This window comes from Dreissena polymorpha, chromosome 5 (genome assembly GCF_020536995.1).
Source record: "Dreissena polymorpha isolate Duluth1 chromosome 5, UMN_Dpol_1.0, whole genome shotgun sequence".
In the NCBI taxonomy this organism is placed as follows: domain Eukaryota; kingdom Metazoa; phylum Mollusca; class Bivalvia; order Myida; family Dreissenidae; genus Dreissena; species Dreissena polymorpha.
Genome location: NC_068359.1, coordinates 107,698,174 through 107,981,081, shown reverse-complemented (window position 1 = coordinate 107,981,081; position 282,908 = coordinate 107,698,174). Strand labels below are relative to the sequence as shown.

Genomic DNA, 282,908 nt, shown 5'->3' with positions numbered 1-282,908 from the left:
ATGGCACAATGTCTAGTCGTCTAGGGCGGCATTAGCCTACAATTTTAATAGCACCAGAATCTCGCATGATGTTTATGCTTACAGAAGTTTGCTATACAATACTCCGTATAATAAAAGTATAAACAGATACAGGTAAACATTGGAACTAAGCAATAAAATTAAAGTAAAATTTTGCAATCAATTACGTTCGTTTGTTAATCACCACTGTTCCATTAACACGCTTAGCAGGTCTTAAGTGGTGTACCCAAGACTGATGGTTCGGCCTGTAGTATTGGCCACTGACCAACTTTAATCCGAGATAAGAGGGAAATGGCCGCATACATTATTTGATTGACAAAAACACATGCAAGTGTATATGTGGTCGATTTTCGAGCAGTTGCCATGAACTGCTGGAGATGATTTTACGTGATGAATACCACATGACCTGACACGTATTAAATTAGGCACCCATCATCAACGTATTCTAATTATATATGTTATACACATACACAATCAACGTTTCTACATTACTCAAATATACAATTAATATCACTTACTAAATCCATCACATGTACATGAACCTATTCTGCATCGAGAACAGTCGTTTGTTGCAGAGAAAAAACACATAACCATCATGTTAGTCTATGTCCGCCCACATTATGTGTTGTTAATAGTATACGCTCTTTATCAATTATAACCACTATAAGTACTTGTCATTGTGACTTAAGGTGCGCAAGCTATTTGGGACGCCTAAACTGCCTTTTGTTGAAAGTTTGGTTAGTTGGCATTTAGTTGTGCAAGTTGGCATTATCTTAGTTTAAGTTAACATTATGTTGGGTTAAGTTAATATTATATTGGGTTAAATTGGCATTATGTTTAGTTAAGGTAACAGTATGTTTGGTAAAGTTGATATGTTGGGTTAAGTTGATATTATGTTAGGTTAAGTTTATATTATGTTGGGTCTAGTTTGCTGTACGTTCGGTTTAGTTGACATTTTGTTTAGTCCAGTATGTATTCTGTTTAGATAAGTTTTTTTTTATTTTAAGTCAAGTTAGCATTGCGTCATGTCATATTGGTATATTGCTTAGTTAATTTAACATAACGTTGGATCGAGATATCATTATCTTCAGTGACTAGAACACCAAATTGAGTAAAATTGGTTCAATGTTGAGTACAGTTGACATATGATTGAGTCTATCGTCACAAGTTAAAGTCTACATGACATAAGTTTAATTAACTTAGCGTTTTATTCGGTCAAGAAGCAAGTTTTTTGAGTCAAGATACGATAGACAACAAAAATGCTTCATAATCGCTAAAACCGAATATAACAAACAATTAAATATAATGCGAATGATCTGTTTCGTAGCCTCGTTCATGCTTCTATAGCGGGGATTTCTGGGAAACGTTCTTTTGTTCTCAACAGATAGCGGCGGTCTTTTGTATTTACGGGTGCTAACAAAGCAATAGTAGAAAGTTAAGCTTGTTTATATTCACAGTTCTCAATTTATAAAACGTTGGACATGAGTTAACCAATTACTACAGGTATGCTATAGACAACCTCAGAAATGGTGTATAATTTCTAAAACCGAAAGCGACTAAATATAACAAGAAATATCTTTTTAAAATGTAGTCGGCGTAAACGCTGACTTTGGAATTAAGTTGGCAATTTACTTTTCTAAATAAATAAATAAAATGAAAACCAAAGTTTAACTATTGTGGGTTTTTTCACTTATAAGTTGCATATTCACCGCATAAAATGTGTGTTGTCAGTATCAAACCACACATTAATGTAAGAAGATAAAAATATACTACGGAAGTGCACATCATATGTGTCTTCACATGCCTTATTATGAGTATATTTTTTCACTATCGAAATATATCGTACGTTAATGTTTGATTTAAACGCAGTTTTCTTTCGACACATTTAAATCACACTTTCATAGCCGCGTCATGCGAAAATGGGTCGTATGAGTTCTTAAACTCAACATGTGTATTTGCGCAGGCTGGTCAGAGGCTATGCTGTTCGCTATAAAATCACTCAATATGTTATGGTTTCATTATGTATCTCCTGACAAGACTGAGAGATGAGCAGGCTGAGTGGGCTATATATATATATGATAGGCGCATATGGAAAAAGACCCACTTTCGCATGACGAGGGTCATTAAAAATCTCATTGCGAATTGTAAATGGCACATTTTAGCACAATGCTTTTCGATACAAAATTGAATTCAAAATAGCGAACTTGTAAATAAGGGCAGCCTATCCAGGCGTTCAGGAACGATTTCTAGACGCGATTTGTAATAGCTATACTGCTACAACGTTTTACAATGGACAATTTGAAAGAATTATACTGCTACATCGTTTTACAATGGACGATTTGTTAGAGCTATACTGCTACAACGTTTTACAATGGACAATTTGAAAGAATTACACTGCTACATCGTTTTACAATGGACGATTTGTAAGAGCTATACTGCTACATCGTTTTACAATGGACGATTTGTAATAGCTATACTGCTACAACGTTTTACAATGGACAATTTGAAAGAATTACACTGCTACATCGTTTTACAATGGACGATTTGTTAGAGCTATACTGCTACAACGTTTTACAATAGGCGATTTGAAAGAGCTATACTGCTACAACGTTTTACAATGGACGATTGTTAAGAGCTATACTGCTACAATGTTTTACAATTAACGATTTATAAGACTCAAACTGCAACGTTTAACACTGGACGATTTGAAAGCCTTGTACCGCTGCAACGTTTTACAATCAACGATTTGTAAGCCTTATATCACTACAATCTTTTACAATAGACGATTGGTACAAAAACTTAAACAGCTGCAACGTTTTACAATGGACGATTTGTAAGACTAATACTGATAAAACGTTTTACAATGGACCATTTGTAAGACTCATACTGATACAACGTTTAACAATGGACGATTTGTAAGACTAATACTGATACAACGTTTTACAATGGACGATTTGTAAGACTAATACTGATACAACGTTTTGCAATGGACGATTTGTAAAACTTATACTGATACAGCGTTTTACAATGGACGATTTGTAAGACTTATATTGATACAACGTTTTACAATGGACGATTTGTGAGACTAATACTAATACAACGTTTTACAATGGACGATTTTTAACACTAATACTGATTGTTTTACAATGGACGATTTGTAAGACTAATACTGATACAACGTTTTACAATGGACGATTTGTAAGACTAATACTGATACAACGTTTTACAATGGATAATTTGTAAGACTAATACTGATACAACGTTTTACAATGGACGATTTGTGAGACTAATACTGATACAACGTTTTACAATGGACGATTTGTAACACTTATACTGATTGTTTTACAATGGACGATTTGTAAGACTAATACTGATACAACGTTTTACAATGGACGATTTGTAAGACTAATACTGATACAACGTTTTACAATGGACGATTTGTAAGACTAATACTGATACAACGTTTTACAATGGATAATTTGTAAGACTAATACTGATACAACGTTTTACAATGGACGATTTGTGAGACTAATACTGATACAACGTTTTACAATGGACGATTTGTAACACTAATACTGATTGTTTTACAATGGACGATTTGTAAGACAAATACTGATACAACGTTTTACAATGGACGATTAGTAAGACTAATACTAATACAACGTTTTACAATGGACGATTTGTAAGACTAATACTGATACAACGTTTTACAATGGACGATTTGTAAGACTAATACTGATACAACGTTTTACAATGGATAATTTGTAAGACTAATACTGATACAACGTTTTACAATGGACGATTTGTAAGACTAATACTAATACAACGTTTTACAATGTTCGTATTGTATGACCATTACTGCTGCTAAAACGAGTTGTTTGACGTATACTGCTACTACGTTCTATAATGAATAATATGTTTGTCATATTCTGGTACATTTTTTACAATGGGCAAATTGTATGAATCTTATTGCTACAGGGTATGACATTTTTCAATATTAACAATGATTATGCTACATTACGTTTGTTTTCGTCGTTATTTAAGACCTTAACTACTGTAAGCATTTTTAGTACACGAAACTTGAATTCTATTTTATTAAGAGCACTGGCATTTGACCAATATACAAGATACAAACTACAATATCAGTTATACTTTGTTGATTTCATTAATTTATTTACAATAAGCCACCATAATTTAGAAATTGTGCGCATAATTTCATATAAATAAAAGAAAAAGTCACATGATTAAGTATTTACAGGAAACCACGATTACCATTTAAAATTATTCAAATGAAATGGAAAAAATATCTTACTTAACAATATTGTAATTATTAAAAAGATAAGTGTATACATGTACATTTACTTTGAATTATGTTCATTGCACAGTCATAATCGAAATACCAAGCTACAAATATTAACACTGGTAGGCGTGTTTTATTAACCCATGTATGCATAGCGTCTAGAAAAAAGGCATTGGAAAACAGCGTAGACCCAGATGCGACGCCGCATGAATACGTATAATTACAACCAAAACGACGGAAATAACCTGTAATGTAAACATTATAAAGGCCGCAACGGACTTCTATGCTGGCGTATGAATACAGTTTTAGTTTCGATTGGAATTTTTGTCGAACGGCATGTCGTTGAACTTGCAGTCAAACTTTGACGTCACTTGGCGGATGACGAATGGAAAACAACATGAATATGGTTTGCACAAAACATTGATGTCCTTGGGCAGCGGGTTTATGAAAACGTAGTACGGCCATGAATATTTACGTTAACATTTGGCAAGTTACATTAAAACAAACCGTGCATTGTGCGTATCGTTTTCAGACTAAAATAAACACGCGAATAGAAAAAACACGTAGTTTGTTATTACGGCAAGGATTTGATATTTTACTTGAACCAATGAAATCTTTGCGCGGAGATTGCTAGTGGTATTCTGATTGGTCTAGCCCCGCACGGAGATTGCTAGTGGTATTCTGATTGGTCTAGCCCAGTTAGAGGGGTTACTTTCGTTTTGAAAGGAAGAGGACGGTTTAAAAACATCTCGGCAGCTGATTCGAATGATTCTTCCCCGGTAAAGTCTTCTTTCTCGAACGTATACCGCTGTAGAAGATTGGCGAATACCAAAAACTGCACGTAGTTCATTTCTTTCTGGGCAATGCACATCCTAGGGCCTAAAAAACAAAGAAAAAAACTGGGAAAACAAATAGAAACGCGTTTGGAAAACAAACAAAGCACTGCAACGTTTTCTTAAATTAACCCATTTATGCCTAGCGTCTAGAAAAAAGGTCTTGGCAAACAGCGTAGGCCCAGATGAGACGCCGCATGATGCGGCGTCTCATCAGGGTCTGCGCTGTTTTCTTAAAGGAATTCTGTAAGAAATATTCTAAATATAGAAATAAAATTACTAGACATCCATAATTTTGAAAATAAATTGATCCAATTCAGAAGGATGGGAGAGTCCACTAGGCATAAATGGGTTATGAGAAGAAAACTGTTGTACAAGTTCACATAATACAGTTGATAAGCTTGGACTCCTCTAAAGCTTGAAACTTGAAACTTTATTCGTGAATATTGTAGAATACTATCATCATGGATAAATAAGTTTACGTACTTGGTAAAACAAATAGATATAATATGCTATTAAAATACTGTTACGTTTCATTGAATTCTTGAAACGAACAAACACTAATAGAATATATGTTACAACTCAAACTTGAAAATTATGCTTCCTATAACTGATGTTACGAGCATTAGTTCAATCAAGGAGTATTGATATATATTTGCAAACACGGGCAAAATACTTATTTGTGTATATTTAGTTGTGAATAATTATTTGAAAATTGTATAGGTTTTCATTATGAGACCTTTTGTTTTTGAGTGATATTGCTTGTTGATTGTTTGTTTATCGTTCAAGGAATCAAATTAAATATAATTTGTGTGAGGCATTTTATTATGATTTTGTATTCGGCATTTTCTAATTCAGTTGATAAATAATCGGAAAAATTTCGTACGAAATATCAGCGCGGAGTTTAATAATAAAGTAATATACGCTGAGCACCGAAGTTTCAACACGATTGGATTTTCAACTTTTTCAACGTGGCAGCCTATTATGTTATTACTCATTTTTTCCTGGCGTTGATACGTTATTTAGAGTTAAAAAAACAACAACAAACAAACATAAACGTACCGAGTCCAAAAGGATTGTAAGCTGGGTTGAGTTTTAATTTGCCGTCACTTAGATGCCTGTTGGGGTTGAACACCGTGGGTTCGGCCCAGTATTTCGAGTCCATGTGAGCAGAGTGCATATAACATCTTATAGCACAGTTCTTAGGGATGGTGTATCCCAAAAGACTAGTCTCTTGCTGGTTTTCTATTGCGAAGATGCCCACAACTGCAATTAATATACAACATGTACATATAGTATAAGCAGCGTCCAGAAAAAAAAATATGTTCACTCATTGGGATGCATGACCATTTTTCAATTACAAAACAACGTTATAAAATAAAAATAAACGACACGCTATCTAACACTACTGATTAGCATTCAAAGGACCTGTTATAGGGACCGACGAAAAAAAAGGAAAGTTCTAAAAACCGTATTTTTTATACAATTTTTAGTTTATATTTATTCAAATATCACGACTGGTATATAACATTGCCTGCACAAGTTGTTAACTTTTCATGTTTTCAGTATATTCGGTAAAAAAAATTTTGCTGGGTATGTGTACCAGGTAACTACCAGTTAACTATAAATAACGCAAGTAGATTGATCATCATCGTCATGTGGTAAACCCAGGAATGCAAATTGTGCATGCGTAGTAAATTGTATATATTTTATATATAAAATGATCAATCTACTTGCGTTATTTTAGTGTGTATATCGTTACGTTATGTAGATTAAAAAGATTGGCAAGAATTAAACACAATTGTTGAAAGCTCATCTGATGTTAATGACCTTGTGTCTGAATTCACCAAACACATTACAGAAATTGTTCAGAAGCATGCACCTCTGAAAGAAAGAACCATTCTATGTAGACCAAGTGTATCGTGGTATTCTGGGTATCTTAAACAGCTGAAGCAGTATAAACGATCAATAGAAAAAAATCTTTATGCGTAAACAATCTGATCTGTCTAGAAAAGTCTACAAAGGTGTGGCAAACATTTATAGTGCGGAACTTTCCAAAGTCAAGGATGAATACTACAAAGACAAAATTGTGGACGCAGAAGGGAATACAAGGAATTTATACGCAAAACCATAAGATTGACTGGGTAGATCAAAGGAAAACCCACTCCCATTACATACAAGTGCAGTATCCTTGGCTAATGACTTCATGCGATACTTTTCAGATTATCAAAATAAGCAATGAACTTGACAATTTGCCAATTGAAACAACATAAAACAGTAATTTGTTCTGCTCAAGTCAACCTCTGATCAGAAATCCACTTACTGTTTTTAAACCACTCTCCCAAAGAGATATTCTTCCACTTGTAAATGCATCCAAACCTTCAACATGTGAACTTGATGCAATCCCAACTGTGAGACTAAAAGAACATCTTTCAGAATTGACACCTATATTGACAAAAAAAGTAAATAGATCGTTGCTATCTGGTGTATTCCCTGACACATGGAAAAGCGCTATGATTAAAACCATTGTTGAAGTCTCCCTTTTGAATTACCGAAATATCGTCCGGTTTCAAATTTGACATTTCTTTCAAAAATTCTAGAAAAAAAGCTGCATTAAACCGAATTCATGATCATATTGAGGCTAAGAGTCTCCTTCCACCTAACCAAAGTGCCTATAAAATTCATCACGGAGTCAAAACGGCAATGCTAAGAATGTATAATGACCTAGAAAATATTGATGAAGGTAAACCTTCATCGTGGTCATGCTTGACTTGAGTGTAGCGTTTGACACCATTAATATCCCAATACTTATTCGTAGTCTTAAAGACGAGTTTGGTATTCATGGCATTCCCTTAAAATGGATAAACTCCTATCTCATCAACAGAACAATTAAAGTATTAGTCGAACAGTCAACATCTGAACTAAGCAATTACTTTTCGGTGTTCCTCAGGGTTCTTGTTCCGGGCCAGTTATATTTACTTTGTATATATCGGCTCTTAACAGAGTGGTTCGAAAATACCCGGCTGATCTTTATGGATATGCGGATGACCATAAGCTAACATTCAAAATTAAAACAGGTAATTTCGAAAATGAGTCGACTGTTTTTCAGCAGCTTAATAGTTGCCTGGACGACGTAATTAAGTGGATGTCAAGCTTCAAACTAAAAATGAATCAATCAAAAACTGAAATTATTGTATATGGAACCAGGCAACAGTTGCCGAAATTGAGTACTTCAAGCGTGATTGTCGGTTTTTGCGAAGTGAAATTTGTAAACCATGTAAGAGATCTTTTTGTTATCATGACCAACACACTCAACTTTGGCAAACACATCCAGACGAAGTGTCAGATCGCACATGCATAGCTACGAAATATCAAAGCTATACGAAAACATCTTACAAAAGAGCCTACGGTATCATTAGCACATGGATTAGTTCATTCGCATATTAACTTTTGCAATGGTTTTTTACGGAAGTTCCCGCTTACCAAATCAAGAAGCTACAGCGAGTTCAAAATCATGCCGCAAGAGTAGTCTTGAACGATTCTTGTGAAGAACCTATCACTGATATCCTAAACAAGTTACACTGGCTCTCAGTAGAGGCCAGGGTGATGTTTAAAGTTTTAATTGTAGTATTTCGGGTAATCAATGGTACAGCTCCAGTTTACATAAGATAATTGTTTGTACCTGCTTGAGGACAATACAAATTAAGGTCACACAATGACACAAAATTCTACATCCCTAGACGACGAACAAAACTAGCTGACAGATCTCTTGCCGTCGTCGGTCCGAAATTGTGGAACAATTTACCTGAGTATCTTAAGTCTTGTCAACCTGATGCCAAATTTAGATCAAGGCTGAAAACACATCTCTTTGGACAATTTTACAAAAAATGAGTGTACTTGTAGGATTAGTATGAAGTTTGCATTTTTACTTACTAAAATAGTAATTGTTTGTTGATTGTTTTCACGTTCTTGAACATAAATGTATATTGTTAACAAGTTGTGTATGTATATGTTGTAAATATTTTTCCGCTATATAAATGCTATGTATTTGTATTTTTAAAAATGTTACCTATTTTCGCGATGTACTTTTGATTTCACATCGCGAAATTTTATTACCGAATATACTGAAAATATGAACTTTTTTCAAGTGATGTAATATACCAGTCGTGATATTTTAATCAATATAAATTTATAATTGTAAAAAAACACACGCTTTTTTAGAACTTTTTTTTTTCGTCAATCTGGTTGACGGTCCCTTTAAGTATGTGCAAAATGACAATTCATTTTCATTGGATTAAAATCGAATAGATACATTATTTTCAGAGAAGCAAAGTTACACTCACTATTTAGTAAATAAAGAATAGTTTCGTAAATGTATCAATTTAAATCGACAACATTCTAACGCGTTGTTTGTAACGCTGTTCATGGACTTAATGTAAAATACGTTTATTAATTACATAGCGTTTAACCCATTTATGCCTAGCGGACTCTCCCATCCTTCTAAATTGGATCAATTTATTTCCAAAATGAGGGATGTCTAGTATATTTATTTCTATTTTTAGAATATTTCTTTCAGAAATTCCTTAAGGCAAACAGCGCAGACCCTGATATCTCATCATGCGGCGTCTCATCTGGGTCTACGCTGTTTTCCAAGGCCTTTTTTTCTATACGCTAGGCATAAATGGGTTAAAATTCGCTGTCAAAGTATCGAAGCCTATATTGGCTTATTGTAAGGGAGTTAAATTTTGCTACATAAGTATGCCGAGATTGTATTTCTTTATATAATAGCATGCATTCATATACATAAATAATAGCTGAATGAATTACATTATCTGAACAAAATGTTAAAAAATCGCATTGAGCATTTTAATACAAACGGTTTTTATTTGCTTAAGAATTTTTATGTATGTTAAACTCACCCTCCGAATTCATCCGAGATACTTCCATCGAAAAAGCTTCTAAATATAGCATCGCTGCCCTGTCCGACCATTTTACTGGATTATTTCCACAAACCTTGAACAAAAGACAAGCAATGTCCGTGTATCATATAGAAATTAGCGAGTCTAATAAAACCGCCGCCAATGTGTTAGTCTTTTTCAGCAGATAATATTCTTAAGATATTCGTTGGAAGCCCACACAGTCTAATCAGGACGACACTTTCCGCTTAGACTTGATTTTCGAAAAGAAGAGACTTCAATTAAATTAAAATTCAATTAAAGCGGAAAGCGTCGTCCCGCACTACGTAGGTTAATTTGGGACGACACGAGTGTGAAACTTGAATATATACATTTATATGAACGGATGTTTCCTATATTAAATTAAAGGAGAAAATACCGCCATATACTAGAACAATAAGAACTTAAGAGTATTTAAAACGCGATGAATTATCTCCATAAACATGCATTTGTAATTCTATAAATAATATTTACTACATGTCGTGCGGTCGGTAATGGAATGACAACTAGAAAAGACAATTAGACCTTTGTTTGTTTTCAATTTAGTCACATAGAACCTTAATTGTTTAAATGTTGTTTATACAATCAGGATTTTAGGATATACGTTGAATATCTTATTTAGATTTTTTCTGATTTATTTTACATTGTTTACTCTAAGCCATGTATACACATTTTAATAATGCAGAACAAATTAAGGGGATTGCATAAACTACGGAAAAGATACAATTTCACTTGACATTTTATAAAAATAATCCCTTTCAAACTAAATAGAGAATTTGAAAATGGCTTTTGCGGCAGCATAAAACCAGAACAGCATGTGAGTACATCGCAGTCTGTTCAGGTTGTATGCTGTTTGCTGCTCATCGGTATCTTTGGGTTAGAAATGAAGCCTAAAACTTGAATCTATAAAAAGGTATTTACAGCAATTTAAATAAAGGGACAACTCGTGGTTACACATTAAAATCCAGAGGGCGACAATGCGATAGTGCGATAGTACGATGGCGACAATGCGATAGTACGATGGCGACAATGCGATAGTACGATGGCGACAATACGACTACACTGACGCCATCGTATTGTCGCACTATCGTCATCGTATTATCGAATTGTCGCCATCGTACTATCGCACTGTCGCCTTCGTATTGTCGCACTGTCGCCATCGTACTATCGCATTGTCGCCATCGTACTATCGCATTGTCGTCATCGTACTATCGCGTTTTCGCATTGTCGCCATCGTACTATCGCATTGTCGCCATCGTACTATCGCGTTGTCGCCATCGTACTATCGCATTGTCGCAATCGTACTATCGCATTGTCGCTCTCTGGATTTTAATGTGTAACCACGATGGCCCTAACGGCATTCCGTAGACAAAACACGTGTCAAAATGTGTATCTTAATGTCAATAGGATATAAAACGTATAGCATTCACAAAACCCACCTGATAAACAATGTCGCGGCATTTCTTCTGTATATCAGGGTACTCCTGCAGGTACCAGATGCACTTCACAAGTTTGGCATAGGTAAAATTCGTCCCAGCCCTTAGCGAAGAACTCAGAAATGCGTGCATGGTTTCTTCTACAAAAAATGTTATGTGAACACAAGTGTATATTAGCCGCGTTCTGGGAAAACTATGCTTAATGCAAGTGCGTAAAGAGTTTGGGCTAATCTGGGACGAAGCTTTACGCACATGCATGAGGACGAGTTATCACAAATTTATTAATTTACTGGGGGCTTATTTATTCAGTCGGGGAACACTTTTACCCGTTTGCATACGTTTAGTTACAAAACGTTTAAGGATTAAAACTGGCATCACTTTATAAGATGAATACTACTTGATGAGAGTTCTTAAATTACAGAATTTGAGTTTATAGAGTTATTATTATTATATTTTATTGATAATGTAATTTTGATTAAATGTTTTATTGAACGTATATAATTTTATAGATTAAAATTTATACATATTTATTTAAGATTTATTTGCCTGTTGATCTTTGACATCAAAGCTTAATATCGACCTTAACTGTTATAGTCTGGTTCTTGCAATTTCAGAATGGTTCCATGCATAGGGAAAATATAACGCTATTTAAAAAACGTGTTGTAGCTACGGAATCCGGATAGTGCCATCTATAATCTCGCCCTTCTTTCATCAAAGGCGACACTAGACACACGAAGCGATACACGATTTTTCGCGCGACAGTTGCGTCGACGCACGATATTTTTCGCGGCATTCGCGGCGACGTACAAATATCGTGCGTCGCCGCAACTGTCGCGAAAAATATCGTGCTTCGCCGCGACTGTCGAGAAAAATATCGTGTATCGCCTCGCGTGTCTAGTGTCGCCTTTGATAAAAGAAAGGCGAGATTATAGATGGCACTATCCAGATTCCGTATGTAACTCAATGCGAATTTAAACTCAAAATCTGATATTGACGATAGTCGAGTGGTTATAAGTTTAAATTATTTGATTGCACATGGAAAGTTTTCCACGCCACAGTTTGTTGATATGACCATACCTGCGTGTGATCCAAGTGTGTCGTCTCCAACTGCTCTCAGGTAAAGATCTAGGCGAGTCTCGACGGCCTGTGTTCGAGAATAGTTTGACGCTCCGGTTTTTATGTGTTTGTCGATATAGTCCCTTAGAGATAACACCTGTTTGTGATGAAGTTGTTGTTTTCGTTCAAACTCATCAAAACCCTTCAATAGTAAAGACATTAGGACATAAGACCCTAAATCGCTCAACTGTGTGATTGGGCGTTGTCATTTTCGAACTATTATATTCAAAATTTTCTTATGATCACTTTTATAGTATGTGTAATTTGAAGTTCACCCTAGCTAGATTCAGCCAGCGTCACGCATCAATGATAAATCAATACATAAAAAAAACATTTTATATCAAAACCTGCAAAATAACAATTTAAAATGAACGTAATACGAAATTGAAGATTATGTGAAAATAATAAAGTGATCCTGAGCATATTTTCAGTAGTGTACAGTCGATGTGAAAGACCTCATTCTGATGTCACAAGCCAAATATCAAAGCGGTTTGCTTTGTGCTTTCAGAGATGTTATTTGTAGGCCAGCGTTATATCAGTCAATATAAAAATTTCGCCCACACCACCAAACATTACTAATTTTAATCCATAAGACACGACTCGAACCTATATAAGAACCCCTTTACATTCCAAAATACCATCTCTTTGATTTTCTGTTTCTGTGAAATATTTTACAGTAAAAAACCTTAATAACACACGTGACTCGGTTTTGACCACAGGCTCATAATTTGAACAATATTTTTAGAGAACAACTGTTTGATGGTGCACAAAAAGTATTCAAGCTCTGAATATTGCGTGTTCAGAGTTGATTTTAAAGTTATTTATAATGTCAATCTATATTAACTATGTGCGACTACAGGGGCATGATTGGAAAAACAAACAGCACAGGATAATTACCTGATGTTACCTGCTAAATGTCAAAGCTATGTGGTTTCATAATTTGTTAATTATGTAAGTCAATATGAATCGTGTTCTGAGAAAACGGGACATAACGCAAGTGCGTAAAGTGTCGCCCCAAATTAGCCTGTGCAGTCCGCACAGGCTAATCAGGGACGAGACTTTCCGCTTTTATGACATTTTTCGTTTAAAGGAAGTCTCTTCTTAGCAAAAATCCAATTTAAGCGGAAAGTGTCGTCCCTGATTAGCCTGTGCGAACTGCACAGGCTAATCTGGGACGCCACTTTACGCACATGCATTATGCGGCTTTATGCTCAGTTTTCTCAGAACGCGACACATATGAATTAAGTTACGCCTGGGGCGTGGCGAGGCTGGATCCCAGGGGCAAAATTTTAACAAACTTAATAGAAGATTTCCATACGATATTACACGCTTAATATTAAACCTATGACCATTTCGGTTTCAGTGTAGAAGAGTGTTGAAGCTAAAAAAAGAACAATTAAGTTTTAGCCAAGCTGACCTAAAATGCAACATACTGATACGATTTGAACAATTGGAAAGAGGGTCAACCAGTGATCATTCATGCGAAGGGTCTGATCAGCGAATTTGGAGAAGACGTCATTTGAAGGAAAAGTTTACGCACGACAAAAGGCTATCAAAAAAGCTCACCAAGTGGATATAAACATCAATTAAATATAACAGCATTGATAAAAAGACAACAAACATCAAAATAATCGAGTTATGAAAGAGATCGCATATTCTACGGCTTTCCCATAAATGCGCGGATTTCTATTTGCGAACGAGTTGCTTTTTCCAAGTAAGTTAATTAATACTATTTTGGGACACATTTAAAATCAATTGTAAAATCGTTATTTCCAAAATAATGCTGTACTATAATTCCAGTTTTTCATTAAAAATGTGTCACTTCTCGTTTTAGGGAAGACTAATTGTTAACAATTGAATGTGTTGGGATAATAATTCACCAAGAGTATTACATGTTTGTCCAGCAATTTCCAAATCCAGTCTGGATATAATCTACAAGGCGCTGATCCAGAACTTGTCCCATACAAGACGTCAATGAATACTTCGAGGTCCTCATCTGAACCTTCAAATCTGTTAACAACAGTATGGACGGCATGCGACAAATAAAATCGTTAACATATTATATGCAAAAACAAGGCATGCACAGTGCGCGAACAATAATATAATCTCTTTTAAACATAAAAAAACATGAAATTATTGGATTCGATCGTTTGAATTTTGAACAATACATTAAAATATGCAAATAACATACCTAATGCAATACGCCCGACTGCTCGAGAATTGACGCGCATTAATCAATCAATTTTTTTGGCCAGCATAGTTAAGAAGTAATTCCAGGAATAAGTATTTTTGAATACTACATGTCCAATTATATTCCCGTTGCCATGCAACATCAGTGTAATTCTATTCTGTTTATAAACCTACCAATTAACCTACTCACCCTTTTCCTTGGTTAATTCGTTCACAATCACTTAGTGTCCATTTGAGTCGCGTTCTGAGAAAACTGGGCATAATGCATGTGCCTAAAGTGTCGTCCCAGATTAACTTGTGCAGTCCGCACAGGCTAATCAGGGACGACACTTTCCGCTTTTATGACATTGTTCGTTTACATGAAGTCTCTTCTTAGCAAAAATCCAATTTAGGCGAAAAGTGTCGTCCCTGATTAGCGTGTGCGGACTGCATATGCATTGAACCGCCTTTTCACAGAGCAAGACCCATATGTATTTACTATTGTATTATTCTTACTCGGTGAATACATATGCAATAGATCATACCTTTTTCCAAAAGCAAAAACATGGTTGATATTGAATAAAATCTTCCTTAGTGTAAAATTAAAATCCTGTTGTTCGGCACTAGTTTTTTTCTGATACTCGAAAGCATTGTCCAATTCCAACAGGATTTGTTTCTCGATTTGATCCATGCTTGTAATAAACATCGATCGCCCATTCTTCTGTACATATTTTCGCATACACTCCCAGTCGCTACCGTTCATAAATGCTGCAAGGAATTTAGACGTATGTTAAGTTAATTCTTATGAATGCGTTCATGTAGCTTACTGCGTTAAGTTAGGTTATCATTTCTGAATGCTTTCATGTAGCTTAAAGGGGCCTTTTCACAGATTTTGGCATATTTTGAAGTTTGTCATTAAATGCTTTATATCATTAATGTAAACATTGGATCTTAAAAGCTCCAGTAAAAAATCAAGAAAAAAATTCAAAAAAAAAGGGAAAAAAAGTAGCCCGCGGCAGGGCTCGAACCAGTGACCCCGGGGTCCTGGAGTAAGTCTGAAGTAAAAACGCATTAGCCCTCTTGGCTATTCCGCCGAGTATACACAGTTTAAGTATTTTATACCTTATATAAGCAATCTTCGTAGTTTCGTAAATTTAAACGACAACAACAGTACTCTCCAAATTATTCAATCGTTTCGCGTTGCAACGCTTTATAATTTTTTTGGTTTTCAAATCGTCAAAAGATACATATAATGGCTATATTGGACTTTGGTAAATGTTCAGAATACTGTTTCCTCACAAATATAATATCTAAAACGAAAATTTGCGAATCTGAAACAACTTTTTTCAATTTTCTCAATTTACCAAACGTGAAAAGATCCCTTTAATGCTTAACGTTTAGTTTACACTTATGGATGCATTCATGTAACTTAATGCTTAACGTTTAGTTTACACTTATGGATGCATTCATGTAACTTAATGCGTTAAGTTTAGTTTACACTTCTGACTTATTTCATGTCTAGCTTAATACGTTCATGAAGTTTTGAGGGAAATACCAGTAATTTAAAACTGGTATTTTACCTGACTATATGCGTTTATTTCATGTGCATTTGTGAAACATTTTGAACTGCGCGCCCGATTAGGAGGGAATGTCTTTGAACGGTTGGCCTCAAGCCAAGGGTAATCAGTTCAAAAGACATCCCCCTATCTCGGGGCCACAGTTTAGACTGTTCCACAAATGTCAATGGCATCAAATCAATTTATAATTAATGTCATGACCCTATTATCCTCTCTACTTTCTACAGTTTTACCAGTTTTAAATGTGAACAAATAGTAATAAGACTTAACATGAAAAGCGCTACTAATGAAAATATTAATTTCTCTAACACTTGACTTATAAACAATAATCAACTTAAAACGTCAAATACCCCAGAGGAAACGAGTGATGGACGTTGTACTGAGCTGGGGGTCTCAATATGGAGACGTTATATATATGACGGTTGGAAAATCGGGATTCTATATATATAATTTGACCTTAAATAAAAAGGATATTTGATGGATTAAGTTGATTATTGTTTATAAGTCACGTGTCATAGAAAATATTCATCATTGTTCATTAGAATGACAGCAACATGTAGTGAAGTATAACAGAAACTATGATTTCATTATCAATAATATGCGATTTCAAAAACCATTAACCGTTTAATGACGAGTCATCTAAAATATTTATTTTTTTAAATAGTCATACATATAGCTTGCAGATCAACCAGATATGAACACATATAAAATATAAACATCTTAAGATGTTCAAATCGCTTTCTCAAATGTATTTTCTAAATAATAACCTGCTTGTGTGGTGAACACGAATGTGGTGTTCTTTTCGATAAAGGGTTGATTATGGCCCAGTTAACAATGCAAACACGTGGCTATGTTGCCGAGAAACAATTAAAAACGATTTCCATTTACACCTTACAACAGAATTGCAAAAAAACATTGTTGGATTGTTTAACCCACGTATGCCTAGCGTCTAGAAAAAAAGGCCTTGGCAAACAGCGTAGACCCAGATGAGACGCCGCATGATGCGGCGTCTCATCAGGGTCTGCGCTGTTTGCTTAAAGTAATTTCTGTAAGAAATATTCTAAATATAGAAATATGTATACTAGAAATCCCTAATTTAGAAATAAATTGATCCGATGTTCTAGGATGGGAGAGTCCACTAGGCATAAATGTTCTTTGTATAAATACAATGGCGCTCAAGAATCTCATAGTATTTACCAATTCTCCTGTCGTTGCCTGGGAGCATCCATGTGGCCCGGTTACAAGAAATTTCCGGACGATTCATAAGAACCTCCTTAATAGCGTCGTATCCAAGGACGTACACGTATCTCGCTATTCCATCCGTCATATATATAACGTCTCCATATCGAGACCTCAAGTCCAGTACAACGTCCAGAACTCGTTTCTTCTCGGATTTGAGACGGTTATAAAAGAGAAGATTACCAATAAAAGGCAATCGTTGTGGGCCTGGTGGTAGGCCAGCTGGCTTGCGGAAGAAGGCATACCATGTGCCTGTAATAACAAAAGTCGTTATTATTATAATGATTTCAGTAGTTGAGAACATAAACGATAGATGCCACATTTTCACGTTTCATCCACAGCTAGTTGTGATGCAAATTGATAAAGAATTGATAAATTTATATATCTTAAATGTAAAGACAGTTGATAAGTTCAACATCGGAAGTGTTCATAAAATCATAGACATGTAGGGACGGTTATAAGGAAGTACATTTTGTCGAATTTGACGTCTCGAATTCACGATCGTTCATATAAATGACGACTGATGCCATTCACCCAGAGGGTGTATATCGAGAGCGAACGACTGTACCATTGCCCTTCAGCCAATCTGACAAGGCGCGATATACAGTCAGTTACATGTCAAGCTGAATTTCGTTAACAATACTCCACCGCTGACAATATGTTCGCACTTAACCATTTAATACAGTGCATAAATAATTGACGCAAAGGATTGTTTTGTTCTTTTACCGTTTAAAAAGAAGCCTTTGATATGCTTTGTAGGCAAGGGAAAAGCTTATTTACATCAATCTAAACATTTAATGCCAGAAAAGTATTCATATTTTTTAATGACAAATCTTGTGTATGAAATAACTCTAAACATTTCAATTTTGAGCTCGGAGAAAACCCGAGGTATTGTCATAGCCAGCTCGTCGTGTCGCCCGCCGTCCCCGTCGTTAAACCTTGACATTTTGCTCTAAAATCAAAGTGCTTCCACTTACAACTTTGAAACTTCATATGTAGATGCACCTTGATGCGTTCTACACGCCACACCCATTTTTGGGTCACTAGGTCAAAGGTCAAGATCACTGTGGCCTCTAAAGAAATAATCACTAAACTATGCATAATGCATGTGCATAAAGTGCCGTCCCAGATTAGCCTGTGCAGTCCGCACAGGCTAATCAGGGACGACACTTTCCGCTTTTATGACATTTTTCGTTTAAAAGAAGTCTCTTTTTAGCAAAAATCCAATTTTGGCGCAAAGTATCGTCCCTGATTAGTCTGTGCGGACTGCACAGGCTAATGTGGGACGACACTTTACGCACAAGCATTATGCCCAGTTTTCTGAGAACAAGGCTCATATGCTTACTTTTACGCGTTCCTAATTTTTCGGCGTAGCTGTTTAACGTCACTTTAGACCTTAGATGACCTTCATTTATGATAGGTCCGAAATAAATAAACCCGAATTGTGCATTGGCTAATAATACAAAATATGTAAATTACATGTAAATTACAATAAATTAAAAACTGTCATAATACAAAACATCCTCTAAACATTACATAGAAACGTTTCTCCTTAGTTTACGAAGCAGTATAGCATTAATCACATGTCTCTACAATTAAAAGAATCTATTGTTTACATGTCGTAGCGGCCACACTAACACTACAAAAACAAGCTAGAATGCACTTTACCGGTACGCAGTTGTTTACCACTATCGACAAAGCGGGGGTTTGGGGGCGGTAGTCCGCGATACTAAGGAAATATATAGGTGTTGGAAATATATTGTCTTTGATTTATTATTATCCATATTTGCGTTTATTAATGTAAATATGTTTTTATTTGTACTTTGTTTTGTTTATTTTTTATGTAAAGTTCTGTTTTTCTTCAAAAAATTCATATCACTATGATGCTTGCAATATTGAGTCTTTTATGTTTACATTCTACAATACTTATAAACAATAAAACATACAATTTCACCTCTTCTTGTTCTTCATTTTTATTTGTTAATACATTAAAATATATTATCTTATTATCACTCACTACCTTCATTAAAATACATGGTCGCTTCATTCCATCTCCTTTCACTGGTCGCAAACATTACAACATCAACGCTGTATATCTTTTTAAAGATATTTCTTGTTTGGACTGATGACAACTGCACCGCTATGTTCTTGGCGCTTACTGCAACGTCGTGTTCTCGAACTTTACTTTCATTTTCACGACTTGTGTATACAATTCCGATTTGTCCTTGGCGTTAACGTCTCATATGTACATATATCATCACATAAGCACCGTTGTGGGAAAACTGGGCTTAATGCATGTGCGTAAAGTGTCGTCCTAAATTGTCATGTGCAGTTCGCACAGGCTAATCAAGAACGACACATCCCGCTTTTATGCTTTTTATCTCGTCGAGAAAGTCTCAACGTAACGAAAATCCAGTCAAGGTGAAATGCCGTACCAGATTAGCCTGTGCGTACTGCACAGGCTAATCTAAGACGACACTTTACGCACATGCATTAAACCCCATTTTTCCAGAGCGAGAATCATATTATTATATATTTATAGAAAACAACACGTGCATCAGTCACAAGGAGTTGGCCGCCTTCATCGACGCGAGAAGCACTGCGACAACGTTCGCCCAAGGGACGCTGCAGGAAACCAACGTCTCAATGCGCTGGGACTTCTCCGGATCGTTCTCCTTCGTCGTGACCGTAGCAACCACCATAGGTAATTAAAATACGAACCGCGCTCTGGGAAAACGGTGATTAATGCATACATGTGCGTTAAGTGTCGTCCAAGATTAGCAGATTGTTCTGTCCAAACAAGCTGATCAGGTACGATACTTTCTGCTTTAATGGATTTTTTCCTTTAAATCATGTCTTTACTAACCGAAAGTCGAGTTGAGGCAGAAAGTGTTGTCCAAGATTAGCCTGTGTGGACTGCGCAGGCTAATCTGGAACGACACGTTACCTACGTGTATGAAGCCCAGATTTCCCAGGTCGAATCTCATTTACTTATTCCGAATTGCAATAGAATTTAAAAAAAAAAACTACACTAACCTGGGGGCTGAAACAAAACTGGCCCTTTCGAAATCACGTGCATCGTTTTTATTGATATTAAACAACGATTGATGCATGCAATTCTCAGAAGAAGCAGAGATTGTAAATAGAACTATTATCAGAAGTATTACGAATTGCGTTAAACTTTGCAAAAAAAATGAAGCAAAAGGTTCACACAACTAGAACATATTAAATTGCACCAATACTATTTTCTTTGAAATAATAACAGTTATTGTGGTGTGTTATCTTTAAAGGGCCAGCGTTGGTACAATCGGGTTTTCCATAGTCAGTCATTCTGAGATACGTATATTAACACCGATCGCTTCGCACTGATATTCTAACTACAAAATTATTAAAACTCTTTATATTTTGTGTTTGTGTTGTCTTTTGTCAGGTTACGGAAACCTGGCCCCACATACGGGTATCGGCAAGGTGGTGGTTATAGCCTACGCACTCATCGGGATTCCCCTGACGTTCTTGATGTTCAAGGTATAACTTTTGTCAACTAAAACAAGTCTTCACCCATTTATGCCTAGCGTCTAAAAAAGCCTTGGCAAACAGCGTAGACGTCTCATCAGGGTCTGCGCTTAAATGATTGCTTCTAATCATAAACAAAAGTCGTTGTGTCTACCAGTTAAAAACATTTGATACACCGTTACGTACGAATATTTCAGATTTTTGATTTAATATTATTAATCATTTTCATACAGAAGTTTGCATTGTTACTTTTTGCTTTTATCATAACTTTACACACTTTTTATGCTCCCTGTAGGGTGGCATATAGCAGTTGAACTGTACGTCAGTGTGTCAGTATGTCAGTCAGTCTGTCCGTCCGTCCAAAAATAACTTTAACATTGGCCATAACTTTTTCACTATTGAAGATAGCAACTTGATATTTGGCATGCATGTGTATCTCATTGAGCTGCAATTTTGAGTGGTGAAAGGTCAATTTATGGCGTCTGTCCGTCCGAAAACTTTAACATTGGTCATAACTTTTTCAATATTGAAGATAGCAACTTGATATCTTGATATGCATGTGTATCTCATGGGGCTGAACATTTTGAGTGGTAAAAGGTGAAGGTCAAGGTCATCCTTCAAGGTAAAATGTCAAATATATGGCGTCTGTCCGTCCGAAAACTTTAACTTGTTCAATATTGAAGATAGCAACTTGATATTTGGCATGCATGTGTATCTCATGAAGCTGCACATTTTGAGTGGTGGAAGTTCAAGTTCAAGGTTATCCTTCAAGGTTAAAGGTAAAAAAATATAAAAAAAATCAAAGCGGCGTTCTCATGAAGCTGCACATTTTGAGTGGTGGATGTTCAAGGTCAAGGTCATCCTTCAATTTCAAGGTCATCCTTCAAGGTCAAAGGTAAAAAAATTAATGACTTCAAAGCAGCGTTCTAATGAAGCTGCACATTTTGAGTGGAGGAAGTTCAATGTCAATGTCATCCTTCAAGGTCAAGGTCACCCTTCAAGGTCAAAGGTCAAAAAAATATTCAAAGCGGCGTTATCATGAAGCTGCACATTTTGAGTGGTCGAAGTTCAAGGTCAAGGTCATCCTTCAAGGTCAAGGTCTTCCTTCAAGGTCAAAGGTAAAAAAAATCCAAAGCGGCGTTGTCATAAAGCTGCACATTTTGAGTGGTATAAGTTCAAGGTCAAGGTCATCATTCAAGGTCCAAGGTCAAAACAAAAAAAAATCAAAGAGGCGCAATAAGGGTCATAGTGTTTCTGACGAACACATCTCTTGTTTACAATATAATAGATCTTATTAGTTACATTCACGATGTGAAGAAAACAATTGGCATACTTAACATTACGTATTACCTGATGCTCATATTAAAAAAAGGATTTATTTGCAATATTTGTGTTTTTTTATTATCAATTTTAATTGACGATTGATTATTGAAAAAAGGTATTGTCAAGAGTGTTGCAGTCTGGTTTAGAAGACGAATTTCGCGGGAAATATAACATCAGGACGTCAAAAAACTGTGAAAATTAGCAATATAATTTCGTTGCTATTTTTTCTGTTTGAAACAGTAAATTAACGTTTTCAAATCACTTATTTTTCCCCAAATATCACAGAAAAGCATTCAATAACGGATCTAAATGTACATACATGTCTCGCTATTTAGTGAAAGTGTTGCTATACTATTTGATAAGCCTGTTAAGTCTGAAAAGGCTAATACAGGACGGCACTTTACGCCTTTACTGGATTTTCGGTAAGAAGAGACTTCATTTAAACGAAAAATTCCATAAAAGCGGAAAGTGTCGTCACATATTAGCCTGTGCAAACTTAATTTAGCCCAGTTTTCTCAGAACGTGGGTCTTGAAAGGTTCTGTCAATATTACAGGTATTGGCGGTCGTCTCACACAGCTTTCCCACCGGGTCAACAAACTGAAGTTATGCTCCAAGAAGCCTGCCCTCAACAAGTATCTCAACATGGTGCTTATCATTGTGATAGGTATTGTATACAGATTACATTCTATTAAAAAGCAATGCACCGCCAAATGTGGAACGACACTCAACGCACATGCATTAAGCCTAGTTTTTCCAGAACTAGGCTCATATTAATAAGATATGGGCCGTGCTCGGTGAAAAGAGGATTTAATGCATGTGCGTCAAGTGTCATCCCAGATTAGCCTGTGCAGTCCGCACATGCTAATCTGGGACGATACGTTCCGCTTTTATGATATTTTATGTTTAAAGAAAGTCTCTTCTTAGCAAAAATCTAGTTGAGGCGGAAAGTGTCGTCCCTTATTAGCCTGTGCGGACTACACAGGCTTATCTGGGACCACACTTTACGCAAATTCATTTAACCCCTTTTTCACAGAGCACGGCTCATATGTACAACCAATATCTCACCATAGTGTTTCCCATGGTGATAAGTAATTCACATTGGTACGTAATCTTTGTACACTATTATTGATAGGCGTATTTATGTACAGCAAATAAGGTTACTATAATATGATATGAAGTTCATAAAATATACCATCATGATAGACTAAAAAATAGTATAGCTTAATTTGCATAGAATATGTGTATGGACACTCTTAGGTTCTAAAAAGGACCAGTACTTTGTGTGCTACAACATACACTGACAAACTTTAATGAGTTTAAAACGAACCCTGAAACTCAAACCCACTAGTCAACCAACAAAATATTTAATATTAAACGATATGAACATAACTGTTTATTAAGGAATACCGTTAGGGCCATCATGGTTACACATTTAAAATCGCCATCGTACTATCGCATTGTCGCCATAGTATAGTCGCACTGTCGTCATCGTAAAGTCGCATTGTCGCCATCGTGCTATCGCACTGTCGTTATCGTATTATCGCATTGTCGCCATCGTACTATCGTACTGTCGCCATCGTATTGTCGCACTGTCGTTATCACACTGTCGAATTGTCGTCATCGTACTATCGCGATGTTGCCATCGTATTGTCGCACTGTCGTCATCGTATTGTAGCATTGCCGCCATCGTATTATCGCGTTCTCGCATTCTCGCCCTCTGGATTTTAATGTGTTGAAACGATGGCACTAACGGTATTTCGTAGTTTATCTGTGCAATACAGTATATACTATATAGCCTTGTTATCTTAAATCCGCGAACTAAAAGAAAGCATTAGTAATAAAGTATTACACAATTCGCCAGTTTCTGACTGAAGCTCCAGGTGTCGCTTCTGTTCATCGTGCCCACCATCCTGTTAATGAACGTGGTGGGCTGATCCTTAATTGCTCTGGGAAAACGGGGTTTGACGCATGTGCATAACGAACGATACTTTCTGTCTAAACTGGATTATCGCTTACAAAGAAACTCACTAAAGACGATAATACCATTAAAGCTGAAAGTGTCGTCCCTGATTAGACGGCACAGACTAATCTGGGACCACACTTTACGCGCAAACATGAAGCCCCTTTTCACAAGACGACGCTACATATGTGTGGTTCTGATTGCAGGCGCATCGCTGCTGTTCATCATTCCTACCATCCTGTTCATGAAAGTCGAAGGGTGGGATCTGATGGACGCGATCTACTACTGCTTCGTCACCCTCTCCACCATTGGCTTCGGGGACTTCATTCCAGGTCAGTTGGGATAATTGGCCATTGTTGGCTCTAGTACTATTTAAAATTACTAAATACTACTTAAAAGTACCCCGGGTAAACTAAAGTATACAATAATGAAAAATATACTAATGAGTAAACCGGATTATGGCATGGATGCCTTTAAGCGTATTTTCCGTATCCAGGGTACTTTGAAGTACACTTAAGAGTACCCGTGGTACTTTTAAGTAGTACGTGAGCCGACAAAGACCAATTGAGCGTCAATTGGTTACCTGGGGTCCGTATTTGCAAAGATCCGAATGGTCAACCTAACGGAATTCCATAAATTCATCAAATTAAGTACATCTTCTGTCTGTGCGTGTTTTGAATTAAACAAACATTTCGAGTTGGATACCTTGTAATATATATATATATTTGATAGTGATTTTTTTTCAGAAAAGTAGACTTTGCGTTATAATATGATTATTTATCATTAAAAATGATGTTTTCACTTACTTATATCATAGCCACTTGCTAACCACCTGTGATTTAAATTGGTAATGTTTTGACAATATACTAGCGAGACTTAGCTTCCTGTAGTTATCGGTATCATTTACAGTTGTCTCATAGAATCGACTCTTCTGATTGGTTGCTGAGTGTTGTTACTTTGCGCATGTGCTTGATCTTAAAAAAGTAACTAAATGGAAATACGAAACTCTTGCTCATGTTGTTCTTAAAATAGTTTTACATTTTATTCAAAAATAGGTTGCATATAAAACATTTAATAAAGCTACTATTAATCCTTAAACAAACTAACAAAAATAATCATAGCATCACCCTGGAAATCATTAAAATGATTATAACCATTAAATACATTACAACGTCAAAAAAAAGTAACTTTCCAGCACTTCTTGAAGGTTTTTCGTGAAAGGCACGATACTATGAGGAGGACCGATACTATGAAAGGAGATATGCATCTGCATCTGATTTACGTAAATCTTGTTCAGCGTCTTATACACGTTACTCGTTTCAGCGTTGTCCGAAAATCGATTCTCGAGGCGCGCGGACGCCCTGACGGTGTACCGGATAGTGACGTACGTCTGGATCCTGTTCGGCCTCGGCTCATCATCAGCTACATATCCAATATCCTCGTGCGCAAGGCCGAGAAGGTGGAGCAAATGAGTCGGAAAAAAATCGAGGTACGCACCGTACATCTGGATATATCGAGATTTATTCTGAAAAAAAATCGGATTAATGCATTTGCGTAAAGTGTAATCACAGTTTAGCCTGTGCAGTCCGCACAGTCTACTCAGTGCCGACACTTTCCGCCCAGACAGGATTTTTGTGTAGAAAAGACTTCTTTAAAATGAAAAACTCCCTAAAAGCGGAAACTGTCGACCCCGATTTGCCTGTATAGGGCAGCACATGGGGGAAGACACTTCGCGCATATGCACCATGCTCAGTTTTACCAGAATGCGGCTACAACTCTTGCACACCTGTTAAATTGAACAGATCCCTGTAGTGGTCAATGGAAACAGTCGTGATTATTGCACGTGACTTTAGTTATAAATATTGTCACAGAATTCAACGTTAACATCTTCGACCATGTTCCGTCTGTTTTGACTGCAACGCCCAAAGTTAAAATAATGAATACATATTTATTTTGTCATCGATCCCCGTACAGAAGTACATGAAGCACAGGACAACTCTGTTCAGGGATCTGGCGTCCGTTTGTCTAATGTATTTTGAATGGTTAAATCGCTGGATTGCATTTCGTTTTACGTATGCTACAAGAATTTTACATTGAAAAGTCGAAATCTCGATGCTTTTGAAGTTTTTCTGGATAGAAGAAGTATGAACGTTTCTCGAGAAGGTATCGAACTCCTCGCTATTAATCGAATTATATTGTGTATCTAACTAAGACCTTCTAGGTTGTTCATTTGTAAGTAAGACGTCCTAACTGTAATGCAGAAGTAAACCGAATGTTGAAATGTAGTTGACTGAGAGAAACATAGGAACCAGGTTAGCGTCACGTTGAGAGGAGCCCGGCTGCAATCAACGTCACAAGACAATTCATATCCAAACTTTTAACCCATTTATGCCTAGCGTCTAGAAAAAAAGCATAGGCAAATAGCGTAGACCCAGATGAGACGCCGCATGATGCGGCGTCTCATCAGGGTCTGCGCTGTTTGCTTGAAGGAATTTTTGTAAGATATATTCTAAATATAGAAATAAATATACTAGACATCCCTAATTTTGGAAATAAATTGATCCAATTTAGAAGGATGGGAGAGTCCACTTTGTATAAATGGGTTAATGCTCAAATTGTCTTACTAAGTTGTGCCAAAATCGTCAATCAGAAAATAAATGGCGTGGTTAATCATGGAGTGTCGTGTCGTGTCGTGATAAATAGTCATCAGTCGCTCTATAAACGCGGCATAAGAAAATGAGAAGTATACTGACAAAAATCGTGAAATCGTCAACTGTTGATTTAAATTTCTTGAGCTGGACGTTATATATTTAGTGTGACATTTACATCGACACTGTTTTTGTCACCTACTGGTTTCACCGGAGGAGACTTATGGTTTTCGCTCTGTGAGTCTGTCTGTCATTGAGTCTGTCACACTTTTCTGGATCCTGCGATAACTTTTACAGTTCTTAATATTTTTGTCATGAAACTTAAAACATAGATAGATGGCAATATGGACATTATGTACGCCATTTTATTTTGTTCCTAAGTCAAAAATTCTGGTTGCTATGGCAACAAATAGACTAGAAATACTGCTGAAATTGGTGGTTTCTGGATCCTGCGATAACTTTTAAAGTTCTTAATATGTTTTCGTGAAACTTGAAACATGGATAGATAGCAATATGGACATTGTGCGCGTCATTTTAGTTTATTCTTACGTCAAAAATTCTAGTTGCTATGGCAACAAATAAAAAAAATTCTGACAATGGTTGAGCCGGTAGTGGACATGTGCTTGGGAATAGTCTTGTTAATGCAGTTTTTCTTGCTAAAACCTATGGCGACAATACGACTAACAAATGTTCAAACGTCGTATGTCGTAAATATTCGTTTGTTGTGTTGCTAATTCTTGCGTTTAGTGTGTCGCGTTTAGTTTCGTGTGGCTGTCTACGGCGACATTCAATGTGGCTCGAACCAGATTCCGTAGATCAGTGATCTTGCTTGCCTTGTGATATTTCCATGTCACGCAAAACACAGTCTTTCTTAACTTTCAGACTGAAATCAAGCAACTTCAAAAAGAACTATCGAAGACTAAATCCAACATATATTCCATCGCTTCCAACGTGGCAGAAACAGTGAATACGGGATTAGATGGAGTACGGAACCTTTCATATCGCGATCTCGCCAATCTGTCAAGGTCGAATAAACAAATGGACAGCAGAGTTTCCATGCAAACGGCGGGTGATTCAACGCATGTGCATGCCAGTGATATTGATATAGTTACCGTAATAACGCTCACGGTTCGAGAGTTACCAATGAGACCCCGCAGTGCAGACGATAGTCTATTCCGGAAGTCACGACCGAGTTGTAAACCAGATCCGGTGCAGCTTGTCTCTTATAGAAGAAAGAGTTTATCATCTTGACGAGTATTTATCATTAATGCGATAATTGAGCAATACAAGAAGCTACACATATATGAGTCGCGCTCTGAGAAAACTAGGCATAATGCATGTGCGTAAAGTGTCGTCTCAGATTAGCTTGTGCAGTCCGCACAGGCTAATCAGGGACGACACTTTCCGCATTTATGGTATTTTTAGTTTCAAGGAAGTCCCTCCTTACCGAAATCAAGTTTAGGCGGAAAGTGTCGTCCCTGATAAGCCTATGCGGACTTCACAGGCTAATCAGGGACGACACTGTACGCACATGCATTATGCCCCGTTTTATCAGAACAAGACACATATCATCATAGTGTTTTGCAATATGGACGTGTTTTAAAATGTATAAAATATATTAGAGTATGACTTATATGGTGCAACTTATTTTTATGTTTGATATCACGTACTAGTAATCAGTGAGTGTATTCAAATGCACGTCACAATAGGAAGAGCTCGTGTCCCAAACTGTCACTCATTATTTGATAATGATAGAAATGGACTTACTGCACTCAAACGACTACTTTGCATTTAACGTTCAAAGACAGTGACTCCAGTTGTGTGGGATTTGTGAGTTAGTTGACAGTGACTCTAGTTGTGTGGGTTTTGTGAGTTAGTTGCGTGCGTATGTGTCTTGTCTATTACAATTGTTTTGTGCCTCGTTGTTTGGCTATTGCATTCTTTCCATAAGCAAAGGGCCGAATAATAAGGTTTTTCTCCCTCTGATGCAGCTGATGGTTTACTTAGAGTATATTTAATACTCCAATAATATTACATGTACTTAAATACTTAAGTCGTTTGAGGTAAAATGTTGAGATACATGACTTAAATAATCCACTCACATGACTAAATACTCCACTCACATGCCTTAAATACTCCAAACACATGACTTAAATACTCCACTCACATCACTTAAATACTCCACTCACATGACTTAATTATTCAACTCACATGACTTAATTACTCCACTCACATGACTTAAATACTCCACTTACATGACTTATATACTCCGAGGACACTCACATGACTTAAATACTCCACTCACATGACTTAAATTCTTCACTCACATGACTTAAATACCCCAAACACATGACTTAAATACTCCACTCACATGACTTAAATACCCCAAACACATGACTTAAATAGTCCACTTAGAGGACTTAAATACTCCACTCACATGACTTAAATACTCCACTCTCATGACTTAAATACGCCACTCACATGACTTAAATACTCCACTCACATAACTTAAATACTCCTCTCACATGACTTGAATACTCCACTTACATGACTTAAATACTCCTCTCACATGACTTAAATACTTCACTTACATGACTAAAATACTCCACTCACATGACTTAAATACTCCAGTCACATGACTTAAATACTCCACTCACATTACTTAAATACTCCACTTACATGACTTAAATAATCCAATCACATGACTTAAGTACTCCACCCACATGACTTAAATACTCCACTCACATGACTTAAATACTCCACTCACATGACTTAAATACTCCACTCACATGACTTAAATACTCCACTTACATGACTTAAATAATCCGATCACATGACTTAAGTACTCCACCCACATGACTTAAATACTCCACTCACATGACTTAAATACTCCACTCACATGACTTAAATACTCCACTCACATGACTTAAATACTCCACCCACATGACTTTAATACTCCACTCACATGACTTAAATACTCCACTCACATGACTCAAATACTTCAAACAAATGACCACTTTGCATTGTTAACCTAATGCTTCGTTTGTAATTACGGAATCCGGTATTTTGCATGTCCCCCAGTCTATATTGGGGGACATATTGTTTTTGCCGTGTCTTTTGGTGTGTTGGTTTGTTTGCGTCAAACTTTAACATTGGCAATAACTTTTGCAATATTGAAGAAAGCAACTTGATAGTTGCCATGCATGTGTATCTCATGGAGCTGCACATTTTGAGATTTGAAAGTTCAAGGTCCTCCTTCAAGGGCAAATGTCAAATATATGGGAGGGGGACATAATGTTTCACAAACACATCTTGTTTTAAATAAACTTAACATTCTTTTTGTGTTTAAATATATTTTATTCACACAAAAATATAATGGTATACGTAAAACATGTATACTAAATAAATAAGGACCTGCAAATATTATTTACAAGATATTGGCCGAATATAACACTTTGCTTTGAAGGCTCATATTCAGTTTTGTGTAATGTTGTAATATTCAATAGTTTTAAGTTTGACTTTTAACCCACATAAAAACCTTTGTCGAATTTGGACTTTACCTATGTCCGTTTTTATACAATTTACAGTGATTAAATCCATGAAGTATATTTTCTTTGTTTCTGGATATATTAGCCTTAAAAGGTGTTACAATAACTTACGAGATGGTTATATACACATAGATGTATATACGGACGTATTATGTTACCTGTAGAATTACATTAAGTAAATCGGTCCATGATATATCCAATATCGTTTTTCCATCGTTCGTGAAGGCAGATACTCGGTCGCAGTATCCCCGGACCTATCATGAAGGCAGATACTCGGTCGCAGTATCCCCGTACCTATGGAAACGAGATTCTTGTGTTTTAATTCTAGTTTTGTCCACAAATGCAAGGCAATGTTGCTCCTTGTAGTTAAACTCTCAAGGTACTTCAGTAGAGTGTTCGACGGCCTCGGAGACTGGAAATGCAGTGACGTAACTGGTCAGTCGGCGTTAATGTTGGAAGGGGGTTCCTCTTCAGTACATGAACTCACCAGAGAGCTATGTCTAGGGCTAGCTGCGTATACTCTTAGCAAATCGGGCAACGTCCCAATAGTGGAACCCGCTCTGAAGGGACCGGAGAATCGCCGGTCGAGGGAGTATTCTACTCTTGTTCGACCAACTTCCCGCCACAGCGTTCGGAGCATGTTACTCGCGGCTACCCGGCTGGTAACGCGGTTCAGACGCATGCGCGAAATCGTTGCTGCAGGTCCGCTTACTGAGGATACACTGCTTGAAGCCCGCTCGTCTGGAATCGCGGGTTGCCTACAAAGGAGTCGGAAATGTTATTGTACGCTGAGCGGAAGTCCACAGATTTATACGCGTAAACCCACGGATTGACCCCGCTGTTGAAAAATGCAAGCAACATGAGGTAATTATGTTACCATCTGTGGGAGGACACTTGGTGCGTGATGTCCACAACGATACAGATCTGAAACCGCAACCAGCAACACAGAAATACTCCTATCAAAACGCCGATTGTTTTCGCATATTTCGTATCTTTGCGCACGAAGCGTGCCTCTAGGCTTCGTCTCACTGTTTGCTCTACGGCGGCGAATGCGTGCGCATGATGGCGGGCAATCAGGAACATCCGCCAGTAGAAGAACACTATTAGAATGCACGAGGGCACAAATATCGCACCCGTGAATAAAATTCTAGCGTTCTTGTGCAGTTGATTATAGTTATGTTCTTTTTCGCCTGGTACGCTTGTGTACCAACCGATCACAAACGGGGCCCAACATATAAAGCTGCTGAAGATCCAACATATGAGCACGAGCACGGCAATCCGCCGCGGCTTCATGATCAAAATGTACTCTAGCGGATTCATGATGGCCGTGTAGCGGTCACAAGCGTTCACCGCAAGGGTCATGACCGAAACACCACCGGCGGTCATTAAAACGCGGTTTACGACAATACACAAAGAACTGTCGCCCATGTCCAAATGATGTAATTCCGCAAGCGCATAGAACGGCAACGCTGCCGCCACCAAAACGTCGGCAACCGCCAGTGATGTCAGAAAGTAGTTCGTGGGAATGTGAAGACGCTTGAACTTAGCGACCGAGATGATAACCATGAGGTTGCCCAGGAGGATGAAGGGGACGAACATTGCAACTATGGTCACGCAGACGTAACCATGTGTGTCCCATTGTGACGACTTTGTCAGGGCCGAGGAGTTATCGACGCTGCTCGCATTTTGTGTGATGGTCATTCCCACTGCAAAGAAAATGAGCCTCAATATGAGAAAAAAGAGGCTTAATGCATGTTCGTAAAGTGTCGTTCAAGATTAGCCTGTGCGAACTGCACAGGAACAACAATTTTCTTTTTGTTGTATTTATCGGTTTAAGGAAGACTTTTTAACGAAAATCCAACTTATGCGGAAAGCGTCGTCCCTGATAAGCCTCTGCGAAGTGCACAGGCTAATATGGAACGAAACTTGCGCACATGCATTTAACCTCGTTTTCTGAGACCGAAACATAAATGTATCAGGTGAATATATATTTCTAACAGTACATGAAAACAAGTAAAGATCTGTTAAGTTTACGTCTATTTTAGTCAAGGCGATAATTCGTAGTATTGTGTGCCGATAAACAAAATTCAGTGCACACTTCAGATAGTTTTGTTAGTCAAGGCCTAACATTAAGCCGACCTAATGGCAATTAGACGGACTTATGGTTTTAAAAACATATTTGTTTTACCTTTACATTTTAAATGATATCATATCACAGAAACATCTTATTTATAGAGACACATGCATAATTAGAAACAATAAAATAGTTGATCAAAACGTAAGAAAGATTATTCGTAAGGCAAAGAATGTCTGAAAATTAAATTCGCAAACAGGTATCAAACTCACGCCTTAAGTAGTCATTTTGTTATTTTTACATCAAAATGTTGGCGCTCTATTTACATTATTCATGTACTGTTCTAACAGTTATGTTGTATATTTTATTAAAGTGACGCAAAGTACATAAATAATCATTGGTATTTACAGGAATAATACGATCAATATTATAATAAGCAAAAATATTTACAAAAACATTGTACTACCCAGTCATATAAATGGCTTACGAGTCACTGAGTTGACATGTTATCGGTATAGTCATAAAATAACATCAAAATAGTGCAAAATAGTGTAAAGATCACAAAAATAAAAAGAGTCAAATTGTTTAAAGTATAAACATGGATAGTATAGGTGAATAACTTCATGTAGAAATAACTAATATTATTTACATTGGTAATATACTTTACATATTGATTTGTTTTAATTTAAGTCGGACACATATGATGTTTCCGATCGTTTCATATAGCAATCTTGGATGAACAATGCAGATTTATAAATAAGTCTCTTATCAGTCAGCATACATGTTAGCCTCTCGCTATACGGGATGTTAGTTATGTTTGGTTTTATATTTGATACACAGTTATAATAGGATAATCTTAAACAAAGGTAAAATGGACATTCAAATAAGAAGTGGTATTCTGTTTCGACCTGATTGAGTTTTTTACACACAAGGCACGGTCTTTCTTCGAGTTTTAGGTTCCTAAACCGTCCGGTTTCGATCCGCAGCGGCAAGGTACATGTTCTTATTTGAGCAATGTTAGATCTCAGGTGCTTTGGTAGTCGTATAGACACATCATTTTCACATCCAAGTTCGTGTTTAATTTGGCGGTAAGTTCTGAGCTTGGGTTGGGATAGGAGATATTGTTGCCATTGGTCAGCATGTTATTTGATTTCAGTGTTAATGTCTCAGTTTCCACGACATTGCTCTTTTGAGGCCTTCCCTTAAGGTATTGTCAAATGAATCGGTTATACTATACATTTTTATCTTGCACATTTATTATTATGGATTGTAAAACATTAACTTTCTTTCCCAATTTAGAAATAATTTGAGATAAAGATTATAGCACTTTTTAGTGAATGGTTATATTATGTATAATGTATTGATACAAAATACTGTATTCCTAATTTACAAAATTAATATTGAGAATGATCACAATGGCTTTATGTTAGGACAAAAATAATGAATTAAGACAGGCGTACAATAAATGTTCTAAAATGCATAACATGACAAAAGTTACTTTCTTTGTTAGGCCTTTTTTGTTACAATTTGAAATGAATATTATATTTAACAATAGTTTATATTTCAAAATTTCATAAACGTTTTGAATGATTTCTTATCGATCAAAAAGTATGTTTGCTTTATTAATTTTAATAAAAATACCATACCTTATTATTTGTATTTATACCGTTTAATTAACTCACATGTCATTATATATACACTATTTGCATTATCTTTTCTCCTTCACAGACATTTTATTTGCCATCGAAAATTGCTTCAAAAGGTGTAATAATGTCATATCAACCTAAAACAAATCAACACAATGCCACATACTATTTTCATGTTGTACAAACTCTTACAATATACTTACATATCAGTCCATTATTTTATCTAGAGTTCTTTGCGGAAAGCGTCGACCATCGCCTTATCTTCGTCTAGTTGGTAGACATCAGGAGGATCCTTACAAAAGTATCACATTCCGTCACTGTCACTTATTGTTCCACCGACATCCCTGCTGGCATGCCTACATCGTTGTGCCAAATATACTAAACCATCTGTTTTGTATTACTGTTCGTCCTAGTATCAACGTTTTAACGATATCCCATATATTTTGCATTTCCATGTCAACAGAAAGTCAGATACTGATGATTTCGTGTTTCCTCCCGATTTAACGAATATAGGAAACCCGTTATGAAGAAGTGTTTATAGGACGAAGGTGCGTTTATGGCGTCTTCGATAGGGAAAATATTCCCCCTACAAAAGGTAAATACTGTATTGGTATCGGGAGTGTCATAGGCGATAAAGACTAAAAAAAATCCTATACCTGGTCAACGGAACACAAAATTGCAGAAAACGTGTTTTGTCTTTGTTACGAGCTACATCATCACTCGAATGAGACGAAATTAACCCATTTATGCCTAGTGGACTCTCCCATCCTTCTAAATTGGATCCACTTATTTCCAAAATTAGGGATGTCTAGTATATTTATTTTTATATTTAGAATATTTCTTACACAAATTCCTTTAAGCAAACAGCGCAGACCCTGATGAGACGCCGCTTCATGCGGCGTCTCATCTGGTTCTACGCTATTTGCCAAGGCCTTTTTTCTAGACGCTAGGCATAAATGGGTTAACATTCTCAATGGAACTTGCTTATTTCGTGCAATCGAGTTTCGTTTTTACACAAAAATGCTCGTTTTTTGTCAGACAATATATTCCATATGAATTTCCCGGGACAATATCCGAACATCTACAAGCGTACGCGAGATTGACTTCTGGCAGCTCATGAGAACAACGTCATGCCTTCGACGCTGCCCGATGCCAGTCTCGCGTTTGCTCGTAAATGGTCGGATATCGTAGCGGGAAATTCGCATGGAATATATTGTGGCACAACAAATAAAAACGAACATTTTGTATCTCGTCAAATCTATGTTACCATACCACGTCTAGCGTTGAATTTTCGGTTATTGCTCTAAAGAACACTGACGTTTTATGGGTTAACTTTATGTTACGAAATCTTTGACAGAATATTCGTTGATTTTGATTATTATGTGGCTTTAAGTATTTGACATGAAATATGTTTCAATTAACTCGGAACGGTCATACCCACTTAATCTAATGTATATCCTTGGTAGATGAATATATGTAACGGGCGAATGGTTCAATATATCTTATCTGTGCGATTTTTAGATTTTCTATTAAAATAGAATCAGATTCAACAAAACAAACAATTTTATGCCAAGATATAATACATTTTAGAAAAAAGCAATAATAAAAGATTAAAAAAAATATTTTTTTACAAGTATTATTCGTACTTGTCGCGATTGACAACTCAAACGTTATTCATTATATTACTTCACGCTACAAATCAAGCGTCGAAGCGATTATTTTGTATTATTTCTTTCAAAATGGGGACCTAGAAATTGATAAAGAGAAAAACAGGATACTGTCCTATCGTTTTGTAATATATCAAGTTCGGCACGAGCAAAACAAATATATTTTCTAAGCCTCACCTGATATATTACACAACGGTAGGACAGTAGCCTGTTATTCTGTACTTGTATCAGTCTCGTATTGGTATACTCGTGAGCTGTTTGTCCACAACTTGTTTGACATTTCCTGTTTCTATAAAAAGGAGCTAAAATAGCTTTGTCAGAGGAAGGCTGTTACAGGAACTTACCTTTATTTAACAAAGTAAAGCAAATGAAGCTTGTGCGAAATTCAAAAATAAATAAATACCAACATAATGCAAAGGTGAACGAGTTGAAAAAAAAGTAGATCATAGGCATAATCGGCAGTCGTTGAAAAATATCATAAAACTGCCACTTTTGCTACTGTATAATATACATAACTACGAATACTGAAAACAACAAAACACAGGAGAAACACATGGGATACGATTCACTGGTCAATAGTTTTTCTTTTGCAGTTGTTGATTTTTTACTGAACATCAAAATCTAAATTTCTCAAAATACAGGAATTTCAGAGTATCATGTCAGAATACGTCGAAGAAAAGGCTTTATTATAGCACTTTATATTATATTTTATTGTAGGGACATGTATGGTTAAAAACGTGTACAGCATAAAATGCATGTTCAATCACAATGAACTAGGAAACATCCTGCTATAATATAAAACTAGCAGCTTGTTTCAAACGCCTTACTTTGAACTCGAAAGCACTGGAAGACATGACAAATAGCCGTACCTCATTAACAGCGTATACATATCGATCTACTTGTGAAATAAACACTTGTAAATCAACTTGTAAGCAAGAAAAACGGACAAATGACAATTCCATTGATAAGTGTAGTTCAAATTGTACAGACAATCAGTTTCCTATTATTATGCATAAATCGTTTTTGGCTTTTTTAATGACTTAACAAATGTTGTTGTATTTTAAATGAAGATGCGAATGAATTTTTCAATAAATAAGCCTTTTGTACGGTCCCAGTCATAAACATTATTACACATAACAGTAACAGCCCCTATTTAAAAGTTCAGTGTTCTTCCGTCTATAATCTATTCCTGTTTCTAAACGGCGATGACTTTCTATTTGCAGCACAAACAAAACAAAAGCGACTCCTTATCGGACCGTACGAATGCAGTCAAATACGTAGAGAAAGCTTATAAAAATCATATAAGTAATTTGTCACAGCCAACGACTGTACTCGAACAATCGCGTTTTAATGCACGTAGTAAATATTTCCGAATCGTTTGGGGAAAATCAGCGAGTGAAAACACTTCTCTTACTCTATCTAGAAATGTTCTATATGATTTGTATCGACTAATGCGTAGTCTGAAATGAACTTATATAGATTTGCACAACGTCGAAATAATCATAAAACATGTATATGTACGAAATATATAATGGTCTATGTCCAAATCACTTGATGAACTTTACGAATCTATCACAAGATATTGTTTTCAACAATATATTCTACTTGAAATTGTAAAACATTCAAACGATGATGTTTTATATCAAGATCGACCTATTCGAAATCTTTCATACAATGGTCTGCCGACATCTGAAACAATTCTAATGAAACAATGCATTTAGCAATTAAACCCCGCTTAAAAAAATATTGAAACAAAAGGCGAAACTCCAGCATGTTAGTTTGTTTGAGACAGAAAACATACGTTTTATACGCAAGACTAAGAGATTGTTGTTGAAAATTAAAACAACATTTATAAAACAAAAAATGGGCGTTCGCCTTTATATATTTGCGGAGAAGTTAAATCTGTTCGACACTTTTTACACGGTCACTATTTACTTTACAACGTATAACTCTTTTCGATGCTGCATCCAATCAAAACATGATTATGATACTATTATTTTTTCTTTTAGAAATTTTGATCACGATACAAACTTAAGAAATGACCAACAATTTACCAAGACTTCGAATGTCTTTTCATAAAATTTCGCTAGTTAAAAACTTGAAATTGGTTTTGATCTGAACAGCACTCATTTGAGCTTTGTTGTGGGAAAACAGGGCTTAATGCATCTTCGTCAAGTGTTTTTTCCAGATTAGCCTGTGTCATCTACAATCACCGTTTTGTGATTCTTTTCCTTTAAAAAAAGCATCTTCTTGGCGTCCATAAATTTTAGACGAGAGGTGTCGTCCCTGCTAAGCATGTGCGGACTGTGATTTCACCGAATATATATTTCATGTTATTCTTAAATGCTTTAATTGTGTGTGTGCGTGGGGGGGGGGGGGGGGTCCGCACAGAATATTTGAAACGAAACTAACAATATTTACTTAAAAAATAAACTAAAAGCGTTTAGTGATGGTGTTGAAAATCATTAACAAGAGGGTACCTTTGCAGATTTGTTTATGATACGTTAAATTGAACTGGCGAAAATAATAAGCTAGAGGGTAGTTTTGCTACTTCCTTTTGTGTAACAGCGTTTTGCAAGTTTTCAAACTTTATTCATACACTTATAATATAAGTACACTCAATGTTTCTGATTGTAATGTCACATGATATGAACAATGAAATATCTCTGAATGTTAATATAAAGCATGTATGAGTATAATACTGACCGAAATGGATGAAATGAAAATAATATGTAATTGCAAAATCAGAATTTTGAACTTACAAGTTCAATGCAAAAGCGGTTGGCCATCAGGCGGACCCCATCACAGGTTGTTTACCCGGACCGCAGGAATCAACCGATGTCATCTGCTAACAAGCCATTTTAACCCATTTATGCCTAGTGGACTCTCCAATCCTTCTAAATGAGATCAATTTATTTCCGAAATTAGGGATGTCTAGTATGTTTATTTCTATATTTAGAATATTTATTACAGAAATTCCTTTAAGCAAACAGCGCAGACCCTGATGAGACGCCGCATCATTAAACGAGTCCGCTGCAAAACGCTAGAACATCAAATTAGCCCTATCAAAGGTTCAATTTAAACCACAATTGTTATCCGCCAGCAAGCCTCTAACTCAACACGAGCAGCGCATGTGCAGTCCACACAGGCTAATCAGGGACGACACTCTCCGCAAAAACTTTTCGTTTAGAAAAGTATTCCTTTAGACGGAGAAATTTATACAATCCGAAAAATTTCGTGCCTGACTAGCCTGTGCGTTCTTCACAGGCTAATCTGTGATGACACTTTACGCACATGCAGTTTTCACAGAACGCGGCACCCGACACCACAACAATGTTGAAACACATGATATAGTCAAACTGCTACATTCAATGGAAAAGACACACATTTTTATTAAAATTCTGCTGGACAATGACTCTTAAATATTTTCAAATTGAGAAGCGATTGCATAAGCCGGTAAAAAAAAAAGTTGTTCAATTCTACTCACACGGACGATCTCAATTTTGGTGCCGACACTAGATTTTAAGATGTATTCATGTATTTCTATGAATAACTATGTAATGGAAATAATGCGCTGTTAAAATACAATTCGTCAGAACGTATACCATAGTTTGATACACAATAAGAAGTTTTGTAACATTAAATTATTAAATTAGATTGAAAAAGGACAACCCCAATCAATGGTTGAACTCACCGTGGGTCATACGAATAAATGCACGCCTTAGCATAGGCTTATATCCTAGCATTTTGTGACGTCCATTGCATGCAATGACTACGAGCTTTTATCGACTATATAAATATTTGGTTGCAAGAAATTCGGCTGGTTGCTTAGAAATACTATTTGGGCAAAGCCTACGTGATTGGTTATTAACAAGTTTGTATTTGCTAGAATATCTCTGCACGTTAATGTGTCATGGATTCTTTGTTTCAACAGTTTTGTCGCAAATTAATAAACATCAATATATATAATATAACACTTCAATGCAATGTATTAGTAAAGAAGATGTTAATCAAGATGAAAGCTTCAAGCTTATTAAGTCTCACTTCTGTTTGGTTTAGAATTCATGAAAACTTGTCTTTGCAAAGGCGATACTAAGCGTTAAAAGAAGTGATATAAACCAAGGTGGAAAATAAATAGTAACTTTAGGTATTTATTAAAGAAAATTATTTAAAAAACTCATAATACATATTTTCATACCTTCAAAAAATACTAAACAGCAACATTTTTCATAAATACTCAATCCGCACGCTCACTATGAAGGAACTGTATTCTTAACAAATTCTTAACAAAAGTATCGTGTGAATACATAGACTTCTATTATTACAATTGTAGTCTTAAACTCACACCAGTCATACATTTTAATACATACAGCACGAAGAAAAATGTCAAAACCTTTTACTGATAAAAAATACAATATTATTAAAGTTTGTTACATTGGTCCATATAAATGAGCTTAGTGAACTCAAACGAATTTTATTTAAAAATTGCTTTCTTCTCGGGTTTGAAAATTGTTGGACTTTTGAATATAAAAAGTTTCAGCCAAGACAAATGGAACAATAATTTAGCTGTTATTTAGCTGTTTGATAACTGTTTGACAAGCAGCTCCATGAGCATTCAAACCAAGTAAAGGCACTACATGCCCCTCGTAGTCCCCATCATATGGCTCCAATACCTGGATGCTATTCGCGGACACATAACGCAAGACACAGGCGTTAGATCTCAAGTATATCTGACGACTGCTCCGCATCTCCACATGAAGCACAAGTCAAACAAGTACGTCCGACGTAGGTAGGCAGCAGTTCTTGTCCCACAAGAATCCCTCCTGGCGACCGTCAAACGACGAAAGCTGGCTTAATTTGCACACGTTACCAGGCAAGTTTCTCTGTACATGAACGTTTTCCAGGGTACCCCAACGTGAGGTCGCCGGTGAGACTGTCGGAAGATAAGCGGGATGTACGATGTGAAATATTGGGTGAACAGCCCCATTAACGAGCTTTTCCCAGCAGCCATAATAGATCTGACTGGCGGAATATCTCTGTATCGTCGTCCCTCATTTCTCCCCCCCCCCCCCCCCAACAACGGCCATACCTGATTAGGGAATGATGATGCATAAACATTGTGTGTTCCTAAGTTGTATTGAATGGTATCGGAAAGATGACAACCGGTCCCTAATTTCAAAGGTCAACCACGCTTAAAAGTCTTAGTTTAAATGTGACCATATAGAGCTTTCCGGACTTAAATTTAATAAGTTATGATGGAATTTGTAAATAATTACCAGACATGTTCACCATTTGAATTCTGTATAACATGCGTTACACCCGTCTCCGCACATCAAAGGAAAAAGTCAAACTTTATATTCAAAGTTTATATTGACTTCATTGAAAATTGGATCTGATGTAAAAATGCTATACAAATATACACTATGTGTGTATTTTAAATAAAAACAACCAACAACCATCCGTATAAGTCAAAGTGTGTATTAAACTCAATACCAATTGTGGTTCCAATATAGATGTAATCAAAGGATACTTGGACCAGTCTTTTGAATAAAATGTAGATTACTGATGATCCATTTTGTTTGTGCTGCGAAGAAAGTAAGGAAAATTTAGAGCAATGATTCTGGGAACGTCATACATCTAAAGCAATTACTGATAAGATGACACCCTGACAATCTTTTCCTTTCATGAAGACAATTTTTCTACTTGGATATTCAACCAAGTCTGCTAGAGCCATGCCTAATGTTATTCTGTTTATTAAGCGATACTGTTATAAGTGTAAAATGAATAAGTGCACTCCAAACATAACGGAACCAATAAATACGTTAAGATGAATATGAGAACTTAAAAAACTATCAATTTCAAAATTTAATTGAAAGTCGATGGTCGTGAATTGTTAAATGCTATTATTGTCTCAAACACTCAGTTTATCAATTTGATGATTGTATTATTTTTTACAAATGTGTACAAAATCTAATGATAAAGTATTGTCAGTCATAACAGTTGATTGTAATTACATATTATTGTTTTTCTATGCCTTCATTCGTCCCTTAGTACAATTTATGCATTATTTGGTTGTGTAGACATACTGGAAAAGACATTTATTTTTAGTTCTTTAAAGTTGTTTGAACACAATATTACATAAAACTTTGTTTTACTTGGTATAATTTACTTAAAGTAACACTTTCCTGGAATGTAATACAAAACGCATTTTTCACTAAGCATGTCAATATTAATGATCTTTTTCCAAGAATAATATTATCTTAATTTTAATCTTAATTTTATTTGTATTGTTATGTAATGTAATCTCAAACTTGGATATAATATTGGTTGTAAATTTATTATATCAACAAACTCAATATGTTCACCCTTAAGAGTATACTGGAAACTTTTCAGTGATTTTGTTAAATTGTTCAATTAAGAATACAATCTATTAGCTTCACAATCTGTATAGACTGGTAAAGCTTTCTGAAATGTGAATAGTAAAAGCAGAAACATTTGTTACATTACTAACCAAGATCCTTTATATATTATCGACTTCTTTTTAGGGATAAATTTATTTTTATTGCACATGCATTATTTTTATCTCTGACATTATGGTGTTACTTTTCATATTTATTTTAATTCAGTCTTAAAATAAAATGTGTTAGAAGTAAAATACTCAACGTTTATATGTTGTGGCATTACGCAGCTTTTTCAGACTGTAACTGCGTTATCATTTTTTATTAAATTCATTTTTCACACATGTTCACCATGCTGGGAAGGTGTGCCATATCTAAGGTCATGAGAAAGGTCATGCAAATCGCAAAATGTCAAACATATACATTGTGCACATTGTTAAATACTTACCAGCACTATGGCCAGTTGGGCTTACTTAGGTACGGTGAAGCAATATTACAAATTGGCTAGACATAATGCTGACAAGCATCTTGTTCAGCGCCTAGTTAAGTGAATTATGGCCATTTGATTAATAATATGACATTTTGAAAAGACATTTTCGTGTCTGCGTCAGATCTGAGGAAATAATGATCAGAATTCAATAAACGCAATTTGCGGTTAATTTATAGCTAGAAAATATGTATATCGTCTTGTCTTTCTGCTCAAAATCACTTTTCAGGGAGTTTAAAACGTTTAAACATAGTATTCATGTACGAGTTCTCTGAAACGTATGAGCCATTTTGAATTAAACGTGACTTTCCTGACAAAGGGTCATGCGCCTATTGTTTGGTTGGTCTGGTCCATTTATCTGCAAAAGAGTTATCGGCTACATTTATTGTTCACTACCTTTCAATGAAACCATGTATTGACAGAGCGCATCATCAATATCCGGAATAATGACACTGACCTGCATTTTGACCGGATTTATGTGACAATATGTGCATGTCCAGTTACATTTTGACCGAACCCTGGGGATAACAATAGTCTATTAAATCCCCCATGCAGAGTATCCCAATCAAAACAGCAATCTCAAGATGGAAGAAGCCCGCCTTTTGCTTTAACCGTGTTAAAATGTTGACCAATCCGCGAGATATCAACAGTCAATAGTATTTTCCGTTTACCATAAATTTTCTATTAACAATAATTAAAAATACTACATGGTTTTATTCTCGCAATTTGTAGTTAATTATTTTCAACTTTTGTTGGATTATAAACCGAAATACTTGCTTTTATAGTCTATTGATTTAGAATCAATGTCAGGATATGACCATAGTCTTCTATCGTACATTAAAAAGATACAAGTGATTAACTAGTATTTATTTACAAAAAGACGACCTTATACAATTTATTTGAATATATATCAACTCAAGTATAATAAAAACTATAACATAAGTATTCAAAATAGAGTATTCTGCAACTAATTATAGCTTAGGACCAATTATCACACTTGTCGACAGAGAATATAAATTATATGCTCTAACTAAGAAAATGACGTAAGATTCATGGCAAAATGAGAGGCGTAGGCATTTTCCTAACAATATCCTTGGTGGCAGTAAAGAACATATGTAGTAAACGTAGTTTCTGCACAAAAGACCACTTTGCATGACCAAATTAAATCCAAAAAAGCTTTAAAAATACAATAACATATTTAAACTGTAATTTGTAAATAACAATGTTCAATGAATGAATGTTTTGTGTTTTTTCTGTCAGATTGGGAATGGGAACAAAAGTAACCAAATTAAGTAAAAAGAGAAAAAATATTGAATTGCGAGCAGATTGAAAGGAATTACTGTTCACAAGCCCAACTGACGGTTGTAAGGACCAATGTTGAAGACAGACACAATGATGTTTTAAAGTCAATGCATTTATAAAGATTACATATTAAAAATTACATGAATGAGGTAATTTTTATGTGTTGTAAGCTCAAATACAATGATTAAATATTTGTGAGGCATTCATGATATATGGACTGAAATCAATATATTAATATTAAATATCCATTCCTATGATTGAAAAAACAATCTGCTCTATACCTGATTATAAACGAACAAAAGAAAGCATATGGACTACTGAAAATGATCTACAAATAAAAATACCAAACACAGCCAGATTTGCTTTGGTCGGATATCTCAATATCCTTCAACATGATTTCACATTTCAAAGACTTCAGCTTCTCTTTCTGAGACAACAACAAGTTCATAACTCATGTTCTGAGATGACGTGCGCTCGCGCTCAAGTTCTGACAATGTGCCTTCCTTGCACCGTGCCATCTTAAGAAGAGTTGTAATGCCAGAACGGAAGCTCCGAATCATCACACAGTACACCCAGAAATTCAGATGAAAGCTTAGCACCAATGCCAGCTCATAGGTGGCGTGGATTATCCTGTTGGTCCTAAGAGGTAGTATTTTCTGCACGCTCAGTTTCAGTATCATCGTCAACAAGTAGAAGAGACCGTAAGGCAGTTCCGGTATAAGAAATATGACGACTATCAGTAGAATAGCGATGGTCATGTTTCTGTTTTGCTCTCTTCGTCGCCTAACGTTGTTGTCAACACTTATGCTACCAGGTTCCTGGCTCACTGATCGCAACATCAGTGTCGAGAACGCCACCAATGCCACGCAGGGAATAGCGTGACCCAGGATAAACGAGGCCCAGATATAAGCACAGCCCCATCCGCATGGTTCTTTGAGTTCCCAGTGGCAAAACCCATCACTAGTCTTAATGTCAAAAGCATGGTACATGTGCAATAGAAAAGACAGGACGTACATTACAGCAACAATGCCGATCGTTTTCTTTATCGTGCACCAACGGTTAGCAACAGCAGGGTGTCGTACATGTAAGAACCGTTGAAACCCAAGAAGAACGGTAATCCAGACGGAAATGGTGTGAAATGCACGTGCAATGTACAACCTGGTTATCATGGTAGCATTGCACCAGTCTTTAGAAAGTAACATCTGTTCACGTGAGTACACATAGAACGTCGCTGGGAGGGTCACCAGTCCGGTAAGGGAGTCGGATATTGCGATGAAAACCAAAATTATATTAGCAGAAGTTCGCATATGCTTTCGTAAGAATCCAACGATCACAAGACAATTGCATAGACACGTAATAATGACCAAGACTGGCCAAATATAACCGTAGATCACAATCTCAAAGTCGAATATGCTGTACACGTGTTCGTGATAGTAGTCGTCGAAGGAGTAGTAATCGTACCCGAATGTGGGATCGGTGTCGCTGTGGTTGATATGTGGTTCCGGGCTGAGTTCATATGTTTGGATGTCCTCCATGGCGCTGCGCTGTCTCTTTAAGCCTGCAAAGAGTGCAAGGTATTTATGAAGGGATTAGACATATTAAATTAGCAATTTCATCAAGTTCTTGAGGCATGGTTTTGTAATTTCATTATCCACTGAAGTTACAAGTAAGAAGGACAATAATGAGCAGCAATTGCATCAAGTTTTGAAGCATTTTATTTTAACTTCCTAATAAAGTTTCAAATATGTACGCTATTAATTTAAATGATTTAGTTGATCAACTGTAATTACAAGTATGGACAGATATTTAAGTCAATTATATAAACAGATATAACTAGGGTAGGTTTAACAAATAAATTAGTTGATGTGAAATTATTAAACCTGAATTGGCGAATATATACAATTAAAGAAAAATAAGAATACATAGAAAAACATACCATATACGAAAAAAAGAAATGATCCAGTTGTAATGAAATGTTAACTTAAATTAAGCTAAATCCACATTATCATCAAAATACACTTTTAAGAACGTATTGAACATAATCATGGCATCATCGTTTCCGAAAACATGTCGTTTACGACATATCCGTTTAAAACCACAAAGCGTTCCAAACAAGCATGGTAATTAATTAATGGTAAATGATTTAGATTGCGTCCGGTCTATTATTCTAAGTGGCCCTTAAGATCAAGCTTATGTGCTTAATTTAGACGAATGCTTGTCAAATAACCCGAACAGAACAAAGTATGTATTACAGGCTCAGCGTTTAACAAATATAGATCAAAAGGTTCAAAACATGAAACTGTATAAAGATTTTAAGAAGTATGCAATACATTGATAAAAGAACGGCATTATCAGACTGAAAGCGTTCATTTTTATAATAAAAAAAACATGCAGTTAATTACAATTTTAAGTAAGATTCATTATCTTCACATAAATGAAAGCACGGTTTGTTTAAGCATAGACAAACTAAGACGGAAATGGTTAAATTAATGATACTATTTTGATGTCATGTTTCAGCAACTAGTATTAGAATATGTTACTAGTTGCTGAAACATGACATATAGTATATTGTATACATATAATGTTAACTACGTGACGATGATGATCAATCTACTTGCGTAGTTTATAGTTAACTGGTACACATACCCAGTAAAATTGTATTACTGAATATATGAAAATATGAAAACTTAACAACTATTTTCAAGTAATGCAATATACCAGTCGTGATATTTTAATCAATATAAACTAATAATTGTAAAATAATACGGTATTTTAGAACTTTTATTTTTTCGTCATTCGTTTTTGACGGTCCCTTTAAAAGAATAAGCAAAAGAGATAGCTTTGTTCTACTGTGTCTCTTAATTGGAAGGCTTTATGACAGTATATTGCAAACTTTTTTATAATTGCTTTAATTGGCCGCCATTACATTTTGATATGAGCACTGCGTCGTTTGCAAACAAAAATTAAAAAAAAAAGCGATTTTAAAATAGAAAGATGAGCAGATCGGAGAAATTATATCATCCTGGAATTATCAACATTTGCTATTGGAAAGATCTTTCATCTCCTAAACGTTTATCTCGAAGTTTAACTTCGCGCTACATAGACAGTCAAGAGGATAGTTATTTTCCGTCAATTCAAAAATGTAATAGCGTGTACCAAAGTCTGTCCATTCAGCAATATATTTTGTCAAAACAATGTATGTGTCTTTGTACCAACGAGTGCAAACTAAACAGTGGTTCTTTTAAAAGTACTATAATTCTTTTAAAATCTAAATTGGGCATCCGTTAAAATTGATGTTTATTCTGCCTATAAAACAAACACCGCGTTCAAAAATGTATACAATTTTGAAAAACAGCTTGTTAGCGAAATCTCCCTATAATTATTGGGGCCGGACTGGTCACGTTTTTTTAAATATTCTAACTGGAAAAAAATGAAAATTATTTCTAGTTTTAAATACTAGTAACATTAAAATGCCCTCCAAATAAGTACCGGTAAATATTATTTATTTCAAGCACGTAATCAAGACATTGGTGTGCACCACAACTCATTACCGTGCAGTAATTACACACTTTTAATCATGTATTTGTTAATTTGTTATATAAGAATCAAAATGTAGTTATGAAACAAACAGTCTTTCTTTTGCTTCATTGGACATGTAGGATAGGTTATTTCATTCTATGTTATACATCTATATGTCCAAGTCTCAAATACCAGTGTAAAAGCCCTTGTTTTGTTATAGCCATTGACATTTATTGTGATATATGTTGTGTTGTAATTCTTTTTTTGAGATTTATATATACCGCCCGATATACTTTTTCAATAAAACTCGATCCTCAAAACTGTATCATTCAATACTCCACCCCCACTGAAGCGTGTAAGTGTTACAAACGGTGTTTTTACTTTATAAAGCTTATAAATTACTGCAGTGTAAGAAACACCATCATGAACAAAAGCAATCACAATAGGGAAAAACATAATTGCGTTAAATAAATTAAATATATGCATTTATTATAAAAGATATTAATGAATGATATGATGTACCGATTAAATGAAAAACAATCGTACCTGGTACGATTGTTTTTCATTTAATCGGTACATCATATCATTCTCTCACCAAGTTCGTACATTCTATTAAACTGTTGTTATTCCAAAATATTTCCTCTTCTGTAAACTGCGTCGCATCTTAATGCAATCAATGCAACACAAGATTGAGGACAACTGTATCAACGTAACATTATTTTCAAATATGTTTGATTGAACATAATTTATTCTTGATACATGTTAAACACTCATAAGCGACCTGTTGAAAACCTGTACAATGTACCTTTAACGTCACTGATGCTACAATAAGGCCACCTAAGATTCTGTGTTCGACGAAACTGTGCATCCGAGCGAAACTAATTCCTCAACCAAACATCACTCATCCTCCTACACATACTTAACAAGCATGCAATTTTATGTTAAACTCGATCATTATATAGACTCATTGGCGACACTGCCCATACGAACGTTGCCTTATTCCACACCGATATTTAATTTTATGACATAGCTATATGGAGTACTCAATAACTAAACGGTTTGGTATAATTCTCATTTAAATAACTTTCAAGTTTTACTCATTAGATATGTAATTAAGTGATAATGCCAACATGTGCAATTGAGTTGATAAAACAGGTTTCCGTAAAGGATTGTGAAACAAACAACTCCAATTTATCTTTGTTACGCGACGGATTATCGGTCAAGCTAAACGCGATCGAGATATAAGTCGATAATTTATCATCTGTAACAAACCTGGTATAGTTAAGAGGTGAATATATACGGAACTTTGCCAACTTTAATCTGAACTCGTTTTATTTCACCACGAACTACGTAAACACCGACATTAATTAACGGAAATTATCTTCTCATGGCTAAAATTGAAATCTAACATCATATATACTGATTGTTTACATAATCACAATATCCCAAAACCTCTTTATACCATGTTCTGACACCGGACAACGTATATGTATGCATACAGATGCCAAGTCCTCCAATTCACGTAGGTAGTATTACATCATCTACCTTGTCAAATGCCAAACGGTATTTGTCAATGCAAGCCATGAACGTGATTTAGTTTACCGGCATTGCATATATATAGGCACTGAAGTTGTTCGCTATTGCATAATCTTAGACGCAACTAAGTATTCAAAATTATGTTATAGCTTTTTATATCGCAAGTTTGAAATGAACACAACCCGTTCAAATGTATAAAGAGTGTGTCTTAAAGCACAGGTCGAGATGTGTATGCACTGTTTATCCTCATTTATGTAATAGTGATAACTTAGACAAAATAACAACATGTCTCTTTTTGTTCGCAATTGGTCGCTGCACTGGCAACTATCTTTAGAATTTTGGTTGCCTTGCTAAAGAATAACAAGCCTAGTATCATGTTCATGCTCATGTTGTGTTATGTGTATCTAAAACTTTATCTATTTTCTTAAAATTATTTAGCAACACGTTTGCCGACATGACAGACTTTTAATGCATCATGTCTTGTTGTGAGCCGGAATTGAATCATTTCCTAGGCCTAATTGATTCACAGTCGCCAATTTGTATTCTATGTTTAATTGGATTGAGTTGTTCAAGCTTTGAAAAAAAGCTAGTTGACCAGCTTTTTAGCCCAACTATAACCAATTTTTGAAATTGAGTTTCCTGGCAAATCTTAAATCTACTGGCCCCAGGCTAACAGGCAACCACTAAACCTGTTATTCATGATGCAAGATCTGCCAGTGTATTGCAATCATTCAATTTGCAAGTCTGGAAACATAAAAGGGACCTTTTCACGTTTTGGTAAGTTGAAAATAAAACGCTTTAATAATTTGGAGATTTCTGTTGTTGTCTTTATATGTTTTCATACTACAATGATTGCTTATACATATTCAGTATAAAATACATCTCTCATTTTATGAGCAAGGATGGCCGAGTGGTCTAACGATAGACTTTTATTCCAGGGGTCAGAGGTTCGAGCCCAGTTGAGGGCAACATTTTTTGTTTCTTTAATTTTATTCTTGTTTTTAATGGAGCTTTTAAGATTCAATTTTAAATTTATCAATGTTAATCATTAATGACAAACTGTGAAAAGGTTCCTTTTAGATGTTTAATAAAAATGCCACAAGGTAAAAATTTAGAACTCATTGGTTGATTATTTGATTTAAAAATGAGTGTGTTTATTTGCTTTGTCAGCGAGGGTACTTTGAAGTTATTATCACTTTTATCTTTTTTTTAAATCATTAATATAAAAAGATAATTTAAGCTTCATTTTGGGAAAACAGGAGTTAATGCATATGCATTAATTGTCATCCCAGTACCAGAGACTCTCGTTAAACGAAAAATACCATAAAATCAGAAAGTGTCGTCCTTGATTAGCGTGTGTGCAGTGTGCACAGGCTAATCTTATTTGACATGCATTAAGCCCCGTTTTTCCTGAAAGCAGCCAATATGTACAGATTTCAATGATAAACTGGCCAATGTCGTCGCACAAGCTGTTAAACACTAGACTGGCCAATGTCATCGCACAAGCTGTTAAACACTATTGATTACATACACACACTCTGCTGTCTGCAGTGTACCAGTGAAGTATAAACAGGCAGATGCGGTGGTTATCATTCCTAGCGTAGTTAACAGCAGACTGACTTGCAAAATTTCATCTACATTAGTTGCCCGCTAGCGCGACCAACTAATTATAGGATTTACATAGACTACTCGTGTATTTATTAAATTTAAATAAATACTTAATAAAATAGTAATCACATCCAAGTCGATATAAATGAAACACATGTGTTCTTTTATCATTAAACGGGTCCTCTTTAAATAATATACTATACACTACTATTCAAGTACTTTATTTTGGGGCTAATGTTGCACATATATGGCATTTATCAGTGGGTTTTCTTTGATATATTTCCATAGAATCCGAGAAAACTAACCACGTTTGTCGCCGGATGGTGAAAAGTGTGCGGCCAGTTCGAGACTCTAACCCGGGACCTCGAATGCGAGTCACAATCAACAGGTGTATAACGGAACCCGACGAACCCACGGTCAGGTCCTATGGAGTACTACAAGCGCCATAGTCCTACGTTGGGTGCCATTTTCGGGGTTTGTGCTCTGCGAGGATTAAATGATCTTATGCAAAATAATTGTTGATATATTTTATTGTAATTAAACCGTTCTTCGATGTTATGGAATGAAATTTCCCAGAAAATATATAACTTCTTCAAAAATAAGAAATTTTTGCAACCAACGGGACGGTGGCGCATGTAGTTCTATGAAATGTAGCTATCCAAAGAACCTGTCTGTTCGTCAGGTTCATTTATACACCTATTCCATGTGACTCGAATTTGACGACGAATTCCAACTTGTCCGGGGAGAATACCACGGTACCAAACTTAAGCGTGAATTTTTGATTAACGTGTTCAAGCGACCCGGTTAGCTCAATCGGAAGAGCACTCGCCTTGATAGCGGGTTCGAGTCCTGGACAGATTTAATTACACGTGACTTAAGTGGACATTGAGTTATCATTCAGGCGATACAATTTACAAAATGGATTAAATTTATTAATGACATGTTTAAAATTTGCAAAGTGCTAGAAAATTAAAAGAACTTAACTGCAAGTGATCGAGGAGTGTGTCACTCATTTACTTATTAACTTATTTAATTAATTGCCTCAAAACTGCACCATTTCCATTTAACCATTAATTGTGTCAACATACCACTCACAATCGCAACGTTTAAATTGTATATGTCATGCTGTTATAGGAATAAAACTGACTTGTATCCTCCTGTTCAAGCAGACTTGGGTATTAAATACCGTGCACGAAGCAATATATACGTTCACACATGCATTAACATATTCTTATTATCATATTAAATTTCCCGTTTTAAGTGCACATTATTACAAACTTACATTCAAATGATGTTAATTATGGTTCTATTGTATCGTATGCCAATATATATCATTACTTAAAAATACAAGTTATAACGTTAATAAAGAAATAAATCACAGATGCAGAAATAAATCATCATACCTCTTGCGTAAATCCACAAATTGTATAACCACGTCTATACAGCGGCGTTAACCCACACGTAGTTGCTGAAACTGTGTTGACTCAAGATTGACTAACATTGCAGGGCGGCGTACAGTTAAAGGGCTTTATTTCAGACGACGTTGTTAACCATAGTAAGCAGCTGTCTTCAAGAGGCAGGAACAAGTAACTTTACAAAGTTCCCCGCTTCTCAAGTTCGCGAAACGCCTGTGTCACAAAAACAAATTAAACAGCATGTTCGTGAAAAACTCCCTTTTGATTTCAGAAGTTGTTGGTTTGTATTGCACAAAGAAGCAAAGTTTGCTACTGAAGCGGAAACACAAAAGGAAACGCATCAAATTATACGTATTCCTACTAAATAATTGCCTTGTTCCGTTATATATATATATTGATTGATTTATTGATTTTGCTCCACACACGCCACTTTAATATGAACATGATTTAGAGATCAAGAACGAACAATAAAACATTCCTGCATTAATTGTATGCATGTCTTGTATAACTAATTCGTTTCAAACCATCTAGCATTCTGCATAATATTATGCAGATTTATTAAGATCCATCAGATTTCAAATTACATAATCCAAATTACAGCAACCCACGTGAAAAAACAATATTGAAATCAACGATTAAATTTGAGCTGGTTTTGCACATTCTTAACACCTGTAAAACACCTGTACTCGTATAATAAAAAACAATTGGCGCCATCGGTATTAGAACACAATCGAAAAATACACAACTTACCAGAGACTACCAGATTATCACATTCTTTGTACGCCTGTTTCGCGCACTGACGACGATTATTTATCATTTTCATAAATATTTGGTAGTTTGAACTTGAAATATTCACTCAACGTCATTTTAATAGAAGACAGTTAATAAAGAAGTTTCTAACTACCGACATTGTATCGTGTATTGCATTATTCTTTATACAAAATGATGATGTGCACACATGTTATTATTTTAACACAATCTTCAAACACTTTTAATACGCTGACAATACTACAAGTAATATGTGCAAAGTATACAATTTTATGTTATTACAAAAAATCACATGCAAGTTTAAGAAGACTTAAGCACAAGGGACGACAACTGTTTGTGGCACATTAATTTAGGTTCTGCACTCTGCGCTCCTTTAATAACTTTTTATCAATACCAAAATTGTTTGCAAGCAAATCGAAACACTCACAATTTAAAAATTGAAAATAGCTCCCTCTAGAGTGTTCCTAATATCAGCATCCCACAATTAAACATATTAACTTTAGTAAAGGTCAGAATAATACACACATTATTAGCCGAAGACAGTGCGTCAAAAAGTTTTAGTAAAAATTAAAATCATTGTTTAATATCTGCTCGATGTGCAACGTTTTTTTGTTAAACTCTACACTTGATTTGATATTTTCTTTGGTTTGTATGGATATATCAGTGATTTTAAACAATAATTCCAAACAGTTAAAAAAGAAAATTATAAATAGTTTTTATTTTTTTTTATTTTTATCATTAAACGGGTCCTCTTTAAATAATATACTATACACTACTATTCAAGTACTTTATTTTGGGGCTATTATAAATAGTTTTACTGTTTTCCTGTGAAATGATGTATTTGGAGTCATTATTCAAGCTAAATTCTCCAGTCAAACAGTTAAAATGTGAATTAACTGTGGAAAAGCATTAACTGAAAACAATTCGTTGATTTAAGAAGCTTTTTGGGTTTTATTCACTCTTGATCATATAAACAAATATACTTTTAGTATTAAAGATCTCGAAATACCGGTACCTGTATGAAAGTTTGTATAATAATAAGAACCACAGAATCATCGTTCATATGTAACGGCCATATCTGCAATAAGTCGTAGTTATAGTACAATTGAAAGCAGTGGCCGACAGTGCATTTATGATTTAATGTAGAAAGCTCGCCAGCCATTACCTGTATTATGCAAACATTCTTTTCTAGTTATATCACACTTTACACTATAAACTATACACCTGTGCCAAACTCGCATACCACTGAGTATACACCTTTCTTACGTTGTAAGATATTGACGAGAAACATCTTAAAGGGACCTTGAAGTTTGTCGTTAAATGCTTTATATTGATAAATGTCCACATTGGATCAAAAAAGCTCCAATTAAAAAAAAATAAGAATACAATTTAAGAAAGCAAAAAACTGGACTCGAACCACTGACCCTGAAGTAAAAGTCTAACGCTTAGACCACTCGGTCATCCGTGATCATCAAGTGGGTGATGTATGTTATACTTTATATCGCATTGCAATGCTTTATAATTTTCAGGTTTTCAAATCGTCAAAAGATGCATATAGTGCGTTCGACCATGGTAAATGTCCAGTATTACTGTCTCCTTACAAATATCATAACTACAACGAAAATTTGCGAATTTGAAACATTTTTTTTTCAATTTTCTAAATTTACCGAAACGTGAAAAGGTCCTATTAAGAAAGAACATTATACTCAGATGTACATAAATCAGATGTTCGAAGCGGTTCTACCTTGTCTAACTTACAAACCAACATACTGGCGATCAAGCTCCAATTAAATAAGACTGATTTCCCCAAGTCTTGAAAAATTATATTAAAATTATGCAGCATCAGTGAATAACTTAAAGGTAAATGCGTTATGTCAATGTTTCATGCTTGCGAAAATCTAATTAAAATAGTTTCCAGCTTTCAATACTGTACTATTAATAAACTTAAATAAACATTTTTTTTAGATAATAACTGTGGTATTTTGTTTCTTTTAGAGTATTCGCATTGAGTTGAGAAAATTCGTATCTCCGACAAGAATGGTGCGACACATATTTGCTTCTCACGGACTTACAGGTCAAGCAAATCTTCATCTTAGTACCGGTACGTCTCATAACGAACAAACCGATGGGTTATAACTTATCACCCGTTATAACACTAGAAACGTTATGAATAAAGTACTTCATCGCGCTTTGATAATTTTATACAGTATCGTAACTTGTTTTCACATCTATCTATAAATAAAACAGCCACACATTTATTTTCAGTTCACTGCTACTTGGAATTATTTCATTGAAAGGCAGATTGTGTGCATATACGGTATAGTAATGTAAAACATAAATTTGTAAATTGCTGCAGGTTTGAAACACTATATATTTTGTTCTTTTAATAAAAAAAATTTTTCCCAATATATTGATTTTAAAAATCTGCGATCAACATTTTTTTATGATCACTTGTGCAGTAGTAGTAGTAGAAGTAGTAGAAGTTGTAGAAGTAGTAGAAGTTGTAGAAGTAGTAGAAGTAGTAGAAGTAGTAGAAGAAGAAGTAGTAGTAGTAGTAGCAGTAGTAGAAGTAGTAGTAGTAGTAGTAGTAGAAGTAGTAGAAGTAGTTGTAGCAGTAGTAGAAGTAGTAGTAGTAGTAGTAGTAGAAGTAGTAGAAGTAGTAGTAGTAGCAGTAGCAGTAGTAGTAGTAGTAGTAGTAGTAGTAGTAGTAGTAGTAGTAGTAGTAGTAGTAGTAGTAGTAGTAGTAGTAGTAGTAGTAGTAGTAGTAGTAGTAGTAGTAGTAGTAGTAGTAGTAGTAGTAGTAGAAAGTAGTACGAAGTAGTAGTAGTAGTAGTAGTAGTAGTAGTAGTAGTAGAGTAGTAGTAGTAGTAGTAGTAGTAGTAGTAGAAGTAGTAGTCGTAGTAGTAGTAGTAGTAGAAGTCGTAGTAGTAGTTAGTAGTAGTAGTAGTAGTAGTAGTAGTAGTAGTAGTAGTAGTAGTAGTAGTCGTAGTAGTAGTAGTAGGTAGTAGTAGTGTAGTAGTAAAAGTAGTAGTAGTAGTCGTAGTAGTAGTAGTCGTAGTAGTAGTAGTCGTAGTAGTATAGTCGTAGTAGTAGTAGTAGTAGTAGTAGTAGTAGTAGTAGTAGTAGTAGTTAGTAGTAGTTAGTAGTAGTAGTAGAAGTAGTAGTAGTAGCAGTAGCGTAGTAGTAGTCGTAGTAGTAGTAGTAGTAGTAGTAGTAGTAGTAGTAGTAGTAGTAGTAGGAGTAGTAGTAGTAGTAGTACTAGTAGTAGTAGTAGTAGTAGTAGTAGAAGTAGTAGAAGTAGTAGTAGTAGTAGTAGTCGTCGTAGTAGTAGTCGTAGTAGAAGTAGTAGTAGTAGTAGTAGTAGTAGTAGAAGTAGTAGTAGTAGTAGTAGTAGTAGTAGTCTAGTCGTAGTAGTAGTAGTAGTAGTAGTAGTAGTAGTAGTAGTCGAAGTAGTAGTAGAAGTAGTAGTAGAAGTGTCGTAGTAGTAGTAGTAGAGTAGAAGTAGTAGTAGTAGTAGTAGTAGTAGTAGTAGTAGTAGTAGTAGTAGTAGTAGTAGTAGTAGTAGTAGTAGTAGTAGTAGTAGTAGTAGTAGTAGTAGTAGTAGTAGTAGTAGTAGTAGTAGTAGTAGAAGTAGTTGTTGTTGCTGTTGTTGTTTTAGTAGTAGTAGTAGAAGTAGTAGTAGTAGTAGTTGTAGCCTTGTTTTTGAATATTTTTATGTTTTAAACTTTTATTTCATTCATTTTTACGGCATCGCAACGTGATTAATTTGACCGATACATCTAGCAGACCGATCGGCCTTGACTGTCATATTTGCGGCTTTCACAAGACAAATACTTTTTCGAATTTCACAAGAAATAAGAAAATTAAATCACTTTCAGTATTGTTGGTAAATTCTTGACGTTTATGCTTAACTTGCAGATAAATGGGTGTTCCAAAGTTTTATCGATGGGTATCGGAGAGGTATCCTTGCCTCTCCGAGGTTGTCAAAGAATTTCAGGTAAATCTATCATAAATGCGTCGACTATTTGCACTTATGAAAAGAAAGTATTATGTAAACTTGTACACTTCGTCTTCTATGCTTTTCTAGCTAAGATTCTCGATGGACACGACTGTTCTATGTGATTAGAAAACATGCGTGATGTCACTCATTGTTCGAAAAACGTGTAATGTGAGAAAGTCAAATGTACATTTACACTGCACTGTAGTCTTATTAGCGACTTCAACGTTTGCGTCTAAAAATAGCTCCCCTTCTGATTCTATTGTAAAAAGCATGTTTGTAAATTGTCATAAAATGTATAAAATCATTAGATTTTCAGCAGGAAATAACATGTTTAGAAAGGTAAGATATTTCTCTTGTGTTTTAGATCATTTAAAAATTGTTTTAATAATAAATTAATGACGATTATTTCCAAAGTTTCAATTACTGTTTTGAAATTCAACGTTCAAAATCCGCCATTTTTGTTTTTATAGGTGTCGTAAATTCCGCTTCCTGAATGATTTTATTTTGGGAATTGAGGTCAGAACTTGCATGATTACTATTGTAAACAGCCGTGCGCACCTACACAACCATTAAAGTCGAAGCTAAAACAATATTTTGCATTGAAAAAGTACATAAAAAGGTTTGAGGTGAAAGAAAGATGCATATATTTCCTATTTTTATTTTCGTTGTCATTGGTTTTTTGTTATTTTATTGAAGATAAACCTTTTTTCATTACGAAACCAGTAGAATTGACCACGCTGTCGGCTGCGCATTTTATGTGTAGAGGCATTACTAAGTCGAGGTCGATCTATTTATAAACCGGAAGTGGTAAATTTGAAAACGAAAGTAACAAAACAGGTGCCCGAAATTTCGACCCAGAGCATATATTTTTCTAAAGAATTTGTGATTTTCATGATTTTAGTTAGTTAAATTAATTTCAAGACCAAGACAAATATATTTTTATTAGGTAATAATAAGTTTATTGTGCACAAATTTAACTAGAATTTTGTAATTTGATTCTTCACAACTTTGACATGATTGACAAGTTAATTACTGAAGTCTAAACAAGTTTCAAGTGGACAGTAGGCTACTGTTTATTTGAGGAGTTGAATAGATTTGAAAAGACTGTTTACATGATGCATATACATGATAATTATTAATCTATGTATTAACTGAGACACATTGAAAGTGTACTTATGATTATTATGCATCAAGATGTATTGTTTGAAATTAAAATAAAACAGTTTTGTGATTGTATCTCAAGTAGTTGTTGTAGTGCAGCACTGCTGCAAATGAATAATTTATTTCATAAAAAATAAAAGTACATTTTAATTAAAAGATACCACCAATGGGTCCCTGTATTTTAATGGTTTGAAAATGTTTTGTTTTTTTCCACAATGATATTTCATAATTCAATTGTTGCACATACCAGGGACTTGCAGCCAGGATTAATGATATTCATGAAAGTATGTTTGATTTTTCATATACTATTTGAGAAAAAAAGGCATTGAGTTACCATTGCAGAATTGATAGGCATGATCAAAAGTAGAGACATGAGTGATCTCACTGTGCACAGTTTTGTTCAGTGATGAAAAATGCAATAGTAGCAAATGCATATTGATCAAATCTTAAGAAAGAAAATATAAAAACTATCAACACTTGAAAGAGCTTTGAGAGTACAACTTAGGTTTAGAAAGAAAGTATCCTAACAACAATTAAATAAAGATGTGTATAACATGAGCACAAATATTAATGTCAGACAAATAATGTTATCTGTACAGGAATTAAAGAAAATGTCTTAATACTAATTAACAAAGCAAATGAAATTCCTGTGTATGATACACAACATGATCACTTGGTATGTCAAAACATTCTGCAGAGGTTTATTGCAGAAAGTGAAGAGTACAATTTTATAATTGAACAGTTAATTCACTGGTCTTATAAAAAAACAACAACAGAACAACAACATTTGTGGGTGCTTAAAATTAAATTTAAGAATTACATTTATTATTTGGAATGAAAACGTACTGTTATAACAAAAATAACATTTAACATTACAGCATAAGTTTGTGCATGATAACTCAAGATCATGTAATAAAATAATTATTAATAAGCCAACAAGCACCCACTAACACATATGGATACATGTTTTTTATTTCAATACATCAACAATTTAAAATGTTTTTTTTCCACTGTTCTTTAGGTACCGGGCCTTCTGGACTGGTTCAATCTGAAGTATGATTATGATGATGATATTTATACAGCAAAGCTAGAAGAGGATAGAAACTAACTTTTTATAATTAGTTGCCTGCATGGGCAACCATCTTTAGTATATTTGGTTGTCCAGCCAAAGAGTAATGAGCCCAGAACCATGTACATGTCATGTGTATCTTATACCTTCTTTAAACAAAATAATAGATAATAGAACAACAACACTACTGACATAAAGCAATGTCAATGCATTATGTCCTATTACAAGCATTAATTGAATAATTATTTTGGCCTTAATAAATGAAGATTATTAAATGTATTATTGATCCACTTTCACCAATATTTTTTCAATTATTCTTTGAAATGAATTGTTTCAAGATTTAAAAAAAAAACAAGTTGCCTGGCTGGACTACAAACTTTTGAAATTGAGTTGCCGGGGCCAAAATTTACTGGCACAATGCTAAAGAATATCCATTAATTTCTATACCTGGGAGTACAAGGAGGGTGACATGTTGATAAGTGTTTAGATTATTAGAAAGGTGGTAAGATAAATGCATGTTTACATGATGTTTAATGATAAGTATATGACATTAACATAGCAGAAGGGGAGCTATATAATAATTACCAAATGTTTTTACATTCATTTTGTACCGATTACATGTATATACTTTCAATTCTTTCAGAGAGTGATTTTAAAGGCTTGTTGTGTATTTGACTGCACTTTGCCCTTGTATTTTATGTCAGTTGTTATTGTATTCATTGTTTTTTCACCATTTTAGGAATGGGGCCAGGTCCCTTTGGATTGGGAAAAATCTCGGTGTTTTAACTTAAAATTAGTGCTGTTTTACTAACAAATAATTCAAAATTGAGAATAAAAGTGTTTTCGTTATAATATTTACTAAGGTTCAACTTATAATAGAGCTGATGAACTAAAGGTTGAGATATATAAAAAAAAAAAAAAAAAAATGGAAACCTTCAAATGGGAATTTATACTTACTATTTGGGAAAATAAATTCTTTTTTTCCATTGGGAGTGGGGCCGAATACTAGCAGATTTTCAATGAAAAAAAACCACAATAACAGAATTGATTATAATTTACTTACATTGACATTGACTAATTATTTAGTATTCAGTAGACAACATGTATTTTGCATCATAACATCATAGTACTAATTTCAAAACTTGGCATGTGTTTTTTAGCAGAAAATCACATTTTTTTAATTTTTATAGGCTGAAAATTTCACTTATGTTTAATGATTTGAATTGTTTGTTTTCATTTTGGTACTTATTATGTTATTCCCTTCAAAATTATATTCAACATCAATAAATTATCATCATAGTACTAATTTCAAAACTCTACATGTGTTTTTTAGCGGAAAAAAACACTTTTTGTCTAAAAATTCAAAGAAAGATAACTCCACTTAGGTTCAACGGATTTTCATTTTTTTTTCAGTTGTGTACTTGTCATGTCATTCCCTTCAAATTAATATGTTAAATCAATAAGTTATCACCATAGGGCTAATTTAAAAACTTGACATTTTTTTTGCAGAAAAATCACATTTTTTGAAATTTTCAAAGGAGAATAACTCCACTTACGTTCAACCGATTTCCATTTTTTTTTCAGTTCTGTACTTGTTATGTATTTCCCTTCAAAATTATGTATAACATCAATGGGTTATCAAAAAAAAAATTTTTTCATTGAAGTCGCTAGTCTTATGTATAAGACGCGCAAAGAATTTAGAGATACTTTTTATATGGGCTAAATTCTTTGAAATGTCTTATCGTGGAAAAGTCAAAAATGTGTTGGAAACCAGAAAGTTTTAATTTTCATCAATTTGCGTAAAATTGCGAAATAACATTACCAACTCATTCAGTTTTAGTTCAGAAGTCCATTTTTAACCTCAAATATCGTCGAATTGAAGTTGGAAAGGCATTAATTCTTCAGTTAAACTTCTGCTTAAATCGCAAAACAATCACTGACCTGTAACCATGTCATGAAACTGATTTAAATATGAACCAATCAGAAGAAGGCATTACATGTAATGTGTACGCGTACTTTTATTTAACATGAGCATTTAACACCAACTTTTACCTAACTAGATCTAGAATGCTAATCTTTGTCGATTTAATAAGCATATGTGCAAAACAGATATGGTGCAGTTTCTATTCACTCTTCTTCGTTTCAGCAAGTTTTTATGCATGTCTTTTTCGCACCTCTGTCTGTGTTGTTTTATGAACTTACATTCTACGTTACATAGGACAGTATACTGTACGATCTGTATCAATATTATTTATGTACAATATAAAAATAAAAGATGTAATTTATTTTAAAACTTTTTCATTGTCACTTTAGAAAAAAAAACAATGCTAGATTAGTCCAAAAAAGTATAATAACATCGGTTTACTATGTAACGCTCTGCACCACAACAGACAAACGCAAACTGTATTTTACGCTGTTTATTCTTCCGCATTTAAACCAGATGCTTTACATCGAGGTCCTGTTATCGATTTGTATCTACACAGCCAGGGAATCGAGACATATTGAAAAATTGAATAGTGGTTGAATTTAAATTGATCAGGCGTGCACAATTCAAAGTGTCATTACATAATATCTACGGAACATTATCGAGAAATGAATTATCTACACAGGTATGTAAATATTATTGCAATCCGTTGATATTAAGTGTCTTATATCGGGGCTTGAATGTTGCGCACAAAATCCTTGCGCAACAATGTAGACAAAGAAGGAAAAATTCCCACTATTGTTTTGGTCTTTCCCCCTTTGTACGCTCCAAATATTACCCATATAAAAAGTAGCTTAATATTTGAGCGTCAACAATTTGGACTAACTGCACTGCAGTGAGTGTCCCTAGTTTGACAGCCTTGAAACTGTCCACAACTGTGTCAAGCATACATGTCCATGATTGGGGTAAAGAGAAGTTGTCAGACCTTAATTTTACAATAGAATGGAATAAATTTCATTTTATAAGGCACTGATGACATCAGCATAATCTGCAAGCAACAGCAGCCGGGTGTTTCAACGCTTACTGACAACCTTGGCGCCAGCTACTTTTCCAAAAATATCATTTCAAAACAGTACAAAAAATGCCTGTTTTGTCACTAGCTTCTTTGAAAATATAACTGGCTACTTAAATTTTGATGGAGAACACTGTGTCAGACATTGGTAGAATTGTAATCATTTGTATCACTAAACTACTAGTTGTGGTGATTGTAATGTTTTTTGTAAACATAATTTTAATTGCAGGATATTGGTTATATATTTTTATCAACAAATAATTGTATCACTATTTTGAAATTAAATGAGCGTTTGAGATTCCGATAATAATGTTCTTTTAGCGCATTGGCAGGCAATGGTGGTCAATACACAGCCAATGTTCTATTTCTTAAATTAGTGTCACAGTCACACATAAAGGTCATGAAACACTATGGGACATTTTTACGTACATTGGTATTTGATTAAAAAGCATTGAAAGCTTATGGTTATCTAGTTATTTGTGGGTAAAAAATGCTTCAAAATAGTACAAATAGTGAGTGGAATTGGAAATGAACTGGCAGAGAGTTAATATCTTAGCCAAACTGTATAGAAATTAGAACAGGAGCATTTAATTGCAACATTGTTTATGAACAAAAGGAAGAGGATTGGTTGAAGTCAGTGTCCTGTGGGAAGTAAATTACTACCTGTTAGTAGTGACCACACCCATGCCAGAGTGTTGTTGTTCATGCCATAATATGACATTTTCTAATCAAGCTTGTTGTGAAGTGCCTGGTTGAAGGGCTTTGTAAAATATGGCCATCCTCCACAAGAAAGCCCAGAAGTTTTATCTGTACAGAAGACAAAGAATCTTAGTTTTACGCAATCTCTTGGCATGGAATCCATGGTGGTTTTCATTAAAAATATAATTCTTGTGAAGGTGGTCAGGGCCCTCAATCTATCAAATCTGCGGCCGAATTTGGGCCGCAGTCCCCCACCTGAAAAGTATACTTTTTTTTCCCTTTTTGGGGGAAAAAGTCCCCCTGAAATAAAAAAAATATTTAAAAAAAAAAATTTTTTTTAATAAGATGTGTCTCATGATTATTATATCTCAATTCTATTTCAAGTTTATCTTGTCAAACATACTAAATTATGAAAAATGAAATGAATTTATATATTGCAAACATGTACAAATGTAATAATGAGAGAGTAAGAAAAAAATCCCCCCAAAAGCGAAACGCCGCGAAAATTCCCCCCTCATGAGGGTAGCGACCTGCTTCCCCTAAAAGGGATTGAGGGCCCTGATGGTTCAAGGATTTCTGTGCCGCAGAATAGATTATTATTCATGTTAGAACACACTTAAATTACTAAAAACCGCAGTCCCCCACCTGAAAAGTATACTTTTTTCCCCTTTTGGGGGGAAAAAGTCCCCCTGAAATAAATTTTTTTTTATTTTTTTTTTTAATAAGATGTGTCTCATGATTATTTTATCTCAATTCTATTTCAATTTTATCTTGTCAAACATACTAAATTATGAAAAATGAAATGAATTTTTATGTCCCCCACTATAGTAGTGGGGGACATATTGTTTTTGCCCTGTCTGTCTGTCTGTTGGTCTGTCTGTTGGTCTGTTGGTCTGTTTGCGCCAACTTTAACATTTTGCAATAACTGTTGCTATATTGAAGATAGCAACTTCATATTTGGCATGCATGTGTATCTCATGAAGCTGCACATTTTGAGTGGTGAAAGGTCAAGGTCAAGGTCATCCTTCAAGGTCAGAGGTCAAATATATGTGGCCAAAATGGCTCATTTTATGAAGACTTTTGCAATATTGAAGATAGCAACTTGATATTTGGCATGCATGTGTATCTCATGGAGCTGCACATTTTGAGTGGTGAAATGTCAAGGTCAAGGTCATCCTTCAAGGTCAGAGGTCAAATATATGTGGCCCAAATCGCTTATTTTATAAATACTTCTGCAATATTGAAGATAGCAACTTGATATTTGGCATGCATGTGCATCTCATGGAGCTGCACATTTTGAGTGGTGAAAGGTCAAGGTCATCCTTCAAGGTCAGAGGTCAAATATCTGTGGCCCAAATCGCTTATTTTATGAATTCTTTTGCAATATTGAAGATAGCAACTTGATATTTGGCATGCACGTGTATCTCATGGAGCTGCACATTTTGAGTGGTGAAAGGTCAAGGTCATCCTTCACAAGGTCAATGTCATCCTACAAGGTCAAACATCATATAGGGGGACATTGTGTTTCACAAACACATCTTGTTTATAGTGCAAACATGTACAAATGTAATAATGAGAGAGTAAGAAAAAAAATCCCCCCAAAAGTGAAACGCTGCGAAAATTCCCCCCTCATGAGGGTAGCGACCCGCTTCCCCTAAAATGGATTGAGGGCCCTGGTGGTTCAAGGATTTCTGTGCCGCAGAATAGATAATTATTCATGTAAGAACACACTTAAATTACTAAAAACCTTTTTAAATAAAAGTATTTGCGTATACAAAATGTCTGGTCTATTGTTGCAGATTCCAGAGTTTGACAACTTGTATCTTGATATGAATGGCATTGTTCATGTGTGCTCTCACCCTGAAGATGACAACCCACACTTCAGAATTACAGAGGAAAAGATCTTCACAGATATCATGTACTACATCGACGTAAGATGGCTTGTTTTTGTTTTTTGTTAATCTGTACACTTTGGTGAAAATTTTATGTTGAATAACACATAGAGAAATCAATTTCAAATTGTATTAATACACTGCAACTCCAATATATCACGGTCCGTTATATCGCGTTGTCCAATATATCGCGAATCGGCTATGGCTCTCAAAAATCTGACGAGCATAATCCCCAAATAACATGTTTTAATCTGAGAATTTTATGAATTAAAATCCGATTCAAGCTAGTATTTTTGCCCCTGTTTCACCCACTTTAATCCAACATTCATAATACAGTTTTGACCAGATTGTTTGCTTACATTGTACATCACTTTAAAACCTGTGTACTGCGATAAACAATAGCCCCACGTGTCAAACATCACAGGTCATTTCGGGTGTTACTATTTTCCATTGAATTTTCTTTGAACTGCCGAAACGAGCCAGTGCACCCATGAAGGTGTATACAAGTATAACTGTAAATGTCACAAGTCAATACTGACCTATCTAAACAATCTTTGTGCGTTAGATACAGTGTAAACTACTTACTTTTAATTTGAAGGTAAAGATCCCTCAGTTTGTCAAAATGCACTACTTTTAAAACCCATGCTTTTCATGAGAATGAATGACGTCATTTTGTACATGGGTCTAATTTGTGCATGCTTTCTTGAACAATAAAACTCGACAATGTTTTTCGGATTACAAATTTAATTATGCGCATTTGAAAATACACACATGGAATAATGTTTTGTGTTATTATTTTTATACCAATGAATAACATATGGATATAACACATACTTGAATAAGGTAGGTAAATAGCGTGTTTTGAGATTGCCAAACTATGCTTATGCATACATATACATGCATACATAACCTGACCATTTATATCCCGCGCCGGATACATCAAGGTCGCGATCTTTGGACCCCTTCAGCCGCAATATATTGGAGTTGCAGTGTATTATGAATCTTTTTCAAAAATATATGTGTATGGTTTCAACAAAGTATTTTTCTCCTTAAAATGTTTTTCAGACTTTTATTATTTGTGTTTCTATATATTTATAGTTGAATAAATTATAAATTTGTATTTTATATAGTCCTAACATGCAAAGGCATCATCTGTATTTTCAGTTTCTGTTTCGCATGATAAAGCCCCAAAAGGTGTTCTTCATGGCAGTGGATGGGGTGGCACCTAGAGCAAAGATGAACCAGCAGAGAGGGCGTAGATTCAGGTGGGTCATCGCTTTTGCCCATGGGATGTAGAATGTCACTTTCTCGAGGACTAAGTCCTGATTGGGCATGCTCAATATAGTTATTGCAAGTCTGACTGAACAAGTTCATTGTTCATGGCTAAAATTGAACATTCAATGAAGCATGATTGCAAATGTAAACTCTAAAGTGCCTTTATAATATTTCTTGCAGTCTTAAAAAAACTAAAATATTTAACATGGAAAAAGCTAAATTCGAAAGTGACCCGCTACCAGCATATACAAGAGTGTCTGTTTCTAATTATCCAGACATAAACATGTTAAAATGTACTGTGCAAATTCCCATATGCTTGTACTTTCATAACTCTTTTTTCGGTACGCAAACTAGTACATGAAAAGTAGCTTTTTTAAAAATTAACAGCATGTGTTCAATGAAAGATGGCTATTGAAATCTCCTGACAAAGGAGCTTTTATTTTGTACGATGCCCCTGTTACCTATATGACTTATTGGCTATTGTAAAGAACATGTTTAACAAAGATGCAGCAGTAGGAACCATCTGAAATGAGTCATAATCTTATACTTTAAATAAATATGAATTAATGAATGATATCTTGTATTACCCTAATACAATTAAAATGCTTCAATACTGTTTTGCTGACATGTGTTCACAGTTTGTTGTTCTTAAAGGTCTGCACGTGAGGCTGAAGAGTTGGAGAAGCGAGCCCGTGAGAAAGGCGAGACACTGCCGACAGAAAAACGCTTCGACTCCAACTGCATCACGCCAGGTATGTAAGCAAAGGGGAACAGCCTATCTTACAGGAGTGTGATTTTTCATTTGTTGAGCCATTTTTAGCTCGGCTGTTTTCGGAGAAAACCCAAGGTATTGTCATAGCCAGCTCTTCGTCCGCTGTCCACGTCGTGCTAAAACCTTTACATCATTTTGTTAAGGTTTTGAACATTGGCTCTTAAATCAAAGTGCTTCAACCTACAACTTTGAAACTTCACATGTAGCTGCACCTTGATGAGTTCTACGTGCCACACCCATTTTTGGGTCACTAGTTTAAAGGTCAAGGTCACTGTGACCTCTAAAAAAAAAAAAAAAAAATTCTGACAAGCTTTCACTTATTAGCTCGGCTGTTTTCGGAGAAAACCCGAGGTATTGTCATAGCCATTTCGTCCGCCGTAGGCGTCGTGCTAAAACCTTAACATTTGCTCTAAAATCAAAGTGCTTCCACCTATAACTTTGAAACAATATATGTAGATGCACCTTGATGAGCTCTACACGCCACACCCAATTTTAGGTCACTAGGTCAAAGGTCAAGGTCACTGTGACCTCTAAAAAAAAAAAAATCTGACAAGCTTTTGCAGCAGAGCGTTGGCACGCGTTATGCAGTGCTCTTGTTTTATTTAAGCGTTTCCTTGTTTTCATTTACTAAATTGCTATCCTTCCACACCACACATCCAAAAATGAAAAAAAGTGAAATCTCTGATCCCTTTATATTATTTGTTTCATGGTCTCTTAATGGCCTTATATGGTGTGATACAGGGCCTAAAATTAATATTTTGTAGAGTCAGTAAGAAGCTTTGTAACAAATTTATATCACTGTTCCATTCTTTCTCCAGCATCAGAGTAATGACAATAAAAAAGTTATACATGCTGACTTTTATGATGCCATGTTATTACTTCAATGACATCATTCAACTTCACTTACTTTCTATGAAATAGTACTGACCAAATATAGACGAATACATGGTCAGCATGTGACCTGGCTTAGCCAATTAATAATGAGTAGTCTGTACAAGGTAAAATAAAAAATATCTTTGGTTGCTCCTGTTCTGCAGGTACCCCATTCATGGTGCGTCTTCAAGAACAGCTCAAGTACTTTGTGGTGCAGAAAGTGAGCCAGGACCCACTGTGGAAGGGTGTACGCATCTACCTGTCCGGACATGAGGTGAGGAAAACCATCAGAGATAAGATCTCTAAGGGGAAATACTGAGAGCAAAACTGCAGGGTAAGAATTACCAGCATGCTCTGTTTTGCTTTTCCCCCAGATTCCCCACTGAACTCTTTATTGCCAGTGCCCCAGATAAGCTGCGTATCTGCATCTTTCACCCTATTAAAATGTTTAAAAACGCAAAAAAATACAATATCATGCGTATTGAAAACGCAACTAATTTGACCTTTTATGCAAATTCGTCAGATTTGATGCGTACGATACAATAGCTTCGATCGAAAATGCTTTGCTCATTTTCGGTATTTTCTCTTTTGAATTATTATCATAACGCGGCGATGCTTTCATTCAGCAAGTGCCTGGATGATAAAGCAGGAAAACAGTAGAGCTGTAACTATTCGGTTCGATGCATCGAAAAACCGGTTCAACGCCGCCGATTCGATTTCGATACCAATATGGCCAATTTCGATTCGAGTCACTGCAATCCCGATTGATCCGCATTTTAAACCTTACTTTCCAAATCCGTCGTGTAAACTTTCTTGTCATTTGTAATACGTATTGTGACTGGTCAGTAGCCAATATGGCATCCAATGAATGAATGAATACAATGCTGAGCATTTCATCAGCCGGTAAAATGGCTTCTTAAACCACGCTGAAAGAAGCACCGTCAAAATTAAAATAAAAAGTATGGGAACATTTTGGGTTTCGGGAAGGTTCTGATGCAAAGGCAACTTGCAAAACGTGTTTCGTTGACGTAAGTTGAAATCAGTCAGTTGGTTTGTTTACTTAACTGTGTGCATTCTGTTAAGAAGTCAACTGGTTGTTGTTTATTTACTTACATGTTTGTTTTTGTTTTGTTTTTCTGTTAAACACATGTGATACAGTGTGCATTTTATGTTAGTTAAGAATAACTCAACAGGAAGTTTTGTTCAATAAATGTGTTACTTATAAAACAATGTGCGTTTTTAAATTTTATTTCAAAAATTGAACACTTTAAATGTACAACATAATAACTTAATCAGTTAATAACAAATACCAAACATATTAATTCATGCCCTGGACAAACCAAACATGAAGTAGTTTGCAAAATAAGCTGCAAATAGTTTAATTTGAATCCAATCGAAAATAATCGAATTGGACCATTTGGTATCGAAATCGGATCGAATGATGAGTGAATCATTACAGCTCTAGAAAACAGTCAAAGTTATTCAAACACTCTGCGGACTAGATTTCATAGTTAAATAAAGTCTTAACAAATTATTTTAAATAAAGTCTTAACAAATTATTTACAGCGACATACAAGCGTTTTCATTGTGCATGTTTTGTAAAGCGTCTGTACTTTCAGTTTCTTTAACGATGCGAAATAAAAAAGTCTAAGACAGGTTAAAAGATGTCTGCAATTGTTGCGCCAAAATATCAGTCGATCGCAAACTTTTTCGAAGAGCTGCCACAGCTACTGGAAGTTCTGCCTTAGGATGCATTGATTGAGTGAACAATATTTAGAACATGTTTATATGTTTGACAGTTACAAAGATGTCAGTTGTTTTCTCAGGTTTAAAGTTTATATTATGGACAGTTTCAAGGATAAAAGATGTGATGAAACATCAGTTTATTAAATTTAATTATGATAGTTTACAGTTTATTGAATCAATACAAGTGTGCAGCTTCAACAGAAGTAAAGCAGCAATGATTTTAAGGTTTGCATTTTTTTAACTCAGTTCACCCTATTTCAAGAAAGAAATCACCCTATTTTTCAAAATCAATGGGTAAAAACCCTATTTCCCAAATAATTATATGGGGCACTGTATTGCAAAATAAAATGGGAAAATGGTCTGAAATTTAAATATATTCAAGTGAAAAGACTATGCTTATGTTCTAAGTAACGCTTATAAGATTAAGAAATTCTTTGAGTAAATGTTAGACATTGTCAACAGATTGGTGCAGCTCGTAACTTTTGTGACCTCAGAGTTTACCCTACAATTGCTTTTGACATTTACAGTGCTGAAAAGCCTTCCTGGCAAATAGATGTCAGTCTATTGATTCCAAAAATATATGTTGGTATCTGAGCATTGTATTGAGCTTATTGAATCTGTTTATATTTGCAATTACACATTTACACCATTTTAAATTTGGATCTTCAGTTATTTAAGAATGTAATACATAAATTCTAAGTGCTTCTCAAAGAGGCACTGTTTTATAGGAATAGATGCCACGGTTTATTTAATTTTGATGCAACTTAGGTGAAACAACTAATTATCACTGGTAGTTAAACAGAAGGGTTCTGTGAAAACTGGTGTAACTTTTTTGAATAGAGGACTTGTGAATGTCAAAAGTCAATGCAAGCCCAGACTTACATGTCTGAATATAGCTAATGCCTATTTCAGACACCCGGTGAGGGTGAACACAAGATCATGGACTTCATCAGGGCCGAGAGGGCAGGCCCAGGCTATGATCCCAACACCAGGCACTGTTTGTATGGACTGGATGCCGATCTGGTACGTAGCCTACTCTAATGATTGGGAGGGTCAATATGGGGATATTTGAATGACAGCCACTGTTTGTATGGACTGGATGCCGATCTGGTACGTGGCCAACTCTAATGTTTGGGAGGGTCAGTATGGGGATATTTGAATGACAGCCACTGTTTGTATGGACAACAACAGGATCAGGTATGATATGAAGGCAGGGTCTAAGAATGGAGAGGATTTATATGCAGAGAATTCAATAATGACCTCTGTATGAACTGGATGCAGATCTGGTTTGAAGGCTGTAGTTGGAATATTCTCACTATTTGCTGATACTGTTTTTCTATTTGAAATAAATTGCAAAGATTATGCTTATAATCATGGTGACATGCCTAAGGTTGAAAAGGAGGTAACCAGTTTGTGGCCCACTCTCTGTTACCATGCACAAATCATTATCATTGCCAATGGTTTGGCTTGTCTGGGAGCTTACTCACTTGAAAACAGTGGCAAACCAAGTCTTTGCATTATGATATCATTTAATTACTGTGATTTCCATGACAATAATTATTTTTTTTACTTTTATTTAAATTTTATCGTATTGGTTTTAGTCTTAATTCATATTATTGCAAATGATGTGTTAGATAATGTTTTTTCCATGTTTGATGTTGTGCAAGCATTATACATTTTGTTGACCATTACAAATATAATATTGTGCCCATATGATATGTTTGTTTTCCTGTTACACTGATAATATTGTGCAAGTATGAAACATTTGGTTGCCTGTTACTCTGATACTAGTGTGCAAGTATGATACATTAAGTTGCCTGTTACACAGATATAAGTGTGCATATAGGATACATTTGGTTGGCTTTTACACAGATATTTTGTAAGTAAGAAACATTTGGTTGCCTGTTACTGATATAATATTGTGCAAGTATATTTCAAGTGGTTACCTGTTACACAGATAATATGAGTCGTGTTCTGAGAAAATTGGGCATAATGCATGTGCGTAAAGTGTCGTCCCTGATTAGACTGCACAGGCTTATCTGGGACGACACTTTACGCACATGCATTAAGCCCAATTTTCTCAGAACAAGACACATATTGTGCAAGTATGATGCATTGTGTTGCCTGTTTCACAGATGATGCTAGGGCTGGCCACACATGAACCCCACTTCTCCCTCTTAAGAGAAGAAGTCCGTTTTGGAAAAATGCCCAAGCACAAATCAGCTAAGAGGTATGAATGGGAGGTGTAAATGCATGAATGTTAATGTTTATTTTGTACAGACTATTGGCTAACTGATTTAACAATTCAATATTTAAACATTTTAGATTGTTTATGTTTATTTTGTGCATTTCACTAAATTTACACATTTTTATCTCGGCTGTTTTCGGAGAAAATCCGAGGCATAATCATAGCTGTGTCGTTTGCCGTAGGCGTCAGGCTAAAACCTTGACATTTTGCTCTAAAATCAAAGTGCTTCCACCTACAACTTTGAAACTTCATATGTAGATGCACCTTGATGAGATCTACATGCCACACCCATTTGTGGGTTACTAGTTCAAAGGTCAAGGTCACCTTTAAAAAAAAATCTGACAAACTTTTATTTATTCAAAACTGCACCCGCAGCCGAGTATGATCATGTATTAAAAGCTGTTCTGTGTTCATTAGAATATAGGACATCGTACATGTTGTGACATTTTCTGATGATTCATTACCAATATGATTAAACTGAAACACAACATTGAAATACTCTCAATGAGCTTAAATGTGGTAGCATTTAGGGAAACTACTTGATAGTTTTATGCTATAATGTATCATCCACTAGATGGGTTGAGGTTTAGGGTAGCTAATCCGCACTGGCTAATCAGGGACGACACTTTCCGCTTTTTATGACATTTTTTGTTAAAATGAAGTCCAATTTAGGTGGAAAGTGTCGTTCCTGATTAGCTTGTGTGGGCTGCACTTTATGCACATGCATTTTCCCCAGTTTTCTCAGAATGCGACTAATATATCTACTATTTGTATATAAAATGGGTCAGCACTGTTTGTAACTGTGAATTCTATAAGGCATTTCCAAAGGTATGGAGGTCTTGATTACAACTATCAGGGCTACCCCTCACAAATTTGTTATTAACTTTGGCAAAATTCTCTTTATTTTATGGGTATCTATGGGAAAAAACGTGGTAAAAAAAATCTTAGGCAGAGTTGTGCAATGTGTGAGCAATGGCTATTTTACAGTGGGAATCTTGACTACTCTGTGTTATAACACTTGTAGACCCCAGACCCCTGAAGAAACCACGTTCCATCTGCTGCACCTGTCTCTATTCCGGGAGTACCTGGATTTTGAGTTCTCCGCCCTCCGTGATACGTTGACAGACTTTAAGTACAACCTAGAGAATGTCATTGATGACTGGGTTCTCATGGGTTTTTTGGTGGGCAATGACTTCATACCCCACCTGCCCAACCTGCATATCAACCATGATGCCTTGCCCCTTCTGTGGAGGACATATATGGAGGTGCTGCCTCAGTGTGGAGGTATGTAGTCACCAGGTCAGCCATAGGCCAGAACCACTTCAGCCCTTTTTAGCTAGACTATTATATATGAAATATATATAGTGGAGCTATCCTTCTCCCCCCGGCGTTGGCGTTAGCGTTGGCGATAGCGTTAGCATGCAAATGTTAAAGTTTGCGTACTACCCCAAATATTTTCAATGTCCCTTAAAATATTGCTTTCATATTTTGCATACTTCTTTACCAACATGACCCCAACCTATGCACAAGAGCAGACAACTCTATCAAGCATTTTGTAATAATTATGGCCCCTTTTCCACTTAGAATATGCAGCAAATGTTAAAGTTTGTGTACTACCCCAAATATTTTCAATGTCCCTTGAAATATTGCTTTCATATTTTGCATACTTCTTTACCAACATAACCCCAACCTATACACAAGAGCAGACAACTCTATCAAGCATTTTGTAATAATTATGGCCCCTTTTTCACTTAGAATATGCAGCAAATGTTTAAGTTTGCATACTACCCCCAAATATTTTCAATGTCCCTTGACATATTGCTTTCATATTTTGCAAACTTCTTTACCAACATGACCCCAATCTATAAACAAGAGCAGACAACTGTATCAAGCATTTTGTAAGAATTATGGCCCTTTTTCCATTATAATATGCATATTACTTTAGTTACATTGCCTTAACTTCTTTATTTATGATCAGATTTTATTAATACTTTGACAAAACAACACTTACCTGAATACCACAATGGATTCCACCCAAACAATACCTCACGCGCCAACCCAGAATCCCTGCCCCCCCCTCACAATTTTTTTGATTAATTTTTCCTTTTTTTTTATTTTTGAAAGATAATCTAATAAATGACCACACCCACATTACACCCCCCTCTCAACCCCCCCTCCCCCCCCCCCCCAAAAAAACAACAAAATTCCCTTTTTTTAATTTTGAAAGATCGTCTATTAAATTATTGAATATGAACAATTTCCCCATGATGGCTTACGTTATACTGTCAAGCACTCGAATAGTCGAGTGCGCTGTGCTCTGACAGCTCTTGTTTATGCTCCCGGTAGGATGGCATATAGCAGTTGAACTGTCAGTCTGTGATTCCGTCCGAAAACTTTTAACAGTGGTCCCAAAACTTTAACTGGTCATAAATTTTGCAATATTGAAGATAGCAACTTGATATTTGGCATGCATGTGTATCTCATGGAGCTGCACATTTTGAGTGGTAAAATGTCAAGTTCGAGGTCATCCTTCAAGGTCAAAGGTCGAAAGTACAAATCCAAGGGAAGTAATAAGCTTTAAAGGCAGATAATTATCTGTACCTGCCAAATGATTAAAAAATAATAATCAAAGAGACTCAGTAGGGGGCATTGTGTTTCTGACAAACACATCTCTTGTGTCTTCTTTATCAGGACCAGTAAAATGCTTTTTCCCTACAAAGGAAAAATGAAAAAAAATCCCTATTGCCGTCTGAAAAATTCCCAAAATTTAGAAACACTGTGTCAATTTTGTTTCAAAAGCAATTTATCTGCAACTGAACAAATAAAATGAGCACAGCCACTAAAACTGAATATTTCAGCTAAAAGGCATAAAAAAGGATATTAAGATGGGTTTGTGCAATAAGTATTACGCAATTAAAATAACCCATTAATCCAAATCTGAAGAACATTACATGAATTTTTTTAATTTCATGAGGGTTTATAGTGCTTATTAGAGCTGCAATGATTCGATCCGATTCATCGAAAATCGATTCCAAATGCTTTGATTCGATTACGATACCAAACCTACCAAATTTGATTCGATTCTTTAACATATATACATAGATACGTAAAGCACGCTGTATTCTGACTATTGATACGGGAAGGTGAAGGTTTTATGTTTACCTGTAATTACGACCCGCTCGATTGGTTGCTTATTACTTTAGTCATCCAATCAATAAGCGCGTTACAATCTACTTTCGGAAAAAGCGTCAAAATGGCTGAACAAGTTGTTGCCGACAAATTGAAATTATCAGATGCGCCTAAGAAGCTAAAATCAAAAGTGTGGCAGTATTTTGGGTTTCGGGATGGTAGCCCTACCGATAAAGCAAAGTGTAAACTGTGCTTCACGGATGTGGCGCACGCAAAGTCCGGCTCAACCACTAATCTAATGCAACATGTCAAACGCAAACATAACGTTGATTTAGCAAGACTTAGAGGTCGCACAAGTGCAACTACTGAAGTCGCGAGCCAGAAAAGTAGTTCTATTTCTGTTGGAATTTTGTTAAGTTTATTAGAGAATGTGATTTGTCCTACAGGTAACAGGTGATGCTGTCATGTCACAATGGTAGACATGCTTATTGCGGTTTTGGGTTAAAGTATTATGTGATAGTACTACCATTCAACTGATTCCAGATACGTTCTTATGATTATTTATTTATTTTTTATATTATTGTAATCAACACAATCTTCTAGTCAGAAGTTTTTATATTAAAATTCCTAATTTGCTTTTCTTTTTTATGTGTTTTATTGAAATCACATTTGAACAGAAATGTTAATTTTGAGGCATAAGAGTGAATATATGATAAAACTAGGTTTGAAGATGAATCAAATAAAAAAATCGGTATTAGAGTGTCTAAAATCGAAATCGAATCGAGCTGTTGGTGAATCGTTGCAGCTCTGGTGCTTATAAATTTTTAGTCAATTTGGGCTGTTCCAGTTCTTAACATAATTGGGCAACCAAAATTGCAGAGGTTAAACATACCTAATGAACTGCCTTTCAAATCTATTGAAGACTTCATTTCAGTAAGTTTCTTATTAGTGAAGACTATTTTAAAGCACCTACTTGTTATGGGGCCATTCAATTGGAATTTGGAGTAGTAAGGCACTATCAACTATTGTTAAATTTCATGTTCCAATTTTGTTTCGAGTCATACGTTACTAGAGTTATTAACTTCATTTCCATGGAACTATCAATTAGAGGAATTCTAAGAACCACAAATCTTGCTTCAATTATTTATTGCATATGGTCTAAGTTTAAGGAAGAGTTATTGCGCTTTTGTTTTATATCCAAGCTAACACTGCTCTTTGACTAAGCAACATGCAGAAGTGTAAGGCACAATAGTGGGATTTCTAGTTTTTCTATTTCGTTGAAATATTTATAAGGTATATATAAGGTATATATAAATATATATTTATTTGTAGGGTCGCCGTGGTGTAATGGATATGGTGTCCGCCTTGCGACCGGGAGGTCACGGGTTCGATCCCCATCGTGGGAGCGTTCTTTAGATCTCCCCCAAAGACACCAAGTACTGGTTCTAGGCCCAGGAAACGGACTCGAGAGCGTTTATATAAGCCTAAGGCTTTCGACGCAATCGAGCTTAAATAAATAGGTTTAAACTAAATATTTATAAGTACAAGGATATGCATGGAGCTTAGTGTGACAACTTACAAGCTTGACAACTATCCTAGTTCCATTATTCTCATTCATCTGAAAACAATATTAAACATGTTTAAAATGAATATTTTCAGGGTGCATTTTATGAAACGGTCTCAGTGAATCATTAAAATATCTATAACATTGTTGAATTATCATCATAACGTCTTTTTATGCCCCCGGTAGGGTGGCATATAGCAGTTGAACTGTCCGTCAGTATGTCAGTCTGTCTGTCCATCCGGAAAAAAAACACTAATGTTGGCCATAACTTTTGCAATATTGAAGATAGCAACTTGATATTTGGCATGCATGTGCATTTCATGAAGCTGAACATTTTGAGTGGTGGAAGTTCAAGGTCAAGGTCATCCTTCAAGGTCAAAGGTCAATTTTTTTAAATATATATTTCAAAGCAGCGCAGTAGGGGGCATTGTGTTTCTGACGAACACATCTCTTGTTCAAGATACATTAACAAATGAGGAATATCGCTGTAAAGTCTACATGAGGATACTAATACAGTTTTGTAGGATCATTTAATTGTCTTTTCAGGATTCATAAACAATTGATGATTATCATTGAAATTTCATTTTCAGGATACATTAACAATTTATTATAATCATTGTAATGTCTATTTCAGGATATATTAAATATGGTGGATTATAATTGAAATATCTTTTTCAAGATTCATTAATAATTTCGCATTATCCTTGAAATAATTATTTCAGGATACATTAACAATGGTGGAAGGCTGAACTTAGAAAGGTTTGAAAAATACCTCGCTGTACTCTCAAAGGTACGTGCAGTTTTCCTAAGTTAATGTCAGCTATGATGACATATGCTCAGCCAAGATCCAATTGCCTTTTCAAGACTTTTTTTGACTGAAACAGTAGTAGCCAGAATAATTTGTATAATAAGTATTAAACTTATAGTATGGAATTTTTCCAAAATGATTCAACTATTTTTATGCCCCCGGATCGAATGATCGGGGGTATATTGTTTTTGGCCTGTCTGTCTGTGTGTCTGTCTGTCATTGTATGTGTGTGTCCCAAAACTTTAACCTTGGTCATAAATTTTGCAATATTGAAGATAGCAACTTGATATTTGGCATGCATGTGTATCTCATGGAGCTGCCCATTTTGAGTGGTGAAAGGTCAAGGTCATCCTTGAAGGTCAAATATATGGCTTCAAAGCGCAGTAGGGGGCATTGTATTTCACACACACAGCTCTTGTTTATGTTAGCAATAAACATTGGGTGAGGAATAGAGAATTTGATAAAAAAAAGTTGTGTACAACATAAGTAAGGATTTCCCTGAGAAGCCTTGTGAAAACTGGCAGTGCTCTGGGAACATGTGGCTTAATGCATTTGCATAAAGTGTTGTCCCAGCCTGTGCAATCAGGGAAAACTATATCTGCTGGTTGAAAGGAGTCTCTTCTTAGTGAAAACCCAGTTTAGGTAGAAAGTGTCGTCCCTGATAATCCTGTACAAACTGCACAGGCTAAACTGGGACATAACTTTTTGCACAAAGATTAATCGCTTTTTTTACCAGAGCAATTCTCATACTAACTACATAACTGTATGCCATGCCTGTTTCAGTTTGACTTTGACACGTTCTCAGAGCAGGCTGGAGATCTCAAGTGGCTGGAGTCAAAAAAAAATGCGGCCAGCGCAGAGCAGTCAGAATTATTGTCAGCAGCCAGGAAACTTCACAAGAACCAGGTATCATGCTGGCTGACTGCTAGACCTTGTTGTGGAAACTTTTGTGTGGTTAAAAATACTTATAATTAATTTTTATAAGTATTAATTTCTTCTATTCCTTTCTTTCTGTCTGAGCAGTCTGTAGTTATAATGTTAGTCTCCTTTTCCTTATATCTACAAGAGAAGTGCATAGTTAGATGGACACTTATTCTCTCTATCTCTTCCAAAGAGAACCAGTTCTTATTTCTACTGTACATATCTATTCTCCCACTGGTGTAGTCCATACCTGGACAAACCTTTTCTTCTGTCAATTCCTTCCAAAAAGAACTGTTAGTTGGACCATCACTATTTTCCACTGTACTTCTCTATTCTACCACAGGAGAAGTCTGTAGCAAGACAGATTATGGACCAGTTTGCCATGCTTGACAGCTAAGCTGACGTAGCTATACTGTATATATCTATTGTACCACAGGAGAAGTCCGTAGCTAGACAGAGTATGAACCAGTTTGCCATGTTGGACAGCCTGGCTGATGTAGATGATGATGAGGAGTTGGGTACAGAGCTGATACCTCGATATGGGGAGGACCCTTCAGGTGAAAACCCACCTTTATCTTACTCTTCCAGCTAAATCAATTGGATAACATTGGCAGCTGTAGACTATTGCTATTTCAAGCTCACAGTTAATGTAAATTTATTATTTATTTGAGAACTTTTTGGTGAACTCATACAAAATGATTTATTAATTATGAATTAAGCAAACCAGTGCAGAAATAAGAAACTAATGTTATTTGCTGTTGTTGTTTTTTGTTTATATTTTATTCAATTTAAAGGAATCCATTGTATAGCGTAACAGAAACCTCACATGCACTTGTTTTGAGTTGAACATAAAAGACTTCAACATATTTTTTAACATATAGAGAATATTTGGGTAGTGTCCTTGTACACTTTAAGTCATCTGCTGAGTTAATGAAAGTTTAAACAACTGCTGAGCCATGTAAGCGTTTAAGAAAAAGAAGTCTGTAAAATTATGTTCATGCGGGGTTGTACAAAGATTGTGGGCTGTATAAAGCTTTGGTTTATACGACCCTTGAATTTTTAATTTGAACATAATAAGTAGTAGGATAAAAAAATACATTCTTTGAAAATATCATTACAGTAACCAACTTTATTGCATGATCGTTTGTGTTAAATGGGTACACCTTTATGTGATATCAAAGTGTAGTCATTTGATAGCATTGCAGATTATTTTGCATAAATATGATAAATATTTGAGGAAATGTCTTTAGCCAATAAAAATAGTACTTTCTTTAATGTTACTCGCTATATTGGTCAGTAGTTTCAGATGGCCCAGAATTTTAGATTTAGAATTTACAAAACATTCAAAAACATTCTTTTAAAGCCTTAAATTACCCAGCAGTACTTGAATTGGTGCCAAATCATTGCTGATTGTGTGTCTGTTGCAGATGATTGTGTGTTTGTTGCAGATGATTTCTCACTGTTTGTGTGTCTGTTGCAGATGATTTCTCAGAGGAATTTTCAGAAGAGGACACATTGGACGATGAATTCCGCCACCACAAGAGGAACTATTACATGACCAAGATGGAGTATGCACATGTCACTCCGTAAGTGAAGTAACATTCCACAGTCACAAACTACAACAAACGTAGGAGACAGTATACAAACATTAAATAATAAAATCCTTATTTGTATGCCCCTGTTCTTTTGCATCTCATCTGGATCCAAACTGTTTGCAAAAGCCTTCAAAATTCGGTTATAGCACTGAAAGAGTTCAATCAACTTGGCAGATGGTATTAACATGGGAATTATTGTCAGGCGCTAAAACCAGGCCATTGTTGGAAAGGATAAGGTCACAGTTTAAGGCCAAAGTGCAAATATAAGATTTTAACCTAAACATCTTGTCTGAAGAATAACTTTGGATGGTTGGATCTTAAAATAACATGGCGCATTTGATTTGTCCGAGTGAATATGCATAACAACAATGCTCACTTGGTCAAAAGTCAAGGTCACAATTATTATAATATAAGAACTCAGCCTCCAAGGCATAAGGTTTTACATCAAGGTCACCTTTCAATTTCAAATGTAAACATAAAAAATTTAATCTGCTCTTACTTTGTCCTGAGCTTAACCTTGTTCAACATGGATGGATTTTCACATAACTTGTAAGTATTGACAGCCATTTTTATCCCTCCCCAAAGGCGGAGAGATATAGTTTTGGCATTTTCTGTCTGCCTGCCAAAAACTTTTCATGGCTATACCTCAGACACTGTATAATATTTCAACATGAAACTTTATGGGTGTATAAATATCAAAAAGTAGAAGTGCCATGCACAAGAACCATAAACCTACACTTTCATGAATAACAGTTATTGCCCTTTTTTGTATGATAAAATTGTTTATGGCTATGTCTCAGATACTTTACAAGATTTTAACATGAAACTTTATGGGTGTATAGATATCAATAAGTAGAAGTGCCATGCACAAGAACCATAAACCTACACTTTCATTAATATGAGCTAAAGCTCTTTGTAGTTTTTTGTATGATTCAACATTTCAGGGTTATATCTTCGATACAATACAAGATTTCAACAGGAAACATGTTTGGTGTATAGATATAAATGAGGGGAAGTCCAATGCACAAGAACCATAAACCTTCACTTTCTTAATTTTAAATAAGAGTTATTGTTATGTGTTAGGATTCTACCATAGATCAAGGAATTTTCATCCAGTCACAAACAAAATATATTTTACAGCTGATTTTAATTCAACTAATTTGCTTTTTAAAAGTTGTTTTCTTCACAAAATACAAACACCTCGGTCACGGTCTTAATTCACGGTCCAAAGTCAAAACATTATTTTGATTATAACTAAAAATTTCAAATCAGTTGATTAAGTTACAAGCATACTTACTTTTTTTGCACACAAGAACCAGGTCTATTGGTTGAAGGTAAAGATAATAATTTAAGGTAATAAAGAAGTACTAAAAGAAGTAAGAAAGACTTGAGTACTTTTTCAATATCAAACTTAAAATAGTATACATTGACAGTTATATCTTTTTGACATGACTTGTGTCTTCTGATCTTCGGAAAGGTTAGACTTGTTCAATTAGATCTTGTTATTGTGAGACTCTTACATGGTAAGGGGACCATCGTGTTTGGGAGGGGGAAATGTGTGTCCACATTGTCCAGCAGGGGAATATCATGTTGGGGAGGGGGAAATGTGTGTCCACATTGTCCAGCAGGCGACCATTATGTTGGGGAAGGGGAAAGGTGTGTCCACATTGTCTAGCAGGGGACCATCGTGTTGGGGTGGGGGAAATGTGTGTCCACATTGTTCAGCAGGGGACCATCGTGTTGGGGAAGGGGAAATGTGTGTCCACATTGTCCAGCAGGGGACCATCGTGTTGGGGAGGGGGAAATGTGCGTCCGAATTGTCCAGCAGGGGACCATTGTGTTGGGGAGGGGGAAATGTGTGTCCACATTGTCCAGCAGGGGACCATTGTGTTTGGGAGGGGGAAAGGTGTGTCCACATTGTCCAGCAGGCGACCATCGTGTTGGGGAGGGGGAAATGTGTGTCCACATTGTCCAGCAGGGGACCATCTTGTTGGGGAGGGGGAAAGGTGTGTCCACATTGTCCAGCAGGGGACCATTGTGTTGGGGAGAGGGAAAGGTGTGTCCACATTGTCCAGCAGGGGACCATCATGTTGGGCAGGGGGAAAGGTGTGTCCACATTGTCCATCAGGGGACCATCATGTTGGGGAGGGGGAAAGGTGTGTCCACATTGTCCAGCAGGGGACCATCGTGTTTGGGAGGAGAAAATGTGTGTCCACATTGTCCAGCAGGGGACCATCGTGTCGGGGAGGGGGAAATGTGTGTCCACATTGTCCAGCAGGGGACCATTGTGTTGGGGAGGGGGTAATGTGTGTCCACATTGTCCAGCAGGGGACCATTGTGTTGGGGAGGGGGAAATGTGTGTCCACATTGTCCAGCAAGGGAACATCATGTTGGGGAGGGGAAAATGTGTGTCCACATTGTCCAGCAGGGGACCATTATGTTGGGGAGGGGGAAATGTGTGTCCACATTGTCCAGCAGGGGACCATCGTGTTTGGGCGGGGGAAAGGTGTGTCCACATTGTCCAGCAGGGGACCATCATGTTGGGGAGGGGGAAAGGTGTGTCCACATTGTCCAGCAGGGGACCATCGTGTTTGGGAGGAGGAAATGTGTGTCCACATTGTCCAGCAGGGGAACATCGTGTCGGGGAGGGGGAAATGTGTGTCCACATTGTCCAGCAGGGGACCATTGTGTTGGGGAGGGGGTAATGTGTGTCCACATTGTCCAGCAGGGGACCATCGTGTTGGGGAGGGGGAAATGTGTGTCCACATTGTCCAGCAAGGGAACATCATGTTGGGGAGGGGTAATGTGTGTCCACATTGTCCAGCAGGGGACCATTATGTTGGGGAGGGGGAAATGTGTGTCCACATTGTCCAGCAGGGGACCATCATGTTTGGGCGGGGGAAATGTGTGTCCACATTGTCCAGCAGGGGACCATCGTGTTGGGGAAGGGGAAATGTGTGTCCACATTGTCCAGCAGGGGACCATTGTGTTGGGGAGGGGGAAATGTGTGTTCACATTATCCAGCAGAGAACCATTATGTTGGGGAGGGGGAAATGTGTGTCCACATTGTCTAGCAGGGGACCATCGTGTTGGGGAGGGGGAAATGTGTGTCCATATTGTCCAGCAGGGGACCATCATGTTGGGGAGGGGGAAATGTGTGTCCACATTGTCCAGCAGGGGGCCATCATGTTGGGGAGGGGGAAATGTGTGTCCACATTGTCCAGCAGGGGACCATCGTGTTAGGGAGGGGGAAATGTGTGTCCACATTGTCTAGCAGGGGAACATTATGTTGGGAAGGGGGAAATGTGTGTCCACATGGTCCAGCAGGGGACCATTATGTTGGGAAGGGGGAAATGTGTATCCAAATTGTCCAGCAGCTATTTGTTATTTTTAGCTCACCTGATTGCTCAGGTGAGCTTTTGTGATCGGTCTTTGTCCGTCGTCCACATTTGGTTTGTAAACACTCTAGAGGCCACATTTCTTGTCAGATCTTCATGACACTTGGTCAGGAGATTTGTCCCAATGATACCTGGATCAAGTTCAAACTGGGTCAGGCTGGGTCAAAAACTAGGTCACTAGGTCCAAAAAAAAAAGAAAAACCTTGTAAACACTGTAGAAGTCTCATTTCATGCCCAATCTTCATGTAACTTTGTCAAAATGTTTGTCTTAATGATATGTTGGTTGAGTTCAAAAGCGGTTCCAGTCCGTTTATAAACATGGCCACCAGTGGGCGGGGCAGTTTTCCTTATTTAGCTATAGAGAAACCTTGTAAACACTCTAGAGGCCACATTTCTTGTCCGATCTTCATGAAACTTGGACAGAAGCTTTGTCCCAATGATACCTCAATCGAGTTTGAAACTGGGTCATGCTAGGTCAAAAACTAGGCTACTAGGTAAAAAAAAAAAAGAAAAACCTTGTAAACACTGTAGAAGTCACATTTCATGCCCAATCTTCATGTAACTTTGTCAAAATGTTTGTCTTGATGATATGTTGGTTGAGTTTAAAAGTGGTTCTGGTCCGTTGAAAAACATGGCTGCCAGTGGGCGGGGCAGTTTTCCTTATTTAGCTATAGAGAAACCTTGAAAACACTCGAGAGGCCACATTGCAAGGTCCAAATCTTACAAAAACCTTGTAAACACATGTAAAATTAGCATTTCTTGCAAATGTTTGCATTGCAAAAACCCCATGAAAATGGACAGTACTCTATCAGAATTAATCATATGTTCACACTGCAAAAGTAAACGGAAGAGAACCAATCTAATATGCTCAGGAGTACTGAATTTTCAACTACCTGTAAGCAATGAACAAGGCATTGTAAAAAAAAGTGAGCAAACTAGGGCCATTTTGGCCCTCAAAGTCTTATATTATCTAAAGAAAGGCTATGTCTTACCTGTAACATATATTTTACAAATTGATTAGATTTAATGGATGTAGAATTTTTCCTTAAATAGATGAAAACAATTGTCTAGTTTCATATCCAGTTCACCGCTTTAATTCCCCTGAACGTTGTCTATTCAGTGAAGTACTGCGTGACCAGGCGGAGGGCTATGTGAGAGGCATTCAGTGGATTCTGCTGTACTACTATGAAGGGGTGCCTTCTTGGAGTTGGTATGAACAATCCTGCAAACAAATCATATATCAGTCACACTTTTGGAATACAAGGCTTAATGCATGTGTGTAAAGTGTTGTCCCAGATTAGTCTTTGCACTCCACACAGGCTTATCAGGGATTGTACTTCCCTTGTAGACCAAATTTTTGCTAAGAAATTACTTCCGTTAAATGAAAAGTTCTATAAAAGCAGAGTTGTAGTCCCTGATAAGCCTGTGTGGACTTAACAGATGAAGACTTAACTCACATGCTTGAAGCCATGTTTTCTTAAAGCAAGGCATTCAAATGTGCAACAAATAAAACATAAGATATTACTGCTGCAAGTGCTTTTGCTTGCATTTATTTGCATAATACATTGGTTTTCTAAAGCGGATCTAGGTTTGACCTATATCACACAAACCTTTTTTGTTAAAAAGAATGTTACCATTTGAGCCATTCAATAAATGTTTGCGGTTATAGACTACTTTGGTACAAAGAATTTCTGGACATTATATAGTGAACCAATAATTTAAGTTTTGGTGGTTTCTTGTTAACTGCAAGATATTAATGATATTTTCCTTGTTTTCCAGGTTCTACCCACACCACTATGCACCATACATGAGTGATGTTAAGGACTTCAAGGATATGTCCTTGACCTTTGACCTGGGCACCCCGTTCCTGCCATTTGAGCAGCTCATGGCTGTGCTGCCTGCAGCCAGTAAAGATCTCCTGCCACGGCCATATCAGGTTGGTACACATCAATTTACTGAGTTGCGATTGTTTAATTTTGTTAAACTAGGCAAGTTCAATGTAAGGTATTTATTGAACCAGTTCGCACTGGGAAAACAGGGCTTTTATACTTTTAAGTGTCGTCCCAGATAAGCCTGTGCAGTTTACAAAGTTGAATCAGGGACTACACTTTCCTTTTTAGCTCATCTATTTTTTGAAAAAAAATTATGCGCTATTGTCATCACCTTGGCGTCGGCGTTGGCGTCGGCGTCCGGTTAAGTTTTGCGTTTAGGTCCACTTTTCTCAGAAAGTATCAATGCTATTGCATTCAAACTTGGTACACTTACTTACTATCATGAGGGGACTGGGCAGGCAAAGTTAGATAACTCTGGCGTGCATTTTGACAGAATTATGTGCCCTTTTTATACTTAGAAAATTGAAAATTTTGGTTGTTTTGTGTTTAGGTCCATTTTATTCTTAAGTATCAAAGCTATTGCTTTCATACTTGCAACACTTACTAACTATCATAAGGGGACTGTGCAGGCAAAGTAATGTAACTCTGACTGGCATTTTGACAGAATTATGCGCCTTTTTATACTTAGAAAATTGAAATTTGGTTAAGTTTTGGTTAAGAAACCCCCCCCCCCTCCCCCCCCCCCGAATTCCCCCCCTCCCCCCCCCCCCCGAATTTCCCCCCTCCCCCCTTAAATTTTTTTTTTTTTTTTTTTTAAGATCATCTCACAAATGACCACCACACCCTCACACTATACTATACCCCCCCCCCACCCCACCCTACCCCCCCCCCCCCCATTAGTTTTTTTTGAAACGGTTAAAAAACACAAATATTTATTTTTATTATTTTATGTTTGAAATACCGTCCAACCATCGCACCCAAGAATACCCCAGCACCCCCCCCCCCCTAATTTTTTTTTTAAGATCATCTCACAAATGACCACCACACCCTCACACTATACCCCCCCATCCCACCCACCCCAATTTTATTTTTTTATGAAACGGTTAAAAAACACAAATATTTTTTTTATTATTTTATGTTTAAAATACCGTCCAACCATCACACCCAAGAATCCCCCCCCCCCCCCCCCCCCCCGACTGATTTTTTTTTTTTTTCGCATTTTTTTCCCGCATCTTTGGAAGATAATGTAATAAATGTCCACGCCCCCACACTAAACACCCCTCTTCATTCCACCCCTCCCTCCTTTGTGATTGAAAATGAGAGTCCCTTCACCTTTAAAAAGAAAATAGATGAGCGGAAGTTTTCATTTAAACTAAGTCTCTTCTAACACAAAATCCAGTTTGGGCAGAAAGTGTTGTCCCCGATTAGCCTGTGTTGTTTGCACAGGCTCATCTGTGCTGACACTTTCCGCACATGCATTAAGCCCAGTCTTTTGAGAATGAGGCTCAATTGAGTGAGTAAAAAGTAAGGTATTAATTGTAGTTTATTGGTTGTCTTTTATTTCAGCTAGATTATAATGTGTCAAGTATAATACATTTTATAGTGCCATTCCAGCCCCATGATTTTGTCACATAGGGATATATTGTTAAAAATGCCCGCCCTTTGCAGGTTGTTCCAGTTCAATAATTTTTCTGGGAGTTATTTCCTTTTGACTTTTAATAGGCTACTTTTTGTTTCCATGTGAGATCTTAGTCAGGACGTTCTGTTCCAGTGCTTTTTCAGGGAGTTTCTGCCCTTTGATAATTAAATGCTTTTGTTTCTGCAAGATATCTCAAGACACTAATGTTTCTAAGTTGATTAAACTTTTATAAACGACATTTCTGTAGGGTTGACATGTGTATCTTAGTCAGGTTGTTCCAGTCCAATGATTTGTTAGTGAGTTATTGCTGTATGGTTATTAATATTTCATCTGTTTCCATGCAAAATCTCAGGAAGTAATGATGAACATGTCTTTAAACTTTATCTGCACTTTCCTTTTAGGGTGGGCATCATATGTCATTCCACTTTGTTCATTTATAAGGGTTATTGGCTTTTGAATTATAATTCCTTTCTGTGTTTTATCTTGGACACTTATGACATGTCATATACACCTGTTAACATTTTCAAGTGAAATTTATGTTTCTGAGTTATATCACAGGAACTTATGATCCAAATTTTATTAATAGTAAATGCAGTAACCAAACATTGTGGACATTTACATGTCATTACGCTCGAGTGAGTTTTCAGTGAGTAATTACCCCTTGTACACTTGTTAGTTTTCACACAACCCTTATACATGTATCTTCAAAATGTATCATTTGGGAGCATCTATTCCATTTCATTGATTGTAATGTTATCCACAATATCATTTCAGAGCTTGATGATCAATGACTCGTCTCCTGTGATTGATTTCTACCCTCCTCAGTTTGAGACGGATCTCAATGGAAAGCAGCAAGACTGGGAGGCTGTCGTGCTCATCCCCTTTATTGACGAGGTAATACTGTACATTCATCCACTGGCCTTTGCATTGATCAGGTGATACTGTAAATGAATCAATTTGCCCCTTTATTGATGAGGTAATACTGTTCATTTATCCACTGGCCTTTGCATTGATCAGGTAATACTTTACATGAATCGATTTGCCCCTTTATTGACGAGGTAATACTGTACATTCATCCACTGGCCTTTGCATTGATCAGGTAATACTTTACATGAATCAATTTGCCCCTTTATTGACAAGGTAATACTGTACATTCAACCACTGGCCTTTGCATTGACCAGGTGATACTGTAAATGAATCAATTTGCCCCTTTATTGATGAGGTAATACTGTACATTCATCCACTGGCCTTTGCATTGATCAGGTAATACTTTACATGAATCAATTTGCCCCTTTATTGACGAGGTAATACTGTACATTCAACCACTGGCCTTTGCATTGATCAGGTGATACTGTAAATGAATCAATTTGCACCTTTATTGACGAGGTAATACTGTACATTCATCCACTGGCCTTTGCATTGATCAGGTAATTCTTTACATGAATCAATTTGCCCCTTTATTGACAAGGTAATACTGTACATTCATTCACTGGCCTTTGCATTGATCAGGTAATACTTTACATGAATCAATTTGCCCCTTTATTGACGAGGTAATACTGTACATTCATCCACAATCCTTTTCATTGATCAGGTGATACTGTAAATGAATCAATTTGCCCCTTTATTGACGAGGTAATACTGTACATTCAACCACTGGCATTTGCATTGATCAGGTGATACTGTAAATGAATCAATTTGCCCCTTTATTGATGAGGTTATACTGTACATTCAACCACTGGCCTTTGCATTGATCAGGTGATACTGAAAATGAATCAATTTGCCCCTTTATTGATGAGGTAATACTGTACATTCATCCACTGGCCTTTGCATTGATCAGGTAATATTTTACATGAATCAATTTGCCCCTTTATTGATGAGGTAATACTGTACATTCATCCACTGGCCTTTGCATTGATCAGGTAATACTTTACATGAATCAATTTGCCCCTTTATTGACGAGGTAATACTGTACATTCATCCACTGGCCTTTGCATTGATCAGGTAATTCTTTACATGAATCGATTTGCACCTTTATTGACGAGGTAATACTGTACATTCATCCACTGGCCTTTGCATTGATCAGGTAATACTTTACATGAATCGATTTGCCCCTTTATTGATGAGGTTATACTGTACATTCAACCACTGGCCTTTGCATTGATCAGGTGATACTGTAAATGAATCAATTTGCCCCTTTATTGATGAGGTAATACTGTACATTCATCCACTGGCCTTTGCATCGATTAAGTGATACTTAACATGAATCGATTTGCCCCTTTATTAATGAGGTAATACTGTACATTCATCCACTGGCCTTTGCATTGATCAGTAATACTTTACATGAATCGATTTGCCCCTTTATTGATGAGGTAATACTGTACATTCATCCACTGGCCTTTGCATTGATCAGGTGATACTGTAAATGAATCAATTTGCCCCTTTATTGACGAGGTAATACTGTACATTCATCCACTGGCCTTTGCATTGATCAGGTGATACTGTAAATGAATCAATTTGCCCCTTTATTGACGAGGTAATACTGTACATTCATCCACTGGCTTTTGCATTAATCAGGTGATACTGTAAATGAATCAATTTGCCCCTTTATTGATGAGGTAATACTGTACATTCATCCACTGGCCTTTGCATTGATCAGGTGATACTGTAAATGAATCAATTTGCCCCTTTATTGATGAGGTAATACTGTGCATTCATCCATAGGCATTTTCATTGATCAGGTTATACTTGACATGAATCAATTTCCCCCTTTATTAGTCCCCTACCGGTTTCACCGTAGGGGACTTATGGTTTTGTATCCGTCAGTCCGTCACACTTTTCTGGATCCTGCGATAACTCTAACAAAATATTTTTTCATGAAACTTGGAATATGGATAGATGGCAATATGGAAATTATGCACCTCATTTCAATTTGTTCCTACGTCAAAAATTGTGGTTGCTATAGCAACAAATAGACTAGAAATACTGCTGAAAATGGTGTTTTTTTCTGGATCATGCGATAACTCTAAAAGTTCTTAATATTTTTTTTCATGAAACTTTGAATATGGATAGATGGCAATGTGGACATTATGCACATCATTTCATTTTGTTCCTACGTCAAAAATTGTGGTTGCTATGGCAACAAATAGACTAGAAATACTGCTGAAAATGGTGTTTTTTTTCTGGATCCTGCGATAACTCTAAAAGTTTTAAATAATTTTACATGAGACTTGAAACATGGATAGATGGCAATATGGACATTATGCACATCATTTCATTTTGTTCCTACGTCAAAAATTGTGCTTGCTATGGCAAAAAATAGACAAGAAATACTGCTGAAAATGGTGTTTTTTTCTGGATCCTGCCATAACTTTGAAAGTTCTTAATATTTTTTAATGAAACTTGAAACATGGATAGTTGGCAATATGGACATTATGCATGTCATTTCATTTTGTTCCTACGTCAATAATTGTGCGTGCTATGGCCAAAAATAGACTAGAAATACTGCTGAAAATGGTGTTTTTTTTTCTGGATCCTGCGATAACTTTAAAAGTTTTTAATATTCTTTCATGAAACTTGAAACATGGATAGATTGCAATATGGACATTATGCACATCATTTCATTTTGTTCCTACGTCAAAATTTCTGGTTGCTATGACAACAAATAGACTAGAAATACTGCTGAAAATGGTGTTTTTTTCTGGATCCTGCCATAACTTTGAAAGTTCTTAATATTTTTTTTCATGAAACTTGAAACATGGATAGATGGCAATATGGGCATTATGCACGTCATTTAATTTTGTTCCTACGTCAAAAATTCTGGTTGCTATGGCAACAAATAGACTACAAATAATGCTGAAAATGGTGTGTTTTTTCTGGATCCTGTGATAACCTTAAAAGTTCTTAATATTTTTTCATGAAACTTGGAACATGGATAGATGTCAATATGGACATTATGCACGTCATTTTATTTTGTTCCTACGTCTAAAATTCTGGTTGCTATGGCAACAAATAGACTAGAAATACTGCTGAAAATGGTGTTTTTCTGGATCCTGCGATAACTTTCAAAGTTCTTAATATTTTTTAATGAAACTTGGAACATGGATAGATGGCAATATGGACATTATGCACGTCATTTCATTTTGTTCCTTCGTCAAAAATTCTGGTTGCTATGGCAACAAATAAAAAAAATAATCTGACAATGGTGGAATTTCTGACAATGGTGGAGCTGGTAGGGGACTTTTATTGCTTGGCAATAGTCTTGTTGATGAGGTAATATTTTTCCATAATCCATTTTGCCTTAATTGATGATGAAATATTTTTGCTTAATTCATTCAATTTATCTATTTCCCCCTTCAATGTTGAGTGAGATAATACCTTTTTATCCATTTCCTCATTCATTGATGAGGTTTTCTTTCCCTATTTCTGATTTGGTAACATTTCATCTTCATTGATAAAGAACTTTTACCCTTTTTTGATATGGTAACATTGCCGTTAAGTTGATAGGCTGACATTTCCACTAAATTGATGAGGTAGCATTTCCACTTTATTATACCCCACAAACGAAGTTTAGGGGGGTATATAGGAGTGAACTTGTCTGTCGGTCGGTCGGTCTGTCTGTCGGTCTGTATTAAGTGTCCGCTCTCTAATTCAAGTAGTTTTCATCCGATCTTCAACAAACTTGACAGAAGTTGTATCTACATGATGTCTAGGCAAAGTTCGAACATGGGCCTTGCCGGGTCAAAAACTAGGTCATGGGGTCACTTAGTGCGTTTTAAACATTCAGCATGTTGTCTGCTCTCTAATTCAAGAATTTTTCATCCGATCTTCACCAAACTTGGTCAGAAGTTGTATCTAGATGATCTTAAGGCCAAGTTTGAACATGGGCCTTGCCGGGTCAAAAACTAGGTCACATGGTCACTTAGTGCGTTTTTTAACATTCAGCATGGTGTCCTCTCTCTTATTCAAGTAGTTTTCATCCGATCTTCACCAAACTTGGTCAGAAGTTTTATCTAGATGATCTGAAGGCCAAGTTATAACATGGGCCATGCCAGATCAAAAACTAGGTCACAGGGTCACTTAGTACGTTTCACAAATTGAGCATGGTGTCCGCTCTCTATTTCAAGTAGTTTAAATCCGATCTTCACCACACATGATCAGAAGTTGTAACTAGATGATGTGTAGGTCAAGTTCGAACATGGGCCATGCCGGGGCAAAAACTAGGTCACAGGGTCACTTAGTGCATTTTTAACCTCACCATGTTGTCCGCTCTCTAATTCAAGTAGTTTTTATCCAATCTTCACCAAAATTGGTCAGAAGTTGTATCTTAATAATGTCTAGGGCAAGTTTGAATATGGGTCATGCCGGGTAAAAAACAAGGTTACGGGGTCACTTAGTGCGTTTTAATATCATAAATACGTTACCTGTTATCTCTAGCTTACCCCTTTCCAAGGGAGTTATTTCATCCGGAAAATATTCAAGCGCTGGGAATCGTCCACCTCTATAAGAATCCAAATCAGGTTAAACATAGTACAATGCAACCTAACAGGAAATCAAGAACCACAACTCATCTTTCCTTTCCGGATAAAACCATGTGCACGCCTATTTTAGGCTCAGGACTTATGTGTTCTTTTCACTGTGTTTTTGGCGGAGTTTAAAAGGATAAAGTTTATTTATCTTTTATTTGTATCATTCGGTTTATATTTCTATACTTTTCGTTGCAGTAATTGTCATATTTCTGCTTTTGCTGGGTTTCTTTGTTTGCATCGTCGCTCATGTACATGACGTCATGAGCACGTGAACCACGAGGAATTCGTGCCTATTCCCCAATAAGTAATTGAGGTCAATTGGACAGCGTTCTTTGTGTTTACATTTTGTAGTTTAACTTTTTATTTGAATTTATAATCATTAATTTGTCTTTTGTAGGTTCTTTCTGTTTCTTTTATTTCAGAATGAACTTACAGGATAGAGGTTCTTGTGGTCATATCAAAGCAAGGTGGGATTCCCACAATACTTGCTTGGCATGTACCGGTTGCACATTTAATAACAAATGTGCGGTTTGCGATTTGTGGGCTTACGACGTATGGACAAAAGCAGGTCGCCGGAGGACGTCGATCAGCCGCAAACGCAACGAACCTCCATCCGACGTTGATTACCCGGTGACTCCACTGGTCAAGGATGACCAGCGGTTTTGTCAGTCACTGGGTACCGGGCAAGATGGTGTTGTTGTCAGTCGATCGTCATCAGATCTTATGACTCACACCATGCATACCGGCGACATTGATCATGGAACGACTGGATCAATGTCAGACCACATGGCAGCCGCCATTCTACGGTCTTTGTCCGGTGACGTAACCGGTCATAATATGACCGGCCGGTCCGGTCCGATCACCGGTCATGTCACCGGTCCGGTCCGGTCATGTCACCGGTCCGGTCACCGGTCCGGTCCGGTCACCGGTCCGGTCACCGGTCCGGTCCGGTCATTGATCACCGGTCCGGTCCGGTCCGGTCACCGGTCAACAGTCATCAGTTGGGCCTGCCACCGATAACACCAATCGCCGGTCAAGAAGAACTCGGTCTTCATCATCGGCGTATTCTTCTACATCCGATTCGTCGTCGAATACATCGTCTTCATCAAGGAGTGGACATCGGACACGCTCTTCTTCGTCGAGCAGTTATCATTGTCGCGGCGCTCATAAGCGATCACGTCGTCACTCACGGAGACGGTATTCCAAAAAATCTCGATCTCATCGCAGCCGATCCACATCTCGACAGCGCAGCCGATCCAATTCTCGACATTGCAGGAAACGAGGACGTCGGCAACGTTCACGTAGACAGCATCGGACTTACCATACGTATAGTCGTTCACCATCGTGTTCATTTATGGAATCGCATGTTTCCATGCCAAATGTGTCGGTTCCAACGTTGACTGCCACACGTATTGCATCTTCAGGAGCTCATCTCACTACTACGGCGTCAGTGTCAACACCACGGGTATCATCTACAGTATCTAGTCGTGTACCCCCTACAGCTACCCTGTCGAATCCTGATACACTATGGATACAGAATTCGGCGGGACATTTTGTACCGGTCAATGCTGATAATTTACCTTCTTCCGGTTTACATTATCAGTTTACTGACGTCGGGGATGATCATTCGCTGTTACCAGACAATTACAATCCGGTACAAGATATTCTCACTTCTGTTCCTGCTGATTCTATACAAACCGCTGGTGTTGTAGAGAGTGAGGCTGATTCAGATGCAGAATCCAATGTTGAGACGGATCAATATTTAGCTCCGATTGGTCAGATCTATGAACTGATGTTTCGTACTCTTGGTGAAGATTACTGTCCAAGACCTGCTGAACTGTCTTCAAATGCGACGATTTCTGTGACAGAACAACTTTTTCGTACATTTGATCCCAACAGGGTTATTAAGTGGACGGCTCGTCCTGACCCACGACTTCCCATTGGTTCTACTGTTCTATCTGTTCTTCAATCATTGGAATCAGCTAATAAGACTATTCCAAAACGAGGAGAAACATGGAAAATTCCTAAGGAACTAGCTGATCCAAAACACCAGGAAGGTAGTAAAAGTTACAAACCTCCTGTACCACATGCAACATCTGGGTTGGATTTTTCAAAACTTCCGGTTCCAGATCCGGACATAAGCAAGCTATCTCTTGTAATGCCAAGTGGTTCCAATTCAGTTTCTGTTCCGTTTTCAATGTTGGAAACGTGGGAAATGAGGGAACGTAGATCATTAGGTTTGACTAACCAAATTGACTTCATGCTAGCGACAATTTTACAAATGGTGTGTGATTGGTCGGAATCTGTTCCGGAAGAACTCCGTGATTTGTTAATTCATCTCTCACGGACCACACTGGCCTTATCTCACACTTCTGCTTCTTCAATGTCCGAGATGCTAAGGATTCGTAGAGATCTTATCCTTACTTCTTTACCTAAAGATTTTCTGTTGGAACCTGGTATGAACTCGCTCAGAACAGCTCCTCTCACATCAGGGTTTCTTTTTGGTGGAAGGATACAAGAAGCAATCACAGCTGACAAGGATGACCAACTTCATGCTTCTTTAGCTAGAAACAACTCTGGACAACGCCAAGGGGTCTTTAAGCATCCTGCTTCTAGGCCACCAGCAGTTCCAGCATTCAAGACGGCTAAGAGAAATAACCTTTTCTCTAAAAAGCCTTCTTTTAATCCACGGTCAGGTCCCAATAGGCAGTCTTCCTATAACAGACCTTCTTTGTCACACAAGTCTTCTAATAAAGATTCTGGGAAAAAGGGCAAACCCAAGCCGGGACAGAGGAATTTCAAACCTTCTACCGGCAGGGGCGCACCTCCTGCTTATCAGCCCTAGGTCCCTTCCCTTTCTACCGCCACAACCTCCGATGCCGGAAATACCAGTCGGGGCCAGACTTTTCCACTTCTCAAATCGATGGCTTCAAATTACTTCAGACGCATGGGTTCATTCTCTTGAAACAAAAGGCCTGACTTTTCAATTCGAAAAAAGGCCTCCACTTTCTCGCGTCCCTATAGAGCTGGTATCTCGGCATCCACATATTCCAGAGTCCATTCTCGGGCTCTTGGAAAAACAGGCGGTAGAAAGGGTTCAAGATCCTTATTCTCCTGGATTTTACAGTCGTCTTTTTCTTGTTCAAAAGAAAAATGGTTCCTGGAGACCAGTAATAGATTTAAAAGTGTTCAACATGTATCTCCTCAAACCAACTTTCAAAATGGAGACTCCTTCTTTCATACGGGAATCCATCAAACCCCTGCACTGGGGGGTGTCTTTGGATCTGGAAGATGCTTACTTCCATGTTCCTATACATCCCAACTACCGAAAGTACTTGCGATTCGCCTTTCAAGGCCAAGTCTACCAGTTCCGGTCTATGCCTTTCGGGTTGGCGACAGCCCCACGAGTTTTTACCAAACTAATGTCGGCAGTCGGATCACACCTCAGAGTTCACGGGATTATTCTTCTTCAGTATTTCGACGACTGGCTCTTACACCAGCTCGATCGTCAATTGCTTCTGTACAACCTAGAATTCTCTTGGAAGGAGCTCCTCTCGTTAGGGCTCCTTCTCAATGCAGACAAATCAGACCTCATTCCTTCACAGGACTTTACGTTTGTGGGAATGAATTTCTTGACCCACATCAATCGGGTCAGAGTGTCTATTCAACGTATATCAGACCTTCTGATGAAGGTCAACTGGGTTTTGTCCCAATCTCATATAACAGCTCAAGAATTCCTCTCTCTCAACGGTATCCTGAGCTCAGTAGCAGACTTTGTGCAGTTGGGACGTCTCTTCCTACGTCCTCTTCAGCACTATCTCTCAGCTTGTTGGAAATGGTCTCCAGGCAATCTATTAACACAGATTCCAATCCTTCCCTCCTTAAGGTCTCATCATCAGTGGTGGCTAGACGAGGAGACTCTGTTGGCAGGAGTACCCCTTCTTCCCCCGCAACCGTCATTATATCTAATAACGGATGCGAGCAAGGAAGGGTGGGGTGCTCACCTGGAACCTCTCAGTCTGATAATTTCAGGGTTGTGGTCTCATCAGGAATCTCACCTTCATATCAACAATCTAGAAATGCGAGCAGTATTTCTAGCTGTATCTCATTTCCAATCACATCTTCGAGACTCTTGTGTGATGGTGTCAACAGACAACACATCTGTGGTGGCTTACATCCAGGCACAGGGGGGAACACATTCTCAATCCCTGTATCTGGAAACCAGAAAATTACTTGTTCTTTGCAAAACACTCAACATTCATCTGCTGGCAAAATATATACCAGGTCGCCTCAACGCCCTGGCGGATGGTTTGTCTCGCAAACACCAGTTACTTCCATCGGAGTGGACACTTCATCAAGAAGTGACCAACCAGATCTTTTTCAAGTTCGGTTATCCCCTGGTCGATCTATTTGCAACCAGACACAATCACAGACTTCCTCTGTATGTGAGTCCAGTTTACGATCCAGCAGCGTGGGCAATCGACGCGCTTTCGTTCGCATGGGACCAACTGGACGCTTACGCCTATCCCCCACCCATTCTAATTCCCCAAATATTGGGGGAAATCAGGGTGAGCTCTTGCAGGATACTCCTGATTGCCCCTTGGTGGCCCAGAAGATCTTGGTTCAACGATCTTCTCAGTCTCCTGTACGATTATCCCAGGAATCTTCCTCACAGGTCAGATCTTCTGTCTCAAAGCGGCAGACTACATGCGGACCCAAAAATGTTCCACTTACACGTCTGGCCGTTATCAGGCAATCTTTGCAGAAGAAATGTTTTTCTGTCAGGGCTTCAACCCTCGTTGCTTCGGCAAGGAGAAAATCCACCAGAGCAGTCTATGATGCTCGTTGGAAACTCTTCTCCAATTGGTGTTTTCGAGGGAAAATTAATCCCCTCAATCCCTCTGCTAGACGAATAGCGGATTTTCTCATTTATCTTTTTGATGATAAGAAACTTTCTCTTAGTTCCATCAAAGGATACAGATCTATGATTTCGCATACATTGGCTTTCACTAAGTCTTCACAAGTCTGTGCTGATCCAGCTATTTCAGAACTTGTTCGAGCTATGGAACTTAGTCGTCCTGTATCTCGTACACTTGCTCCTAAATGGGATTTAGCTTGTGTGCTTGGTTCCCTTATTAAGGCTCCCTATGAACCTCTTGATCAGGCTTCATTACAATTCCTAACATGGAAGACCGTTTTCCTTCTTACTATGGCTTCAGCCAAACGGAGAAGTGAAATTCATGCTCTTTCTATCGAGGATAGTCATCTTCGTTTTGACTCTTCTGATGGTTCTGTTACATTGTTGTGTCAGTCAGGATTCCTTGCTAAAAATCAACTCCCCTCTATGGCTTCCAAACCCTTCAAAGTTCCAAGTCTATCTAGAACTTGTGGACATGAAGATGATGATAGACTCCTTTGCCCGGTCAGAGCTTTGAAGCTCTACCTTAAAAAGGTAAAGTCTATTCGAGGTTCTCGCAAGAGACTTTTCATTCCATTAAAAGGGGGGGGGGCGATGTGTCTGCGGCTTCTATTTCTCGTTGGATAGCCTCGACTATAAGGAAAGCTTATTCTTCTCTTTCATCGAGGGATTTATCCCTGTTTAAGATAAGACCGCATGAATTAAGAGCTCTTTCGGCTTCGTGGGCTTATATTAATCAGACCCCACTATCTGAAGTGCTTCAAGCTGCTTTCTGGAGGAATCCGACCACCTTCTCCTCTTTTTATCTTCGTTCTCTTGAGTGCCAACAAGACAATTTGTATAAGTTGGGTCCTCTTGTAGTGGCTCAAACTGTAGTTTCTTCTATGGCGTAAGTACACTGGTGCCATCCGAGAATTAAGTACTATACTGTACTAACAAAGATTATAAGAGGACTTGATACTACTATCTCTGGCTGTAAACCCTCTATATGGGTTTTGCTGTGATGGGAAAAAATATGCGAACCTTCCCGCCGCAGCTGCAAAATCAGCTAGAGATAACAGGTAACGTATTTATGATATTAAAACAAATTTTCTTAAGTAAAATTCATTTTAATTATTAAATACTTACCTGTTATCGGTAAGTCCCACCTCCCACCCCGCTCATCGCCTTTTTATGTTTGCGTAAAGGAAAGATGAGTTGTGGTTCTTGATTTCCTGTTAGGTTGCATTGTACTATGTTTAACCTGATTTGGATTCTTATAGAGGTGGACGATTCCCAGCGCTTGAATATTTTCCGGATGAAATAACTCCCTTGGAAAGGGGTAAGCTAGAGATAACAGGTAAGTATTTAATAATTAAAATGAATTTTACTTAAGAAAATTTGTTTTAAACATCACAATGTTGTCTGCTCTCTATTTCAAGTAGTTTTCATCCAATCTTCACCAAACTTGCTCAGAAATTGTATCTTGATGATGTCTAGGTCAAGTTTGAATATGGGTCATGCCGGGTCAAAAACTAGATCAGGGTGTTGTAGTGCGTTTTAAACCTCACCATGTTGTCCGCTCTCTAATTCAAGTAGTTTTCATCCAATCCTCACCAAGCTTGGTCACAAGTTTTATCTAAATGATCTCTAGGACAAGTTTGAACATGGGCCATTCCGGACCTAAAATTAGGTCATGGGGTCACTTAGTGCGTTTTTTAACATTCAGCATGGTGTCCGCTCTCTAATTCAAGTAGTTTACATCCGATCTTCACCAAACTTGGTCAGAAGTTTTATGGAGATGATCTTAAGGCCAAGTTAGAACATGGGCCTTTCTGGGTCAAAAACTAGGTCAAGGGGTCACTTAGTGCGTTTTAAAAAGTGAGCATGGTGTCCGCTGTTTTTTTGTGAAGACAACATGCAAAATATTATGTGTCAATGAGGCATGTGGGGGTATTCGTCACGTCTGTGACAAAGCTCTCGTTGATCTGGTAACAGAATCACTTGAATGGATGGGGAAACATTTTCCAGCTTTGAAGAGATATTCTTTTTCCTCATTATTGATGTAGGTATAGTTCCCATTAAAGGGATTATGTAATATCTGCCTCTGTCATTGTACAAGTAACATTGCCTAGGGCTGTGGAATTTCTATGCCAGACTCATCCCAACAGGTTATTTTACTGTTGTACAAGTGGTTTCTTACACTTTGCTTGATCATGGTATATAATTGAGAAATTCCTCAAAGGTCCTTCAAAGCTTAGTAAAAATGATTTAGTATATCCATGCAGGGCAACAGATACAATTTGTTTTATTGTTTTGTATTTGACAGAAAACAATTTTAAATTTAAAAAATCATTCGCACAGAAAACGATCATGAAAATGAAAAAAGGAATAACACTCGCTTTATTATTTTCATTGTACCTTTCCCATTTTACCGCATTTGATTTGAGTCAGTATACAGTGACCTTTAGTAGGGCTGTATCATTTGTAGAAAGTATAAATAAACACTGGTTTTGAGCCGGTAAATTATTAAATTTATTATAAAGTTATACAAAAGTTACTTCCATTGTACAAAACATGTGGCAAATGTCAGCAGCTAAATGCAGAATGTCTAAGATACGTTAAAAAACAGTTTGCAGGCCAAATATTTCACAATTCGTTACGTGGCTGAACTATCTGGAAAAGACGTTGTGAAGAGTATACACCAGATTTAAGAGCGCAGGTGGTGGTTGTTTCTGAAATATTTTGGCCAAAACACCACAACGATTCAGTGTCTGTGATTCCGAAAAACTAATTACGTTGTGGAAAGATGATTTCCAATGGTTCGTCATTTATTTAGAGGGTTAGGAAATTGCTTAAAGTGCAAAATTTGTTTAAAAGGTGCAGATAAGTTAAAGGAATCTGTGTAAAAGGGTAATCTTGATGCAAGTAGACTTATCAGAATGTGTTATGCTATGCAAGATAGCTTTGTGCTTTTCAATTAGCCATGTGGAGTGTGAGAGAAGTTTTATTATCCAAAATTGTATAAAGAACAAGTACTGGTGGTCTTTTCAGGCAGAAAATCTTGATACACTGGTATGTATTGCAATGGCTATGTGTCACACATCATAATTTAATCCTCAACACTCAGTTAAAGTGTGCCTTAGCAAGAAAAAATTGTATAATGAGACTCAGAGGCAGGAGTTTTAAAACTGGTTGAAACAAAATGAATTATCATCATCCATCTGTTGATAGACAATAAATGGTTACAAAAGATGTGAAAATGTGAATTTATGATGACTTTATTAATTTGAATAAGAAATGCTGAGAGGTATAGATGCCCAAAAATAAAAGCTCATGTAAGTAAATGTTAGATCATATTGTCAAAAACTAATTGCCAATTGTGTTTTGAAGGAAAAAAATAGAAATTTGTTACAAAAAGCTTGTAGTGAAACTTATTGACATAAAATCTGATATGTTGCAATGTTCATGGTGGAAATCAGATTTAACCATTTAATATTTAAAGTGATATTATGTGCATCTAGCAGTTAATAGGTGTCAATCGCAACCGTTGTTTATTTTTGGTGTTTTCACTTCATAGACACTTATATTTGTTAATGCAGCATCAACATACTAAAACAATATCCCGGAAAGAGAAAAATAATGCATTTGAATATCAACCGTACTTTCGTTTCACAACTGATCATGCATGTACCATGTGAACCTAAATTTAGTTTTTGTGCAGATTCGTTCATACGACACAAAGACACAATTTTGTTTTACGGATCATTTCGACTTGGAGGACTGGGTGAGTCATGTAAAATATCAAATATAAAATATATTTTTAATAAACAACTGGAAGCAAGATGAGTTGCAGATAATTGGTCAATAACCACATTTTAACTTACTCTTTTGACCTGCTAATTCTTTTAAGCTCAATTCAACAGTGAAAAATGCCCATGATATCACTTTAATATTCCTTGATATATTTTTTTTACAGAAACTTTGTAGAGATGCTTAAATGCTCAATTGCATTGTTCAGCCCCCCAAAGCTCTGTTTTATTACAGAACGGTCTTCTAGAAGCCATCAGGTCTACATATATAATGTGTTTCATTACAGAACTGTCTTCTAGAAGCCATCAGGTCTGCATATATACATGTAATGTGTTTCATTACAGAACCGTCTTCTAGGAGCCATCAGGTCTGCATATATAATGTGTTTCATTACAGAACCGTCTTCTAGAAGCCATCAGGATGGTGTCCCACTTGCTGACGGAGGAGGAGAAGTCTCGTAACATACACGGCCCCCACCTGCTGTACATGCACTCTGAGACTCCTGGTGACCCCTACCCGACCTCTCTACCCGGCACCTTCCCAGACATTGCAGTCAACCATGCCAGGTAGGTTGCATTGGTTCTTCTCAGGAAATGGACATATAAAGAAGTGTATAATCAGTATGGTTTTACCATTGTGGGTCAAAGATAGACAAATTGAATTGTGTTATTTTGAAGGAAAAAAATGTGTTGTCAGGAATGTGATTCTTGTGGTTGATTTGTTTGCAAATGACATTGTTCTGTCTTACTCTCATCAAATCACAGTCATAGACAAATTAGTGAAAATCACATTTAAACAGGAATGGGGAGAAGCTATTGTTGATATAAATTAGAAAGCAATACCAGTTACCGAAGATTGACCATCCTGGTATTTGGTGAGGTGAAGGTTATGCCATGTGTGAAAAAAATGTGCTACGGGTCACACATAAAAGTGCCATTTATTGAACACTGTATAAGAGCTGAATGTATATGGCTGAAAAAAAAGTGAAAAATTATAGATTGCCAGCATGTTTCACAGGGAAACAAACATTACCGAATTAACCCTCAATAAATACTGTTATAGTGTGCATTTTAGTATGATATGTAAAAGTTTTTTAGAAGTAAATCTTGTTTAATTCAACTCATTGTTCAATGTTATATCTGTTGGGCGATGTTTGTCAGCACATTAGGTTTTCCAAAATAATTCAACAGAATTTTCCTCCCCTTAAATTGCTTGTCAATCACAACTCTGGGTTTGTAAAAATATCACATTTAAGTTTTTGGTATTTTTTAAAAATCTCCTTTTTTCGAGCTTTTTAAACAACACTTTACAGTCAGGGTCCTCAATCTATCAAATCTGCGGCCGAATTTCGGCTGCAGTCCCCCACCTAGAAAGTATACTCTTTTTTCCCCTTTTGGGGGGAAAAATTCCCCCTGAAATAAAAAAAATAAAAGTAAATTTTTTATTTTTTTATAATTTTTTTTTTTTTTTTTTTTAATAAGATGTGTCTCATGATTATTATATCTCAATTCTATTTCAATTTAATCTTGTCAAACATACGTAATTATGAAAAATAAAATGAATACAGTGCAAACATGTACAAATGTAATAATGAGAGAGTAAGAAAAAAAATCCCCCCAAAAGCAAAACGCTGCGAAAATCCCCCCTCATGAGGGTAGCGACCTGCTTCCCCTAAAATGGATTGAGGGCCCTGTTTGTCTGTTAATAATATATCTTTTATCATTTACTCTTTTTCGAAACATAGATTGTGTTGATGCAATGGATCTATAGCAACTTGTCGGCAACACATTGCTACAGAATTCACTATTTTGGACATGTACTCCTGCAGGTTAACGAAGATCGAGAAGGCTGCGTTCCACCTTGCCTCTAGTGAGCTGAGGAAGGGGCTGCTTTCAGGGGCCAGGCTGGATGTCTTCTATCCAGGCTTCCCTACCCTCAAACACATACCTCACAAGGTAACACTTCCCTACCCTCAAACACATACCCCACAAGGTAACACTGCCCTACCCTCAAACACATACCTCACAGGGTAACACTGCCCTACCCTCAAACACATACCTCAAAAGGTAACACTGCACTGCCCTCAAACACATACCTCATAAGGTAACACTGCCCTACCCTCAAACACATAACTCATAAGGTAACACTGCCCTACCCTCAAACACATACCTCAAAAGGTAACACTGCACTACCCTGAAACACATACCTCATAAGGTAACACTGCACTACCCTCAAACACATACCTCACAAGGTAACACTGCCCTACCCTCAAACACATACCTCATAAGGTAACACTGCCCTACCCTCAAACACATACCTCAAAAGGTAACACTGCACTACCCTCAAACACATACCTCATAAGGTAACACTGCACTACCCTCAAACATATACCTCACAAGGTAACACTGCCCTACCCTCAAACACATACCTCACAAGGTAATACTGCACTACTCTCAAACACATACCTCATAAGGTAACACTGCACTACCCTCAAACACATACCTCACAAGGTAACACTGCACTACCCTCAAACACATACCTTACAAGGTAACACTGCCCTACCCTCAAACACATACCTCACAAGGTAACACTGCCCTACCCTCAAACACATACCTCACAAGGTAACACTGCCCTACCCTCAAACACATACCTCACAAGGTAACATTTCCATACCCTCAAACACATACCTCACAAGGTAACACTGCCCTACCCTCAAACACATAACTCATATGGTATGCTGAAAGGTTTCTGTGGCGTAATGGATATGGTGTCTGCATATCGACTGGGAGGTCACAGGTTTAATCGTCATTGGGGAGTGTTCTTAAGATCCCTAAAGACACCAAGTACTGGTTCTTCCCAGAAAATGGACTCAAAAGCATTTCATGACCAGGTGAGACCACGAAGTGGAATTTATACCCCAAAACAATGAGACAATGTGTTTCCATAATCACTTTGAGTGTTACCTAGGTAGTTTAGAACCCATTTATTTAATCGCCATTTCATAGAAAGACTAATGCTTATTAAAATGCTATTGAGTCATATTTGGTGGGTGTTCTATCTTACATAATTTATCAAAGTTTTGTATTCCTGTCAAACTTTCTAAATTTTGTATTCAATATTCATGAAAATTTACCCAAGTATTACAAACGTTTGCACATGGTAACATTTCCCTGCACAATACTGTAACCATAGATAAAAAAGAAATTTTGCTAGAAAAAACATTTTTCCAAATCCTATGTCTAAATAATTTGGCTAAAATGTTCATAAGGTGGTCGTCTGCCAAAATTATATAAAAGGTTTTTCTTAAACTCAAGCAGACAAGCTTAAAATGGAATTTGTGCTTAATTTGTGTATATCTGACATATTTTGCATAAGCCAATCTTCATGATAATGTTCACAGATGCTTCTTGGAGCTTCCTCTATTAAACATGTGCACATTGCTCCTTTTTACTGCACAATATGTCAACCATAGCTACAGATTAGAAATACGCCTTGAAGCCGTTGTCTTTTAATCCAATAGTTAAACACTTTTCATTGGATGGTCATTTGCCAAAATGATTCAATCAGGTTTGCTCAATTGCACAAAATGCATGCTGGAATCCTAGAAACTTCGATCATGTGTCAAAACAAAAAAGCATAACAGAATTATTTTTATGCTCACCTGAGTGACCGGTCTTTGTCCGTCGTACGTCCGTCCATCCGTCCGTCCGTTAACATTTGTTCGTAAACACTCTAGAGGCCACATTTATTGTCCGATCTTCATGAAACTTGGTCAGAAGATTTGTTCCAATGATTTCTCGATTGAGTTCGAAACTGGGTCATGCTGGGTCAGAAACAAGGTCACTAGGTAAAAAAAAGCAAAAAGCTTGTCAACACTGTAGAAGTCACATTTAATGCCCAATCTTCATGTTACTTTGTCTAAATGTCTGTCTAAATGATATGTTGGTTGAGTTCAAAAGTGGTTCCGGTCCGTTGAAAAACATGGCCGCCAGTGGGCGGGGCAGTTTTCCTTAAATGTCTAAAGAGAAACCTTGTTAACACTCTAGAAGTCACATTTTTGGCCCCTCATCGTGAAAGTTAATCAAAACGTTGGTTTTATTGATATGTCGGACGAGTTCGAAAATGGTCCAGATTGGTGAAAAACATGGCCGCCAGTGGGCGGGGCATTTTTCTCTATATGTATATAGTGAAAACATGTGAACACTCTAGAAGTCAAATTTATTGCCCAATTTTCATGAAATTTGGTCAAAACATTTGTTTCCATGATACGAGAGTTGAGTTGGAAAATGGTTCCGGTCAGTTGAATAACATGGCTGCCGGGGGGGGGGGGGGCAGTTTTCTTATATTTATATATTAAAAAAAAGCTTGTGAACACTCTAGAAGTCACATTTTTTGCCCAATCATCATGAAACTTGGTGAAAAGATTGGTTTTATATATATCTCAGATGAGTTTGCAAATGGTCCCGATGGGTCAATAAACATGGCTGCCAGGGGGGTGGGGCAGTTTTCCTTATGTGACTATATAGAGAGAAACCTTGTGATCGAACACTATAGAAGTCACATATTTTGCCTAACCATCGTGAAACTTAGTCAATACATTGTTTTTATTGATTTCTTTGACAAGTTGGAAAATGGCTCAGATCGGTGAAACACACTTTTTAGTTTACCTGATTGCTCAGGTGAGGTTATAGGATTGGTCTTTGTCCTCTGTCCTTTCATCCACATTGGTTTGTAAACACTCTAGCATTCACATTTCTCAAGCATTCTTTATCAAAGTTGCTGAAAAATATCAGTCAAGTTTGATGATGGGCAAAATCACATAATGCCATAATTATTGCCCTTAGATTGTTCAAATTTTCATTATATTATACAAAATACTTGTAAGCAAAGTTTGATGTTTGGGGGGGGGGGTCAACTCAAAATATAGGTCACCATTTCAAATCTTACAAAAACACTCCCTATGCCAGAGTTTTGGTTCAATAATGATGAAACTTGACAAGGATGTTTCTCTGGTCAATATCTAGGTCAAGTTTGACACTAGGTAAAGATTGAATGAACCGACTCCTCTCAGGTGAGCGAACTAGGGCCATCTGGGCCCTCTTGTTTAATGTAAATGCTTAATATTCAAATAATTTAAAAGTGTTTTCGAAATGTGGTCTCTGCCAAACTAATTGTATCAACTGTTCTAAAACAAGAATGTCTCTTAAGGTTAAAAAGTATTCATCCCTTTTATGTCCTGAATATCATATCAATCAACCATTCTTTTTATACAACCTGAAAATGCACCCTTATTGGCAACATGAAAATTGGGCTTATATTGTGACCTCCACATTATTTTCTTTATATATTTCTATTGCAGTCCCATGTATGTATCATTCTGACTGTTACAGGCAGAGCTCAGCAAGGAAGGTGTGAAGGTGTTTCAGGCCAGTAGTCGTGGTTACAACATGATGCTGCATGTGGAGGATGGCTGGTGTAGCAAGGATATAGACCAGGTGGCGAAGGAATACCTCGGCGAGGAGGTCTACGTCAACTGGCCCCACCTGTACGAGGCCAAGGTTGTGGCAGTCTGTGATGACTACTATAGGTATGTTGCTTCTTGGCAAAATTTAGCATTATGCATGTGTGTTAAGTGTTGTCTCAGATTAGCCTGTGCAGTCATAACAAGCTATACAGGGACAACACTTTCAGCTTGTATGGAAAGGTTTGTTATAGGAGGCCTCTTTTTAACGAAATCCAGTCTAGGCAGAAAGTTTGGTCTGATAAGTCTCTGCAGACTGCACAGGCTAATCTGGGATGACACTTTACACATATGTGGTTATCCCAGTTTTCCCAGAAACTGCTTTAGGTATGTATCCCAAAGTGACACTGATTGTAAGATATTCATATTTGTGATGTTAACAAATTTTCACTTTGGGAAGTAATATCATGTTAAAGCAAAGTTTGATAAGGGATATATTGGAGTCTTTCTGTCTGTCTGTTGGTCAGGCCACATAAAATGTTATAAAATCTACATTTCTCAAGAAAATAAAGTGAAACCTAAAATATATCACTATTTATTGCCGTTACATTTCTCAAGCAATGAATGAAAAACCTCACATGAATCATTATCATGAACTTTCGATGTGCTATACACTTTGTCATGTCGATTAATCCACATGTTCCAATGATGTGTGTCCTTGAATTCTGACATTAGCATAGTGGTAGCAAAAAATGTCAAGTTTGTGGAGTAAAATTTTCTCCACATTTGGCAAGTGATTAAATTGACACTTTAGGTAGTTCATCACCATGAAGTTTAGAAGTGCAAGACATTTTCGTAACCCTCAGTTATCTACTCATTTCTATGAAATATGCATTAAAACATGGCTTACTGAGCAGTACAGATGGTATAGTTGAACCTTTCAAAGAAGTGAATAATTCATACAATTTACATATTCAATCACTTGAACTTCATTTCATTACAGTTACACCTATGTTGAGGGTGACAAGTCCAGTAAATCAGGTACGACAAGTCCACGCATTAACCGTGTCGAGCAGGATGGTAACATGGCCAACATATGGTTCAAGGAGAGGGATTCAATCGCTGAAAGGCCAGTACAGAGGCTTGGCTTATAAGCTTGTCTTATCTAAGTGGGGAATAACTGTTCTATTGTATTAAATGCTTACCATTTAAACTCAGTCATAAGTCTTTCCACTCATATGTCGGTGGGTCAAAATGTTACAAAGTTTGCAGATTTGTTAAGTATCACTTAGTAAGTCATGTGTCAATTTGGACAGAGATAGAACAAAAAATCAGCCAAAACCCCAAATGTGTTTGTGTTTTATTGCCGAACGAAGCCCAATAAATATGTATATTATACCACTTGAGGTTAAAATACGGATGAAAAATGTCTCCAGGCAATGATTTTATATGTGGGTAAACAAATTAAATTCAGACATCTACAAATTGACGGTTCACATAAATTTGAAGGTCTTTAATTTCACTCATGTTTTTCTTTGTGTCTTGAGACATATATATTTGTATAGCATTTTAGTTAAATGTGAGTTTGATTTTTTCAGATACAAGGACCGGCTTGGGGTGGTGGTTGGCGACACCAAGATTCTGCTGAGAGCTCTACCCATGACTGGCAGAAAGTAAGCTTGCATTAACACTCATGCATTGTAGTTTAACAGATTTTGTTAGCTAAAGTAAATCTTGTACATTAAAAATGACAATGATTTTTTTACAGGGTTGTTTTAATGTCATAAATACTGACCTGTTATCGTATGCTTATACTTTCCAAGGGGAAATAACTCATCCGGAATTTTAACTGGGAATCCGCCACCTCAATACCGTAATACAGGCCAGGTTAAACATAGTGCAATGCAACCTAGCCAAAAATCGGTAACCAACCCTCAATATTCTTTCCGGATCAACCAGGTGTATACGTGTCTTTTACGGCTCTGAATTAAAATATTGTTTTTCACTTGGTTGATTGGGGTTTTGAATAGATAAATTGTGTTATTTATCTTTTTATTTCTCATTCGGATTAATTTGTGTGGATTTAATGGATTTTGTTTCATTTGTAAAAGGTAAGCCATGCTTGTTTTTATCGAACAATGGTTTATTTCTACCATGCTGGGTGTTTTCAGGCGCGAACGACCACGTGCAAAACGTGCTCTTCTAATACATTGCTAGAACGTGCAAAGCATGTTCTTCTAATGTGTTACGAGATCGTGCAAAGCGTGTCCTTCTATTGACAGATTGTTTATCATTTGCCATTGTGTGCAATAATGATTTTAACGTTCCGTATGACAATCTAATTGATCGTCATTTTATTTTTCATCTGTTTTGAATTAAACTTTTGTTTAATTTATGATCTACGGCAGTATTATTATAATTTTCATTATGGTCAAATAATGATTTTATGTGCCGTATGATAATCTGGTCTGTGACCAGTTTATGGTTGAATATGCTTTGCTCTTGTTTTTCATATATTCGACTACATGATGGTTGCAGAAACAAGAGTGGATAAATACCCGGTGACTTCGCAGATCATGGATGATAGTTGCAGTATCAGTCACCGGGTATCGGGCACGATCGCGACCGTACTATGCTAAGTCTCTTAGACAGTCGGTCAACATCAGACCATATGGCGACACCCGTCAGCCGGTCTTTGCCCGATGGCATTGGTCAAGGACATCGACCAATGCCGGACCATTTGGCATCCGCCATACGGTCATTATCCGGTGACAACACTGGTCATGATATGACCGGTACGTCACCGGGGACGTTGATCACGGACCATTGATCTACGTCTGACCGGTCCCGTCACCGGTCATGTCACCGGTCCGGTCACCGGTCCGGTCCGGTCACCGGTCATGTCACCGGTCATGTCACCGGTCCGGTCATTGATCACCGGTCCGGTCCGGTCACCGGTCATGTCACCGGTCCGGTCACCGGTCATGTCACCGGTCCGGTCCGGTCACCGTTCATGTCACCGGTCCGGACCGGTCCGGTCCGGTCACCGGTCCGGTCATTGATCACAGGTCCGGTCATGTCACCGGTCCGGTCACCGGTCATGTCACCGGTCCGGTCATGTCACCGGTCCGGTCATGTCAACGGTCCGGTCCGGTCACCGGTCCGGTCATTGATCACCGCTCCGGTCACCGGTCAACAGTCATCAGTTAGGCCTGCCACCGATAACACCAGTCACCGGTCAAGAAGAAGAACTCGGTCTTCTTCATTGAATTATTCTCCTATTCTTCGTTGAATACATCGTCTTCATCAAGGATTAGACATCGGACACGCTCTTCTTCGTCGAGCAGTTCTCATCGTCGCGGCTCTCGTAAGCGATCACGTCGTCACTCACGGAGACGTTATTCTAGAAGATCTTGGTCTCATCGCAGCCGATCCACATCTCGGCCGATTCAGATCTCGACATCGCAGGAAACGAGGACGTCGTCAACCTTCACGTAGACATCAGCGGACTGCATTGAGCACCACTGGATAGTTATCGAACATACCTCTCCTTCATTGAGCAGTTCTCGGCGTTGATACGCTCGTAAGCGATCATGTCAATGCTCACGGAGACAATATTGTAGAAGACAATATTTCCAGCGTAGCCGAACAATATTTCGGCATCGAAGTTATATGGATGTCGCCACTTCTCACGTAGGCGTTAATGAACCTACTGGTCATATCGACGTTCTCCATTTTATTCCTTTAGGAATATCATGTCTCCATTCCACGTGTGATGGTTCTTCTTATGGCTACCACACATGTTGCAGTCACCGAGCCGTAGTTGTATACGAACACTAGTTCGTTTAACATTCAGGCTTCGGGATAAGCTGTTCTTTTCTCCACTACGACTACAAGGACAAGTATGCCTATTAATACTGATAATCTACCGTTGTTTTTCCGGTTAACATTATCAGATGACTTCGTGGATGGTCATTCTTCTGCACCAGATATTTCCATTCTGACGCAGTTATATTATACCGGTCCCGATCACCGGACATCGGTCACCATTCATCGGTCATATCACCGATCACTGATCACCGGTCAGAATAAGTGATGTCTCATCGCCATCGGATTGGATTTTTTGGCATGATCTTCTTTTCCGAGCAGTGCTTGACATTGATAACAGACCATATGGATTCCACCATTTTTCGGTCTTTAACTGGTAACGTCACCGGTCATATTATGACTGGTCCGTTCATCGGGCTACAGTTACCGGTCATTGACCGGTCCGGTTCGGTCACCACTTACCAATTACCGGTATTCCACTGTGTTTTCATCGGTCAATTTTTAGTATCACGGGTATCGTCTACATTACATAGTTGTATACCCCTGGCTATGATTGTATTGAATACTATATTTTATGGATTCAACAATCTACATGACTTTTTGTGTTTTTCAATACTGATGTTCTACTGGCTACGGTTACCAAATCATGCTATATCTGTTATTTGTACTTCTATCTCAACCGGCTACATGCAGACTACTGGTCTTGCAGATAGATCGGCTGAAGTGGGCTCGGAGACTAGCATTGAGGTCGAACATTACTATTTGACCTCTATTAATTTATGTTCGAGACCCGAAGGATGAATTGTTTTAACCGCCTTTACCTGTCGGCTACAGACTTTGCAGTCAGTGTCACGGAACAGTTGGGACACATTAATGACGCTAGCAGGATTAGCAAGACGACATTTGTATCGACTTCTGCTTTTCTATTGCTCCTACGGCAGTGCATATTTTCAAGCTACTGGAATCAACAAGAGTTCTGATACCTAGGATTGCCTATCAGATTGACCGCATAGCGGCTACAGTCTTGTAGATGGCTTAGGACCTATTGAACTCAGATCTTAGATCCTAGGATCTGGAGGGACCTCATCTTAAAGTTATTCTTCTATTACACTTCTGGCCATAACAGGCCGTCTTCCTATAACTGGTCGTATTCCTTTCGGAATTCGTCCCGGTTAGAAGTCTTGAAGTAAATGGATTAATCAAGTCAGAATTTAAGACTTCCATGCATTCTACCGGCAAGCGTGGACCCGCTTAAGGTTACCCCTAGGGTTTTCACCTTTTTCTGCCATCACACCTCCGATTCCGGAGGTACCACTATCAATCATATTTCCGTACTTCGTAATCGATGACTTCGCGACCTGTATTAACCAGGATTTTAAAGGCGCCTGTTATTGGTTCAAAAAGAGGCTATATTCTGTAGATAGGTCATAAACTTATAAGTGTTAAACACTGTCCTATTCTACCAATTTTCAAGTGTGTTTGGAGTAGGAAAGTTCGGCTTGCCGTGGTTTCTTTGCCCACCCATCCTTGACAAATGGTTCCGGTCACCGGTCCTTCTGCTGAGACGTCTTATCTTACGTCCGTTTCAGCTTTATTTTTAAGATAATTGTATTAATCTCGGGATTATTTAATGACACAGATTTCCATCTTTTTGTCATTATTTACCACTATTCAGTGGTGTCTAGACTAGAAGATTATCTTGGCAAGAATATAGTTTATTCTACCACAACCTTCCTTACATCTTATACAGATGTGAGCAGATAAGGTTATGGACGATCACATAGAACAACGTATCTTGATTTTCTCAATTATGTGGTATCCTAACGAATATCACCTGCACATCTACATCTTGAAAAGCGAAAATTCTTTTTAGCTGTTTTTCATTTACAACACATTTTCACGATTCCTTTGTGATGGTTTCAACTATCACACATCGGTCGTGGTTTACTTACAGACACGGAGGTGATCATATTATCACTCCTTGTAACTGGAAATCAGGAACTTATTCGTTCTTTGCAAGAACAACACATTTTCTCTATCGTCTTTCTCATACCAGTTCGTCTCAACGCCCTGTTGGACGTTTTGTCCTGCAGTTCTTTTGAATTATTTTTCCGTTGGGTTCAATAATGTAATTGCGCATGCGCGGCAGTGAAGTTGCAGACGAGTTGCATGGTGTACATAGTATATCAAAGAATGTTGTTTATCATCAAACGCTAGTTATTAGCGTTATGCGATCGTATATCGCAGTGTATACCGGTATGCTGAACAACGTCAACAATGCAGTTCACAGAAATCGATCCAGCAGGGTGTGCGATTGTTATACATTCGTCCATTGACATAAACTGGAATATCTTGCCTTCTTGGTGAGTTTTTGCAATAACTGAGTTTTTGCCATAATTTCATGAAATATACTAAATGAACCATGGGATTATGGTTCTACGACCTTTTAAGTCTCCTGTACAATTATTTTCAGGAAACTTCTTCACAGGTCAAATATCATATCTCACTGAGACATATTTTTACTGATCCAAACATGTGCCACTTCATGTCTGGCCATTAATAACTTTTAGTTATCTCCACAGAAGAACGTTTTTCTGTTAGAGTTTCAATCCTTGTTACTTGTGCAAGGATAATTCCATCAGAACTGTATAAAGGTTCTATGGAAATTCATTTTTTACTGGGTAATTGGGAGCATAGTTATTACCTTAATCACTCTGCTAGATACATAGAGTTTTTTCTCATCTTTTTCTTGATGATAAGAAATTTGTTCTTTTCTTCATCAAAGGATAGAGATTATGCTTTCGTATACCTTGTTTTGTGTAAGTCATCGCAACTCTGTGCTGTCTTACCTATTTTGGAACTGATCCAAACTATGGAACGTCAACACTATGTTTTTCGTTCCTTTACCTTCTTAAGCGGTTTTGACTTGTGTAACATGTTGGGATGCTTAATGAGCTCCCTATGAACCTTTTTCATCAGGCTTATTAACAGTTCCAATATAATTTTAAGACGGTTTTCCTTCTTATTATGGCTTTTACCATACGGAGAAGTGAAATTCATGCTTTTTCTGTTGAATACGACCAATTCCAGTTGGATCTACTGTCGTTTTCACTTTGTTGTGTCAGCCAGGATTCCTTGCTTAATATCAAGTCCTCTATATGGCTTCTACCTTCAAGTTTCCAAGTTTTCTTAAACTGGTTGTCATGAAGATGAGGATAAACTTCTTTGGGCAATCAGGGCTTTGAAGTTCTATCTCAGCAGTGTTAGTCAGAAGTCCATTCGAGGTTCTCAAAGACACTCTTCTTTTCCCCAAAAAAGGGGGGGGAGATGTGTCTGTGGCTTCTATTTCTCGGGGTTAGACCTCGACTAACGAAGTTAATCTTATCCTATCTAAGGATTCATTCCTTTTTAGGATCTGACCGCATGAATTAAGAGCTCTGTCTGTTTTGTGGGCATATATTAATCACACCCCACTTTTTGACGTGCTCTAAGCTGTTTACTGGAGGAATCCGACCACCTTGTCATCTTTTTATCTTCGTTTTCTGAAGTGCCAACAATACAATTTGTATACGTTTGGGCTTGTTGTGGTTTCACTAACGGTAGTGTCTTCTTTACGACATAGACATATTACTCTGTCCGAGAAGTCATAATTAATACCGTTTTAACGAAGATTACCGTACTTGATATCATTAGCTGATAACCCTGTTTATGGGTTCTACTGTGTTGGGAAAATATATACGAACCTTCCCACTGCAGCTGCAAAATCAGCATACGATAACAGGTCAGTATTTATGACATTAAAACAAATTTTTTAAATAAAATTCATTTTAATTATAAAATACTTACCTGTTATCGGTAATTCCCGCCTCCAACCCCGCTATTTGATTAATATTTTTGTATATATATTGAAAGAATATTGAGGGTTGGTTACCGATTTTTGGCTAGGTTGCATTGCACTATGTTTAACCTGGCCTGTATTACGGTATTGAGGTGGCGGATTCCCAGTTAAAATTCCGGATGAGTTATTTCCCCTTGGAAAGTATAAGCATACGATAACAGGTAAGTATTTAATAATTAAAATGAATTTTATTTAAAAAATTTGTGTTTCTTGTCTCTTATTTATTATGCCCCCCTTCGAAGAAGAGGGGTATATTGTTTTGCTCATGTCGGTCCGTCTGTCCGTCCATCAGATGGTTTACCGATGATAACTCAAGCACGCTTAGGCCTAGGATCATGAAACTTCATAGGTACATTGATCATGACTGGCAGATGACCCCTATTGATTTTCAGGTCACTAGGTCAAAGGTCAAGGTCACAGTGACTCAAAATAGTAAAATGGTTTTGGGATGATTACTCAAGAACGCTGAGGCCTAGGATCATGAAACTTCATAGGTACATTGATCATGACTGGCAGATGACCCCTATTGATTTTCAGGTCACTAGGTCAAAGGTCAAGGTCACAGTGACTCAAAATAGTTAAATGGTTTCCGGATGATAACTCAAAAATGCTTAGGCCTAGTATCATGAAACTTCATAGGTACATTGATCATGACTGGCAGATGACCCCTATTGATTTTCAGGTCACTAGGTCAAAGGTCAAGGTCACAGTTACTCAAAATAGTGAAATGGTTTCCGGATGATAACTCAAGAATGCTTACGCTTAGGATCATGAAACTTCTTAGGTACATTGATCATGACTGGCAAATGACCCCTATTGATTTTCAGGTCACTAGGTCAAAGGTCAAGGTCACAGTGACTCGAAACAGTAAAATGGTTGCCGGATGATAACTCAAGAACGCTTACGCCTAGGATCATGAAACTTCATAGGTACATTGATCATGACTGGCAGATGACCCCTATTGATTTTCAGGACACTAGGTCAAAGGTCAAGGTCACAGTAATTCATTAATTTTGTTTGTCCAAAACTGTAACCTTGGTTAAAGCTTTGCAATATCTAAAATGGTTTCTGGATGATGACTCAAGAATGCTTACGCCTCGGATCATAAAACTTCATAGGTACATTGATCATGACTGGCAGATGACCCCTATTGATTGTCAGGTCACTTGGTCAAAGGTCAAGGTCACAGTGGCAAAAACGTATTCACACAATGGCTGCCACTACAACTGACAGCCCATATGGGGGGCATGCATGTTTTACAAACAGCCCTTGTTTACATCTAGTTGGCACAAATTGAAGTTTCTGGATCCTTTTACGAACCCAGTTGTTCACATTTTGAAAGGAAGTATACAGAAGTATGTCTATTATCAAATCCTTGAATTGATATTGAACCTCTGTACAAAGAAAACTGATATCAAGTTTTCCTGCATGTTTGGATATAAGTGTCATTTAATTCTGAATCATTTCATGTCATTTTTTGGAAAATAATGTTGCTGTCTGCACTGGCTTTTGGGGACGACACTTTTCACCTTAACTGGATGTTCGTTTATGAGAGACTTCCTAAATTTGAAATAAAATAATTAAAAGCGGAAATTGTTGTCCCTGATTTGCATGTGCTGACACGCATAAAGTCCAGTTTCCCCAGAATGCAGCTCAAATGATTCCATGTTATGCTTACAGATACATCCTGTCATCACATGGAAGGGTCACTATGGAGAAGCAGTTTGGGAACCAGCCAGTGGCATTTGCTTTACAAGCAACAGTGAAGGTGGGACCAGTTCTTGTTTCTTTTTTGAGATTTGAAAATTTAACTATAAAATAAATGGGGCTATCATGCACCTTGCTGTCATCCATTTTACATCATATTCATATATGTACACGTATATTTGTTTTTAAAAGGCCTCTCATGGTTTGTTGGCCTCCAACTTAGAAATAAACTGTACATATTTTTTTCATAAGGATTTGGGTTTTAAAGATAGGGTTGAGGGTGGTAGTTGTGTTCATAAATAAACATATAAGCTCTGAAAAAAAGTGTTTCATGCATAGGCTTAAAGAGTCTTCCCAAATTAGCCAGTGCAGTCCACACAGGCTAATCAGGTACGACACTTTCCGATTTTGAAGTTGTTGTTTTTTTCAAAAAGTCTATTCTTAGCAAAAATCCAGTTTGTGCATAAAGTTTCGACTTAGACTAGCCTGCATGACTGCACATGTTTTCTGGGACTACACTTTATGCATTAATCCCAGTTTTTCCAGAAATAGGCTCATAAATAAGTGGAAGTTTGATACAAAATTAACAATGTTACAGGACTTGACGGTGCATTACTCTAGTTTCTGCCAGTTCACATCCCTGACTGACTACCTGCCAGCTAGCTGCCAGGTGTTCATGCTGGGATGGCCCCACTATGGCTGCCAGGGAGAGGTGCTAGACACTGACCTGCAGAGTGGCCGGGTCAGAATCAACCTGTCTATCATCGAGGAGCCTAAACTGAGTGATGTGCTCAACAACCAGGCGGTTTGTGTTTGTTCTGTTCTTATGTTAGGGTTAAAAATAAATAGTGTATTTTTTGTCGAATGTGGGGCTATTTTTTGGCCAAATTCCAAAAATTGAAAGGTATATATTTTTCCCAAAATGACTGCCTAAAATTTCCATTTGAAGGTTTCCGTAATTATAGTGTCCACTTGCTTGTAAGCACCTTCTAATTGCATCTCCGCATGATCAAAAATGAATTATGCAAAATGTCTTGTACAAATATTCCATTATTTTGCTCAGGTTTGTAACTTTAAATGTTGAATATTCATGCCATTTTAGGAAATGAGTTGAGTATTTTAAGATAATTTCTACATCTAAAGCGAGGCTAAAATGTATTTTTCTGAATGAACTTGTTGTCTAAAATAAAATTAAATATGTATTCTTGTCACTTGAATTAGGAGTTTGCCAGTAAAACTATGTGTATTCCCACAGGACCATGATGAGCAGTATTTCCAAGGGTATGTGCTTGCTCAGAGACTTGGCATCAGCAGCCACCTGTTCTCTCGACTCACAGGCTGTGTATTCATCACCGCCGGCATTGCCGAGGTAGTCAGTCAGCAGCAGAACCCTCATAGGTGAGTAGTCTGCAGAGGTAGTCAGTCAGCAGCAGAACCCTCATAGGTGAGTAGTCTGCAGAGGTAGTCAGTCAGCAGCAGAACCCTCACAGGTGAGTAGTCTGCAAAGGTAGTCAGTCAGCAGCAGAACCCTCATAGGTGAGTAGTCTGCAGAGGTAGTCAGTCAGCAGCAGAACCCTCACAGGTGAGTAGTCTGCAGAGGTAGTAAGTCAGCAGCAGAACCCTCACAGGTGAGTAGTCTGCAGAGGTAGTCAGTCAGCAGCAGAACCCTCACAGGTGAGTAGTCTGCAGAGGTAGTCAGTCAGCAGCAGAACCCTCATAGGTAAGTAGTCTGCAGAGGTAGTCAGTCAGCTGCCGAACCCTCATAGGTGAGAAGTCTGCAGAGGTAGTCAGTCAGCAGCAGAACCCTCACAGGTGAGTAGTCTGCAGAGGTAGTCAGTCAGCAGCAGAACCCTCACAGGTGAGTAGTCTGCAGAGGTAGTCAGTCAGCAGCAGAACCCTCATAGGTGAGTAGTCTGCAGAGGTAGTCAGTCAGCTGCAGAACCCTCACAGGTGAGTAGTCTGCAGAGGTAGTCAGTCAGCAGCAGAACCCTCACAGGTGAGTAGTCTGCAGAGGTAGTCAGTCAGCAGCAGAACCCTCATAGGTGAGTAGTCTGCAGAGGTAGTCAGTCAGCTGCAGAACCCTCATAGGTGAGTAGTCTGCAGAGGTAGTCAGTCAGCAGCAGAACCCTCACAGGTGAGTAGTCTGCAGAGGTAGTCAGTCAGCAGCAGAACCCTCACAGGTGAGTAGTCTGCAGAGGTAGTCAGTCAGCAGCAGAACCCTCATAGGTGAGTAGTCTGCAGAGGTAGTCAGTCAGCAGCAGAACCCTCATAGGTGAGTAGTCACCCTTTACCACTCAGATACGCATTTTGGAGCATTTGTAGTATCCTAGAAAATCACATTTCATTTAAGACATTTCTTAGAAGATTCAAGTTTTACAGGTTTCATTTTAATGGTGAGCAGCAAACAGCATAAAACCTGCTGGTTGCATATGTCTATTGTCACTGTGCCTCTAAGCGGGAAAGGGTTAAGATTTCATGAAAGCCAAAAGAGCCCATCAGCTTTAGTGCAAAGATGGCTGATAAGCCTTTCTGGCTCTCAACTTATAATTTTCATATGAAATCAAAAACGAGCAATATGGTTAAATGGGGCCAATGTTCAGAGGCGTCAAAGTTCAGGATTATTCCTGAAATCAGGATTTTGGCCCTTAAGGACCAATTTTGATTTTGATATAAATCAGAGGATTTGTTTCTGGAATTTTACGATTATTGTCACAAAATGTCATTTTAAACACAAATTATTTTACTTTGACATATTGTTTACAAAGTTATATACAATAGTTAACAAAGTTACATGAATTATTAACCCTTTTTTTGCTCTGGCCCCAAAACGATAGGCCTATTTTCAGGATTTTAGATTTTGGCCAATTGACACCCCTGAATGTTATTCTGAGGACAGTTAAAAAATGGTATTTAATTGTTGTGTTTGGTTAAAAACAGCAGCTGGTGTCGTATTCTTTAGTTTGAAAAGAAAGATCTTACTTTGAAAAATTATTTTACTCCCTGTTAACAATTGAATTTTCAAAAAAAAAATGTTTTTAACCAGGAAGTTAAAAATCCTGGCTAATAGATTGGGATACGGCAGGATGGAATGCATGAATTTCACAGGTGGTTTTGGAAGATATAGTTTTTATTGACAAATCTGAATAAAGGTTGCATGGAGACCTATATTGGGGTTGCATTTGGAACCAGTTGGGTCATGGTACTGTATTTTAAAAATAGAAAAAATGTTTCCACTAAATAACTTGAGTTTTTATGGGAAAATTGTTCTGAAATTTGGTAATGTTGATAGTTTAGTGACATTTGCATATCAGACTGTTTTGCACCTTTCAGGGTAAATGTGGGTTTGAACTTGAAGTTCACGAAACGCCAGGAGGAGGTACCAGGCTTCACCAAGCTTGCAGAAGGGAACCAGTGGCTCTACTCCAATAAATGTGTGGAGATTCTCAAAGAGTACATGAAGAAGTAAGTATATCAAAGTGGCCATTTATCCAACAAAAGATTATCTATTGAATAAATTCGAGTTGTTTATGGAATTACAAAAACATATTGCTATCTTAGCCAGTTTGATCTCTGCTTTCTTCTTTACAATCCCAACTAGTTTCACATAAAAGCGGAAAATTTCCTCTCTTATTAGCCTATGCAGACTTGGACGACACTGTACGCACATGCATTAAGCCCACACTTTCTCTTATACTTGAGTTATAAAGTGTTATAAAAGCAATATGTCATATATTGCAAGAAGAATAAGACGGTCTATTTTACGCGTGACTAGTTAAGGTTAACCCTATGAGATGAATGAGAGGCAGTGGCATATGAGGCATGTTTTGATACATCAGGCATTTACAGATGTATTGGAGGCATATGATATAGCCATTATCCCGCAAGTCTGTTTTTAACTTAACTCACTCACATCACTTGATCATATTTTTTACCATGGCATTGACCTACTTTTGGACATGAAATAATTCAGTATGTCTAGATTCTTGAGTAACTCAAATACCTGTGTTTTGTTTAATATCAATACTTCCTGCTGCAAAGCTTTGATACTATATGATGTCTATGCATACTTCCAACACACAAAAATCCCCTGACCTCATTTTGACTTTGAAAATATACCTAGACTTGAAATGGGCCAATCAATTATTACTTAAGAAGCTTCTACTAGAAACATATGCTTTTATTGAATGCAGCATGTTGTTTCTACCTTTAACATGCTTTGTCACAAGCTGAAAATTAATTAGACAGGTAAAAAGAAACAGTAAGAACAGTCGCACCACTGATTAATGAGCTTGACCATATCTAATGCAGTATTTATTGTAAAATACAATACAGAAAATACAAATAATTAAATTTTGTCTTTCCAGGTTCCCTGAAATGTTTGAGATTTTATCAAAGTCTGACCCGAAAGGAAACGATAACTTCTATGAGTCTGAAGTGATACCTGCACATTGGTAATTGTTTAATGTATTAGTCTGCAGCCTATAATTCAATACTTGGTGTATGTACATGTTAGATTGTGAAAATATACCACAGTATTTAATATAACCAAAATATCCAAAATAATATAAAAACAATTGGTTGATGAAATCGTTAATATATTATATGACTGAAATACTGTTGAAAAATGAAATGAAAAACAGCCAAAATATACAAAAAACAAAATTTACCCTTGCACAAAAACAGACTGATAATACTTTTAACTGAGTTCAATAATATTTTTGTTCAAAAAAATGCAAACCACTATTTTCTTTCGACAATAATTATGTGAGACAACCATGATCATATTGAGAAAATACATTTTGTAACATTTTGATCACTCAATAACAAATTATTGGTAATTGGAACCCATAAATGATAACAGCTTCATCATCCATGAAATGTTGATATATTGTAACTGCACCAGAATTATATTATACTGTTAACATAATACTTTACATATAAATTTAGCATATTCTCAAAAAAGGTGTCACATGATGTCAAGCATGATTTTGCCATATTCAGCTCCTACAAGTTGAAGGATGTACAGGAGTACATCAAGGGACTTGCATGCACGAATGTTAAATCACAGAAGATAGGGGCCGACCTTGTGCCTGAGGGGGTTATACTGTCGCTGCAGAGGGAGACAGACAAGATTGTGGTTAGGAAATTACTGGGTTTTCTTTTTTGGGAAAAGTTCTCATTTTTAAGCTTTCATGCCTTAGAAAAGATTGTTTAATGAATAAAGTCATCGTCATTATTGTATGTTTTAAAACATTGAAGTGAAATAAATCGCAAACCCAATAATGAAGCTCACACAGATCTGATATCCAGTCATGACTTGGCCTTGTTAACCTATTTATTGAAGCCATTTTGTATTGAAAGGGTTAAAGCGCCACTTTTAAGATTTTTCTTATTGAAGACTTTAAATTATTATTATTAGCTCGACTATTATATATGAAATATATATTGTGGAGCTATCCTACTCACCCCGGCGTTGGCGTTTCCGTTTCCGTTAGCGTGCAAATGTTAAAGTTTTCGTGCTACCCCAATTATTTTCATTGTCCCTTGACATATTGCTTTCATATTTTGTATACTTGTTTACCAACATGACCCCCAACCTATAAACAAGAGCAGACAACTCTATCAAGCATTTCGTCATAATTATGGCCCCTTTTCCACTTAGAATATGCAGCAAATGTTAAAGTTTTCGTACTACCCCATTTATTTTCATTGTCCCTTGACATATTGCTTTCATATTTTGCATACTTGTTTACCAACATCACCCCAACCTATAAACAAGAGCAGACAACTCTATCAAGCATTTTGTCATTATTATTGCCCCTTTTATACTTAGAATATGCATATTATTGATAAATCTATGTTAAAGTTTGCGTACTACCCCAAATATTTCCTATATACTTTGACATATTGCTTTTATATGTTGCATACTTGTTTACCAACATGACCCCAACCTAAAAACAAGAAAAGACCACTGTATCAAGCATTTTTACATAATTATGGCCCCTTTTACACTTAGATAATTGAACATTTTGCTTAAATTGCCATAACTTCTTTATTTATGATCACATTGTATTATTACTTTGACAAAACAACACTTACCTGAATACCACAATGGATTCCACCCAAACAATACCCCACGCCTCTACCCAGAATCCCTTCCCCCCCCCCCAACCCCCCCCCCCATTTTTTTTTTTAAATCATCTAATAAATTATCCCACCCCACATTATACCCCTCTCACACCCTACCCCCCCTACCCCAAAAGATCGTCTAATAAATGACCACACCCCACATTATACCCCCTCTCAACACACACCCCCCCCAAATTGTTTTTATTTTTTTTCCTTTTATTTTTGACAGATCGTCTAATAAATTATTGAATATGAGCAATTTCCCCATGATGGCTTACTTTATAATGTCAAGCACTCAAATAGTGGAGCGCCCTGCCCTCTGACAGCTCTTGTTTTTTAAACTGACACCAATAGATTTTTTTCAAAATGTAAATTTAGAGTTTAATATTATTGCAAATCCTAACATGAGCTTTATCATGGTAGTACTGGATTTATGCAGTTTCATCTTGTTCCTAAAACACTTACTACAGCACTGTCATGTTTACAAAGTTGTTTCTATATGCTTGTTTTTTATAACCACAAATGTGTGAAACACATTTTTATAACAGTTACAAGTTTACTCAATAAAGTTATCATTAATTATTAATTTTGGTGGTTAATTGCAGGAGATAAACAGAAAACGCCAGAAAAGGATTAAAATGCAAGTGAAGCCTCATCTTCTGTATCGGGTAAGTTAAGTGATCTAGACTCAGGGTTCAAGTGAAGCCTAAATATCTGTATCGGGTAAGTTTAGTGATCTAGTCTCAGGATTCAAGTGAAGCCTAAATATCTGTATCGGGTAAGTTTAAATATCTAGTCTCAGGGTTCAAGTGAAGCCTCACCTTCTGTATAAGGTAAGTTAAGTGATCTAGTCACAGGGTTCAAGTGAAGCCTCATCTTCTGTATCGGGTAAGTTAAGTGATCTAGTCTCAGGGTTCAAGTGAAGCCTCACCATCTGTATAAGGTAAGTTAAGTGATCTAGTCTCAGGGTTCAAGTGAAGCCTCATCTTCTGTATCGGGTAAGTTTAGTGATCTAGTCTCAGGGTTCAAGTGAAGCCTCACCTTCTGTATAAGGTAAGTTAATTGATCTAGTCTCAGGGTTCAAGTGAAGCCTCATCTTCTGTATCGGGTAAGTTAAGTGATCTAGACTCAGGGTTCAAGTGAAGCCTCACCTTCTGTATCGGGTAAGTTTAAATATCTAGTCTCAGGGTTCAAGTGAAGCCTCACCTTCTGTATCGGGTAAGTTTAGTGATCTAGTCTCAGGGTTCAAGTGAAGCCTAAATATCTGTATCGGGTAAGTTTAAATATCTAGTCTCAGGGTTCAAGTGAAGCCTCACCTTCTGTATCGGGTAAGTTTAGTGATCTAGTCTCAGGGTTCAAGTGAAGCCTCATCTTCTGTGTAAGGTAAGTTTAGTGATCTAGTCTCAGGGTTCAAGTGAAGCCTCACCATCTGTATAAGGTAAGTTAAGTGATCTAGTCTCAGGGTTCAAGTGAAGCCTCACAATCTGTATCGGGTAAGTTTAGTGATCTAGACTAGGGGTTCAAATGAGGCCTTTCCCTCTGTATTGGATAAGTTAAGTAATCTAGACCCAGGGTTCAAGTGAAGCCTCACCTTCTGTAAAGGTAAGTTTAGTAATCTAGACTCAGGGTTCAAGTGAAGCCTCACCTTCTGTAAAGGTAAGTTTAGTAATCTAGACTCAGGGTTCAAGTGAAGCCTCACCTTCTGTATAAGGTAAGTTTAGTAATCTAGACTCAGGGTTCAAGTGAAGCCTCACCTTCTGTAAAGGTAAGTTTAGTAATCTAGACTCAGGGTTCAAGTGAAGCCTCACCTTCTGTATAAGGTAAGTTTAGTAATCTAGTCTCAGGGTTCAAGTGAAGCCTCACCTTCTGTATAAGGTAAGTTTAGTGATCTAGACTCAGGGTTCAAGTGAAGCCTTATTTTCTGTATAAGGTAAGTTTAGTGATCTAGACTCAGGGTTCAAGTGAAGCCTCACCTTCTGCATCGGGTAAGTTTAGTGATCTAGTCTCAGGGTTCAAGTGAAGCCTCACCTTCTGTATAAGGTAAGTTTAGTGATCTAGACTCAGGGTTCAAGTGAAGCCTTATTTTCTGTATAAGGTAAGTTTAGTAATCTAGACTCAGGGTTCAAGTGAAGCCTCACCTTCTGTATAAGGTAAGTTTAGTGATCTAGACTCAGGGTTCAAGTGAAGCCTTATTTTCTGTATAAGGTAAGTTTAGTGATCTAGACTCAGGGTTGAAGTGAAGCCTCACCTTCTGTATAAGGTAAGTTTAGTGATCTAGACTCAGGGTTCAAGTGAAGCCTTATTTTCTGTATAAGGTAAGTTAAGTGATCTAGACTCAGGGTTCAAGTGAAGCCTCACCTTCTGCATCGGGTAAGTTTAGTGATCTAGACTCGGGGTTCAAGTGAAGCCTTATTTTCTGTATCGGGTAAGTTAAGTGATCTAGTCTCAGGGTTCAAGTGAAGCCTCACCATTTGTATCGGGTAAGTTTAGTTGTCTAGACTCAGGTTTCACGTAAAGCATCACTTGTTCTTGTTTGTAGTTGTGACTGTCATGTTGGACACATCTGGCAGCTTATTAGTATTAAGCTTGCCAACTCATGTAAACAATTAGGTTACATCATGACATGGTGTATCACTGATGTATAGCAGTTTCACTGTCTGTCTGTCTGTTTCTCCTTCTATGAGCAGTTTCCTGTCTTAGCCATAGATTTGCAACATTTTGATTATTTTTTTGGTTATTTGGCTCAAATATGCACAATCATAAGACAATATGTTATCTGAAACACCTGTCTTCTAAGCTCAAAGGTCAAAGTCAGATAAGGAAATCTAAGGTAAAATTCCCAGTTTAAGCCATAACATTGTCATGTTTGGGAGTTTTAAAACAAACGTTGAATGAGGTTGCGGCGACGTAATGTTTTATGAAGTACTGCACCATATCAGGGCTACCCCTTATCTATTTTTGTTGCATTCACTTACACAAACACTGCACATACACATTTTCAGAGAATATTAAACAAATGTTGGATAAAAATCAAATGCATTAGACTCAAAACAGTAGACTTCCAGGCTTGTGACTTTCCAATTGATCGTTCTAATCAAATTATTATGTGCCTATTATATTGATAAATGATAATGTAAAGTCAAAGTTCATGTGTGCTTTTTAGTGTATGAAAAGGAATCCTGAATCCATTTTCAAATATATGTTTGTCGGTATTTGAATATATTCAATTTTTTTTATTATTAACACCTAGATTCAACCTTCACTTAACCTTTCTATAACATGGTAGTCATATAAAACTATTGTTCTGTAATTAGCTTGATATTGTCAAACCCACACATAGATATTTGTGCACTTATGAATCAGGATGATATTGGTAACTTGAATGAAAGCTTTTATTTTGAATTTACTTCATGTAAATGTTTGCTCTGAAATGTGCTTGGAGGGCTGGACAGCTGGAGCACTGGATAGTAAGCTTATGTTTAATGGCAACTGTCAAATAATCTCTTGTTAATTGATGTTAGCTGTCATCAACATTTTCATACACAAAAGCTGTCTTGAATATAACATAAAATGACTGTGTTTTGTAGTTGTACAAACCTCTGTGTGTATTCACTGTATAATAATTTTCTATCAAAATTTGAATATTTTAAAAATCCAATTTTGGAATCAATTTTGTAATATTCAAATATTCGTTCCCATTCTAAGTTATTTTACATGGTTAGAAACTAACACTTTGGTCATGTTTCTTTTAAAGTTCCTTGTTGAAAGGTTGTACTTTCTTAAAGATCTTGGAGCCCACCACTTATTCAAGGGGCTATTGGTTAGTGTTCCATTGCTTATATCCATCCGGATCCCAGGTTGTTCTATGTGCCTAGTTGCTCAAAACTTTACAATCAGTTAAGGTAACAAACAGTCTGTAAACATTCGATCTTAATAAAATAAATGTTTATAGCATTTTTATTATCAAGCATTTTCAATCGGTTAGCTGTAGTAATAGCAGTAGTAAAAGCTGTAGCTATAGCAATAGCTATAGTAATAGCTGTAGTTATAGTTGTAGATATAGCAATAAATGTAGCAATAGCTATAGTAATAGCTGTAGTAATAGCTGTAGCAATAGATGTAGCAATAGATATAGTAATAGCTGTAGTAATAGGATAAAATGGTGTTTCAGATTGAATGATGCTTTTACAAAGTAGTGTGTACTGTTTTAATGTCTCCCATACATCTGTTGTAGCCAATGATTACAAGTGGGGCACTGATTCCGGACTCCAGTGCCACCTACCAGCTGTTTGATCGGGTGGTAAACACGCGCCAGGGATTCTCAGTACCGTTCGGACTCCGTGGTACGGTTGTGGGCATTGATCCAGCTGAGGTGGAAGTGAACATGATGTACGAAGTGCTGTTTGATGAAGACTTTGCTGGCGGTATTGCTATCAGGTACATTACCATACTATTTGTTCAGAACAATTTAAACCTGACCTGAAAATATTTTACCATTTACCATTGCATCATTTGATCATCTGGTCATGAGATAACCAATAAGGACATCATTTAAAATGTGTTTTCTTTGGGACAAATTTTGTAAGAAAACTATTTTGTCTAGATCAGTGTCCGACAAATCCATTGCCCGGAGCCCGGGGGCTACCAACATTTTTCATCGGGCTACTGAAATTTTCCAGCTGACGCCCGCCGGGCTACTATAAATCTATAAGAGCGGTAGCCCGGTTTATTGACAGACATGCGTAGAATAAACATGCTGACCATGTGTTTTTACACTGTGTATTGCTTATAATCCGATAACAAAGTGCAATCAATTAACTTATCAGTCACCGATCACTTGCAGTAATGTCTTAAACAGTAACAGTGTATTTTAATCATCCAATCAGAATCAACATTTGTCGTCTGCTAATAATATAATGAGAGCCGGTTGGATAGTTGGCGCACATGATGCAACATCATTTCGCAGTTTGGAATTCTTTGTTAACCGCAACAATGAGTAATTGCGATAACGTTTTTGATGTCGTTAAATATCCAAGGACGCCAAACATTAAATAAATCAAAACAATAGCGGATTCTTCAAACGCGTTAACGGGAACGAAACCGAAAATGAATATTAATGACAACTTTGTGAACGCGGTTAACACCTGCTAATTAGTTTGCATTGTCAATTAATAATTGGATTAATCAACTGTAAATCAATAATCCCATATATGCCCGATTTATAATATTTTTAAAACCAAATTATGGGTGGGTAATATAGACGATAAGAGTCATTAACACAAACGTTTGAAATTTTCTAAAGTGTCAAATGAATTTCGGAATATGGTTCTATTTAAAGATATGATGAAATAAGCTCCCAATCAGGACCGTTGTATTGCAACATGCGTAAATAACCTGCCACGGTTTGCACGTGTTGTGTACAGCTATTTTAGGTTACAAAATTCTACATTTAAGAAATGAATTTCTTTGTCCTGATAAAAAGCGCGCGAAAATTGGCGTGGGTGTATTTATTTGTAATTAAAAATTTCGTAGCAGGTACAACATTGAGATCATTTAATTTACATTAAAAGTTTCGTTGTGAATTTCATCTAAAGTACCGGGGTATCTCGCGAATTATTTGGCATTGACATTTTCTCTTAATAAAATATCATGTAAACACGCTGTATCGTTACCGTTATGCTGTATCAGTTCCTTCATTATTGAAACAATTGTTGTATTGTATACTGACTGCACACAAGTGTCGTAACATACGGATGCAATACGTAAATTCGGACAGTACTTAAAGTCGGACACAAGTACATGTAAATAAATGATTTAATACTCTTGATTTCTTGAAACTCTGTATTTGTTGTTAAAAAGGGCAATTGCATTGATTAACACCATACGAGTCAATCGTATTGATCATCTAAACGCTTTATTTACGTTTACGACTTAACGTGCTGACCGAATTTAAGTACACATACATGTGCACATACATGTAATATCTACATGTAGTATATGATTTTTTTTGGTACATTTACATTTAAGTACACGGTGCCTGTTCTGTAACATTAATTTACAATATTGACTGTGTACATCAGACTACTTGCTGTTTTATGTATATGTATGTATACATATTATGTATATGTAAATAAAGAAATAAAATAAAGATGAAAACCTGCCTCTTATCATTCTGTAGGAAAATTTTATGGGCTACCAAATATTTTTATTGGTAGCCCAGTGGGCTACCTGAAAAATAAGAAATTTGTCGGACACTGCTAGATGCTTGCTTGTTAAAGGCCATATGTTAATGCATAATGTCATAGCGTCTTAGACTATCCATTAAAAAATGGTTATGTAAGCATGCTATTAATGACCAAAGGCATCCTGCATGAACAATAACAGAAGTGGCAAATATTATAGTAATAATGTTGTGAAAACATAGAATCTTCAGTGTTGACCTCAAAGTATCTTGGATGGCTTTTACCCATAATTTGATCGATGACTCGGAAAAATTGACCAAGATCAATCTGAACTCCACAGATTTCAAACAAACTTAATGTTTTGATGGTTTCTATTCCAAATTCACTTCATTACAGCAGTGCTCCAGCTAGGATTTGAAAAGGGCAGGGGGGCTTTTTTGTCAAAAGGGCACTTTCGAAGCGCAGTATTTTGTCAAAAGGGCACTTTCGACGCGCAGTATTTTGTCAAAAGGGCACGTACGAGCGTGCGGGTGTTTCTGGAATGCTTCCTATTGCATGTGAATTTATATGTTATAAATAATTGTATTATTCCCATTATTATTAAACCATTCAAATATAATGTCTACAATGAGGATTAAAGTAATTACAATGTAATAAGAGATTTATGAATAATCATATGTAAAAAAAAAAAAAAAAAAATTATTTATTTTTTTTTGAGGGGGGGAGGGGGGGCAGGGCGCGGCGCCCTTCGATTTAGGCCTAGCTGGAGCACTGTTACAGTATCACAATCAATGTCTTTGTATATATATATAATTTGCTTACCTACCCAATACCAGCAACTCTGGATAGGCATAGGCCAAAAAAAAATTATTATAAAATAATTTAAACAATATAAAAAATTTACTACTTATACACTTTTTTGAGAACTTGCCAAAAGTTGTTAATTTTAAATAAATATGAACAGGTAATGAATTAATTTTTCTTTTAAGTTTATTTTCTGAAAATATTCAATACTTGCATGATGCATAAATAACTTGCCATATTTGAGGTCACAATATACCTACACAATTTCAATGTGAAAGCAATAACTTTAACGAAAAATAAAGTCAAACTTTTGCGCATAGAGACTCTCATAAACATACCTTTTCTTGAAGAGCATTCCAAGCCGAATTGATTTAAGCAATAAAAAAGATACATCACGCGACATGTAAGAAAGAACAAGACACGAATCAAAAGTCACTGTTTTACGGCCATCTATTTACTGGCTTCTCTCCAGTTCATGAGGATTTCCCGCCATCTGTCAAAGTCTTATGTAGTCTCCAACCTTCAGATAAAAGATTGAATTTTTAGTAAACAACAATATTTTCCCTGCCACATGCACACAGAAATATTCTAAAATAAAGTCATGGCAAGTGACCCTACAGAAAACCGTGTCTTTAAATAAATGATGTTCATGTTTTTAGAGAGTATAGCATTGCACTCCAAAATTATTTAATATATTGTAACCTTAATGTATTTTGCCTGGCACAATCAAACTTTTATGGTATAATTAAAAATTAAAATTCTTTCAAATGACAGGAATTCTTCTATGAGAGGCTACAGAATGCCACCATCAGCTCTTCTGAATCTGTCTCATGGCCAGCGCAAGAATGGTTCCAAACCAGACAATATCTCAGAGGCCCCGGCCCAGAATGCATACGGAAAACACAGGAACGTCAGCCAAGATTATACATACGCTGATGCCAGTGTAAATCATTCTCAGGGTCAAGGTAAAGGTCAGCAGATGCGGCCAGGCAGTTCAGGATACCATGACAACAGGGGAGGTCACAATGAAGGGCATACAGGTCGGGGCTCGGACAGTAGAGCAACTGGCCAGAGACATTATTCTGGGCCTGTAAACAAGGTTGGTTAGTTAATTTGTGTATTTTATTTTTCAATAGTGGGTTTTTTAATCTGGGTTTGCAGTTTTTATGCCCCGGTAGGGTGGCATTTAGCATTTGAACTGTCTGTCCGTCCGTCCGAAAACTTTTAGATTGGCCTTAACTTTTGCAATATTGAAGATAGCAACTTGATATTTGGCATGCATTTGTATCTCATGGAGCTGAACATTTTGAGTGGTGAAAGGTCAAGGTCATCCTTCAAGGTAAAAGTTAAAAAAAAAACAAGGGAAGTAACAAGCTTTAAAGGTAGATAATTTCTATTCATCATTTGGCAGGTACATACCATTTTTACAAGTGAAGTAATATTTTTTAAAGGCATATAATAAAAAGTGAAAAATTAAAATTTAATAAATCAAAGCGATGCAGTAGGGGGCATTGTGTTTCTGACGAACACATCTCTTGTTCAGTTCCCACTATTGGTGCTAGAGTGATTTAAACTTTGCGAATATGTTACCCACCTCATGAAGTTGCGCACCTCCATATTGTGGCTTAGAGATTTGACACAACTGTAGTTAAGGCCCCTTTTTATTCCTCCGGATCGAATGATCTGGGGGTTTATAGTTTTTTGCCTGTCTGTCTGTCATTGTATGTGTGTGTCTGTCTGTCCCAAAACTTTAACCTTGGTCATAACTTTTGCAATATTGAAGATAGCGACTTGATATTTAGCATGCATGTGTATCTCATGGAGCTGCACATTTTGAGTGATGAAAGGTCAAGGTCATTCTTCAAGGTCAAAAGTCAAATATATGGCTTCAAAACGGCGCAAAAGGGGGCATTGTGTTTCTGACAAACACATCTCTTGGTAATATCTTCTATTGAACCTGAGTTATGGCCCTTTCTTAGCCAAAAAAAAAGAAGAAAAATATAAATACTTGTATTATGTATTTTTTATTTTTTTAGCTCACCTGAGCGATAGCTCGAGGTGAGCTATTGTGATCACTCAGCGTCCGGCGTCCCTCCGTCCGTCCGTCCGTCTGTAAACAATTTGTAAACATCTTCTTCTACTAAACCATTGAGCCAATTTCAACTAAATTTCATGTGGAGCATCCCTAGGTTATGGGACAAAAGAATTGTTAAAAAAATTTGATCACATAACCAAGATGGCCGCCATGACCATATATGGTAAAAAACCGCTCATGAGATTTTCAAAAAATTTCACAGGGATGACCTTTGAGGGCTCCCCTGAAAAAGTTGTTCAAAGAAATTTGATTCGTCAAAAAACATGGCCGCAGGAGCTCGTTGAACTTTGCATGTTTATTCGTTTTTGCCTATTTTGTGAAAACTTTCAAAAATCTTCCACATTTTTTGTCTGATCCTTTCCAAATTTGCACAGTGTCTTTATATCAATGAGGACACGAACCCTACAAAAAATGAGCATTATTGGTCCATGAAGTACAGAATTACCTCCCCTTGAATTGAGAAAATGGTGTTTATGCAATAAAGTCCAAATTTTTCATCCAATTCTTTCCAAACTTGTAAGGATTTAGCATGGTTCAAACAAGGGAAACAACTACGGTTTATGCATGTTCTTTTTATTACAGATTTGCCTCCCTTTAATTCATTCAAAATCTCATTTTACAGCAGAGATTCCAAATCTGACCTGTAAATGAGCCCCATATTTACTGCCGGTGCTATGTTACCTTTTCCCATTTGATCATTCTTAAGTATTGGTCTTGTAATGCTGCTACTGCTACTGCTACTGCTACTGCTACTACTACTACTACTACTACTACTACTACTACTACTACTACTACTACTACTGCCACTACTACTACTACTTTTACCACTACTACTACTACTACTACCACTACTACTACTACTACTACTACTACTACTACTACTACTTCTACTACTACTTCTACTACTACTACTACTACTACTACTTCTACTACTACTACTACTACTACTACTACTACTACTACTACTACTACTACTACTACTACTACTACTACTTCTACTACACCACCACCACCACCACCACCATTCACAGTGACAAAAAACGTATTCACACAATGGCTGCTACTACAACTTATAGCCCATATAGGGGGGCATGCATGTTTTACAAACAGCCCTTGTTTCTATGGGATTTTAACCACAACTGTTCATGTTTATCTCCGACACATATTTTTAGGTCACCTGTCATGAAGTGACACGGTGAGCTTATGTGATCGTGTGATGTCCGGCGTCCGTTGTGCATGCCTGCGTGTGTCCGTGCGTCCGTCCGTCCGTCAACAATTTGTTTGTGTAGACAGCAGAGGTCACAGTTTGCATCCAATCTTGATGAAATTTGGTCAAAATGTTTATCTTGATGAAATCCGGTTTGGGATTGTATTTGGGTCATCTGGGGTCAAAAACAAGGTCACTAGGTCAAATAATAGAACAACCTTCTGTAGACAATAGAGGTCACAGTTTTCATCCAATCTTTATGAAATTTGGTCAGAATGTTTATCTTGATGAAATCTGGGTTGGGATTTTATTTGGGTTATCTGGGGTCAAAAACTAGGTCACTAGGTCAAATAATAGAAAAACCTTGTGTAGACATTAGAGATCACAGTTTTCATCCAACCTTTATGAAATTTGGTCAGAATTCTTGATGAAATCTGGGTGGGATTGTATTTGGGTCATCTGGGGTAAAAATCTAGGTCAAATAAATAGAAAAACCTTGTGTTGACAATAGAGGTCACAGTTTTCATCCAATATTTATGAACTGTGGTCAGAATGTTTATCTTGATGAAATCTGGATTGGGATTGTATTTGGGTCATCTAGAGTCAGGAACTAGGTCACTAGGTCAAATCATAGAAAAACATTGTGTAGACAATAGAGGTCATAGTTTTCATCTGATCTTAATGAGTCAGGTGAGCGATTCAGGGCCATCATGGCCCTCTTGTTTACTTGTATTGCTGCTTCAGTGCTGAAGCTATACTAACATACCAGTGTGTAAAATTATACGCCTCATATTTTGGTTCATGCGCTCATAAATGGCGTTTCAGTCAAAAAGCGAACTGTGGGGGAATTAGTGTCCTTCAGAGACTTTATAAGATCGAGTTTGAATATTGTCGAAACTAAAGGCCTTAACAAAAAACGATGTTTTTTTCATGCCCAAAGATATGCCCTTTTACATGCTAACTACTTTAATATTTCTTAAGGACTTTAATTGAACCTTGAAATATGTTATCACCATGTTAATTAATAAGTGCAGGATGTTATTTTGATAAACAGTAATATATTTGTTTTGGACTTGATATTTAACATAGCCATAAGCATGGCTGCAATGTCTGTGAAAAAGTGAAATAGGCGTTCAAAGTCTGCTTTATTACAAAGATCTAGTGTTTTTTCTGATAGGATTTCCTAGGAAGTTCTTAGTTTTTGCAATGATATCCAGTAGTTATTTTCTACTTTTTAGCTCACCTGAGCGATAGCTCGGGGTGAGCTATTGTGATCACTCACCGTCCGGCGTCCGTCCGTCCGTCTGTCTGTCTGTAAACAATTTATAAACATCTTCTTCTACTAAACCATTGAGCCAATTTCAACTAAATTTCATGTGGAGCATCCCTAGGTCATGGGACAAAAGAATTGTTAAAAAAAATTTGATCACATAACCAAGATGGCCGCCATGACCATATATGGTAAAAACCTTAAAAAATCTTCTTGTCAGAAACCGCTCATCAGATTTTCAAAAAATTTCACAGGGATGACCTTTAAAGGCTCCCCTGAAAAAGTTGTTTAAAGAAATTTGATTCGTCAAAAAACATGACCGCAGGAGCTCGTTGAACTTTGCATGTTTATTCGTTTTTGCCTATTTTGTGAAAACTTTCAAAAATCTTCCACATTTTTTGTCCGATCCTTTTAAATTTGCACAGTGTCTTTATATCAATGAGGACACGAACCCTACAAAAAATGAGCATTATTGGTCCATGAAGTACAGAATTACCTCCACTTGAATTGAGAAAATGGTGTTTATGCAATAAAGTCCAAATTTTTCATCCAATTCTTTCCAAACTTGTAAGGATTTAGCATGGTTCAATCAAGGGAAACAACTACGGTTTATGCATGTTCTATTTATTACAGATTTGCCTCCCTTAAATTCATTCAAAATCTCATTTTACAGCAGAGATTCCAAATCTGACCTGTAAATGAGCCCCATATTTACTGCCAGTGCTAGGTTACCTTTTCCCATTTGATCATTCTTAAGTATTGGTCTTGTAATGCTGCTACTGCTTCTGCTACTGCTACTGCTACTACTACTACTACTACTACTACTTCTACTACTACTACTACTACTTCTACTACTACTACCACTACTACTACTACTACTACTACGACTACTACTACTACTACTACTACTACTACTACTACTACTACTACTACGACTTCTACTACTACTACTAGTACTACTACTACTAGTACTACTACTACTAGTACTACTACTACTACCACCACCACCACCACCATCACCACCACCACCACCACCACCAACGTCTACTATACTACTTCTACTACTACTGCCACACTACTACTACTTTTACCACTACTACTACTACGGCTACTACTACTACCACTACTACTACGACGACTACTACTACTGCTACTACTACGTAACGACGACTACTACGACGACTACTACGACGACGACTACTACTACTACTACTACTACTACTACTACTACTACTACTACTACTACTACTACAACTACTATTACTACTACTACTACTACTACTACTACTACTACTACTACTACAACTACTACTACTACTACTACTACTACTACTACTACTACTACACCACCACCACCACCACCACCACCACCACCATTCACAGTGACAAAAAACGTATTCACACAATGGCTGCTACTACAACTTATAGCCCATATAGGGGGGCATGCATGTTTTACAAACAGCCCTTGTTTCTATGGGATTTTAACCACAACTGTTCATGTTTATCTCCGACACATATTTTTAGGTCACCTGTCATGAAGTGACACGGTGAGCTTATGTGATCGTGTGATGTCCGGCGTCCGTTGTGCGTGCCTGCGTGTGTCCGTCCGTCAACAATTTGTTTGTGTAGACAGTAGAGGTCACAGTTTGCATCCAATCTTGATGAAATTTGGTCAAAATGTTTATCTTGATGAAATCCAGTTTGGGATTGTATTTGGGTCATCTGGGGTCAAAAACAAGGTCACTAGGTCAAATAATAGAACAACCTTCTGTAGACAATAGAGGTCACAGTTTTCATCCAATCTTTATGAAATTTGGTCAGAATGTTTATCTTGATAAAATCTGGGTTGGGATTTTATTTGGGTCATCTGGGGTCAAAAACTAGGTCACTAGGTCAAATAATAGAAAAACCTTGTGTAGACATTAGAGATCACAGTTTTTATCCAACCTTTATGAAATTTGGTCAGAATTCTTGATGAAATCTGGGTGGGATTGTATTTGGGTCATCTGGGGTAAAAATCTAGGTCAAATAAATAGAAAAACCTTGTGTTGACAATAGAGGTCACAGTTTTCATCCAATATTTATGAACTGTGGTCAGAATGTTTATCTTGATGAAATCTGGATTGGGATTGTATTTGGGTCATCTAGAGTCAGGAACTAGGTCACTAGGTCAAATCATAGAAAAACATTGTGTAGACAATAGAGGTCATAGTTTTCATCTGATCTTAATGAGTCAGGTGAGCGATTCAGGGCCATCATGGCCCTCTTGTTTAATGTAGTATTTCCATTCTTGTATTAGAATACAGATTAAGGATATGAATCCTATCCCTGGTTGTACAGCCTCACGCTGTCCCTGGTTGTACAGCCTCACTGCTTTATAAATCCTATCCCTGGTTGTACAGCCTCACTGCTTTATAAATCCTGTCCCTGGTTGTACAGCCTCACTGCTTTATAAATCCTGTCCCTGGTTGTACAGCCTCACTGCTTTATAAATCCTGTCCCTGGTTGTACAGCCTCACTGCTTTATAAATCCTGTCCCTGGTTGTACAGCCTCACTGCTTTATAAATCCTGTCCCTGGTTGTACAGCCTCACTGCTTTTTCAGATGGTGTTCAATGGGGCTAGTGCTGGCAACATGTCCCCGAGGTTTGTGACGCCCAAAGTTTCCCCGGGCAGCGCAGGCAGGGGCTCTCAAAGGCCAGCCAATCAGAACAGGGCTGGGGTGAGTGCCTTATTGCTGCATTTGAGCTGCATTATACACTGTAACTCCAATATAGTGCGGTCCGTTAACGCTGTGTCCAATATAACGCGGGGGGTCCTTGGATCCCTTTTTTTCTCTATCCTTCCATTTCTGATTCAAATCCATGTTATGCAACTTCATGTATTTTCATAAATTCAAAGAAGCCGGCGATCACAGCTTGATTGCTTTTTCCGTCCATTTAACTGATTTTAATCAATTAGAGGTTAAACGACACTCGACAGCTAATTGGTGTTAATGTGTTGTGTAATGCCAATAAAGGTGTGAAAACTCGTGAGTCGGTGTTTATTACATGTATTCCCTATCAGAGTGGTTCGGTGCGCTAATTTCAATAAGGCAAGTGCAAGCGGAATAATTATCAAATTAAAGTTATTTAAAACGATTACCTGTTTATGTTTTGTATTTATCGTGTATTGTATTTCATTGTATAAACTCTGGCTGTGTAAATGTGTTATCGTTTATTATATGCTACACATGCTTGATAAATAAAAATATCTTTGTGTGTGTTTAATGTTTCAGTACGTATACGAAAAATAAATTTAAAAATCCTGGCGATTTATTTACATGCTAACACATTGTAATAGTTAACAGAGATCCACTTAAATTTTTGCCCGTTATCAGAAATTCCATGGAAAGCACGTTTTTTACATGCTGCGTATGACGCAATATAACATTTCTTTGTACATGTATCGTATTGCATTCAATCTAAATTTAAATTCGCTCGTCCAATGAAAGCTGTGTCCCATAATGCACTGTACTAATTTTTCTGAAAAATGGCATAGGCATATGAATTTGTTTACGAAGTTCGTAAACATATTTCGTGTCATAAATGTTAAACTTTTTTTTCGTAAGTGATGTAATTATATTGGATTATCGGATAAATGTGCACATTAGAAAACGGTATGTATACTGTTATCGTTCTATTCGGTTTATATGCATGTATTTGCGGATGACAACACAGCATGACAATACACAGGACCTATATTATAGGCTATACTATACCTGTTTTTATAGCCCCTTAAATAAATTAGCTCAAAACTTATAACGCTGTCCAATTATAACGCTGTTGCGTGGCTTGGACCCCGTCATCCGCGTTATATTGGAGTTACAGTGTAGCAAAACTGTGCTTAATACATGTTCGGAAAGTGTTGTTCCATATTAGCCTGTGCAATACACATAGGCCAATCAGGGGCAACACTAAATTTTTATAAAATTTAAGGAAGTCTTCATAATTAAAGTCCAGTTTAGGCGGAAAGTGTTGTTCCATATTAGCCTGTGCAATACACACAGGCCAATCAGGGGCAACACTAAATTTTTATAAAGTTTTAAGGAAGTCTTCATAATTAAAGTCCAGTAGGCGGAAAGTGTTGTTCCATATTAGCCTGTGCAATACACACAGGCCAATCAGGGGCAACACTAAATTTTTATAAAGTTTTAAGGAAGTCTTCATAATTAAAGTCCAGTAGGCGGAAAGTGTTGTTCCATATTAGCCTGTGCAATACACACAGGCCAATCAGGGGCAACACTAAATTTTTATAAAGTTTTAAGGAAGTCTTCATAATTAAAGTCCAGTAGGCGGAAAGTGTTGTTCCATATTAGCCTGTGCAATACACACAGGCCAATCAGGGGCAACACTAAACTTATATAAAGTTTTAAGGAAGTCTTCATAATTAAAGTCCAGTAGGCGGAAAGTGTTGTTCCATATTAGCCTGTGCAATACACACAGGCCAATCAGGGGCAACACTAAACTTATATAAAGTTTTAAGGAAGTCTTCATAATTAAAGTCCAGTAGGCGGAAAGTGTTGTTCCATATTAGCCTGTGCAATACACACAGGCCAATCAGGGGCAACACTAAACTTATATAAAGTTTTAAGGAAGTCTTCATAATTAAAGTCCAGTAGGCGGAAAGTGTTGTTCCATATTAGCCTGTGCAATACACACAGGCCAATCAGGGGCAACACTAAACTTATATAAAGTTTTAAGGAAGTCTTCATAATTAAAGTCCAGTAGGCGGAAAGTGTTGTCCTGATAAGGCAAATCTGGGGCAAAATTTTACATACATGACTTACATACCCAGTTTTGTCAGAACAAGGCTAATTTAATTGAAGGTTTGCTTGGTTCTTAGACTTTGTGTAAGTTTTATGTCCTCTTTGCAACATTACTAAACGAACAAGTGTCGGCAACTGTGGTACACATTTAAGTGGATATCTTAGTAATATCATTGAATTAGCTTATTATGTGTTTTGAACCACTAATAATAATTTGTTCTGGAAGAAACTAGGTGCCTTGAATATAAAGTATAAAACATGACCAAATACATATGGCATACATAAGACTGTTGAAGAAAACTTGTGTTTTTACTTAAGTTCCAGTACATCTATTTCTCAAAAATAGATTGTATATTTTTCGCAGAAGCCAGTCTATTTTCTATTCCACAGGCTTCAAACCAGAATAGTAATGCATCAAATTCAGTGTTTGAAGACGTGTGGAAACAACTGCAGACATCTGCACCGCAAGATGCTGCAGGTGACAAGGGGACATCACTGGCCCAGGCATCAGCTGTTCTGCCAAGAGTGACCTCCCCTGAAAATTCAAAATCCACAGAAGCAAGCACCAAGATAGATGTTCAGGCCCTTTTTACACAGGCCAGTAAGGCCAGCGATATTGGAAATAAGCCAAGTGGGTCTGCGGGGCAGGCAGTAACGAATAATGAGTTTACAGCAATGCTGAGGTCTTTGGAAGATACACATGTTTCGGTGGAATCTTCAAGCCATAAAAAAGCCGATGTAAGTGAATTGTCCATTTTAGTTCTCATTTTGTAAGTTTTATTATTATCACTATGATTTTGATTGTCATTTAAGTTTGAATTTTAGAGGAAATCTGTGTTGTTAGTTAATATTTATAAAAAAAAATGAGTGTGTATTGTATCATTTTATCAAATATTTTTCATGATTTAGGATGAATCTTTGGCGATCAAGAAATTGTTGCACATGGATGAAGACAAGACAACTGCAGAAAAAGTGGTTGACACTGTGAACCCACCAAAGAGTTATGGGAGACAACTCTCAGTGCAGGAGTTATTTGAGGGAGCAAAGAAGCAGACCCCAATGGAACCCCCGTGGTCTGAAAAACATGCACAGCCCAGGAACAATGAGGCGAGTGCCCAAGCTAAGGGTCCTTTACCACAGCAACAGCATCAGCAACAACAACAGCAGCAGCAAGGTGGCTTCCAAGGCAAAAAAGGCTACTCCAGACCGGCCAATCTGAATCCAGCAAGTCATCGGTAGGTTGTGTGGAAGAGTTGTCGGAGTATTGGTTTCAAGTATGTATTAATGATAATTCCTTGAAATGATTATGTAATTGCCTCTACAGGGTTCCCAGCCAACCTGGAAATCAGGGAAAACCTGGAAAAAGACTTCCTTTTTCTAGTCAGAGAAAAGTCAGGGAATTTGGGAAAAGTTTCTGAAATCAGGGAAAATCAGGGAGTGTGTCAGACTTTCCGGACTTGTGTCGAAAATTCCATACAATTAAATCAGCAAATCAATTCCTCTGCATGGCCATGGTGGCTTTGTAGTATACATGTAGCTTAGTGTACTATTAGTAAATACCTACTTCTTCTAGGATGGCTGTGAGGGGAGATGGGAGGCCATTGCAATACAATTACATAAATATAAGACATGTTATTGTCTGCAACTGCTATTTATTGAGGGTGTCTAAAACAAGAAATAGGTTGAAATTATTATCCTGGAATTTTTATTTTTCATCAGGGAAAAATCAGGGAAAAGTCAGGGAATTTTGTTCATACAAAAAGCTGGGAACCCTGCTCTACCATGAGGTCTTGTTAATTACTTTTAACATTAATATGTAGTCTTGATTAGTGTCTGTTATCAGTACATGTATTTACTTGTGATTAATGGTATGTTATGACAGTGTAAATTCACTTTTAATATTACAATAATTAGCTTTGATAAATGTAAAATAGAACCATTGAAATATAATCATTCATCTATCATGTCCTCTTGGTCAAATTAAGAAACACATTTTACTGGTATATTGAAATACTGCTATGCGCGTAGAATAACTTTCAATGCTGGAACCGAATTTTGAAGGCCCTTGCAAACAGTTTGGATCCAGATGAGACGCCACAGAACCTGGTGGTTTTTATTCTGTTTTTTATTCTGATAGTATTCTTTGAAAATAATCGAAGAAAATGCTAATTTTTGAAATTCTGCAGACGACATTTTAGCAGACGACATATTTCCCAGCATGCAAAGGGTTAAGGCTGTTTCTGCTGTTTCTCTTACAGGAACCCTGTGATGGAGCTGTTGACGTTATGCCAGTCTTTGCAGTTGAAGCTGCCACTGTATGACTATATTCCTAAGGTAACCTAGTACTAAAAAATAAAATTCATTTTAGAGTGAAGACAATTGCTATGTTTTTACCTTTTAAAGCCTAAAGGGCTACAGTATCAAATTTAATGCTCAGTGGATGTTGTTGTTGGGTAATGATTGTTTTAAAAAGGGGTCATACAGTTAATAAATCTACTAGTATGTGATTTATTTCTGCTATTTCTGTCTGTCACATAGGTGCCATTAGGCGATTTTTGCCCTCTTGTTTATGTGTTTAGCATCTTTGTTATAATATGCCAACACAACTCTGAAATTACTAGTGAGTACTAAAGTGCTTCAAAATGAGGTCCAAAAATTGTGTGTAGCTTCTGGGTATGTATGTCAATACTAATAGTTTGTTTGAGAGTGGAAAGTTCTTCTTTGTTGTTGAAGAATGTTAGGTTCTTATTTGTTGTTTCAGAATGTGAGGTTCTTGTCTGTTGTTTCAGAATGTCAGGTTCTTCTTTGTTGTTTAAGATTGTGAGGTTGTTGTTTGTTGTTTAAGATTGTGAGGTTCTTCTTTTTGTTTAAGAATGTGAGGTTCTTCTTTGTTGTTGAAGAAGTTGAGGTTTTTGTTTGTTGTTTCAGAATGTTAGGTTTTTATGCCCCTGGTAGGGTGGCATATAGCAGTTGAACTGTCTGTCAGTCAGTATGTCAGTCTGTCAGTCCGAAAAAACCTTTTAACCTTGGCCATAACTTTTGCAATATTAAAGATAGCAACTTGATATTTGGCATGCATGTGTATCTCATGAAGCTGCACATTTTGAGTGGTGGAAGTTCAAGGTCAAGGTCATCCTTCAAGGTCAAAGGTAAAACAATCATTATTTCAAAGCAGCGCAATAGGGGGCATTGTGTTTCTGGCGAACACATATCTTGTTGTTTGTTGTTTCAGAATGTGAGGTTCTTGTTTGTTGTTTCAGAATGTGAGGTTCTTGTTTGTTGTTTCAGTATGTGAGGTTCTTGTTTGTTGTTTCAGAATGTGAGGTTTGTCTTTGTTGTTTCAGAATGTGAGGTTCTTCTTTTTGTTTCAGAATGTGAGGTTCTTCTTTGTTGTTGAAGAAGTTGGGGTTCTTGTTTGTTGTTTCAGAATGTGAGGTTCTTGTTTGTTGTTTCAGAATGTGATGTTCTTGTTTGTTGTGTTAGAATGTGAGGTTCTTGTTTGTTGTTTCAGAGTGTAAGGTTTTTCTTTGTTGTTTCAAAATGTGAGGTTATTATTTGTTGTTGAAGAATGTGAGGTTATTCTTTGTTGCTGAAGAATGTGAGGTTATTCTTTGTTGTTGAAGAACGTGAGGTTCTTCTTTGTTGTTGAAGAATGTGAGGTTCTTCTTTTTTGCTGAAGAATGTGAGGTTCTTCTTTGTTGCTGAAGAATGTGAGGTTCTTCTTTGTTGTTGAAGAATGTGAGGTTCTTCTTTGTTGTTGAAGAATGTGAGGTTCTTCTTTGTTGTTGAAGAATGTGAGGTTCTTCTTTGTTGCTGAAGAATGTGAGGTTATTCTTTGTTGCTGAAGAATGTGAGGTTATTCTTTGTTGTTGAAGAACGTGAGGTTCTTCTTTGTTGTTGAAGAATGTGAGGTTCTTCTTTTTTGCTGAAGAATGTGAGGTTCTTCTTTGTTGCTGAAGAATGTGAGGTTCTTCTTTGTTGTTGAAGAATGTGATGTTCTTCTTTGTTGCTGAAGAATGTGAGGTTCTTCTTTGTTGTTGAAGAATGTGAGGTTTTTCTTTGTTGCTGAAGAATGTGAGGTTCTTCTTTGTTGCTGAAGAATGTGAGGTTATTCTTTGTTGTTGAAGAACGTGAGGTTCTTCTTTGTTGTTGAAGAATGTGAGGTTCTTCTTTTTTGTTGAAGAATGTGAGGTTCTTCTTTGTTGCTGAAGAATGTGAGGTTCTTCTTTGTTGTTGAAGAATGTGAGGTTCTTCTTTGTTGTTGAAGAATGTGAGGTTCTTCTTTGTTGTTGAAGAATGTGAGGTTCTTCTTTGATGTTGAAGAATGTGAGGTTCTTCTTTGATGTTGAAAAATGTGAGATTGTTATGCCCCCAAAGGAGGGCATATAGTGATCAGACTGTCTGTCCATCTTACTTTGCGTTGAGGTTTCGAAAAAAATGCTCATAACCCTTATGTCCCTGCAGATAGCAACTTGATATTTGGCATTCATGTGTGTCTCATGGAGCTGCATATTTTGAGTGGTGAAAGGTCAAGGTCATCCTTCAAGGTCAAAGGTCAAAAAACAAATCCAAGGGAAGTAATTAGCTTTAAAGGGAGATAATTATCTGTATCTGCCAAATGATTTTTTTTTAAATAAATCAAAGCGGCGCACTAGGGGGCATTGTGTTTCTGACAAATAAGATTGTTTTAGAATTTGTGTTTGTTAAAGATAAGGAAGTTTTTTTGTATCAGAGCAGTAAATTCTCTGTTGTTTCAGAAATGGAAGTTCTACTTTGTTTAGAAACTGGCAGTTCTTCTGTGTTTTTTGTCCTAGTCCTTTTATATGCGTGTTTTTGTTTCAGAATGGGAAGTTTGTCTGTGTGGTGTCACTGGTGAACGGCACCCGGTTCCAGGGCTCTCTGTGCAACAGCAGGGAGGAGGCGGCAGAGTCAGCAGCCAGCGTCGCTCTTCTACAGATGGTAGGTGTCAGCAGTCTTTGGCTAAAGTTTTTGGCTCACCTGAGCACAACGTGCTCAAGGTAAGCTTTTGTGATTGCCTTTTCCCCGTCATCCATTATCAACATTTATTTGTTAACACTTTAGAGGCCACATTTAAAGTTTGATCTTCATGAAACTTGGTAATACTATTTGTCCCAATGATATCTTTAATGTGTTCAAAACAGGGTCATGCTAAGTAAAAAACCAGGTCACTGGGTTAAGTTTAGAAAAAAAGCTTGTTGACACTCATTTATAGTGAAGTCTTCATGAAACTTTGTCAGAACATTTGTTCTTATGATATCTCCACTGAGTTAAAAAATGGTTTTGGTTGGTTGAAAAACATGGCCCTCAGGGGTGGGGCAGTTTTCCTTATGTGGCTATAATAAAACCTTGTTAACACCCTGGAGGTCACATTTAAAGTCCAATCTTCATGAAACGTGGTCATAAAATTTGTTCTTATTATATCTGGGCAAAGTTCGAAAAATGGTTCCGGTCCGTTAAAAAACATTTCTTGTGGGGCAGTTTTCCATATATGGCTAAAATAAAATCTTGTTAACACTCTAAAACTCACATTTATAGTTCAATCTTTATAAAACTTTGTCAGAAAATGTGTGGTGTTTGCCTGATATTGCTATGGTAAAACCTTGTCAACATTTTTGAAGTCTCATTTGTAGACCAATCTTCATGAAATGTGGTCAGAACATTTGTTGTAATGATAGCTCGGCTGAGTGCAAAAATGGTTGCTGTTCGTCGAAAAACATGGCCGCCAGGGACAGATCAGTTTTCCTCATATGGCTTTAGTGAAATAATCTAGGAGATTTATTTTAAGTCAAATTGCCATGAAAATACTCAGAATTTTAATTAAGTGAGGTAAAGTATGGTTCCAGTCCCTTGAAAAACATGACTGCCTGAGTCTGAGCAGTTGTCCTTATATGGCCCTACTAAAATCTTGTGAAATCGCTATCGGCCACTTTGCCCTTTTTCACGAAACTTGGTCAGAACATTTTTCACCATTAAATCTCAGCTGAGTTTCAAACTGGGCATAAGCACTTAAAAACTAGGTCACAAAGTCAAATAAAAAAAGCATTGTTACACTTTAGAAGTCACTTTTTTGTCCAATATTTATGAACCCGGGTCAGAACATTTGTTCTTATGATATCTCAGCCAAGATTTAAAAAAAAATGTGCCTAGTCCATGAATCTTTATGTTTTTTAAAGTATTTAATGATTATAAACTCCACCTTCTCACAAAAGTTAAGTTCTTTTGGGTCTCAGATGAGCACCTTAGGGCCCATTGCTCTTTTTCAATGTTATTAGATTCCGGTAGAATCTAAACTACATGCATTTGATGTACCGTAGGGGATAATTCTATGCTCATTACTGATGATGGTAGGTCTAATATAGGTGGTAGGTCTAATGTCATGGGCTTACTTTTTTAATAAAAATTGTGTGCAATACATGTACACTGTACATGTGTTCTAAACTATTTTGCAAGGCAAACAGTAAAGCACAGACTTTTTAAATCCAGTAAAAGCACTAAAATTCTTGGCATAGGCATTTTGGGCAATTTTAATTCAGGAGATATTTGGGCTGTCTTAATTTGCGGGCAAATTAAAAAAAAAAGTGAACTGCAAAATTATTTTTCCTTTTCATCAGAACCACAACAAAATAAGACAACTTGTTGGGTGAAAAGTCTCTTGGACTGATAACATGAAGTGCTGACCAAGTCACTTTGGCACAAAATCTAGAGGATACGAACGATTATGCATAGTTTGTTTTGCGTTTACTTGGGAGTAAACAAAAACAGCCATTTATTTTGTCATCAACATTTCTAAGGTCAAGGTCCATGGGGATTGTGGAATGTAATGCATTTGTGCGTAATATCTTCAGCATGCTTTGACCTTAATGCTAACTGATATGATGGTTACTAGAGTTAAAAAAGACACTTATTGATTATGATCTTAACAGGTCAAAGGTCAAGGCCACATTGATTTTGATGTTAACAGGTCGAAGGGATGATTGTTACATGGTATGAAAATAAGCTGCTAATTGATTTTCAGGTCAAGGTTAAAGGTCAATTTCATAGCTCTTGTGATGTGAAATTGTTTCTACGTACGATCATGAGAATGTTGAAATCTTTGATCATATAAACTCTTATGTTGCTTTTTCATGAAAGTAATAAATCTTGCTCATACATAATTTAAGTTAATGCCATTTGTTAATTTGTATGTTTAATTTTTTTAAATTAAATTAACATAATGACTGTCAACCCTACATTTGTTATGTGTGCAGTGACATTTATTGGAGAGTGTGTACACACGATTCTTGTTTGTAAATATGACTTAGGTACCTGTTTCCAAGTGTAATTTAGAAGTGTTTGTTACAATGTTGATTTGCCCCTTAATATTGACCCCCTTCTATTGTGTGTGTTCCCAGCGTGTTAGCATGCAGCAGGCTGCTGTGATGTCGATGCCAGGGTTCAGACAGCAAGGCCTCCCACAGCAAGGTCGCCAGTTCTCGTCTGCCAACTCAGCGTTCAGTCCTGTCAGCCAGCCACCTGGTGAGCAAACACTTATTCAGTATAGAAGGAACACATATCCAGTATAAGTGAGCTTCATTTGGGGAAAACTGGATTCACTGCATATGCATAAAGTGACTGCACAAACTAATCAGAGACGACACTATTCGCCTGAATTGGATTTTCTCAGCGCGTTGCTCATATTAACATCTTTGTGGCATTATGGTCTCAGTGGCGTAGTGGGTATAGAGTCCTAGCCATAAGGATATCCTAGGTTTTATCAATATCTTCTCTGAAAACATAGTACTGGTTCTAGCCAGAAAACAAGTTAAGGGGTGTCCAAAGCTTTGGATGAAATCAATTAATATGTTTAAATGAATGCTATGCATTAACATTTCCAAGCTAATGTTTGTTTGACAGAGTCAAAATAATCTTTAACGTCGACATCACATTTGTATACTGGACATTATTGTTACAAGTTTCATTCATTCTGTGAATTAATCTGATTTGGTTAATCTAAATATTTGCACTGTTTAAAATTTGTCAAATTTTCAGGAATGTATGGACACCAGTACCCAAGGGGACAGTTTCAAGGATTTCAACAGCAAAGGCCTAATTATGGGAATCACAGTCACCAGCAAAACTACTGGGGAAGGCCCCAGAGTGCACCTCAAGCAGCCAATCATTATGCAGCTTACCAGCAGCAGAGCAGGCCAGCCAATCAGCAGGGCTTTCACAACCAGCGGCATACAGCCAATCAGCAGAGTTCTTACGGTCAGGACCAGACTGGATCAGCCAATCAGAATGAAGGAAACAAAGCTGAAAGTGTGCCATATGTTCAGCAGACAGCCAATCAGCCAGCTAAGAGCAAACCAACCAGTGTTGTTACTCCATTTGTGCCCCTCCAGGTTAGTTTGATTTTACATAATTTACCTAATGTATACTTAAGTTGTAAGGTAATGCAATTTATGCAATAAGTTTTTGAAGAGACTGTTCTCTTAAGAGCAAAGATTTTGGTTGGGTGGTCTGTTGGTTGGTTGGTCTGTCTGTCGCTCCGTATTAAGTGTCCGCTCTCTAATTCAAGTTGTTTTCATCCGATCTTCACCAAACTTGGTCAGATGTTGTATCTAGAAGATGTCTAGGTCAAGTTAGAATATGGGTCATGTCGGGTCAAAAACTAGGTCACGGGGTCACTTAATGCGTTTAAATATTGAGCATGTTGTCCGCTCTCTAATTCAAGTAGTTTACATCTGAGCTTCATCACACGTGGTATCTAGATGATGTTTGGGTAAAGTTCGAACATGGGCCATGCCGGGTCAAAAACTTGGTCACGGGGTCACTTAATGCGTTTTAAAAATTGAGCATGGTGTCTGCTGTTTTATGTGAAGACAACATGCAAAATATTCTGTTTCAATGCGGCATGTGGGGGTATTCGTCAAGTCTGTGACAAAGCTCTAGTTCAAATTAAAAGCATTGTTTTGTGGTAAAAATGCCACAGATACTGACAAAGTAAGCAAATGCTCACATTGAAAATTATATATACATTTATTTGAAATTAAATACAAAATACAGCATGCATGTATTGAATAAACAAAATGACAAAGTTATTTTCCATACCCCAGATTTAAGCTTGATATATTCTAACTTAAATAACCATTTGACTTCCACAAAAAAATTTGTCAAGTTTTTGTTCTCTTTAAGTTTTAACTTATTTAACCATTTCCTTTGAATCTGAGCTCTTTAAGTCTTAACTTATTTAACCATTTCGTTTGAATCTGAGAGGAAACTATGCAATAACTAACAGATGAAAGAATGTTCATTTAACGCTTATTTATAAATTTGGTACATGTTAATTCCATTTGTTTAAAGGTAACTCGGAAACAAACTCCTCAAAAGAACAGAAAAGAATCTGTAACTGACGACAGTTGCTTGAAAGAAGATACTGAAAGCAGCCCAAATACTGACTTAAATGTGAATGGTGTAAGTGGGGCCTGCAGTAGTGGAGCATCAAACAGTCAGGACAGCGGCCCCAGATCTGTGACATCTGCTCGCCAGGACTCACATACACAGGGGCAGACAACCCCACCGAAAACACCCAAGGAGAGACCAGCCCCCTCTTCTGCTGGAAAGTCTGCCAAGAAGTCAAAACGAAGGCTGGCTGCAAACTTTGGTAATGCAGCAGATTAGGAGAATAAACATCCATAATGCGTGAAAAACATGTTGGTTCCAGGTTTACCAGTCAAACCCTATCAAACCAGCCCTAGAACAATTATATTTCATATTAATTCAGTTTCAGAATCAATAGTTGACCATCTACTGTATACCTTATCTAATTTTTAGCATGTTACCTGCAGAAATTGTTTACACCTTTATAATACTGTGCAAACAGTTAACAACAATCGCAACAATGACAACACATGATAATTTATGGTAACATATTGTTGGCTTACGTCATCTTGAGCGTACTACATATATTGACTGATACATAGCTTAATGTATTGCTAAAATTTGCTGCAAACAAACAAGTTAGCTCAAGTTATTAGCTTCAAGCTTAAATAAAAATTATTGTTGTTAGATAGAAAACTTTTGACCAATCCACATGTGCAATTATCTATAAAAAAAATTTAGATACACATTTTAAGGTTATGTATCGAGATTGTGAGTAATGTTGGAATAAACACAAATATGTTTGTTAAATAAGTGCTTGTTTATTGTTGTTTTTGCAATAGAAGTAGGTATCTTGACATAAATGTAATACTTTTTAGTTTCTTTATAACATATTATGAATGAGTTTAAACAACCCATCTCAGTAGAGTATGCACTTATAATTCAATTAAGTGTTTCATCTTACGTATAAAATATCCGGTATGAAATACGTATATGTATACTTCAACCTATGAAAAATGTATGAATATAAGTATAATATTGCTGTTAATTTTTTTTTTCTTAAGGTTCAAGAGGTTTTAGGAATAAAACCTAAACGATTACCCACATAAAGCTTGTATTGAGCACAAACTTCTGACAAAACACATGTTTTGCAACAGACCAAGAGCATAGTAAAGAATTGTCTACATTTTTTTGCAAAAATATATGTTAGTCTTGTGACACTGAATAATGTTTATCAACCAATTTGTCATTCTAATTTGTATCATTTAAAAACATGATATTATGCCCACTTGCGTTATAATTCTGCACATCAGAAGTCAAAAACATTGTGTAAAAAACAATGGTTATTGTTTCTTTATTTCTAAAAAAGATTACAATTTAGTTCCTACAATTGTATGCACTATGTCAAGATTGTTTTTCTCTTTATCATTAATGTTGGACATTTAAGGAACCGAGCTTCAAGTTTTGTATTTGAAGGTCTGACATTATTATGAATTTTTATTGGACCTTGTTTACGATATGTGGATGAGATGTTTTACCTTTCAATTTTAACTAATTAGTTTTTTTTTAATAGAATGTGAACAGAAGTATACATGTATATATGTGAGTTACATAAAAGTTTGTATTGCTGTTTTAAATTTAACATTTGTATCGTGAAAAATGTCAGGAACATGATATAAAAGAAGTAAATACACTTGTTTTCCATAATTATTGAACTTTGGACTTTGTAATTGCATCCACCTAGACTCACCAAAGGTTAAAATGCACCAAAAAAAGTTTATATATAGAAATTTCTGATGCATTATGGGTAACAAAAAGACATTTGATAATATTTGTTCAAGTATTTAAGTAAAATAAAATACACAAAAAATTATATATATTTAGGAAATGTAAATTTTGTGTCTTTTATGTGCCTCAAGAAGGGCTCTTGTTGCAAATTGTTGCTGATTGAGATAATTTTTTGTCAAGCCCTCTTTCAGAAAGATTGATCTGAGCTTTTCCGAACTTTGTAATACATCATAAAACAAGCGATGTGTTTGTGAAACACTATGTCCCCATATATTTGACCTTTGACCTTGAAGGATAACCTTGACCTTGTCCTTTCACCACTCCCAATGTGCAGCTCCATGAGATACACATGCATACCAAATATCAAGTTGCTATCTTCAATATTGCAAAAGTGTACATTAAATTAGCGATTATGACCCATATATTTGACCTTTGACCTTGAAGGATGACCTTGACCTTTCAACGCTCAAAATGTGCAGCTCTATGAGATACACATGCATGTCAAATATGAAGTTGCTATCTTCAATATTGCAAAAGTTATTGCAAATGTTAAAAGTTTGCACAAACAAACACACAAACCAACCAACAAACCAACCAACAGACAGGGCAAAAACAATATGTCCCCCCACTATAGTGGTGGGGGACATAAAAATTATAGTTTTGAATAATTTGCCACAAATGATCACCATCATAAGACAACCTGTGGCAAGTAACACCTGTCTCCCTACCTAAGATTTCAAGGTCACACTTGTAGGTCAAATGTCAAACCTGGGGATAAAACAGCTTGCTTAGACTTGAACTTTGTTGTTCAGCTATACAATGTAAAAATCATTACTTATGACCACTAGGAGAAGACTGCGTGTCACAGTGCATCAACTGTCCCCTTACCTCAAAGGTCAAGGTACACTTAGAGGTTTTAATTAATGCCCTTTAGACAGCTTTCCAGACGCTAATTGGTCATGCAATTTTAACATGAACACTATGAGGAGTTTGCTTGTTGTTGGTAACACCCAACCCCTTACATCAAATGTGTAACTATCACTAATAGGTCAAAGGTAACATTACCTTAAATGTAAAACTAGTACTTATAGGTCAAAGGTAACATTACCTCAAATGTAAAACTAGCACTTTTAGGTCAAAGGTAGCATTACCTCAAATGTGAAACAAGCACTTATAGGTCAAAGGTAACATTACTTCAAATATGAAACTAGCACTTATAGGTCAAAGGTAAACTTTTGCCATAAAACAGGTTTTCCCATCTGTAATTTGGGCAATCATCATGCTATTTTAAAGTATCTTACCACAAATGCCTTTATGTAAAATCTGTCTCCTCTCAAAGTCAGGTCAAACTTTAATTTCAAAGGTAAAATTGGCCATAAAAAAACTTGTCAGGACAGTATCTTCATAATACTTCATGCAATTTAAAAACGATTTATCACAAGTTTCCACCATGTTGACTGCATGTCATGTGTAACAACCGTCTCCCTACCTCTAAGGTCACGGTCACAATAGAAGTCAAAGTTAAAATTTGGGCATAAAATAGCTTGTCAAAACTGTAAAATATAACAATGATATCAATGACATTTGCATTTGAGTGAATGAAAGCTTGAAAATAATGCTTTACCTTGCACCTATACGTGCATAAAAAACAATCTCGTACAGCTCAAAACTTGCTAAGTATTTAAATACTTCCAAGATGGGGAAGCAGACAAGAAAATTGCAGTCCAGTGTCCTTTTTGTCATTACATCCATTATATGAATAATTTTCTTCCAAGTTATTCTAACTGCAAATAAATTACACTTAGACAAATGAAACTTTCTTATTAATGTAAAGAACAAACTTTCCTGCCATTGTTCCCTGTCCTGATTTTATCCTTAATATTGAGGTGACATGACATAATGATTAGCTGTTGTTGTCTGTCCATAATTTTTATCATACCGCTGCATTGATATCTGCCTGATATAACACTGCCTGATACATTGTATATTTTTTATATCAGTTCAACAGGAAGTTCTGTTATCAGTCGATGATAGGAGGTAGTTCATATTACTCGATATCAACTGTAAAGTAATCATTTTTAGTAAAATCGGATCAGATTCAACAAAACAAACTATTTGATACCAAGATGTAATTTATTTTAATCACAAAATGCAACACAAACAGCAAAAAACATGTTTTACAAATATTAAGCGCAAGTGCTCAGGACATCATAATTAACACGTCAATCGACAAAAATCATATTCTTTCCCGCTAAAATTGCAGCTTTTAAGTGATTTTTTCGGAGAAAACCTGAGGTATTGTCAAAGCCAGCTCGTTGTCCGGCGTCTTGCTAAAACCTTTACATTTTGTTAACCTTTTGAACATTGGCTCTAAAATCAAAGTTCTTCCACCTACAACTTTGAAACTTCATATGTACATGCACTTTGACTGAGTTCTACACGCCACACCCATTTTGGGGTCACTAGGTCAAAGGTCACTGTGACCTCTAAAAAAAAAATTCTGACTAGCTTTCATTTATTCAAAACTGCACCTGCAGCCGAGCTTTGGCACCTGTTATGCGGTGCTGTTGTTTTTCATGATTCCTTTAAAATTGGGGACGTAGAGGTATGATAAACAGAAAAACAGAATACTGCCTGATCTTTTTGTAATATATCAGGTTCAGCACGAATAAAATAATGGTTCGGCAAGCCTCGACGTTATATTATTATAAGCCTTGCCTGATATATTACAAACAGATCAGGCAGTAACCTGTTTTCTCTATGTATCTGGCTTAATTATGTACATGATTGGATTTTGAAATAAGTTGGCAAAATAATCCCATCAAGAAGTGGCCTTGCTTGTAACAACCGTCTCCCTCTCCATTTGGTCAATGGCACAGTAGACACTAATTGTGTGCACATTCCTTTTATAACTAGACATAGTGAAAGTACAAGTTTGTGTCTGTTCCATAACTATTGTGCAAGAAACGATGCAAAATCACTGTGCTGAGTTTAAGGTCACATTCACTGTGGACAGTGGAAGAGACTGCATATTCTCGAAGTGCTATCAAGTGAAAGTATATGATCATGTTTGACCATAATTTTATTTTGCATCATGGAATTTTAAAATAAATTAGTATTATCTATCATGTAAAGGGGAGAAATCTTGAACAACAGTCACATATGTTAAGGTCAATTCCGCAGTGAACCATAAAGTCTGCGCATTTTCTTTATATCAATATATATAGAGCAAAAGTACGTGTTTATGTGCAGCCCATTACTTGCTTGTAAATGATTTATGACAATAAACCCCTGAAATTAACTTTTGGTTCATAAACGAAAAACACAGATACGTTGGCTTTGGTTATAATTTATTCATTTTTGAACAGCATATCAGTATCTTTATGTATGTCTAGGAAGAGCATCTTTAACAAATACAATACATGTACATTACAGATCAGAAACAAAGAAGCTATAACTCAGTATTTACAGACTTATCAATTGAACCATTTATACAATATGATTATTTTGAGATACTTTCGTGTGTTCTTATCATTGAGTTTATGTCATATAAAATTTAATGTCACTTAAATCAACATTCATGACTGTGATGTCATTAATTATATTATATAACTCCACCAATAGGAGTCGGTTGAATTCTGCTGTATGCCTAATACTGTAAGTTTACATGAATGTTCATATTGTCATTAACTGAAGCTTATTGTATAATTGAATAAGTACATGGTTTTTCATCTTTACATTAATGCAATTGTAATACTAAAAGATAACTTAAACATGTTGAATGTTGATATTTTCAATAACCCAACTATAACATTAATTGTTAATAGTATAATTTCACATTATCTTTCATATTTTTCTCCATTAAGACATATTCAGAAATCTTCACCCAAATAAAGTTAGCATAGACTGCACTGATTACATCTCATACATTCGTTTCCAAGCCCCATGTCTGCAAACGTAAGAAGGCTCAACACTTATCAAGGTACCCGTAGACCCGCCTTAGTTTCTCTTTCTTGCCCCTGTTGTTGTGCTTCTTCCACGGTTTGCCTGCTACACTAGTCTGGCTCCCAGCTCCAGATGACGGGGTACCAGGCTTGTCACTGTCGGTTTGTTTTTGTATGCACTGTAGAAAACTCCTGAAAGGATATATTGTTTACAAAAACTGTACAAACTAATTGTTTCTTGGTGTTGAAAAATATTTATCCGTATTCACTAGTATTTGTCATTATTAATATTGTGCAAGTATTTTACTTTCCAATACCAATCTTTGAAAGTATATTATATTTATATGTGCATATTTTTTATAATTTCATTTTTCAAATAAATATTTATTGATTTGAAATTGTTTAATTTTTTTCTCCTAAATTTTCACTAGAACTAAAAAAAACAATACCGTCAAAGACACACAAATTTTAGATTTTATTAAATTATGGTCAGATATTGGAAACTAGCTGATTCAAGTTCTGATTGCCATAAAGGCTACTTAATTTAATTTAAAATTATTTAAAAATATATCATTAATTATTTAGCACATTTCCAAACATAGCTCTAATTTGTGTTTGTTCTGAGCAAATAGCGCATCGAGCGGATCAAACATGAGATATCTTGACTGTAATTACTGGTATAAGGAAAACTGCGCCATCTATTGTGGTCATGTTTTTCAATAGACAGGAACCATAATTCACACATTCGGGAAATCATTACATCAAATGCTTAGAGCAAGTTTTATTAAGATTGTGCAAAAGTAATTTGAATTCTTAAGTGAACAACAGCGTTTTCTTCAATTTGCCCCTAGTGATACAGATGACTCGATATGACCCAGTTTCAAACACATTTTAGATAAAATAGGGACAAATAATATGCCTCAAGTTTCATGAACATTGGGAAATAACTGTATCATGTTCAAGAGCGTTTGCTTTAATCTTACTTAGTGACTCATTTGTTCACCCGATGCGACCCAGTTTCGATATTAACCAAGATATCATAAGACAAATGTTTTGACCAAGTTTTATGGAGATTTGTCAATAATCATCTCCTCTTAAGTGTTCACAAGCTTTTTCTGTATTGGACATATTGACATAGTTCTTGATCCCATATGACCCAATGTTTGACTCAGTCAAGATGTCATTGGGACTGATTATTATTTTGTACTCAGGTGAGCTAAAAAAAACTATATGTACTACATTTTGGTTATTTAAACAAATTCTTACCAGTGCATATCTAATGTATACAAATAACACTTACCTTTCTAAAGAAGTCTGCATCAATCTTGCTGGGCGGCAGTGGCTGTGTGTTGTCTGATGACCCCGGCATGTCCCCACTGCCTGTAGGGCCGGCCTTGACTGGTCTCCTTTCTTCAAACTTGTTGAACGCCTCCGAGTCCACATCCGGGGGTGGGTGGCAGTACAACAGCTTGCCCTGTGGAGTTTGAACATCCAAAGAAATACTTTAGAAGCTTCTTTTAGAGTTATAAACAGCTTTGATATTATCATAAAACATAATAATGTACATTATTCTGTTTACTTTCATCCACTGTTTCACTAAATGTACTGTTATTTTTTCAGATCTATTGTCAATTATATTGATATCTAGGCCATGTACTACAGTGAAAAGATTGGAGGACCTCAGGCAAAGGTATTGAATATTTAAAGCATTTTGTTTAAGTGTGATAATGCGACAAAAATTAAGGAGTAAATTACTTCCAAACTAATTTTAATAACAATATTCCATATAACGCTACCAGTGTTAGTTCCCATGTGAAGGATTCATCAATTTTATTCCAAAGCCATCTTTCTGTCATAATGTCATGATTGAAAGGTCCAACAACAATGCACGCTTTTTTACTCAGAAAGCTGTGTTATACTTGTTTTATTGACATCTTGAAAAATATATCTTAACTGCCAACAGTTTTTGATGGGCTTTAACAATAGACAGGGCTTTTTTTAAATGACTCGGCAATGTTAACAATTGTGAACAAATGGGGGGCAAACTTTTTAAGGCATGAAAATTTGAGTCACAAACTTTAACAATTTGTGAAAATGTGCCATTCTCTGAGAAGAACAAAAAACTGATAGATACATTTATAATCACATTACATAAAGTATTGCAAAATGATTTAAGAATGCCTTTTAATAACATCAACATTAAACTGATTGTGATTTGATGTGTTATCTTACTTAATGCAAAATGATGATAAAGTAAATATCAGAACATTGAGATAGCAGCTTACATTGACATAGTCCTTCAGGAGGTACCTTGAAGACCGTGGCATGTCTGGTACTGCCCTATACGTCATGTAACCTCGCATGGCTAAAATGGGGAACATTTAGTGTCATTTTACCTTGCATGGCTGCAATACAGATCATTTAGTGTCATGTAACCTCACATGGCTGCAATACAGAACATTTAGTGTCATGTTACCTCACATGAGTGCAATAGAGAAAATTTTCTGTCATGTAACCTTGCATGTCTTTTATGGGATACAGTTTGTGAGCTATGAAGTGTAGAGTAGTCTAAAACTACAAAGGGCAGAATTCAAAGTCAATTATGCAGCTACATTGAATTATTGACCAGGTGTTAATGTTTGAATCAGGAGCACACATTATGGAAAGACATGTGATTTGGTTCATCACTTTCATGAAAATGCATTAGAAAACAATGATAACAAATAAATTGGTATGCTCAATAATGACATCTTTCCAACAGGACGGCCATGAGGCCCTTAAGCGTTCACCACAGACATCACTTGTTGAAGATTTAACCTAATTATATCATTTTTGACCCCCTTGACAGAAATTCAAACATGACTTTCATATTGTCAAGATTAACATTCTTCCAATCAACATGTCATGTGCTAGATTTCCATAACTTCAACCCCAAGAGAATAGATAGCGATACTAACATAACAAAAAGAGATTTTAGTCAAAACGTGAAAGTGTGCTACCTCCATATGTATTAAGGAGCTCGTACGCTGTGGGGGGTCTGTGGGGGTCCTCCCCCTCCCCAGGGGCTGGCAGGTTGATCCCGTACGTGGTCTCAAGCACCCAGCGGGGCAGCCTCTCACACAGCTAGGGTACAAAAAGGTCAGCGTTATAAAAGACAACTGTTGAAATATACCTATATACGCAAAACAGCCCAAAACTGCAAAATGGCCTTTCAACTTTTGTCTCTATCCTATAACACTCAGATACTCACTTTAACGTGTCTGAAGTCCCTTTCAAAATCACATTTAATTTAAGACTTTTCTTACTAAATTCAAGTTTTTAAGGCTTAATTTCAAACCCTTAGATACTGCTGAGCAGCAAACAGCATAAAACATGGACACTCTTAATCATTCCTGGTAGCATATAGCCATTTTATTGTCATTGCTTTATACTTCACAGCCTGTTTGAATTAAATTGAACTTGCAAATACAAATTTGATTAAGGTTAATGAGAGATGGATGTAATTATATGAATTGTTGAAGCTAGGCAAAACAATTAAACTGTTAGGAATGGATAAACAAAATATTCACTAAAATCCTCTTCAATCAATAGATACAAGGACATCCAATTATTGGCAAAAATATCGATAACATGCTGAATTATTATGTAAAACATTACCTTTAATTTTATTTGAGAAATAAGACAGTAAAAACCAGAAGTGACAGGATAACCTTGTCCATTATAGAAGACATTTTTGTACCAACATTTTGAAAAAACCCTTAAAGAAAGGACTGCTTTAATCTGTAAATTATGTACAGCTTTAATAGATGTCCCAAAAAATATTGTCACACATGAAATGTGAGCATGTTATACAAAGTGAACAATAAACATCTTAACATCTAAACTAGCTACCCCAGTGGCAATTACAACATGAACTAACACTACCAGTGACAAATGAATTTCTAATCTAGCTACTGAGTGAACATCAAAACAAAATTTGCTACGTCAGTGAAAAGTAAAATTCTGAACAAACTGTATAGGTGACAAATGAAAATCTGAACAAACTACAACAGTGAAAACAAGAGCTAGTCAGAATAGTGCCAAATCCCCGCCGAAATGTGTTTGCTTGTATGACAACATTTGTTTTAGAGAGTAGAATAACATTTGTAAAACATGGCACCTGAAAAGCTAAAATATTTACTATGAAATTAAATAAAAAAATAAAATTATAAATAAATAAAATTTAAAAAAAAATAAAATAATAATTAAGGAAGATAATTAAAAAACTACGGCAAAAAGACTTATTCTTCATGTTCACTGCACTTCTCCTAGTTGCCATCTGTTTATATTTCTAGTTTCAAGTAAATCCCTTCAGTTGATTTAGAGTTATACTCCGGACAAAAATTTACTTTGAAATTAAATAAGGGAGATAATTCAAAAACTAAGGTAGATAGAGTTATGGTTCTTAGTCACTGCACTTCTCCTACTTGCCAACTGTTTATATTTCAAGTTTCAAGTAAATCCCTTCAGTAGATTAAGAGTTATGCTCCGGACAAAAATTTACTTTGAAATTAAATAAAGGGAGATAATTCAAAAAGTAAGGTGGATAGAGTCATGGTTCTTAGTCACTGCACTTCGCCTAGTTGCCATCTGTTTATATGCTCCGGACAAAGTTTCTGACAGACGTACGGACGGAAAGACGGACGGACAGGACCAATTACCAATCCCCTCCGAAAAAAAAATTGGCGGGGAAAATAAAGATGTGTTTAAGCTATACCAGTACAAAATGAAAATAAAATCTGAACAGGCAACATAGGTGAAAATGAAAATCTGAATTAGCTACACCAGTGAAAAATGAAAGTCTGAACAAGCAATACCAAGGGAAAATGACAATCTGACCAAGGTATACCAATTGTGATGGAGGTATGTAGTCTCTCATCTGGTCTATAGGCAGGATCCCACTGACCACGAGGTCAGCCTTGGTGGTCACAAACGAGGGGAACACCAGGCCTGGGCAGTCACACAGCATCAACTCTGGGTCCACGTACAGCGTCTACACGGGAAATGGCATACACCATCAATTGTTAAAAATCCTTTCACCTACACATTTCACTTACAAGATGTGAAAGCGTAATGGCATAAACTGTAAGTTATGAGGAATGCATGTACGCACAACGTCTAAAAGAGCAACGGCATAAACCATCAGTTATTATGGATGAATCAGCTTATAAGAAGAAAATGAGAAATGGCATGTACATAAGTTATAAGAAAGCATCCACATACAATTCTTAAAGAGATATGGCATTAATATTCAGTTATTATGAATGCATCCATACAATTACAGAGTATATGAATTTATTTTTTGTGATTTCAGAGAAAAGTAAGTTTCTTTTAAAAAAGGGGGAAAGAGCTAAAACTATTGGTGGCAACATTATAAACCAGAAATGCACCATGAAGGCTTTCTCAGTGTTTGTTCAGTCATATCTTTGGGAGAGTTCTTCAGCAATAGCTGAAAACTTACATACCATATAACCATGAGAATTGGAAACAATCTGCATACCAATAGGGTAAAGGTTAGTTTCCACTTGTATGTGATACAGCCCTCATTTTTTAGGAGAGATAATAATGTAATTTTGGGACTTTGGCAAAATAAATTGATTGCAAGCAAAAGGATTCATCCTGAGTTAGGATCAGTTTATGGAGAAAACAGCAAGAATTAAAAAACAGAATAGATTATGCCTTATATTGTGTTGTTCAATATAAGGAATGAAAAACCTGCGAGTATTATTTGAAAGATCACCTGAAAGTGTTTGGTTCTTCCAGGAGTTGCCGACACTGGAACCTTCTTCATCTTCAAGATGGCATTGATTGTGGAGCTCTTGCCAACATTGGGGTAGCCAACCTTAAGAGAGTAGAAAAATTATGAAATTATCAATTTATATACAAGCCAACCTAGAAGTATGTCTAACACACTAAGCTTGATTTCTTAATTAACGAAAAAAACTTTACTTAGGTGTAACTTTGTTTATATTTAATAGCAAGAGGGCATAAGGCTGAGAAGTTTCATACTGATTGGGAAAAAGCATGTGATTTACAAAGTTTTCACAAGGTTTCTCTAAAGCCATATAAGGAAAACTAGCCTGCCCCTTGTAGTCATGTTTTACAACTGAAAGCAACCGTTTTCATACTCTGCCAAGATACAATTTACACAAACATTTTGAGCAAGTTCTATGACTATCTCAAAATCAGCTTTATTAAGTTAAAGTGTTCAAAAGATTTCACTATAGTCATATAAGGATAATAATAATAATTTCTGATTAATAATTTCACTAACAAGAAACTTACAGCGGAATAGACTCTTCCTGTTCCTGAAAACATGGTGTCATGGTGGCGTATTGCATGCAGTGTCCCCATGACCCCATGAATGGTTCCATAAAGAGAACAATCTTGAGTGTCACTTTCAGCCTTAACGCAAGCGAGCTTCATTTTTTGCTTTTGATAACACTAAACCATGATTTCTTAAATTTTACTCTTTTACCAGGAATAGCTTAAACTTGCCTTTTTTCATGTGGAAATTAAGGAGCAAAAATTTAATCATCAAAATATTTTCAAACTTTCAAATAAATGTAAAATTAAGAACATAAAATCACTTTTTTGTAAAACAAATTTTTTAAATAAAATTCATTTTAATTATTAAATACTTACCTGTTATCGTATGCTTATACTTTCCAAGGGGAAATAACTCATCCGGAATTTTAACTGGGAATCCGCCACCTCAATACCGTAATACAGGCCAGGTTAAACATAGTGCAATGCAACCTAGCCAAAAATCGGTAACCAACCCTCAATATTCTTTCAATATATATACAAAAATATTAATCGAATAGCGGGGTGGGAGGTGGGACTTACCGATAACAGGTAAGTATTTAATAATTAAAATGAATTTTATTTAAAAAATTTGTTTTAATGTCATAAATACTGACCTGTTATCGTATGCTGATTTTGCAGCTGCGGTGGGAAGGTTCGTATATATTTTCCCAACACAGTAGAACCCATAAACAGGGTTATCAGCTAATGATATCAAGTAATCTTCGTTAAAACGGTATTAATTATGACTTCTCGGACAGAGTAATATGTCTATGTCGTAAAGAAGACACTACCGTTAGTGAAACCACAACAAGCCCAAACGTATACAAATTGTATTGTTGGCACTTCAGAAAACGAAGATAAAAAGATGACAAGGTGGTCGGATTCCTCCAGTAAACAGCTTAGAGCACGTCAAAAAGTGGGGTGTGATTAATATATGCCCACAAAACAGACAGAGCTCTTAATTCATGCGGTCAGATCCTAAAAAGGAATGAATCCTTAGATAGGATAAGATTAACTTTCCTTAGTCGAGGTCTAACCCCGAGAAATAGAAGCCGCAGACACATCTCCCCCCCCTTTTTTGGGGGAAATGAAGAGTGTCTTTGAGAACCTCGAATGGACTTCTGACTAACACTGCTGAGATAGAACTTCAAAGCCCTGATTGCCCAAAGAAGTTTATCCTCATCTTCATGACTACCAGTTTAAGAAAACTTGGAAACTTGAAGGTAGAAGCCATATAGAGGACTTGATATTAAGCAAGGAATCCTGGCTGACACAACAAAGTGAAAACGACAATAGATCCAACTGGAATTGGTCGTATTCAACAGAAAAAGCATGAATTTCACTTCTCCGTATGGTAAAAGCCATAATAAGAAGGAAAACCGTCTTAAAATTATATTGGAACTGTTAATAAGCCTGATGAAAAAGGTTCATAGGGAGCTCATTAAGCATCCCAACATGTTACACAAGTCAAAACCGCTTAAGAAGGTAAAGGAACGAAAAACATAGTGTTGACGTTCCATAGTTTGGATCAGTTCCAAAATAGGTAAGACAGCACAGAGTTGCGATGACTTACACAAAACAAGGTATACGAGAGCATAATCTCTATCCTTTGATGAAGAAAAGAACAAATTTCTTATCATCAAGAAAAAGATGAGAAAAACCTCTATGTATCTAGCAGAGTGATTAAGGTAATAACTATGCTCTCAATTACCCAGTAAAAAAAAATGAATTTCCATAGAACCTTTATACAGTTCTGATGGAATTATCCTTGCACAAGTAACAAGGATTGAAACTCTAACAGAAAAACGTTCTTCTGTAGAGATAACTAAAAGTTATTAATGGCCAGACATGAAGTGGCACATGTTTGGATCAGTAAAAATATGTCTCAGTGAGATATGATATTTGACCTGTGAAGAAGTTTCCTGAAAATAATTGTACAGGAGACTTAAAAGGTCGTAGAACCATAATCCCATGGTTCATTACGTATATTTCATGAAATTATGGCAAAAACTCAGTTATTGCAAAAACTCACCAAGAAGGCAAGATATTCCAGTTTATGTCAATGGACGAATGTATAACAATCGCACACCCTGCTGGATCGATTTCTGTGAACTGCATTGTTGACGTTGTTCAGCATACCGGTATACACTGCGATATACGATCGCATAACGCTAATAACTAGCGTTTGATGATAAACAACATTCTTTGATATACTATGTACACCATGCAACTCGTCTGCAACTTCACTGGCGCGCATGCGCGATTACATTATTGAACCCAACGGAAAAATAATTCGAAAGAAAGAACTGCAGGACAAAAGGTCCAACAGGGCGTTGAGACGAACTGGTATGAGAAAGACGATAGAGAAAATTTGTTGTTCTTGCAAAGAACGAATAAGTTCCTGATTTCCAGTTACAAGGAGTGATAATATGATCACCTCCGTGTCTGTAAGTAAACCACGACCGATGTGTGATAGTTGAAACCATCACAAAGGAATCGTGAAAATGTGTTGTAAATGAAAAACAGCTAAAAAGAATTTTTGCTTTTCAAGATGTATATGTGCAGGTGATATTCGTTAGGATACCACATAATTGAGAAAATCAAGATACGTTGTTCTATGTGATCGTCCATAACCTTATCTGCTCACATCTGTATAAGATGTAAGGAAGGTTGTGGTAGAATAAACTATATTCTTGCCAAGATAATCTTCTAGTCTAGACACCACTGAATAGTGGTAAATAATGACAAAAAGATGGAAATCTGTGTCATTAAATAATCCCGAGATTAATACAATTATCTTAAAAATAAAGCTGAAACGGACGTAAGAAAAGACGTCTCAGCAGAAGGACCGGTGACCGGACCGGTAAATACCGACCGGTGACCGGAACCATTTGTCAAGGATGGGTGGGCAAAGAAACCACGGCAAGCCGAACTTTCCCACTCCAAACACACTTGAAAATTGGTAGAATAGGACAGTGTTTAACACTTATAAGTTAATGACCTATCTACAGAATATAGCCTCTTCTTGAACCAATAACAGGCGCCTTTAAAATCCTGGATAATACAGGTCGCGAAGTCATCGATTTGCGAAGTACGGAAATATGATTGATAGTGGTACCTCCGGAATCGGAGGTGTGATGGCAGAAAAAGGTGAAAACCCTAGGGGTAACCTTAAGCGGGTCCACGCTTGCCGGTAGAATGCATGGAAGTCTTAAATTCTGACTTGATTAATCCATTTACTTCAAGACTTCTAACCTGGACGAATTCCGAAAGGAATACGACCAGTTATAGGAAGACGGCCTGTTATGGCCAGAAGTGTAATAGAAGAATAACTTTAAGATGAGGTCCCTCCAGATCCTAGGATCTAAGATCTGAGTTCAATAGGTCCTAAGCCATCTACAAGACTGTAGCCGCTATGCGGTCAATCTGATAGGCAATCCTATGTATCAGAACTCTTGTTGATTCCAGTAGCTTGAAAATATGCACTGCCGTAGGAGCAATAGAAAAGCAGAAGTCGATACAAATGTCGTCTTGCTAATCCTGCTAGCGTCATTAATGTGTCCCAACTGTTCCGTGACACTGACTGCAAAGTCTGTAGCCGACAGGTAAAGGCGGTTAAAACAATTCATCCTTCGGGTCTCGAACATAAATTAATAGAGGTCAAATAGTAATGTTCGACCTCAATGCTAATCTCCGAGCCCACTTCAGCCGATCTATCTGCAAGACCAGTAGTCTGCATGTAGCCGGTTGAGATAGAAGTACAAATAACAGATATAGCATGATTTGGTGACCGTCGCCAGTAGAAAATCAGTATTGAAAAACACAAAAAGTCATGTAGATTGTTGAATCCATAAAATATAGTATTCAATACAATCATAGCCAGGGGTATACAACTATGTAATGTAGACGATACCCGTGATACTAAAAATTGACCGATGAAAACACAGTGGAATACCGGTAATTGGTAAGTGGTGACCGAACCGGACCGGTCAATGACCGGTAACTGTAGCCCGGTGAACGGACCAGTCATAATATGACCGGTGACGTTACCAGTTAAAGACCGAAAAAATGGTGGAATCCAAATGGTCTGTTATCAATGTCAAGCACTGCTCGGAAAAGAAGATCATGCCAAAAAAATCCAATCCGATGGCGATGAGACATCACTTATTCTGACCGGTGATCAGTGATCGGTGATATGACCGATGAATGGTGACCGATGTCCGGTGATCGGGACCGGTATAATATAACTGCGTCAGAATGGAAATATCTGGTGCAGAAGAATGGACCATCCACGAAGTCATCTGATAATGTTAACCGGAAAACAACGGTAGATTATCAGTATTAATAGGCATAAGTGTCCTTGTAGTCGTAGTGGAGAAAAGAACAGCTTATCCCGAAGCCTGAATGTTAAACGAACTAGTGTTCGTATACAACTACGGCTCGGTGACTGCAACATGTGTGGATGCCATAAGAAGAACCATCACACGTGGAATGGAGACATGATATTCCTAAAGGAATAAAATGGAGAACGTCGATATGACCAGTAGGTTCATTAACGCCTACGTGAGAAGTGGCGACATCCATATAACTTCGATGCCGAAATATTGTTCGGCTACGCTGGAAATATTGTCTTCTACAATATTGTCTCCGTGAGCATTGACATGATCGCTTACGAGCGTATCAACGCCGAGAACTGCTCAATGAAGGAGAGGTATGTTCGATAAATATCCAGTGGTGCTCAATGCAGTCCGCTGATGTCTACGTGAAGGTTGACGACGTCCTCGTTTCCTGCGATGTCGAGATCTGGATCGGCCGAGATGTGGATCGGCTGCGATGAGACCGAGATCTTCTAGAATAACGTCTCCGTGAGTGACGACGTGATCGCTTACGAGAGCCGCGACGATGAGAACTGCTCGACGAAGAAGAGCGTGTCCGATGTCTAATCCTTGATGAAGACGATGTATTCAACGAAGAATAGGAGAATAATTCAATGAAGAAGACCGAGTTCTTCTTCTTGACCGGTGACTGGTGTTATCGGTGGCAGGCCTAACTGATGACTGTTGACCGGTGACCGGAGCGGTGATCAATGACCGGACCGGTGACCGGACCGGACCGTTGACATGACCGGACCGGTGACATGACCGGACCGGTGACATGACCGGTGACCGGACCGGACCGGTGACATGACCGGTGACCGGACCGGTGACATGACCGGTGACCGGACCGGTGACATGACCGGTGACCGGACCGGACCGGTGATCAATGACCGGACCGGTGACCGGACCGGACCGGTGACCGGACCGGTGACCGGACCGGTGACATGACCGGTGACCGGACCGGTGACATGACCGGTGACCGGACCGGACCGGTGACCGGACCGGACCGGTGATCAATGACCGGACCGGTGACCGGACCGGACCGGTGACCGGACTGGACCGGTGACCGGACCGGTGACATGACCGGTGACCGGACCGGACCGGTGACCGGACCGGTGACCGGACCGGTGATCAATGACCGGACCGGACCGGTGACATGACCGGTGACCGGACCGGCCGGTCAGACGTCGATCAATGGTCCGTGATCAACGTCCCCGGTGACGTACCGGTCATATCATGACCAGTGTTGTCACCGGATAATGACCGTATGGCGGATGCCAAATGGTCCGGCATTGGTCGATGTCCTTGACCAATGCCATCGGGCAAAGACCGGCTGACGGGTGTCGCCATATGGTCTGATGTTGACCGACTGTCTAAGAGACTTAGCATAGTACGGTCGCGATCGTGCCCGATACCCGGTGACTGATACTGCAACTATCATCCATGATCTGCGAAGTCACCGGGTATTTATCCACTCTTGTTTCTGCGACCATCATGTAGTCGAATATATGAAAAACAAGAGCAAAGCATATTCAACCATAAACTGGTCACAGACCAGATTATCATACGGCACATAAAATCATTATTTGACCATAATGAAAATTATAATAATACTGCCGTAGATCATAAATTAAACAAAAGTTTAATTCAAAACAGATGAAAAATAAAATGACGATCAATTAGATTGTCATACGGAACGTTAAAATCATTATTGCACACAATGGCAAATGATAAACAATCTGTCAATAGAAGAACACGCTTTGCACGATCTCGTAACACATTAGAAGAACATGCTTTGCACGTTCTAGCAATGTATTAGAAGAGCACGTTTTGCACGTGGTCGTTCGCGCCTGAAAACACCCAGCATGGTAGAAATAAACCATTGTTCGATAAAAACAAGCATGGCTTACCTTTTACAAATGAAACAAAATCCATTAAATCCACACAAATTAATCCGAATGAGAAATAAAAAGATAAATAACACAATTTATCTATTCAAAACCCCAATCAACCAAGTGAAAAACAATATTTTAATTCAGAGCCGTAAAAGACACGTATACACCTGGTTGATCCGGAAAGAATATTGAGGGTTGGTTACCGATTTTTGGCTAGGTTGCATTGCACTATGTTTAACCTGGCCTGTATTACGGTATTGAGGTGGCGGATTCCCAGTTAAAATTCCGGATGAGTTATTTCCCCTTGGAAAGTATAAGCATACGATAACAGGTCAGTATTTATGACATTAAAACACCTTCAACTTTGAAATAGTATCACCAATCAATAAAAAAGCAACTAAAGCGTGTAATTGATGAAACAGATTTATATAAATTATGAACAAGAGCTGTCTCCATAAGATGACACACAACATATGTATGCCCCCAATAAACGCTTTGATAGAAGTTATGAGCATTTTTCGAAACCTAAACACATTTTTTTGAAACCTAAACGCGGATCCTAAGTTCAAGGTCAAGGTCAAAATTTGTGTGCGTATGGAAAGGCCTTGTCCATAAACACATGCATACCAAATATGAACGTTACATCTGAAGCGACATAGAAGTTATGAGCATTTTTCAAAACCAAACGCAAAGGGTGACCAGTGATTTTTTTTTCTTTTATTTGTTACAGCCTGGGCCATTTGAATTGGGAAAATAAGTGCGATAAACCATGAAATTGGGAAAAATAGCATGATTAACCATGAAATTGGGAAAAATTAAGCATTATAAATATGATTATAAGTAACAGAATTAAAATTGTTTTGAAGTACATGTTCAGGGTTTTTTCTAGCCATTTTTGGGAAAAGGAGTCTGATCAAATTGGGTTTGTTTTAATTGATGTAAGTGGCAAATTTGGGAATTATTCATCCACAAAAAGGACTAAATTAAAGTTATATATTTTGCAGGATGTTTAAATAAAAAGTTTAGATCTAGAGTTAAGAAATCATAAGTCATAAGAGACTTCTTTCTAAAAAAAAAAAAAAAAATTTTTTTTTTGGGAAATTGTGCTTTTTGGGGAAATTTTGGTCAGCTTTTTGGGAAAAAACATTGATTTCTGCGATTGGGAAGCAGCCGAAAATCGGCGGTAATTTTTAGCAAAAAAATCACTGATGACGGACAGACGGATGGACAGACAGTGCGATTACTATATGCCCTCCTTAGGGGGCATCAACATAAGGTGCAACTGGTATTACCATTTTTACCAACCTTAAACAAATAGTTTTACGAACAACTCAACATAGAGCTTAAACCTTTCCAGCGCATATGCAAAGTGAAAATGGGTTAAAGCAGCATAAAACCAGAACACCCTGCAAGTAACTCGCAGTCTGTCCAGGTTTTATACTGTTTGCTGCTCATCAGCAACTTAAGATTGAAAATGAAGCCTTAAAAAATTGAATCTTGTAAGAGAGGTATTATTTTCTAAGGGACCTAAAAATGTGTCAAAATGTGACTCTGACTCTTAAAGGGTAAATTACCATTCCGACAGTGACTAGTCCCTTGTGAGCCTTCCTCCCAGTGTGCAATCCCTTCAACATCTGTAGCAGCTCCGGCCCCGTGTACATCTGGGACGTGTTCCTCACCGGCAGATCCTGCAGTGGGACACCCTGGGCGCTCACATCTGAAAGGGTCCCAGCAGTGGAATCAGCCGACTGAGTCAGTGTAACCTCACATGAACAACTCTCTTTGATGACATCACATGCACTGTCTATAGCACTACCTGACTGGTTTTCTGCATTTTCATCTTTATGCTCCTCTTTTTTAGCAGTAATTTCCTCTAAGACTTTCTCACCAGGGGAAAGTTCATTTTTATTGTCCATGTTATTGTCATGATCACAACTGCTACCACTCATATGATCATTTTCACCATCCACATGAATGTCATTCACAGATTCAGTATTACACTCCTCAGTATCGTCTGACCCGTCCCCTGTATCTGTATCACAGTCACTGCCCTCCCCGACCCCTTCCTCAGTCTGACAGTCCTGGTCAGTCGGAGCGTTCTGTTTCTCCAGTTTATCCTCCTGCTCCTGACGTAGTGACTCCTCCACTGCAGACCAGAACGCTAACCTGATACCTTTCTCTGTGAAATAGTCGGCCCATAACTGCCTGCAAAAGCAAAAGAATACATTGAATTTGTTTTATTCAGGGCTTGTTTTCTTTGTCTTGTATTGATCCTTATATGGAGCTGAAACATTCTTGTTTTAAATACCAACTTTAAGTTTAGCTGAGAAGTATTTTTTTTTTCTTACAATGGCTTTTTCCTTAAATTGAGGAAAAAGCCATTTAAGAAAAAAAAAATTTATCAACAAACCTGAGAATGGATAAGAAATTTTCAAAGACAACATTGAAAATGAAAGACAATTGCAATATTATGAAGAATTTAATATTGTTTAGGAAAGAGGCCTCTAAAAGATGGCAAAGGGCTCATTTAAAGCCCCTGCTGAAGAAGGAAAACAAGCCCGGTCTGCTATTATTTTTTTGTCATAAATAGAACTAATTTCCCCTAAAAACTAGGGCAAAAGACCCCATCCCCAAGTGAAAAACTGATATACTGGATAACTCTAAGACAACACCGACTTTTTCTCTTCCATTGTTTAAAATGATGTTCGCAAGTGTTCTGCATACAAATTTCATTAGCCAGTAAGATTTGCTAAGTAGCCAGCGACTAAGCACTAATAGGCCTTTTTTGCACCGTTCCGAGTTAATATTTTTGGTAAAAGTAGCCGGCACGTGGATTGTTAGTAAACGGTGAAGGCCGCTGGAGCTTCCAGAGAACAATGTGTTCACATTTAAGTGTTATAAATTATGATGTACATGTACTATATAATATAATTTAATGATGGCATTCTTCTTCTTCTGCCTCATGAACAGAAGTGAGGTGTGGCACCCTGCAATTTTGTAAAAGACTGATCACATTTGGTAAATATCAAATGAAAATCTTTCACAATTACCAAATGAAATGTCATTTATCCAGCTTGACCTTTCAATTTGTCAAAGAAAAAGAAGAGGATCAAGAACTTTGCAAACTATGCCCCGCTGTCCCTGATGTGTCCCCGCTGTGTTACCTCTGCTCCTCAGACAGGTGATCAGCCTTGTTGGCCAGCAGCAGGCACACCTTGCTGGGCTCCACCTCTCCTACATAGGTCTCCAGGTCAGCGCAGTAGAACAAGAGAGGGTTACGGGCATCTACAATCTGTACTACAATGTCACTGAAAGAGTAGAACAAGAGAGGGTTACGGGCATCTACAATCTGTACTACAATGTCACTGAAAGAGTAGAACAAGAGAGGGTTACGGGCATCTACAATCTGTACTACAATGTCACTGAAAGAGTAGAACAAGAGAGGGTTACGGGCATCTACAATCTGTACTACAATGTCACTGAAAGAGTAGAACAAGAGAGGGTTACGGGCATCTACAATCTGTACTACAATGTCACTGAAAGAGTAGAACAAGAGAGGGTTACGGGCATCTACAATCTGTACTACAATGTCACTGAAAGAGTAGAACAAGAGAGGGTTACGGGCATCTACAATCTGTACTACAATGTCACTGAAAGAGTAGAACAAGAGAGGGTTACGGGCATCTACAATCTGTACTACAATGTCACTGAAACAGTATAACAAGAGAGGGTTACGGGCATCTACAATCTGTACTACAATGTCACTGAAACAGTAGGCAACATATTTAAACATTAAAGAGTTAAAAAGAACAATGCAGAGTTATGAGCCTAACAAACTGCACTACAATTTAAATGTAACAATAGGCAGCATATTAGAACAACAACGGGTTACAAGCACCAAAATTCTGCACCACATTGCCACAGAAACCATTGGAGGCTTATTAGAGTAACTCTGTGTTATATCGGACACACGGGGTTTATCTGACAACCACAAAAAGTCGAATATTTACATACAAAACGACCTCGCATTCAACCGTTTGAGCTTTGTTTACATTCTTTAAATACGTTTTCATAGTATTATGTAACCAATCATCCGATTGGGTGATGAAATAAATCTGCTATTTTGATTGGAAGATGCGAGTTCGTTTGGAGAAACATCCCCTCTTCACCTTGGCGAAAATCCGAGAGTCGAGAACATTTACAACGGTCATTTTACAAGTAACGGAACATTGTGAAATTAGTGAATTCTGTTGTGAGAAAACAATATATATATTAACTGATATATTTATCTTCTGAAAACATAATAAAACTATTACAAACATTACATGTATTGTAAAAACAAGATGTGTTTGTGAAACGCAATGTCCCCCTATATGACGTTTGACCTTGAAGGATGACCTTGACCTTGTGAAGGATGACCTTGACCTTGACCTTTCACCACTCAAAATGTGCAGCTCCATGAGATACACATGCATGCCAAATATCAAGTTTCTATCTTCAATATTGCAAAAGTATTCATAAAATAAGCGATTTGGGCCACATATATTTGACCTCTGACCTTACAGGATGACCTTGACCTTTCACCACTCAAAATGTGCAGCTCAATGAGATGCACATGCATGCCAAATATCAAGTTGCTATCTTCAATATTGCAAAAGTATTTATAAAATAAGAGATTTGGGCCACATATATTTGACCTCTGACCTTGAAGGATGACCTTGACCTTGACCTTTCACCACTCAAAATGTGCAGCTCCATGAGATACACATGCATGCCAAATATCAAGTTGCTATCTTCAATATTGCAAAAGTATTCATAAAATGAACGATTTTGGCCACATATATTTGACCTCTGACCTTGAAGGATGATCTTGACCTTGACCTTTCACCACTCAAAATGTGCAGCTTCATGAGATACACATGCATGCCAAATATGAAGTTGCTATCTTCAATATAGCAAAAGTTATTGCAAAATGTTAAAGTTGGCGCAAACAGACCAACAGACCAGCAGACAGGGCAAAAACAATATGTCCCCCACTACTATAGTGGGGGACATAAAAATAAGAAAACTCAAACTGTCCGATAATCCCCAGGTAGTTAATTCTTCGTAAAATGCTATCAGGGTTTATCGGACATCAAACTATGGCAAGACCTATATAACTTAGGGTGTGTTTTCTATACTTTTATTAGATGAGCTCAAGAACCATTATGGCTTCGTTGCAAAATAGAGAAATTGGAAGAAACGGACCATTAACTAAAATACAAATAAATAACAATGTATATCTTATATATGTGCGCTTTTCAGATATGCCCAAACAGGAAAAAGGTATGCGATGTAAATATGCCATTTATATTCACAAATATATACGTAAAGTATAACTATAAAATACAAATTCACCGATGTATAGACTTCACAGCTTAAATAACATCACGTTTAAGCCCAACAACCGAAATACATACAACCAACAACTGTCCGATATAAGCCTTTTTCGTGTCCGATACAAGCTTTGGGACGTCCGGTTTTACCCTGATGCGGCGATATTTATAAAGTGCAATCTCATTAGTTGACTAAAAGGTTTAAAATAGATTTGAACATTCCATACTATTGCATGAAAGCTACTGTACCAAGAAAACAAAAGGTGTCCTATATAACCCAGGGTTACTCTAGAACAACAACGGGTTACAAGCATAAACGATCTGCACTACAATGTCACTCAAACAATAGGGGACATATTAAGACATTTAAGGGTAACAAGCAGCAAATGTGTGTGCTTATTGTGTCACTGCAACCATAGGCTGAATACAATGTTTAAGAAGACCTTTGTTTGTGAAACACAATTCCCTTACAGCCCTTTGAAGCCCCACAGCAGCTATTTTAGAGAAAATTGTGAAGTCCGATGCACATAACTTCGCCAATAATCAATGGACCAAAATGAAACTCACACTTCATCTGTAAGTCATGTAGGTTGACGACATAAAAGAACATAAAAGGGCTTAAAAGGATTACGACAATTAACAAGAGCTGTCAGAGGACAGCACGCTCGACTATTCGAGTGCTTGACAGTATAACGTAAGCCATCATGGGGTAATTGTTCAAATTATTCAATAAGGTCAAGGTTCAGGTATATTTTCCACAATCTATTGAACATTTGTAAAGACATAAAACAAACTAAATAGATTTTATTTCAAGTTTGATAGCAATAGCTTGGGTGGGAAGTTTTATTTTTTTTTGGGGGGGGGGGGGGGTCGGGGGGGTTGAGAGGGGGGTATAATGTGGGGTGTGGTCATTTATTAGATGATCTTTCAAAAATAAAAAAAGGAAAAAAAACATATTTTTTTGGGGGGAGGGGGGGGGGGCAGGGATTCTGGGTTGGGGCGGGGGGTATTGTTTGGGTGGAATCCATTGTGGTATTCAGGTAAGTGTTGTTTTGTCAAAGTATTAATAAAATCTGATCATAATTAAAGAAGTTATGGCAATGTAACTAAATTAATATGCATATTGTAAATGGAAAAAGGGCCATAATTCTTACAAAATGCTTGATGCAGTTGTCTGCTCTTGTTTATAGGTTGGGGTCATGTTGGTAAAGAAGTATGCAAAATATGAAAGCAATATGTCAAGGGACATTGAAAATATTTGGGGTGGTACCCAAACTTTATCATTTGTCCGCTAACGCCAACGGGAACGCTAATGCCGACGCCGGGGTGAGTAGGATAGCTCCACTATATATATTTCATATATAATAATCGAGCTAAAAATGTGCACTACAATGCCAACAAAACATGAGAAGAATATTAGAACAATGAGTGACAAGTGATGACAGAACCAAAACCAACATCAATCATTTCTTAATTTCAGTAAGGGCTCTCATTGCTTCTCCCAAACTGTCACCAAATGAGCAGTGCTCCATCCAGATAAGCTGCGTATCAGCGTCTTTCACCCTATTAAAATGTTTAACAAGGGACAAAATTGTCACAAAACCAGGTTTTCATTGTGAAAAAAAATGTGATAAAGGGAGACAACTCAAACTGAACTTTTGAAATGAACAAACAAAATTAACCCCCTTTGTAAGTTTGTTTTAATATAAATCTATTTTTAGTCGTGGCGACCTTGACATTGGAGATATTGACGTGATTCTTTTGTGCGACACACCGTCCCATGATGGTGAACAAATGTGCCAAATGATTTTAAAATCTCATAATGAATGACATAGTTATAGCCCAGACAAGCTCATTTATGGCTATTTTTTACCTTTGAACTCAAAGTGTGACCTTGACCTTGGAGATATTGACGTAATTATTTCGCGCGACACACCGTCTAATGATGGTTAACAAATGTGCCAAATGATTTTAAAATCTCACAATGAACGACAAATTTATGGCCCGGACAAGCTTGTTCCGCCCGCCCGCCAGCCAGCCCGCCCGCATTCGCCAATCTAATAACCAGTTTTTTCCTTCGGAAAACCTGGTTAAAAACGCAAAGAAATACAAAATCATGCGTATTAAAAACGCAACCAATTTGACTTTTACACTAATTCATCAAATTATATAATTGTATATAATGCTGGAGTTTCAATTCTTTATATTGCTCATTTTCGGTATTAACTCTTTGGAATTATAATTGTAACACGGCCATTCATTCAGCAAGTGCCTGGATGACAAAGCTGGAAAACAGTCAAAGTTATTCAAATGCTCTGACGACTAGATTTCATAGTTAAATAAAGCGTCTGGACAAATTATTGATGACGACATACATGTGTTTTCAATCTGACTTAATCCGTCGCTCATTGTGCATGTATCTGTAAAGTGTCTGTACTTTCGGTTTCTAGTACCATGCAAAACAGAAATGTCTAAGAGAGGTCGAAAGACGTCCACGATTATTGCGCAAAAATATCAGTCAATCGCAAACTTTTTCGAAACAAGAAAGCAAGAGCCAATAAGTGCCGAATCAATTGTGTTATGGATTTTTTTTTAGATTAGTTTATATTATGTTTCAAGGATTAAAGATGTTATGAAACATCAGTTTATTAAAGTAAATTATGATAGTTTACAATTTTATTGAATCAATACCAGTGTGCAGCTTCAACAGAAACAAAACAGCAATGATTTTAAGGTATGCATTTTTATAACTCATTTTACCCTATTTCAAGAATGAAATCACCCTATTTTTCAAAATCAATGGGTGAAAACCCTATTTCCCAAATAATTATCTGGGGCACTGAATGAGACATTTTTTTTAAGTGGTAATACTATTTAGATTGGCAACAATGAGTGGGGACAACCTTTTTTACAATTCTTCTAACAGAAACACAATGTCAACACTGCTCGTGATACAATATTTGAAAAGTAAGTAAGTTACATGTCTTAAATATCGTAAACATGAAGATCACAATCATCAATTTAATCAAAATAAAATAAATCAAGGTTGGCGTGGCTCAGTGGAAGAGACATCGGCTTAACAAATGGTCCCTTGGTTCGACCCCAACCACACAAAGTACTGGTTCTTTCTTGAAAAAGCTTCAAAATTGTCTTAGCCATTTGATGAAATGTTATTTACATAAACAGGTTCAAACAAACTAACTTTCACATGTAGTATGATGCTTACTAAGACAGGACCCCACAGCAGGCACTGACCTTCTTTCAATAACCCTCCACAGCTGTCTCCAGAAGTCCAGGTTTTTCTCGTAGGGTGTCATCACTATCCTCTCATCCTCCTGCAAGCTGTCAACACACAGAGACACACAGCATTGTAATACATCTCTACACTATGTTACACTCTTGTAGATTTAGCATAGATTTTTGTTTAGAAAACTCATTGCTGATTGGTTCAGCTGAATTCATATTTTTCCATATTAGGCAAATTGAGTTTCTACAGGAAGCATAACCATAGGAATTCAAGTGACTCCTACATTTTATCAATGATGGAAAACCATATCAGGAGATTAACAGGACTTAATGTTTCAAACACCCCTAAGTTGTTAGTCGGAAACCTTCCTAATATTTAATTAACATTAATTTTTCTGATAAGCTTTTCTCTAAAAATAAATTACATCATACTTGTATATGTTATATTTATATATACAGTTATTAATTATTAGTAAATAACATCTTCATTTTATCTTCTAGATACACAAAAATACAAAATGTTGATACAAATGCAGGTAAATAAAAGAGCTGTTCCAAGACAGTTCACTCCACTATTTGTTATCTTATATATATATATAGCATGTAAACTTAAAGATGAAAATGTGTACATTAAAGATTAATATATATTCATTAAAGCAAAAAATGTGAAGATGCCAAAAAACTAGATTTTAAGTTAATAAATGATCCTGAATAGATGTATGAAGATTCAATTGAATAACTGTTGTAGAAACAGTGATATTGAAAGGGCATAGATCTGCTAAATTGGAGGTCAGAGTTATGGAACTGGGTCAGTGACCACAAACAATGACCCCAAGCACATGTGTGAAGTTTCAATTGAATACCCATAGTGGAAACATTGTTTTTGTCTTCATAATTGTTTATTGAGATGTTGTACCTAAACAAGAGCATTACAAGGACCCCGAAGCAAACGGAAACATTTGGGTGAGTAGTATAGCTCTGACTATACTGAGAATTGTCCAACTTGAACTGAATGGAACTCCCATTGTTATAGAGGGGACCCTAAACATACTGTATGAGTGGTGCAAAGATACATAGAGAATGACAGGTTACTGCCTGATCGTTTTGTAATATATCAGGCAAACCTTAGAATAAAATAACGGCGAGGCTTGCTCAATATATTACAAAACTATCAGGCAGTAACCTTTTTTTCTGATTATCATACCACTGACACCACTCACCCCGTTTTTCAAGAAATAATGAAAAATAATCACTACGCCCTGGAGCAGCTGCATTCGTTAATCGCGTGTGAATCTTTCTAAAATTAGCATTGTTATTCAACACGAAAAGTAGCGCCATTTAATGTAATTTACTAACGCTGTTTCTTTCTCTTTCTTCTTTAATTCTGCAAAAAAACTTTAAGCATCAATACTTTATTACACAAAATGAAAGCATATATTATACATTTTAAAGGCAAAACTTGATAACTCGTCAAGGCCAGTGCAGTCGCTTATGTCTTCGCAGTGTGACAACAATCGAAAAGAATTGAATGATGTTTTCATTAGAATTGGAATATATACTGCGCGTATGGTTTACTGTGGTGGTTGATCGTAGATATTGAGGTTCTGTATGTTAAGTACAGCTCCAAAAAACATGCCATTTATTGGATTTTGGCCAGGAAACTGTGCTTGTAAAACTGCCAGGTGGGTGGGGAGAGAAATGTTCATTTCGGAAATGTTGACAGAAGTGCATCTGAAGCATCTGTCTTGAGTTTGACATCGCCCAATCTTAAAAAATGTGTATAATAATCAGAAGTTGTTTCATTATATTTAAAGGGATCTTTTCACGCTTTGGTAAATTGACAAAATTGAAAAAAGATGTTTCAGATTCGTAAGTTTTCGTTTTAGTTATGATATTTGTGAGGAAACAGTAATACTGAACATTAACCATGCTCTAATATAGCCATTATATGCATCTTTTGACGATTTTAAAACCTAAAAATTATAAAGCGTTGCAACGCGAAACAATTGAATAATTTGGAGAGTTCTGTTTTTGTCGTTAAATTTTGTGAAACTACGAAGATTGCTTATATAATGTATAAAATACGTCAAGAATGTGTACTCGGCGGAATAGCTCAGTAGGCTTAAGCGTTTTTACTTCAGGACTCTGGCAGGACTCCAGGGGTCACTGGTTCGAAACCTGCTCCGGGCAATGTTCTTTTCCTTTTTTAAATTTTTTTCTTGATTTTTTACTGGAGCTTTTACGATTCAATGTTTGCATTTATCAATATAAAGCATTTAATGAATAAGTTAAAAAAATGCCAAAATCTGTGAAAAGGCCCCTTTAAGTAAGTATTCAGGACGGTTCATGTAAAATTCAAGATGTTTGAGGTTAAACAAATGATTAATTTAATACTCTCATTATTAGAACTGAAAGGCTGTCATTTAAAAATTTAGCTAACCTTAAATTGTACTGCTCATGGGTTCCTCGTAGGCTGAAATGCAAGTAGTTGTTTAACCAAATGGTATTCAGGAGTGATTTTGGCGTTGTTGCACCCAAAATGTTGTCTGTGTAGAGTTTTTGTATATCTTTGTCAGATAATGCGGCAACCTTAATAATAATTTATTATTTAAAATAAATTCATTATTTAATGCATATTACATTGGGTTTTATCGTGAAGTGTGTTACTATTTTATTTTTACTATTTTTACTACTTTTTTATTGTTTGTTTTTATTTGTTTAGTCTGTCTATAATAAGAGCTAAACTTTTGACATAACCTTTGACCTTTGATGTTTGCATTTGAAGGCGTGTCAAAAAAGTAGTCTGTTTGTTACATGACGTCATCAGCATGTACTTATTCATTCTTAATATTTGGAAAAAACGTTTTTTCTGTTTTTGTTGCTGTTTGTGGATTAAATGTAATACCTCTTGGTATCAAATTGTTTGTTTTGATAAATCTGATTCAGTTTTACAATAAAACAAACATTGTAATTACGTCTTAGTAGCCTCCACACATGACTGATATATGAACTTCCTGTTGACCGTGATATAAAAAAAGATATCAGGCAACAGGATATCAATAAGATATCAATGTGGTGGTATGATAAAAACATTGAATGATGTATAACAAGAGATGTGTTAGTCAGAAACACAATGCCCCCTATTGTGCAGCTTTAAAATAAAATTTCAATACATCATTTGGCAGGTTTAGAATTTATCTCCCTTTTAAAGCTTATTACTTCCCTTGGATTGTATTTTATGACTTTTGACCTTGAAGGATGACCTTGACCTTTCACCTTTCAAAATGTGCAGCTTCATGAGATACACATGCATGCCAAATTTCAAGATGCTATCTTCAATATTGCAAAAGTTATGGCCAATGTTAAAGTTTTCAGACGGACGCACAGACTGACAGACGGACAGTTCAACTGCTATATGCCACCCTACCAGGGGCATTACAAGCCCGCCTGCCTTACAATGCCAGGGATCTCCTCCATTCCAGGAAGGCCTGTCTTTCCTTCTGATCCAGCTCAGAGGCGGACATCTCTGAGCTCCATTGAGGTCTGAAACAGAAACCCGCACACTGTCGGATAAACAACACATACATGTATTAATATCAATTATTACTACATTGAAATTATCACGTGACCAATCTCACACAAGCCACATTTGTTGCCCTTCATCATACGTTGTAATCCTCACATTGCTGTTCATAAGATCACCAATGTTCATCCAAGTAACCATAGTATGTGTTAAATGTTGGATACAAACAAGCAGACAGTAACCCCTTTGGTGAAATGCAGGAAGACAAACTATCTGCTGAAGCCTTAAGTGTTGAATGTTTACATTAAATTTTATACACATGCAATGTTAATTAAATCTTCAATGTGAATACCATGGTGAAATAATTTAACACTGCATTCCATAATTGGGGATAAACACTGTAAATCTGACTACAAAAAAACATTCAATAATTGGGGATAAACACCGTAAACAAACTGTCAATCTCAATTATTCTTTGTAAACACAGGAAAAATGCCCAGCTGATTGGTGATTGTGTGATTTGATTGATTCTAAAGCTTAAAGGAAAATGACAGTCCAGGCAGACTGGCAAGTGCTAGTGATTGTAAAACCCTGGATTATCAAGAAATTTGTAAAACCCTGGATTATCAAGAAATTTGATAACGGATTTTGATCAATTAAGCACCTGGAAAGATCCAAGTCATATTAAACCATATTTAATAGGAAGAACAAGTATGCTGGCACCATAGATAGGCGTCTAACAAGAATGACTGGTATGCAGGTACTATAGGAAGGTGGCCAATAAGAAGCCTAGGTAAGCTGGTACCTGCGTGGTATTCTCAGCAGGTTCTCATGTTGCTTGTGCAGACCCTGTATGGCCAACAGGTCTTCACCCCTGGGTAAGCCGCCAGAGTCACGGGGTACAAACTTCACATTCAACTTCTCTGCAAGCATATCAAGGTAGAGGTCATTTCTGAGAAGGCCAAGTAAACATTAAACTTGTGTGAAATCACAGTATTAAGTGTGCTTGATGGTCAGCATTTCTGGTATCTAAGAATGTCAGATAAATATGGAACAGTGTTAGAAATTGTGCTCTGGCAAACTCAGTCTATTCTGGGTCAAATAAATTATGTACGCTAATACCTGTCACCATATAAATTGAGCTCAAACAACTAAACTTAACAAAAAAAATTAAACACTGTTAGTTTTACATTCATCTTGACTTCATAATGTGTAACACCTGTATTCAAGTAAAATTCACACCCAATATTAACCCACTGCTACCATACATTAGAGAGTACTTTTAGAACCACCTCAGGCAAGGAATATACAACACTTACAGGATTCAACCCATTCTCTCCACTTTAAAACAAATAACCAGCAAACTTAAAAATACTTGTTCAATCGTTTGGCATCAAAAGGGGAGGAAATCAGTTTACAAGAGCTGTGAAAAAATGCCACCTACTGAACTTTCAAGCCACACAGCAGCTTATCCCAATTAAAAACTGTATGGCAAAGTTACGGTTTATCATATTTGACAAAGTTACGTGCCTTGGACAGTATCTGAAAGTGTTCGGAAAAAAATCTGGAAGTGTTATTTTAAAGGAAATCCTAAGTCAGAGGCCCATAGCGTCGTCAAAAATCAATGGACCGGAACGAAACTCAAACTTGATAAGTAAGTCATGTAGGTAGACTCACACACCAAAATCAGGTCAATTTCTGCAAGAGTTGAATAAAAACAAGCGATGTGTTTGTGAAACACTATGTCCCCATATATATGACCTTTGACCTTGAAGGATGACCTTGACCTTTCACCACTCAAAATGTGCAGCTCCATGAGATACACATGCATGCCAAATATCAAGTTGCTAGCTTCAATATTGCAAAAGTGTACATTTAATGAGCGATTTTGACACATATATTTGAATTTTGACCTTGAAGGATGACATTGACCTTGACCTTTCACCACTCAAAATGTGCAGCTCCATGAGATACACATGCATGCCAAATATGAAGTTTCTATCTTCCATATTGCAACAGTTATGGCAAATGTTAAAGTTGGGGCAAACAAACAAACAAACCAACAAACAAACCAACAGACAGGGCAAAAACAATATGTCTCACACTATAGTGGTGGGGGACATAAAAAGTCTTGACAACTCTTCACCAAAAATCAATGGACCAGAACGAAACTCACACTTCATCTGTTAGTCAGGTATGTAGACTCACATTCCAAAAATAAGCTACACATCTGAAAGCGTTTTGTTAAGTTAAAGAACTCCTGCAAACAGTTATTATAATGAAAATTTGTCTTGTGACCAAAACCTGCCAAAAATCAATGGACTGGAACAACAAATATCCGGTCAATATCTGAAAGCGTTAAGGAAAAAAGGCAGAAAAATGTAATGACAGAAGTAAAAAAGGACAACAGGGACGTCAAAAGTTGTCCCTGATCAGCCAATGCAGCCTTCATAAGCTAATAATGGAGAAAACTTTCCCCTTTTATAAACTACTTCATTTGAAAAGAAGTATCTTCTTAGTGAAAATTCAGTTCACTGTTAAAGCAGACTGCAAAGGCTTATCTGGGATGAAACTCTGCACACAAGGGATGAAACTCTGCACACAAGGGATGAAACTCTGCACACAAGGGATGAAACTCTGCACACAAGGGATGAAACTCTGCACACAAGGGATGAAACTCTGCACACAAGGGATGAAACTCTGCACACAAGGGATGAAACTCTGCACACAAGCCAAGATTTCCCAGAGCAAGGCTCAAATTTACTTTCTTATATGTGAGACCCCTACCTGCAGTAAATAGGTGAGACCCCTACCTGCAGTAAATAGGTGAGATCCCTACCTGCAGTAAATAGGTGAGACCCTTCCTGCAGTAAATAGGTGAGATCCCTACCTGCAGTAAATAGGTGAGATCCCTACCTGCAGTTAATAGGTGAGATCCCTACCTGCAGTAAATAGGTGAGACCCCTACCTGCAGTAAATAGGTGAGACCCCTACCTGCAGTAAATAGGCGAGATCCCTTCCTGCAGTAAATTCAGTGCCAGCTATGAGATCCCTACCTGCAGTAAATAGGTGAGATCCCTACCTGCAGTAAATAGGTGAGATCCCTACCTGCAGTAAATAGGAGAGATCCCTACCTGCAGTAAATAGATGAGATCCCTACCTGCAGTAAATAGGTGAGATCCCTACCTGCAGTAAATAGGTGAGATCCCTACCTGCAGTAAATTCAGTGCCAGCTATGAGCCATGAGATCCCTACCTGCAGTAAATTCAGTGCGAGCTATGAGCTATGAGATCCCTACCTGCAGTAAATTCAGTGCCAGCTATGAGATCCCTACCTGCAGTAAATTCAGTGCCAGCTATGAGCTATGAGATCCCTACCTGCAGTAAATTCAGTGCCAGCTATGAGCTATGAGATCCCTACCTGCAGTAAATTCAGTGCCAGCTATGAGCTATGAGATCCCTACCTGCAGTAAATTCAGTGCCAGCTATTAGCTATGAGATCCATACCTGCAGTAAATTCAGTGCCAGCTATGAGCTATAAGATCCTTACCTGCAGTAAATTCAGTGCCAGCTATGAGCTATGAGATCCCTACCTGCAGTAAATTCAGTGCCAGCTATGAGCTATGAGATCCTTACCTGCAGTAAATTCAGTGCCAGCTATGAGCTATGAGATCCCTACCTGCAGTATATTCAGTGCCAGCTATGAGCTATGAGATCCCTACCTGCAGTAAATTCAGTGCCAGCTATGAGCTATGAGATCCCTACCTGCAGTAAATTCAGTGCCAGCTACGAGCTATGAGATCCCTACCTGCAGTAAATTCAGTGCCAGCTATTAGCTATGAGATCCATACCTGCAGTAAATTCAGTGCCAGCTATGGGCTATGAGATCCTTACCTGCAGTAAATTCAGTGCCAGATATGAGCTATGAGATCCCTACCTGCAGTAAATTCAGTGCCAGCTATGAGCTATGAGATCCCTACCTGCAGTAAATTCAGTGCCAGCTATGAGATCCCTACCTGCAGTAAATTCAGTGCCAGCTATGAGATCCCTACCTGCAGTAAATTCAGTGCCAGCTATGAGCTATGAGATCCCTACCTGCAGCAAATTCAGTGCCAGCTATGAGCTATGAGATCCCTACCTGCAGTAAATTCAGTGCCAGCTATGAGCTATGAGATCCCTACCTGCAGTAAATTCAGTGCCAGCTATGAGCTATGAGATCCCTACCTGCAGTAAATTCAGTGCCAGCTATGAGCTATGAGATCCCTACCTGCAGTAAATTCAGTGCCAGCTATGAGATCCCTTCATGCAGTAAATTCAGTGCCAGCTATGAGCTATGAGATCCCTACCTGCAGTAAATTCAGTGCCAGCTATGAGCTATGAGATCCCTACCTGCAGTAAATTCAGTGCCAGCTATGAGCCATGAGATCCCTACCTGCAGTAAATTCAGTGCCAGCTATGAGATCCCTACCTGCAGTAAATTCAGTGCCAGCTATGAGATCTCTACCTGTAGTAAATTCAGTGCCAGCTATGAGATCCCTACCTGCAGTAAATGTATTGCCAGCTATGAGATCCTGACCTGCAGTAAATTCAGTGCCAGCTATGAGCTATGAGATTCCTACCTGCAGTAAATTCAGTGCCAGCTATTAGCTATGAGATCCATACCTGCAGTAAATTCAGTGCCAGCTATGAGCTATGAGATCCCTACCTGCAGTAAATTCAGTGCCAGCTATGATATCCCTACCTGCAGTAAATTCAGTGCCAGCTATGAGCTATGAGATCCCTACCTGCAGCAAATTCAGTGCCAGCTATGAGCTATGAGATCCCTACCTGCAGTAAATTCAGTGCCAGCTATGAGCTATGAGATCCCTACCTGCAGTAAATTCAGTGCCGGCTATGAGCTATGAGATCCCTACCTGCAGTAAATTCAGTGCCAGCTAGTTCTGCTGTGGCCAGAAAGTCATCCAGGTTGTTCTGTTCAGTGACAGACTGCAAGTTGAGCCTACCCCACTCAAAGCCATCTGACAGCTCAGAAGTGTGCAACTGCAATGGGAATAAGCAATATGAAAGTGAACACACAGGGCAGAGGCCAGAAGAACGTTTTCCACTGAGGACATAAGCTACTATATAAATGTAAGTTCACAGAGCCATTTAAAAACGGAGAATGGCAAATCACACTTATCTGAGTTAAGTCTGAATGGGGATTTGGTATCAATTTTTAACTTATTTGTTTCGTCTTAAATTTTTTAACAATCTTAACATACTAGAAAGGGAGCGGCAGAGGCCGACACGTATCCCCACGCCGCATGTTCGACCCAGGGGCGCACCAGGGTTGGTAATGGGGCCATGCATAGTTGAGATTGACCGTATTGTCATAAGAGATGTTCAGTATCAATTTAAAATAAATGGGTGTAGAAATGAAGAAGTTAATGTAAAATAACCTAAAAAAATGAGTGAAAATCACTGACCCGGCCCCACGCCAACCCCCAGAACTTTTGACCCAAGGGTCAGATCAAAATTCCAAATAGTGCACTGTGGCACATATGGTATGCTCATACCTACCATGTGTGTAAGTTTCAAGGTTCTAGAGCTAATAGTGTAGGAGGAGATAGTGGCCAGGACGGACGGACAGACGGACGGCGGAGATAACCACATAATAGATTTCAAAATCTAAACGCGGACCCTAAGTTCAAGGTCAAGGTCACAGTGGTAAAAAATTTCATGCCCATGGAAAGGTGTTGTCCAGATACACATGGGTACCAAATATGAAAGCAATATTTGAAGGGACACAGCAGGTATGAGCCTTTTTCGAATCACGGTCACAGATTTCGAAACCTGAACGCTGACCTCAAGTTCATGGTCAAGGTCACAGGGGTCAAAAATGTTATGCCCATGGAAAGGGGTTGTCCATATACACATGCATATCAAATATGAAAGCAATATCTGAAGGGACACAGTAGTTATGAGCCTTTTTCGAATAGCGGTTGCAGATTTTGAAACCTGAAAACTGGCCCTAAGTTCAAGGTCAAGGTCACAGGGGTAAAACAATATATGCGCATGGAAAGGTGTTGTCCAGATACACATGCATACCAAATATGAAAGCAATATCTGAAGGGACACAGTAGTTATGAGCCTTTTTCGAATCGCGGACGCAGATTTTGAAACCTGAAAACTGACCCAAAGTTCAAGGTCAAGGTCACAGGGTAAAAAAATTGTGTGCGCATGGATAGGTGTTGTCTAGATACACATGAATATCAAATATGAAAGCAATATCTGAAGGGAGACAGTAGTTATGAGCCTTTTTCGAATTGCGGTTGCAGAAAATCTCTGACCCAGCCCCACCCCAACCCCCACCCAGGGGTCAGATCAAAATTCCGTCGCTGTCACCGTTGCACATATGCTCATAGCTACCATGTGTGTTAGTTTCAAGGTTCTAGTGCAAATAGTGTAGGAGTAATCTTTTTTATAAGACGCACAAAGAATTTAGAGATACTTTTTATATGGGCTAAATTCTTTGGAACGTCTTATCGGCGAAGGACCAATTACGTGGTGGAAACCAGTAAGTTTAAATTTTCATCAATTTGCGTAAAATTGCAAAATAACATTACCAACTCATTCAGTTTTAGTACAGAAGTCCATCTTTACCTCAAATTTCGTCGAATTGAAGTTAGAAAGGCAATAATTCTTGAGTGAAAATTGCTTAAATCGCAAAACAATTACTAACCTCACGCCATGTTTTGAAACAGATTTAAATGTCAACCAATCAGAAGAAGGCATTACGGCGTAACGTGAACGCGTAATTTGTCTATTAATGTCATCTTAATAATGCATCAGCCAGTGAATTCGGAATGATTATTTATGTACCGTATAAAAATAAAAGATGTTAATTATTTCAGAACATGCAAATGTTAAATTGTCACTTTAGAAAAAAACAACAATGCTCAATTAATCCAGAAAAGTATAATAACATCGCTTTACTATAAATGTTCTGCACTCACAACAGACGAACGCAAACTGTATTTTCAGCCGTTTTTTCTTCACATTTAAACCACATCCTTAATATCGAGGCTGTGTTATCGATTTATATCTACACAGCGAGCAAATCGAGAGATATTGAAGATTTGAATAGTGGTTTAGGCTAATATTGCCGGTCCTTGTGGCAGGCCAAAAAATTATGACTAAATTCCAAAAAGTCTAATAATTGCCAAAGGAACGAAAACACCATATTAGAACCACTTTTTTCGTGAATTTCGAGCCTTTTTGTCATTAAGAAAACTAACGCATCACTAGTTCTTAAGACTGCTCTCCCTTTGTTGTTTTTTCGAAAACATCAATTTCATTGGTCCAACATATTACAATTACAATTACAAAGGTTGTAACAAAAAACTACACATCAAAAAATGCCGTTGTTAAAGTTCTTCAATGGCTTTAGACCAGGCCAGAAAAGAAAGGTAAGTGATGAGGAAAAAAAATAAAATCGAAAGACTATGAAGCAAAGACAATGACATTGCAAAACTGTGTGACGAATACTCTGATTGCGATTTTGATGATGGTCTTGACTTTCAGGATGAAGAAGGCAACACCAATCGTGTTATGTTATTTTGTTTTGAGTCTGACTAGAATTTAAAGCTGTTGTCCATCATACACTGTAATCACTAGAAAACGCAAGAGTTTTGTTTTAATTTATCGAGTGTACTTGTACACAGGCTGCACATGCAATAAATATGAGTTAAACTTTACTTAATTCTTCAGTTATATACTCACGCTGTTCAGTCAAGTGAATTTTTGTCCGAACAGGCTAACTTTTCCATCAGCCTGTCCAAATGACAGGCACTTTTTGGGACTTTTCAGGAAGCCTGGTGGTTAGATTTAAATTGCTCAGGCGTACAAAATTCAAAGTGTCATTACATAATTTTTACAGAACATTATCAATAAATGAATTATCTACACAGGTATGTAAATAGCTAAAGAAACTTTAGCGTACAGTTTTTATAGTATTGACATACCTTTACACTGAAGCCAACCTCGAAAGTCAACCAGAGTCGTAACATATTTATGTCACGCTATAAATCAAAGAAAGCTCATTTTCTTGAATACATTTCTACGTATATTGGTGAATGAATATAAATTACTGCATCAGGGAATATTTTAAGGTTCAAATGTTTCAAATGCATCTTACAATAGATGAAAATAACGCTCATCAGTCTGAAATTCACAATTTTGACGCCATTGTCGCTTTGTCACGTGACGAGTTTTCATTTGGATACTTTCGGATCGACCTTGACATTTTTTGCGGAAATTGTAAACATTACTTTCGTTTTCTGAAATCTATTATTTGTGATTAACAACTTACGTCTGGTGGATTATAAGACTGATTTCAGTGTGAATCAGGTAGTTTTAAATAATATTTACATTGAGTTTGTATTAACACTACAATTTGTTTACAAAACAAGCCAGAATAATCTTAAATACCGGGTAATGTCATTCTGAATTTGAAAACACTTGAGCACATGGTATGTTACTAAAAATAGAAATAACGTCATATGACCGTGAAATCTCGGGAGATTCGCATTTCAAGAAAGTCTGTCACATCTGTTTTTCTCGATATGTAAGAGCAGAATAGATAAGTTTTAAATGTTTAAGATAGTATTTTGTGAAAGAATATATCAGTTAAATGTGAAAAATGTCAATCTTTCCGATCAAGTGGTTGATTTGGGCCAATAACTGCATTTAAAGCTGTTTTGGACAGGTCTTTGTTAACTGTCAACTTTTCGGGAATTTCTGGTTGACTTTCCTAATGGGGTTGGTCCATAACTATAAAGTCGCGCCTTTCAAAAATCATAAAAAGAGACATATAAAGTTATGGTAGCCGGAACTTGTATGTAAATATTATTGCAATCGGTTGATATTAAGTGTCTGATATCGGGGCTTGAATGTTGCGCACAAAATCCTTGCACAACAATATAGACAAAGGAAAACTTTCCACCATTGGTTAGGTCCTTCCCTGGTTGTACGCTCCAAATATTACCAATATAAAAAGTAGCTTAATATTTGAGAGCGTCAACAAGTTTGACTATAGTGTAGGAGGAGCAGGTGGACGGACAGACAGACGGGCGGAAGACGGAGATAGCCACAATATCCCCACTTTTTCTCCGAAAAGCGTGGGGATAATGGAATGTTTCTAGTCTAGGTAGCGCAGATAATTGTTGCCAATTGTTTTCTTATTGAATTTGATGTGAATTGTTTAGCTAATTTTAACAAATTTCTCACAAAACTGTCTCCTGCAGTACGGTTTTTCTGTCCAAATCGATCTTTGATGAGTGAGCGACCAACTCCTGAGCGTTGCTTGTTTTTTCCCATGATGGACTCTTCTAAAAGCCGAATACACGTGTTGTGCAATATATTTATGTTTTTGTCAACATGTGGGCCGCCATCTTGTGACGTAGTGAATTGTATAGGTTACAAATCACTAAAGCTTCGTGTGTAGATACTCATAGGAATTATAATTCCATGTCAGCGATTTGATTAAATATGCTCGAATCAAGTCAAATCTCATATGAAGAATTTGTATAGACTCGAAAATTGTCCATAACAAACTTCTTAAAGCAGCTTGTGTACATACTGAACTAAAATATGGTTACTTCAAACAGTCTTACTTGCTCCTGAGCTGGCTTTGCAGTGATGCTGTTAAAAAGTACTGACAGCGTCGAGAATTTAATGTTCATGGATGACCGAAAGTTTCATCAATGGTGTCAGAAGTAAAACTTCGTCAAGCCCCCGATCTGTGTCTATGATGAAGAAAAGATGTGAATGGAATTGAGCTTAAGAAAGCTGGAGAAGTGAGAATGTCGCACGGAACTCGTTGAACTGGAATTACGGTAGCTAACAGGGTTATGGATTCAAAACAATATAACAAGGGGAGGAGTTTAGTGAAATATGATTTATTCATACAGCCTTGCTGTCCAGATAGCTTGTCATGGATTTTTTGGATGTGTACTGGTTCCGTTGTGAATAAAGCCACGTCATCTATGGTTAATGCATTGAATGGTGACCACGTACAGTCATCATACATTGTAGTTTGAAAATTTCAAAACAAATTTTATGACACAAGAGCTACAGCTCTGAAAATTTAATGTTTACGGTACGATCTAAAATTTAATTTGCTTTCGTGTAATTTCTCAGTTTTTGATCAAGCCCTTCTTCACCTGATATAAACAACCACATTGTTTTTATGTAATACCGGTAGTCTTGATATAATTACCTGGAAAAACCGATACCGATGCCGCAGTCTCTTGGAATTAAAGAGCGATCAGCATGGGTTTGTATACATAACAGTGAACTGAAACACACAGCCATAATATGTTGTTCTTTCAGCTGACATATCAATGATTGAGAATGCGCGGATTGTTTGACCAGCTTCTTAGTGTATTGATTTCCTATGACAATTAATGGCCACCACAGCCACCTGCCAACCAACAGTAGTAAAACAGCCCAATTGTTCTTTTATGTCTATCTACCCCGAGCAGCATACCCCCTCCGACCCGGCAGGTAGTTCAAATTCACGTTCAAAGAATTCTGTCTCAAAAGCTTTATATCAGATGACACACTATGAGTTAACTCAACTTTTTCCCACCGTATTTTGACCTGTATAAGTTTTTTCGCCAGATATCGATATCACAATGTTAAAAATGCTGACGTACAAGTGCATAGAAATATTTATTTTTTTAAACGTCGTATTGATTTGACATCACAGATCTGAACAAAATATTGGCAGACTTGATTGCTGCGATCGAACTCTTGCCAAAAGAAATTTTATGATTATTTGTATTGGAATTTTGGACCATGGTTTACTTTGTTTGAATCCTTGCAAAAGTAGTTGATAGATAGGTTCGTACATCATTGATAATTATGTATATATCCAAAATAAATAAAACATTTAAAAAATGCTGACAATGTAAAAAGGCTTAAAGTGTGTGTACCATACATGTATAACGCGATTAACTCGTATATCGGTTGGTACCTGTTGGTATTTTACAACAGACATTCCACACGAGGACAAACTACAAAATAAACACATGTTGTTTGCCAATGTGCGCGAATATGGTTGCGCACTCTCTGACATTATGTCCACGTTCTTGTGTTATAAACCGTGAATGTAATGTTATATGCACATTTGACATAAAATCACCGTCGGATCGCAACGACTGAATGTACATTTTGAATCAATACAAAAAGTATTAAATTCATAAAAATGAGAGAGTAAAAGGAGGTAAATAGCATATCAACATGTTTTGACAATTTTATCATTTTACGAAAATAGATATAGCTAGTTAGGTTGATGATTTATCTTTTAAATTCGTACAGTCCCATACCATGCACGCACGAAGAGCGGAGGGTATCAATTAACCATGCAGAGGCATCACGAGCATTGAGTGATTATAAATAGTGACTACCCAGTAGATACGTGGCCGCGGAAGAGGGGACGACTTATTTTATCAGCAGTTTTATCATTTTCTGAAAATAGATGTGGCTATGTCGACGTGACTTTTTAAAAATTGAATTGTTAAAAATCACGCGCCGAACACAAAGTGCAAACTACTAAGTTACGTCATGTCGCATGAACATTGGCTGATAACGAACAATGAAAGTGTCAGTGGCGTAGCCAGGATTTATGTTAACGTTTTAAAATTGTTTTACAAAGTATGATCGGGCACAACTCACTAACTTATTGATGATCAATTTTGTTCAATAGTTCAAAGCGAAAATTTACTTATTTGCAATTGTTCACATCTTATTGACTTATAATTAACATGAAATATTCAAAATTATAAGAACATAAATATATAATGGATTATGGTTTTTACCCTAAACTTGTGTGTCAAAACTAATTTAAGCAACTGAAATCACCATTTTCACTTTTGTGGGAGGTAAGACGTATCGTTACGATGCTTTTTCATAGCCCCAATTTATAACATAGAATTCTATCATGTAATAATCTACTTGTTTGCAATTTTGTATTGCTGTTATATAATGACATAATATACATGCCATTCTTAATACAACGTCCCACCACCTCTAACTGTCCTATAACCTCAACTGGTATTGCCTCTGTCTGCCCCGAGCCTCTTATGCATGTATGTACTACTACCAGGACAATAACTACGCACACGTCTATACCCACGCTGCTAACATTACCGGTAGTCTTTAAAGGGATCTTTTCACGCTTTGGTAAATTGACAAAATTGAAAAAAGTTGTTTCAGATTCGTAAGTTTTCGTTTTAGTTATGATATTTGTGAGGAAACAGTAATACTGAACATTAACCATGCTCTAATATAGCCATTATATGCATCTTTTGACGATTTTAAAACCTAAAAATTATAAAGCGTTGCAACGCGAAACGATTGAATAATTTGGAGAGTTCTGTTTTTGTCGTTAAATTTTGTGAAACTACGAAGATTGCTTATATAACGTATAAAATACGTCAAAAATATGTACTCGGCGGAATAGCTCAGTAGGCTAAAGCGTTTTTACTTCAGGACTCTGGCAGGACTCCAGGGGTCACTGGTTCGAAACCTGCTCCGGGTAATGTTCTTTTCCTTTTTTTAATTTATTTCTTGATTTTTTACTGGAGCTTTTATGATCCAATGTTTACATTTATCAATATAAAGCATTTAATGAATAAGTTAAAAAAATGCCAAAATCTGTGAAAAGGCCCCTTTAACAAAATACATTGGTCTTTTCAGAAAATTGTTTGACTTTGCATTGTTCATTCTCTTTACGTAATTTGATACGTAAAAAAATATGTCTATGTCACTGAACGATCATTGTATGAGGTATTTTATAACAAATCCACTAGATATGTGGGGTCTACCTTGGTCTTCTTCAATGCTGCTTTATTTTATCTGCACAAATGAGCGGACAGACGAGCATAAAAGGCATAGTTTAACACATTTATGCCTAGTGGAACCTCCCATCCTTCTAAATTGGATGAATTTATTTCCAAAATTAGGGATGTCTAGTATATTTATTTCTATATTTAGAATATTTCTTACAGAAATTCCTTTAAGCACACAGTGCAGACCCTGATGAGACGCCGCATCATGCGGCGTCTCATCTGGGTCTACGCTGTTTGCCAAGGCCTTTTTTCTAGACGCTAGGCATAAATGGGTTATCATAGTAGATCACAGTTTTACTGCCCTGATTAATTGATCTGCATGATCTGTGTGTACTGTTGATAAGGGCCGCTAGTGGGTTGCCTGTATATGAAGATATTATACACTGGATTTTTATTTGGGTTGATGTCAAATACAGAAGAATAAAACTATGCCTCAAACTAGACCACACGCAAAACATGCCTAAATTGTAGGTATCGATTTATATTTAAACCTTTAGCTGATTGTTTCCTTTAACAAATGTAAAGCTCCCGTTGGGTCACATAGCAGTTTCCTTCGTAATCATCGTATAAGATAATAAATTGTACACGATTTCTTACATTTCACGCAACGTAAAAAATACATCGATACTAAATTCATGGATACGCGTATTTGCCAGTACAATGACTATACGATTTTCTTTCTGATATAACAGCAAGGCATGTTAAACTAGACGAGTCAGGATCAATAGTCCTCAATGCAATCTATAATTTTGTATTCGTTTCAGGTCAAACATCGATATTTTGTTATCTAAATTGGCAGATAAAAACTCATATGACTGCATATTATATTCTTCAACAGTATGGTGTTCCGTAAATACAATGCGGTTTTACAAAAACTGATACGTAATGCAGTGATGTGGCCTTCATTATTAACGAAGACATACACACGAATGTAACTTAATGGTTGCGCCTGCTAAAGGTAAACGCAGATGATCGGGCGAAACAATACAGGACAGACTCTAGTAATACATTCATTGTAACTACTATGAAAACAAGCACATGTTTACAGTCAAGCGATTATTATAACCAAATGATAGCAAAACATGTTAAATAATATTTTGATGACTTCGTTGTTATTTAGCATACGCGTGTAATCTGTGTAACCTGTGTATGGCTACATGTGTGTGCATCCATGAATTAATATTAATCACGATTGCATCGTAAGTAAAAACTTTATTCTTTAATAAATATCATTTTCTCATGACCACCAGTAGCGACCATTTGGCGACCATTTAGCGGCGTCGATAGGGAGTGAGGAACCATCTGCTACGGTTGAACGACCGATTAAAACGTGTGGGACAGCAATCCCATCATCAACTAATTTACGTGTAGTTTGAATGAAGCATTGAAACGAAACTCAAGCCACGAATGGAAATAATAATCAGATTATAACAAACTGGATTGTTCATTAGTAAACAAGATGTGTTTGTGAAACACTATGCCCCCCCCCCATATATTTTACCTTTGACCTTGAATGATGACCTTGACATTGACCTTTCACCACTCAGATTGTGTTGCTCCATGAGATATACATGCATGCCAAATATAAAGTTGCTATCTTCAATACTGCAAAAGTGTATATTAAATGAGCGATTTGGACCCATATATTTGACCTTGAAGGATGACCTTGACCTTTTACCACTCAAAAATGTGCAGCTCCATGGGATACACAAGCATGCCAAATATGAAGTTGCTATCTTTAATATTGCAAAAGTTATGGCTAATGTTAAAGTTTGACGCAAACCAACAAACCAATAAACGAACCAACAGACAGGGCAAAAACAATATGTCCCTCACAATAGTGGTGGGGGCATAATAAAAGCTCACAGTTTAAGAAGAGCAACATTAAAAGTATATTATAACATGTGTTGGCTCACATCGTGAACAACAAATAGAAGTCCTGTAATCATTAACTGAAAGTTTACCCATTCATTTCTTAAAAAAATAATAGACCTTGTTTTTTCATAACATGTATAAAGGATACAATGTAATTTGTGTTTGCCATTGCTATTAATACTTCACACTGTTAAGCCTGTTCTAGTGTGAAATGTGCCCACTTTATTAAATTCTAGTATTTAAATGGGTCCAGTTTATCAAACTTATTGTATTGAAATGGGTCCACTTTCTCAATGGTATCGTATACAAATGGGTATTCTTTTTCAAAAATCTTGTATCAAAATGGGTCTACTTTATCAGAGTTCCGGTATAAAAATGGGTCACATTTCGGAAGTCTCAGCAGGACACCCCTTCCAAAAATTTGGGAAGTTACCCCGCCCCCCCCCCCCCCCCCCCCCTCAAAACAATTTTACCGCAATATTCATCAAAAACAAAACCAATCAAAGTAATTGAAATGCAAATGACTTTTTATTTATCGAGCTACAACGAGCCACAAACACTTCCGTTTGCAAATCGTCCTTACCCGTGCAACGCGTGTTTACCGAACAATATGCCTTAAACGGGACACCTTATTTTCAATGCAGAAGTGCAGTTTTACTTTCCTTTTTAATTTTTTGAAAACGGTCTTCACCAAGTGGCGTGTCATTGCAACAAGCGGCGCGTCATTTATGCAGCGGTTCTCTACCATGGTAGGTGTTGATTTTTATTTTTGTTAAGATTTATTACATTTAGGCATTTGGATGTTTTATAATATATATGAAAATGTTATTTGGCTAATTTGTTTAAATCAATAGTTGCACACAGTTGTAAAATAAATAATATTCTGACGACAGACGTACGGAAGTTTTGATTAAATTGACTTTCATTAGTTACCGTAACCCAAATTCGACGACACCTAAATTCGACGATGTTCTATTTTTATCGGTTTAAATTTAAATGGATGATTATGGTCTTGGAATCATCTCAAAGAATTACAGCCGAGTTAAAATTTTATTATTTTTTGCTATATAAGTTTTTTAATTATTTGCTAAATATTGCTATATGTAACCGTTATATCGTCGAATTTGGGTCACACCGGGATTAGTCCAAATAATTAGACGTAAGCTACCCCGCTTACCTCATATTTATAGGAGTACACCGGGATATGTCAACTGTTAGTACTTCATACATTTATTGGTTGGTGACTGAAGTTTCGACATTCAAATAAGGTTTATTAGGACAAGGACAAAATTTATAAATGTAATGGAGCACAGGTAATTGAAAAAAAATTGTTTGGTCATAATATATATGAATTCTCTTATTATATAGGGTAACTCGCCCTTGAGTCGGACGGGTAAGCGGTATAAGTCTATAATAAAAAGCTTTGTGATCAAAGCCGGGACTCAGCTTGTGCAGGCTTTAATATCATATCATATGAATCTATTTTACAAATAATTATTTGATTCCCAGCTTATGTTCATTGAAAAATAGTTGAATAACAATACCCACTGAATTCGCCCATGAGTCGGACACATTCGCCCTTAACACGGACACAGATTTGTATTTAGCATGTATTTGGTTATCCATTCCCTATATTTATAAAAATGCAAATTACACAGGAACAGCCATGTGTTGATTTTATAAGTTTATTCTTTTGTCAACATGTTGACGAATATAACTTATAAAACGAGGAAAAATTACATGGTCACTTGTAGTGTCTATCCGGCCTTTACAACAGCGGAACCATTGGTAGCACTGGGGTGACAAAGAAAAGTACAGACATAAAAAGATAAAACATTGTGTGATTCTTGTTGTTTGTGAGCTATGGGATTCTTTATAGATTGAGTCATCCTAATCGGTATGAATATGTGGTTATTTCTCATACGTATGCCTCTGCCATTACATAAATTCATGTTGGCCATAAGGGCGAATTGCGTTCGCCTCAAGGGCTAATTGAGTTATAATTCTTTTTTTTCTGTAATACCTATACAATAGAGCAAACCACTTAAAATTACCTTTTATTATTATAGAATAAGGTTATGTTTCCAATATAAAGTCATTTGTGAATGCTGTAAAACGTCTGTGACCAAAATGCCGATGGTATAAAGATAATCGATAATTGAAAATTCTGAATTTTCCGTCACCAGAAGTAATTAAAACTTAAACGAATATAAATTCATCGTGAGATAATATTTGATAACGTTTCATTTATTTTTTTAATTTATTTTGAGTATGAAGGGTAAATTGTTCGTTATAACGTCACAAATCATGCTAGACAAAATTGATCTTTGAAAACTACACAGATAAAAATGTCCGACTCAAGGGCAAAATCGACTCAAGGGCGAGTTACCCTATATAAGAACCAAAACAAAATTCAAGTACCTGTGTAATGGAGGGGAGATCAGTTTGAAGGAACACGACCTGCGTGACTTCATACCATTAAATGTCGAGTATCATATGCCTCTATTTGACATCCAATCTGGGCGTTGAACTTTAAATTTTAAAGTTGAATTTTAGCAGGAAATCTTGATGTGCGATGTGTGTGCATCAAGCACTTTTCTATTCGACCAGTCTTCAAATAAATTTAAATTCAGATGTTTCTACATGTACACACTTTATACTAAAATCAGCCAAAAAACGAGGGTAAATATTAAAAAAATCAACTTGTATTTATCTGCATTACATTTGTTTGAAATATAAAATTGGCGTTTTGTCTGATAATACATGCATATTAAGGATCTGTTCACAGTTTGATAAATTGACAAATTTGAAAAAAAATGTTTCAGATTTGAAAACTTTCGTTGTAGTTATGTTGTTTTGTTTTGGCAAGGAAATACTGTAGTAATACCAAACATATACTTAGCCTTAAAATATCCACTACATGCATCTTTGAGGATTCAAAGATCTGAAAATGATAAAATTTACAAACTCATAAGGATTACATCATTTGTAGAGTTCTGTTGTTATTGTTAACCAGGTTTTCCGAAGGAAAAAACTGGTTATTAGATTGGCGAATGCGGGCGGGCTGGCGGGCTGGCTGGCGGGCTGGCGGAATAAGCTTGTCCGGGCCATAACTATGTCGTTCATTGTCAGATTTTAAAATCATTTGGCACATTTGTTCACCATCATTGGACGGTGTGTCGCGCGAAATAATTACGTCGATATCTCCAAGGTCAAGGTCACACTTTGAGTTCAAAGGTCAAAAATGGCCATAAATGAGCTTGTCCGAGCCATAACTATGTCGTTCATCGTCAGATTTTAAAATCATTTGGCACATTTGTTCACCATCATTGGACGGTGTGTCGCGCGAAATAATTACGTCGATATCTCCAAGGTCAAGGTCACACTTTGAGTTCAAAGGTCAAAAATGGCCATAAATGAGCTTGTCCTGGCCATAACTATGTCATTCATTGTGAGATTTTAAAATCATTTGGCACATTTGTTCACCATCATGGGACGGTGTGTCCCACGAAAGAATCACGTCAATATCTCCAATGTCAAGGTCGCCACGACTAAAAATAGATTTAAAAAAAAAAAAAAAAATTACATAGGGGGTTAATTTTTTTTGGTCATTTCAAAAGTTCAGTTTGAGTTTTCTCCCTTTATCAGATTTTTTTTTCACAATGAAAACCTGGTTTTGTGACAATTTTGTCCCTTGTTATATTTTGTGTTATGAGGATTGCTTATATAAAGTATAAAAAAAAATCTGATCTGTAGAAAAATATAGATGCTACAGGATGTGTTCAGCGATTTTTTTTTGCCAAATTGGGAAAAGTACCTGTACCAGCCCAATTGGGAAAATTGTGCGTGAAAGACCCTGAAATTGGGAAAATTCGTGTCGTGAAGTCTTCATAGCGGGAAATTGGTTAATTTGTTTTTTTTTGCTCCCAAATACTTTAAAATTGATAACTAAATGTTGTTGACAAGTTGTCAATATTATATTTACTTCTGTTCAAGCCATATCGCTTTATAGGGAAACTAAAAAAATGTTGCCTATTTATTTATTTTTTTCTAGAAACCTTAAATTGGGAAATTTTTGACAGCAATTGGGAAATTTATAATGTTTTCCTCATTGGGAAAGTGCTGTTTTCCAGTACTTTATAAAGAAGGAAAAAAATCGCTGGTGTTAGTTAAGCTTGCATCTTGGGCTTAAGTGCAAACTCTTAACACAGTTTGATATTGCTTCTTGCTGGGGATTACAACTATGGAAGTAATAGCTAAGATTCTATATTTTTTTATTTTATGATGAGGATGACATTATCTTTTAGATTATTATGCCCCCAGAACATAGGTTCTGGGGGCATATTAAAATCGCACCGTCCGTTAGTTAGTCTTTCCATCCAGATTAGTTACCGCTCAATAAGTCAAGCAATAATGTCATCAGATCTTCACCAAACTTCATGGAAATGTATTAGGCAATGACATCTAGGTCAAGTTCGATAATCAGCCAAATTGACCCAGACACTCTTGAGTTACCGCCCTTGAATAATAGTAAAATGTTCACTAAATTATTTTGTTTCACGTTTCCGCTCAATAACTCCAGCAATTGTAATCAGATCTTCACCAAACTTCATGAAAATGTGTAAGGCAATAATATCTAGGTCAAGTTCGATAATCAGCCAAATTGACCCAGACACTCCTGAGTTACGGCCCTTGAATCATAGTAAAATTGTTTTTTTTCTCGTTTCCGCTCGATAACTCGAGCAAATTTCATAGGATCTTCGCCACACTTCATGAAAATGTGTAAGGCAATAACATTTAGGTTAAAGCGGGTATATACGATTTTTTATATGTGTTTAATTGTAATATATTGATAAAATATGTTACAATAACACAAAATAGGCCAGAAAAATTATACATTAAAGCCGAATTTCATAAAATGCAGCAAAGACAAATTAGCGCCCGAGCCGATAGTGACGTACATATTTTCCTACAATAACCGAAGCATTCGTCTTTGTATTAGGATCGGAGATAGTGTTCGTGTGTCGTATGAATATATATCGTTGCAGAATTTCAAATAACCGTTAAACTAAGTTTAGATGCACATCGTACATGTATGGTATACATGCTGGCGAATTCGGCTGTACAGCTGTTTTCAATTTCAGAATTAAAGATCTGGCTTATTTCGCATTTTTCGACACATGTTCTTCTTAACTTTTATTTTAATTTATATTGAAATATATATACCGGTATAATAAGTTTTTTACACAGTTTATATAAATTCATAAATATTTGACTAAATCGTATATACCCGCTTTAAGTTTGATAATCGGCCAAATTGACCCAGACACTCCTAAGTTACGGCCCTTGAATCATCGTAAAATTGTTTTTTTTCTCATTTCCGCTCAATAACTCGAGCAAATGACATAGTATCTTCTCCACACTTCATGAAAATGTGTAAGACAATAACATCTAGGTCAAGTTTGATAATCGGACAAAGTGACCCAGACACTCCTGAGTAACGGCCCTTGAATCATCATAAAAAATTTTTTTTTCTCGTTTCTGCTCAATAACTCGAGCAAATGTCATAGGATCTTCTCCACACTTCATGTAAATGTGCAAGGCAATAACATCTAGGTCAATTTCAATAATCAGTCAAATTGACCCAGACTTTCCTGAGTTACGACCTGTGAATTATCAAAATATTGCGTTTTTTCTCGTTTCCGCTTAATAACTCAAGCAATTGTGATTGTATCTTCACAATACTTCATGAAAATGTGAAAGGCAATAACCTCTAGGTCAAGTTTGATAATCAGCCAAATTGACCCAGACACTTCTGAGTTACAGCCCTTGAATCATCAAAAAATTGCGTTTTTTCTCGTTTCCGCTCACTGACTCGAGCAAATGTCATAAGATCTTCGCAACACTTCATGAAAATGTGTAAGGTCATAAGATCTAGGTCAAGTTTGATAATCAGCCAAATTTACCAAGACACTCCTGAGTAACGGCCCTTGAATCATAGAAAAATTTATTTTTTTCTGGTTTCCGCTCAATAACTCTAGCAATTGTCATCGGATCTTCACCAAACTTTATAAAAATTTGTAAGGCAGTAAAATCTAGGTTAAGTTCGATAATCAGCCAAATTTTCCCTGGCACTTCTGAGTAATACAGCCCTTGAATCATAAAATATTGCGTTTCCACTCAATTACTCAAGTAATTGTAATCGGATCGTCACCAAACTTCATGAAAATGTGTTAGGCAATAAGATCTACGTCAAGTTACATAATCATCCAAATTGACTCAGGGTCGTTGTTTAGGTTTCGAAATCTGCGTTTTAGACTAAGGTTTCGAAAAAGTGTTTTACGGGGGCACATGTCTTCCGATGGAGACAGCTCTTGTTTTTCAATATAAAGTTTAGTACATATACCTTGCAATTTGTCTTGAAATGTCTTCCAGTTCACTTCTTAGATCAACTGCATCAATACATGTATCTATGGGGTTTCTCATGATTCAAAAAATGTTCCACTTCTTCATCGCTAGTTTTATTCTTCAAACTGTAAACATCATAGAGCAACCCACACACACCCAATTTTCAACCGATTTCACTACCTTGGTATCAAACAACGCAGAAGACTTCCTGATACATGAATAAATGTATTCCTATTTACAAAAGTTTACCTTAAAGCAGTCATCAAATAGCAAACATGCATAACCAAGCATGCATAATTTAGTTAGACTGTCATTCACACTGTAATTTCCCATCTCATTCAATTACAAATAAATAATAAATATTAAACTAGCTAAACTCTTACAAACACCAATTTACCTCCAGATCCAATATGATAGGAGAATCAGCTTTTGAATTATTCAAAGGCTGTTTCAACACTTGGTTACATATATTATACTATTATATAATGCAACCACAGATGATACGAATGATTTAGTATAATGTAACCTAGTGTGAAAAAAAGGGTTACTTTACTAATACAATTATAAATTATCCATTTATTACTGAAGGGCTGTGATTTTTTACTGGGGGACATATTGTTTTTGCCCTGTCAGTTTGTTGGTTTGTTTGCGTCAAACTTTAACATTTGCCATAAATTTTGCAATATTGAAGATAGCAAATTCATATTTGGCATGCATGTGTAATTGTGCATCTCATGGAGCTGCACATTTTGAGTGGTGAAAGGTCAAGGTCATCCTGCAAGGTCAAATATATGGGGGGACGTAGTGTTTCACAAACACATCTTGTTCATTGTTAATATTTATATATGTATTTCATAGTGCCGCACTGACGCCCAATAAATTTGCCCGCCTAGGCAGCCGCCTAGTTTACCTAGTGGTCAAACCAGGCCTGCCTATCAGTCTTATATTCTGAAATACAAGCATACATATGTAAGGAAATGTGGGTTATGTATTGGTTTATAAACTTTATGAGCACATTAAAAAAAATGTTTACCTTAGTATGCAATACCCTACAAAACAAACTTTAATGTATATGTATTGAGTAAACAATTAACAACTGAAACAAAAAGGAACAGCAACAAAAAGTTTTTAACTTTTGTTTTGAAGTTAATTATTTAGAAACATAAATATTCAACCTTCATTTCCAAAGTCTGTATTTAGGCCAAATATCTTTTTGAAGGATACTTCTGGTTAATATTATGATAATTATATTATATATTTTTTAATTAACAAGGAAAACAATAATTGTATAATTGTCGAACAATCTTTGAACAGTATGTCACTTAAAGCAATCCATGTTCGGTCATTTATTAAAACTAAAATAGCCTCATATATATTTTTCAGATGCATAATCTTCTGATGTGATGAGTTAAAACAACAATGGGTTAACCAAAAAATGGGTAAGTACCTTCATATACATGTATATATATATATATATATATATATATATATATATATATATATATTAAAGGGGCATATAGTTTGTAGTCTCAAGTTGTTTTTATGCTCCCCCAAAAGCATATAGTTGCCGCTTCGTCTGTCCGTCCATGTGTCTGTCCATCCGTGCACAATTTTTGTCCGGGCTATTTCTTGGCAATTATTTACTGGAATTCAATGAAACTTTATGGGAAGCTTCACTACCAAGAGGAGATGTGCATATTATCAGCCGGTTCTGGTCGGATGATTTTTCACAGAGTTATGGCCCTTTGAAATTTTCCATTAACTGTAGATATAGTGCAATTCTTGTCCGAGCTATTTCTCAGCAACTAATGACCGGAATTCAATGAAACTTTATGGGAAGCTTCACTACCAAGAGGAGATGTGCATATTTTCAGCGGGTTCTGGTCGGATGATTTTTCACAGAGTTATGGCCCTTTTTAAATTTTCTATAAACAAATTATTGTCCCCCCAACCACTGTGCCCTCAAGACGTTTCCTTTTATCTGAATATATAATGCAATATTGTGACAAAAAAAACCTTTGGGGAGCATCACCCGTCTCCGACGGTTTCTTGTTATTTATCGGTCAGTACCTTTATGTAGGATCTGGTGATTTTGCTGTCCATCTTTCTGTCTATCAATCAGTGGAAATAAGTTAACTGGTTCTTTTAGCACCAACACAACTCCAGGCAGTGTGTTCACAAAGCATTTTTTGCAATAGGAAATCGATTTTGCTTGTAATTGAAAATGGATTTCCATTGTAGTTCTGTTGATAGGCAAAAATGAAAATCAATGTCAGTTAAAATCGATTTTCAATTGCAAAATCTTTTTGTGAACATGGGGCCTGTTTTCAAAGTTGTTGCTCATTACCATCCTCATAAATCAGCCGATCACACTTTCACCGCAACCTAATTTGATTACTTTACCATGAAATTTAACATCAACACTGCTTTTTAAAACAATTGGATGTTGCCTTTGCTGTTGCTATACAACCAACTATCATAAGCCATCAACACTACACCATTACCTTGATCTTATTTGGATTATTTGGTTATGCCATCTGTTCCTGATGCTGACAGTAGATATATAGTTTCGAATTATATCATTACTGCTGGCGTTGTGTACAGTTAACAACTCATTGATACATTCACAGTTGTTTGCTTATGACCATCCCCAATCCTCATATACATGTATCACTAAATCATTTATCTCTTTTTTATGGCTACCAGTAGGCTGGCATATAGCAGTCTGTAGTACTGTCTGTCTGTGACAGTCCGTCCAGTATTGTATTTTCCGGAAGATTTTACACATCACATTAGGATATTGTTCTAATTGTTGGTATGTGTGTCCACCTACATGACCTATGGATGAAGTGTAAAATGTGTTCTGTTTCGTGGATTTTTGATGAAGTTATGGGCCTTGGTCTTAGAAATTGTCTCTATAATAACCGTTTTCAGACTGAAGATTTTTTCAGATATTTAGCTGATTTTTGGTATGTGAGTCTGCCTACACGACTTACAGATGAAGAGTACAATTCATTCTGGTCCTTTGTTTTTTGACAAAGTTTTAGGCCACAAACTTTCCCATTTTCTCTTTAATAACTGTTTTCTGGATTTTTTTTTAGGCAACCCTTTCAGATATTGAGCTGATTTTTAGCTCGACTTTTCGAAGAAAAATCAGAGCTATACTACTCACCCGGCGTCGGCGTCGCCGTTGGTTAATTTTTTTTATTAAGTCAAATAACTTTAACACTATCAAAGATAATTAACCCAAACTTGGAATACTTCTTTATGGCAACAAGACAATTGTGTAGGTCAAGGTGCATAACTCTGTCAGCATTATTTTTAGAGTAATGCCCCTTTTTTTACTAAGAAAATTGAAAATTTGGTTAAATTTTGGGTGTTTAGGTCCACTTTATTCCTAAAGTATCAAAGCTATTGCTTTCATGCTTGCAACACTAACTAACTATCATAAGGGGACTGTGCAGGCAAAGTTATGTAACTCTGACTGGCATTTTGATAGAATTATGGCCCCTTTTATACTTAGAAAATTGAAAATTTGGTTAACTTTTGTTTTTTGGTTTATTTTACTCCTAATATACCACAATGGATTCCACCCAAACCATCCCCCACGCCCCACCTCAGAATCCCCCCCCCCCCCCCAAAAAAAAAAAAAAAATTGTTTTCCTTAGCAGTTCCTTAGTCAGTCTGTGCGTCTGTCCGAAAACTTTAACATTGGTCATAATTTTTGCAAGATTGAAGATAGCAACTTGATATTTGGCATGCATGTGTATCTCATGGAGCTGCACATTTTGAATGGTGAAAGGTCAAGGTCATCCTTCAAGGTCAAAGGTCAAGGTCAAATTTTGCAATATTGAAGATAGCAACTTGATATTTGGCATGCATGCATATCTCATGGAGCTGCACATTTTGAGTGCTGAAAGATCAAGGTCATCCTTCAAGGTCAAAGGTATAGGTCAAAGGTCAAATTTTGCAATATTAAAGATAGCAACTCGATATTTGGCATGCATGCGTATCTCATGGAGCTGCACATTTTGAGTGGTGAAAAGTAAGGTCAAGGTCATCCTTCAAGGTCAAGGTCAAATTTTGCAATATTGAAGATAGCAACTCAATTTTTGGCATGCATGCGTATCTCATGGAGCTGCACATTTTGAGTGGTGAAAGGTCAAGGTCATCCTTCAAGGTCAAGGGTCAAATTTTGCAATATTGAAGATAGCAACTGATATTTGGCATGCATGCATATCTCATGGAGCTGCACATTTTGAGTGGTGAAAGGTCAAGGTCATCCTTCAAGGTAAAAGGTCAAAGGTCAAATTTTGCAATATTGAAGATAGCAACTCGATATTTGGCATGCATGCGTATCTCATGGAGCTGCCCATTTTGAGTGGTGAAAGGTCAAGGTCATCCTTCAAGGATAAGGTTCAAGGTCAAATTTTGAAAAATTGAAGATAGCAACTTGATATTTGTCATGCATGTGTATCTCGTGGAGCTGCATATTTTGACTGGTGAAAGGTCAAGGTCATCCTTCAAGGTCAAAGGTCAAATATATGGCTTGAAAGCGTCGCAGTAAGGGGCATTTTGTTTCACAAACACAGCTTTTGTTTTCTTCTTATTAGTCCCCTACCTGTTTCACCGGAGGGGACTTATGGTTTGCGCTCTGTGTGTAAGTCAGTCAGTCTGTAACACTTTTCTGGATCCTGCGATAACTTTAAAAGTTCTTAATATTTTTTCATGAAACTTGAAACATGGATAGATGGCAATAAGGACATTATGCACGTCATTTCATTTTGTTCCTACGTCAAAAATTCTGGTTGCTATGGCAACAATTAAAAAAATAAATAATTATTTCTGACAATGGTGGAGCCGGTAGGGGACTTATATTGCTTGATAATAGTCTTGTTAACCAGGTTTTCCGAAGGAAAAAACTGGTTATTAGATTGGCGAATGCGGGCGGGCTGGCTGGCTGGCGGGCTGGCTGGCGGGCTGGCGGAATAAGCTTGTCCGGGCCATAACTATGTCGTTCATTGTCAGATTTTAAAATCATTTGGCACATTTGTTCACCATCATTGGACGGTGTGTCGCGCGAAATAATTACGTCGATATCTCCAAGGTCAAGGTCACACTTTGAGTTCAAAGGTCAAAAATGGCCATAAATGAGCTTGTCCGAGCCATAACTATGTCGTTCATCGTCAGATTTTAAAATCATTTGGCACATTTGTTCACCATCATTGGACGGTGTGTCGCGCGAAATAATTACGTCGATATCTCCAAGGTCAAGGTCACACTTTGAGTTCAAAAGTCAAAAATGGCCATAAATGAGCTTGTCCTGGCCATAACTATGTCATTCATTGTGAGATTTTAAAATCATTTGGCACATTTGTTCACCATCATGGGACGGTGTGTCCCACGAAAGAATCACGTCAATATCTCCAATGTCAAGGTCGCCACGACTAAAAATAGATTTAAAAAAAAAAAAAAAAAATTACAAAGGGGGTTTTTTTTTTTTGGTCATTTCAAAAGTTCAGTTTGAGTTTTCTCCCTTTATCAGATTTTTTTTTCACAATGAAAACCTGGTTTTGTGACAATTTTGTCCCTTGTTTTTTAAATATCATCTAATTAATGACCACACCACCACATTATTCCCCCTCTCCACCCCCACCACCCACACAAAAATATATATTTTTTTAAACATGGTTAAAAAAACACAAATATTTATTGTCCCCTACCGGTGAAACCTTGTGGTTTGCGCTCTGTGTGTCTGTCAGTTAGTCAGTCAGTCAGTCAGTCTGTCAGTCAGTCTGTCAGTCACACTTTTCTGGATCCTGCCATAACTTCAAAAGTTCTTCATATTTTTTCATGAAACTTGAAACATGAAAAGATGGCAATATGGAAATTATGCACTTCATTTCATTTTGTTCCTACGTCAAAAATTCTGGTTGCTATGGCAACAAATATATATAAAAAAATCTGACAATGGTGGAGTTTCACCGGTTGGGGACCATATTGCATGACAATAGTCTTGTTTTTATTATTTTATTTTTGAAAGACCGTCCATCCATCCCACCCAAGCTATTGCTATCAAACTTAAATATAATCTTATTAGTTTGTTTTATGTCTTTACAAATGTTCAATAGATTGTTAAAAAGATACCTGAACTCAGAATCGTCTATGATGTACCACTTTTTTAAAACATAAGTGATCAATATGTTTCAAATATGGTCCTCTTCCAGTTAGAATATGACTATATTACCTTGACCTTATTGAATATGAACAATTTCCCCATGCTGGCTTACATTATACTGTCAAGCAGTCCAAAAGTCGAGCACGCTGTCTTCTGACAGCTCTTGTTCAGTGTATTTGGGTCTACCTACATGACCTACAGATCAGGCCTGTAGCCAGGGTTTAGAAAAGCGGTGTGAGAATTTTCCCATCAACGATTGTTATTAAGCAACAAAGTGGCGAAGTGGGTAGGTGCAATCGGGGGGGTTCGGAGGTCCTCCTCCTAGAAAATTTCGAAAATGAAACATAAAATCCTGCATTCTGGTGACTTTTTATCTGTATTTAGAGACTGAAGTTACAGAGCATTTTTATATGAAATTTCACTTTCAGTGACCATACTCAGTGAGTGATCAACATGAATATGATTAACATACATGTATTCCCCACTACCATTTTTAGCTCGGCTGTTTTCGGAGAAAACCCGAGGTATTGTCATAGTCAGCTTGTTGTCCGGCGTCCGCTGTGCTAAAACCTTAACATTAAAATCAAAGTGCTGCCATGTACAACCTTTAAACTTCATATGTAGATGCACCTTGATGAGTTCTACAACCACTACCATTTTTGGGTCACTAGGTCAGTGGTCAAGGTCACTGTGACCTCTAACAAAAAATAAAAAAATAAAAATTCTGATAACCTTTCATTTATTATGCTCCCCCAAAATTTATTTTGGGGGGAGCATATAGTCGCCACTTCGTCTGTCCGTCCGTGTGTCCGTCAGTGCACAATTTTTGTCCCGGCTATTTCTCAGCAACTAATGACCGGAATTCAATGAAACTTTATGGGAAGCTTTACTACCAAGAGGAGATGTGCATATTATCAGCGGGTTCTGGTCGGATGATTTTTCACAAAGTTATGGCCCTTTGAAATTTTCTATAAAAAAACTCTTGTCCCCCCAACTACTGTGCCCTCAAGACGTTTCCTTTTATATCTGAATATATAGTGCAATATTGTGACAAAAAAAACTTTGGGGAGCATCACCCGTCTCCGACAGTTTCTTGTTCTAAACTGCATCAGCAGCCGAGCGTTGGCACCCGTTAAGCGGTGCCCTTGTTTAATAACAACTTTTTCGATCAGTCATGGAAATACATTAGTATCCCCCGCCATAGGCGGAGGGATATTGTTTTGGCGTTGTCTTTCCGGCACTTTTGTGTCCGGAGCCATATCTTGGAAGTTCTTCGGCGGATTTCATTGAAACTTGGTATGAGTATACATATGGATATTAAAGAGGATGATGCACACCAAATGGCATTGTACACCATCTGTTAATAACGGAGTTATTGCCCTTTGTATCTTGAAAAAAATGCTTTTTAATATAAGCTTAGAGCTTTATCTCCATTAACACATGAGCCAGAGCCATGAAACTTGTCATAGTTGTTCTCAATCATCTGGGGGTGCTTCACATTCAACACCCATAATCCTAGGGGCTAAGGTCAAGGTCAGACATTAAGGTTAAAGGTCACATTTTTTAAGAATTATTCATTATTTAGTCATTCGTTTGCATCAAAGGATTCTGTAATAACTGTCCACAATTGTTCTCAATTATCTAGCTGAGTGTCAAATATAAGATTCAGGTTGCTAGGGTCATGGTCAAAGTCACACACAATGCTCAAAATCACACATTTTGATAAAATATGCCTTATTTGGTAAGGATTCTACCATACTAAAATGGATTCTCAAAATGTCCTGATCTAATTGTTCCTAATTATCAGGCTGTGCAAGACCTATGTGTTTTTGACCAAAGTCAAGGTCACACATCAAAGGTCACACATTTGTAGATATATTTATTATTTAGCCATTATTTTACTATGCATCAGTGGATTATGTAATAACCTTCCATAATTCTTCTCCATCTTCTTCCTTGCTGTGTGTCATATGTAAGATTCATGTCTAGGGTTAAGGTCAAGGTACATGTCTAGGGTTAAGGTTGACGTCACACAATATACTTCATGTAAGGTCATACGATTCACATCAAGGGTCAAGGTTACACAAATGCTTCATGTAAGGTTGTAAACCCCTAAACTGACCAGCATTTTTTCCAGAATAATTATTATGTATACATCTTTGTACTTAAAAATTACAGGTTAGAGATTTTGTGCTCCAACAAGGGAGAGCATATAGTCGCTGACTTGTCTGTCTTTCCTTCTCTCATGATTTTATCTGAAGGAGGATATTGTAATGGTGCTGTCCATCTGTCCTTTTATCTGGATGAGATTGTTTTGGCGTTGTCCATCCGTCCAGAAAACTTTTGTGTCCAGAAGCATATTGTGGAACTGCTTCCGTGCATTTCAATGAAATTAATTTGGCGGGGGATACCAATTCAACGAATTTGCTTGTTTTATATGGTTTTTAACCTGACACTAGTATGGGCGCACAAACTTTGTTTACATATGCAACAACAAATTTATAGAATGTAAAATCGATCAATAAGAACGGTATAAAATATTATTATTTATTGGAATCTTGATTAAATCGGTGTATTTTACCATTCCAAAATTCTACCATTCATAAATCAATCAAATTAAAAGGAAAAAACAAAAAAAGGAAATAACAGTGTATTGTAAAACAAACACTGATTAACCAGTAAGTGAGGAAGTAAATATTTGTATGAGCACTTGCTCAAGTGAAAATCTCTTATTTTTAGCTCTACTGGCGGAGGCCTGAAGAGCTTATGTCATGGCGTGGTTTCCGTCAGTGCGTGCGTTAGACTTTTTCTTGTTTACGCGATAAAGTCCACAGTTTTCATCTGATTCTTTTCAAACTTGTTCAGTGTCTTTATATTAATGAGGACTCGAACCCTATTGAAAATGGGTAACATCAGAGTAAAAAGTCCAGAATTATCTGTCCTTGAATTTGAGAAAATTGTGAAATATGGCTTGTTTACGCAATCAAGTCCACAGTTTGCAATCAATCATTTCCCAACTTGCACAGTGTCTTTATCTGAATGATGAGTCAACCCTATTGAAAATGAGCAATATCGGAGTTATAAGTCCAGAATTATCTCCCCTTGAATTTGAAAAAGAAAAGAAAATTCAGGATTTTTTTATGTGATAAAGTCCATAATTTTCATCCACATCTTGGCAAACTTGCACAGTGTCTTTGTATCAATGAGGACTCAAACCCTTTTTATGCCCCCCTTCGAAGAAGAGGGGGTATATTTTTTTGCTCATGTCTGTCGGTCCGTCCGTCCGTCCACCAGATGGTTTCCAGATGATAACTCAAGAACGCTAAGGCCGAGGATCATGAAACCTCAAAGGTACATTGATCATGACTGGCAGATGACCCCTATTGATTTTCAGGTCACTAGGTCAAAGGTCAAGTTCACAGTGACTCGAAATAGTAAAATGGTTTCCGGATGATAACTCAAGAACGCTTAGGCCTAGTATCATGAAACTTCATAGGTAGATTGATCATGATTGGCAGATGACCCCTATTGATTTTCAGGTCACTAGGTCAAAGGTCAAGGTCACAGTGACTCGAAATAGTAAAATGGTTTCCGGATGATAACTCAAGAATGCTTAGGCCTAGGATTATGAAACTTCATAGGTAGATTGATCATGACTGGCAGATGACCCCTATTGATTTTCAGGTCACTAGGTCAAAGGTCAAGGTCACAGTGACTCGAAATAGTACAATGGTTTCCTGATGATAACTCAAGAATTAGTGCTGCAACAATATACCGGTATATTGATATATAACGCAATCCGCATATTGTATTGCGATACGATTTTCATCATACCGGTACGAAAATTTTACAAAAATTCATTTACATTTCGTCCAGAAAAGCCATCTGAAATAATGATAACAAGGTAAACAAAACAAAGCAGTGTAAATATTTTTTTCCGTAAAAATAGCATTCTGAAAGTGTATTATACGGAGAAGCGTTGTTACATCGGAGCATTTGTTCGATGCTTTTGAACAGATTATCGTTGAATTAATTGCACACAGCTGTAAATGTTTCGTTCGATTCTGAATTGAGCATTATTAAATTTGTAATCCAAATTTCGGAAATACGCTTCCAAATTTTAATGCTTATGGGAAAATAAAAAATTCTAGCGTCAAATAAAAAGTGCTTTATCCTTTGTCTCAATAAAAAGCGCGCGAAAATTATACAGACATGTAGAACGTCGCATGGAAAGTATGGGTGTATTTTGTGTTGTATAAAAACGGGAACATCACGTCAGGTTAATTACGCGTGTTCAGTGGAAAAAAAACGCCCCGGTTGGATGTTATTTCATCACATCTTTAAATAGAAACGAATGCCAAAATGTATTTGATACTTAAGAAAATTTGCGAATGTTCGTGTTTCTTGTTATTCTTGAGCACATTTATAGTAAATATATACCAGAATTTGCTTTAAAACTGGAATATACGGGATTATCGGGTAATTGGCAAGTTATAATTTTGGTACAAGTTAGCAATATATTGCGATATATTGCAATACGGGTTTTTGAACTGACAATATATTGCAATATGGTTTTTGGCGTATTGTTGCAGCACTATCAAGAATGCTTATTAATCATGACTGGCAGATGACCCCTATTGATTTTCAGGTCACTAGGTCAAAGGTCAAGGTCACAGTGACTCAAAATAGTAAAATGGTTTCCGGATGAAAACTCAAGAATGCTTACGCCTAGGATCATGAAACTTCATAGGAACATTGATCATGACTGGCAGATGACCCCTATTGATTTTCAGGTCACTAGGTCAAAGGTCAAGGTCACAGTGACTCAAAATAGTAAAATGGTTTCCGGATGAAAACTCAAGAATGCTTACGCCTAGGATCATGAAACTTCATAGGAACATTGATCATGACTGGCAGATGACCCCTATTGATTTTCAGATCACTAGGTCAAACGTCAAGGTCACAGTGACTTGAAACAGTAAAATGGTTTCCAGATGATAACTCAAGAATGCTTATGCCTAGGATCATGAAACTTTATAGGTACACTGATAATGACTGGCAGATGACCCCTATTGATTTTCAGGTCACTAGGTCAAAGGTCAAGGTCACAGTGACTCGAAACAGTAAAATGGTTTCTGGATGTTAACTCAAGAATGCTTACGCCTAGGATCATGAAACTTCATAGGTACATTGATCATGACTGGCAGATGACCCCTAGTCACTAGTTCAAAGGTCAAGGTCACAGTGACTCACAACAGTAAAATGGTTTCCTGATGATAACTCAAGAATAATTAGGCCTAGGCCTAGGATCATGAAACTTCATAGGTACATTCATCATCACTGGCAGATGACCCCTATTGATTTTCAGGTCACTAGGTCAAAGGTCAAGGTCACAGTGACAAAAACTGTATTCACACAACGGCTGCCACTACAACTGACAGCCCATATGGGGGGCATGCATGTTTTACAAACAGCCCTTGTTTAAAAAGAGCAATATCGAAGCAATAAGTCCAGAATGACTTCCCATTGAATATGAGAAAATTTTGAAATCCCGCTTGTTTAAGCAATTAATTCCACAGTTTTCATCCAATTATTTCCAAATTTGCACAGTATCTTTATATCAATGAGGACTTGAACCCTATTGAATATGAGCAGTATCGGAAAAATAAGTACACAATAATCACCCCTTGAATTTGAGAATATTCTCCTTGTTTGCGCGATTAAGTACACAGTTTCCATCTTATTATTTCCAAATGTGCACAGTGTTTATAGCAGTAGAGCGATTCAGGCCCTCATGGGCCTCTTGTTCTCATTTACTGAGAAAAAAAATCGGAGTATTACCCAGAAAGCAATCACAGTCATGTGCTTTTATTGTATATGCTGGTGATTTATTTTTGTTCCTATCAGTGCTGGGTAAGGGTATCACATTTACAGATTTTTCTAAACGTTTTAACGAAATGAAATAAACGAAACGTTACCGTTTAAACGGTATCCCTATATCCATTTTAAAAGCATTAGCGCCATCGCATTTCCAAACTTAAAGTAGTAATTATTTCCGGAAGTTATATTCCGTGCATATCCCATTCATGCAATGACGTAATATTAAAACCAACTGTCCGTGTCCTTGTTGAACAATTGGGTTACATTTTGTCTACTTACATGCCGTTCTATTTTGTAACAAAGACGAATTAATATCGAACCCACAGTTCTTCAATGAGAGAAAACCGATTTTAAAATGTTCAATGTTTTACTAAACAAGATGTATATTAAAACTAGTATCTGTTCGTGAAATTGGCTGCATCGGGAATAAACTCGCTCGCGTGGTTTGTGTATCCGTCACTATCGTCTGAAGACGTTATAGTTGCATCAAGTCGCACAGACTTGTGAACCATTTTTATGTGGTAAGCCATAGCCCTTGTACTTCTACCTTTGAAAGAAAAACTCACACAAGTTATATTTTACCTTTTCTTTTCCGAATACTTCAATTTTAGTAAAAAAGTAAAGTTCCAATAGGGAGATTTTTTTCCTGGACCTGTCTCGTTCGCAATATCCTTAAAAATGAATGCTGATGAAGAAACGGCAGGAAAATTTCCTTGAGCACTTCGTACCGATGAGCGTCGAATGTTCAAGATGATTCGGGGCATGCTCATGCAACAAATCGGAAGAAAATTTTCTCGAGCATTTCGTGCCAACGCGCATTAAATATTCAAGATGTCTAGTCCGTACATGATGTTTTGTTATGTTAACGGTATTGTGAATAAGGGCAATCTGGTGCACATGATACAAATACGAGTCTTTTTCAGCAGCTGTTTAAAAGTTTTGCAACGTCGTAACGTAATGAACTAAAATGGATTCTGTTGATATTGACTGTCGTTTAAACGTTTACTGTTTTTGTAAACGTTTTTTTTAGCAAAACGCAACCGTTTAAACGTGATGCCCTTAGTGCTGGGGTATAAATTTGGTCACTTTAGGCTGGAGGTTGTGCAACGGCCTGGTTAACTCGCCCTGATAGTGGGGTGTCCTCGGTTGGAGTCATGGACCGGTCACCCTGTGACATCTGGTGCCCAACAGGGGCTGTGATGTTTCCTGGGTATACCTGAATCCTGAAAACCTGTATTTGAGGATTAATAATATATTTGAATGGAGGTGTATGTCACAGTACAAACTGGGTCACGTTTTGGGAGATATTATGTGGTGCTTGGGTAAGCACTGTCCCAGAATGGTGGCACAATATTTGCCAGACGTTAAAGTCAAAACTGTAACAGGAAAAGACTGGGCCATCCTTAAAAATTCTTTTGTTTGGCATAACCCGACCCACCCACTAAAATCGGCCCCACTGAATTTTTTTTTCTCACTTTCCAAAAAAAATTTTTTTTTGCTCGCCGAAAATTCTTTTCGCTAAATTTTTCTTTTCCGCTTTTTATCCTTTCCGGTTATTTGCGTCATTTAATTGAATGCTCTTTCAAGGATATCTAGAATACCAATGAACAAAATGCGTACCGGTATTTATTTGAGTCGCCTATTTATTTGACATGCATATGCGATTAATTAGACTTTAAATACAATTAAACCGCTCCTGTTTTTCTCGTATCCCTTTAATTAAAATACCCTGCTGTCGTTCATGATAGTTTGGGAGTAAAAAAACAAATTTATTAATTATCACCGTTCAATTTAATTCGGCAATTGGCAGAGATGTGTAATATTATCGCCATATAACTAATTATTTAATTGTCAGTCTTTAATTCAGATCGGTAAATATTCGGTAGAAAGATAAAAAGTGGTCAGCTTAGAAATATTTATTGACGGGTATTGTCACGTTTTTGTTTCATTTGTTTATCTCTTTATACGACTTTGCGACCGGCCGCTATTTTAAAGGCAGACTGCGTCGGATATTAAATGTGTATTCAAATTATACAACATCTGCGCAAGAATGACCCAATATTATCCGATAGCTCCACCGGTTCTCATGTTTCATTCAACAACGTCATGTCATGTGCAAGCGAGCTCAATGTTGATTGGCCAGCTACCATGTGAACTTCAATAACAATAAGGTCAAGCGATGTCTTATCCGGTACAGACGGGGTTTCGTTAACTGTTCGAATTGCAAACACTTTCATTGAAACAAAGAGACAAATATAGAAAACCAGTCCGGATTAAAATGGCGGATGTTTTCAACGAAATTTAACTAGATTTTCGCATTTTGGCAATTTAGATTTTTCTTGAGCCAAATTCTCAATATTTCCGCAAATGGCGCAAATGGCTCAAATGGCGAACGACAGCGCGAGCATTGCAAACGTGTTATTATTGGAATAAATGCTCACTATTACAGGGCTCGCGCTGTCGTTCGCCATTTGCGAAAATATAGCGTATTTGGCTCAAAGAAAACATAATTGCGAAAATGCTAAAATCTCGTTAAATTTCATTGAAAACATCCGCCATTTTAATCCAGATTGTTGTTTTTTTAAACTATTTTTCTCCGGGATTTTCCTCTTTGTTTCCATGAACGTTTTGAAGAGCATATGGTAGCTGGCCAATCAACATTGAGTTCGCTATCAGGTAATATTGGGTCATTCATGCGCAGATAATGGAAAACACAGTTGATATTGTCGTCTGCCTGCAATATAACGGCCGATGGCAAACACAGGTGTTTGAAAAAACTTTTTTGGTCCTTATATACATATATAAGGACCAAAATTTTGTTCAAGTACCTGTGATGGCAAAAGTCGTATAAAAAATCAGCAAATGAAAAGAAGCGTAACACTCAATAAATTATTTTTAAGCTGATCACTTTACAACTTTCTACCGTCTATTGATCTGATTTAAAGGATGATATTTAAATAATGAGTTACATGTCGAAGATGTTACACCTTTCTGTTCTTGATTGAAATTAAAATGTTACTCACAAACTATGCTATTGTAAAGTAATATGTCAACCAAATAGTATATTAATTACGTATTTGCTAGGTTCAGTCTGCAAAACTCACTTTTTTGTCTTCATAGCCAATGTGGCTATGAAACTTCAAAAATGTCATAGCCAGAGGAAATTTTTCATAGCCAGAAAAAAAAAGAATTAATTTACATTGACATTTACATGAAAGGACGAACACAGTCGTTATATATAGATTGCATTTGGGGGGTAACCGTAAGATTGTAAACAAATCAGTATTCCAGGTTTCAAACTTTTATTCCGTCGTAGCTATCAGTTTCAGTTAAAAAATTATTGGCTTTAGCAGTACAATTAAAGTGTAATTCTCGGCAGAAAGTAGTTACCAGTAAAAATACAAAACCGGTGCTCACGGGTATCGATCTTAATCATATGAATGATAAACACCAGGGCTCATGAGTTCAAGTGTTTTGATTTAATTGAAAACTATATTTTGAATTTTTTTTTTATTTAAATGCATTTACTTACATAATACACTAAGAGGGATATAAAATAAAGTCGTCTATGTATGGATACATTGGCACTATGCACGGGTGCGTTAGTTTACGTGTGTATGGTTATGAATTCAAAATAAATTGCGCATCGACTGGGGAATTATTTTTTAAGAGTTTTGAAACACGAAACAAGTTAACAGTATAACACCCTAGAGTAAATCGTATTCATATTTACTGTTGGAAATGTGTTGCGCGTGTTAACTTTTTGTGCATAAATACATGTCCATAACGACGTCATTTCATCGCTTAGGTAAACTTCTGCATATGTATATACACTGCGCGCATTCTCATTGTTTACTATCGATGTTAATGTACCGCTTTACTCCGCCTGCAAGGCGGTGTACTAATTGCGCTTCCAGAACAGAAAACTATAAAAACTGTCGGCAAAATGACACTCGCTTTCATCTTTTGATCTAAGCCTTAATTGTTTAGAGTGAATGCCCATGTATGCTAGTTGACTGGATAAGCTTTTACATCAGTCAATCATGATAATAAACCGATATTTTTAAAGCGTCATCGGCGACTTTATGACATGTGTAAATATTGAAGTGTTACACTGTTACGGTTATTTAATAATTTCAAAGCTATTGATAACACACATTTAACCGTTATACTTAATTTAAAAACGAAAATTCGCACTAGTATTTCATTTATCGGCGTAGAATTCAAGTTCAGTTTACCAAAAGTAACAGCTAAGGGAGATCACTAATGATAGAAAACTAAGGGAAGTAACCAAGCGGTGTCACTGTAAGAATTTACACCTGAAATGCTTAAATTGATTATTTATTTGTTTATTTTCTCTGATTTTTTTTCATGGCAATTCAGGCAATCTATATTCAATTTTTCTATCGCCAGAGCCTAGATTTCATCGCATTGGCGATCAGGCGATAGGGGAATTTTGCAGACTGGCTAGGTTACTTGTTTTCATTTTCTGTAGTCAAACGATATGTACATTTTATTTCATGTGCAAAATGCGTACAATTTTTCGGACTCTCGTTTTCGGATAAAGTATTTTTTGTCGATTATATTATATTTTCGATGTTCTTTATACAAAAAATAGACTTACAAATACATGTGCGGTGATACGGACGGTGCTGAAAAATCTTTACCAATTTCCTTTCATGAGGCTTTATTTGATTTTTACCTTTCAGTTTGGTATATGTCGGAGTTCAATGTCAGAAAAAAAAAATACAAAAAATAAAATAAAATCCCTACCTACCTACCCACCCAAATTAACCTGGGTCGGGTTATGCCAAACAAACATTTTTTTAAGGATGGCCCTATTGTGTACCTTCACAACAGTTGTTATTCTTAACTCTGTGAAAACTGCTTTAATAGCTAGTTAAGATAAGGTCAACATAAAATGACCTCAATCCATTGGGTTATTTATGGTGATTGAAATTACTTTCACCTCAAATCTTTTGTCAGTATGCAAATATTCTTATGGTACTAGTGCATATATTTACAGTAAAGGGTAGATTTGAGTTGGAGATCAGTTGAGTTCTGAAAAAAGGTCTATTTTTGGGCTTATTGATGTGTTTCAATCATGTTACACATAAGAACCTATTCACTCATCACTGGTAATTGTTCCTGTCATTACCAAAAACTTCCTTTTTTACTGGTAACAAGTACTTAATACCCTAGATAAGTACCGGCACTGGTATTTTTAACCAGGTTTTCCGAAGAAAAATCTGGTAATTAGATTGGCGATGTCGGCGGGCGGGCGGGCTTGCGGGCGGGCAGAACAAGCTTGTCTGGGCCATAACTTTGTCGTTCATTGTCAGATTTTAAAATCATATATATTTGGCACATTTGTTCACCATCATTAGACGGTGTGTCGTGCGAAAGAATTACGTCAATATCTCCAAGGTCAAGGTCACAATTTGAGTTTGAAGTTCAAAAATGGCCATAAATGAGCTTGTCCGGGCCATCACTTTGTCGTTCATTGTCAGATTTTAAAATAATTTGGCACATTTGTTCACCTTCATTACACAGTGTGTCGCGCGAAAGAATTGCGTCGATATCTCTAAGGTCAAGGTTACAATTTGAGTTTGAAGGTCAAAAATGGCCATAAATGAGCTTGTCTGGGCCATTACTTTGTGATTCATTGTGAGATTTTAAAATCATTTGGCACATTTGTTCACCATCATTAGACGGTGTGTCGAGCGGAAGAATCACGTCAATATCTCCAAGGTCAAGGTCACAATTTGCGTTTGAAGGTCAAAAATGGCCATAAATGAGCTTGTCTGGGCCATTACTATGTCATTCATTGTGACATTTTAAAATCATTTGGCACTTTTGTTCACCATTATTGGACGGTGTGTCGCGCGAAATAATTACGTCAATATCTACAAGGTCAAGGTCGCCACAACTAAAAATAGATTGATTTTGAAACAACTATGTAACTATGAACAATCAGTAACAATGCACATTTTGATTTTGAGTTGTCTCTCTTTATCAGACTTTTTTTTTCTAATTGAAATCAAGATCAATTTTACACAAGGGGGTTAACAATACACATTTTGAATTGTCTCCCTTAATCAGACTTTTTTCAACTGAAAACCTAGTTTTGCGACAATTTAGTCCCTTGTTGTAATTAAAATAAACTATTGCATCTACAATACTTCTTCAATTGCATGGCGTGCCTCTCATCAGATCTATATTCAAACTGCAGGTGACTCAGACTCCGAATCGGATGCGGAGTACGCAGGAATAGAGCAGCCCCCGATAATTCACCAGCTGAAGAGGATCCTCGATGAGTACAGGAATGATGTACAGATCATCAAGGTAAGACACTGTGAGTACAGGAATGATGTACAGATCATCAAGGTAAGAAACTGTAAGTACAGGAGTGATGTACAGATCATCAAGGTAAGAAACTGAGTACAGGAATGATGTACAGATCATCAAGATAGGTAACTGTGAGTACAAGAATTACGTACAGAACATCACGGTAAGAGACTGAGTACAGGAATGATGTACAGATCATCAAGGTAAGAAACTGTAAGTATAGGAATGATGTACAGATCATCAAGGTAAGAAACTGTGAGTACAGGAACAATGTACAGATCATCAAGGTAAGAAACTGAGTACAGGAATGATGTACAGATCATCAAGGTTAGAAACTGTAAGTATAGGTATGATGTACAGATCATCATGGTAAGAAACTCTGAGCACAAGAACGATGTACAGATCATCAAGGTAAGAAACTGAGTACAGGAATGATGTACAGATCATCAAGGTAAGAAACTGAGTACAGGAATGATGTACAGATCATCAAGGAAAGAAACTGTGAGTACATGAATGATGTACAGCAGGTCTCAACATTAACTTAAAAGCCAACTTGCCCTGCGGGGCAAGTACTTAGAAAATCTACTTGCCCTGAATGTAAAGCCACTTGCCCAATGATGATGAACTATCACATTAACTGTTAACCTAATATTTTTTAAATAAAGATCAAAATGATACACCACAAAACCTTTTTTTACATTTAACAAAATGATTACAGCAAATAAAGTTTAATTAGTCTAAATGTAGATTTGTGCCGATGTTTGATTATGAAACATCGCTTATAACAATTCATCATATCTCAACCATTCAAACTCACTTTTCCATTTTGAGAAAAAGTTAAGGTTTTGCTTCAATTCGTACTTTTTGGCACTTTCGGATGATTTGTCTGTGCATTTATAATTGGATTTTGCAGACTTACAGTTACCTGTAATGCCGAAGCTAAATAAACTAGCCATTTCTCGTCTGCTAACAGTACTGTAAACAACACGTGAACCATAACAAAAATGTCAATTGACGTGAAGCGAAATATTGTTGAAAATATATGTCGCAAAATATGAAAAATATATATACTGAAGCTATTTGTTGTTGTGTTTATATAGTTATAATTTTAGTAGTTTTCTTCGTGACTGAAAACAACAACAATGTTATTTGTAACTGAATAGTAATGAAAAAGATAAACACAATATATAGCTTTTGAAAGCCATTCTGTACATAGATGGTAACGTCACTACGTTATTGTCAGTAAGACCGGTGTGTACACAATGTTTGTAAACCGATGTTTGGAATCCCAAGTAACTAAAAATAAGTTTGGAAATGCATGCGCACCATGCGTAGTTAGTTCAGACTTCCACCAACAACAATCGCTGAGGTAAATTCGTGCAAATCCTTCGTGATTATTTGTACTATTTAACCACAGAAACACACGTTTTTCTTTGTTCTTTTTTTGCACATGGGCAACTAGAAAATAACTTGCCCGGACCCAACTTTTACTTGCCAGGGGCAATCGGACAACCGTTAATGTTGAGTCCTGTACAGATCATCAAGGTTAGAAACTGTGAGTACAGGAATGATGTGATCATCAAGGTAAGAAACTGTGAGTACAGGAATGATGTACAGATCATCAAGGTAAGAAACTGTGAGTACAGGAATGATGTACAGATCATCAAGGTAAGAAACTGTGAGTACAGGAATGATGTATAGATCATCAAGATAGGTAATTGCGAGTACAGGAATGATGTACAGATCATCAAGGTAAGAAACTGTGAGTACAGGAATGATGTACAGATCATCAAGGTAAGAAACTGTGAGTACAGGAATGATGTACAGATCATCAAGGTAAGAAACTGTAAGTACAGGAATGATGTACAGATCATCAAGGTAAGAAACTGTGAGTACAGGAATGATGTACAGATCATCAAGGTAAGTAACTGTGAGTACAGGAATGATGTATAGATCATCAAGATAGGTAATTGCGAGTACAGGAGTGATGTACAGATTATCAAGATAGGTAATTGTGAGTACAGGAATGATGTATAGATCATCAAGATAAAATATACAATGTTCTTGTTATCCCCCACCAAAGGCGGAGGGATATTGAATTGACTCTTTCCGTCCAACTGTCCGTCTATCAGTCTGTCACAAAATTTTCAAATTGGGGGGGGGGGGGGGGGGGATATCAATTCTACAAAGTTAAGTTGCATGTTTATTTTTTATTTGTGCCCCTTTTAAAATGGCATATAGCAGTCAGACTGTCTGTCAGTGTTAGGCATTCCGTTTTTGGAGGTTTTATTTCTAAACACTTTCAGATATGTACCAAATTTTTGGTGTTTGAGTCTACCTTTATGACTTACAGATCATTACTGTGTGAGATTTGTTCTGGTCCTTTGATTTTAGGCAAAGTTACGGGCATTGAACTACGGAAATTTCTTTAAAAATCACTTTTTGGGAGATTTTTTTTTAACGCGTTCACATACTGTCATTACTGCTGTTCAAATGAACCGGAGCAGTTTATCAAATAATAGCCGTTGGTAACCTCGGTTGCATTGCAGATTTCTGCATACAAACATATGTTTATACTTGCACAATGTTTTATTTGTCTATGGTAAATGCCCTTATTGTACAAGAAAATAATTTAATATAAAAATACACAAAGAATGGAAAACATTCCATTACACAACAGATAAATGAGTGGATAATACCCGTGTAAAAAAATGGGACATTCCGAATTCCAGTGTGGTGCTATTTTTACCATCTTATACTTTACACATCTCTATGCCTAACGTGAATAAAATCAGAAAGCAAATATTTATGAATTGTGCTAAATTTGTATGGATTGTTGTTCATTCTAAAATGTTAAAAGTAAATGCACGGATTATAAACAATGCACATTGCATGAAATAAGGAAAATGTGATAAATTGACATGTACATGTGAAATAAGTTGCGTTTATAATAAATTGTCAAAAAGACTCGCACTTTTCTCAATTGCAATATGCAAGATTGGACTCTAGAGAGAGTGATTTTTGGATGTAATTTTAAGTTAATGATATACTCAGAGTTGTGTTTTGAATGTGTAAAAATCGTTATTTGGCGAAAGATATTATTTTATAACGCAGTCATGAAAACGGGCTATAAGCCAAATGAGAAGAATATGCTAGCATGAAACGACGACCATGTATATATATACATATGTTACATCACTTAAAACAACTAGAAAAGTAGGCGTATTTGCAAGCACTCTCTCGCAGTTGGAAGCACCAGGATTCCACTAAATGATGCAAATCCGGACATCATCACATTTTTCCCTGGCCATATGTTTGTAAACACTTTAAATAGTTTGATGAACTCCTAGTTAAAATGTACACTTTATTGTATTGTGATTTCATTTGTAAATGGATTTGATTAAAAAAATACATGTTGCTGTTTATTTTGTGTGTTAAAGAAATCGAAGCGTGACACTTCGCACGAAAATTACGTCATTAAAAAAATGCGTTGTGGGAATGTTTTGGTTAAACTTCTTGGTGGTCAAATTCAACTTTTCGCGGTTAGGTTACTTTGCGGTATATCGTGTTTATACAATCGAGTTACCTTGAAGGTTACTAAACCTGAAAAACGCAAACTTACCTCGGTTTGAAAGTTACCGAGCGGTAACTTTAACCAGCGTTTATACAATCGGGTGCAGCTGGAAACATAAGCATAAAAGTTACTAAAAAAAATTGGAGGGGGGAATTTTTAGCTGAAATAGAGGAAAAAAGTATACTATTTTAAGGGGGGAACGGGGCGAAATTTTGGCCCAAAAAATGGCAAATCGAGGGCCCTGTGAACATTTTAGGTGATGTAACAAGGCAAACCTATTTTTGTCAATATTATTGTCTTTTAATTGGTGCTTGTTTTTCCTTTCATTATGTTTGAGCTGTTTTGTACATTTACTTCAATGGGTTATAGGAGCTCGTGCAGAATGCAGACGATGCAGGTGCTTCAGAGCTGAAGGTTTTGTACGAGGGGGACACATTCAACCATGAGGATGGAGGCAAGAAAGCAAGATACAGGAAGTTCTTCCAGGTACGTGATTTACCAAAATATGATTTGTTGCTTTGTGGCACTTGGTTATTAGAGTTGATTTGATGATTTTCTGTAATTGTTTGTTTATGCATTTAGTGCTTGGGGTATACTTTCACACAAAGTATGGTGTGTTATTGTTGCACATATTGGAATAATGTGTTGAGGATTTTTAACCAGGTTTTTCGAAGAAACAAACTGGTTATTAGATTGGCGAATGCGGGCTGGTGGGCTGGCGGGCGGAACAAGCTTGTCCGGGCCATATCTCTATGGTTCATTGTCAGATTTTAAAATCATTTGGCACATTAGTTCACCATCATTAGACGGTGTGTCGCGCGAAAGAATTACGTCGATATCTCCAAAGTCAAGGTCACAATTTGAGTTTGAAGGTCAAAAATGGCCATAAATGAGCTTGAGCCGGGCCATTACTTTGTGGTTCATTGTGAGATTTTAAAATCATTTGGCACATTTGTTCACCATCATTAGATGGTATGTCGCAAGAAAGAATCACGTCGATATCTCCAAGGTTAAGGTCACAATTTGAGTTTGAAGGTCAAATATGGTCATAAATGAGCTTGTCTGGGCCATTACTATGTCATTCATTGTGACATTTTAAAATCATTTGGCACATTTGTTCACCATTATTGGACGGTGTGTCGCACGAAAGAATTACGTCAATATCTCCAAGGTCAAGGTCGCCACAACTAAAAATTGATAGATTTTGAAACAACTATGATCATGACTGGCAGATGACCCGTATCAATTTTCAGGTCACTAGGTCAAAGGTCAAGGTCACAGTGACTCGAAACATTAAAATGGTTTCCGTATGATAACTAAAGAATTATTAGGCCTAGGATCACGCACTTCATAGGTACATTGATCATGACTGGCAGATGACCCCTATTGATTTTCAGGTCACTAGGTCAAAGGTAAAGGTCACAGTGACAAAAAACGTATTCACACAATTGATTCCACTACAACTGACAGCCCATATGGGGGGCATGCATGTTTTACAAACAGCCCTTGTTATCCCCCGCCAGAGGTGGAGGGATATTTTTTGGGCGTTGTCCGTCCGGCTGTCCGTCCGGCTGTCCGTCCGTCCGGCACTTTTGTGTCCGGAGACATATCTTGGAAGTGCTTTGGCGTATTTCATTGAAACTTTGTATGAGTATATATATGCATAAGAGGATGATGCACGCCAAATGGCATTGTACACCATCTGTTTAAAACAGAGTTATGGCCCTTTGTATCTTGAAAAAATGCTTTTTACTATAGGCACTTTTGTGTCCGGAGCCATATCTTGGAAGTGCTTTGGCGGATTTCATTGAAACTTGGTATGAGTATATATATGCATAAGAGGATGATGCACGCCAAATGGCATTTTACACCATCTGTTAAAAACAGAGTTATGGCCGTTTATATCTTGAAAAAAACGCTTTTTACTGTAGGCACTTTTGTGTCCGGAGCCATATCTTGGAAGTTCTTTGGCGGATTTCTTTGAAACTTAGTATGAGTATATATATGCATAAGAGGATGATGCATGCCAAATGGCATTGTACACAATCTGTTCAAAACAGAGTTATGGCCCTTTGTATCTTGAAAAAATGCTTTTTACTATAGGCACTTTTGTGTCCGGAGCCATATCTTGGAAGTGCTTTGGCGGATTTCATTGAAACTTGGAATGAGTATATATATGGATAATAGGATGATGCACGCCAAATGGCATTGTACACCATCTGATAATAACATAGTTATGGCCCTTTGTATCTTCAAAAAAATGCTTTTTTTAGTGTCAAATATAACACTTTTGTGTCCAGAAGTATATAGGCGGGGGATATCAATTCAACGAATTTGCTTGTTTTCTCATTGAAATCAAGGTCAATTTTACACAAGGGGGTTAACAATACACATTTTGAATTATTTCCCTTTATCAGACTTTTTTTCAACTGAAAACCTGGTTTTGTGACAATTTTGTCCCTTGTCTATGAAATGCTTTGGTTATAACTGGTATGGGAGATTTGAGACTTGCTCTTCTGCAAAATACTTGTGTTATAGCAGGTATGGGAGATGAATTCAGAGATCAATTCATGAGTTTTCAGAGAATTTATAATTTTCCAGCATGGCTCAGCCCTGAGTTAAAATATTAATTTTTGTTGATAGGGAGTGAATGAAATAGATAATTAATGAAACCAACACATTTCCTTTAATTTCATACTTTTCCAGTTTGTTTTATAACATTTTAAATTGGTTTGATTTGAAAATTGGACAAATATAATTACAATGTCATGAATAATGATCACATTCTGCAAGAATGTGAAAGAAAAATTAATTTTAATTGTATTCTTCACACTTTAGAACAGAGGATTGCCAGCTTTAAATCACTAATAATAGTTTCCCTCTATTAACCACAGAAAAGCACAAAATAGTAGTAAATATGTAAATAAAGCTGTTTTAATAATCCATTTAGCGGCAATTATTTATTGTTGTCCATAAAAAGTTACTTAAAAAACAGTAATTAAAAAAAACAATAATATTTATTGAAAGTTCTAGGGAAAGTAAGATTGTATATATTATAACACTACCAAGGCCTTTTTCTAATGCTCGAAATAGTTGGACCAGTTCTCGAGGCTTAGATATAAGTATGCATAACTGTTTTCCCCTATTCTGACCAATTAAATGTCAAAGGTAAAAGATCTGTAGAGTTATTTTTATGCCCCCGGTAGGGTGGCATATAGCAGTTGAACTGTCCGTCAGTCAGTCAGTGTGTCAGTCTGTCCGTCCGTCCGAAAACTTTAATGGCCATAACTTTTTCAATATTGAACATAGCAACTTGATATTTGGCATACATGTGCATCTCATGAAGCTGCACATTTTCAGTGGTGAAAGGTGAAGGTGAAGGTCATCCTTCAAGGTCAAATGTCAAATATATGGCGTCTGTCCGTCCGTCCGAAAACTTTAACATTGGCCATAACTTTTTCAATATTCAAGATAGCAACTTGATATTTGGCATGCATGTGTATCTCAAGGAGCTTAACATTTTGAGTGCTGAAAGGCGAAGGTCAAGGTCATCCTTCAAGGTCAAATGTCAAATATATGGCGTCTGTCCGTCAGTCCGAAAACTTTAACATTGGCCATAACTTTGTCAATATTCAAGATAGCAACTTGATATTTTGCATGCATGTGTATCTCATGAAGCTGCACATTTTGAGTAGTGACAGGTGAAGGTCAAGGTCATCCTTCAAGGTCAAATGTCAAATATATGGCGTCTGTCCGTCCGTCCGAAAACTTTAACATTGGCCATAACTTTGTCAATATTCAAGATAGCAACTTGATATTTTGCATGCATGTGTATCTCATGAAGCTGCACATTTTGAGTAGTGAAAGATGATGGTCAAGGTCATCCTTCAAGGTCAAATGTCAAATATATGGCGTCTGTCCGTCCGTCCGAAAACTTTAACATTGGCCATCACTTTTTCAATATTGAAGATAGCAACTTGATATTTGGCATGCATGTGTATCTCATGGAGCTGCACATTTTGAAAGGTGGAAGGTCAAGGTCATCCTTCAAGGTCAGAGGTCAAATATATGGCATCTGTCCGTCCGTCCGAAAACTTTAACTTTCGCCATAACTTTTTTATGCCCCTGAAGGGTGGCATATAGTTTTAGAACTGTCCGTCTGTCTGTTAGTAAGTCATTCTGTCTGTTCGTCCGTCAGTCTGTCCGTTCGTCCGTCCGAAAACTTTAACATTGCCCATAACTTTTGCAATATTGAAGATAGCAACTTGATATTTGGCATGCATGTGTATCTCATGGAGCTGCACATTTTGAGTGGTGAAAGGTCAAGGTCATCCGTCAAAGTCAAAGGTCAAATTTTGCAAAATTAAAGATAGCAACTTGATATTTGGCATTCATGCATATCTCATGGAGCTGCACATTTTGAGTGGTGAAAGGTCAAGGTCATCCTTCAAGGTCAAAGGTCAAATTTTGTAGTATTGAAGATAGCAACTCGATATTTGGCATGCATGCGTATCTCATGGAGCTGCACATTTTGAGTGGTGAAAGGTCAAGGTCATCCTTTAAGGTCAAGGTCAAAGGTCAAATTTTGCAATATTAAAGATATCAACTCGATATTTGGCATGCATGTGTATCACATGGAGCTGCACATTTTGAGTGGTGAAAGGTCAAAGTCAAGGTCATCCTTCAAGGTCAAAGGTCGAATTTTTGCAATATTGAAGATAGCAACTTGATATTTGGCATGCATGTGTATCTCATGGAGCTGCACATTTTGAGTGGTGAAAGGTCAAGGTCATCCTTCAAGGTCAAGGGTCAAATTTTGCAATATTAAAGGTAGCAACTCGATATTTGGCATGCATGCGTATCTCATGGAGCTGCACATTTTGAGTGGTGAAAGGTCAAGGTCATCCTTCAAGGTCAAAGGTCAAATTTTGCAATATTGAAGATAGCAACTCCATTATTGGAATGCGTATCTCATGGAGCTGCACATTTTGAGTGGTGAAAGGTCAAGGTCATGCTTTACGGTCAAAGGTAAAATATATGGCTTCAAAGCGGTGCAGTAGGGGGCATTGTGTTTCACTGACACAGCTCTTGTTTAAACATGAAAGTAAAATATGAGTTTTCAGTGTTGTACAGCTGATTTTCAGACTGATGTACCATTAGGCAACCTGTAAGTTTACTGTTGTTTACAGGGGAGAGCACTTTTGTCTGATTGTCAGAACAATTGTACAGTATTATTGTCTAGTAGGAACAGAAGCTCATGGCACATGGTTGGAAGTTTGTTTTTATTCTGACGATGTTCTACATTGTCTTGGGTAAAAGGTAAAGTAGTATTTCTGTTCCCACAAGAAATTGTGTTCTTATGGGGTCTAAATCCAAGATGGCCGCCCATAAATACCATGTTTTTACAGATGACACAAACAACAGATATTTTGCACCAATATTGTAGTTAGTATTTTCAATGTAAGCAATTGATAACATATTATTTTGAGAACACAAATATGTTTTTTGGTGGAATATCATATTTTTAATGAGACAAATGACTGAATTCATGAGAAATCTTCATGGGTAAAAACACATGTTGTTTTCCCATGACATCTTTTAATTAGTGTAAATTAGTTTAGACATAACTACATCCTAAGTACATATATGAACAACCACAAGACTAAGGAATATAATAAGTTGAAAAAAATTGTAATTTATTTGTCAATGTGGCATTGAACTTTCAATATGCTTCAGCCAGACAGACAACACATAAAGATTTCACTTTTCTGAGTGGCACCAACAATAATATAGAAACTGCAATATGTAATATTATCTTTAAACGTTAATGTCACAAAAAGTTGTTACAATTTGTTTAAAAAAAGCAATGTTATAATAAAATATGTTATTGTTTTTGTGAAATGTTGTTTGACAGAACTTTCAATCAGTTAAAAGTAGGGACGGCTAAGCTCATTTGTGGATTAGAGAATTGTGAGTTCACTTGTCCGATTTGATTGTATAGGTTTGCACAGATATTGAGAGAAGGTTCAAGATCAATGACTTAAATAGTGCAGAATTTCCACTTAGCCCATAATCAAAAATTTAAATAATCCATTGTAGGCCCCTGCTCTGGTGTTCTACAACAATGCCAAGTTCACAGAAGTGGACTGGAAAGGCATTCGCCAGATTTACAGCAGCAACAAGGCGGATGATCCGATGAAAATTGGCAAGTTTGGCTTGGGCTTCAAGTCTGTATTTCATCTAACAGGTAAGCAAAGTTATCATTTATTTTGATGGCAGGTCATCTCTATTTTTTGCCCAACATCAAAGTCCTCGTCTACATTTGATCAGGGTGTTTTTTCAAAAGTCTTGAAACTTTGAATGTATGTCTTGCATTGAATTTTTTTTTCTCATCCAGTACTTGGGGATATTTGGCTATCGGGGTATTTAGTTTTTGTAAGCATTCTGGGCACAAAGGTGCTGTTGGGGAGCTTTTAGGATAGCAAGATGGCTGTCATTGTTATTGCGTGCTTGAGGTGTGTTGCCTTGTTCTTCTAATGATGGCCTCTCCATAACCAATTCACAGATTTTAAAGAAACTCAAAAGTAGTTATTCTTGTGTGACCCTCTTGTAAATATGTTTAACCTGTTCCTGTTTATTTCAGATATAGGTCACCAGAGCTAAAAATATATTTATGAAATGAAGACTTTAAAAATCCATTAATCCACAGGGTCATGGCTTTAATATTTGGTGTGTTACATTGTCTAGTGGACCTTTAAGTTTGTTCAAATCATGGCCCTGGGGTCAAACTGGCCTCGGATCTACATGATTTATTTAGAATTATATAGTAAATAACATAACAAATCTTCTATGAACAGCATGGGTGAGGTGTTGAATATTTGTTGTGTTGCATGGTTTGGTTATCCTTTACAAAGTTTGTTCAAATAATGCCCCTGGGGTCAAAATTGACAATGTCCTTGAGGTAACCTGACATTCCTATATGTTAACTGTAAACATTACTTCTCTCAAACAGCACGGCGGAGAGGTTTGTTATTTTTATGTCCCCCTTTGAAAAAGAGGGGGTATATTGTTTGATGGATGTTGGTCGGTCTGGCTGTCGGTAGACCAGTTTGTTTTGGATTAATAACTTGTGAATAGATTGACCAATTGGCTTGATACTTCCCATGTGCATAACCTTTTCCAGTAAATGACCCCTATTGAAATTGGGGTAACTAGGTCAAAAGTCAAGATCACTGTCACACAAAGTGAAAATTGTTTCCCATCAGTAACTTGTAAAAGGTGGGACCGATTGGCTTGGTACTTCACATGTGCATTCGCTTTGGACAGTTGATGGCCCATATTGAAATTGAAGTCACCAAGTCAAAAGTCAAGGTCATTGTCACACTAAGTGTAAAATCGTTTCCAATCAATAACTTGTCAACTGATCCAAGGATTGGCTCGATACTTTCCATGTGCAATGGCCTTAGACAGTAGATGACCCCTATTGAAATTGGGGTCACTAGGTCAAGGTCACTGTCACAATAAATGTTTAAATCATTTCCGAACAATAACTTGTCAACAAATTGACAAATGGGCTTGACACTTCACATGTAAATTGGCATTGGAAAGTAGATTACCCCTATTGAATTGGGGTCACTAGGTCAAAGATTAAAGTCACTGTCAAAATTAGTGTGAAAATCGTTTCCGATCAATAACTCGTCAACAAATTGACCGATTGGCTTGATACTTTACGTGTGCATTGGCCTTGGACAGTAGATGACCCCTATCAAAATTGGGGTCACTAGGTCAAAGGTCGAGGTCACTGTCACAATAAGTGTAAAAATTGTTTCTGATCAATAACTCGTCAACAAATTGACTGATTGGCTTGATACTTCCCATGTGCATTGGCGTTGGACAGTAGATAAAGCCTATTGAAATTGACTACGTCAAGGTCACTGTCACAATAAGTGTGAAAATCGTTTCCGAATCAATAACTTCTCAAGGAATTGAGGATTGGCTCGATGCTTCACATGTTCATTGGCCAGTAGATGACCCCGAAATTGGGGTCACGTATTCAAAGGTCAAGGTCACTGTGACATTTAGTGTTGAATTAGTTTCCGTTGGATATGTCATCAAAGGATTGGTGGCAAGGCCCTGTTTTGGGGGGAATCTGTCTCTGACTGCACAGCTAATGTTCTTATATGCATTTAGTGAAAACTTAAAAATCTTCCCAAAAACCCCAAGGCCCAGAGGTTGGGTCTTGGTCATGAAACATCTAATACAAGTCTTCTAAGTTTGTTCATGGTTCACAATAAACCACATCCCAGGTTTGAATTGATTTAATAGACTTACATAAAAATAACTATAAAAATAGTTTTTGGCCTGTCTGTCTGTCATTGTATGTGTCTGTCTGTCATTGTATGTGTGTGACTGTCCCAAAACTTTAACCTTGGTCATAACTTTTGCAATATTGATGATAGCAACTTGATATTTGGCATGCATGGAGCTGCACATTTTGAGTGGTGAAAAGGTAAGATCAAGGTCATCCTTCAAGGTCAAAGGTCAAATATATGGCTTCAAAGCGGCGCAGTAGGGGGCATTGTGTTTCACAAACACAGCTCTTGTTCAAATAATGCCCCTGGGGTCAAAACTAACCATGCCTTAGGGTTCAAATTATTTATTTTAACAACTTGTATCATAAATAATAATATAGTTTCTTATCCATATTTCTTTTACCCGTTTCTGGATTTTCATCAAATTTAGCCACAATTTTCAGATAATTGGCATGATGCACAAGGAATCAGTTTGTAAAGCTAGTAAAAAATCAAGGTCAAAACTTAAAGGTCAAACAATCTCTGCAGGAGATATAGCTGCCTCTTGATCTGTTTTCTTGTTAACTATATTCCATGACAACAGCAGGTTTTTAGGTATAAGTATTTTAGGGATTCAAATGAAACGTCATCTAATGATAGATGACTTTTTGAAAGACATAGCCAAGAACAAGAACCATAGCTCTTTCATGAATATTTATGTAGTAATTGCCCCTTGTTTACATTTATTCTGCAAAAAATGAGTATGAAATTGTTGCAATTAAAATTCATTGATTGATAATGGAATTTTAGATTTCTGTTTGTCAATAAATAAAAAAAATTGTTTGAAATTCTCAGTTTTTAAGGATAACTCCCACTTTTGAGGAGAGTCAATGCTTCAAGGATATTCACGCTTACATTGACAGCAATTGTTATAAAACAAGCAAATTCGTTGAATTAACAACCTCCCCCCCCCCCCTATTTCAAAATTTGTGATAGCGCCAATTTTATATCCCTCCGCATTTGGCTGGGGATAAAACTTGTGCTTTCTGGTAGGAGATTCTTGCAGTGCAGCTTCCAATTACAGCAATGCAATCTTGCAGCTTAAATAATCTTTGCCCGTGGATGTTGAGGTCAACAATGTTTGATTTCCCATCTCTAACTTAAGAATTAATTGTGCTTATATTAATGTAGGTTTAAATCACTCTGTTGTAGACAATCCGTGTATCCTGAGCGGTGACAAGGTCATGTTTATAGACCCTCATCAGAGCAACCCCGGCAAGGTTTGTGTCAGTGTCAAGGTTTGCAAGTTGAGAGGATGGAAACGTCTCGATATTAACGAGTGCTTGCATGCGTTAAATAGCAGATTTGGGTTTAGTGACAATACTCTTGATAGTGGACAGTTTGAAGGGACATTATTTTGGTTTCCTCTTAGACAGTGTGCCTCAAAACTGTCTGAAAACATATGCAATGATGAGCAGGTTACAATGCTTTTACGTGCATTCATGGATGAAGCAAAGCGCAGTTTGCTTTTTCTGAAAACCATCTGTAGTGTGGAAATGTTTGTACACAAATCCCAACCTGAAGGCGAAATTGTGTATTCTAGAACAAATGAATTTCTCTCTGTCATTGCACGAGGTTATGAGAACCCGTTCTTTTTTGTGAAAATTGAAAATAATGATGGAACTCTCGTTGAAAAGAAAAAGGAGATATTACAAGAACTGGAATCAGTGGGAAGAACAATACCTGATCAAACCAAAATGTGGATTCATAATGTTTTTGTCAAAGTAATGACATTTGAACATTGCCAAGAAGAAAATACTGTTAAGAATTGGATTGTTGTCATTCATTTGAAAGGTGAACCTTTATCAACCCGTTTCAAAGAACTTTTGTCAGACGATGATATCTGCAATCCTCACTTGGTTGGCCTTGCAGCACCAATTTTAGAAACTAACTGTTACGCGCATGACAGTGGGCATGTGTTTGTTTATCAGCCACTTCCTCAGGAGACATCTGCAGTGACTGGACTACCTGTTCACGTGAATGCATTTTTTGTTCTCAGCCAAAATCGAAGACACATACGATGGCCAGATAATAATGAGAAACAAGCTACTGACAAAAAAATTGAATGGAACATGCGACTTATAACAGAAATTCTTCCCGATGCATACGTTGCTCTTGTGACTGAACTTGCAAAATACTCTCAAAGACATGAGAACAATGACATCTATGTTAAGTCTGTTTACAACGCCATTCCTAGCTGCCAAAAAGTGAATGAACGATGGATGAGTCTAGCCCAGGCTGTTCTAGACAACATTCAGACCAAACCTGTTTTGCTGTCAAAATCAAAGAAGTGGACTTGTCCTTCTTCTGCAGTCTTTATTGACAGGGCATTGAATGGCTCTTCCAATAGAGTTTGGGAGCATGTTGCAGAAGTTTTTATTGAAGAAGGCACAATGCTTGTTGAAGCAGAACCACACATTGTCAGCTCTTTGGAAAAAGTTAGATCAGATCATTTGACATATGTTGACGCGGCTCTTCTACAAAACTTGCTTGCAGCATATGAAGCTTACAAGACTAAAAACGTTCAAGTGAAAATTGATTTGCTTTTGTTTTTGATGAAAGAAGATATCAAACTAATTGAAGGATTACAACTGCTGCCCCTTGCAGATGGTACATTTACCGAATTTGACGATAACGCTCAAAGTGTATTCTATGAAGACCATAGTATAGTGCACTCATTTCCAGAGTTTAAGTACAGATTTGTTGCACTTTGCCATAAGGAATTGGACCCGGTTTTTGAAGGAGTTATTGCGTCTGATCTCTATCAGATAAAGAAGCTTTCTAAGGAAGAAACATTTGATCTTATCCAGTGTTCATTGAAGAAACACACCACTGAGCATTCTCCTCAAGAAAACACACAGTTATGGATAACAGACATTTGGCAAAATGTTTTGACAAAATGGGAAAATGATTTAGAATTCTTTTCTGAAATACCAATTCTTCCAGCCAACATTTTTGTCAAAGGGTTTCATCGCCAACTGGTTTGTCTGAATGACCTGCTGTTATTTGAACCTGCGCCATCTTCTTCTGATTTGAATGACATTATGACCATGTTAGGAGTAAAAATAGTGCAAAATGAAACCCATGGAATCCTTGCTAAAGAGGTGGTAAAAACATTTATACACCAAGGAAATGATGCAGGCTTTACAAAGACCATAGAACTAATAACGGATGCCAATATAAATGCCTTTAACACTAACTCCACCAGTGCTCAGAAGGAATTGTTGCTTGATTTTCTGTCATCATTCAACATTTCAAACTTTTCTGCCGCATGCAAGAACAATTTGCAAAAACTATTTATGTTCAAGGTGGTTAGACGCGTAAATGATTGTGTAGACAAATATTCCTCCTTAGTTTCTGGATATGATATATACGACATAAGTGAATTTCCTGTTGACTTTCCAAATGAAGTGATTGTTGTACATTCTCAGGGACATAAAGCATTCATTGAGGCATTAGGATTTCCATTATTTCAAGAGCAAAGACTAATACTCAAGAGCATGGAAAACATTTCACAATACTCAGAGTCAGATACACAAACTTTAATGTTTTGGTGTTTCAAATATCATTGTCAGTTGGTAATTTCAGATATAAAGATAAATTCTACTGCAAGAGAAATACCATTTTTAAAAACTAATGATGGTCTGGCTAAACGGGCCAGCGATGTCTTTGATCCTGAAGATGTCATTTTAAAAAGCATATTTGAGGATGAACCAGTGTTTCCAGTTCTTGATGAATATGCGCTCAAAACTGCGATGCAAGCCTTGCATAGTCTTGGCTTAAAAAGTGTTAAAAACACAACAAGCGAGGATATAGCACGCACTCTGAAGAAATTGTGTGAAAAGAGCTTTTCAACTGCGGTTTCACAAAGAAAGGCGGCATTTTTAATGAAATATTTGAATGAAAATAAGCATTTATTACTAGAAATGTTTGCTGATATGGAATGGATATTGATAGACACTGTTGATGAGTTGTATCCCTGTTCTATTCCAATGAAAAACAGGGATGATAGGATGTCTCTAGTGAAGCCTTCAGTGGTGAAGTCACTTAAGTTTTCTGACGTGATTGGATCAGTTTGCTATCTTCATAATTGTTCAAACTTTGAGAATCTGGCAAGATTTTTTTCCTGGAATGAAAAGCCGCAAATAGAAGAAGTCATCAAACATTTGATGATATTAATAAGCAAATACACTGTTGAACAAAAGGCTACATGCTTCAAAATGGTCATAGAAATATACAGTTTTCTTAATGAATATTCTAAAGTTGGAGGCGAACACATGAAAACCTTGAAGAATCTATGGCGTAGTAAATTCAAAGAAGAAGAGTGTTGCATATGGAATGGACATGGATTTTCACCATTGGCTGGCGTCTACATACATCAGTCTGGATCTGATGTTCATTTGCCTCGATATGTAAAACCTCTTCCAGAAGAACTTCAAGGAATGAAAAGTCTGTTTTTGGAACTAGGTTGTTTGCCAAGAATGGATCTCCATACATATCTGTTAATTCTAGACAAAATAAAAAGGGATGCTGAAAGAGAAACCGACAAAGTGTTAGAAGGACTTCACGATTCGATATCCATTTTAAACAAACTTAAAGATGATTTTGGAAATGACCTGCAAAATACTACTGTGCGACAGAAAATTTACTGTCCTGTTCAAACTGAAGACAATAAATTGGAATTGCGAAACGTAGAAACGTGTGTTATCCTGGATGCAAATGATTTACCAGGATTCAGTCCATGTGATGACGAACTTGAATTCTATTTTATTCATCCCGATGTACCAAAATCAACTGTGGATGCACTGAATGTAAAGTCAGCAAGGCAGTTGATGCTATCAGATGCTGATGCCTTTGAGGAATGGGGTCAAGCAGAGCCACTGACTCGAAGAATCCATGTGTTGCTAGAAGAAGGTTACGTTGATGGTTTTTCCATAGCAAAAGAACTCTTACAAAATGCTGATGATGCGGGCGCAACGAAACTATGCATTCTTTATGATGAACGGCAAAACCTTGAATACCGAAAAAACCTTATTAGCCCAGGTCTTGCAGACTTTCAAGGTCCTTCTGTATGGGTATACAATGACGCTGAATTCACAGAAAACGACTTTCAAAACATAACCAAGTTGAATGGAGCCACAAAACAAAGTGATGCAACAAAAATTGGGAAGTTTGGATTAGGATTTTGTGCAGTGTATAACTTAACCGATGTGCCATCTTTTGTTTCCAGGGACAGCTTTTTAATATTTGATCCTCATACCAGTTTCTTGGGAACCTCAGCTGGTGAGAAATGTCCCGGCTTGAGAATTAATTTCCAAAAGAAACAAAATTTAATGATTCGGAAACGTATGAGTCATCAATTTGAAGTTTTTAACAATATTTTCGGTTGTCAACTCACAAATACAGATCATGTTTATTACGAAGGTACATTGTTTAGATTACCACTTCGAAGAAGGGGAAGTGAGATCAGTAATAAAGTTTATAATCATGAAGATACTGTGGACCTGTTGACGAAGGTAGTCCAGATGGCACCTGACATGTTTCTGTTTAATCAGTCTGTAACAAAGCTGGAAATTTACCACATTGAATCCAGTTCCACTGACACTGTTCCGAAACGTGTGTTTCAGGTAGAAAAGAAGCCTTTTCTTTTGACCCCCATATCTGTCAGTTCATCAATTGTTTGTGCTGCTGTTGAAAAGAAAAAATCAAGGTCTCTTGAAACCCATCCCTTAAAGTGCTTACAAAAGGTTATGATTGACTCACAAACAACCAACTCACAACGTCTTAGTCTAGGAGATAACAAATTTCAAACTTCTTGGATTGTGTCCTGGGCAACTGGTAAACAAAGCAAAACATTACAGATGACTGCTGCTTTAGACCGTGCGCTACCGCTTGGTGCTGTAGCAGTGCCAGAAGCAAATGAGGAAAATCAGTTTCATGATTATGTCGAATATTGCTCAATTTCTACAAAATGTAAAGATACTCAGGGCCAATACTTCTATTTTCTACCACTTCCAATCCAGCACAGTTTTGATTTTCATATCAATGGTCAGTTCAGCGTTACTTCAGATAGAAGGCATTTCCTAGCTGCAACGCAGGAAGACACCAACACATCTGTTTCAGATTGGAATGATTGTCTTATGTCTGATGTAATTGTTGAAGCATTAATTGCCTTACTTGAGAGTGATCGAGCCAGAATTTGCAGCCAATTCAGTGCTTGGCCTCAAATTGAAAACACATCCAACGAGAAAGCATTCCTGACAAGTTTTTACAACAACATTATTTCACAAAACCGGAGTGTGTTTCATGTTGGCAATGCACAAATATCATATTCTAACGCCTGTTTTATTGATCCCTGTCTGAGAAAATCAGAACCATTAGGGAGATTGGTTTTTGAAGTGCTGTCATGTGTTCTTTCCGTGGGAGAAAATTGGACGTTGGTCGATGTACCAGAACAAGTCTATATGCACATAAAAAGGTGTGAAACATCGAACATACATGCTCACACAATAACACTTGATGGTTTTGTAACTAACTATTTTCTTCCAAATATAGATAAATTTGGTGCGACTGAGCAGTTGACTGTGGCTAGAGATCAGCTTATGAAATGCATTTTAACTAGCAGCCTTGCCAATGACACAGTTGGATCTATTAAAAAGTACGCCTGCATACCAACACAGCCTCAAGGGATTCTAAGAAAGCCTGATGATTTAATTGATCCTTCATCCAGAATAGCAGGACTATTTCATGATCAAGACCAAAGATTTCCAACTGAAAACTTTTTGGAATCATTAGTGCACGAAAGACTGGACCAGTTAGGAATGATGAAAGATAATCTTCCAGAATCTCTTATTCTCGAACGAGCGAACAGTGTGATGGTTTTAAATCAAACGTGTCATCTTTGTGCTCTTCGGCGATGTTCTGCTTTTCTAGAATATCTTGAATCCCATGAAGATATGCGGTCTATGCAGGACATGTTTTGCAAACTCAAGAAAATAAAATTTATACCAGTAATGACCAAACCTGAAAATTGGCAATTTGCTTGGAAAGGCGACGAAATCGCTTTTCAGAACAAATGTTGTCCCAAACATGAGTCTATTGAGCACCAAGCTGCATTTGTGGCACCCAGTGACATATATTTGGCAAAAGACATGCCTCTGCTTTGCTGCAGTTCATTGATTATGTGTGATGAACAAATTGGTAAAAAATTTGTTGATGGATTTTTTGAGCGTCTTGGTGTCAGGACAGCTTCAGACAATGAACAAAGTGTTGTTTGTGTCATTCAGCAGTTGTTTTCATTAGAAAATTGTACAAAAGAAGAACATGTACGTCCACTTTACGATTTTTTGAATCAGGCATGCCATGACAGCCTTTTGAAGAACATTGTCAAGAGTAAATTACAAAACCAGAAAGTTGTTTTTGTGGATCATTGTTTTGTTTTTACGGTGCATGTAGCTCAAAGTAGTGTTGTACATTGCCCACCCTTTTTGTTTTCTTTGCAAAATACTACACTAGGAGAAGAAAAGTATTCCACTTTATGTAAAACTTTGGATTTTAAACCTGCTTTTGATATTGATGATCTGTTGTCAGTTTTAAATGAACTTAAACATGACAAACAAGAATGTTCATTAGATGACAATTGTCTTAACCAGGTGATTCATTTGTTAAAGTGTTTGAATGACCTTATGGAAGAAGCTCATAAAAAAGAGAAACACATAAATCGTATGATTTATGTACCTGACACTTTAAAAGTTCTGCGTCCTAGTAAAGAATTGTGCTTCAATGAATTTGACACACTTGGAGAAGATGACGATAATGTAAATTTTATTCACTCCGAAGTCCCGATGAAACATGCCAAACGTTTTGGAGTACGGTCCATCAGGCAACAGATGTTGTCAGATGCGTATGCATTCGAGGAATGGGGCCAAGATGAACCGTTGACTCGTCGATTAAAGGTGCTTTTAGAGGAAGGATATGTTGACGGTTTTGCTGTAGGCAAAGAACTGTTTCAAAATGCAGACGATGCTGGAGCAAGCAAAATGTACATGCTTTACGATGAAAGGCAAAACGAGATGTTACGTTCTAATTTGATTAGTGAAACACTAGCAGAATGCCAAGGTCCTGCTCTATGGGTGTACAATGATGCTAGGTTTTCAGAAGACGACTTAATTGCTATTACAAAATTGAATGGTGGAACAAAACAGTTTGATACTACAAAGATCGGCAAGTTTGGTCTTGGATTTTGTTCCGTTTACAACCTTACTGATGTCCCTAGTTTTATTTCGGGGGAAAATTTTGTCATGTTTGATCCTCATACAACATTCTTAGGAAAAGCTTTACCAGGAAAAAGCCCTGGTATACGGTTAAATTTTAGTAAAGATAAAAATCTAAAAGTAATTGGACGAATGAAACATCAGTTTGATGTTTTTGAAGGAGTGTTTGATTGTCAAATCACTCAAAATAGTCAATTTTTCAACGGAACTTTGTTTAGACTACCATTAAGAACACGTGGTACCCAAATCAGTGATAAAGTGTACACAAAAGAAGAAATGGTTGATTTACTACACAAAATTGTCGAAATGGCTCCAAATATGTTTCTCTTTAATCAGCATATTTCTGAGCTGAAAATATTCCACTTAAATGACAAAGAAAACATTTCAAACATGCAATTAATTCATCATGTAGTTAAACATGAAGCAAAGTTTGGACCAACAGACTTAATACAACTCCCAATCATGATAGAATCGTCTAACCGAAAAAAGACAGGATCATTGCAGCAGAATCCAATCAAATGCGTTCGAAAGGTTACTATCTCAACAGATGTTTTTGTTACTGCCAATATGTCAATGGGAGGGAAAAATCAATCAAGCATTTCAAATTGGCTCATTTCTTGGGCATCGGGTAAGGATAGTGAAACAATAATGATTTCTGAGAAGGAAAAAGGTGCCCTCCCCTTAGGTGCAGTTGCAGCGTTAATTGCAGAAGATTACGCAGATGCTGATTGTGGAGAAAGTCGTTCTTGGCCATTAGTGGACATGAAGATTGCGCCCAAGTGTTTCTTTCAAAAAGGCCACTACTTTTTTTACTTGCCTCTTCCAATTGAATGCAGCTTCCCTTTTCACATCAATGCCCAGTTCAGTGTAACATCAGATAGAAGACACTTTAGAAGTATATCTGAGGATGATAAAGATTCATCCTTTGGAAAATGGAATGACGCTATTATGTCAGATATGATCGTAGATGCCCTGCTACAACTTCTTAAATGCAATAGCTCAAATGATCCATATTTTCTGTGGCCTTTAAAATCAAATGGGTCAATAGAACATAAGTTCATTGAAAGCTTTTATAAAACAATCATCAATAACGAAAACAAGTACTGCATATTTAGAGTTGCTGACAAGTTGACATCTTTGAGTAACGTGCAGTTCTTACACGCAGATGTTAGAAAAAATGAAACCTTTGGAGAAGCAATTTTTGAAATGCTTGGTTATCTTATGGATGGGAAGATGTTAGTCGACATTCCAGTTGATATTTATGGACGGCTATTAGAGGTGAATGAAGAGGTCATCATGAGCAAAACTGTAACAGCCAAAGAGTTTGCATTGAAATATTTTCTACCAAAAATTAATAATATTAAACAAGAGCACGAAAACTTAAGGGACAAAGTCATGGTTTACATCCTTACCATGCCTGCTGACAATGACATCGAAAAAATGATATCATGCACTGCATGCATACCAACAGATCCTGACAATGTTTTGCGAGCACCTAAAGATCTGATAGATCCAAACTCGGATTTGTGCAAAATGTTTTTGAAGAATGACGGCTACTTTCCATCAGCCCCCTTCACTGAAAATGTCTTAATAACAAGGTTAACGAAGTTGGGCATGATGTGCACAACCATACGTGATGATTTGCTCATCGAGAGAGCAAACACTGTTACAGGACTGTATACATCATGCTGCTTTTGTGCTTCACAGAGAAGCCTTTATGTTCTGAATTACATTCGGTCTCATATAAGTGCCATAGAAAATAATTCTGCACTAAAAGAAACATTACAAAATTGCAGGTTTTGTGTAGTTCAAAACAAACCTCATGGCTGGGAATTTGATTGGCATGGAGGCAGCATTGGCTATGATCAAATTTTATGTAAAGAACATAAAGACAAAATACAACCGGTTGTTCTGGCTTGTCCTGTTCAGATGTTTACACAAGAATCGAAAAATCTTGTTGGCTGTCATTTGTTAATAGTTGATGAGTCATATTCGTTATTTACAAAAACAGCTGAATATTTAGGTATTAATCAGTTACAGAGCAAGAATGAAACGCATGTAAAACATGTATTGAAACAATTGGAAATGATAGTCTGTTTATCTGGAAAAAAAATGACATTCAAAATGCAGAGAGTCATAAAGGATATTTATGACTTTATTGAAAAAGCATGTGTCCATAATGACCTCGTTCAGAAACTTGTTGTGGAATATTTTGTTAGTGAGAATACCATATTGGCAGGCAATGTGTTTGTTAATCCCTTAAACATTGTTAAGTCATGTTACGAGATTGATTGCAAGCCATTCATATACACTCTAGGAGAAACATTTTTGTTGACAAAACCGTCTTTGTGTGACGTTTTACAAATAAAGGCGACTTGTACAATTGATAAAATTATTTCAATTCTTAAAAATATTCACCTTGAAAAAGAAGAAAGTAATTTGACTGAAGAGGAATTTCGTCATTGCAAAAATCTTGTGAACTGTATTGCTCAAATAATAATTAAAGAGAAATACATCCTTGAAGATATTTTGAAGGATGTAGGCACAATCTATGTGCCGGACACAAACAGGATCCTGCAACCAAGTCATGAGCTTTGTTTTAATGACTATGATTCCATTCCAAAGAGTGATAGCATGATTTATGTCAATGATGATTTTTCAAAAAACACCGCGAAGGCCATTGGTGTGCGCAAGAAAAAAATGAGACATTATCAAGAAAACTCGCTTGATATAGAAGGCTTTGAAGACTTTTACCAACACGAGCAATTAATAACACGTATTCATCGACTTTTAGACGGTTACCCCCTAGGAGTTGAACTTCTAAAGGAATTAATTCAAAATGCAGACGATGCCGGTGGCACTGAAGTGTGTTTTGTATTGGATTATGAATTCCATTCTGACACAAACTTGCCTTCAAAGTCGATGCGACCATTACAAGGTCCAGCATTATGTGTTTTTAACAACAGTGCCTTCACGGAAGCAGATTTGAAAGGTATACAGCATTTGGGCATTGGAAGTAAAGGTGATGATCCATTTCAAATAGGCAGGTATGGGGTTGGATTTAATGTTGTATATAACATAACTGATACACCAGCATTTTTAACTATTGGAGAAGATTTGAACACCATGTGCTTTTTTGACCCGATTGCTGAAACAATCCCCGGCATCACTCAAAGCAAACCAGGTAAACGTCTGACAAATCTGGAAAAATTTCGGAAGCATTACCCGGCTTTATTTAGTGGTTTTCATGAGTGCCATTTCTTTGAATCTGGCAATGGCACAATGTTTCGACTTCCGTTGAGAACAAAAAAAAGCTCAATTAGCTCTAATGTGATCACAGTCGAGATAGTCAAAGCCATGCTAAATGACTTCCGCCAGTACATGACTAGAATACTGTTGTTTTTAAAGAATATTATACAAATATCGATAGTTGAATATAAACACAGTGATTACACATGTCTTTCTAGTGTAAGAAAAACGTTTGACGAGGACAGCGCAGCCACTGTGCTAGATTTTTCAGCAAAGTTTCGGGATATGTGTAAGAACTTCAAAGAATCAAAAGGGTTGGTAACACAATGTCCGCAGCATGTATCGTCTTTTAGAATTACCGTGTTGCATGAAGAAAATGGCACTCCTGTTCCAAAACAGACATACTCTATTGTGCAGGCATTGGGTTTTAGACATTCACTTCCGACATTGTTGAAAGAAGAAATTCTTCGAGGTTCTATTGCACTTTTTCCTGTTGGGGGCGTGGCATATAACGAAGAAAAATATAGCACCATTAATGACCATGATAATGTGTTTTGTTTCTTGCCGCTTCCTTTGAAGTCTGGACTTCCAGTGTATGTACATGGCTATTTCGCTCTTGATCACGAAACGCGTCGCTCTTTATGGGATGCATCAGATGAATCAAAATGCGTCAAAACTCTTTGGAACAAATGTTTGATAGAAGATGTAATAAGTACAGCGTATGTACAGCTCATCGATATACTAAAGGAACGTTTCACAAGCACATGTATTGGTAAAGACACAAGTGAATATACAGTTGTACATTGTGTTGAAAAGGTTGTAAATATTTATCCCCTCAAATCGAAAATTCGTGGTCCCTATTGGGAGTGGCTTGTTAAAGGAGTGTTCTCGAAATTGGAAAGTGAAAAGCACGACTATTTACCTTCATACAGAAAAGAAGTAACACAAAACTTCCTGGGGTTGCAAAAGTCATCTGTTTTGCGACTTACATGGTTGTCTGTTCAACCCAACGATCACACATTTCCAACCTTGTTTAAAGACGATTCATGTTACAAAGACGATGATTACCATTTGGACAATATACTTATGGATATTGGATTGAAAATTGTGTGTTTAAAAAAATGTGTTAGAGAAAGCTTGGAGATTGCAGGTGTGCAGTGCATTGACATCCAACCTAGAAAGGTTATTGACTTTTTGATGTCGCCTCGTAACAAAAATGCACCTGACTATTGTAAAGTTGAAAAAGAGATTGACGTTACAAAGTCTGTGTTACGTTCAATAGACAGTGTCATGAGACTCATCAAATACATTGCGATAGACAAACCATATTTTGAACTAAACGTTTCTAAAATTCCTGTTGTTGTGTCAGGGGATAACATCATACGTTGCCTTTACAGCAGTGGTATCATGTTTGTCACAGAATATTCAAATTTATTTCCAAACAAGCAGCATTTATTTCTTCACAATGCATTACTTAATTGTTTTATATCGTTGTGCGATAAGCAAGAACACCTTAAATCATTCACATTGAAAGACTTCTCCAAATTGGCCCGGTTTGCAGAATTTGTTCCAAAAGCCCCTGGAAGAGTTAAGATTAAGCCAGAGTTTGTTGAGTGGTTGAACATATTTTGGAAGTTCTTTCAAGATTGTTTTGACAAAAGCAATAAAAAAGAACGCGGCCATAATACAGATATAGATGCTGTGTCTGTATTATCAAAAGCATTAAGTGAAATTGAAGAATTTTTAATAGTTCCTATTTGTGAAACACTGTCCAAAGGAACACTTTTATGTTCATCTAAAGAAATCCCAAAACTGTTAAATGTAGATTCTTTTCAGTGCCAGTGGCGCACTGCATTTACAAGATTAAATATTCCTCAATTGGATGTTAGTTTAAAAGCTTCAAGTTGGTTTTATAGCCGTACCCAGGATGCCTTTGAACTTTTAAATACTCTTGTTCCTAATGTAAAAGCACCGAACGCGGTTCTTAGAAGTCTAGAACTTAACGAAGAGCTGATTAACAATGCAGATGTATCAAATGATGATGTCAGGGCGATCTTAGAGTATTTCAATGAATGTTTGAAAGATGCAAAAATACCTGAAATTTCTGGGCTACGTCGATTGAGATTATTCATTTCGTCAGGAAATGAACGAGTTGCAATTAGTAAGTTTGAACGTGCTTACATCATACCAAGAGACATGAAAGTTAAAGGGTTACAGACCATAATACTGAAGTCAAATGTGCTTCTTATCACAGCAGATGAAAGATTAAAATTGTTAATGAATACACTTGGCTTAAAAGAAGAATCATTGCCAGATGTGTACATTCAGCATATCATACCAAAGCAAAAGCAGATGTCACGAGAAGACTTCTACCACCATGTTTATTTTTTAGCAGGATACATATGTCACAATCACCTCAATCCTACATGTCAAGATATTGTGGCGCATTTGTCAAATGCTGACTTTATTGAAACAGCTAAGTGCTTTGTGACGGTAAGACAATTGTTTGATCATGAGAACAAAATATTCAGAGAAATGTGCAGCATGGAAGAATTTTTGCCAAAAGAATTACAAGCTTACCATGTGGGGCTACGAGATTTAATGTTGAAATTAGGGTTACAGGATAAACTTGACATTCGTTTATATGAACGTTTTGCTCGAGAGATTGAAGAAATGGCAGACAGAGCTTTGGATAAAACTGTGAAAGAAAAGTCCATCAGTTTGCTTGAGAGTTTAGCAAAAGAAGATGTTACTTTTTTCAAACAAAACAATTGTGATACTTTGACAAATATCAGGTTTGTGACACCCAAAATTGTCGGTCAAAGATTGCAGAAGCTACATCCACAATACCAATCTAATGGTCTTGTTTCATTGTCGGAATGTGTCACAGATACAAAAAGTTATATTTGTTGGACTACATGTAGTATTTTTCCTCACATAAATATACATCCTATTGCCTTTGATCGTCTGAAGATTCAATCAAAACCATTGCCGTCTAAATGGATCCAACATTGTAGACAAATTGGAAACCGTTTGCAAAAGATTTTGTCGTATAATCCATCGAATATTGATTTAGAAAAGATACAACAGGTTTTGGTGGCTATTTACCAATCAGTTCATGAATATGGAACATGTGCCAAATCTTTGCATGACACACCGATGGTTCTTTTCCATGAATCAGGCTTACTTATCCCTGCAAAAAATATAATTACCGAATGTTCACAATATGATGAAATACCACCTCTTTTAATGAAGGCCCCAGTATGTTTTGGGTCTCATTTTAGTTCGTTTATTGCACTTGGTGCAAGGGAAAAGCCTGATTATCAAGATTATGCTGACATCTTAGATAATCTTCCGCATGAAGAACAATTAAATCCAATAGAATTGCGTCATGCATCTCAAGCAGTTACATTATTATTTTTTCATATGAAAATGAGCAAGGAGATTAAATTGCAAACACTCCATCTTCTGTGCACAGATGATACAATACGTAGGGCAAACTGTTTGGTAGTCAATGACAGAATTCAGTACCTAAGTCGTTTGATGAAGACCGACTACCTACTGTTATTTGCAACTGTAGACCTCGGTGATACATACGACACATTTTTCAGGCTTCCTAAACACATCCGACCATATCTGTTGAGTGAATTAGTAATTGAAGATATTGATTTAAGTAGGATGCAAATTCTTCCTGACAGTCGTAAAGCCTCTGCAATTAAAGAATATCTCCAGAGCGGAATGTTCAAAAATAGCATTGTTAGAATAGCTCGAAGTCTTTGCCTAGCTAATAAAACACACTGGGACTTGAACAAAGAAGTTATCTTATGTAAACTGATGGACAGTATGACAGTTAACGAAGTGAGGCATATGTTTACTGTTCTAAAAATGTTTAATCTTGAAAATGGGCAAAAGTCAAACACAGCCACATTTGTTGATGGTACTAAGCAAAGTCGATGCGTACATGTTCATGAAGATGAAAACTCAGTTATTTCAGTCAATTTTTGCAGCGATCGGAGTATATGGTTTGATATATTCAGACGAGAAGTTGCAGATATTTTGCAGAAGCATGTTGGAGGACATTGTCATTTATTAAATGCCATTTTAAATTTTGAGTTAGATTCTGATGATCTCCTGACAATCCTAACTGACCATTGTATTCCACTTTACAATTCAAAACTCTGCAGACATGTGGATAAATGTGAAGTGCCAGTTCCAGGTGACTTTGTGCAAATGAAATACCACAAATTTTTGAGTAACGGGTATGGTGTTATTCCAGAACACGATTATGAATTCATAGCCTTGCTTGTGGAAGATCCTGCTCTTCAGGAAAATGAGGATGAAAATGATACTTCTTCAACATACATTTATGTCCATGTTAAAAGAAGGAATCCAGAAACTGTACATGAACTACCGCTTTTTCAAGAATATGAAATAGATAGTGGAGAGGAAAACAGACGAATGGTTAAAGCTTTTTTATTGTACCGATTTATTCGTGAAGAAAGTGTTAATGTATCAAATGAGAGAAGTGTAAATGTTGAAAGTGTTAATGTATCAAATGAGAGAAGTGTAGTTATGTATGATCGCGTGACAAATGAATCCAACACAATAGAAGCGGAACCTTCTCTAACTGATGTATGCAAGGAGGTAAGACAGATATTGTTAGAATCTCTTAAACTGACGGAATCTGAAAGAAAGCATGTTATTAAACGTTTGATGTTTAAATGGCATCCAGATAAAAATCCTGATTGTGTGCAGATGGCAACCAAGGTGTTTCAGTATATTCGCCAGTGTATACATCTTATAGAACAAGGAAGGAGTATACCAGAGTTCCATGATGACAATGTGGACGCGACTGACGCCCCAGAAAAAGGATATAGAGGTTCCGATAGCCATAACTGGTACGATCGATACTGGCGAAGACAAAGAGAAAACTACAGTGATGATGATTGGTTTTTTAATCAAAGATCTTCAGGAACCTCTTCGGGAAGAAAATCGTACGGGCCATCGTCCAGCAGTTTTACGTCATCCTCTTCTGGATTTTCGTACCGACGTGAAGAATCCCCTCCATATCCCTTCCCAGCAGAGGCCAAGCGATGGCAGAAGCAGGCTCAAGCAGATTTGGAGGAAGCACAGCGGACTTACGATAACAGTGGCTATCCTAACTGGATTTGCTATAAGGCACATCAGGTTAGCAATACTTTGTGGTCAAATAATTATGTTGTTGTTTCGAAAAGTGATTTATATGTAATTAGAGAATAAATATAATTATATTCCATTATTAATTTATATATGTGTTGGAATATTGGAACTGCAGAACAATCTGTGAGAGAAGTTCTTATAACAATACACTTTTATTAAGGCATATGATTGTAATATAAAATACACAAGTTAAGAGGTAACTATTTGTATTTTGTGTGTCTTAGGCTACAGAGAAGGCATTGAAGGCAGCATGGTACGCAAAAGATAGAAATAAAGTTGGAAACATCAAAAACAGTCATGAATTAACAGCAATTGCAATAGGTAAGATATGTTGACTCTGATCATAACCTATGCATATGGCACATAATCTCGCAAAATTGTTGTTGTAAGTACATTAAATAAGGTCCAGTAAGTAATAGGAAATGGCATGTAAATAACAATTATGTTAACTAATTCATAAGAGTATGTATCAGTGGTGATATACTGATGATATATTTGGAACAGACTGCAAAGCATATTACTGATAATTATACCTTCCGCATCGGACGTCAAATTTCTTGTCCCGTGCATATATTGAAAACTATTGAGAATAGCAACTAAAAACTTCTAATGTAGACGATTTTAAATGCATAAAAAAGCAGTTGAAGAGAGACAGTAATCTTGCTTCAAATATAAGAGTTATTGCACTTTGTTTAGTTTGGTACTTGAATTTTGTCCAGAGCATATCTCAAAAACTAAAAGAGGTATGAATCTCATAAGTCATTGATTGATAGATCTCATTTAGTGGAATTGCGGTGCATAAGAGCTGTGACCTCTTATAATGAAAAGCTTTCACTTATTCAAAACTGCACCCACAGCCGAACGTTGGCACCCGCTATGTTAGTAAAAAAGTATTGTTGTAAGGAGGATGACACTTTTCAAACATTTTAAATAGAATGTGAACTTGTGCATCCCCATAGTGTGGTGCAAATATGTTCTCCATAATGGTATTTATAGCCTCTTTCTACCTTCAACAACATTTGTTTGAATTAATTAACCCCTCTTTGAATATATCAGGCTTTTATTGAAACCTGGGTTGGGATTGATATTGGGCTTATCAGGTAAATGTCAAGGTCACTGTCAATAAATATAGAAAAATTATTTCCATGCAATAACTTAATTATTGAATAGAGGAATTGCATTTAAATTATGTGTGTATGTAGCTTACTAGGAGACGTACCTTATGATTGTATTTTCGGTTGGTCAGGTCAAGGCCTCTATTGAATTGTGTCTGCTGCTTATTCAACAAGCTTAAATACGTATCACTTTGAAACGTAATATGTAGGTAGATCACATTGAAGGAATGGGCATAGCACAATAACTATAACTCTTGCCTCCATATCTTTATAATGCAATTTATTAATTTGTGTGTTCATAAAATGACCATTGCATACCATTCTTATTTTATATAAGAGGTGTTTATAACGTGAAACTTTAAAGGTAGATAGATCTCTATAAAACAAATTTATATAACGCCATAACTGCTGCTTTCATAATTTCACAATTGTTGCCCCTCTTAATTTTCATTCTGAAAATTTGTATATGGCATGTATTTACTGACAAAGCAGAATGCAGAGGTTGGGACTCGGGGTTCAGGCAGGACTGTTTTAGTTATATATTGGGAAATATATGCTGATAATCTTGTCATGACAATTTTTATTTTAGTTGAGATAGTTTAGAATGTGTTTGAATATTTCAGGGTTAGATGGTCAGCTGACGAGCCTCGCAGGGCAGATCTCAGCTATCACAGGCCACCACACCCGCATGCGGTACCCTGACATGGTGTATGGTTCAATCCCTGCTGAAGCTTATTCACGGGAGGAATCATTGAAGGTCGTTGAGTTGGCACGACAAATAATTGATCATGTTCAAAGTCACTTTTTAACTTAATTGCAAGGATCAATTAGTTAAACTTCCATTAAAGGGACAATAAATCTTAAATGATGTAATTGATAAAATAGTTTATATGCAAACATTTAGATGTAAATATTTGTGAATAACTTGGTTTTAAAGAGTTTCATGTATTATGTATGATTCGACTTTTGTGCGGATTTTTTTTTTGATGCGCACAGTTTGAAGTAATATGTGTGATCCATTTTTTTGTAAATAGCAGTTTATGATTGAATATGATTAATTGTTGTTGTAAATTGGTTTTAATATTTGTTAGCATCATACTTTTGGAATATTGTGTTTGGAAATTGTTTTATTCATGTTGTTATATTTCCTTACGATTGCATATGTAAATAATGTGTTTGGATATATACATGTACTATGCTTTTTCCAGTGCTATAGAGTTTCACTGTAAAAATTTATATGTGATATTCTGTTGATTACTTTTTTAAGGATTTATTAAGTAAATACTAGAGTAATTCATTCTAGTAATAATAGTATAGGAATTCACGTGTGTATATAGACCTTTAAGCAGATGAATTTTAATGATTGCTAAATGATTTCTATTTAGCAGAGACGTCTCTGTATTTAGGAATATGAATAATGCTTTTGCTATATTTGTTTATTTGTGTGTACAGATTTTGAATATTGATATTTGTCTCTTGTGTAAATTAGCGTGTAAATTATGATATTTGAAAGCCATGCGCTTTAGGTGTGCACATGTAAACTATTGCGTTTCATTATTTCTTCAAAGTATGTTAAATGTTTCCATGTAAACATAATGTTTTGTATACAGGCATTAATATAAATAAGGCTATTTTGTTCTTTAAGATAATGATTTTGGATAGTGATACTGTATTGATATAAAATGAGTCATATATGTAAATAATGTTTAGATTGCTCCTGTATATGATAAGTTGTTTCTGTTTTCATCGTCATAAATTTATTGATTATGTAAATACAGATTTTTGGCAATAAATCATAATGATTGCAATTTTATAATTATTTGGGGAAATTAAAATGAATAATAAATTTTCTATAATTATAACATTGTAAATACAAATATGACTTAATTGGTATAGTCACAACAACATCAAATTCATGTGTAAATAATTGGTTTGTACTAAACTTAAATATGCTATAGAATTGCACATGTGTATATTTACATTTCATTATTCATTTGAATTATGCTTCATATTTGCACATAAATAAAATACAATGCAGATTTTGTAGATATGAATGTACATAATTAAGGCTATTCGATTACATATGTGTATAATGATTGTTGATATTTATAATGATAGAAACAAAGGACTTGTAAATAATGAGTAATCTATGCAAATAACGTTAAGAGTTGATCATGTAAATATCGAGATTTGCATTTTATGTGGATAAATTTAAATGATTGTCATTGTATGTAATGAAAGTTATTTGAATAATGTTAAACTGAAGATGTAAATAATGATTTTGACCATTCTTAATAATGCTATAGGAGTGAACATTCATATAATATTTGACCATGATATGACAAATGTTATACAATTGGGCATGTGAATAATGGTGTTGATATTAATATCAATACTGCTGTACAAGACATGCATGTATATAGCTTCAGTGATTCATGTGAATATGACAGTAAAATTCTACATGTTATGTTATACTTTTGAGATCCATATAAATAACGGATAATACACACAGCAATCATTTAGGAGATCCATATCAAAAGTGGATATATTCATTTGTAATACTTTAATTAATAGTGTAAATGTATTTTGAATGAAAATTACACATTTTTGAAAACATGTGTCATTGCAAAGTTTGGTATTGCTTCTGTAAATACTGATTTTGGTTGACTATAATTGTGATGTGTAAAATGAGTGCTTGTTTTAAATGAGTTGAATTTTGTGTTGCATTTTTGTTTATAATTATATGGGTCAATTCATATGTTTGAACTATGAACATATATTTTCCTCCATGTATTATAATTTGTTTCCTATTACTAGTACTGTAATTATCCTTCAATATCTGTTCATTTGATACCTTTGATAATGGTATTCAGACAATTTGAAACAGTGAAACTAAACTTTTATTGTTACATAATATGTTCTTTTAGTATTGTGATGTTAACACTGCAACTGTTGTAAAGTGTTGATGTTCTTATAAATATGTATTGAAAATGCTACTTATTATGATACATGTGAAGTTAATACAACAGCAGTAGTAACGTATTTATTTCCTTACCAATTTGTATCCCTGTATTCCTGGGACTGTGTATATCATCACTCTGTGATTGGCTTAGAGAGATGACATGCACAGCCCTAGGTATAGCCCACAGTCCTTACAGCCCCCCTACCCACCCAACGGTCCCAACCTGTCAACAAAAACTGTACTTATTTGACTGATATGCATAGTTTTTCAAGCGTTTATATGATTTATTGAAAAAAAATGGGTTTTTGATCAATTACCAGTATGCAGTTGCATGTTTGTTACGTGTCATACAAATTAGACAAACCTTTTAAATGTTCAACCCAAAATTGCGTCTATAAGATATGACACCTTATGTTGTTTCTTCATGACGATTATTTTTCTGTTGTTGTAATGTGTTTGTTACATAATTATGTTTAATTTTTATTATTTTCTGTTTTGCAACTTTCTTCTATCTTGTTATTTGTGATAAATATGTACATGTTTAATTATGATATTCCAATACCAAAAGCAAAACCACAATTAATGCAATTTAAATACCAGAAAAATGAATCACAGTCAAAACTAGAGAGAGTGCTTGTCCGAAATCGTTAAACTTGTATATTAAGGTATGAATGTAAAAATTACTTTATCAAGTATGTAACCTGAAAGATTCAGGTGACATTTTAGTTTTACATTTACTTAATGTTTGTGTATTTCTGGATTCACTCAAGGGAGAGTCATTTTGTTGTTAATGGGACTGTGCATACGGTAGTTGGTATTCTGACATGTCATAAATGCCAGAGAGTGCCATTTACTTGTGAATAATACCACATTGATTACTTTTAAATAACAAATATTGATTTATTGGCCTGATTTTATATTTTATTTATAAGTTTAAGTATTACTCCTTGGCAATATTTTTATTTGTATTGTTGTTTTATGTTGTTTGTTTAGATGTTTTATGCCTGTTCTTTTTAAATATATCTCGTGACTCAACTTCTTCCACTCTTTGTTGATCCTTTTAATGATGATAAGGCGGCATAAGTTTACTATATTCGGAGATTTTTGTCCATCATGTGCTGTGTGTATAATGTGTGCCTTTTGTAATTGCCTTTTCTGAAGTATACAGACTGTATTAAAAAGCTTGTTTAGGGTTTGGTGCCTTGATATGCACTTTTCATGATTAAAAACCCGTTTTGCATCAGATGTTTTTTCATGGTTTGTGTATTAATGTAAAATATTTTATTACAAATATTTTAAGAATATGTGTTGAGTTTCATAATGATGTCACACTTTATTAGTATATGCAGTTGGGAGTTGGAAGTTACTTTATTGTGGCTGGCATAACTGGTACAATAAGGCTGTTTGGAGAAATTATGTATGCCTTATCTTAATGTTTGTTGCTCATAAACACTTGCTTAAGTTGTTTTTGTTAGGGATTACACTTAATAATTGATGCACATTCCTTATTTTTTCTTCTTTTTATATATGCTTATATATCGTAATTGATTTTTAGTTTAAATGCCAACCTATTTACAGATACATGTTTCAATTGGCAAATATAATGTTAACAAATCTACGACGTATACATTTCTTTCCTAATCTATGTTGACATAAAATGTTCCATACCTTTAAACCATTTAATTACATAGTTAGATCATTTGATTGACGCGTATACTCCATCATCTACATGTAAGAAGTTGTTACACATTTTGTGTTATCAATGTAATGCATAGTATTATTAAAAGTATTATGTACTTATAGTTATATCAATAACTTAACGTCCATCGATTCTAATCAATCTGAATTCACGTGTTACCCTTGGGTTAATTATAGAAGCAAAAAAAGTATATAACTCTACATATAACTCTACCTATAATACTGTAAGCAATTGATTCTTGATGTCATAATGTTTGTCTTTATCGAAGAATGTTGTTTATTGGTGTATTACCCATGTTACGATTTTTTTTGCAAGTTTGTAAGACATAATATTTTGTTCGACACAGATCACCCGATTAAGGAGCAAACCTTATACATGTAACTAACATGCATTATATTAGAGAAAATTATATTTGGTTCGCTTATATGCCAGGTCATTTGTGTGTTTTCATATATAAATAATTATATATATATATATATATATATATATATATATATATATATATATATATATATATATATATATATATATATAATATGAAAAGAAATACTGCAACGTTGTTCGTTGCAAGATGGTCTAGTATAGTTAGCACATAAGGGATGTTTTGTTTAGAAATTTTAAGAATACATGCATACACATGACGTGAATTTCCGTATCTTTTTATGTCCCCCATCAATATAGTGGGGTACATTGTTTTTGCCCTGTCTGTTGGTTGGTTGGTTTGTGTGTTTGTTTGCTCCAACTTAAACATTTGCCATAACTTTTGCAATATTGAAGATAGCAACTTCATATTTGGCATGCATGTGTATCTCATGGAGCTGCACATTTTGAGTGGTGAAAAGTCAAGGTCATCCTTCAAGGTCAAATATATGTGTCAAAATCGCTCATTTAATGTACACTTTTGCAATATTGAAGATAGCAACTTGATATTTGGCATGCATGTGTATCTCATGGAGCTGCACATTGTGAGTGGTGAAAGGTCAAGGTCATCCTTCAAGGTCAAAGGTCAAATATATGGGGACATAGTGTTTCACAAACACATCGCTTGTTTCAAGATATATATGACGTGGTCTTGAGATGAGGATGTGAAATATATGCATGTAATGTATTTTAATTACCTGTCATTGTGCAACAGGATTTGTTGTATTTACAATTACTGTAAAAGTATTATTCTTACCTAAGTCATCTATCCATCTTTTTAAATTACAGTCTCTAATGTCTTATAACATAAACAATACATTTGTTTATTTTTTATCATAGTATTTTTTTAACAATTGACGGTTTTATTATTAATTGTTTTGGAACAAATTAATAATTAAAAAGATACCAAACACAACTCTACAATTATTAACAATATTTTATTACTTTTGAAGTTGTTATTGGATTAAATAAAATATTATTTTTATTAGTATTACAGTACAAAACAAATAATATAATTATCCCCCCCCCGTCCAATACTTATATGGTTTACATAACCCGGTTATGTTTCGTTTCAATTATGTTACATGTCAGTTATGTTACATATCAGGTATGTTGATACAATATGGCTTTCTTTCTGTTATACATTTCGTAATAAATATATATTTTGTTATTGTATTTGTATTTGTCATACTTACCATTTAATCATATCAAAGACACTATTGTCATGTAAAATATAGTAAGAAGCAGAAAACCGAATGATGACACCTGAAATGATAAACAAAACACGTTATTTAGCGCGCTCAAACAAGCTCAGATTACAAATAGGAGACCGACCAGTTTGCATTAGTTAATATGTTACAGTGGCTTCAATTGAAGCAGAATCCTGCATTTTGATGCAAGCAAGTTGCAATTTTCTTATTTTTTACTCCTGCAAAAAATTAGACTTGCATCATTTTGACACATTTGTTTTCTACAATCCAATTTAAACAAAGAACCAGAAATGATCATTTATGGAAATAAAGCTTTTGTGAATATGTTTTATTCATTATTATGATAAATAAGCTATTACAAAACCTTAAACATGCATTTAGGAACATTTCAAGTTACTTCAGTATTTTTACCATTATCATTTTTAGCTCGATCGGCTGGTTCCGGAGAAAACCGGAGCTATTGTCATAGCCAGCTCGCCGTCCAGTGTAGGCGTCGTGCTAAAACCTTAACATTGGCCATAACTTTTTAAATATTGAAGATAGCACCTTGATATTTGGCATGCATGTGTATCTCATGAAGCTGCACATTGTGAGTGGTAAAATTTCAAGGTGAACCTCAACCTCCAAGGTCTAGGGTCGAAAAAACAAATCCAAGGGAAGTAATAAGCTTTAAATGGACATAGTTATCTGACCTGCCAACTTATATATTTTTGTTAAATAAATCAAAGCGGTGCAGTAGGTGGCATTTTGTTTCTAACAAACACATCATGGTAAAAGGTCAAGGTCATCCTTTACGGTCTATGGTAAACAATACAAATCCAAGGGAAGTAATAAGTGTGAAAAATCGTTTCCGATTAATAACTCGTCAACGAATTGACTGATTGGCTTGATACCGTATTTCACATGTGCATTGGCCTTTGACAGTAGAATACCCCTATTGAAATTGAGGTCACTAGGTCAAATGTCAAGGTCACTCACATTAAGTGTCAAAATTGTTTCCGATAAATAACTCGTCAACGAATTGACCTATTGGCTTGATACTTCACATGTACATTGGCCTTAGACAGTGGATGACCCCTATTGAAATTGAGGTCACTAGGTCAAAGGTCAAGATCACTCACACTAAGTGTGAAAAATCGTTTCCGATCAATAACTTGTCAACGAATTGACCGAATGGCTTGATACTTCACATTTGCATTGGCCTTGGACAGTAGATGACCCCTATTGAAAATGGGATCACTAGGTCAAATGTCAAGGTCACTATTACACTAAGTTTGAAAATCGTTTCCGATCAATAACTCGTCAACCAATTGACGGATTGGCTTGATTCTTCACATTTGCATTGGTCTTGGACAGTAGATGGCCCCTATTGAAATTTGCATCACTAGGTCAAATGTCAAGGTCACTTTCACACTAAGTGTGAAAATCGTTTCCGATCAATTACTAATTAACCAAATGTCCGATTGGCTTGATACTTCACATGTTTTGGCCGTGGACAGTAGATTACCCCAATTGAAATTGGGATCACTAGGTCAAGGTCACTGATACACATAAAGAGTACAATCGTTTCCGATCAATAACTCCTCAACTGATTCACCGATTGGCTTGATACTTCCCATGTGCATTGGCCTTGGACAGAAGATGACCCGTATTGAAATTGCGGTCACTAGGTCAAAGGTCACTGTTACACACTCAGCGTGAAATCATTTCCGATCAATAACTCGTCAACTGATTCACCGATTCGCTTGATACTTCACATGTGCATTGCATTGGACAGTAGATGACCCCTATTGAAATTGGGGTCACTAGTTGAAAGGTCAAGGTCACTGTTACACACTAAGTGTGAAATCGTTTCCGATCAATAACTCGTCAACTGATTCGCCGATTGGCTTGATACTTCTCATGTGCATTGGCCTTGGACAGTAGATGACCCCTATTTTAAATTGGGTCAAAAGTCATGGTCACTGGCACAATAAGTGGGAAAAGCGTTTCTGATCAGTAACTCGTCAACAAAGTGACCGATTGGCTTGATACTGCACATATGCATTTGCCTTGGACAGTAGATGGCCCTTATCAAAATTTGGAGTCACTAGGTCAAAGGTCAAGGTCACTGTCACAATAAGTGTGAAAATTGTTTCCGATCAATAACTCATAAACGAATTGACTGATTGGCCTGATACTTCACATTCGAATTGGCCAGTGACGACCCCTATTTATATTGGGTCACTATTTCAAAGCCCTGTTTGGAATGGCGTATGTCTCAGACCGCGGAACCCTTGTTCGACTTTGGGTTATCTGACCTTCCAACTTATATATTTTTGTTAAATAAATCAAAGCGGTGCAGTAGGTGGCATTTTGTTTCTGACAAACACATCATGGTAAAAGGTCAAGGTCATCCTTTACGGTCTATGGTAAACAATACAAATCCAAGGGAAGTAATAAGCTTTAAAGGGAGATACCTATTTAATATTGAACATAGCAACTTGATATATTTGGCATGCATGTGTATCTCATGGAGCTGCACATTTTGAATGGTGAATCTACAGTCACGGTAGTGGCTTTTAATTATTTGCTACTAAAAATAGAGATTTGTTAGAGACAATTATTTTCAAGGGAAGTAATTTATTTAATAATAAATGTCATATATATTTCCTTACCAAGAATTGAAGTTCTTTTCACAGGTACTGTAAAGATTTATTATTTTGATTATACCTCAAATGATTGATTTGTCAAATGTTTTTTTAAAATGATATAATTATCATTTCTTTCATGTTCATAACATACCTGTGGACTTATGTCCATAGATACATGATCAAATCTGGCTATGATCTTAAAACCACAGGCCTTGGTTGTCAGTGATGTCTGACATGGTCATAATTGACTGTGAGACCCCCCCCCCCGGTTGGATTGGACAAAATAAATTCAAGGGAAGTAATAAGCTTTAAAGGGAGATGATTTCTATGCCTGCCAAATGATAAATAGCAATTTTGTGTTTCTGACAAACACATCTCTTGTTTTAAATGATATAATTATCATTTATTACCTGTTCTAATTTGTAAATGCTAGTTTTCATTAAATACCAGTGGACTTATGTCCATAGATACAAAATGAACTCTGGCTATGATTTCTTTGATAAACCAAAGGCCTAGGTTGTCAGTGATGTCTGACTTGGTCATTTTTGACTGTCTACAGACCCCCCCCCCCCGGTTGGATTGGACATAATCCAAGGGAAGTAATAAGCTTTAAAGGGAGATGATTTCTATACCTGCCAAATGATCAATAGCAATTTTATTTCAAAGCGGCGCAATAGGGGGCATTGTGTTTCTGACGAACACATCTCTTGTTTTTAATGGTATAATTATCATTTCTTACCTGTTCTAATTTGTGAATGCTTGTTTTTATTAAATACCAGTGGACTTATGTCCATAGATACATGATGAACTCTGGCTATGATCTCTTTGATAAACCACAGGCCTAGGTTGTCAGTTACAGACCCACCCCCCCCCCTCCGGTTGGATTGGACAAAATCCAAGGGAAGTAATAAGCTTTAAGGGGGGATGATTTCTTTACCTGCCAAATGATAAATAGAAATTTTATTTCAAAGCAGCGCAGTAGAGGACATTGTGTTTCTGACAAACACATCTCTTGTTGGGTCACTAGGTCAAAGGTCAAGGTCACTGTGACCTCTAAAAAAAAAAAAAAAAAATTCTGACAAGCTTTCGAAACCGAGTGTGGCACCCATTATGCGGTGCTCTTGTTATTTTGACCCCTCGTTATTTTTATGCCCCTCTTCAAAGAAATAGGGGTATATTGTTTTGCTGCCTGTCTGTCGGTAGACCAGTCTGAATGTCGGAGGTCCAGTTTGTTTCCGATCAATAACTCTTCAACAAATGGACCGATTTGCTTGATACTTCATACGTGCATCTGCCTTGGACAGTAGATGACCTCTATCAAAATTTGGGTCTCTAGGTCAAAGGTCAAGGTCACTATCACACTTAGTGTGAAAATTGTTTCCGATCAATAACTCGTCAACAAATTGACCGATTGGCTTGATATTTTACATGTGCATTGGCCTTGGACAGAAGATGACCCCTATTGAAATTGGGATCACCAGGTCACAGGTCAAGGTCACTCACAACTCGCATTAAGTGTCAAAATCGTTTCCGATCAATAACTCGTCAACAAATTGACCTATTGGCTTGATACTTCACAGGTTCTTTGGCCTTAGACAGTAGATGACTCCTATTGAAATTTAGGTCACTAGGTCAAAGTTCAAGGTCACTATCACACTAAGTGTGAAAAATCGTTTCCGATTAATAACTCGTCAACGAATTTACTGATTGGCTTGATACCGTACTTCACATGTGCATTGGCCTTTGACAGTAGAATACCCCTATTGAAATTGAGGTCACTAGGTCAAATGTCAAGGTCACTCACATTAAGTGTCAAAATTGTTTCCGATAAATAACTCGTCAACGAATTGACCTATTGGCTTGATACTTCACATGTACATTGGCCTTAGACAGTGGATGACCCCTATTGAAATTGAGGTCACTAGGTCAAAGGTCAAGATCACTCACACTAAGTGTGAAAAATCGTTTCCAATCAATAACTAGTCAACGAATTGACCGAATGGCTTGATACTTCACATTAGCATTGGCCTTGGACAGTAGATGACCCCTATTGAAAATGGAATCACTAGGTCAAATGTCAAGGTCGCTATTACACTAAGTTTGAAAATCGTTTCCGATCAATAACTCGTCAACCAATTGACGGATTGGCTTGATTCTTCACATTTGCATTGGTCTTGGACAGTAGATGGCCCCTATTGAAATTTGCATCACTAGGTCAAATGTCAAGGTCACTTTCACACTAAGTGTGAAAATCGTTTCCGATCAATTAATAATTAACCAAATGTCCGATTGGCTTGATACTTCACATGTTTTGGCCTTGGACAGTAGATTACCCCAATTGAAATTGGGATCACTAGGTCAAGGTCACTGATACACATAAAGAGAACAATCGTTTCCAATCAATAACTCCTCAACTGATTCACCGATTGGCTTGATACTTCCCATGTGCATTGGCCTTGGACAGAAGATGACCCCTATTGAAATTAAGGTCACTAGGTCAAAGGTCACTGTTACACACTCAGCGTGAAATCATTTCCGATCAATAACTCGTCAACTGATTCACCGATTCGCTTGATACTTCACATGTGCATTGCATTGGACAGTAGATGACCCCTATTGAAATTGGGGTCACTAGTTGAAAGGCCAAGGTCACTGTTACACACTAAGTGTGAAATCGTTTCCGATCAATAACTCGTCAACTGATTCACCGATTGGCTTGATACTTCTCATGTGCATTGGCCTTGGACAGTAGATGACCCCTATTTTAAATTGGGTCAAAAGTCATGGTCACTGGCACAATAAGTGGGAAAAGCGTTTCTGATCAGTAACTCATCAACAAAGTGACCGATTGGCTTGATACTGCACATATGAATTTGCCTTGGACAGTAGATGGCCCTTATCAAAATTTGGAGTCACTAGGTCAAAGGTCAAGGTCACTGTCACAATAAGTGTGAAAATTGTTTCCGATCAATAACTCATAAACGAATCGACTGATTGGCCTGATACTTCACATTCGAATTGGCCTTAGACAGTAGACGACCCCTATTTATATGGGGTCACTATTTCAAAGCCCTGTTTGGAATGGCATATTTCTCAGACCGCGGAACACTTGTTCGACTTTGGGTCATTTTAACACCTGGGTTTGAAAATCTACTGAAATCCCTGTTAAAATATAATCCCTCCTTTGATTCAAATCAAAATATGACCATCCTTTAGTGCAATCAAAATACGATACCTTTTTTTCGAAAAACATATAAAAATCTAAGCACTTCTTTTTATTGGGGCGCCTTTTGTATGACCTATACTTATTTTAAGCGAATGCCTATGATGATGTCCTGCAAACCGTTTTTTTGCACTTCCGCTACTAAGCATTAAAGGGACCTTTACACAGATTTTGGCATGTTTTGAAGTTTGTCATCAAATGCTTTAAATTGATAACTGTAAACATCGGAACTAAAGAGTTACAGTACTTTACAAAAATAAAATTAAAGAAAGAAAAAAAGAAATCTACACATGGGCTCGAACTTCTGACCTTTGGAATAAAAGTCGAACGTTTAACCACTCGGCCATCCGTGCTCACATTACCTTGTCGGTATTTATTCCAATTATATTCAATCATCGTAGTGTCACAGAATATAACGAGAACAACAGAACTCTCCAGATTATACAATCGTTTCGCGTTTGTAACGCTCGAAAATTTCCGGTTTTTAACTCGGCCGAACATGCATATAATGAATATTTAAGAGCATGGTAAATATTCATAATTACTGTTTCCTAGCAAAAAAACACTACTAGAACAAAAACTTGCAAATCTGAAGAAAAAAAATTCAATTTGGTCAATTTATCTAATCGTGAAAAGGTCCCATTAAGAATTAGTTTATATATGTTCTTATTAGCATTTTTTTCTTATTTTACTGCGAGATGTGAGGAGTGGTAAAACTTTTCAACATGCGAGGTCGGTTTATATAGTATGTATTTGTTTTTATCTGAAGTTTTAATTAAAAGCGCATTCAAACATCAAACAAAATTCGCCCTCGTTTAAAATCATCCACAAGCAGACACATTTTAACGCAGGCTTTGTGGTAAGCACATGTTTAAATTGATGACAATGTGTGTGTTCTTCAGATTTGTTTGCATGAAAACATATAATATTCGAACCACCAATAAGATGTGGGATATTCGGGCCTTCTTTTTGACATTTTAATATTTACGGGGGTGGGGGGGGGGCTAATTAATACTTTACAGAACAGTGAATTGCACGTGTTCGCACGTTAATTTCGATTTATTGTGCATTGTAAAGATTAAAATTAATTATTGTCGTAACTTTGTGTCCTGCTTGTTAATAACACAAATTATTATTTTCAGAAATTGACGCAATATTAGTATGCTTATTTATGTGTATTCTAAATACAAATCAAATATATTATATCAATAACTTGAATAAGTTTTTTTCCGCGTGTATCGTAATATTAATATGTACTGTTATTTCTGTTACATCAGAATATAAATTTAACTGATGCCATACTTCAAAGATTGAAAATGAGGGTATCAAATAAAGCACGAATATTTAGTTACATTTTACCTTGCTTTTGTCATCCGGAAAGATTTGTTTTAATATATTTCTTTCAAACTCTCCTGCGAAAGCTTATTTTCAAAATGTGACGACTATCCGATACTTTTATCAAGTTTAAGTCCGCCTCTGACTTAATAGGCAGGGACACTGGTCTTACACGTATGGCGTATGGACGAACAGACGGACGCACGCAAGGACCCATCAAAATCTCAATACTTACAAGTTAATTTAACTGAGCTAAAATCACCTGCAAGCTCGACAAAATACATTCGGAGGGGGTAGTTACAGCGGTAAAAAAATATTTGTTAAACTATAACAATAACTTCGGACTATTGAGCTAGTGTTGGACACATTATTGTATGTAAAATGTTTCCTTTCATTAGCGATTAACATTATTATTTACCACTGTAATTGATATCAATGAAAACAGCTATACTTTGGCGTCTCTCAGAAGCATAATTCTTTCAATTAAAGTGTTCGTGACAAGAACCATAACTGTATGTTCAATAACAACCCTTCGGTCTCAGATTATACCGCTCGGCCAATACCATTATTTCATGTGTGAAGAATATGTTCGAATCAGATTAACTCGGTCAATATTAATCGTAGTTTTAAATTTCGTGTGCAATATATAAAATCGGATTAGCAAACCAGGCACACTTCTGATCTTTTGGGAACAATTCTGATCTTTCAGTGGCCTAAATAACAGCGAACTTTCCACATAGATGGCAACGACTAATGTTATTATGGCGATTTTTAAGATGTATTATTTATCACAGATGGTTTGAATATATGTATCAAGCTTGAGATTTATATTGTGGATATATATGTGACGATCTCAAGCTGTATATATGTTCTCATGGCTTCACTGGTGACTGACAAAGATGACGTGATTCTGCTGAAGGCGGGGTGGATTTTTAGACAAAGTACGTTTATTCTATTACCAGTAGTAATCGACATTATGCTTCACTACATTTTTTCTTTTAAGAATCAAACGTCTACAGACGAGAAAATCATGCATTTTTTATTTTGGCAACTCATATCATACGGCGAGAATCGACCGGCATTGTATCGAGTCATTGAGAACGCCAGAACTCATTTGATCGGGTCACCGTTCATTTTACAAGTAAAACGCCCGTTTACTAAAGCGTAATGCTTTAACCATCTCCGTTATGTCCCATATGATATATGAGATGCATTGGCTTTTGCATATAAATCGCCTTCTGATCTAGAGGGTCGGTATTGAGGCTGTTAGGCAATTGTTGGTACACACGCTGCTGATCTTGGCAAGCCGGGTTCAATCCTCACCCACACATGTAAGCTTGGTTGATGGTAACCATACAGGACTGATGGAGTTTCAACCGTGTAATCTGGCTTCCCTGACAGCGCAGTATCACACCAAAATCGAATACATTTTAGTAAAATACATCAACAACGGTATCACGTCAAATTAATTGTGTGCCTAGTGCGAGGGCAAATTTGAGGTCCTCACATAATGCTGCCTAACGAGCGCAAGTACCACACACACTTCAAAATACATACACGGATATACACTGTTAACTGTCAGCAGCGATTTGTCGGTATAGATGTTTGTAAATAAAAAAATCTGATCCGTAGGAACAAACAAATCTAATGCAGTTTCACAAATCAACGATAGATTAATTGAAATATAAAAAACGGGTGATACGATATGTCCGTATCAAGGGATGTGTAGGCCTTTCTAATATCTAGCCAATTCTGGAGTAAGTATATTCATGGTACTAAGAAAGAATGTTTGGTTATCGTCTTAATTCTGATGATAACGCATCAACTCAGACCTTCAATACGATAAAATGCCGTCTAGATAAACTTCGGTGACAGATTTTCGCTCCCCGCATGAATATGATTTATGTTATATCCTTTCAGTGAACGATATGCTACATGGTATTCATCTAATACCCATGTACGTTGATCTCTTGACCGTATTGACAACAAACACATTATGTATGTCAGTTTGCGTTGAACGCCCATATATTAAACTGGGGACATTTGTCCTTTTGCTTTCAATATGCGATTAATTCACTTATTTATTTTGTGCACAAAGTTTGACCTCTGGATGGCAGTCATCAGTGGGGCTTAAATACATTTGCGGATTTAAGGCTAAGCGAGTCATGTATAATCGTATTAACACCATTTCTATCATCGGATAAATTAGGACAAATATATACTCTGATTTACATAGTTATTGTTATGTAAGTCGCACAAATAGTTGTATTTATAATGCAAGAATATTTAACAGATACGGTTTATACTGGCATCAAAAACAATGTCGCATGATATATTTTTGTCTTTGTTTTTTAAAACATAATTAACTAAAATTATTTCATACGAGACCTTTTCGTCAGACCCGTATGCAATGTTATTTGTCGGGATTCACTGTAAAACAAAAAAGCCCGATTAATGCATATGTCGTATGAAGCAGGTCTTACCTCCACTCTACATTATTCCAAAACCAAGGTACTCTTTCCATGAACCGCTGTTAACTTAATAATTAAAGGGACAGTGATACACTTTCCATGCCTCCGTTCATTATTCAATTTGCAGGGTTACACAGGCAAAGAGCTATTAATTATAAGTACACCTAAAAAAAAATATCGGCTGAAGAACAATTACAAAAGACATCCCTTGCTGTTGTCGTTATATTCTCACTAACATTCGTACCCTTTTGTAAAACCACTGTGAACCCTACAATTAGTGACTCAAAAAAACTCTCAGAGCCGCAGTTGCTTTTCTTTTGTCGTCATGTGAGTGTTCGTATGATAAACCGGTCATCACAATATAATGAATAAAAATCAGAGTAAGTAATGATGCTTTTTGTTTTATAATTACAGAGAATTGTTAAATAAAAATGACTGAAAACACTCAGTCATCCAAGCAGTTGATAATGTTCATTTACCTTTATATGCTTCAAAACCGATTGCTCACTCCGCAATGACTAAAAACACCATAAGAGCCACTGTGTTCTGTCATCTGTCTATATTTCATGGTATAAAAAACCTTAAAAATCCAACTGATCACTCAAAAAATGACTGCAAACCTCTTTCAGAGCCGCTGTTCAAGAAATGGAAGAGATCGTGGATGGTTGTCAGTCTAGGGGGAAACCTGAAGTGCTTCGCCAAAAAGCGCAGCAGTCGCCCGCAGACGACATTCAACCTGAAGCTTGATCTAGTCTCGTTTAAACAAGGTGCACAGGTAACACTGCAGTCTATCAGTGTGGACTTGTATTGACACTCTCTAGAACTCTCTGATAAAAAAGTAGGCTGGAAAGTAATGAGAGGATTTGTGATCAAGTTATGATACGCTAGCACACGAGCCCCGGGATAGCCTTTGTAGAACAAGGTGCGTAAACTATGAGCGGATTCGTGTTCAAGGAGTAACACACTTGTACCAAACACAAGGTGTAGTCTCTATTAAACAATATGGGCAAGTGAGCTTGCAAAGCTATAAGTGGATCAGTGCTCAAATGGTAACAAACTCCCGCCAGAACTCAAATGGTCTTTGTTTAGGTACATAGGTGTTATTGCATATAAAGACACAGCTGCAAATGCAAACAAGGTAAGTGAAAACAAAGGCCATTGATACTTTTACATTGAAATAGAAAGGCAATTTATTTCTTCTCAATGGCTAGAGAACGGAATGATGATATATAAAAATTCCATATATTGATAGCTCAGAATCTTGCTTTGTGATTGCAAATGGTGTGGTGGGATCACACAATCAATGGACACAATTACAATAACAACTGTGTGTCCGCTCAATATTTCTAGAGCGAAACTAGCTGTTGTTATAAAAAATATAACGGCTATAGCTTATATGCAGACTTTGCTTCGTATTGCATTTGCGTGATTTTAGGACAGGGTCAACGATATCGTCACTTTATAAAAGAAACCCACAATCAACCCTCCGCTCTATAGTTCATTAACTTATTAAGATTGAGGTTTAGTACATTTTAATTTTGTGTTTCGAAATCTAAAATCATGAATATAACGACCGCGAGGGATTGAATGTTTTTGGTTGCGTTCATGGTCAATTTGAGCAATATTAAAAATAAAGATACGGTTTCTGATCTGTAACTTGAAAATTAATAGATGTAGTGATTTTACATGTATATACAAAATTTAAATCGAGAAAGTGCTAAAGATCTCAGATTTAGCGGGTGCGGGTCAGATACTCTGAGTATTCAATAGTAATATTTAATTTAAAAATTAACTTGCAAATTGATAGCTTTCTTCTCACGTGCACAACATAGAACGACATTGCAACCGTTTATTGGCGTCGCTCTAGAGAGCGGCGACTAGTATGTAATGCATTTTTATCGCTTATGGGAGGAGAAGCTATTTTACGGATCAATGTATATATTTTTGTTTTAAGACTTTCTTGCATAGTGGTGATTTTTTTTTGTAAATTAGTGTAAATAAGTACTGCATTTGTGCCTATTACATTTATTACAACATGTATTGCCAATAATGCAAAGCTAATTGTTTTAATTAATAACTGATCCACAACTGATCACAGGGGAAAGATCACAGGGACTGGTCAAATACGCGAAACTTTCTGGTTTTGTATAAAAACAAAACATAATCAAAACACATTTATTTTGTGGTTTTCTAATTTGCTTATTTAGTGGAGAATCAATGTAGTACGATATTTGACGACCTATTGCGCAAGCAAGTTTATTGGAAGGCGTAGTGGTACGAAAACGTACAATGTATTAGTTTATTAATAGACATATAATAACGATCGCTATACACAACTTTACCAAATAGCAGTACATAAATGATGTCTGCCGGAATAGCTCAGTTGGGAGAGCGTTAGACTTAAGTTGTTTACGCAACAATCATCTAAAGGCCCCCGGTTCAATCCCGGGTTCCGACACGAACGGAACAGTTCGGCGGCTGACAATTTTTTTCAGTCAGGTTAATATATATAATAAAGCTTTATTTCATGTAGACATTTTAAAATCCATTTTACTACAATTGGACATTTTTATTAAAATTAATGGATGCCGCGTGGTGACGTTAATTTAAAATTTCTTACAAAATAAATGTGAAAAACTGCTTGGTTAGGTGATTATGTCAACATTTTTTATCAGATTCTTTCCAAACTTACAGTGTCTTCATATCAATGAGCATTTTTACCTCATTAAAATGAGAAACATCGGGACAATAAGTCCAGATTTTTTTTCTATTAAATTTGACAAAATAAACAATTTCCACTTGTTTAAAATATTTCACAACTTTCGTCTGAATCATTCCAAACTTGTTAAGTGTTTTTATATCAGTATTACTTGAACCCTATTGAAAATAATGAATATCGGGGCAATAAATCTATTATGATCTTTTACTGAATTTTAAATTATTGTGAAATGCAGCTTCTTTATGCAATTTACAGTTTTATTCATTTTTTCAAACTTTTACAGTGTCTTCATATCAATGAGTTCTCAACCCCTGTCGTAAATGAGCAACGTAAGAATAAGTTCAGAATCATCTCCCCTTGAAGTTGAGAAAAATATGAAATTACGCTTACAAGATGAAGCAGATTTTTTAAAACCTACACAGTTCTGTTCCATTAATGAAAACTGCACACGGATGCCAGTAAAAAAAGGAAACCAATGTAAATAAAATGAACTATGAAATATTTGGGGGTTAAAACACAAATTCATAGATAATGGTTATTTGGGCGTTATAACACAACATCATAAATAATGGTTATTTGGGGGTTATTACACAAAATTATAGATAATGGTTATACCAGTATCTTTTTTTATTTTGTTTTAAATAATCGGCCAATATATGAATATTGACAGTAGAAAAAAAATCGTTCCATGTAACTTCATTGAGTGCCTTTTACACTCAAATTCCGGACGCCCTTTGATGCTTTGCATCAATACTTATCTTGTCAATCTGATGTAACGCAACAAGGGTGCGTTCTTGAAATGTATGTGCGTTATGCACGAATGCATGCAATGTATTAACCTTGCTCGCAAGAATATGGTATTTATAAAAATATTTTAACGTTTAATGCTTCTGTTACATTGCACTGAGTCCAGATTATGAGTTGGAGCTGTCGCTTTGGCATGGAATGATAGATATAACAAACAATGCTGGATAAGTTTGAGCAATATCGTTCTCATGGAAACAGATTTATTGTTATATATTTCTTCCAAATTTCAGTGCCGAACGCTACTCCCGCCACCGGAAGTTCCGACCACGTGTCTGATAGAGATGTACTTTACCGGGGACCGGAAGTTGAGCCTGTGTGCGCACGACATGGATAGTGCCGCGTGAGTCCAGATAGTAATAACATACTGTAGTCCTGCTTTTGATTTATTATACGTTTTATTTGGATTTGAATAAAATTAAGTGTCGACTATGCAACAAACAGTTTTACTATAATATAGCTGTGTGCTATACATAAGCATAGGTTATGGTAACAAAAGACTTGAAACAAAAAGAGACCTTTTTAAAAGTGTCGAGTATACGAAACTCATTAATCGCTCTATAAGTCCAACGCCCAATATGACTGTAAAAGCTGTGTCTTATACATCACTACAGCTTATGGATACAAGCAATTACGAAGGCCCAGTCGGATAAGGCCCTGCCCACGCCGAAGTATTCCCGAAAGAACCGAACCAAAGAGGACGCATTGAAAGAAGAGAGCCAGGAACAGAACAAGCGACAGCAGAAATTGTGAGCGTACTTATAAAACCAGGGCCGGTGTTCACATAGCTCCGATTTAATCACTAGAGATATTAACTTCCGTTGTACTTACGTGAACATTTAATTTCAAATTTTCTACTAAGTGAGATTTAAAAAAATAAGTTAAGCAACTTTTAAATGTAAAATAAGTGTAATTTAAATATTAACAGACTTACGTAATGTTTTGATTTTCTAATTTTACCACAAGATGCTCTTTGAACAAGGACCAACATTACTAAATTATTTATAGAATGGTCTATATTAAAGGTACATATGCTCATAGTTAGGCAAAATTAAAATTATTATTTGTTGGTCAATATTCAAAATTGAAGGTGAGCATTATATTCAATAAGCAAAACAACACCCCTGACTACGAAAAAACTCACACATTTGATTTCGTTTATTGATATTCTTATATAGATATCGCAAACATCATTAAGATGTTATTATTTAGCAAGAAAGTGTATTAGCAAGTTTTAACTACGTATTTTACTTATGAGCTTGCGTGGTCTCATGGTTGCGAGTAAGCTTTTGCTTGTAGAGATAGCGGTTTCGATCCTCAGTGCAGGCACATTTTTCACTGTTATCATCATTAATTAAAACTATTCCAAATATTTTTTTCGTAAATTTATATTAAGATACTTTTCATGAACACGACAATCTGTGAACAAGCCTCTTCAAGATATCTCTGTTATACACCATTTTACTTCAAAATCATAACTGCGTTAAACTAGAGTTATCGCTAGTTGATAAATGTATATATCGCTTTGACCTCAGACGTTGAGCATCGACGAACAGTGCTGTACTTTTTTATTGAATGCTTTCCGGTGGTTTATAGAGTAATATCAGTGAAATAAAACTGATTTTTGACTGTTTTAAACAGTGAAAAATAACAGTGAAAAATATCGATATTTTCACTGTTTTACTGTGAAATCACGTCATTTTTTCGACGAAATGACGTCATAAATCCAGCGAAATTATCCAGTTCAACTCTTTTTCATTGTAAATAAACGATGAAAAAAGCATAAAATAAAAGAAAAATTGTTGGATTCGATGGAATATCGATTTTAATTCACTCGTGATCATAAAAAAAATAATTTTTTTTCACTCGTGGCTGCGCCATTCGTGAACATATTATTTTATATGATCACTCGTGAAATAAAATCGATATTCCATCGAATCCAACAAATAACCTCTAAATATTTGATCTCCAAGTATGACGTTCAATGTAACCACGTTGCTCTTACAGACGCCTGTAGGTAGGCATGTGTGCTAAGTTATCATAAAATCATCTTGAAGAAGATGGAGAGTGGACAAGTTTGGGACAAACGGACGGACAACTTGACTCATAGAAAGCCCAAGCTCATACCAAATGATAGTGGAGGTTGAAAGGGGTGGGTGTTAATTTTACAAGCTTAATTGACATAACGGTGGATTTATTAACTTGATGGCCGTGGGAAATGCGTCGAGTCCGCTGTGAAGGATGGTGTTTTATTATAATGGGTGTGACCTTGACCTTTTAACACGGGAAACATGTATTAAACGTGAACAGATTGCGTTAAAATATAATAATGAATGACGACGATTCAATCCGGACAAGCTGTATTTTGCCCATATTTGATAGGCGCATGGACGGACGCACTCTATTACGAACAATAGATTTCGACAGCTATATCGAGCTATCCGCAAGCATGCTCGCGAGTAAATATGTTTTATAGTATTGCATACGCTTTGTTTAATTAGTTTTTATAGAAACATGTAGTTATTTTACCATTTGCCAGCTGGTACCGGTTGCTATGCTGTGGTGGTGAAAATGAGGTCAAGAACTTCACAACGCCGCGTGCGCCCCAGCCGTCAACGTGGACTTGAGCGCCGGAAGTGCCCTCGTGCGGCGCCTACGTCACTCTATTGCGTGATTGATCATATCACATATTCTCTAAATTTCATGTCATTTATTTAGTTGTTTTGCGTTATAAGAAGCAAACGTGAAATCGAATGTCTATATGTCTACTAACACTATCATGTTGTGCGGATGGAATCATGTGCCTCAAATTCCATGTTTGTTACGTCAACGCCTTTTCTTGACTTCATAACATAGAATAATAAATAATAGTGTCATTTAAAGATTCTCCTTGAAGAGTTTGTCGTGTACAGTGGTTAACTATGTCTGAGTGGATAATTTTAGAAAATATTTGTTTGAATATTGTAAATTTGACATGCAACATTTTCACATTTCTACGTTTTCTTAGAGTTTATTTTCATAACCTTCGCTTGCGAAAATTGAAAAAAGTGGCTTGATTGTGAATATCATCAAAATGACAATGTTTCAATTGTTGTAAACAATTATTGATTCTTTTTGTCAATGTGTAGATTGTCTATTGTAATAGCAATAGATCTTTGAAGAACTGGTTTCTTAAGTAAACAAATGCTGTCATCAACTATTAAATCGTACTTATGTTTTGTTGACATAGTAAATACAGAAAAATGTCGTTGTTGCTTTTACTGATTGTTTGTGAACTACACAATTATGTATGTTTTATATAACGAAAAATAAATACATGTTATAACCTTTCTACTACGAAGCCAGTAGATGTTGACGCCTTCGTTTCCATAAAAATCAAAATCAAAATAAAACTTTGATTCTAATATAAATAAGTGAAACTCGAGCTGTTGGAGCAGTATTGCATTCTTATTACATGTCTATACAATTTCTTGGTCCTTTATTTAATGCAAGTGACCAATTACCAAAACAGTACAAAACAGCACAATACAAAACAACATGCACACATAGAGGAATTAAGCTGGTGTCACTGCCTTGGAACAGTCAATACACACATATAGAAACAGCATATTTGTAGCCAATCAATCATTGGTGAATGTTCATTAAAAACACTCTCTAAAACTAGTGATGTCCAACAATAGACCAAAATGATCAAGTAAATAGAAAATGGAAGAAAACTCAACAAGGTATGATTGAATCATTTTTGTACGATGATTGTCACAAGTTTAATCTACATTTGCATTGGTAAGGTTACTTATTCGCCAATCGATTGTTAAACTTAATTCCAAGTATAAAGAATACTCTTAAACTCTTATGTTCTAAATGTTCTTTATTTTTTAGCCAAACTTGACATTTCACTACTCAAATCACAACACTATCCGTATCCAACAGTCTGCTTATGACATATGAACCACTGATAGCCTGGATCCATTCAAACTCTGAAGTAAGATTTCTTGTATCTATGCATCTATTTATACATGTACTTGAGTCTTAGAAATGGTGAATACGGGCCAAGATCATTGTCGCTGCCTTCATAATCAGCTGTGATGCATAAGGAAGAATACATAATCATGAAAATCATTTTATTAACATACATATATAAATAATATATGGATCAAACTTAAGCAATATCTTGTATAATATATGGATCAAACTTAAGCAATATCTTGTAACAAATATCTCCAATATAGGTCTTTGAACTGGAATGCTTATGTACAATTGCATTACAATCATTTAAAATACTGTAAGCTAAATGGCAAGCACTGAAGAGATTATATTTTTACATATGAATAGTAAACAGTTTCAGACAGTTTGGGAAAATGACGAAATAAACAGCATCATTAATTTAAGGTAACAGACTCTGGATAAACCAAATCTAACACTCAATTTAAATAGGTTGTGTGTTTATAAAAAAGTATGATCTATACAAATCCCATTCACAGTAACATAATAAAACCTTATGAATAAAAGCATAATTAATGGAATAAACTATTTTCAAAGTAACTAGAATCAAAACTGTCTTACATAGTCAAACATATACTAAAATGTTCCTAAAATGTTCTTTAACTGCTTTATATGCATGGATAACTTAATAACGTGTAAAAAATAACAAATAGGTACATAAAATATAAATATTTTTGGCATGTACACTACAGATTATTACGTTGTTCATAAATTGTCAATAATTGTAAATGCAAAGCAATGAGTTAAATGAATATTCCTCAGGAGTTTTGGCTGATACAGCCATAATATAACATGGCTTCACTTTGTGCCTCCAGATGCTTAACAGCAAACAAAACAATGATAAACGGTTTAATGTAGAATTGCAGGGCTTTTTATCTTTCCTCAGAAGGGGCCTTATATAGAACTCTTCTTTCAAATGAAGCAAGTTAACCTTGGAAATTATATCACCTTACTCAACTTGGTCAATATTTTTTCCCCTTCAACGGAATTTCAAGCCCTTACCCCAAATCCTGAAGAAATGCCCTGACTAGCTTTAGATTAAAATACATTTAATGATTAAATCCCAAAGTATGCAGATCAGGAAGATATTTTGCTATTTGTTAATTTGTCTTGAATAAGTTCATAGCATGTTTGACTGCTTGAGCCAGTTGTGATAGGTCATTCCATTTCCTCGCCAGTCCTCAGTTTTCCAATGACATCGGCAAGCATCTGGTTACATAGAGCAGCATAGGGATTCATGGATACCAGCAGTTGCTTGGCAAACTGGCCTCCCAAGTGAGCAGCATGAGTGAGGTCACATTTTGCTTCATTGTCTTTCTCTGAAATATGAATCAGTTTTTTCTGCCGAGTTGGTATTAATAAAGCTTCTAAGGAGAAAACTTCAAAAAAGTTGAAGGACATTTTGTAAACTCATTAATATTTAAGTTTTGCGCTACTGCATCATTGCATTTACATGTATACTCAAGATTGTTTTGAATGCGTAAATATAAATGAATTATTCTTTTTCAAAAAATTATATTGAAGAAAAACATTTATTTTGACATAGACAATTTTCTCTAAATTCTTCACCTCCGTTAACTTAAACCTGAGCATGGGGTAGGGCCAACTGACATTCATATGGGCTGGGTTTATCTGCTGAAGTTTGGGATGTTTGACACTTGTTGTAAAGTAAATACTACTTCTAGCACAGCTGATTTGAAAAGCATAGAAGCAATCAGTTTATAAAGCTTTCTTGCTGATATAAATACTCCCATTTGCAATTGCTTTGACACATGACTAGTGTCAAAGGTTCACATTCAAATTTGTATCCGAATTTGTTTTGATATTTCATACTTTACATGATTCTAGTGACTAAATTAACCATATTAAATTATAGTACCTGCCAACCATATTATAATTTATACTATAACTATACGTATCATAGTAAGTGCCTGCAAATACCCTTTTTTTATCAAATTAAAATAATTAGAAGAAATTTGGTAGAGAATCACCAATGGAGCATTTCGTGTAATGCTTTAGGTTGCCATTACATTTCAGAAATATTCTGGACAAATTTGTTTGAAATACACCAAACAGTTTCAGAGATTTACTTTTTGCTGTAAATTGTTGATGGCGGTTGGTATACATTGACATGCTAAGAACAACTGTAAATTGAGCATTTCACTTTCAGTTTAGCTAAATGCATGCATGAATCTCCATGGTGACCAGTGTACACACACCTTGTAGACGGTTGATGAGTCCACGCTGTGTGTACGCCTGACAGGCGACCTTTCCCTGACCTTTGGACAGCTCCAGGGCTTTATCAAGGTCAGTAAGGGCACCTGCAGAATGTACAATAACACTGGTAAAACAGGTAGCACTTCTGCATTTGCAATATTTTTAGAGGTAATAAAATATTTCTTGCCCAATACACAAATGTTTTAAGACACTAGCATCAACAGTGATTATAAAACAAAGTGGTAACTTTAAGTAGGAAAGTCAGCTATTATATAAGCTAAGCCAAATCATTGAATAATACAAACACGATTATTTTAAGTAAAGCCCTTTATATTGCAATATGTTTTCACCAAGGTTCAAGGTCCTATTCCCACCCAATGTTATATGATAAGGCGTTACCAGGGATATCCCCCTTGAGGCGCAGTGCCTGAGCCCTGTTGTTGTAACTCGATGGGTGCTCAGGGGCCACAGTGATAGCTTGAGAAAACAACTCCAGGGCTTTATCTACCTGAAATAAATATGTGACAGACGTAGAAAACAACTTCATGGCTTTCCATCTGCAAAAGATATGCAATAGAAAAGCAATTAAAATAGTTTGCTGTTCTCATGACTGACCCATCAATTACAATGTATTTAAGTGTACACAAACTCATGAATAGGTGTATTTTGTTTTGTTTTGATAACTATTAAGGTATCCATCTAGTACAACAACACTATACTCAAAATACAAAGTACACTGTATTCTTAAAATAATGATCAACAAGAGATTGATAGTAATGCAAACAATACAGGGGTTATTTACCAATCACAATTGCATATCAACCGTGCATTACCTTCTGTTCATACATGTACGTGACAACATGTACCAAGTTTCATCAAAGTTTCTCTGAAAGTTGTTTATTTAATGCAGGATCCAGTTTTACAAATGCAAAGACTGATGGACAGCCAGGAAGAGGACAGACAATAGAGGACAAACCTAGTGTTCTCTAATCAAACACTGGCTAGGGACTTACATGTATATACAAACTAACATAAAGCTGAAGTTTAAATAATGTTTTACCATTTGCTTTGACGTCCACAATTGAAATAAATACTCTTACAAGAAGCTCCAGATGTCTGAGATATACCAATAATTTCAATAATTTTAAAGTCACACATGCTATATTAGACTGTAAATACCTGCCCAGCCTCTGCCGCCTTCACACCTTCTAACTCAAGTCGCTTGGCCTCTTTAATGTCATCAGTTTCCACTTCTAAAAAGTATTTGAAATATACTTAAGAACATGAAAAGAGACCATATGATAAATTATTTTACAATGATTTGAGTCAGTCATGTCTCGTTCAATTGAAATTATCCATAGCACCGAAGGAGAGCATATAATCACTATTTCACTGCCACTTTTCTCACAAATACAAGACAATAACTCTCATTTCTGTTAACTAATCTGGACTATGGTTTCCTTTTGCTGTGACAAAAAAGTGACAAATAAGCTTTGTATATTTTGTTAAGATATAATTGAAATAAAGTCTTTATGGTATAAAAAAGGTTTATATATCAGTACATGTGTAACGTAACAGCCCCGGAGAGATAAATAAATTAATTAGTTACAAAATGTATGTATCCATATATAACATAAAAATTATGTTATATAATATAACAATATGATATGAATTAAGTTACGGATAATATTAATAATGTGATAGGAATTTATAGATGTAGATGAAACACCGAGTGACATATAGCTAGAAAGTCAAATTTAATTGAATATTAAAGTTATTAGCCGAGCAGGAGATCAGTTAGTTGTGTAATCACGTTGATTTAACTGTTTTTTAACGAATTCAGTTGCATTTTGTCGGCAACTGCATGGGAACATGTGTGTTTTCGATGAAAAAGGTCACGTCCAGTGTTCCACAATCTTTCAGCAATAGGCATATAGTTCGTTTCATACCTTGTGTATATATAATGCCTATACGAGGGTTATTTTTTCAAACTATGAATTTTTGTCAATATTCGTTGTTGGAAAGTCAAACCATACACAATAGGTGTACATTTAACAATACATGTCAATACATGAAGTGCTTTATCCTTTGTCTCATGAAAAGCGCGCGAAAATTATGCAGACATGTACAACGTCGCATGGAAAGTGTGGGTGTATTTTGTGTTGTATAAAAACACTAACATCACGTCAGGCGATTAACGCATATTCAGTGGAAAAAAACAACCAATTGGACATTATTTCATCACATCTTTAAATAGTCACAAATGCGCTACGAAGATTTTATGCGGCCGTGTATACGCCCACGCGTTTCTTGCAGATATGTGACAAGTACACAAAAGCAATTTGGTGCTATTTTTTAACGCAAAAAACACGTGGCTTGTATCTAGTATCGGAAGTTGTAATGTTTGATTTGACTTTAATAGATCTTGTGTATTTCGGATAGTCTTTCGAACTTAGCAATTTACGATGTGACAAAAAAATGCTTATCAAAAATGCATATATGTCTATATATATCGCTATATGTATACATGTCCCGGAAAATCGGCAAAAGTCCCGGAAAATTGAGCTCAATGTCCCGGAATTGGTCTGAAAATTTATGGCATGTATGCATGTAACTTTGGCCAAATGAATCTCTGGTACATGATTTTTGTCACATACAAATACAACCTCAGCAAATTTGATAACAAGTATGTAAAAAGTCAGACTTATCCTTTCAGTGAGAACAGTCGCAATAGTTGGAGGCACAATTACTGAGTTTTTAAAGTATATAAATCAGGGAAAAATATTTTTGTCACAAAAACTGATAGAGTACATCAATGATGCCCATTCATAAGCAGACTTAAGAAATAGCAAGTAAAACTTGTCAGAAGAGTGACATAATGCAGGAATTGCATAATTATGTCTACATTTACTCAGAGAGTCATTGCATAATTATGTCTACATTTACTCAGAGAGTCATTGCATAATTATGTCTACATTTACTCAGAGAGTCATTGCATAATTATGTCTACATTTACTCAGAGAGTCATTTTTGGAATCTCTGTGATATGCAGTTGAAGTGATGATAACATAATTTAATGCGTACCTTACTATACATAGTTACGGTCCAGTGCTCCAGCTAGGATTTGAAAAGGGCAGGGGGAGGGGGCTATTTGTCAAAAGGGCACTTTCAACGCGCAGAATTAGGTTGATTGCAACTGATTTATAAACAATCATTTTTAAACCCTTTTTTTTCTATCGTATACAGAATTCTATTCTCCTAAGCAAGATGTACTTTAAAAAACTGAACTCCAAATTAATATAAAAGCTACAAATCTGTATAAAGTACGACCATGTTTACCGTAAATCAAGATTCTAAAACGGTATGATATTTGCAAAAGTTAAAGTTATACATGTAACTCGCCGGGCTGCCCAAATTAGAAGAAAAACTGCATATTTATATATCTGAAAACTACAAAACATAGGCTTTCTAATTATATAATTTGTCAAAATCGGCCGAGAGATAAAAGTTAAATTAGATAAAAGATGTTAGTGGGTACATCAAAATGTATAACCTCGGCGCTTTGATGTACGCTAATTGATAGCTACTGGTCATGTGACAAAGTATCGACAAGGTTAAACGCGCGGGGGCAAAACATAAAATGTTTATTTCTCGTGTTTAACTCGCTATTAATCCATTAATAACAACGGAAATATACTAAAAGTTATATTTTTTAAAGAGGAATTAATAAGTAACAAGATAACGTATAAACCAATAAAATCAGATGATTAGTTTTTGCATAAAATTGAATTTACTACAGTAAGGGTCAAATACTCGATTCAACTCCTGTCAATATACGCTCCGTGTTCTTGTTAAGAAAGTTTCTATAAAATAAACAAAATATGCAACCTATGAATTCTTTGTTTGTTGGTCAGTTGTTGTCAAACAGCTTCAATTGTTTGTATAACAATAGGCGTACATTACGATTTTTGAAGTGTAAGGTATTTGTCACAGTTATCTTTCTGGTGTGAAACCATTGTTTAATACCGGCATATATGATTTTTAATAACGCAAATGTAATGGGCCATCTCCCTAAGGGATTCATCTGCCAGGTTTTATTACTTTAATCCGGTCATGAAAATGCGTACTGGAGTTAACATTAATTAAATCGTAGTTAAATGCCACAATCTCGATGTAAAGGTGGGAAATCTGACTGTTTTTGGTTAATTTACTGTTTTCGCGAAAACAGTACTGTTTTCGGTATCTAGTCATACCCAGCTCAAAGCATTCACGAACAACTACACCATGGTCGTGTTATAACAAATAATTTGTATAAACATCACAAAATAACCTTCAAATAGCTTAAGAAACTTCAGCGTACAGTTTACATAGTATTGACAGATCTGTACGCTGAAGCCAACCCCATATCGAAAGTCAACCAGAGTCGTAACATATTTATGTCACGCTATAAATCAAAGAAAGCTTATTTTCTTGGACATATTTCTACATATATTGGTGAATGAATATAAATTACTGCATCAGGGAATATTTTAAGGTTCAAATGTTTCAAATGCATCTTACAATAGATGAAAATAACTCTCAGCAGTCTGAAATTCACAATTTTGACGCCATTATCGCTTTGTCACGTGACGAGTTTTCATTTGGATACTTTCAGAACGACCTTGACATTTGATGCTGAAATTGTAAACATTACTTTCGTTTTCTGAAATCTATTATTTGTGATTAACAACTTACGTCTGGTGGATATAAGACTGGTTTCAGTGTGAATCAGGTAGTTTTAAATAATATTTACTTTGAGTTTGTATTTACACTACAATTTGTTTACAAAACAAGCCAGAATAATCTAAAATACTGGGAAATGGCATTCTGAATTTGAAAACACTTGAGCACATGGTATGTTACTAAAAATAGAAATAACGTCTTTTGACCGTGAAATCTCGGGAGATTCGCATTTCAAGAAAGTCTGTCACATCGCTGTTAATCTCGATATGTAAGAGCAGAATAGATAAATTTTAAATGTTTAAGATAATATTTTGTGAAAGAATACTGCAACAGGGTTGACTCGCGGTACTTGAGGAATATTCACTTGCGTCTTGAAACGATCTTCATATATCAGATAAATGTTTTAAAGAACAATCATATTTAACTTAACTTTATTGGACCACTGCCTTTTTATGGCGAAAATCCTTCAATATTAACTGCCGTAGAAACAAATCCAACACCACTGTCCGCCATTGTTGTTTATTTTTTCTCCCGGTAGATTCGCGGTAAATAGGTTAAACAGCACCAATTTAAAATTTAAGCATGAATTATCAAAGCTCTGACATAATCTTCAACGTAACAATCAATAAAGTATATAACAATTTATATATATGGAATTAAAGACATCAAATAATATAAATAGCAAAGTTATTTTCAGGCAATGTCGGTTTTTTTCGTAACGACAATTAACTTAACTATACAAATTCTAATATAGTTAAAGTCTGAGTTTAACGACTTTTAATTACCAAAAACCGATTCCAATATGTAGTGAGAGATGTTTTCTGTCAGATTTGACAAGTAGGTCAGGAGGTTTGTTTATAAACAAAATCCAGAGGGCGCTAATGAAATACCGCGACTCAACCCGACCCGTGAGTTAACCGGGTTTGAGTAAATATATCAGTTAAATGTGAAAATTGTCTATCTTTCCGATCAAGAGGTTTGATTTGGGCCAATAACTGCATTAAAAAGCTGTTTTGGACCGGTCTTTGTAAACTGTAAACTTTTCGGGAATTTCTGGTTGACTTTCCTAATGGGGTTGGTCCATAACTATAATTTATAAAGTCGCGCCTGTCAAAAATCATAAAAAGCGACATTTAAAGTTATGGTAGCCAGAACTAACCTTCAAAGTGTTCTCCAACATTTTCCTCTTCCTCGTAAGTGTCCCCATAGGGCAGATTAGGATTAAAGATTCTTGTTAGAACAGCCTTGTCGTGGCTGGTAATTTTTGGGTCCATCCTGGTTCTTCTTTTGTAATAAAAAATAAATGCTGATGTTTACTCTTGTCTTGAAAGTTATTGTTGTTATAATTGTTGTTGTTGTTCCAATAAATGTCGTAACATAATTATTATTTAATGGAACAAAACAGATTTATTGTACCGCTAAACATTATGTGGTGTCTTTATCTGATTTAAATTACTTTTAGCGACTTCTTCACCATTTTGCAACAATCATAGGCTAATTATAAAAAGCGGGTCAATGAAATACCGAACTTACCAGTAGTGCGTTCAGTTACAGCGAACGTTCGCTATAGTTCGCGAACGGTCGCGAACGTTCGCTACTGAACGCTCGGTTCGCCGCGAACGTTCGCGAACCGAAGCGAACCCTCTTGGGAGGTAGTTCGCTATAGTTCGCTAGCGAAACCAAGATGGCGGACAAATAAATATGTTGTATTTGTTCAGTGTAACTTCGATATTGTTTCCTTTTTTTGTAGTACAAAAATGAATTGAACAATAAACAAAGTGTATATGAGGTTTTGGGGATTCCGATAATGACGTCGCGTTTGCGAATCCTCAAATTTTGGCCGTCAACACTGCGGCTATTCTGCTTTTGTTTGCGTTTGATGATCCGCATCGTGATAAGATTTCAATCATATTCGCGACCCTTTTTAAGAACAACAAAACACTAAGAAATTGAAATTCTTTCAGATTAAATAGAATCCAATGAATGAACACAAATAAGGACGAAAACAAACAACAAATTGATTGATTTTATGTAATCAACATAAAGAAACTATTTGTCCGTAAAAACTTACCTTGTTGCAGATTAACTAAATCCTCTTGATACATGTAAATGTTTTTATTTAATTGTTCACACCAATTTTGACACTCCTTATTTCAGCATGTTAAACCACCCATTGTTTAATTGCCCCTTCATCACAAACCGATTATCTCGATATGATCGGATACTGTCCAGACAATTACTAAGAAAACAGGGTGTCATAAACCCAGGGACCTATATTTGTATGACTCGGTATGGGGTCATTAACCACATGTGTCTGGTCATTAAACACAATTTATGATACCTCCGTGTCATCTCTTGGCATATTAAGCCAAACGCTTAACAGTTGCTTTAATAAAACATTTGAACATATTTAAAAAATAGGCGTACATTTGTCCGAAATGGATTAACTATTAAGTATGTATATTAACCAGTTTAAACATAACACTTAAGTGTTTTATAATGAAATACATTTAAAATATTGTAGAAATTTACTGCTACACAATTATCGTATTTAACGGGTACCTGCAAATGTAAACTCCGATGTAATAACGTGTAAAGATCGTGCGTTTTTGCAGTGTTCGAAACATCATCGTGAAAACAAGCAATCGCGTTTGATCATAATACGGATATAAAATACTTGGGTAAAATAAATGTATAGATTACGGTTTAATAAAATGCCAGATTTGTATCCCTCATTATCACTACAAAAGAGTTTTCAATATAGATGTGCATTCAAAGACAGTTCAATTCGCAAAATATGAAGGTGTTTTTTTCCATTTGAATGATAAAATTTATTAATATTTTCATTAAATGTAAACGAAACGAAAATTCATTCAATGTAAAAGAAAATTACAACTACATTTGAAGATTGTAATGTATTGCGCTATTTTAGGGCTTTGTTTTATAACTGATTCAATGCACCTCTTACACTAAATTTCGATCGCTAATGAAAAATAACACTATCGCATCCACACCACTTATAATTATAAACAAATTATTGTAGGTTTTTTTATTTTTGAAATATCTGTTAGATAAGTACTTTCTGTGTTATTAGCGATTTCCGCCATCAACATCGCAATCAATTTTCTGGGAGCCGCCATCTTGAAACGTTCGCGCCGAACTTATCGTTCAATAAGACAGAATCGCAAACGAACCATCATTGGCGAACGTTCGCTGTAACTGAACGCACTACAGATTATACTAAATTATCCTCATCATCAATCCTTTAACCGGTTTGGCCGTTGAGTAGAAATGAAGGACGACGATACAGAAATCCACTTTCAGTCAGGTCTGCTGTATGCTGCTGAGAGTAATTTATCTATGGGAAGGGAGGTGCATTCTTTTACAGTTTTTCATCTGACGGCCTCGACGTCGACCTCCCTCTAGCGTGCCCTGGAGAACAGTCTTGCACAGAGAGTCGTACCTTGTGACGTGTTCAAACCAAGCCAACTTTCGTCGTTTGTAGGTCGGCAGTAGGGGATGTTGTGGACCAACAAGTGTTGCAGTCATGTTCCGGATGTACTTGTTGGTCTTGTGCTCCGTATGGGAGATGCGGAGCAGTCTTCGTAGACATTTATGTTAAACTGCCTGTATCCTGCGTTCCGTGTCCGCGTAAAGCGTCCAGTTCTCGCAGCCAAAGAGTAGGATGGAGACTACGAGGGACTTGTAGAGCCTGTACTTGGTGGGGAAAGCTAATGGAACTGCCTGTCCAAAACCTGCTCAGTCTGTCCATCGCTGCCGTCGCTATGGCAATTCTTGTTCGGACTTCAGCGGTACTGGCACCATCGTGGGACAGGGTTGCGCCCAAGAACTTGAAGCTGGTCACTTCTTCTAGCTTCTCGCCGTTCATGATGGTGTCTGTGCAGCTGTTGGTCATGCTGTTCACCATGATCTTCGACTTTTCCGTGCTGACCTCCATCCCGTATGCTCTTGCTCTTCCATAGAGTCGGTTGGTCTTGAAGTTCACTGCTGGTTCCAAACAACAAAAAGTACACATTTTCAGACATTCCTTTATAGTCTTTTTTAAATCAATAAAAGTATACCACTATCAATTAAAGCTCGTCAAAGCTATATGAAAAGCATCGTCCCTTTATTTATTTAATCAAAATCTTGTTAAATGTATGTATTGTAAATTTAAAGCAAAATCCGTATCATACATTTATGAAGGGATTGTGAATACAATGAACAGTTCAGATAAAACCAAAGATCTTTTAATAAACAAAGAATCGTCTCATCGCAGGGTTGCGTCGATTGTCGCGACCCACGAGATTTCAGTTAAGTGAAAAGTGACGTGCGTTATTTTATCGTTATTCTTATCTACACATGATCAGGCATGTGGTGTAACAGGCATACCAGTAACCGCTCTTGATCTAAGATGGGTCATGTTCCGATCCATTCAGTTACGGAAACTCGCGAACTGTTCCGAACGTTTGTAATGCGTTTTGCTTACTGAACAGACTAATGGTCTTCGTTGTGAAAGAATGCTTTTAGCCTCTATCGCAGATGTTTATTCAATATGTTTATTTTCTTGCTAATATTATTTATCCGTAATAAGTGAAGGTAAAATCAGTATAGTTATTGCTTTTTTACATTTCAATCTATAATTTACAAATTAAAATTCATTCGTTATTTTTAACAAAGAAATAGACCTGTTTATGAAATATCGAAAACAATGCCGTAACAGTTTAAAGGGACCGTCAACCGCGATTGACGAAAAAAGAAAAGTTATAAAATATCGTATTTTTTTCCAATTATTAGTTTATATTAATTTAAATACCACGACTGGTGTATTACATTACTTGAAAAAAGTTCATATTTTCAGTATATTCGGTAATAAAATTTCGCGATATGAAATCGAAAGTACATCGCGAAAATAGGTGATATAACGATATACACGCTATAAATAACGCAAGTATATTGATAATTTTATATATAAAA

General features: G+C 36.5%; 8 protein-coding genes, 1 long non-coding RNA gene, 1 other non-coding gene and 1 pseudogene across 16 annotated transcripts; 6 read left to right on the top strand and 5 right to left on the bottom strand.

Annotated features, from left to right (window-relative positions):
• Positions 1-4,209: 4,209 nt before the first annotated feature.
• On the bottom strand, positions 4,210-15,661 carry LOC127882242 (cytochrome P450 2J2-like). The gene is made up of 7 exons (XM_052430776.1): positions 15,373-15,661; positions 14,551-14,668; positions 12,620-12,800; positions 11,546-11,682; positions 10,071-10,164; positions 6,214-6,417; positions 4,210-5,197 (listed from the first exon to the last, which is right to left on the bottom strand). Exons 1-7 carry the CDS (start codon positions 15,588-15,590, stop codon positions 4,989-4,991), a joined length of 1,161 nt encoding a protein of 386 aa, XP_052286736.1. The 5' UTR covers positions 15,591-15,661; the 3' UTR covers positions 4,210-4,988.
• A 2,495-nt stretch (positions 15,662-18,156) lies between these two features.
• On the top strand, positions 18,157-31,068 carry LOC127831534 (potassium channel subfamily K member 16-like; annotated as a pseudogene).
• On the bottom strand, positions 30,472-34,689 carry LOC127882243 (trace amine-associated receptor 1-like). 3 transcript variants are annotated; one of them, XM_052430778.1, is made up of 4 exons: positions 34,357-34,543; positions 33,619-33,911; positions 31,514-32,342; positions 30,472-31,394 (listed from the first exon to the last, which is right to left on the bottom strand). In XM_052430778.1, the coding sequence occupies exons 3-4, from the start codon at positions 32,335-32,337 to the stop codon at positions 31,073-31,075; spliced, it is 1,146 nt and encodes a 381-aa protein (XP_052286738.1). In that variant the 5' UTR covers positions 32,338-32,342; positions 33,619-33,911; positions 34,357-34,543; the 3' UTR covers positions 30,472-31,072. The 3 variants fall into 3 exon arrangements, with proteins under 3 accessions (XP_052286738.1, XP_052286739.1, XP_052286737.1); XM_052430779.1 differs by lacking the exons at positions 33,619-33,911; positions 34,357-34,543 and adding an exon at positions 34,560-34,689; XM_052430777.1 differs by lacking the exon at positions 33,619-33,911.
• Positions 34,690-43,760: 9,071 nt separating this feature from the next.
• LOC127882244 (sex peptide receptor-like) lies at positions 43,761-52,437 on the bottom strand. Of its 2 annotated transcripts, none has more exons than XM_052430780.1 (2): positions 52,277-52,437; positions 43,761-45,768 (listed from the first exon to the last, which is right to left on the bottom strand). In XM_052430780.1, the coding sequence occupies exon 2, from the start codon at positions 45,743-45,745 to the stop codon at positions 44,609-44,611; it is 1,137 nt and encodes a 378-aa protein (XP_052286740.1). In that variant the 5' UTR covers positions 45,746-45,768; positions 52,277-52,437; the 3' UTR covers positions 43,761-44,608. The 2 variants fall into 2 exon arrangements, with proteins under 2 accessions (XP_052286740.1, XP_052286741.1); XM_052430781.1 differs by lacking the exon at positions 52,277-52,437 and adding an exon at positions 46,147-46,291.
• Positions 52,438-56,884: 4,447 nt separating this feature from the next.
• Positions 56,885-149,386, top strand: LOC127880721 (5'-3' exoribonuclease 1-like). The gene is made up of 37 exons (XM_052428078.1): positions 56,885-57,053; positions 64,781-64,912; positions 66,038-66,138; positions 66,803-66,900; positions 67,958-68,067; positions 70,452-70,562; positions 71,675-71,769; positions 72,812-73,071; positions 77,203-77,270; positions 78,072-78,194; positions 78,646-78,766; positions 79,690-79,795; positions 84,323-84,412; positions 84,982-85,138; positions 87,448-87,567; positions 101,305-101,474; positions 102,737-102,863; positions 106,299-106,495; positions 107,373-107,498; positions 107,968-108,042; positions 115,776-115,863; positions 116,401-116,607; positions 117,058-117,200; positions 119,133-119,264; positions 120,167-120,253; positions 120,804-120,939; positions 122,537-122,599; positions 126,166-126,368; positions 129,692-130,016; positions 136,094-136,210; positions 138,686-139,033; positions 139,205-139,530; positions 140,554-140,629; positions 143,138-143,254; positions 145,708-145,831; positions 146,345-146,697; positions 147,659-149,386. The coding sequence occupies exons 1-37, from the start codon at positions 56,979-56,981 to the stop codon at positions 147,974-147,976; spliced, it is 5,625 nt and encodes a 1,874-aa protein (XP_052284038.1). The 5' UTR covers positions 56,885-56,978; the 3' UTR covers positions 147,977-149,386.
• LOC127880723 (uncharacterized) lies at positions 122,665-124,130 on the top strand. 2 transcript variants are annotated; one of them, XR_008049713.1, is made up of 3 exons: positions 122,665-122,764; positions 123,588-123,806; positions 124,027-124,130. It is a non-coding gene; the product is annotated as an uncharacterized LOC127880723 (long non-coding RNA). The 2 variants fall into 2 exon arrangements; XR_008049714.1 differs by lacking the exon at positions 122,665-122,764 and adding an exon at positions 122,953-122,984.
• A 3,411-nt stretch (positions 149,387-152,797) lies between the features above and the next one.
• On the bottom strand, positions 152,798-187,630 carry LOC127880722 (large subunit GTPase 1 homolog). 2 transcript variants are annotated; one of them, XM_052428081.1, is made up of 14 exons: positions 187,438-187,630; positions 183,084-183,210; positions 178,977-179,094; positions 178,105-178,191; positions 174,658-174,744; positions 169,192-169,335; positions 167,750-168,232; positions 167,602-167,707; positions 159,188-159,289; positions 158,297-158,440; positions 156,408-156,531; positions 155,694-155,773; positions 154,709-154,882; positions 152,798-153,600 (listed from the first exon to the last, which is right to left on the bottom strand). In XM_052428081.1, the coding sequence occupies exons 1-14, from the start codon at positions 187,525-187,527 to the stop codon at positions 153,562-153,564; spliced, it is 1,905 nt and encodes a 634-aa protein (XP_052284041.1). In that variant the 5' UTR covers positions 187,528-187,630; the 3' UTR covers positions 152,798-153,561. The 2 variants fall into 2 exon arrangements, with proteins under 2 accessions (XP_052284041.1, XP_052284040.1); XM_052428080.1 differs by having other exon boundaries at positions 167,602-168,232.
• A 5,973-nt stretch (positions 187,631-193,603) lies between these two features.
• LOC127880667 (sacsin-like) lies at positions 193,604-253,765 on the top strand. The gene is made up of 8 exons (XM_052427998.1): positions 193,604-193,687; positions 200,730-200,785; positions 217,637-217,749; positions 221,696-221,812; positions 227,426-227,573; positions 230,830-246,386; positions 246,623-246,719; positions 248,137-253,765. The coding sequence occupies exons 2-8, from the start codon at positions 200,782-200,784 to the stop codon at positions 248,325-248,327; spliced, it is 16,227 nt and encodes a 5,408-aa protein (XP_052283958.1). The 5' UTR covers positions 193,604-193,687; positions 200,730-200,781; the 3' UTR covers positions 248,328-253,765.
• Positions 253,766-261,870: 8,105 nt separating this feature from the next.
• LOC127831533 (pleckstrin homology domain-containing family B member 2-like) lies at positions 261,871-267,743 on the top strand. The gene is made up of 4 exons (XM_052356517.1): positions 261,871-261,937; positions 264,097-264,242; positions 267,224-267,333; positions 267,605-267,743. Exons 1-4 carry the CDS (start codon positions 261,871-261,873, stop codon positions 267,741-267,743), a joined length of 462 nt encoding a protein of 153 aa, XP_052212477.1.
• On the top strand, positions 265,836-265,925 carry Trnal-uaa (transfer RNA leucine (anticodon UAA)). Its single transcript is given in 2 exon segments — positions 265,836-265,872; positions 265,890-265,925. It is a non-coding gene; the product is annotated as a tRNA-Leu (tRNA).
• A 3,351-nt stretch (positions 267,744-271,094) lies between the features above and the next one.
• Positions 271,095-279,439, bottom strand: LOC127882413 (tetratricopeptide repeat protein 36-like). Of its 2 annotated transcripts, XM_052431044.1 has the most exons (5): positions 279,091-279,432; positions 274,389-274,462; positions 273,609-273,717; positions 273,212-273,313; positions 271,095-272,311 (listed from the first exon to the last, which is right to left on the bottom strand). In XM_052431044.1, exons 1-5 carry the CDS (start codon positions 279,203-279,205, stop codon positions 272,151-272,153), a joined length of 561 nt encoding a protein of 186 aa, XP_052287004.1. In that variant the 5' UTR covers positions 279,206-279,432; the 3' UTR covers positions 271,095-272,150. The 2 variants fall into 2 exon arrangements, with proteins under 2 accessions (XP_052287004.1, XP_052287005.1); XM_052431045.1 differs by lacking the exon at positions 273,212-273,313 and having other exon boundaries at positions 279,091-279,439.
• Between the last annotated feature and the right edge of the window lie 3,469 nt (positions 279,440-282,908).

What these genes read in the sequence shown, in the direction of transcription:
- LOC127882413 (XM_052431044.1), bottom strand. Translation starts at nt 279,205, where the DNA reads ATGGACCCAAAAATTACCAGCCACGACAAGGCTGTTCTAACAAGAATC. An exon ending in CCTCAAGGGGGATATCCCTG is followed by an intron (nt 273,314 to 273,608) that starts GTAACGCCTTAT and finishes TACATTCTGCAG; the next exon opens with GTGCCCTTACTGACCTTGAT. An exon ending in ACTCATCAACCGTCTACAAG is followed by an intron (nt 272,312 to 273,211) that starts GTGTGTGTACAC and finishes TTCATATTTCAG; the next exon opens with AGAAAGACAATGAAGCAAAA.
- LOC127831533 (XM_052356517.1), top strand. Translation starts at nt 261,871, where the DNA reads ATGGCTTCACTGGTGACTGACAAAGATGACGTGATTCTGCTGAAGGCG. An exon ending in CGTTTAAACAAGGTGCACAG is followed by an intron (nt 264,243 to 267,223) that starts GTAACACTGCAG and finishes TCCAAATTTCAG; the next exon opens with TGCCGAACGCTACTCCCGCC. An exon ending in CACGACATGGATAGTGCCGC is followed by an intron (nt 267,334 to 267,604) that starts GTGAGTCCAGAT and finishes ACATCACTACAG; the next exon opens with CTTATGGATACAAGCAATTA.
- LOC127882243 (XM_052430779.1), bottom strand. Translation starts at nt 32,337, where the DNA reads ATGACCATCACACAAAATGCGAGCAGCGTCGATAACTCCTCGGCCCTG. An exon ending in CAAGTGTCCTCCCACAGATG is followed by an intron (nt 31,395 to 31,513) that starts GTAACATAATTA and finishes ACTCCTTTGTAG; the next exon opens with GCAACCCGCGATTCCAGACG.
- LOC127882242 (XM_052430776.1), bottom strand. Translation starts at nt 15,590, where the DNA reads ATGAACGGTAGCGACTGGGAGTGTATGCGAAAATATGTACAGAAGAAT. An exon ending in GGAAATTGCTGGACAAACAT is followed by an intron (nt 12,801 to 14,550) that starts GTAATACTCTTG and finishes TTACTATTGAAG; the next exon opens with GGTTTTGATGAGTTTGAACG. An exon ending in ATCTCGGATGAATTCGGAGG is followed by an intron (nt 6,418 to 10,070) that starts GTGAGTTTAACA and finishes TATTAATTGCAG; the next exon opens with TTGTGGGCATCTTCGCAATA.
- LOC127880721 (XM_052428078.1), top strand. Translation starts at nt 56,979, where the DNA reads ATGGGTGTTCCAAAGTTTTATCGATGGGTATCGGAGAGGTATCCTTGC. An exon ending in AGGGATTCAATCGCTGAAAG is followed by an intron (nt 107,499 to 107,967) that starts GCCAGTACAGAG and finishes TGATTTTTTCAG; the next exon opens with ATACAAGGACCGGCTTGGGG. An exon ending in TCCTGTCAGCCAGCCACCTG is followed by an intron (nt 145,832 to 146,344) that starts GTGAGCAAACAC and finishes TCAAATTTTCAG; the next exon opens with GAATGTATGGACACCAGTAC.
- LOC127880722 (XM_052428080.1), bottom strand. Translation starts at nt 187,527, where the DNA reads ATGGGAAAAAACAAGCAACGCTCAGGAGTTGGTCGCTCACTCATCAAA. An exon ending in TGGCACTGAATTTACTGCAG is followed by an intron (nt 179,095 to 183,083) that starts GTAGGGATCTCA and finishes ATATGCTTGCAG; the next exon opens with AGAAGTTGAATGTGAAGTTT. An exon ending in GAAGAACCAAACACTTTCAG is followed by an intron (nt 158,441 to 159,187) that starts GTGATCTTTCAA and finishes TTTCCCGTGTAG; the next exon opens with ACGCTGTACGTGGACCCAGA.
- LOC127882244 (XM_052430780.1), bottom strand. Translation starts at nt 45,745, where the DNA reads ATGGAGGACATCCAAACATATGAACTCAGCCCGGAACCACATATCAAC.
- LOC127880667 (XM_052427998.1), top strand. An exon ending in GATACAGGAAGTTCTTCCAG is followed by an intron (nt 221,813 to 227,425) that starts GTACGTGATTTA and finishes AATCCATTGTAG; the next exon opens with GCCCCTGCTCTGGTGTTCTA. An exon ending in GTCTGTATTTCATCTAACAG is followed by an intron (nt 227,574 to 230,829) that starts GTAAGCAAAGTT and finishes ACTCTGTTGTAG; the next exon opens with ACAATCCGTGTATCCTGAGC.